This window comes from Amblyomma mixtum, chromosome 7 (genome assembly GCF_055824585.1).
Source record: "Amblyomma mixtum isolate Tamu chromosome 7, ASM5582458v1, whole genome shotgun sequence".
In the NCBI taxonomy this organism is placed as follows: Eukaryota; Metazoa; Arthropoda; class Arachnida; order Ixodida; family Ixodidae; genus Amblyomma; species Amblyomma mixtum.
In genome coordinates this window covers 118,525,453-118,813,810 of record NC_143018.1, presented here as the reverse complement: position 1 = coordinate 118,813,810, position 288,358 = coordinate 118,525,453, and the positions used below count along the sequence as shown (strand labels likewise).

At 46.6% G+C, this 288,358-nt stretch overlaps 1 protein-coding gene, 3 long non-coding RNA genes and 2 pseudogenes across 4 annotated transcripts; 3 read left to right on the top strand and 3 right to left on the bottom strand.

Annotated features, from left to right (window-relative positions):
- Positions 1 to 24,560: 24,560 nt before the first annotated feature.
- Positions 24,561 to 33,487, bottom strand: LOC149337324 (uncharacterized). The gene is made up of 3 exons (XR_016284656.1): positions 33,384 to 33,487; positions 25,275 to 25,301; positions 24,561 to 24,687 (listed from the first exon to the last, which is right to left on the bottom strand). It is a non-coding gene; the product is annotated as an uncharacterized LOC149337324 (long non-coding RNA).
- Positions 33,488 to 71,328: 37,841 nt separating this feature from the next.
- LOC149337322 (ATP-binding cassette sub-family C member 3-like) lies at positions 71,329 to 236,535 on the bottom strand. The gene is made up of 26 exons (XM_089553415.1): positions 236,380 to 236,535; positions 195,064 to 195,198; positions 192,504 to 192,644; positions 182,145 to 182,276; positions 180,041 to 180,102; positions 175,216 to 175,326; positions 172,335 to 172,466; positions 170,684 to 170,846; positions 169,552 to 169,809; positions 160,823 to 161,026; positions 158,046 to 158,192; positions 133,919 to 134,012; positions 128,544 to 128,746; positions 125,869 to 126,045; positions 122,200 to 122,367; positions 117,688 to 117,869; positions 117,155 to 117,230; positions 108,172 to 108,385; positions 104,290 to 104,600; positions 98,257 to 98,589; positions 94,572 to 94,673; positions 93,185 to 93,355; positions 92,192 to 92,350; positions 84,252 to 84,418; positions 77,435 to 77,629; positions 71,329 to 71,538 (listed from the first exon to the last, which is right to left on the bottom strand). The coding sequence occupies exons 1-26, from the start codon at positions 236,533 to 236,535 to the stop codon at positions 71,388 to 71,390; spliced, it is 4,344 nt and encodes a 1,447-aa protein (XP_089409541.1). The 3' UTR covers positions 71,329 to 71,387.
- Positions 223,065 to 232,633, top strand: LOC149337323 (uncharacterized). The gene is made up of 3 exons (XR_016284397.1): positions 223,065 to 223,415; positions 223,962 to 224,037; positions 232,328 to 232,633. It is a non-coding gene; the product is annotated as an uncharacterized LOC149337323 (long non-coding RNA).
- A 28,662-nt stretch (positions 236,536 to 265,197) lies between the features above and the next one.
- Positions 265,198 to 267,576, top strand: LOC149337321 (uncharacterized; annotated as a pseudogene).
- A 363-nt stretch (positions 267,577 to 267,939) lies between these two features.
- Positions 267,940 to 269,888, top strand: LOC149337320 (uncharacterized; annotated as a pseudogene).
- Positions 269,889 to 270,805: 917 nt separating this feature from the next.
- On the bottom strand, positions 270,806 to 273,056 carry LOC149337319 (uncharacterized). Its single transcript, XR_016284616.1, has 2 exons — positions 272,800 to 273,056; positions 270,806 to 270,920 (listed from the first exon to the last, which is right to left on the bottom strand). It is a non-coding gene; the product is annotated as an uncharacterized LOC149337319 (long non-coding RNA).
- Between the last annotated feature and the right edge of the window lie 15,302 nt (positions 273,057 to 288,358).

Here is a 288,358-nt window from a genome sequence, read left to right as displayed (position 1 = left end):
GCACCGCTTCCGGGTTATTCAAACGAATGGCGCCTCCATCAGCTGGAACTAAAGCCACAGGAATGCTGGTGACTCCAGCTGTCAAGCTGCTTCCTCTTCATCTCATCACGCGCTCTGGGACCGCACATAGGTCTGCCAATCGCCATCCCATCATGATGAACAGCACGAGACCTCCTAGCGGTCCGCATAATTTTAGGCACACAGGTGACAGGTTTTGAACGGAATGATTCGCAAACATGACGCCAAAAGCCATCACGAACATAAAGATATATATGCAGAGGCAACACAATTCAGCTATATGATTCAAAAATAAATAAAATCGGTGTGCACATCTTCAACCCTAAGCACGCAGATGTATCGCGCAATATTGTTGTTCTTGCCGCTGAAGCGATGGCACATGTCCACATTGGAGGATTGGCCAGTGTTTGGTGCAGATTCAAAACGGGAGAAAATTGCATCCAGGCCTATTTCAAGAGGCTGATAAAAAAAATTCAGTAATCTGGGAAAACGAATAACGAATTTTGATTTACTTTGAGGAGATTGAAATGAAAATCGAGGATGAAAAGAAGTTAGCTTTAAAATCAATTAGTTTAAAAGCAATAATCACAAAATAAATAACTTTTGAAAGAAAATTAAAAGCAAAGAAGAGTAAAGACAAAAATTTCCCGGCCTCCAGAGAAAAAATAACTTGAATGAAGGTTAGATCAGGTGCATAGATAAAACAAGCGACCCCTCCTCAGAAAAAGAAGAAAATTTGAAGCACTGGGCGAATACTACACATCTCCTCCTCTTCACTGTCAACCGTGAAGCAACTGGCATCAAAGACATAATAAACAAATTAAAACCCAAATTATCTTGTGGAGTCGACGAGATCAATGTTTAATTTTTGCAACATACCGTGGAATACTGTTCAATCATACTACAGTGCATTTTTTCTCAATCGTATAACTCTGGCAGTATACCTCATGATTGGAAAACTGGAAAAGTAATCCCCATCCACAAGTCAGGTCCAACACATAACCCGCTCAACTACAGGCCCATTTCCCTTACATCCGTACCGTGTAAAATTATGGAACACATTATATACACGCATCTATTTAACTTTCTTGAAGATAACACCTTTTTTTCCAGTGTGCAGCATGGATTCCGTAAAAATTTCTCCTGTGAAACTCAGCTAGTCTCTTTCACTAATGATTTGCATGTCTATCTAGACTGTGGTTTTTCAATTGATTGCATATTCCTCGATTTCTCCAAAGCTTTTGACAAAGTTAACCATACACTACTTCTTCATAAACTAAGCTTCCTAAACATAGACCCTGCAATAATTGACTGGATTAATGGTTTCCTCGCATCCCGCGTTCAGTTTGTAACCACTAATGAAGTGAACCCTCGGCCCCAGTTCAATCCGGCGTTCCGCAAGAGTCGGTTCTAGGTCCTCTCTTATTCCTGATTTACATAAATGACTTACCTTCTCACGTTTCTTCCAAAATTTGTCTTTTTGCAGACGACTGTGTGTTATACCGTAAAATAACTGATGCTTCAGACGCATTATTAATTCAGAATGACCTCAATAATATTGTGGAATGGTGTAATACATGGTGCACGAAGAACCCCAGGCGGTCGAAATTTCCGGAGCCCTCCACTACGGCGTCTCTCATAGCCTTAGTCGCTTTGGGACGTTAAACCCCATAAACTAAACCAAACCCGAATTAAATATTATCAAATGGAAATCAATGAGGGTATCTCGCACTAACCACATAAGTCCCACTTATATGCTTAATAACGTCTCATTAGAATCGGTGACATCATACCGGTATCTGGGAGTTCTCATTACCAATAATGCCGCCGCGGTGGCTCAGTGGCTATGGTGCTCGGCTGCTGACCCAAAAGACGCGGGTTCGAATCCGGCCGCGGCGGCTAGAATTTCTTTGGAGGAGAAATTCTAGAGGCCCGTGTACTGTGCGATGTCAGTGCACGTTAAAGAACCCCAGGTGGTCGAAATTTCCGGAGCCCTTCACTACGGCGTCTCTCATGGCCTTAGTCGCTTTGGGACGTTAAACCCCACAAAACCAAACCAATCATTACCAATAATCTATCTTGGAAATCGCATGTCAATTATGTCACTTCTAAAGCCAGTAGCACCCTTGGATATATACGCCGTAATTCCCGCCTTGCACCATCATCATTAAAGTCACTATTGTACACAACTTACATTCGTCCACAACTTGAATACGCGTCATCTTTCTGGGATCCCGGTCACGTAACACTCATACATTCTCTTGAGGCAATACAAAATCGCTCAGCCCGGTTTATCTTAAACAACTACCAAAGGACCGCTAGTGTTACTAATATGAAAACCTACTTACATCTACCACTTTTATCGACACGAAGAAAGCTATCTCGCCTGTCTCTCTTTCATAAAATATAACATCATAACACGACCTTGCGCTATCTTTGGGTTCAACCACCGTCATACATTTCAACTCGCCGTGACCACAGCAAAACGGTACCTGTTCCACACTCAAATACGCTTGCATATTCATACTCGTTTATTCGTCGGACAAGCAATGACTGGAATAACCTACCAGCATCACTAACAAGTATATCTGAATTTGAGAACTTTAAATCAGCATTACACAGTGTCTTTTCATAGCTAGTGCTCATGTCATCATCATGGCGTTCATAGATGGTGTTCATATTCCCAATACGACTGTTTGTTTATTAGGAACTGCATTCCTTGTTTATTATTTGTTTTCCTTGCCATATTTTTCTGTATTTATTAACACCGTTACCGATGTCGTAGTTTACTCTTTGTACCTTTGTTCTTTTTCATTCTTTTTGTATGCTTACTTTCGTTTTTGTACTGGTTTTACAGAGATTGTGTATATTTTTTACTAATAACTTTTTTGTGTAAAATGTGTATGCCTCTGCATCCGTCCCTCCCCTCTATAATGCACATTTGTACCCTGAGGGTAAAATAAATAAATAAATAAATAAATAAATAAATAAATAAATAAACCGTTTAACCCCATGATCGAATGCCGGTGCTCCGTGCTGTAGTTATACGCAATGCATTTCTGGCAAAGAATGAAACAAGCAGTGAGATTCGGGATTTAGGCTTGATGGTTATGCATACTACCTTTTCTCACAACTGTGTGCCTGTACAGGTGTTCTCACGGTAGACAGTCTCTCCACCATCGAAAAAAAAAAGTTAAGATTTGGCTCTGAATGCAGCCTACACCGGATAAACATAGGGGCGCGAAGGAACGACGGCGACAGAGAACTCTGTCTTTGGTGCAGCGGAGAGTGAGCCAAATGACGACATGTGTAAAAAACACCGCAGTTTGTTACTTAGTGTCCTTGAACTTATATTTTTGCCGTTATATTGTATTCATATTTGCTGGTACGAGCGGCTACACGTGCGCTACAAATGAGCTTAACGTTGACTGTTTTGTCCGGTCCAAAAGGTAGAAAACCATGCAAGCCAAATTTTTATAAATTGTCGAGTTCTAATGTCCTATAGTTCCCGAAATGCTGTGGTACTACAAATATTTATTAATCTTAGCTTACGCAACGTTAAAACGTTTTCAAATAGTTTTGCAGTCCTCGGGTTGCTAAGATAAAATTCCTTCAACAGCGGATTACGCGTGAGTTAAAACGCGACATTTTGGTGGCCTGGAGGCATTAAAGTAAAGATAAGGGTTTCTTTGTCTCCTCTGGGGCTCTACCTTTACATGCTCACTGTCTAGGACAGTCTGAAAGTAAAAAAAAATACAAATGCACTGAATGCCCATTGGCGCGCATAAGTTATGAGAACATCACTGAGAGATACCAGCAGCATCTACGCCATCAGTTGTTCTAGTGTTCGCAAATGTGCCTACCACAGAACAGAGAGTTAAATGAAGGAATATGAAAGGCATTCTCCGCGCCAACTCCGCACCTGGTGCAGACCAAATCACAAACTCCATGCTCCGTAATCTGGACGACCGATCAATCACCCAGATTACGAAATACTTCAACCAGTGCTGAAGGGAGGGTAGCCTCCCGCAGTCGTGGCGCCACGCGAAGGTAATATTCATACCCAAACACAACAAACCACTTACCATCCAAAACCTTCGCCCTATTTCGCTAACCTCATGCCTCGGGAAGCTCCTCGAGCATGTTGTGTTAGCGAGACTCACAAGTCACAAGGCGGACAACAATCTTTACCCGCATAGCATGGTGAGATTCCGCCCCCATCTATCCGCACAGGACGCAATGCTGCAACTCAAAGACGACCTTTTTGACCCGCTTCTTCCAGGTCACACCAAGGCAGTCTTAGCTTTGGATCTTTCCAAAGCTTTTGATCGCATTGAACATCAGGCGATCATGACTGCCCTATCCCCATTGAATGTGGGTGTGCGCACGTATGCCTACATTCAAGCATTCCTCACTGACCGCACAGCTGAGATACACTACGGCCCTTTGTTTTCCCCCTCCTACACGCTTTAGAGTATCGGCACCCCTCAAGGGTCCGTCCTTTCCCCCTTTCTCTTTAACATTACCCTCATCCCCCTCGCCCGAAAATTGGCAACTATTCCCCACCTGAAGCACACTCTTTATGCCGGCGATATCAGCCTGTGGACCACCCACGGCAGTGACGGCGGCATAGAGAACACCTTACAGGAAGCAGCCACACTCACCCAAAATTATGCACGGACCATCGGACTCTATTGCTCCCCAGAGAAGTCCGAACTGCTCGTCATCCGTCCTACGAACCACCGCTGTCCCCGCTCCCCCATTGTCATTGAACTGAATGGTGACCCGGTACCTGAGGTTGGCACCCTCCGTGTATTGGGACTGCACATCCAGAACGATGACAAAAACACCACCACCCTCAAGAAACTCAAGCAGGTTGTAGGCGCGATATCGCACCTCATCCGAAGGGTTTCGGGACATCACAGAGGCATGAAGGAGCGCGACCTATGTCGCCTCATTCATGCCTTTGTCCTCAGCCGTGTGCTGTACACTACCCCATACTTACAACTATCCAAACATGACATAAATGCTTTGGATGCTTTGATTCGCAAGGCATTCATGGTAGCACTTCATCTTCCCCTCAACACACCCACAGACAGATTACTAGGCCTGGGCCTCCACAACACGATCGGGGAACTGGTGGAGGCCCACCGACAGGGCCAATACACCAGGCTCACACAAATCTCCACAGGTCGGTATATCCTCGACTCCCTCGGAATCAGAATACCGGCCAACGACCCAACCCTCCTCGCCATCCCACGACCCCTTCACCAGGAGCTCCTCATCAGGCCGCTCCCGAGGAATATGCACCCGTCCCACCATGAGCAGCGCCGCAGAGCCCGTGCGAAGGCACTCCATCGAGCGTACGGCCCCGAGCCGGACGCCGTATGGGTGGACGCTGCCTGCACGGGTGACGAAGCGACAGCAGCGGTGATTGACTCCTCTTTATCCGCCCTTCTCACACTACCTCTCCCTCCAGACAGCTCCCCAGAAGCTGCAGAGGAAGCCGCCATTGCACTTGCTATCACCCGCACGGAAGCCCGGTACATTTTAAGTGATTCTAAAACTGCGATTCTAAATTTTGCTCGAGGTCGAGTCCATGTCCCTGCTTTTGGCATACTAGACTCGCCCGATGCACCCCCGCCCAGCCAAGTGGAGCGTGATGGGTGCGTGATGGGTGCCCGCGCACTCCGGGAATCCCGGAAACGAGGCCGCCAATCTTTTAGCCCGAGGTTCTTTAAACCGGGCTCAGGTGCCCTCGGATCGGGGATTCACGAAGGAGCGCATGCACTCATTCAGCGAGCTGACGCAGGCCTACAGAGCCTCACGCCAGCTCTACCCCCCGCCCCACCCCTCCCTAGATAACAAGCACGCAACGCTCTGGCGAAGACTACAGACACACTCTCTTCCCTCACCCCTTACCCTAGCCCACTATCATCCCTCCTTCCCCACTCCAGCATGCGCCCTATGCCCAGAACCCTTCTCCTCTTCCCTCCACATCCTTTCCCTCTGCCCGGCGGACCCTCCCCCGCGGGACCTAGAGAACCTCAAGACCTGGGAGGACTGGGAGACCCTGCTGCACTCGGAGGTTCCGGCCGTGCAGACCATCGCAACCGGCCGGGCTGCCAGTGTTATGGACCTTAGGAACATAAACACTTGAGTGCAGTGGGGTCGTGCGGGGACCCTGGGGCGTGCCCCGAATTCCTTGTACAATAAAGTTTTTTTCTCTCTCTCTCTCTTGCGACTACTTATGTGCTTTAATTGCGAAAGTGCTTTTTGCCCTTTTATTTTCTTGTTTTTAAGATTTTTGTTCTCTTCTTTTCTAAGGACACACCTATATGTTAGAGTATAGAGGTAAAAGATATATAGTAGGTTCACTTCTTTTCGCTCACAAGCAGCGTGGTATTGTGGCGAATGGGTTCTGTGCTTGCCTCACACTCTGAAAGTCCTGTGTTCAATGCTCCGCCACTTGGGAAGGGATTTAATTTTCCTTTGATAACGCCGTGACGGCACCTGGGATTTTTGTGACCACTGCTGCAGGTTAAAGTCGACCCGGTTTTCAAAAGCAATAAAATGCTTTTAGCATCACACTAAACTATACATTTTAAAGTGGTCTATACGCGCTGCAAAATTTCCTCTCTGTAACGTGAACAGCGGAATAAAAAAAATTCAAATGCAAACGTAGTTTGCGAATGAATTGGCTCTTCGCGGTTTAACATGAGTCCAGATAAAGAGACATGGTCATTCCGCACCCTTAAAAATGCACTAGAGAGCGTACTCGAAAAATTACTTTTCACTTCTATTCTGTTTTTTTTTTCATTTTTGTAGGAGGCAGGGGCGGAGGAGATTTCAGATAATAAATAGCTGTAGTCGCAGTCAACATTGCCGCAAATTAAGCCCTCCACAACAAAAACACTCGTAAATTGCTTGCTTTCCCGAGAATCAACCTCCACAATCCTCAATCGAAAATAAACACACTATAATCCGTCGAGACGCCCAAGGTATATGTACCGAGACAGCGTTAAGGCCCCTGTTTTTTAAGAAAAACGTCACTTTGTGGAGTCATCACGACGCGCTTCATCGGAATTTGAGCAAACTGACCACCGTGGCATGTGGCAGTTAAAGTAGTGATTAGTCCCGAGAGCTTGCTCGGGAAGAACAGTCCAGGTCGCACGAGCCCCACTTGGCAGCACCAGCCATCACAGGGCAGTAGCGCATTTCTTCACGCTGCACTACTGCGCCAGGAGTGGGATGAGGCTGTAGCGCCCGGCGGCGTTGGCGCTGAGATCGGCGTTCCCGCGCTAGAGGAAAATAAAGATGAACAGCGCGTGCTGGGCGCGCACGTCCGGCACGGGCAGTCCGGAACTAGAAGCCTGCCACGCTGGTCGTCTCTGTCTGGTGCTCCGCTACGACCCCGCAAATCCCTCAACAGTGGTGACCCGGCGAACCGTGCCTTCTTTCCCAGCGGCGTTCCAGCATGGCGTACTGGCAGCACCCAAGTTTCGACCCGCCGCTCCCGGCGTTCCGGCCTGCAGGCGTCGGCGGGTGGTTCGCCCAACTGGAGGCTGCGATGTACCTGAACGGCATCACCATCCAGCCGTTCAAACACGAAGTCCTTTGCGACATCCTCCCGCCCGACCTCCTGCGTCGGCTCACCTACTCTGCCTTCAGCGGCCGGCCATACGATGCGCTGCGTGCGGCCGTCTTGGCCGACTTCGGCGCCTACTACGTTCCGCCGCCGCTCTACGACGCAGCGGACCCGTTTTCGCCGCCGCCAGCCTCTGGCCCTGCACCGGCCTCGCTCGCGCCCACGCAGCCTTCATCAGAACCCGGCCCGCCTCAGCAGCCCCTCGCCGCATCATCGCCACTCCCGTCCAGCGTCTCCAGCCCGGCTGTCTCTCTCGACGCCACACCAGGTGGGATCCGCACGAGCTCCGCCTCGCGTCCTGCTCCCACTACTATCCGACCCGCGTCTCTGGCTCTGCCTCTTTGCGCTTCAGTGGCGTTGTCGCCAGAGCCTCCTGCAGCCAAAGACGACTCTGCGGCAGCAGCCGTGCCGAGGCTTCCGGCATCTCCATCTACCTCGTCACTACCGCCAACAGCTCTGCAGGCCTCTGCTGTGATGTTGAAGCCGCCACCGCAGCATATGCCACATACCAGCCCCACTACCCTGGCGACCACACCGCCTGCCCACGAGGCCCCACCCCCAGCCCTCAGTACGGTCAACCGCTTCTCGGATTCTGACCCTGGCAGCTCGACACCGCCGCAGCAAGCGTCTGCTTTGGTGCCTGACTTGAGCCACCTTCGGCACCGCATGGTTGAGCTACCCACACCGAGTAGTGCAGCCACTGTCGAACCACCACCTGTGTCTTTTGCTGCCAGCCAGCCATCTGATGTCGCAGTCTCAGCTGCACGGCCTGTCACTGCAACAACCTTTTTGCAGCCACCTACAGCCGACCATGCTCACACGCGCATCATCCCTGGCCAACCGCTCCGGACTGTCGATCCCGCTTCACCCAAGCACCTGACTATGAGCCCCGCAACTTCCTCCACCATCGTCACGGCTCTCACCGTTGTGTCAACAGTCACACCTGTGCCAAATACTGTTACAGCTGCTGCTGTCGCAGCACAGCTGCATTCAGTCCATGGAGCTGTTTCGCCCGCTCCTGTGCTTGTGACCGTGTACTCGGCGCGTCAGATTCCCATCGGCATCCGCTGCAACGTTCCGACACTGATGACACTTGTGCCAGCGGGCAGCACTACAGTCGGTGCCGGCCCAATCATGGCCTCCCCTGCCCCGATGTCCATTGTCAGCTGGACACCCTGCATCATTCGCCCATTGCGCAGCAGCCAGGCTCGTCCACCTGAGCCCGCGCACTCCACCCGACAGCTCTTCCCGGCCCCTGACATGAACTTACTGGACACTTCTACTCTCTTTTCTTTTACCGAGCGCACATTCCGACGTTCCGTCTAGGCGGGGGGCCCTGTAGCGCCCGGCGGCGTTGGCGCTGAGATCGGCGTTCCCGCGCTAGAGGAAAATAAAGATGAACAGCGCGTGCTGGGCGCGCACGCCCGGCACGGGCAGTCCGGAACTAGAAGCCTGCCACGCTGGTCGTCTCTGTCTGGTGCTCCGCTGCGACCCCGCTAATACCACAACAAGGCCTCTAGGGGATCTATGACTGTAAAGCGGAGAGTGACGAATTCCACCTATATGCGCTGTTGCGAGGTACGGGCTGTGGACTCGGTGAAGGCTGGGAAATGGGTCTTTATTAAAAGAATTTGACCCAAACGAAAAAGGGCCCCAGGCCCTTGGAAGGTGCAGACTGGCTCTCCGAGCAGCTGCTCTCTTCCGCTGCTGGAGGAAGACTCCCCTCGTTGACTCCCGTGCGTTCACTGCTGCTCCCTCGAACGCCGTGCCCACGTGACCCAGCTGGGCGTTCTCGAGAGGAAGCGTCCCTCTGCGCTGACGGTCGCGCTCTCGAACGCCGTGTCCACGCGTTCGCGTCCCTGGGCAATTACGTTCGCGTTTTCGAACGCCGAACATGAGCCCCGCTTCCGTGAAGAGGCCAGCAGCCTGCGATGCCGACTAAAGGGCCGAACGCTCGCGGCACAAACAGTTTCCGGATCTCTTGCCCACAGGCCAGCAGTGTCTTGCAACGTAACAGTGCATTAACCCATTGCGGTGAACCCGTCATGCCCTAAATACCGAGCTTAGGCGTCCCCTGTAAGTTTTTTATTGCGTTTCTTGGACACGACGTAAGTAATCGTCTGATGTAACGCTACATATTTGTGGTTCGGAGAATATATCAACGAAACATGTCGTAAGCAAGCGGACTATATTTTCGGCTTGTCTGCTCCCGCAGTGGGGCTGCACCCCATCGTCTGTTCTGGCTGAACATAGTCCGACCAGCAGCCAGTACGTTTCGAACATCACACCGCATTGCAGAGCGGCTGCTACGCGACTGACCGAAAGGCACCCTGCGCGTAATTTTCGCTAGGGCTACCTTGTTGATTGGTTCCACCTACCGTCCGCGGTGCGTTGAAGAAAAAAGAAAAAGAAGCGGGAGCGGGAGTGTTTAATTCGATTCAATAGAGAATAAATTATAAGAAATAACACCATAATTATTCTAAGCTTCTAAGAATGAACGCAGAGTGTCGATCAAATTCCAGCGATAAAATGGCAAACTCAAACTGGTGTTTAGTGCACCATGAAATGTAATGAGTGCAGCAGTTGTTCCTTATGCGGAATTTCTCATATGCAGATAAAACAAAATTTGCCCGCTCAGACTTTATAACCTAGAAGAGCGGCATTAAATGCACGAGGTACCGTCGCAGATACCGCCTGAAGTTTTGTGATGATTATTATTTATAAACGGGGACTCAAAGCTAGCAATTCTGCTAAAATGTTGATACATTGTCAGACCGAGTGCCTTTATTTGGACCGACTTCTGAGCCGGAGAATAGTTTACTTATAGTCGAAGGTTTCATTGCACAGCGATGATTGTTATCAGGCACGCGGAACACTGCGAGTTGTGCAGTGTAACACTGCGCTATTACGATATTCTGGATGCTCACATCACGGCATCTAACCCAGAAGCACACGCACTGACACACACACCCACATATATCACATTTATTATTGAAATGTGCGCTACATTCAACACATATTGGTATTAGTGTTACAGACGGAGGTCCCGAAGTAAACACTGCTCGAGGAACATCCTGCCTCAAGCTACAGCGTTAATTTAGCAAATCAAAATGCAGGAAGAAAAACAAAGGAAATATAATACATTGTGCAGGAATGAAAACGATGGTTGGTTGGTTGGTTTATGGGGTTTAACGTCCCAAAGCGACTAAGGCTATGAGAGACGCTGTAGTGGAGGGCTCCGGAAATTTCGACCACCTGGGGTTCTTTAACGTGCACTGACATCGCACAGTACACGGGCCTCGAATTTCTCCTCCAAAGAAATTCAACCGCCGCGGCCGGGATCGAACCCGCGTCTTTCGGGCCAGCAGCCGAGCACCATAGCCACTGAGCCACCGCGGCGAAAACGAATGAAACATAATGCAGTGCTAACGAGCAAAGAAAAAATCTGCACAATAAGTGAACGTACATAAAAAATGAAAGCATAAAATAAAAATATTACCGGTAAGATACATATGTAATATTCTTAACAATACATTCGCACCAGCAAAAGATAAACGGAGGAAAGAAAAACTGCCCTAGTGAGAAGATGAAAGCAGGGTGGAAAACAAGAAGGTCCTGAATCAGTGGTGAAATTACATAAATTATAGATTGATTTTATTTCTGATGGCACTGAATTTCGTGCAGCAATGGTCGAAAAGTGTGCGTCTTGTTTTGGATATTTTCTATACAGTTTTAGTAGTAGTAGGCTTTGCTGATAATAAAATCTTGTGTGGTCATTACAGAGTTTCGGCGACACAAAACTATTAACAACATTGCGGTTATCACATATATGAAAGTGATGCCAACCTGAGACGAAGCCGTGATGACAATGGCAGAATTCGTACACTGCAAGAAACGTGCAGGGCGGGTGGTGGGAATTTGCTGAAGGAAATCAGACGGGCAGCTCTATTTTTAAGCTGATGGATGGATAACAGATGAGTGTTATATGGGACGCCTCAATGTGATACGCAATACGAGAGGTCATCACCATCATCAGCTTGAGTACGCCCACTGCAGGGCGAAAGCCTCACCCTCGTCTCTCTAATCTGTCCTCTGCCAGCTGCGGCCATCATATCGCGGTAAATTTCTTAATCTCTTCCGCCCACCTAGCTCTCTGCCTGCCCCTGCTATGCCTGCCTTCTCTTGGAATCCACTCAGAGACCGCTAAGAACCACCTGTCATCTTGCCTTCTCATTACATGCTATGCCGAAGCCCATTTCTTCTTTTTATTTCGACAAGGATATTGTCGCGAATCTTGGTAGTGTTTCTTCATTCTCAAAGCGGCCGAGACGCCGCTTTATCGCTTTGTTTCTTATGCAAGACGCGCAGAGATCTATCTCGACTGATCGCATCCACGCGGAGTCGATTCTACGTTGTTCCCGAATGTTCTAGTAACTTTCTAAGCTGTATATCGAAAGTTCGCTATCTGCTTTGGAAAGATAACGGCCGAGAGCGACGGGCATTCTGTTCGCATGTTGCTACGCCGCCGGAGGACGATGAGGACGCATTCCTGGGACCCATCAGCTCCAGTACTTTTTCACAACAACAACGCTTGGACCCTGCCCTAAAACGCCTCATCGAGTTCTTAGGAGGAAATGTTTCTACGCTCTCCGCCTCGTTCAAGCGAGGATTGTCTTCACTCTGAGTACAGAATGATGTCCTCGTGAAGAGAACCTTGCAGAAAAAAGCACAGCCTACCTCCTTGTTGTACCTGCAAGCCGGCGCAAAGAAGTTGTTCAGGCCTCACACGACAAGCCGACAGCTGGACATCTCGGGTTTTCTCGCACCCTCCGCCGCATTCATGACAAGTATTACTGGCCCCGACTGTTTGCCGATGTCGCACATTATGTAAGAGCCTGACGAAATTGTCAACGACGAAAGACCCATCCTACTCGACCAGCAGGATTTCTGAACCCTATTGAAGCCTCCTCAAGGCCCTTTCAGCTGATCGGCATGGATTTGCTTGGCCCTTTCCCCAAGTGAACACCTGGATATAAGTGGATCATTATAGCGACCGACGATCTGACCCGCTACGCCGAGACAAATGCCCTACGGAACGGAAAAGCAGCAGAAGTTGCCAAATCCTTCGCGGAGTGTATCCTTCTGCGAAACGGCGCCCCCGATGTGGTCATCACGGGCAGAAGGGCAGCATTCACTGCGGAGTTGACGCAAGCCAAACTGCGTAACAGCTAAACCAGCCACCGGAGGACAACTGCATACCATCCGCAGGCCAACGGACTGACCGAGCGCTTTTACAAAGCCATCGCCGACATGCTCGTCATGTACTACGTCTATGCCGAAAACAAAACCTGGGACGTCAACCTGCCTTACAGCGTCTTCGCTTACAACACAGCAGTCAGGAGATAACCCTTATTGCGCCTTTTAGGCTCGTCCATGGCAAAGAGGCCACGACCAAGCTAGACGCCATGCTGCTCAACATTACCGAAGAAAACGTCGACGTCTCCGTCGGCCTTCAATGCGCAGAAGGCCGAAGACCTTCTGATTAAGCATCAAAGACCACCAGCGGACCGACGCCAGACGCTACAACCTACGAAGACGCAACGCGGAATAAAAGCCAGGAGACCGAGTCTGGATTTGGATGCCCAATCGCCGCCGCGAATTGAGTGAAAAGCTTTTGCGCCGCTATTTCGGCTAGTACAAGGTTCTTCGTGGGTCAATTGAATTGGTCTATGAACTAGCCCGTGACCGAATGATTGCATGCCAGCGACGCCGCGTACGACAAGTAACTGTCCATGTCGTCCGTCCAAAGCATATTATGCGCCGTAAAGGAGGCTGTGTTTCCACACTCACAGTATATTTTGCCAGAATGCGTTTTTTAACGGTTTGTAGTCGCCTTATAGAGAACCTGCACTGACCAGATGGCACTGCAGTTATTCCACGAGGCGCCTAAAAACAGCTCCCGTCAGTAGATGGGGCCGCTACCAACGCGACAGCACATTCTGAACGATTAGAAGCCGGCGTTTGATTGATAGCACTATTTCCCTCGCTTCTGTAGACATAGCCCTGATAGCTGACAGGCACCACGTGTGGCTTCGACAGAGCGCAGAAGCTCAGGCCACTAAGCTCAGGAAGGTAGCGTGGAATGGAACCAAGAGCGCCCCCAAAACTGCTTGCTCCTCTCGCTATGCTGTGTGTTACGGCGCTGCAGTCGACACGGCAAACTTCAGCTTGGGTTCCCTATATTCTTAAAAATCGGGTTGATGCTTCTTTGAAAGGAAGTAATGCCGCAAATTTTTGTAGTGTTTGTTCAATCTTTAAAGCTGCCGACATGCCGCTTTATAGTTTCGTTTGTGATGCAAGACGCACCTATAGATAAACCTCGATTGATCGCTTCCATGCTTAGCCGATTCTACGATGTTCCAGAATGTACTATAAACTTTCCAAGTTGTATCTCGAAAGTTCGCAATCAGCTTTGAAAACCGCACTGCCGAGGATGGTGGGCATTCTGTTCGACGACCGCCAATCTTACCTGTTGCTACGCCCCCGCCGAGTCATTCAGTTCTTTGCGGCCGTAAGATAGCCCGTCAGCCCCAGTTTCCAGACTGGCTCCGGTAACTGAGGTGGAACGTTGCGTCTCCGAAAGTGTGGACGTTTTGAACCGTCGAAGATCAGCTAGCAAGGAACTGCTTCTGGGGAAGACTGTGACCTATCTCGGAACCTCTCCTTTCCTAGGTATTTTATTGGCTGGCATCCTTTCGCCAGTATTTGATTGGTTCCTGTCCCCGACAAGGGTGGAGACAGAAGGCTTAAAGCGGGACGCTCCCAGTTGAGTGGGGCTGATTTCGTGTAAACGTTTCAGTCATATTGTAAATACTTTTCTCCTTGCTTGTTTTTCTCGTTTATTCATGTGTTAATAAATAGTTAACCTTCTTGTCCTGCCATCGAGTAGTGTGACTGCTTGCGAGTCCGAACCATCTATTCATCATCATCAAGTGTTTCCTCACATCTCCACCTGAAGTGGAAACTCAACTGGCTAAAAAAAAAAGACAAGTATTACTGGCCCCGATTGTTTGCCGATATCGCACATTATGTGAAAACCTGCCGAGATAGTCAGTGACGGAAGGCCCCTCCTACCCGACCAGCAGGATTTCTGAACCCCATTGAAGCCTCCTCAAGGCTCTTTCAGCTGATCAGCATAGTTTTTGCTCCCTGCGGACAAGGAAGGAGGCTTCGCGGTTATGCCAAAAAGACTGTACATGGAAAAAGCCCTTGAACCTATCGGTTAATCTTTCGATGAGTGCAGCAATGTGTCCTTAAACAAGTTAAAGAACAAAGCAAAGAAACTGTGTGAACGCTTGAACCTAGGAAAGCTATGTAGTTGAGTGGAAAAAAACAAATACTTGAGATTGGATATGTTTTTCTCGGTAAAAACTCATAAGGTGGATCGTCTATTTCGTGTCATTGCTTCAGAGATGGGGGCATGTCAGAAGTTTGTTCCAACACCTTTAAAAAGACAACTTAAGCTACTTACAGTTCGCGACCCATTTATGCTAAAAAAAATGCAGGACCCGTGGTTGACGTTCGAAAACATAACTTCAAAATCGCACTGACAGGATTTTCTATCGACATAAAGGACTTATATCATGGCATCCCTCATGAGGACTTGGTCACTTGCATCCAGGACTGTATAGACCAGCATGAAGCTGCAACATTTAAGAATGCCAGTTGCATCTCAATTGCAGGCTTCCTTGAGCTACTGTCTACCTATTTAAGATTGACCTTCGCGAAATGGAACGGTTCGCTTTTCATTCGAAAGAATGGCATTTGTATCGGTTCATCCGTTGCACCTATCCTCGGCGATCTTTACTTAGCCATGTAAGACAGGGCGCTACATAGGCCCCTTCAGGGCAGCAATGTGAAGCAAATCTTTAGCTTCGTGGATGATTCCCTGGTGATATAGCAACGCGAGCCGGACGTCCTCCTGTCCGAAGCTTCCAAAGTTCTTAGTAATTTTTCAAGCATTCTGAGCCTATTGATTGTTACTCAAGAACTACCAACTAACGGCTTCATGGGGTTTTTCGAATTTAGGAATATATTTTAACCACAATAACGCCTGCTGGGCCTTTCAGCTTCGGGCCAACAAACCTCACCTACCTTTTGATTCAGCGTACTCGAAGCTAGCTAAGCGCAGCATCATCAACTCATGCTTTAACAATGAATTACAAAAATCCTGCAACCACAAACTGGAACGTAGCTTTTAAGCTCAGACGCGCTGATTACTGCAGGCTAGTTACCCACTGACCCTCTTATGGTCAGTGGCTGAGGCCTTGTTGACAGCCAAAGAAGAAAAAAGAATAAGAGATAAGGATAAGATCGCAGCCATTTCCTACGCACACGGGATTTCACACAACTTATGAAAGATAGGCAAAAGAGTAGGAATGGGTGTTATATTTTCAGCTCCGGATCGCTTGTCAAGCCTCTACAAGCGCGTTTATTAAATGGGTCGTGAACACACACGGTTCACCGTAAATCATCGCGAACGGTTCGATTCCTGTGCTCAGGGCGTCATGTATTCTATCCCCTTGTCTTGCGTCCATGCGTGCGTTGGCCATACCTGCAGATGCCTGAATAAGAGGTTGTTCGAGCACAAATGCTATGTGACGCGACGAATCTCAGGCCATCTGGGCATTCACTGCCAAGATTGTAAATGCGCCCCTGAGCTGGGCAACACGAGCGTGCTGCGCAGGTGCGATGACAAAACCACGCGAGAAATCACTGAAGCCATAAAAATTGCGCATCTTAAAGAGATTTGTGCCACCGGTCCCTCAAAAGCCCTTATGGATAAAGAATTGTGGGTCATTTCGGTAGCTGGATGATCTGAGTTCTTTTGCGTGACTTGTGGTGGCGATGACTGTTTCTCAGACTCGGTTGCTCTCTTTATTTTCTTGATGCTGCTGTATATTTGCCGAAGTGTCTTGAAATAAACCTTCAGTTGTAAGTCAGCGCTGTGTGTGTCTCGTCTACTTTCTTGTCCCTGTGTAGTTTGCGCTGATCTGCCTCCAAATAAAGAGTTTTGTTTAGAAGCCGTTTTTGCTGTTTGCCTCTTCGTCCGACTGCAGTCACGACAACGTGAAAATATCCTTACCCACCTTCTCTCTTCCGTCCACTGTGCCCGCTTCCGGTCTTTTACCATTATGCCTATCATGTTTCTTTCCATAGCCCACTGCGTTGTCCTTAAGCAGAATCCTATTATCTGGCCTCCAAGTTTCTGCCGCATATGTGCGTACCGGTAAGATACAGATGTAAGCTTTTCTCTTTATGGACACTCATAGACTTCCATTAATGATCTGAGAGAACCTGCCATACGCGTTCTATACGAATCTTATCCTGGTAGTTATTCCCTCTCATGGTACGGATCAGCGGTCAATGCCTCCACTAAGTAGACGTACTCTCTTCCGAGACGCTCCTCGCTACCAATTGTGAACTCCGGTTCCTTTGCTGGACTGCTGAACATTATTTTGGTTTTCTGCATGTTAATTTTGAGACCCACGGTTCGGCTCTGCTTGTTCAACACATCGATCATGTTTTCCAGTTCATCTTCTCAATGCTACAGCAAGGCAATATCAAGTAATCGCAGAATACTTATATAATCTTCATCAACTCTTATTCCCAACTCTTCCCAAAACAAGGCCTCAGAATACCTCCTGCAAAAGGCGGTGAAGAGCAATGACGATATCTCGTCTCTTTGCCTGATACTCGTGGTTATTGACATTTTATTGCTGACTCATGTACGACCATGGTAGCTGTGCAGTTGCTCTATATATTTTCCAATTTTTTCACGTAGCTCTTCTATACCATGATTCCGCATTTCCTGCATGACTGCTGAGGTTTTCACTGAGTCGAATGCTTTCTCGTAATCAGCTAAGGCTATATATAGGGGGATTGGTTATATTCTGCGCATTTCTCTATCACCTCATTGATAGTGTGAATATGAGGGTCATTTCTTTAACCTACACGAGCCGCACCAGTGTAGCAAAGCTTCATTGGAGATACTTATACTTTACGAAAGGTTCCTGATCGTTTGGCTGATTGAAGTCTACGGTTGTCCTGACTCTATCAGCAATTACCTTAATAAATTCCTTGTAGGCCACTGACAGTAAGCTAATTCGTCTGTAATTCTCCAAGTCCTTGACATCTCTTTTCTTATGAATTAAGATAATTTTAGCGTTCTTTGAAAGTTCTGGAACGCTAGAGGACCTACGACATTGCGTGTACCGGATGACTAGTTCTCTCGCACCATCTGCCCTCCGTCCTTCAAAAAATCTGCTTTTACCTGATCCTCACCAGTTGCTTTTCACCTTTGCATTCCTCCTAATGCTTTCTTTACTTCCTGTTTTTAACTGGCGGGGTTTGCCATTGCTGTGCGCTGCTACCTCTCCCATAAAGGTTATGATAACATTGGCTACTTTTCAAATTTGTGCAAAACTCTTTCGCTATTTTAACAATATTTTTCACATTGCTAATAGAATTGCCCTCTCCCTGTGTTAATACATCTGATTTTTGCCCCTGCCTAGTTTCCTCTTCCCGGCTTTCAGGCAACCTCCATTCTTTAAAGCATGCTGGATTCTCTACGTGTTAAACTTCCTGATGTCGGCTACCTTGCGCTATTATCTTTGATAACTCAGCCAGTTGTATTCTTTCTGTAGCGTTAGATGCTTTTATGCATTTTCTTTTCTTAATTAGATCTGCCGTCTCCTAAGGCAGCTTGCCGGTATCCTGTCGAACAATCCTACCACCTGTTCCTGCTGCGCACTCCATGATAATAGCTGCGAGATTATTTCGCTGTTTGAACATTGAGGTCGTTTCTCTCAAAGCGGAATGTCTGTTCTGCTGCGATATCCCTAATTCGTCTACTTTCGCTCTCACCACTAACTCGGTGATGGGCTTCCGCTTCACTAGTTTCCTCCGTTCCCTCTTCAACCCTAAGCTAATTCAAGACCTTACCATTCTTCTGGTCACAACAACACACCTTTGTGGGGACTTCCAAGTCCTGCACGATGCCACGATGAGTGCATAGTATGAAGTCTATTTGCCGAAGATTCAAATCTTCATTACCACCATGTGCTGCTGATAGAGGGCTGCGGAAAAAAAGCTGCCATTTGGTGCTTGACCAATATCCGTAATTTATTTCTTGGTGCCATCTCTGCTAATAAATCCTTCACTACTACTAGATCATACGAGACAGTTTCCTACCGCTTGGTCTCCGGCTTGCATCTTGCCTATCTGCACACTCAGGCAACCCATAAGTAGAGTGTACTGCGATTTCATATGAGGTAGCTAAGTGCAACCCAGGAATCCAAGCACTGAATGAAATGGCGAGCTTTGATTACTATGCGGGTATTTAAAAGTGGTTTCAGACTTAATGAGCTACACAGACAGTGTGTAGAGAATCAGTAGATTATGTCTATACATAATCTAGTCGACTTTTATGTATAGACTCTAGATAGTATGAATAGGAAAAGGAAACAACCACACGAAGTCAGTATAGTCCGTAAAAAATCATTAGACCCTTTTTATAAGGGCTTGCTCGCCGGGAAGCATCAACAGAGGCGGAAAAAGCCATACAATCTACTCAATCTAAACATGAAGATTCCAGCCACTGCCTTCAGTGTCGCGTCTGCATTGTCATCTCGGCAACTGTCCACTTTAACACCTTGGTTGTGCGAGACGGTTCACTTGCATTCTTCGGCTTGCTAGGGCAGCAGAGATTGGGATGACTTGCCAGCAGAAAAACACGTAAAAAATCAAGCTAAAAATGGTCTGGAAAAACAGCTTCCAATAACACCCACCGTACCTACGCACTTCATGTGGTTTGTAGCATTGTTGCCCTTCAAAGTGGAGCATTTACGTATCGTTCGACTAAAACACTGCATGCACCACATGATCTGCCATTCAGAATAGCTCTTCCGAATGGGCGCACACACGCGCAGAAGCATACATTTTCCACCTTGCTACCAGTGAGAGGCACTTCTTAGACAGCCTTGCTAAAATCTGATTCAATTACCTTCCAATCATATCGTGACAGGGTCGTAGCCGCTCATCGTACAGCTGGTTACGATTTGATGGCGCATCGTGGTCCAAAGCAGAGTGCATACATCAAGAGAATTCAAAAACGGTCAGAGAAAATTATCGCACAAAGCAACCCGGAAAAAAATGAAGCTTCAATGAACAGAGCGCCGAATCTGGAGCATTATGCGTCATGGCTCCCGAATATTCGCTCTCTGAACGAAGGGTGTCATCGCTCCGGCAGACGTGCTTTCTGACGCGTTGAAAGCTCCAGTCGTTGTGGTTTCTGGAATAAACGAAAGGCATAAATGCATGAAACTACAGATGAAAGATGAGACGCTGTTTGGCAAGAGAATTAAGTTGTGTTAAGAGCTTCTCGTGCATAATAATTGCACTGAAGGCGCGAGCTGACGGCACGTGCGAAGGTGCGGATATGTCCGAGAGTTGGTTAGCAAGTTTTTTTTTATTCGAAAATTGCGCGGGAAAGCTTAGCTTTAGAAATGGGGACAGGGGATGTAGGAGAAAGTTAGCAGAATGATTGGAGACACACCTTAATCAGTAAGCTGCGAAGTCCGTAAAGCTGCCGTTTGTCAACCTACCATTTTTTGCAGTCACCTTCGTAGTTCCATTGCAAGCACACCTTAACAAGGAAGTGCTTGTTCATGAAGCTATCGCTGGGCACGTCCACACTAAGCGGTGTGCATCACACACGTCCGGTGAAGAGCTTTAGTGAGGACACTTGTCAGAGGTGGTAGCTGTCTGCCACGCCACCGGCAGGAGACATATAGATGGGGCCAGAACCGCTCAACTGGGCGCGCATGGCCTCCCCCTCTCACCATACTATGTAGGCGAGGGTGCGAACACAGAGGAATTAGTTCGTGTTTTCGCTTTTGCAGGAGTCGTGGTTTGGTATACATGGGACGAAACGTATCTGGGGGAGTGGGAAAGTTGCGATGTCTTCCCGAAGATGCGCCAAATGTGTTATATTATCCTTGTAAATATTATGGAGATCGCTAGCATGACCGCGATACCTGTGTGCGTGGGTAGGGGGCGCCAGTACTGCGTAAGGCGGATTAATGGACCGCGTAATTCTAAATCCGACTCCAAACTCTTAATGCATAATTAGAGGATCAATCAAGAAGAAAGCGTGTACTGCTTGGCGAATGGACGCGCAGCTGTTTTCTGGGGTGTCCATATTATCCTCTCCATACCTCAACGAGGCCACTCTCAAGAGAGATGTCCAATGCTTGCGTCTGCGCAGCTAAGATTGCGACTAGGAAAGAGCACGGGTGTCGGCACAGTAGCTCTGCAAAAAGCGACTGTCCCGTGAATCATTTCGACTGCAGCGACCTACATCTACCCGAATACTGCGCTGAGTTGATAAGCGGGAAAATTTGCGACGGAATATCAGACCCCTTCAGGTTTCGAGAAGGCTCTCCAGCTCCTTTCCAGCTCTGGGAAATTAGAAAAGCGTGCGCAAGATACGGAGGTTCATAAAGCCCTTTCCAACACGTCTCCATCTTTAGCTGTACTAAACGAGCTAAACTGAAACACGTTTAGAGAACAAGGAGGCCGAGTGCAGCGACGAAAGGAAGTCACAAGGAAAAAGAGGCGGCCTCATTCATCACGTTGGAACAGAGGAGTCAAGCTTGAGCCGTCTCGTTCTGTTGAACTAAAAAGGTTTGCATGAAGCTCGCAAGCGTTTTACATCACATCTAACGGTCGGAGCCTGCGCTGTGAGTTATACAAGTATGTTCGCAATAAAGGAAACGGGAAAGAGTAATGATGATGACGATGCATTGGCATAACTTGTCACGCCTTCATTATCATGCCCCTCAAAGCAAGTATTGTTTAGCGAAATAACCAGGTATGTCAACGAATTTCCATTTCGCTCTAGAGCGGTCGAACTCATGATGTCAGTGTGGCGCAAGAAATTTGCTGCGATTTTGCCGTGCTGTGGCGTGTGACGACACAACCGTACCCGAATGCCTTATCTTCTTTTAATTCATTTTATGATTGATGTGCTTTGAACATCGATTCTGGACCTCTATATTTTGCACCACGACTACCACCAAGTTGGAGACTATCTTGCAACAGAGGTTCATACCAGTGCCGTTTTCACTTTCGTATTTATTCCTTTCCTGACTCTTTACTCCTTTTATCAAGGCACGGCTAAGGTGTCTACCGAGATGTGAGACAGTTACTGACCAATTCCTCTGCTCAAAAACCAATTTTCGGATAAAAATGATTATGCAGCTGTTCGTCGTACAGCATATCCGGTGGTTTCACGCGCACGTGTGAGCGTGGGTGGTGCGTGGGTTGGTGTTCGGGCACCGAAGGAAAGCAGTGCTTTCGCGTTACCACATGTACCACTAGCACCCAGCATACTTTTAAAAATACAGTTTATTTTTTTATGATTTCAACATCAAAGATTGAATTTTTCTTTTCAAGTAGGAGATGCTTTTGCCACCCGGGGATCGACCGACGCCCCTAAACTAAGAATGCGCGTCTCCTCTCCTCAGTATGTCATCTTTCCATGGTGGAACTTCAGGATGTTTGTTTCCACCGAAGTGAAGAGATAGTCGCTGGCTTACAATTTTCTCTCGGCTGCGTTGATACATATTATACTAGTTTCAAGTGTAGAGCAACAAGGAAGACGAAAGTAAACAATGGATGTTTTGAATGTCCTGAATCTTAGGCTTTTATTGCGCTATAATGAATTATATCCTGCTGTACTTTCTGTAGTACGCTGGGTCTTCCCGTGTGCACAACTGTGCCCGTCTACTCCAGGTCATAGATGGTATGGTTGCTAGCAATTTTTCGCAAAAAACACTTTGTTGCTCAGCGAGGCCTCAGATACTGCTCCAATTCTCGCTAGCTATACTGAATGTCACGATGGTGTGATTTTAATTGGTTATAATGAAGTTTTAGTTATCAGAACTGGATGCTCGGCAGTGCCGACTGTTACTCTTATGCATTTCACGCCTACTGTGGAAAGTCCTTCCGTTCAGAAAAGAAACTTTTTAGAAGGGCGTGTTATGCGGCTGTTAACGCAGGTGATTTCAAAACTTAATCACCATTTCAACTTTTTTGGCAATTTTTTTTTTACCATTCAAGACATTCTTGCAGCGCTGTGCCGGAGGGAATTTCAGGCTACAGTAACCTTTCGCAAAAACAGGTTTAGGAAAAGTCCTCTCGGCCCAGAGAAAGCAAAGAAGCAGCCAGGGAAAATTTCTTCTTCCTTGAATGATGTTGGGTACGTTTTTTTTTTATTGAATTCTAAGGACAACTGTGTAGTCACTATGGCCTGCAACTATAACAGCATTGAGCCAACATGTTTTGGAAAGCGGTGGTTGCCAGAACATGAAAAGAAGACTTTTGTAAGTCAAAATTACTTTCCGTTTACAAGAGTGGCATGGCAGGTGTCGACCTTTCAGGTCAAGCCATCAACTGCTACTAAATCGACATCAGGCACAAAGATGAAGGGGGGGAGGGGGGAGCTGTTGACACAAAGCTTAACTTTGCAATTGTTAACGCCTGAACAATTTGCCAAATTGCTAGAGACGAGCCTTCAGAGTATTTTTGCTTTAGTAAGAATGTTACTCGTCCTTGCCTGGGCCTTGACATGCAGCAACCAACAGTTCACAGACGCTTTGGATCAATCGTGTCTGATGCGCTTCTTTGAAAACAAGAAAGCTTCCCGCGCACATTAGAATAGCTGCGGTGCCACTACAGCCAGAAAAGATTTATGAGGGCCTATAAGCAGTATTATAGCAAACTTCATAACAATCACGGATATATTGCACGCCACCATATAATGCACGCCACCAAGTAGGAGTGGAGCCAAGTAGCCACATGTGCTATGGGGCGGACCGAGCGCCCTATAAAAAGTACACTTGTCTAACTTCAAAACGAATGAAGGTTTCGTGTCGAAATTTCGCTAATTTTATAACGGACCATTATGTGGAAAAATTAAGAAAATCCGTCCGATAGATTTTTATAGGTCCCTAATGGGTCAAGTGTCTCTGCAGAATTTTTTAGAGGCATTTCGCCTGAATGAAGGTTTTCGCCAGTTGTGGCTTGACACGATACTCCGAATAACAGATATCGCAGCCCAAACTCTTGCCTAGAAGCGTCACATTACTAGATTGCCTGGGGATCACTGACGAAACGAACATTCTAATCTGCTTATACAGACGTGTACGAAATGTTTAGTGAGACAAAGTAGGGTGAGGTTAAAAAGACACTGAGCTCAAACAGAAGTTGGCCTGTATCGATAGCGACGCTGCGTTCTAATGAAAAGACCATTTTCAATGAAAAGAGAGCGTTTCTAAGGTGGAACACACCAAAAAGCGATATACAGGTGCCATCGGCCCATTTTCTAAGTCAAGTGTTTGCCCCGACATCGATTCCCGGGCTGGACTCCGGGCTTAAAGCTGCACTTACATTCACTTAGAAACAGTGCAACCCGTCCTTTTCGGTAACCATGTCGCGAGTTTTACTCGGCTGGAGGAGATTTCTTTTTATTTTAATGCAATTTTTCTGGCTCATAAATGTGTTTTTGTGCCGCACCAACCTCAACAAGCCAGAACGAACCACAATATAAAATTTACCTCAGAACAGTTTTTGGACGGAGTTCTGAGTGTGCGCCTCTAAGATATCCGAGTAGCGGATCGATTGCAGAAAAAAAAAGAAGCGAAAAACGCGACAAGAAATTTTATCGTTTCTATCCCTTCAAGGCTGCACCACCTTAATCATACTTAATAGCGATGTTTTCCTCGTCAATGCAGAAGCAACTTGTCCGTGTGTAATGCTTGGTGAACTCGGAGAATATTTATCGTGGAAATTTCGTCACGTAGTAAAAATAACCCACTGACCGGTCGAAAGAATCGAGGTGTTGTCCGGCATCCGCTGCGCCTCCTCGATGTCGTCAGGAATCCCAATCAGCAGCCTGACTGTGGAAATAGTACGCAGCGATGAGCATCTCCGATGAAGCAAATGACCCAAGCTTGTATACACCGCAGCGGTGCGTGGAGTGCTTCGAAAGCGTTTGGTTGCTAGCGAAACGACGATGAGTTCCAGAGGCGATAAAAGTTCGAAACACGCGGGTTATTCGCGGCGGAAATGCGCCCAGGGTTGCCTCAGGCAAAGCACAATTCCCGCTGGCTCTGCCGTGTAAAGGCAGCGGCCTCATCGTTCCAAAATGCCACCTCGCTACACAGCGCGTGACCATCAAATCATAATCAATATTATCACAACATTGACTCTCGCCGAATGCGAGGCAAGAGGAGTAATTAGAGGGTCGCGGAGTTTGGGAGCCTGCACATGCACGTGGCGACTACGAGCTTTCGCAAGGCTCCGCTGGGCGGCTCTAAGACGTTGTCTTTTCGTGTGCGGGACGTTATCTATTTCTGTGCCCACCTGTACATCCATCCCTAATGTTGCCATTTAAACAGAAATGAAAGGACACGCCAGTAATTTGCATGACCCGAAATAGTAGGCAAGATGTTTTTAAAATAGTAGATGGACAGAGGCAACCTACGTTTTCTGGTCAGGTCGTCCCAGAGATCTGTAAAATGATGAAATGAACACAGCAATGCAGTTTTTCAAATATAACCTCAGCATGTTTCATGCCGGCTGTTGCATACTAAGCTTCAAGTAACATTTATTTCTAAAACGTTTCTAGCCTTAACTAGCAGACACGATTCCAAGGAATTTAAGGGTATTCTTATATTTAGATTATATTAAGATTCTTACATTAAGAGACACCAACTAATCTTTTTGCAGCACATCACCATCATCCTCCAGTTGATTACGCCCACTCCAGGGCAGACGCCTTTCCCATGTCTCTCCAATTAACAATGCCTATCAACAGCACACAGTTCGTTTTTTAGCTATTTCGTTTCGCAAACATTTGTTTTCGGAAACTCCCCTTAATTCACAATTATTTCACAGTGAATTCACTTAAATCACCCTTAGTTCATGTTAACGTACCATTAATTCAAATTTAGATCCCTTTATTTTTTAATTCATATTTAAATCACCTATATTCACAATAATTGCGCCTTAATTCAATCTTGACATTTTTATAATCATTAATTTTTTATTGGATTTCTATTAACTACATATTTGCCCTCGTTTCATCTCAGTATTCACTCCCGGCTTTCAAATTTGGCGCCACGAGTTGGCTCCGCCCACACTTCAGGTCACGTGGCCCCACACTTCCGGCATATTCAAATTTGGCGCCACTCCTGCTCTGGCCACGTCCACTTTTATACGTTTTTTGCTCTAACTATATAACCATTCAGCCGATTTCGTATCTTTTTTTGCGCTGCTCCTCGCATCATCCTCTTTCGCTTGCAAGCACTCGTTTGACGCTACCTCCCCTGAGTTGCCCACAACTGCTGCCCACACATTTTGCGGACACGACCCGCCGACATAGCTTAGTTATTCTTTCGCATTAATAAAACCATAGCGGACTTAGGAGTCACGCTCATCATAAGACGACTGTCATTTCTGGCTCATGAGGAGTCCTGATGGTCGTTGCTCTATCGGTGCTCTGTGTGCGATTTGGACTCATCCGCAGCATTTTTTTGCTTCGGCGGCCAATTGCAGCACGAGCGGAATATGGCAATATTGGAACCATCATATAAAGGAAATATGTACAGGGTTAACGCAAAAGGCTCTGCCAACGTTTCTAGATAAAGACAGTTGGAAAACTCTCTCCGGGTATGCGGCCCCTTTCTGTCGCCGATTTCATCTCAAAGATATGCGAGCGCCTTCTCTTGGGTGGTGGGAGTACCGCGTTGTTTTCCATGGCCTCCGTGACCAGCTAAAGCATCGGTACTTTAACACTGCGCTTGATCTCAGAGGCCACGATTTCTCTTCACCGCCGCGGCGCCCATTTACTGCGCTTGGTCACTGTTTGCTGTGCGAATGATTAACGTTAGTTCGCGCCTCGCATCGTCTGCGCCGGGGGCGGCTGCTTCTAGCCGCGCTCATCTACGAATTGCGAAGTCCGCGTGCGCTGCACGTCTGGGGTACGTGAGGGCAAGATGCTCGAGGTTGAGCTTTTGGGCGGTAAATATCGGAAAAAACCGGAAGCCCTTCTTTCCGCGGTTTAGAGAAACATGACGTACCGCTTGCCTCTTCGTAGTTTATGTTGATAATATTCCTCGGGCGGGTAATATTCCTTAAATACGTTGTTTTTTTTTAACGGACGCGAGCCATCTCCTTCCGACGCTCCTCAAGATGGCAGTAGCAGACGACGCGCTCATCCTAAATCGATCGCAGCGCCACCGCCTAGACGGCGATCGCGTGGGGCCGCTCTGCTCTTTGGCTCGCCGGCGAAGTTCCCAACTGTCTTTATCTAGAAACGTTGGGCTCTGCCTCAAAAGAGTACTGTAAAAGCTACACCAAGCAACAGTCTTGTTTTCACTTCTTTCGGCGGTTCTTCTGACATGAGCAGGGCCTAAGATCCCCAATGGCCGCACAGCAGCTGCGTAGACAGCGTAACAGAACTGCGGCGTAGCGTATCTGGAGGTGCCGCCAATGGGAAACAACCTGGCACGCATTGACGCAGGAACACTTTCGAGTGATATAGTTTATAGTTTCCTGCTATTTATTTTTAAAAATTGTCAAAACGCACATCATTGGCTTTTATCTCAACCTACCTACTCGGTTCGAGAGCAGAAAAACTACAACCAAGATATTTTTACGAATCGGAAGATTAGGCAATTCCATTAAATACCGGGTGTTTCAGCGAACAATTTAAGAAACTTCAAAAATAGGCTTTTTGGGCAAAAAAAAAAAGACTTTTGCGGCATAGTATTACCAGTGTCGCTGGACACCAGACAACTGGTGAGTCGTCTTACCTAGTAAGCGGGTGAGCTAACTTTCAATAAACTCTAACTAGTATAGTTAGGCGCCTTTTCTTTTCTTTCTTTCTTTCTCTCTTTCTTTCTTTCTTTCTTTCATTCTTTCTTTCTTTTTTCTTTCTTTCTTTCTTTCTGTATTTAAGACATTCCGTTACAGAAATTCCTTGGGGGACGCGACAAAAGGCAATAGACATGCCTGACGGGGCCGCGCCCGCCTTGGCTGCGGCGGAAACAACATTTATTTATTTATTTATTTATTTATTTATTTATTTACCTTCAAGGCCTAGGAGGCGTTACAGAGGGGGTGGGTACAGGGGTTGAACAAAATTTCAACAAAGCAATTTGGAGAAAAAAAAATGAGAAAGCACACGCGTACAGGCACTCCTGCTTGGGCAGCACTGCTGCCCGCAGTATTTGGAAATAAATAAAAACTGAAACATATGTTGCAGGGCTTAAGAAAAGAAACAAAATGCTCCAGACACAGCAAACAAGTGACAAGAAAAAACATGAAATAAGCAGGTTAGACGGTCAAAAAAATTTTTAGCGTGTTTTTGAATGCCACAGGGTCTTGAATATAGGCAATGGAGGAGGGAAGGTGGTTCCAGTCCGTTATAGTTTTTGGCAAGCAAGAGTCAGAAAACAGATTTGTACGGCAGTGTGGGGCGCGAACTTTATATGTGTGATCGACACGCGTTGATAGGTAAGTAGGTTCAGAAAAGAGTTAGCATAAGCACAATAATTACAAAGCAAAATGAACATCAATACTGCATGATATTGATGCGGTTAGACGACGACGACAAAGAGCGATGGCACGAGTGCGCAGAGTAGAAGACGACAACGAAGTTCGGACTGTGTTCTCGGTGGTGCCGCTCGCAGCTGTTCTTGTCTATTTGTAAATATCTGTAAATATATTCTTTCCCGCAACATATTTGCTGGAGGTGCGGATTTCCCCTACGTCTACCGACGACGGAGCTCCGCAGCGGCCGCCAGTTGCCTTCACTCATCATGACCCAAGACGCCGCCCAGCAAACGTCAGCCCCGGCCATGACATCACTCGTTCTTTCTCCCCCTCGTGACCCTGGGACATTTTCTGGTACCGACAACACTGACGTCGACGACTGGATCAACATGTACGAGCGAGTGAGTACCTACAACCGCTGGGATCCGACCCTTATGCTCGCAAATGTAATATTCTATCTAAAAGACACCGCCCGGGTCTGGTATGAGACGCACGAAGACCATCTGACCAGCTGGGACGTGTGCAAAGAGAAACTCCGCGAATTGTTTGGACGGCCGCTCGGCCGAACGCTTGCCGCTAAGAAGGACCTCGCCTCCCGAGCTCAAACATCTACGGAGTCCTATGTGTCGTACATTCAAGATGTGCTGGCCCTCTGTCACAAAGTCGACGCCAACATGCCCGAGTCTGACAAAGTCGGCCACGTGTTGAAGGGAATCGCCGACGATGCCTTCAACTTGCTCGTATACAAGAACTGCACTACAGTCGACGGAATTATTAAGGAATGTTGACGCTTCGAGGAAGCCAAAAGCAGGCGTATTAGCCAGCCGTACACACGCCTCCCTAACACGGCTGCGACTTCTTCATGTGAAGACCTGCGACACCGGGAAACTCCAGCGCCCTCAGAAAATGTGACCCGCATCATCCGACGCGAGCTCGAAGCTATGTCCCCTGCCCCCCAGCATCTACATGATGGCGACACCCGCTTACCTACCATCTCTCTGGTACAAGCTGTCGTCCGCCAAGAGCTTGCCAACCTTGGTTTCCAGCCCGTCAGCCCTGTACGGTCTTCACCACCACCTGAAATCACTGCGATTGCTCCTGGACGACCTTCGTACTTCACTCCACGTCGCCGAAACCCTAACGACTGGCGGACAACCGACGACAGGCCCATTTGTTTCCATTGCCACCGCATTGGCCACATCTCCCGCCACTGTCGAAATTATTGGTCCCGTCGCAGCACATACCGTCCTCTCAGCTCCCACCGCGACGACGAACAGCCCAGCCACTACACGCCCCTTCCAGCCCAGCACAGTGCTACAGTCGACGGCCAGATTCCCCGCTCCAGCCGCTCCACGTCACCCCTGCGTCGCCAGTCTCGTTCGCCCCAACGCCGTCGCTCCTCTCCTGGCCCCTACGGACGCTCGCAAGCGGAAAACTAGACGCTGCAGTGTCTGGAGGTGATGCTGCAGTACAGCCCCAGTCCCAAAATCCTCGATTAGCCCTTCGCGCACACCATAATTTGCTCGCCATTCATGTTGATGGAGTGCCTGTGAGAGCCCTGATCGATACAGGCGCGCACGTATCCGTCATGAGTTCAGCCCTACGACGCCGCCTCCGAAAAGTACTGACCGCTGCACCCAAAGCCGTTCTCCGCGTTGCCGACGGCGGAACTGCTCATGTTGTTTACGTTTTTTGCTCTAACTATATAACTATTCAGCCGATTTCGTATCTTTTTTTGCGCTGCTCCTCGCATCATCCTCTTTCGATTACAAGCACTCGTTTGACGCTACCTCCCCTGAGTTGCCCACAACTGCTGCCCACACATTTTGCGGACACGACCCGCCGACATAGCTTAGTTATTCTTTCGCATTAATAACACCATAGCGGACTTAGGAGTCACGCTCATCATAAGACGACTGCCATTTCTGGCTGATGACGAGTCCTGATGGTCGTTGCTCTATCGGTGCTCTGTGTGCGATTTGGACTCATCCGCACCATTTTTTTGCTTCGGCGGCCAATTGCAGCACGAGCGGAATATGGCAATATTGGAACCATCATATAAAGGAAATATGTACAGGGTTAACGCAAAAGGCTCTGTCTCAAAAGAGTACCGTAATAGCTACACCAAGCAACAGTTTTGTTTTCACTTCTTTCGGCGGTTCTTCTGACATGAGCGGGGCCTAGAATCCCCAATGGCCGCACAGCAGATGCGTAGACAGCGTAACAGAACTGTGGCGTAGCGTATCTGGAGGTGCCGCCACTGGGAAACAACCTGGCACGCATTGACGCAGGAACACTTTCGAGTGATATAGTTTATAGTTTCCTGCTATTTATTTTTAAAAATTGTCAAAACGCACATCATTGGCTTTTATCTCAACCTACCTACTCGGTTCGAGAGCAGAAAAACTACAACCAAGATATTTTTACGAATCGGAAGATTAGGCAATTCCATTAAATACCGGGTGTTTCAGCGAACAATTTAAGAAACTGCAAAAATAGGCTTTTTGGGCAAAAAAAAAAAGACTTTTGCGGCATAGTATTACCAGTGTCGCTGGACACCAGACAACTGGTGAGTCGTCTTACCTAGTAAGCGGGTGAGCTAACTTTCAATAAACTTTAACTAGTATAGTTAGGCGCCTTTTCTTCTCTTTCTTTCCTTCTTCCTTTCTTTCTTTCTTTCTTTCTTTCTTTCTTTCTTTCTTTCTTTCCTTCTGTCTTTCTTTCTTTATTTCTTTCTTTCTTTCTTTCTTTCTTCCTTCCTTCCTTTCTTTCTTTCTTTCTTTCTTTCTTTCTGTCTTCCTTCCTTCCTACCTTCCTTCCTTCCTTCCTTCCTTCCTTCCTTTCTTTCTTTCTTCCTTTCTTCCTTTCTCTCTTTCTTTCTTTCTTTCTTTCTTTCTTCCTTTGTTTCTTTCTTTCCTTCTTTCTTTCTTTCTTTCTTTCTTTATTTATTTAAGACATTCCGTTACAGAAATTCCTTGGGGGACGCGACAAAAGGCAATAGACATGCCTGACGGGGCCGCGCCCCCCTTGGCTGCGGCGGAAACAACATAGCATAATCACAATAATTACAAAGCAAAAGGAACATCAATACTGCATGATATGAAAGGGCATGAAAAAACACAAAAAATACAGGTACATAAAAACAATAAGTTGGATCAGTGGTATGGTGTTATGAAAAACAGTGATGTATGTGCGCACGTCTTCAATCATCACAGTGAAGGTAAAGATCCGGACTGAAGGCGAACGAAGTTATCAACACAGCATGGTCTTTAGTTTTCATTTAAGAAAAAATCTCTAAGTGTTCTTCTCAGTCGTTGCACCTTGGTGGCAGTAAACAGTATATCAGCTAATTCAGGGTGCGGATTGAGGAAATCCGGAATCAAATAACTTAGTTTTTGATCACCGTATGTTGTACGCGAACGGGGCCTTGGTATTAAGTTTTGTCGTAGATAATGAGGACCAGGTTGCGCATGCTATTTAGTTTGAAATGTTATGTCTGTTTGGTGAAGACGCGAAATTTCCAGGGCTAGTTTGTGTTTATGGAGTTTGTGAATGGGCATTATTTTATTACCTTTAAAATGAGGTGCAGTGTCCTCCGAAAGATCTAAATTGCCTATTGCTCTCACTGCTCGCTTTTGCAAAGAGAAAAGACGATCCAAATTTGTCTTAGTCGTTGTAGGCCATACTAGGAAGCAGTAACAGAAGCGTGAATGTAAAAGCGCATAGTAGATTTGCTTTTTTACAGCAGACGGAACATGGTATCTTATCTTGTTTAAAATTCCCACGGCTCGCCCAAGGTCCCTACGCAGTGCGTCAACGTGAGGCGTCCATGAAAGGTTCTCTTGGAATATTACCCCCAAAAATCTAACTGTAGTCGATTGTTCGATAGTAATGGTATGAAATTTTAAGTACAAGTTCGTGGACGGATGGGTTCCCCTCGGTCTAAACAGTATGTATTTAGTTTTACTTGTGTTTAATTGGAGTCTGTTCGAATGAAGCCATAAGTTCAGTCCAGTTAACCATTCGTTGGCCTGATGAAACACGTCCACAACGTCAGCGCCCGAGAAAAACAAATTCGTGTCATCTGCATATAAAATTAACTTAGTGTTATTTATTATGCTTCAAATGTCGTTTATATATAGTAAAAATAATGTCGGACCAAGTAATGACCCTTGAGGTACGCCCTGTTTTAGAAGTCTGCTGTCGGATTTTGCGCCATTTATACATGTGAACTGGGCTCTAGATGTTAAGTAACTTTTTATTAAAGACCATCCGTTGCCACGAAAGCCACACAATGGTAACTTCCTTAAAAGCACGTCGTGTTGGACACAGTCGAAAGCCTTTCTGAAATCCAGAAATATTCTGAGGGTAAATATTTTCCTTTCAATGTTTTCGAGTATATGTTCTTTCACTTCAAGAAGGGCCATTCCGGATGACTTATTTTTTCTAAAGCCGAATTGTTCACTTGATATGTTATTTACACTCAGAAAGCTTACTAGTCTTTTATGTATAATATTTTCCTCTACCTTCGCAAGATAGTTGCAAATAGAGATTTGCAGCCGATTGTTTGTAATAGCCATGATCAGTTTCTAGAATTCCAAATACGCGGCTACCCTCGCCGCTGTGGCTCCACAAAAGTTGGCTGCAACGTGCGAAAATACATTCCCTTTCGAAGTATGCAGGCAAAGCGACCTCACCTGTGGACGTAACTAGTCGAAAAAGCCATATTTTGTCGAGCCACAGCCCCAAGGGTAATCGCGTTTTCTAAATTCTTAACTCTGATATGTTTATCACTAACGACCGGCTACGACTCTTTAGTTTCCATTAGGCTTCTAACTACAAGTTAAAACAGTTAAATGTGAAAAGCGAGTTAACCATGTTACTAATTAAGACTATTTACCGGTTTTTCTCCTGTTTGCCAAAACCGGTAATACTATGCCGCAATAGCCATATTTTTACCACAAAAAGCCTATTGTTGAAAACAGTTTGAAAGTGTTCGCTGATACACCCGGTGTGACGATGGCCACGAGCTCACCTGGGCGGTATACCAATAGGTACATGGTCGTCGCCATTGTGAAACCCGCGGCAGAGACGATCAGGAAAGGAGTGTAGTTGCACCGGAGATGTTCCTTCTGCATGGCCCTGCAAGAGGCATTGAAGAAAGTGACTGCTGGAAAAAAAAAAGCGTCCACACCTCTCGTATTTCGCCTATCTGAAGAATGGAGTGCGGCCGCAATCTCTCACAAGCACATATTTAATGGCAGAAACGGCTGCCCTCTCACTCGCATGGAATTATTTTTTTTATGCGGATAAAGTGGAAGTAGAAAGCATTGTGAACGTGAAATCACCCTGCTATGCACTACGCTTTATTATACACCCGTTTTTTTTTTGTTTCTAGGCTTTTGCAACCTCCTCTTCTTTCTTTAGATGCCTCTGGACCTTGGTAATGTAAAGATGCAGGTATTTGCACTGGGTAATTCGGTGGCCAATGCTCGTGTGTTGCTGTCACCTGATCAGTCGATTCGTTAAACACAATGAAACATGATTTCGTTACTTTAAAATTGAGATGGTTAAGTACATTTTCTGCCATACGAAAATCTCCCCAGAGCTTTTTGCGTCTATTTTCGCCACCTAACTAAATATCGCCGTCTACATATGTTGGATCCGTAAGATGATGATTTACTATGCATGCCGTTTATAAGAGGGGTTACACTACTTGACTCCTGCTTTCCTTGATTGTCTCTCAGATACATGGCGATTTTTTTTTGAAATATTTTGAGGGAGACGCTTAGAAATTTCTGTTTCAGAAACACGTCGGTGTGGTTTTGTTAGGTGGAATGTGCTGCAAGTAGTACATTCTGCACACGATAGAGGTCAATAACTATACAAGTTATTAACTAAAATGAAAAAATAATCTTTTTTGTTTATTTTAGTAGGAGAGAATGCGACATTTTTCGCTTCCGCATAGAACGTGAGCCCAGTTTTTAAATTTCTTTTTCGGCTACGTGGTCCGAAATAACGAAAGTTAAACATACGCATTTGAAAGCTCGCTGAATTGGCTTTTCAGCACTACATTATATAAATCGGTGTCGTTCTTATTTCTTATGCATCTATACAGACGCCATTCTTGTATTTGATGATATAGGAAAAGTTGATTTTGGTGAGGGACACGCGCAGCAACTCATTTCAATCGCTATGTATTGCGGGAAAGCCAACTGAATGAGCGCGAAAATTTTAGAAATTGCGTACCGAAAGAGAACAGCGCGTGTAACAAGGACAAAGAAAGGAAGATGCGCACTGGAGCGCGTCTCTTTCCTCCCGTGTCCTTGCTGCACGCGCGGTTTTCTTTCGGTACGCTGTTACAACTAGCCAGACCCTTGCTATTGTTAAAATGGCTTCACGTCCAGTGTTCATGGTCATCAATTCCGAAATGTCATCTCCTTAAAAATCGAAAATCATAAAGTGCACTACGTAATTTTATCTAATAAATCCGATAATTACAGAGCTCTATCTCGTTCATGATATATGCCTTGCTGTAAAATTAATTGCACAGTCCACACGAACGTTTGTTCCAAAAATTTTAGAATAAAAATCTGTAAACGTTCAAAAAAAATTAAGTGGTATATTGCCGATTAGAAAAGGCAGCAGATACCAACCAGCTGAAGAATCGGACGCTGTTGCTTCGTTCATGGGCGCGGCAAGGCGACGTTGGATGAACAGTCAAGGCAAGGTATATATAGTCGAGGGTTCGACGGCATACCGTCTGGTCAGGAATCATGGCTTGATGAGATTGACTGGTCACTGACCATGGTCAAACAAAAATGATGTTTCGGGAGCGCTACGGCTCCCTTGTTCACAATGAGCAACCGGCTCGACGTCCCGGGCTTTTTGTGGCGGTTAGTATCGTTTTTGGACATTTAGCGTAGATAGGCTGCAATGTACCATCATTCTTATTTATTGTGTTAGGCGTAGTATGGATTATTAGTGACTCGAGATTTCGGCGGGGTGATACATTATTTTCTGTTGTCACTATATCTGCTTCATCCCAGTTAATTTCATGGCCAGTCTCTTGCGCATGCTCCGCGATTGCGTTCGTTGTGGCTTTTCTTTTTCGTACGTCATACTGATTTTCTTTCAGGCGTCTCGTGAGATCTTTCGTTTCGCCTATGTAAACTGATGAACAGTCGGCGCAGGTGATTTTGTAAGCTACGCTGGGAAACTTTGCACGAGGGAGCTGATTTTTCACGTTTACCAGCTCATTCCTTATCTTGCTCGTTGGTACATGTGCAACATGGACGCCGTGCTTGCGGAACATCCGCGCCAGCGCCTCGCTGATCCCTGATATATACGGGATAGGGGCTCGCACCGACGCACCGAAACCGAAGCGAGCGAATTACTTCGTTTATTGCGAATGCCTTCCCACGGAAATTGTAACTAGCCAAACAGTGCGTGTTCTGGAGCTTCCGTTTAATCTTACTCCAGCTCGCTTATAGGTTCGGTATTTACCATGAACAGATTTCAGTACCCACGAAGAAGAATCAATGCGTTACCGTTATATTCGCTACATTTTTCCACATTGTCGATGCTGATGTCGCCAAAAAATATGATCTTCGGCTTGTCTTAGTACTTCTTGAAATTAACATGCAGAGGGCATCCGAAATTTTCGTTTTCTAGCATGCAGTTGCGTTCTCTTTAAGAAAAAGCGACGCGCGTTGTTGTTTAATTTTCATTATTTTTAAAAACAACCACACAGCTCGTTTGCGACATGCTGAAGGCCAAAATTCCTTTGACATCGTTTCACAGATGGGTGCAGTTTTATATCGTTTATGGCGATTTAAAATCCCAAAGCGACTCAGGCTATGAGGGGCGCTGTAGTGAAGGGCTCCGGAAATTTCCATATCCTGGGGTTCTTTAACGTGCACTCACATCGCACAGCACAGGGGCCTCTGGAATTTCTCCTCGATCGAAATACGACCGCCCCGGCCGGGATCGCACCCGCGTCTTTCGGGTCAGCAGCAGAGCGCCTTAACCACGTAGCCACCGTGGCGTCAGGTAGTTTTCTGTTGCCACACGTCTTTCATTGTGGCTTTTATTGTCAACTGCAGTAAGCTGGTTTAATGATGGTGCATACACATCACTCATTCAGCGATTAACGCGCTCTGGTGTGCTGTTTTCACTCTCGCGTCGTGCTATTCCTGAATTCACCACGTACAGCATAGATGAAAACTGGGCCCTTTCTGCCTCATCTACGCCCTCAAACGTGGTTATACACAGAATAAACAATCGATTACTTATGTGACCCTAAAAGGATTATTTTAAGCCGCCGTAGCTTGACGGGGACGCCTGTCGACCGCCAGGTTTGTTAGATATCAACCTACAGACAGAATCGGAGGTAATAGCCAGCGTTTAGCTGCAAACTGTGGAATGCAAGCATCCCCCGCTCTCCCCCCGAGCCATTGGCGAGCGCGCAGGGGTCACCGGACAGCGCACGCCAACGGAGGTTAGGGGAGAAGACACTCTTTGTTCTCACTCCGCTCTCTAGAAAACCACGTGACGTCACGACAGCTCCATAGCAACTTAGCGAAGAGAACACTCCTGAGCTTATGATTAACTGCTTGCGCCGAATTGGGGAATACCCGAGAGACTAAAACACGAGTTCTTGCCTGCTGGGACCTGCGAGCCAGGGCGAATCCCTGTTCCCGCAGATCTGTTCCCGCAGCCGCGGGTTCGACTCCAAATCGTGGATATTGATTCAGTTTCTTTTTCTCTTTCTCATGGTTTAACCTCTAACTCAGCTGAAGGTCAAAACTAGGCGCCCGGCGATCGAAACATGAGGTGCCGTAGTGGAGCTTTCGCTTCAATATCTCGCTGCGGTTTTCGATCACTCTCGGATCGATGTTCCCTCGAGAGAAGGGAGAGGGATTTCAAAATCAGCCATGCCGACAGCCCATGGCATTGGCGCATGAAATCTATTGAATCATAGCCAATATTGTCATAATATCACTCTCTTAGTTTTCTGCTGAAGAGCTGAAACAGCGCAGTGCCTTGCCTGATGTATCTGTTGCGATCAGCTGGTCCCACGTATGTCCCGTCAGGCATCTTCAGCTTCGATTTTGGGCGGCGTTCCTCGGGGCAGGGTTGCTCGGGGATTTCCTGGGGCTTGCTCGCGGGTTCTTCGGGCGACGCTTTAGCTTGAGACGCGGCACCTGCGCTCCGCCGGCTGGTGCCATCTTTTGCTCCAGGGCCCTGCACGGGAACACACGTGTAGTGTGCATGGACTCCTTTCTCCTCGTCAACGCCTGCAGTTTATGTTTTTATTTTTTATTTGATTTATTATTACCCTCAGGGTATAAACATTACAGAGGGGAGTGGGTTGTAATCAATAAACAAACAAAAAATATGCACAGCAATAAGAACATACAAGTAACACTGTAAGTGACAGTTGAGTTTGGTTACAAAATGATCTAAACAAAGTCCCATAACACTTAATTAATATAACACATTGAAATTCGCGATAACGTTTGAGTGTACACAGTGGTGAAATTAAACAATATATCAACACACAGGAACAGAGGTAGGTTTTATACAATGTTGAGAAAAACTGGCATGGTCTATATTGCGTACGGCAGACTGAAATAACCAAAATTTATCGATTGTTGCAACGGAAGAGGGAAGGCGGTTCCAGTCTTTAGATGTGTGGGGTAGAGAACTGCACGGGCCTCAATCTGAGGCCCAAGCCCGGCCCGGGCCCGAGACTTGAAGCCCGAGCCCGGCCCAGTCCCGCGGCTTCAAGCCCGGGCCCGGCCCAGGCCCGCTAAATTATCGCTCTAGCGAGCCCGGCCCGGCCCGTGAATCCCGAAGTGAAGCCCAGCCCGGGCCCGGCCCGGCCCGTTTCACAGTAACGTGTGAGGTATACTGCTCACACTGAGCAAGTAGTCTGCTAGTAATATAGGCCGATAAGAAACTGGCCGACAAAGGTTCTGAAACCACCGTTTGGGTTGCAGAAAGTTGGTACTTTTTAACCCAGAAGAGGTGATGAAGAGTAGTGCTCGCAGGCCCTCTTTTAGACAGTGATCTCGTGTACTATAGGTGCGCGAAGATACACTCCGAAGTTCTGAGAGCTAAATAAAAAGGGCTGCATACGCGCTTAATAGACTACTTTGCATTCCCCCATGATTTTAATCAGTTATATTTTGCCGTCCGCGAATTATAAACATTAATGCTGCCTAGCAAGCCGTAGGATGACATTTTTTTTAGTGAACGCGATCTCACAGGTTGAACTCATAGCCTAACTGGTCACCTTTCAGCAGAAACGAAAAGCAAAAAGGCTTGGGTATTTCACGGTGTGTGTTTTGAAGACTATAAGCGTCCTAATCTAATATTGTCACGACCAGAGGAGCCGTGAAGGTAGGCGTCGGGAAGAACCCAATACTGGGAGCCTTCTTTTAATTACAGAGCCAGGTTCCAGGACACCGAACAGAACAAGCGCGCCTCGAGAGCCCACCGCCGCTTCGTCGTCGTCTTCGGCTCAGCGCGGAGGCCGCGCGGCGCGTTAGGCGCGTGGCAATATGTTCTTCCAGAATGCATTTATAATAGTGTATAGGTATGTTTTGGGATGACGAACGATCAATGGCCAATTAGGACCGGTTAAATTTTACTCTTGCTGGTGGAGCAGAAGATAACGCGCGAATCACGTGATAACTTACAGGGAAAAGCACTTAATTGTCATGTCAACCAGGCTGAAGAAGCGAGGATGGATAGATTTGGTCATGAGATGAGATTTACAAACTCTCGCGAGCTTTTGTGGTAAGCTGATCAAAAAGAAAACCAAACGCGTTTTAGTTAGTGAATTTTCTCACATGAGAAAATACAGCTATAAAATAAAAGCTATGTTTTTGGGGGCCCAAGGGGAAACCGAAGCAGAAGGCTCCGGATCATTTCGACCACCTGGGTTTCTTCAACGAGCAATGATACTACAAAGTACATGGCTGTCATACTTGCCGCCGAAAGAGAAATGCGGCCGCCGAGGCTAGGAGCAAAGCCTGGTTCACCGGCTCAGTAATCAAGCGCCTTGACCACTAAGCCACCGCGCCTTGGAAATAAGGAAATAAATAAGTGAATGAATAAAGCTTAGTTTTTGTCTCAGCGCGTAGCAATTGTGCACTTCATTCTGCAATAGTGAATGAATAGTCGGACACTAGCCTTTTCTACACGGACCCAAGCCAGGCTCGGGTCCGCAGCTTTAAGCCCGAGCCCGGCCCGGGCCCGCAACTTCAGGCCCGGGCCCGGCCCAGGCCCGGCAAAACAGATCATGTCCCGGCCCGGCCCGTGGGCCGGGCCGGGCCCGTGCTTTTAGGCCGGTCCGAGCCCGTGCAGTGCACTAGTGTGGGGTATGAATGAATCGGAAATATTTAGTGTTGCATGAATTTATGCCAACCTTGTGAGCGTGGTCAATGCGTGATGATACATATGAAGGCGGAATGAGCAATTTACCGTGTAAGTCATCATGGTAAAATATGTTATGAACGAGGCATAACCGTGCATGCTTTCGACGAGATGTGAGGGGTAGCAGGTAGAGATTAGACTTCATTGAGGATACACTAGCGGTGCGGTGATAATTAGAGAAGATGAAACGAGCTGCATTATTTTGAATCATTTCCAGCTGGTTAATGAGATCAGTAGTGCCCGGGTCCCAAACTAACGATGCGTATTCAAGTTGCGAACGAACTAACTTTTTGTAAAAGAGAAGCTTGGTACTAGAAGGGGCCGAGCGAAAGTTCCGTTTTAAGTAGCCTAGCATACGGTTAGCTTAGTTGAAAATGAATTCGACATGGCTTTTCTAGCTAAGGTTAGAAGCGATATGAATGCCTAGGTACTTGTATGACGCTACTGATTCGAGAGCTACATTGTTAAGGTGATACGTAGGTGAGTTGCTAGATGACCTTGATACGCGCAGGAATTTACACTTGTGAACGTTTAGCGTCATTTGCCATGCTTTGCACCAAGAGGAGATGTTGTTAATGTGAGTTTGAATGGCGCGTACGTCATCGTCGGTTATTATTTCACGGAAAAGGACGCAGTTGTCTGCAAATAAGTGAATTGATGATGTTACAGAATCAGGCAGGCCATTAATGAATATTAAGAAGAGTAAGGGCCCAAGCACGGTACCTTGAGGAACGCCAGAAAGAACGGGATGTAAATGTGAGTAAGTCGCATTAGTTGCTACAAACTGCTGACGGTCTGTTAAAAAGCACTCTAGCCATTTTAGTACGTCAGTATTGAGCCCTATCATGCGCAGTTTTAGTAGCAAAAGCCGGTGACAAACTTTATCAAAAGCCTTGGCGAAATCTAAAAATATGCAATCTGCAGTGGAACGATGATCAAGAATTGCATGTAGTTTATGAGTAAAGAGAACAAGTTGCGTTTCACAAAAATATGACTTACGAAAACCGTGTTGTGCTTGATGAAAAAAACGAGTTTGGTTGGTTGGTTTATGGGGTTTAACGTCCCAAAGCGACTAAGGCTATGAGAGACGCCGTAGTGGAGGGCTCCGGAAATTTCGACCACATGGGGTTCTTTAACGTGCACTGACATCGCACAGTACACGGGCCTCTAGAATTTCTCCTCCAAAGAAATTCAACCGCCGCGGCCGGGATCGAACCCGCGTCTTTCGGGACAGCAGCCGAGCACCATAGCCACTGAGCCACCGCGGCGGCTCAAAAGAAAAAAAAAAAAACGAGTTTGACTCTAAGAAATTTGCTATATGTGAAAAAAGAACGTGTTCTATGACCTTACAGGGAATGCTGGTGATTGAAATAGGCCTGTAGTTGTAAGGTGAGTGCTTGTTGCCAGATTTATGTACTGGAATCACCTTCCCTATCTTCCATTCTGCCGGCATCGCGCTATTTTCTAGAGACTGCTGAAATAATTTAGGAAGAATAATGGAGGAATATATCTTAGTGCTTTTCAGAAATTTTGAGTTAATGCAGTCGATTCCGGCGGCTGAAAATGGTTTCAGGCCGTCAATGATTTTGGCGATTCCATCCGGGCATACATTGGCAGATAATTATGGGCGCAACAATAAGGTAAGTTGTTTGGCAGGGATTTCGTGAAGTAGCTGGAGAAGACATCATTTAATACAGTGGAGCATTCATTGTCAGGAACAGGTTCGTCTTAACCGCGCTTGTTAAAATAATTTTAGACCGGTCTGTAGGATTGATAACTTTCCAGAACTTTTTTGGATTATCTACCAATATATCGGGTAAAGTCTTTGCAAGAAACATTTTTTTAGCATTTTTAACTGCTGAAATATAAGCGTCGTTTGCAGTACGATATAAAGACCAACGAAACTGACTACATGAGGTGTTAGCAAGCCGGTATAAGCGCTTCTTCCGGTTAGATAAGCGCCTAATGTATGAGTTATACCAAGGTGCCTTTGGATTATACGAGATATTTCGGATGGGAATAAATTGATTGATAAGCTCGGTAACCTTATTCTTGAAGAGTGTCCAGTTCGTTTCAACAGAGCGTTCCACGAAGCCTTCTAGGAATTTTGTAAAGAGAGGCTTAACTCGCTGTTGATTTGGGTAAAATCTGCACGGTGATAATTACGCAGTATTTTAGTTGTCTTTACTCTCTTTTGTTTGGTTATGTTAATAGTAAAATTCAATGCAAGATGGTCACTCAGCCCTGGCAGGTACATTATTTCTGAACATAATTCAGGGCTCGAGCACAGGACTAAATCTAATATATTAGCAGTGGTGTACGTTATTCGGGTAGGTTGTGTAACTATTTGCGTGAGGTTAAAGCACGAACAAAAATCTGTAAATTCCTTGGAAGTAGAGGAAGTTGAATTAATAGAAGCAGTATTCACTGACCAATCAATTCCAGGAAGATTAAAATCGCCCAGTAAAAACATAGGTGTTGTCGGAAATCGTGTAGTTACGATGTTGATACTGTCATGAAGCTCAGAGACAAACGTCGACGATGCGTTTGGTGCGCGATAACAAGCCGCTATAATGAATTGACGGTGCGTTAGTTTCAGATGTACCCATATTATCTCTAATCCGGTCGCGACTTTAAGGGCGAAAGATTCGAAATTTTTGTTAGTCGCTATAAGGACGCCACCGCCTTGCCTTGCATTCCTATCACAACGATAAAATTGAAATTTGTTACGTGAGTCAAGGATTTCGCTGCCGCGAATGGGCCCATGAAGCCATGTTTCGGTTAGTACTAAGATATCAGCAGAGCATGAATCGACAGGAGATGAAAGTTAAGTGCTTTTCCTGATTGCGCTTCTTATGTTGGTATACAAGACGGACACGTGTGTTGGGGGAAGGTGGCAGCCACTGCCCCTCTGAAACCGCTGTTCAGATGATAACGCATTTTGTTCCTCTGAAGAGGCAGGCGGGGATGCAGGACTAGGAAGCGGGTTACGGGTGACAGAACGTTTTGGGCTAGTGTAGGGTAACTCAGATATAACATCTGTAATAGGATTGTACGTAAAGCACTTGTTATCGATGACTAGCTTATTGTACTTAAGCTTGAAAAATTGCAAGTTTGGTAAGGATTTAGCATATTCGATCAGCCTCTTTCTAGTTTCACGAGTCACTGGTGAAAAATCCTCAGTTATGCTGATTTCATTTTCTGTTAGTTTAGCTTTTAACTGCACAACCTTTTCCTTTGACTTGTGGCTGGCGAATTTCACTATAACGGGGCGGTTACGGGAGGGGTGGTGTTGTCCTATTCTATGCGCGCGCTCAATGTCAGTTGAAGTTATCTGGTTACCGAGCAAGTTTAGCACCTTCTCTTCGGTCTGTGCCCTTGTTTCGTTTTCATCAGGAATTCCGTGAAATAACAAGTTGTCTCGCCGGCTTCTGTCCTCGAGTTCGTTCATACGCGATTGCAAAAGCTCGTTTTGTTTCCTAAGATCCTTGATAGTGTGTTCCGTATTTTCTTTAAGACTGTCTGTGGCTTCCACCTTGCGCTCAACGTCCGCAAGCCTGCTGCCCATGTTCCCGAGAACTGATTCGATTTTTTCCTGACCTTGACGGACTTCTTCGATACTTTTTTCATTTCAAGATTACTGGCTGTTATTGAAGCAGACTTGTCCTGTAGCACTTGGAGGATGCGGAGGTTCCGCGGTGTCTGCAAGCCAGGAATTCAAATAGGAATGGTGCAAGGAGAGCAGTGAGGACGTGTAACAAACGGGCGAGTAACGCACACGGACCGAGATCATACGTGAATCGCAAAATACAATAAAACGCCCAGGAAGCAACGGTAGCGCATAAGGCTAACAGTAAAGATTTTTTTTCTAGTGTTGTTTTCCTACATTGTTCTGTGTTGTCATCTGCGGCTGTCTGACGCTCAAAATATGAGCTCACGTTTGGAGATGTGGCCAAAGTGTGTTCATTGTTTTATATATTGGAACCTCGCACACTAGCATAATAAAAGTGCCCACGAGGGCACAGTTTTGAGCAGTGGCTGGCAAGAAGAAATGAAGCATTTCGGGTCCGGGTCACCAGAGTAGCAAAGACGTCAGTACAGTGCCCTGCTCTGTATTCTCGTGTCTGGTTGTCCGCACGTGTGTCGAACTCATATCACGCTAGTATTACCAATTAATTTTGGCGTTAATGCATTGAAACCTCGTAACGTATTGAGACAAAATCCTTCATCACAAAACTTTGGGTTGTTGACTTGGTGCGCAAAAGCGGTTCGTAGACTTTTGAGGACCTAAGCAGATTGTTGAGAATGCTGCGTATTTGCGGCTTTTTCCGGAAGCTGATACAGCTGCCGGTAATAAGTTTGTTTCAGAAGTTTTTTTCCACTCTTCCTAATGTAGATAGATTCAGTTGTCATGTCCAGCCTCTAGAATGCACTACAAATTCCATCAGTGAGAGGCACACAGCAACCCATCGCCTCACCGAAGCCAAACCTGTACTACTACCTCAGACTACACCTCACTGAACGCGCCTTGGCGCTGGAAAGAAGAAACAGAGCAAACAAAAACAATTGAGCGCAGGGATGGCGTAGTCTTCGCGTAGCAATAACTTGAGCGCTAGGTTACCGCTGCTCTCACGTATCCCGAACCAGACGGCGACCAAAAACGAGTGTCGCCATATACCACATTTAGTAAGGCTGAGATCTGGGCGAGTTGGTATGCATTCATACTGGTGAACAGCGCAAAAAAGGCGGGACAACAACAAGACGTGGCACTTAGAAACATGGAATTGGCTTACATCACTTCACATGTGAAATAAGTTTTGATTTTCACGGCCCTTTTCACACTATCTTCTTACTTCTTTGTGTTATGTTTTTGTATATATACCCTTCCGTCCTCCAATAAACCCAGTTGATAGTCAGCGCTTGTCTTGTTGTTGTCCCGCCTTTTTTGCGCTGTTCACCAGTATGATACCCATATACCACCCTGTAGATACCTTGCTTCGTACGGTGTCTGAATTGGGCTGCTGCTTCCCAGAGCTGCCCTTGGTGTCAGAGCCGGGAGTCGTCTGCGCTGTCGTCGACGCTTTGGGCGGAGAAGCACGAAGGATGGCGCGGCTTGCTTTAGAAGCAGCATCGATGTGTTTTCGAGACACCCTGCGGTGGGGGACGCACAGTTAGCTCCTTCGATGCTGTTTCATCCGACTCTGATTAAAAGGCAGAGAGCTTCGACAACCCAGCATTCGAAATATTTAGTGATAATATACCGAGGTAAACTCTAGGACGACGAATGTTCTGCTGGCAACATGTAAGCAATACAGCTTTTCTTGAACCGGCCAAAAACCGGAGTAACGTAACCACGTAACGACAAGCCACTCTACAAAAGGCCCATATCCAGTGACACAGCAGTCAAGGAAGTGGGTCACAAAGCAAGGAGAAGAGCCTGAAACGCATCAGCGATTGATTGGTGACAGCTCTTATCTGAGACACAGAGCATGACATGGGGTGCTTATTATCCCGTATTGACGTGAGTCAGTGTAGAACATCGTGTTTTTTCGGTTTGTTTGCGACGTGGCATTGTTAGAGTGCGGACATCTGGCTGGGTAACCTGTTGAGATTTTTGAAATTCTCTCATTGCATCACATATATTTTGAGACTATTTTGTCTCCATGCAGCGAGGCGGCGTAAAGAAAACCAGTTTAGATGAAATTTCAAATTTCATTCGTTGTTAACTCGAGCTTTTGTTTCTGCGGCTTCGTTCGGTTCAATGTTGGTGATTGATCTTGAGGTCTCCTAGCGCAGCAAAAACAAATATTATAATACGAAGGCAAGCGGAATGAGTTCTTTAAGGCCTCGTTATGTGTCGCCAGTGCCTCTGGTGGGATGTTCTCGTTTCAATGGTGACTGCATTGTCGTCAGTGTGCTCATTGACAGTGGTCAGAGTGACAACTGCGGTGTTATTATGATAGGTTTGGTTTATGTGGTTTGACGTCCCAAAGCGACCCATGCTGTGATAGACAGCGTAGTGAAGGGCTCCGGAAATTTCGACCACCTGGGGTTAAAGACCACCTGAGGTTAAAGAACCGAGGTGGTCGAAATTTCCGGAGCTGTTCACTACCCATAACACCATAAACCAAACCAATCATAAGAATAACACCGCAGTTGTAACAGTGACCACTGTCAAAGAGCACACTGACGACGATGCAGTCGCCATTAAAATAACAGCAACCCCCCAGAAAATACTAGCCGCACATGAAAAACAATTATGAGAGCCAATCATAATCATTGTATGAATCACGTGACAGGCGAGTGGTCAGTTGACTTGGTCAAAACATCGACGCTCAACTGGCAAACGAGACATCAGCAGCTGCAATCTAAAACGTTAAACCAGGCCACATGGCTGCTCTCATATGACATGGCTCATAAACCCTTCTCAGAATCATGACATCACGACCTAAGAGTTAAGACGTCTCTCTGAACACTGATTTATTTTCAGAATTTGTGACGTCATCAAAAAGGCGACACTAGCCTCTGCGTCATTAGTTCAGTTCTGAAAGTTGCACGGAGTGCACGCAGGCGCGAGTCTGTCTGTAGTTGCAGTGAAATGCTCTGCCCGCGTACAAGCTCAGCGCCGCCGGCACCAAGAGGCAGCTTTGTACTCTGCCAGTGTAGCATCGCAGTGCCCACGTCAAGATGGCGCCGTACGAGTCGTGACGTGGAAGACAGCCGCCGGCACCGCGACTGTCCAGCCGCGCGAACAGGCAAAGCAGAACGAAATGCCCGCATAGCGGACAGCGAATGCGCCACGAGGAAGTTCGAATGCCATTTCCACAAAAGGCCCCAGGCGATGCATGAGTGAACGTAAAAATAACTGCGCTTCTTCATTCATTAGCACAAATAGCACAGAATGGCTGCGGTGTAGCAATGCAGTATCTTAATCGCCTGGTATTTTTTTTTTAATTCAAAAGAAGGAAAGCACTACAACCGGAAACAGAACTCATTAACCATAAGGGTACATTACAGTTTCAAATGCAGGAAAAAATAAAATTAGGTCTACACTAAAATTTCTGAAGTGTCTTCAAGAAAGTACCGAGATTTTCCAGTCCACGAATGAGTGCAAAACGCGCTCAGCTAAGAGCGCATCACCGAAAGCTTTAAATGCACCAGCATTTGCACAAGCTTCGGCTACTTTGACAAGGGCGATTGTTTAGAGACACGTGAAACTAATTCAATACCACCCAGGACATATGAAGACGCCGTCCTAAGTCTACTCGTCTTTAATCATAGGATCGCGTCATTAGACCCTGGATCAGAACGAATTTTTCTTTAACCGCTAAGTTTCTGAGAAAGCTGTAGAGCTTTCCTTAGTAGCCACAAGGCTGCGCTTGGGTGGACGTCAATTATTAATTGCTCCCTTATTATAGCCCTGCACCTTGTTTGTGAAGTGCTCCAGAAGACCAGACAAGCGGTGTTTTACCTCCTCCGTTTTGTAGCGTGACAAATGCTGACCGCAAGGATAATGAAGCGGTTGCAATAAAATCGTGCTGAACACAGCTTAGTGGGTGTTCCATTTTACACGGTCAAGCAACGGGACTTAAAGACCACAAGGAATGAAAGCTCCGAAATAAAGGGCACCAGTCTGTATCCATGTGTTCCATCCTGGATTTCTACCGTGCGTCGTTTGGAACTTCACTTTCAGCCAAATCTGAATTTGAAGACTTTCAATGTGAAAATGCTTTCTCAGCTTCCTATTCACATACACGGTGTTCCACGTAACTAGAACCAAGGATTTAAAAAAGTGGTAAACCGCAGCACGCTGAAACCAACGATACATTGTTCGTCATCATGTGGTGCTCAGAAAATTTTTATTGCGCCTAATTAGTGAATTAACTAAGAAGAGTTATCCACAATTTCAAATATTCATTTTAGTGCCAAGACCGTGACGTTAGGTTGTAGAGCAGATTTATAAACAAACGATCCACTTTATTGCAGCATCGTATATCCTACGGGTTCCTTTTTTCCGGCATTTAAAGAAAGCCCGCGAAATGAGAAAAAATACTCCGTGACTGCGCTCGTGCGCTACAAAATTGCAGCGCTCTCAACGGCGTCCCGAGCAAACGGAGCGTGCCCGCTGACCGTGGCGATGTGAACGGCCGCCGCGCCGCTGCGGGAAGTGCTGACGCACTGTCAAGCCGTTGCTAAGAGCGGCGGCCGTTCACTTCGCCACGGCCAGCAGGCACGCTCCGTTTGCTCGGGACGCCGTTGAGAGCGCTGCAATTTTGTAGCGCACGAGCGCAGTCACGGAGTATTTTTCCTATTTCGCGCGCTTTCCTTAAATGCCGGAAAACGGAACCCGTAGGAGATACGATGCTACAATAAACTGGATCGGTTCGTTATAAACCTGCTCTACAACATAACGTAACGGTCTTGGCACTAAAATGAATATGTGAAAATGTGCATCATTCTTCTTAGTTAATTAACTAATTAAGTGCAATAAAAATATTTTGAGGAGCACTATATGATAGCAAGCAATGTATTGTTGGTTTCAGCGGGCTCCGGTTTACCACTTTTTTAAAATCGTTGGTTCAAGTTACATGAAACACTCTGTATAATGCGCCCGACAGAAAAATTAAGCCCTGATTTACTTCGTTAATTTAAACTAAATGAGACGTAGGTAATCTAGCGCAAAGAATTGCAGGGGACACTGATGAGCTCGGCCTTGTGGTTGCAGTGCGATTAGTGGGTTAATTCTCATATATGCCGAAGCTAATTCTTTAATATACATTCCTAGATCGCCGCCGCGGTGGCTCAGTGGTTATGGTGCTCGGCTGCTGACCCGAAAGATGCGGGTTTGAACCCTCCCGCGGCGGTTGAATTTCTTTGGAGGAGAAATTCAAGAGGCCCGTGTACTGTGCGATGTCAGTGCACGTTAAAGAACCCAAGGTGGTCAAAATTTACGGAGCCTTCCACTACGGCGTCTCTCATAGCCTTAGTCGCTTTGGGACGTGAAACCCCACAAACCAACCAACCATTCATAGATCCTTGGGAGTCCTCCGACCCCTCCCGGCGCAGTGGTGCAGCACTTAAGCGAATGATGCGCCACTGCCCTCCAATGTCAAGTGCTCCCAGCGGTGGGCCTTGTGAGACCCAGGTTGCTCTTCCCGAGCAAGCATTCATTAATTTAACTGCCGCTTGACACAGTGGGCAGTTTGCTCACTATCCGGTGGCGATGCTCTGATGACGGTGCAAGGTCACGCGACCTACGTTTGCCACCTGCCAGAGTCATGCTCGTGATCGACGCCAACAACGCCAACACCGGATTTTCTGGACAACGGGGCCTTTAACGCAGTCGCGTTATTATGTGTGAACCTCTAGGATAGCTTCCTTATCAGGGTTTTAAAGACATTGTAAGCGGCAGATAGCACACAGCGTTTCCTGCCTTTGTGATTGGCTGCAGCTGCTGCGAAACCAGTTTTCCAGGGCACCGCCCAGTTTAACCAGGACAAAAAAAAAAACTCTTTTTTGCTCGTAACAGAGCTATTGTAGCGCACGAAAAAGAAGGAACGGTTTCCCTCTGCCCGATTCGTCACCCGCAGCTCGTCGCCTGTCACCCTGCCTTGTATTCGCTCTCTTCAGTTTGCGAACTGCCAACCATGGCAGCTGTCAGGTAGAGGCTTCACCAGGACAGATAACGGCTCTTTCGCCACTGGCCCACTTAGTGCTAGCGACTTCACCTGCCAACAGTGGCAGGAGGCAATTAGCAGGTGGCGGCCTCACCCGCCGGCATGACAGCTTTTTCGGTTGCGAGGCATCTATTGCTAGCACACTACAGAGAACCTCCTCATATATGAGCCAGAGGAGTCACTGTGACTGATAACGCTTGTTGCGGATGATAGCACAGTTGGTCAGCAGTCGAGAGATGGGATAGGTGCCGAATCAGTTTGAAGAGAACCGCCACAGTTTTCGCCCTCGTCTATTGAAGGAAGAGGACGCAGCAGTATTGCATGTGCCGACGCAGCTACTATCCCCAGGTGCATGAACCCACAGCTCCGCCTAAATCATGTGCCCACGTAAGTGGCACACTCTCAAGAGCGCATACAACCAGGTTCAGGTGCCCCTTGCAGTTTCCGACAACCTGCAATGTAGTATCACTGGGCAGTTTTAGGTCACGACACGCGACGACATTGCCAACGCCACGCGTTTACATGTCCGAATGCTGTATGTGTTAGAATTATTGCAGCAGAAAGGGGGTTCGCGTACTAGTGACCTCAGCTATACAGTTCGCCAAACAGCTGAGCGGACGGCAGCAAAATCACAGTCAGTCTACACAGCCAGAGAGCTGGAGCCGCGCGCGCCGGCACACTTCGTCGTCAACTTCTTCGTCTGCCATCGAGGCAACCTGAGGCGCATTCATAATAGTTCAGGCGCGTTACTTGTAATTCACTACAATGGCCCCGGGATGGAAGAGGAGCCATCCTGGCGACCTATGGTGCTGGCAAGAGGAGCGGGTCGTAATAAGTCTTGAGGCGACTGACATGGACAAGCTCACGGCCGCGACGACGCAAGTCCGAAGAGGGTGTAAGCGGCTCTAGAATATAATTAACAGGGGATGTTGATTCGACGACGCGGTAAGGGCCATGATGTTCTCTGCGAAATTTCGAAGACTGTCCTGGTGTAGTGGAGGGGACCCAAAGCCAAACTAATGAACCTGGAGAGAAAGCGTGCGCGGTTTGATGGGCATCGTGTTCATGCTTTCGGCGACCTTGGGAGTCCGAGGTGAAAGAACGGGCCAGTTGGCGACATTCCTCGGCGTGCTTGGCGAGTTCGGAAAGGGGCGTGCATTCGGAGGCGTCCGGAGTGTACGGCAAAACCGTGTCCATTGTGGAGGACGGCTCACGGCCATACAACAGGTAGAAAGGGGAAAATCCGGTGGTTGACTGGGTGGCGGTATTGTATGCGTACGTCACAAAAGGCAGCACAGAGTCCCAGTTAGACTGATCTGACGAGACGTACATGGTGAGCATATCGCCGAGAGTGCGATTAAAGCGCTCAGTCAGCCCGTTAGTTTGAGGGTGGTAGGCAGTGGTGGTCCGATGAATGATGCGACACTCTCTGAGGAGGGCTTCCACCACGTCCGAAAGAAAGACACGGCCTCGATCACTGAGCAACTCGCGCGGCGCACCATGGCGGAGAACAAAATTGTGCAGCAGGAAGTGGGCAACGTCACGAGCAGTGGCAGCGGGTAGTGCGGCGGTCTCTGCATATCGGGTTAGGTGGTCGACGCCAACAATTATCCAGCGGTTCCCAGATAACGTGTAGGGCAGCGGGCCGTAGAGGTCGACGCCAACACGATCGAATGGGCGAGCCGGGCACGGCAATGGCTGCAAGGGGCCGCTCGTACGTGGCGCGGGAGACTTGCGTCGCTGACAGGCAATGCAGGAGCGGACGTATTGGCGAATATACCCGTACATGCCCCGCCAATAATAACGCTGAGATATTCTTTGAAACGTCTTCAACACACCGGCGTGGGCACATTGTGGGTCAGCGTGAAACGAGGCACAGATCTCAGAACGTAAATGGCGAGGTATCGCGAGGAGCCACCGTCGACCATCTTGCGTGTAGTTACGGCGGTAGAGCAGGCCATCACGGAACGCAAAATGTGGTGCCTGGCGGCGTAGAGTGCGCGAAGGCACAGCAGTGTGAGCGTTGGTCACGACGTCGATGATCGACGCAAGCCACGGGTCTTTGCGCTGTTCCGCAAGCATATCAGAGGCGGTAAGAGGCGAGAGGACGGGTTCAGGCACGGATGAGCATGCAGCGGCGGTGGGCAGAGGAGATCGAGATAGAGCGTCGGCGTCCATGTGCCTACGGCCAGAGCGATGTACAACGCGGATGTCGAACTCCTGAAGGCGGAGAGCCCACCTGGCGAGGCGGCCGGCCGGGTCTTTAAGAGACGACAACCAGCAAAGCGCGTGATGGTCCGTGACGACATCAAACTGGCGGCCGTACAGATAGGGTCGAAATTTCATGAGTGCCCAGACGATCGCTAAACATTCCTTCTCCGTAACGGAATAGTTGCATTCAGCCTTGCTGAGCACCCGACTCGCATACGCCACGACGTATTCCTCATAACCATCTTTCCGCTGAGTCAGGACAGCTCCGAGGCCGACGCCACTTGCGTCAGTATGCACCTCGGTAGGGGCTCTCGGATCGTAGTGGCGAAGTATGGGCGGCGAGGTAAGAAGACGGCGCAGTGTGGTGAATGCGTCTTCGCATTCGGGGGACCAAGCGGACAGGTGGTTGTCTGTTCCAAGCAGTTTCGTGAGTGGTGCAATGATCGACGCAAAATTGCGGACGAAGCGCCGAAAATAGGAGCACAGACCGATAAAGCTCCGAAGCTGCTTCATTGTTGTCGGCTTGGGAAACTCCGCAACAGCGCGAAGTTTGGCCGGGTCGGGGAGAACGCCTTCCTTAGATACAATGTGACCCAAGATGGTTAGCTGCCGGGCGCCGAAGTGGCACTTCTTCAGATTAAGCTGTAGGCCGGCGTCGGTGAGGCAAGTCAGAACCTGCTGCAGGCGCGTGAGGTGAGTGGAAAAATCTACCGAAAAGACAACGATATCGTCCAAGTAACAGAGGCACGTATGCCACTTCAGCTTCCGTAAGACGTTATCCATCATTCTTTCGAATGTAGCTGGCGCGTTGCAGAGGCCGAATGGCATAACGGTGAACTCGTAAAGGCCGTCGGGGGTAACGAATGCGGTCTTCTCACGGTCAGCGGCAGCCATCGGGACCTGCCAGTAGCCCGAACGCAAGTCAAGAGAGGAGAAGTATTCGGCGCCTTGGAGACAGTCAAGAGCGTCATCGATGCGGGGAAGCGGATAATTGTCTTTGTGGGTAATTTTGTTCAGTCGCCGGTAATCGACACAAAATCTGATAGAACCGTCTTTCTTCTTGACCAGCAGCACCGGAGAAGACCAAGGGCTGTGAGAGGGACGGATGACGCCACGGTGCAGCATGTCTTCAACGTGCTCACTTATCACTTGACGCTCAGCCGCAGACACGCGATAGGGGCGCTGCCGAAAAGGCGGGTGGGAGCCGGTCTCAATGCGATGAGCCACGGTTGATGTACGGCCTAAAGGCTGATGGGCTGCATCGAAAGCGAAGCGGAAAGTGTGGAGAAGGGCTGAAAGCTGCTGACGGTAGGTGGACGGAAGAGTATTGTCGATGGCGGCGCGGAAAAGTCCGTCAGGCTCAGGTTCAGTAGCGAGCTCGGAATGCATGGCGTTTAGAGAGGGACCGCTGGCTGCCTCGTGGACATTAAGGGCAGAGAGAAGGCAGACAGGTTGAATGTAGCCAGGGGACTCACCAGGTAGCAGGGTAAGGGCACACGAGGATGGATTGTAGAGCAGCATCTTCGTGACACCCCGCCGAACATCGAGGACAGCAGAAGGTAGCGGCAGGTTCTTCCGGCGTACAAAGGAAGCAGACGGCGTAAATAAAACGGTGTCATCCGACGCGGCACGGCACGACAGGGAAACAAGGGCAGATGCTCCCGGCGCTACTTCAACATCTTCAGCGATAGTGACCTTGAGTGGCAAGGGGGCAGAGGTTTCAGTAGTAAGCTCGTCAAACAAAGGGGAAAATTCAACTTCAGCGCGGGCGCAATCGATGACGGCGTTGTTGTGTGACAGAAAGTCCCACCCGAGAATTATGTCATGTGAGCATGAGGACAGCACCAACAATTCGACTGAATACAATATATCTTCAATGATGACTCGCGCTGTGCACGAGGCGAGAGGGGCAATGCACTGTTCACTAGCGGTGCGGAGCGAGAGACCCGTAAATGGCGTCGTGACTTTGCGCAAGCGGCGGCAGAGTTTTTCGTGAATCACTGATACTGAGGCACCCGTGTCGATAAGCGCATGTACCGGCAGTCCGTCGACGATGACCTGAAGAACGTTGCGTGGGGAAAACGGAGGCCTTGAGCTTTTCGAACAGCGCGCAGTTCTTGCCTCCGGAACTGCGGATCTTAGTTTCCCTCTTCAGCGGAGGGAGGGCGACGGCGCATTGGTGACAGTGAGCGACGGCGCGGTGATGGAGAACGTCGGGTCTCGTAAGCACGACGGTCGGGGGCGTACGCGTCTAGCGGCGAGGATGGAGAAGCCGAATAACACATCTGGGATGGATGCACAGGGGTTGAGATGGTCGGCGATGCCACCATGCGACGGCGACAGTGGCGGGCGACATGTCCCGCGTACCCACAGGAGTAACAGATGGGTCGGTTATCCGATGTGCGCCAAGGGTTGTAAAGCCGCTGCGGAGACGGCGAAGAAACCGGGGCTGGTCGTAGAGACGGGGCGGGGCGCAGGACGGGCTGACGAGGTGGAACAGTCAGGGGCACGGAGCGCGCCGCTGCTTCTGCGTAGGTCATCCGGGCGGGTATAGGAGATGGTTGGGGATACTGAGCCTCGGCGTAGGTTAAGGGAGCAACCGAAGGGACTGGATGTGCAGTAGGAATAGCCTCGGCAACTTCATGGCGGATGACCTCCTGCAATGGCGCCACCAGAGGAGTCGCAGCGTCTTGACTGGAGGGCATCAACGAGAGCTGACGCGCGACTTCCTCCCGAACAAACTGCTTTATCTGCGGTGACAGTTGCGCCGGGTCGGTGTCAGATGTGAGGGAAGCAAGCGATTCCTGCTGCGACAGCGGAGAACGGGTGAGGATGCGTCGCTTCCGAAGTTCGTCAAAGTTCTGGCAATGAGTAATGACTTCGGCGACTGTGGTGGGATTGCGTGCCAGAAGCATCTGGAACGCATCGTCGTCGATTCCTTTCAAAATGTTCTCAATCTTGGCGCGCTCAGACATAGAGGCATCAACTCGTGTGCACAGGTTCACAACGTCCTCTATGTAGCTGGTGAAATTTTCACCAGGCAGCTGCGCCCGACTCCGCAGGCGTTGTTCCGCGCGCAGCTTGCGCACCGCAGGCCTGCCAAATACATCAGAAAAATTGGACTTGAAAGCTGACCACGTGGGGATGTCGGATTCGTGGTTTCTGAACCATAGGTTCGCAACGTCCGAAAGGTAGAAGATGACGTTGTTAAGTTTGAGTGCATCGTCCCACTTGTTATGGGTGCTCACCCGTTCGTACGATGCCAGCCAATCCTCGACGTCATCGTCGCCGGTGCCACTGAAGAAAGCGGGATCACGCTGCCGCAGCGCTCCAGCGCACAGAACGGTCGGGGTGGGTGGTGCAGGACTGGGCACGGAGTCGTTAGGCATTGTGAGCGGCGGGAGAAGACGGCTGCGAAGGTCCAGGGCGTCAGACGACCGCAACCTCCACCAAATGAAAGGGGGTTCGCGTACTAGTGACCTCAGCTATACAGTTCGCCAAACAGCTGAGCGGACGGCAGCAAAATCACAGTCAGTCTACACAGCCAGAGAGCTGGAGCCGCGCGCGCCGGCACACTTCGTCGTCAACTTCTTCGTCTGCCATCGAGGCAACCTGAGGCGCATTCATAATAGTTCAGGCGCGTTACTTGTAATTCACTACACAGCCATTATGGCAAACATCGTCCAGCGTCTGCATGTGAAGCACCGCTAAGAGAGAAATCTCCCTTTGCACTTTCAAGAGAAAGTATGAGAGAAGACGAAAAGTAGTAGAGTGGAGAGGAAGACAGGCTAGAGCCAGTTAACGGGTGGCGAGAGGGCAACCTCCGCTGGCCAGTCACACTCAGGGATTAGGGAGAGAGGAGAGGAAATACTGAGTCTTACACTGGGATTGCTGCATTAGATCGGGAGAGTAGAGAAGGATATGAACTGCCACACAGTGATTGACCGACTAGATCACGCCACTCGTTCTCACGGACTGAAATCGATACGGCAGTGGCTGCTTCGTTCTGGGAAAATACTGATGCTAACAGGACCTCTGCCGCATCAATAGCATTGATCGTTTTTTAAACTTTTCTCCCTCCCGCTGATATTTCATAAGAGCAAAACATTCTTAGGGAATGCACTACGCAGATTTCTTGTGCAATTTTTCTAAGGAATATCAAGGAACGTGTGACGTAGATAAAAAACACTTTGCCATAAATATGCCTACAGAAAGTAGAAATATTGGCGGGCGATGGTGCAAGCCGCTACGCTTGTGACAGCGGTAGCCGCAGTGCAGGAGTGTAGTTATGATTTTTGTATCTCGTGAAGATAATTTTCGAGCTATTTGGTTTGAAATTACCAAGCCACGGCGCTAGAAACGGCACACCAGAATAAAGCACTCTCTGTTAGAGATATGTGGTGCGTTCTGCCCCTTTGATTAAGTACTAGCATGCTGGTTAACTTGATACCTATATTCCATAAGCCTTTGCCTTTTTTCGCCACTTGTTTCACGTCGGTGTAAAAACATCGTCATACATTAAAAGAAACGTTATTCAAATAGTGAAAAATTAGCTGGCGGTAGCATTGATGCGCACGAAATATTGCGCGAAAGCACAGTTTTTAGCAGGTGACCATCACCTCGGCGTGACTGAAAGTGAGATTACGCTCACCACTGACTCAGGGAACCAGTGATGCACGTCTTCAACTTTTCCACAATCAATGACAAGTTGCCCAATGTAGGCCGGCGACCTATGCTCCGGTGCCGCGTTTCTGCAGCAATATTGACAACGCCAACGCTTATTGCTCTAGTGCCCAGTTTCTACCACAGCGTTGTCAACGCCAACACATGCAGCACACATCTCTCTGTCACTACAGCCACATAGCTCAACGCGCGAATATTTGTATGATAGTAGTATTAACTAATGAAGACGATAATGTGCAATGCACACCGCGAGAGTGTGTTGCAGTTTAACACAAGGCGTGTTCGGCTACGGCGATAGACTAGCGCTCTCGCGCAGCGGCCAGCAAAGCTGATATGCTCGCGCAACCGTAGGTTCGAATACCTGTCGCGGATATTCATTTGATTTATTTATTTCTTTCACTTGTTCAAACCTCGAAATATCCCTAGATCTTACTCGAGGTTTACCCATCGGAACAGTGCTTTCGCACTATATATTGACGCTATGCAGAATCATGTATATATTTGTTTTTATTAACGAACACATCATTCTTTTTTATAATGCGCTGCTAAAGATTGCTTCTATGGTGTTAAAAACTCACTTCTGGCGGTTGTTCGAAGGAGCAGAGGCGTGCTCCACAGCGACGGGTGCAGTCCCTTCGGGAAGGCTGGGTCGGCTACTACTTCGATGCGGACCTCCGTGACCCCCTCTAGGCACCGGCTCGTCTTCGGTGTCGTCCTTTGATGTTCCCGGAGCCGTCATTTTAAGACCTGTCGCCGTGTGTGACGCACGTTCAGAATGCCTATGGGGCCGGTCATCAACAGACAGTTCCTCTTTCAAAGTATTGAAAGAAGAAAAGATGTTAATACAGTTGCATGTGATACCGCCCCCTACACATACAAACGTTGACACGTATCTCTGAACTCTTAAGGCGCGTCAAACATGCCTGGTGCTCTTGAGTTCGGAGTTCACGCGTTGGAATAATGACCGTGGTGCTTCTCGCGCTAACATTAAATCGCCTCGCAGTTCTTAACAACCGCTGAACTGAGCTCAAATGAAGGATCGAGATGGCCTCCAGAAATAGAAATAGCAATCCTTCTAGAGGACGGCTCCTGTATGTGCCCGCGTACAAGACGCGTGTTATTAGTAGTTGTTGAACTCAAGTTTGAAGATGTCGAAGTTGAAAATCTGGTGACGCAGTGAGTTGTGGGCACGGAACTTTCCTCGAATGAGAGATTCGCATGAAGCTAATGAGGAGTGAGTCGTATTTGGCCAATTTATGCTGTTCTTTGGTCTAGTTCGTGAATGGTGAAAGATAGAACGAAGACGTCGCGGCCAATTTGGACAAAGAGGACTCACAAACGACAACCCCAGCTCCAGAACTGGCACTTATCCTGTTGTTTCTGTGTCTTCTTTGTCCCCGTTGGTCGTGCCTTCTTCACTGTATCATGTTTTACTTCAAACCGCTGATCGGTATAGATCTACGGATTTTGGCGCCTGAGATTGAGCTTTTCAAACCGGATATGAGGCAGGCATGCAGCACAATTTTCGAAAAAGCTGGAATTTCTTTGTTCACACGCGGAAAATCTGCGATAATGTTCCTAGGTGGCTGTCTGTGGTGGAACCCTTGTTTCCGCTAACAGAATTCCGAGGAAATACAGGACATTCTACTTCCTTCACAAGCAAATTACCCGGTGCACCTCTGCATCTATGCGTTCTATTGTTTCTGTGAAAGCCTGACCGCAGGACAAAGGAAAAGAGCGTTCAGACTCATAGCGTACACAAATCCTTTGACATTTATTTTTTGCGCTCGCCTCAATTCATGTAACCAGAAGTTCTGTTACTTCGCGGAAATCCTTTGGCCACAATTTGAGCTCTGCATTGTGATGCTGTACACAAAGGAGAGTCTTGGAACCTAGTCATACAACTTATTCTGTATTCATTCAGAGGCCCGCGTGCAGGTGACGACGGCAAGTGCAGCGGCACTTTTTCAGTGCGGCATGCTACGTTCTACGCAGAAAACTCCCACCGTTCTAAGAATTGGATATAGCGCCTCTTTCTTGGCTGGGATTTATACATATTTGTTTTACACTCTTCAGAAAAGCTTAGTTGCCTTCCGAAAATATGCACACATTTAGAGCAAACTACGCATGACGACAGCCAGTCGTGTCATTCCTGTATTCATGAAAAAAAAAACTAGCTCTAATTTTTTCCCCGGATAACCTGCTGTGTCACTCCAGATGTCATATTAACTGTGCGTCTTCATATTCGGGTGTCGCTGAAGCTGGGACATCATTCCGTAACTTTTTCTCCATAGTATCGGGAAGTCCCTTTCGATCCTGCCGCAGGTATGGTGTGTGTCACACATCTTTCTGTAACGTTTTGCCGTCACCATCTGTTAGTGCGATGTTTGGCACGGGTCTTAGCTATCTGTCTTCATCCCAAAACTTATAACTTGTGGGGGAAGAAGATGGAATTAAACATAGTTAAATGGACAATTGAAATTCCTTCAAAATACCATCACATGTATGCCCGATTTGGCAAAGTAAGGCGTAGTATGACATGTGGGGTTTAACGTCCTGAAAGTGAACATTCTCTATGTGACAAGCCCTAGCATAGGGTTCCGGATTAATTTATACCAACTGGCGTTCATTAACGTCCGCTTTTCGTTACATCAATGCATCACTGCGCGGATTATTTGGCAAAGCTTTTATGCAGTGCACTGGAGACCGCACAGCTTATACCTCATTAGTTCTCACAATTTATGACGATTAAACAGTGCGCACAGTTTTCCCATTGGAGTGTAATGCATAATTTCACGCATATTTGTAGTCCACTTGAGCGATATGCCCTGACTGGGGAAAGCTAGCGTCAAAGAGAAGTTTATAATTCTCACTAACAGGACGCACAAAACGTTCGCTTTTATTTTTTGTCCCATTTTTCCCGGCTGTTCAGAGGTGCATGACATCTGACAACCCTTCCTCATTATGAGCGTGACAAACATCTAAGCTCTGTGCCGGATGTTGATGAACTGCGAATTTAGACTTTCTAGCCCACTTGTCCGTGACGTTGCGTAATATTCAACGTATCCGGTCGCCTCTCTGCACGACCACTTTCATCGTGTTTGCAGAGTGCCGACGGTCTGATGAAGGCATCACGAGCAGTGATGCAGAAATTGAGGCCACGGCATTTGTCACTGTAGAGGGCCATGTAGCAATGAACAGAAAGGCGCGCGGAAGCTCAGCTACTGCTGAAAAATGTTTGCGCTGTAATATGCATCCACTGCCCAAAACGTCCACAGAAATCGAATTATGCCCAAAATGCTACTATTTGTTCGAGTATATTACGGTACAGATGGAAGCCACAACATAGGAAAGACTCGGTGGTCAAGCAGAAAGTTATTAAAGCTAGCGCAACGTTACTTTTACTTTTAGGTCATTCGAGTACCATTCCAAATAAGGGCGTCATTATATGTGAGTGGTTTCTACTGCAGGTGTTTTGGCATAGTGGGAGATTAAAATTCTGGTGGTTCAGGCCCACGTACCTCTTTCTGGTGGGAATCTTGATGATGTTGGTGGGCATAGTGCCATTAGAAATACAATGCTGTTTACTATTTCTTGTAGTTTTGATTCTGGGCACAGAATTTAAAGGTAGCCATCGATTCAATTTCAATAAATACTCTCTGTATCGATGGATTTTGAGAGCGTAATAATCTTACCCGGTAGTTTTAGCACGACGATGACTGGATCTAAATACGTCTCATATGTACTACGGAGAGTTTTGACGCAATATAGTTATTCTAACTGCATGAAAGCACAAAATACGCTGAATATGGGGCCGAAAAAATCACGCGCCTCTCCTAAGAAGTAAACAGCGTACGACCGTTTTTAACAGATATGTGATGTTTGTTTTTTCCAGTTTATGTCTATTTCAGCCATAACCCCAGGTAATTAAAGTATGAAACATATGACAGACGCGAACTAAATGCATTTCTAACTGGTCATAAACTTTCATGATCATAGTCTGTATTTTCACGGAATCAGCGAGGGTAAACTTGTTTTTTTCGGAGTTCAGGGTAAGCTCATTCCAATAAATTTAGTCTGATACTTTAGATAGTTCCTCCTAGATTTTAGTTGCAATTCATCCGTTCTGTCTCCAATGAAAATGAGAGCCGTATCTTGAGCATAAACTTGGAGCCTCAAATTAACAAGACTTCAGAGGAGCATGCACGGGTTCCTGCACAAGTTGTAGCAAAATATCCAAAGCTGTCTATGACACCGCTGGAATTACATTCACCGTAACAGCTGCGAGGTCAATCTCGCCGGCAACCTGGTATTATATTCGCAACTTTTCTCTAAGTCATATCATATGTGCGCTAGGTACTGCTATGTCGTTTCTGTTACATAACAGACACTACAAAGTATGAATTTAGGTGCGGCTGTAAAGCGCTTCGGATGCGGCAAAAACCCCCGCCAAACATCAAATTTGCATATACAGTGTGTTTCAACTGGTTTAATCGATACTGCGAAGGCGAAAATGCTGGTGTCGACACAAGTAAACGGAACGCCCTATGACGTTCTGACCTTATTCACTCGCTGCATAAACAGAATCGAGAGGTATGCCATCTGAATACTGTTAGAGAGCACAGGAACCGTTTCTCATGCACACAAAATGTTTCTCGATTTCTGGTAGGGCAGGAATGATTTCTCTTATGACATCACTGTAAGCTCGGTTGGTTACTTTCCGCCCCTGTTTCTCAAGATCCCTATACTTGATGACGAAGAGAGAGTGCAGATACCTGTGCTAGTTCGTTGCTTTGAACGAAACAAGACATGACACCAGCGTTATAGCATATAAGGTCTGAAGACAAGCACGACACGACGTACACGGCCTGCTCTTTAGCCCTTTTTTGTTAGCGTCAGCACTATGTCTAATTACGATAAAAAGATAAGGCCTCCTCTGAAGGGTACTTAAATGCCCAGTCACTTTACCTGCCCTTGCTTCCCTTCAATGGGTGGTAGTGGAAGCTACGGTGACTGCGTCCCGACTCACGAACATCGAGTCGAGTGGCGGCTGTCGGGCGACGGTGCGTTAGAAAAGCGGCTGACGACGTATCTGGCGGGTCAGTCGCTAAACACTGAGCACTGAAGGCTCGTAAGGCTGGCTGCAGACAATCCGCTCCAAAAAATCCGTCTACAATCGTAGATACGTTGTTGTTGGCGTTACAAAAGATGGCACATACCTCGGCGACTTCTTCTTCGTCCTTTACCACAGTCACAGCGCGTCGCAGGCTCTTCTGGCTTGCTTTCAACACGTGTCTAACGCAGGCACCGGTAAGTTAGTATCATCATCATTATCCATACTACAACCAGTGCTGTAAAATGGCCTGCACTGTCCTTCAATTAATCTCGTCCTGTGCAAGCTGCGGCCACTTGATCCCCACAAACTTCCCAACTCCTCTGGTCACCTGGCTTTCAGCCCCTGCCCTTGCTTTGCCTGCCTTCTATCCGTTATCCTTTACTCCGTTACCCTCAATGACCTTCGGCTGTCTGGCAATGGCATCACGTGCCTTGCCATATTCAATTCTTCTTTATTTTACCTAAGTTATGATTAACAGCTGTTTCTTCGCTGACCCATTCTGCTTTCTTGCACTCTTTCAGCGATCCAGCTATTCTTCTCTTTTCCACGGAATAGGCTGCCTAAAATTTCACAGGTAATAGAAAAAATCTCATATTAAAATTCAGTCAATTGTAAGAAAGAAAAGCACGGTCAAATTTATTGACTCTACGAGAAGCAGTTCGCACAAACTTTTTTGAGGGGGCAATTTCCTACACCATATGCGGCGACGGAGTAGTGTAATCTTCTTTAATGTGCGATTTTGACCTGATGCGCAAACATGCGAAGGGAAAAAATATCCTGAACATTTGGCATTGAGGTTATTCACACTAACGAAGAAGAGGGAAGGAAGAGAGGGAGGAAGAAGAAGACGATGATTAGTGGGCCGGCTGTCTCACACCGGTCCGCAATTTTCTGCTTTATTTTGTCACTTCAGCGGGTGTCCTCGACGTGCGACGACCTGGGGGTCCCTGGCCGCCGGCAAAAGCACGTCAAGCGACCTCCTCGGCGCTGTGCGCCGTATCCACGCCGACACGGAACATAACCTTCAGCTTAACTCTATGCTGCGCTGATGGCTGCAGCAGCAGCGGCGGGCCCAGCGGCCCCTGTAGTTGCGGCTACCGACCAGGGCCCGGCAAACAAGAGACTGCGCGACGACCAACCTAGCAACGAGCCTCTGATCGACCATCCAGAAGACATGGACCAAGCATCGTTTACAGTTGTCTCGTACAAGAAGAAGAGAGCTACCGGTGTTCCTGTAGTTTTCAGGCCCACCGAGGTAGGAGGAAGCCTATGGAAAGCCAACCCCAACATTGTGGCTTCGGCGGTTGTAGCATCGGCTCAAGAAAAGGTCCTCAGCCATCGCATTCACAATGATGGGAGCCTGATGGTTACAGTATCGACGCTGGCCGCCGCCAACCGTCTGCTCACGCTAACTAAGCTATCTGGAGTGGCTTTAGAGGCCCGAGTCCCATACTCTTACATGGCAAGCTATGGCAAAATGCAAGCTGTACCTGTCACCTACACAGACGAAGATCTGCAAAAATATCTACGCGACCAAGGTGTCCTTTTAGCAAGGAGGCTAACCGCCTACACTCCTGATAATGGTGGAACGATCAAAGAGGTACGCCGTCGCGCAGTTATAATGGAATTCGCAAAAGGTGCGCCGCTACCAAAACGAGTAACGCTTGGGTTCTGTGGTCACCCTGTAACTGAATACGTCGGAGCAGCAACTCAGTGCTATAAATGTCAGAGGCATGGCCGCATATCACGACATTGAACGGCCCCGTGCACTGCAAAGTATGTGCTGGCCCGCACTCGCACAATGAATGCACTTCGAGAGCGCAACCTAAATGCACTAACTGCGGTGGCCCACACCCTGCTTCCTACGGAGGGTGTTATAAAAAGAAAGCAGCCACAGATGCTCGCACGGCAGAGCAAACACAAGAAAAACCCCCTTAGCGCCATGAACCACCACCTAACCCCGACGTGGTTTTCACAACTACGGCAGCTCTTTCCGAGAATCAGTCAACACAGCGGGGCAAAGCAGCTGACAAGACCTACGCAGATGCGGTAAAAAAGAAGCGTGGGAAGTCCGTTGGTTCTTCTCCTTCATCAAATATGCTGCAACGCACTGCACAAGACCCGACAAACAGCGTCGCTCGCTCTGAGCCTAAGGCGCCACAACATGAAAGGAAGATCAGCGACAGACAGCAAACCGGAAGCTGTGAACAAGATATCACATGCCCACTGATTCCGACGCTGTTTGCAGCCATCAAGGCTCTTATCCGCGCAAACCCCTCGTCAGGAGGACTCCCAGAAGTAGAAGCTGTCCTTGCAATGGAGCCGTTGGTGTCGGTCTCCGACGCTCCGCAGGGGCGTAATACCACACTTCAGTAATCATGGCTTCAACAGGGAGAACTTCCCCACAGCTGACAATCCACAACATATTTCGTACATGCACCAATTTCCAGTGGAACGCTCGCGGGCTACGCTCTAAACACTCAGATTTCCGACAGCTCGTGTGAGCGTACCGCTTCCCCTTCATAGCCATCTGTGAATCACGCGTCGAGGAAACTTTCCAACTCCACGGATACTATTTCCATCATTCACAACGACCAGATAACGTCAGAAGATTGCTGATAGGCTTTCGCAAGGATATCCCGGCCTCATGGGTTGATATCCCGCTTCACAGCGACAATGAATATGTGTGCGCTGTCACAGTTATTGCCTGGCAACAGTACACTCTGATTGGAGTATATCTTGAGCCAGGCACACCATTTGATGCTTTGAGACTTGAAAACTTGATAGCAAGAACACCCTCACCGCATATTATTTGCGGAGACTTCAATGGTCATAATGAAATTTGGGGCAGCTCACACACATCTGCCCGAGGTGCCAAGCTTGCAAAACTTCTCTCCAAGCATTCAGTTCAGCCATTAAATGAAGGCAGCATCGCCTACCTCCGAGGCCCGACGACTACCAGCAGCATCGACGTGACATTTGTCACAAGTTCATTCGCCCACAACTTTGCCTGGTGCACTGATTTGGAGACACACGGAAGCGACCATTACCCAATCCTCATATCGGCTTTCCATGCGCAGAGGAACCCAAAGAAATTCCTTATAAAATCTACAAACTGGGATGCATACAAGGACGCTGTAAGCAGAGGAATTACTGCGGCAAGTCGCAATGAGCAATTAGCATCGATAATGGCGTACTGCCGGAGAGCGAGTGTACAAATTACAGCTAAAAATGATAGCCTACCTTCAAAAGATGACACATTTCAAAGGCATTGCGCAATACGCAGGCGAGCTGAAAGGAAAGCTCTGCACACAAAAAGCCTCGATGACCTACGTGCATGCCAATGGGCACAACGTCATATTCGACGCTACATGGATAAACTCAGTCGGCAAAAGTGGCATGACTTATGTTCTACGCTGGATGTGCGCCAACCAGTAACCAATATTTGGCGGATAGTTCGAGGTAGGCGCACGCCACTTCAACAACTCCACCCCTTCGCTGCACTCTTTCTTCACGAACAAAAATCTATAAAAGAAGTCTCAGAAAAACACTGCAGGCTACTGTCGGCAGGGCAGGGCAATCGACACTCTCCGCAGATGGTCAAACAGGCATCCCAAAGGCGGCAGTGCCAGCGTTAGACCTGCCTTTCACAATGGAATAACTATCCACAGCTATCGCGGAGACAGACACACGTCTCCGGGTCATGATGAGGTGACCTATGACGCCATTGCAAAGCTACCCAATACCTCCGGTCCTCGACTCCTGGAGTATTACAATTCTTCCTAGATGGCTGGTGAGGGCCCCACGGAATGGAAGCTGGCGAAAATTGTACCCGTTTTGAAACCCTGTATCCAGCCAACAAGCTACGCATCATTCCGGCCCATTGCCCTACTGATCTGCGTAGGTAAGCTCATGGAGTGCATGATCTGCAAACGCATAACTTGGTTCCTAGAAAGCCGAAATGAGTTCCCCCAAAAAATGAACGAGTTCCGTCAAAACAGGTCTGCGATTGACAGTATCATCGCCCTCGTCTCATCACTTGAGGAGTACCTTCATGCTGGGTACATTCCGACAGCCGTTTTCCTAGACATCAAGGCCGCCTTTGACTTTGTCTTTCACCATGCACTTCTCGCAGCCTTTGCCAGTCTTGGCCTTGGAGGAAGGCTTTAGAAGTGGATTGGGCATTATTTAGAAGAACGGCAAATTTTTATGACCACTCCAAACGGTCTAACACGCTTTCACGCAGTAGAGAGGGGCGTACCACAGGGAGCGGTGCTCAGCACTCTCCTGTTCAATATTGTCCTTATACGCATAAGAATAAACCTTCCGCGAGGAGTCCGCATAACAATTTATGCTGCTGATATCTGCATCTGGACCACATCATGTTTATTTCTTTATTTATTTATTATACCCTCAGGGTACAAATGTACATTATAGAGGGGAGGGGCGGATGCAGAGGCATACACATTGTAAACAAAAAGTTATTAGTAAAAAATATACACAATCTCTGTAAAACCAGTACAAAAACGAAAGTAAGCATACAAAAAGAATGAAAAAGAACAAAGGTACAAAGAGTAAATTACTAAATCGGTAACGGTGTTAATAAATACAGAAAAATATGAGAAGGAAAACAAATAATAAACAAGGAATGCAGTTCCTAATAAACAGTCGTAATGGGAATATGAACACCATCTATGAACGCCATGATGATGATATGAGCACTAGCTATGAAAAGAAACTGTGTAATGCCGATTTAAAGTTCTCAATTTCAGATATGCTTGTTAGTGATGCTAGTAGGTTATTCCAGTCATTGCTTGTCCGAGGAATAAACGAGTATGAATATGCAAGCGTATTTGAGTGTGGAATTTGTACCTTTTTGAGGTGGTCACGGCGAGTTGAAATGTATGACGGTGGTTGAACCCAAAAATAGCGCAAGGTTGTGTTATGGTGGTATATTTTATGAAAAATAGACAGACGAGATAGCTTTCTTCGGGTCGATAAAAGTGGCAGTTGTAAGTAGGTTTTCATATTAGTAACACTAGCGGTCCTTTGGTAGTTGTTTAAGATAAACCGGGCTGAGCGATTTTGTATTTCCTCAAGAGAATGTATGAGTGTTACGTGACCAGGATCCCAGAAAGATGACGCGTATTCAAGTTGTGGACGAATGTAAGTTGTGTACAATAGTAACTTTAATGATGATGGTGCAAGGCGGGAATTACGGCGTATATATCCAAGAATGCTACTGGCTTTAGAAGTGATATAATTGACATGCGATTTCCAAGATAGAATATTGGTAATGAGAACTCCCAGATACCGGTATGATGTCACCGATTCTAATGAGACGTTATTAAGCATATAAGTGGGACTTATGTGGTTAGAGCGAGATACCCTCATTGATTTGCATTTGTTAATATTTAATTGCATGCACCATGTATTACACCATTCCACAATATTATTGAGGTCATTCTGAATTAATAAAGCATCTGAAGCATCAGTTAGTTTACGGTAAAAAACACAGTCGTCTGCAAAAAGACAAATTTTGGAAGAAACGTGAGAAGGTGAGTCGTTTATGTAAATCAGGAATAAGAGAGGACCTAGAACCGACCCTTGCGGAACGCCGGATTGAACTGGGGCCGAGGGTGAGTTCACTTCATTAGTGGTTACAAACTGAACGCGGAATGTGAGGAAAACATTAATCCAGTCAATTATTGCAGGGTCTATGTTTAGGAAGCTTAGTTTATGAACAAGTAGTGTATGGTTAACTTTGTCAAAAGCTTTGGAGAAATCGAGGAATATGCAATCATTTGAAAAACCACAGTCTAGATAGGCATGCAAATCATTAGTGAAAGAGACTAGCTGAGTTTCACAAGAGAAATTTTTACGGAATCCATGCTGCACACTAGAAAAAAAGTTGTTATCTTCAAGAAAGTTAACTAGATCCGTGTATACAATGTGTTCCATAATTTTACAAGGTACGGATGTAAGGGAAATGGGCCTGTAGTTGAGCGGATTATGTGTTGGACCTGACTTGTGGATGGGGATTACTTTTCCAGTATTGCAATCATGAGGTATACTGCCAGAGTTATACGACTGAGAAAAAATGCACTGTAGTATGATTGAACAGTATTCCACGGTATGTTCCACAAATTTAACATTGATCTCGTCGACTCCACAAAATAATTTGGGTTTTAATTTGCTTATTATGGCTTTGATTCCAGTTGCTTCAAATATTATGGGTTCCATGAGGTGATAATTGGTAGCATTTATAGCTGGCATCTGATTGGTAATCACAGGGGATGAAAATGACTGAACGAATGTGTCGTTAAGTACTTTGGAACAAAGGTGAGGCGGTACCGATTCCCCGGAACTTGTGAGTAGTGATAAGCCGTCCTTAATAGTACCTCCTCGTATAACATTCCAAAAACGTTTTGGATTAGTATTTAATAATTGTGGAAGAGTAGTGTTCAAAAATGAAAATTTAGATGACCTTAAGGAAGTATTATAATACTTTGCCACTTTTTTGTACGCTAGCCATGCTGTCGGTTTTGAAGACTGTTCAGATGAACGGAATAAACGCTTTTTTTTATTGGATAACCGGTTTAATTATGTGTTATACCAAGGTGCTTTACTGCTGGTGTAGGCGGCTCTGTCGGCTGATTAATTCTGAAATTTTTCTTTGAACATGCGCCACTTAGTTTCTATGGGACAATCCTGACAGAGCGGCAAAAAGACATCTAAAAATGAGCAGAGTTCACTGTTGATGGTGGTGTAATCAGCTTTGTTATAATCACGAAATTTTCTTTTCTGTCGGCAAATTTTTGTTTGAGTCACAGTTAGCGTGAATTGTAATATATCATGATCGCTCAGCCCAAGCAGGTGTGAAACCGCGGATAAGTTATCCGCTGATGACGTAAGAATAAGGTCAAGTAGTGATGATGTGTTTTGCGTTACAAGTGTGGGAAGACTAACAATCTGTGATAGGCTGAAGTCTGAACAAATGGAAAGAAACAAGTTGGATTCAGCGGACGAAGGGGTAGAAAGAGGATTGTTATGTGACCAGACAATATTCGGAAAATTGAAGTCGCCTAAGAGCAAGATTTCAGCTGCAGGGAAACGGGTGATAATCTGATTTAAGGAATCGTGTAGGTTATCGCAAAATGATGTGTCCGTCGAGGGGGATCGGTAACATGCACCTAGGATTACTTTTTTAAAATTAAGATTTATGCAGCACCAGATTAGCTCTAAATTCGTAGAAATAGGTACTAGAAAGCAGTCAATACACTCATTAATAGCAATTGGGACACCGCCACCAACTCTGCCTGTTCGGTCACTCCGGAAAACAACATACCCCTTTTCACATGTAAACAATTCATTATTCGTTATTTTGCTATTTAGCCAAGTTTCTGTTAATACAATGATATCAGCGTTACAGTTATCGATCATAGCGCATAACTCATCCGCGCTATATTACCCAGCAACGTCTTCAGAGACCGCAATTGCACATTTCGATGTACCTGGCTTCCAGAGGTATTGGTTTGGTTTATGGTTTGGTTTATGGGGTTTAACGTCCCAAAGCGACTAAGGCTATGAGAGACGCCGTAGTGGAGGGCTCCGGAAATTTCTACCACCTGGGGTTCTTTAACGTGCACTGACATCGCACAGTACACGGGCCTCTAGAATTTCTCCTCCAAAGAAATTCTAGCCGCCGCGGCCGGGATCGAACCCGCGTCTTTTGGGTCAGCAGCCGAGCACCATAACCGCTGAGCCACCGCGGCGGCACTTCCAGAGGTATTCGTCTCTCGCCAGAAAAGAGTGTTGCAATGGCGTTTACAAGAAAAACGATGACCCTATATCCGCTGCTGCTCCTAGGCGGACGATCGCTACCATATGTACGATCTCGGCGATTCCTGGGTGTTGTAATCGACTATAATCTGTCATGGTCACCTCAGATAAAAAAACTCCGCGAGAGGAACACTGCAGCATCGCAAGTGTTCAGGCTCATAGCGGGAACAAGGTGGGGTAGCAACTGGCGATCAATGCTGCTGCTTGAAAAAGCCTACGTTGAAGGAACCTTGCGCTACTGTCTACCAGCGCTTCAAAGATTATCTACATAAAGCAATAAGACTCTCGTTGCAGCACGGAACAACTGCCTGCGAATATGCCTTGGCCTCCCAAAGAGTTCCTCTGCATGAGGAACAGTAGCGGAGGCAGGATGTCTCCCACTAGAGGTGATTGCCGCCCAGAAAACTATGCGTACCCATCTCTGCCATGTCCTGCAAAGGAAGAAGCACTTCCTACACCGTGTCCACCTAACTCACAGCAACTCTAGCTTTGGCCAGGCAGTGCAGCTCCTGCCCCTCCCTACAATTAATCAGCCACAGAAACTACTACCTCTGGCCTTTCCTCCATGGACACTCTCTCCTCTAAAGGTGAAGAAGTTTGTTCCAGGTGTGAATGCAAAGAGCTGCATGCCACAGGCAGCGCTTCTGCGAGCTACTGTCGCCTATTTAACAGATGAATATACGCAGCACACCCATATCTTCACCGATGGTTGAACTACTAAAAAAACCTCTTCTTGTGGCCTTTATATGCCCTCAACAGGCCATGCCCTTTCTTACCGGATGCATCGGAGGACATCCTCTACTACCGCTGAGCTTCACGGCATTAAGGAGCCTGTTTCTTACATCCTGCGCCGATCCGCCGGCCGTTGGGTTATCTTCAACAATTCAAAAATATCTCTGCAGATCCTGGCCAACCTGCTGAAGAAAACGAATCACCAGAAAGTTTCCCTCGACATCGGGTATCGACATCATTTAGCTATTGTCGCAGGCCATTGCATAACATTTCAGTGGGCATCTGCTCACTGTGGCATTCTGGCTAATGAAAAAGCAAATGAAGCGGCCCGTCAGGGCCATCAACATCCGAGATACATTCGAACTTTTTTCACGAAATCTGATGCGTCCAAAATGGGTAAAAGATTTGCTTCCGAAGAAACGTATCGGCTTTGTAGTTTTCCGACACATCAGTACCAATTTCTTCACTAAATCGACCCACATCTTAGATCAAGACTCTCACCCAGAATTCCTCGACATCTGGAAACACTTTATCACCGACTTCGTCTGAATGCTGCATATACCAATGGCTTGCGATACCGTTTTGGACAAATGAACAGTCCGCATTGTGACAACTGTGCCCCGATAGAAACTGTTGAACATATCCTGCTTGAGTGTCCTGCGTATGCTAACGAGCGTGCGTACTATGAATATTCCATGCAGAAGCTCTGCCTAGTGCCCCTAACAATGGACAAAGTTTTAGGTCCCTTAGCCTGCCTTAGGCAACAGAGACTTGCAATGAACTTTCTATTTACTTATTTAAAAGACATTGGACATCTCGATAAGCTTTAAATTCACTTGCACGTTCCCTTCATGCATTATTCATGCAGTGAACTTCGTCTGCCCATTTGTCGGACTATGCACTCCGTCATTCCATAGGTTACATCAGTACTCGCCATTGCATCCTTAGTACCCATTTCATGGCCGCATTTTATCTTCGTTTTTTTTTACCTCTTCCACATTGCTCTCCTTCTGTCTTTATCTCACAAATTCCCCTCCCTACGCAGAGTAGCATGCCAGCGGTTTTTAAACGCCGGCTAAATTCTCTGTATTTCATTAAAGTCTCTCTCTCTCACACACTAACAAAGACGCGATTCGGTTGAACGAAGTTGCTTTGTTCGTTTCTTCCACTATAAAAGGGGATCAGTGGTTCATCGTACCGTAATATCGCACGACCAAAAAGCTATACTGTTGCGTTCAAAGCGCGTTAAAGTGTGCAGTCCACCAGGGTACAAACAAAACGACACCTTTCGTTTTTATTTTGTGGCCTGCGAAGCGAGAGCGAAAGCAGGTCATCATAACGCAGTGGCTATGCGGTTTGAGTTTGACCGGGGAGTGGAGATGCCGGCCTCCACAGCCATGCCGTAGAATGCTGACGACGGGTTAGAAAGCAGGGCGGAGACGGAATCGAACTCTCGAACCTTGCCTTCTTCCAGGACGAGTATCCTGCAAAAAGAAAGCAACGCCGGTCACTGATTTTGATAGGCTGCACCAAAGCATATAACTACCCTGCATCCAGAGCCTCAAAAAATTTTGCAGTGCATCTTGTGGTCGAAAGTACGAGTCATTAGCTGTTCATTTATAAAGACAAAAACGTTAAAGATCATTGCGGCAACCCGCATTGGATAAATGGTACAACATTGACGCCTGTTCGACAGTTGTCACCTGTCTTTGCTTCACTTGGGACTGTTTACATTACTTATCGTTTGCTTTTGTTAATTTTACATCAGTTAACACTTTTTTAACCTTGTTTCTTCTTTTCAACCTCTTTTCTTTTTGGTTTCATACTATATATTGCGACATCCGAGGCTCTTTTAACGTCCTCCCACTTCCGTGGCTACTTTGACGGGTAACTGACTCTCCACATGTAATTGCTCCACATCAACCATAGATTTATGTCAGACTATTCAACGTTAATGAATCACCTTTTAATCTGCTTAACAATTTCATTCCTCTTGGTGGCGTACTTTCCCACAAATCTGAGGCCCAAGGATATTTGACGTCTACTGACTACATCCGCGTTTGTAGCTACTTCGACGGCTAATTGGCATTTTTGCCTACAATTAATGAACCGAATCCTCCAAATCAACCCAATTCCGCGCGCAGCAATATTTTGTCATCCTATACCTCATAAAATCATTCTTTTATGCCTAACTCTTTATTGCATGACCCAAAGCCTGCGGTCATGTTTCGCGTCCACTTTGCGTCCAAACCGCGAACCGCGTAATACTTTCGCATTAATAAAAGACAAAGAAAAGACGTTGCTATCTCCGGCATCTGCTATGAAAGCTTCAAGCACTTGGTCTGTGACTAGACGAAAAGAAGTGGACAGGGAGAGGAAGGGAAAAAGACAGGAAAAGCGGAACAACGGAGGAAATGACGCAGCTCATGCTAGTACGACCTGTATTGTGGCAGCCACTCTCTTTACACAAAGAATGTGCCCCTGTATTCGCCCGCTTCCGTTGTTCGGTGAAGGCACCGCACGCAGTTTCCCTGGCTACTCTCATGGTTTGAGGAGCCTTCGCAATGCGCCACTTTTGAGCGTATGAAAAATGACGAAGACGAGAATTTTCAGCAGGAGGCGTCAGAGGCGGCCGCATAAAAGACACAGGGCGAGAGGTCGCGGTTATGGGTGAGAGGTCTACAGCATCGGAAGACGAAGCTGCTCTGCTGGCGTCGGTTCCGGCTCCAAATCCCATCGTCGCTGATATATTCTTTCCGTTATTTTTTTTACAGTACAGTTCTAGTAGATGCTGCAATGTTTGAAGTTCCCTATTAAGTTTGGCTTCTCGTTCGGTCTTCGGCTCACCGCAGTTTATTGAATATGTTCGCCTGAATTAACTGACAATAGGAGGTAAAAGCATTTCATGTTAAAAAAAAAAACAGCTTACAGCCGGCGCTCTGAAGAATATTCAGTGAAGGCGGAAAATAATTGTTTTTAACATTTACGTTAGAGGCCGTTTACATGAGTAAACGACGAGAGTCGTGCATTAGGGATAATTCCTGCCTCTTTATGATGCGAAAAGGTTGTTTTTAAATTCTACGCTAAGGTCCTTTTATATGAGCAAACAAGGAATGCAATGCATTAAAGAGAACTCCCTGCATTTTACGATGCCAACGAACTGTTTTGAGACTGTATGTTAGCGGCATTTTATATGTGGAAACGCGGAGAGGCTTGCATGAGGAAGAATTCTTTCCTCTTTATGAAGCGGAAGGTTTCCATTAGAACTCTATGTTAGAAGCATTTTATATGAGTAAGCGACAAGAGGCGTGCTTTAGGACGAATTAATTCTTGTTTATGATGCGAAAGTACACTTTTGCATGACCTTTGAAGAACCAGCGCGAAAACACAATGGACAAGTAGAAGTAATACGACGTGAACGGAAGCGCAGGACTAAAAACTTTTATTTCAGAAGTAGCGGGGGCAACGTATCTATACAGCTTCTAGTCCAGACCTGTGACGTTGAAAGGTAGGTGAGAAAAATTGTGATATTCAAAACATGTTACCAAAGTAATGTTTAACAGTCTAGCAAGCGAACTGCAGTTCGCCATTGTTATCGAGGTGCTGGAAGTAGTAAGAGAATGTGTCTACTTAGGGCAGGTAGTGACCGCTCATCCGGATCATGAGAGGCAAATAACTAGAAGAATATGAATGGGGTGGAGCGCTTATGGCAGGTTTCCTCAAATCATGAATGGCAGTTTGCAAATATCCCTCAAGAGAAAAGTATACAACAACTGCATCTTACCGGTACTCACCTATGGGACAGAAACGTGGAGGCTAACAAAGAGGGTTGAGCTTAAGGACAACGGTGCGCGCCGTGGAAAAAAAAATGATAGGTGTAACGTAAAGAGACCGGAAGAGGGCGCAGTGGGTGAGGGAACAAACGCGGGTTAATGACATCCTAGTTGAAATCAAGAGGAAGAAGTGGGCTTGGGCAGGGCATGTAATGCGAAGGCAAGATAACCGCTGGTCCTTAAGGGTAACGGAGTGTATTCCAAGAGAAGACAAACGTAGCAGGAGGCGGCAGAAAGTTAGGTGGGAAGATGAGATTAAGAAGTTTGCGGGGATACGGTGGCGGCAACTAGCAAAGGACAGGGTTAATTGGAGAGACATGGGAGAGGCCTTTGCCCTGCAGTGGGAGTGGTCAGGCTGATGATGAGGAGATGCAAAACAAACTAGAAAGCAGCGTGAAACGAAGAAAAAAGTTTTTTTTTCTTGGTGGAGGGGCAAGAAGAGTAGAGGCACCAGCCAGCCAAATCAGCTAAGCTGCTCTTTTTTTCCTGATACCACATGGCGAAAACCATAGGCTGGCAAGATAAACGGCCAACAAGAAACATGCAAAAGAAATCCCGCAGTTATCAAAATGAAGGACATGATCTTAAAAGCTAAAAACGATAAAATCTGTAAGAGGTCAACAACCAACACGGCAAAACGCTAAAAATATAAAAGGGGCAATGAAGTAATAGCAGAGTGAACAACTAATGAAGGGCACAGAAACTGAATGAGGTACCATTATGAAATGCATGACAAAGCTGGGCTGCTTGAATAAAATCTAGAATGAAGTGACAGATAAAAAGTTATTTTTCTGATAGTAAAACTGAACGTTTGCATATGCACTGTTCTTTCAGCGGCGGTTTCAAGGCTGCCTCGATGATTTCATGCGACCACTGTTTCTGTACTTTGCTATGGCTTCCGTTTTTCTTTTCTTTCAATTTCAGGCGAGCATTCAAACAAAAACAAGGTTTTTACTGTCTGTCACGCTGTTTTCTGGCGTTTTGGTATCACCTGACACATTTATAAGATCAATATTTTTCTCACCTACCTTTCTACATAACGGGTATGGACTAGAAACTGTATAGATATGTTGTCGCCGTTTCTTCTGAAGTAAGAAGTTGTTAGTTCAATGCTTGCGTCCGCATCGTCCTTCTTGTTCTTGTTCGTTGTGTTTTCGCACCATTTCATCAAAGCTCATGGAAGACCAATTAGCCCTACAGCAAGTGCTACTCAGGTTCATTTTTTCAACTCCGCGTTGGCGCTTAACGCATAGGTTGCATACCTTTCTTTGATAAAGTATGCATTAGTAAAGGCAAGATAACCGCTGGTCCTTAAGGGTAAGGGAGTGGATTCCAAGAGAAGGCAAGAATAGCAGAGGGCGGCTGAAAGTTAGGTGGGCGGAGGAGATTGGGAAATTTGCGGGAATAAGTTGCCGCACCTGGCGAAGGACAGGGTTAATTGGAGAGACATGGGAGACGCATTTGCCTTACGGTGGGCATATTAAGGCTGATGATGATGATGATGGCATCAGTGAACAGGGATTGCTGACCAGTAGAGCAGAATAACGAACGATCTGGCCAACACTGTACCGGGGTATCAGCGAACATATTGCCACACTTATTTTAGACACTCTACCGGCGCCCCCATGCGGTCTGTCTTCATCCTTTCTCACGCGCCGGACTTCGTCCTCTTCTGCTCGGTTCTAGGGTAGGTCGGCTGCGCTCTGCCCTGTCTGCTTGCCAAGTACTGTTCGGCCAGACAGAACGTTCTACCGGCGTCCGGTGACAATATTAAAAAATTTCAAAAATAGCCTTTTTGGGTAAAAAATACGGATTTTGAGGCATAGTATTACTAGTGTTGGCGGACACCAGAAAGCCGGCGAATCGGCTTAAGTAGTAAGCTGGTTAATAAATTTTTAATAAGTAACTTATTAAGTAGTAGAGTTAGGCACCTAGTTGCAATTAGAGATTTGTAGCCGGCTGTTAGTAATAGTCATATCAGTTTTTAAACTTTCGAAAACGCGGTTACCCTTGGTGCTGTGGCTGGACAAAATGTGGCTGTATCAACTAGTTACTAGCACTGGAGGGATTGTTCTCCCTCCAAGAAAGCTGGGCTCCCGTTTTTCAGCGTAATTCACACGACGTTATCAAGCTTGTTATATGCGTCTTTGCTTCTTGGTATCTTTCTCCCAAATTCGAACTCATGAGATTGTCGTCCTTCCTCCGCATGCATTCTGCTAACGTGTGAGCGCAATTATCGCCTCAGAAACGGGAGCCGCTCTTTCTTTCAACTGCCGCCCGAACCCACTGGCGCTTATCTTGGAACCAAGCACAACGCGAAGCCCTGTATTGGCCAGCACGAAAGGTGCGAAGCGAGTGATGGTTTTTACAAAGCACGGGTGAGAGCGCTGTAATCCCGCCGCATCCGGGCGCACGAAGCGCGCTCTCACGTGGTATTTTTTAACCTCCGCGGGCTTTCGTTTTTCGTGAATAAAAACGGCCACGCTAAGTTTATCTTGTTGGAAGTGCCTGGGTTGGACAATATTTGTGGAGCTCCACAACTTTCCTATTGACGCCGAACGTTTCAAGCTATATTTAAAAAGATAATTTATTTATCTCGACTAATTATTCAAATAGGAGGAGCGAAACAAATGGTACCCTAACTTTACATAAATCCTAACAATATCTATGTAATTTTAGTCCTGAAAAAGGCTTAGTTTTTTTTTCAAATCTAGGTCTATGTTAACTGGGACGCCCTGTATATTACAGCTCTATAACAGGCGCCGTTATTGTCATGAGAAACGAACGCTTCATCTATGCTTCTTAGGTCGTATTAACGCTGAGTGTCGGTGCGCTCAAAAGGAGACTGTTCAGATTCTTGGTGGGGTATTACATTGAAAATTTGTTTTGATAAAAGTGTCCATGGCGCACTGTTCCCATTTCCCAAGTATTGATACAATAGAGATAGATGCCCTAAAAAAAACAGAAAGTTACGAAGCACCGTAAACAGTTACAGTGTTGTTGAAAATGGAACGAAGATTGTGCTATGTGGTGAGAAGTGGAGGCACTCTCAGGAGGATTTAACTTAGATATTGACGTTTTATAACAGTTAAGATTTTGTAGAAAATAACTTCTTGCAGTCAGCATTACGTTGAATTGACCGTCGACAAATAGTCGCAATATGCACATCAGGTTGAAGGACTGAAGACTTGCAATTAGCGAATTCCGTAATTATATCAAGAGCATGGGGGTGCTCTGGTGCCACAGGGGCACTAAAATCCAAACGGTGTTTCGTTTGCAGTTCGAAGCGTTTTAAGAGAGCGTACGGATCAACAGTAAAAAGTGCTGAATATTGCATACTATGTCTTAGGACCTAGTTGTTGTGCAAAGCAGTTAAGTAAAAAAGAAATGCGGTGCAATAACGCGGATAGGAATTAGCACGCAAGTTTTAAAAGCCACTTTTTCTTAGAGGAAGGAGTTGCGCCCTGGTTTTATCTTCCGTGCATGATGATCAAACAAAGAAAGATGCCCGTACGCATATTGCCTAAGTTCTACTTGGTCGTCTCACCTGTCGTAGTCGAGCACCGTGTGTATCCGGTGGGCGACCGTGAGGAGTGTGCTGGAGGCGAAAGCGTCCCGCAGCGTGGCCTGGATGAGTCGGTCCGTGTCTCCGTCCATCTGGGACGTGGCCTCGTCCAGCAGGAGGACCCTGGACCCCCGCAACAGGGCACGTGCCAGGCACACCAGCTGCCGCTGGCCCACGCTGCGTCAACGCAATGTGCGGCTACTGTTCGGAAATGTGCAACGCGCGTCTTATCCTTGACACTCAAAGCATTAGTGAGGGTAAAGAATAAAGGGTTTGTCGATGCCCTCGCCGAGGGAAGGTGTCCCGGTATGGGATGATGTGGAAAATGTGGGATAGTATTTGTTTAAAATCAAGAGGTTTGGAGCTGCATTGGTTTGTAATTCTCTCCCTGATAAGTTTTGAGAGGGCTGGAGAGTAGCGTTGGCGGGCTCTTCGGAGATAATCCAGGAATGCTCAGTACGCCTTTAATACAACTGTCATGGTAGCCTCGAAGACTTCCCAACTAACAGTGTATCGAATGAAAAGGTGATTGATTGAGCGCTCGTACACGGATAGCTACGATGACCACCGAGTCAACGGAGCAGCGAGGAACGCCAACGAGATTTTGATGGGCTTGGATTGTCGGACGTGGAACACTCGCAGCAACATGGTAAGGAATAAAAGAAAAGCAATATAACCTTATAAATAGAAGAAAATTTATAGAATACTATTTACTTTTCAAAAAGAAAAGACAGCCAGGTGACAAAATGCTGCAGCGAGCGTAATACCGTTCTTTCCAGCGATACAAAATACAACTGGCTTGGTTTGGTTTATGGGGTAGAACGTCCCAAAGCGACTCAAGCTATGATAGACGGCGTAGTGAAGGGCTCCGGGAATTTCGACTACCTGGGGTTCTTTAACGTGCACTGACATCACACAGTACACGGGCCTCTAGAATTTCTCCTACAATGAAATTCAACCACCGTGGCCGGGATCGAACCCGCGTCTTTCGGGTCAGCAGTCGAGCACCATAACCACTGAGCCACCCCGGCGGCACCAAATACAACTACCACCAGCTTCCTGAAATGCACATCAATGCTACCCCAGCTTGTCCATGACAAAAAAGTTAATTTCTAAACTGAATAATGCTACTGCAATGTATAATTTTTAATACGTATTTTTAATATATTCAGGTTAGCCTTACTGACTCATTGCTAGCTTGCCTGGAAAATAATTGGTGGTGACGGTGGAGCCACAGCCATAACGCCTTTGTGCGAAGTGACGGAATCCCTCGACGGCGATCGACACTGCCCTGTAGAAGCGGTACCACTCCTTCGAGTTCGAGCAGTCAGCGGCAATCCGCTTCTTTGTCTAAACCCTGCTTCTCGCTCTTGGCAGGCCGATCAGGTGTACCGCGATCTTCAAGGGGCGGCTGCGCCCGCACGGCGATCTCGGACGCTGCCACTAGGACTATCCCGTTGCGCATGCGTCCACCTGGTCGGTTATCATCCACGTGCAGTCGACAAGCCCAAAGTACCCGGATGCAAGAAGCCGGGTGGAGGATCACGTGGTGTCTGCCAACAGCTATATAAACCGTCAACACCCAGGCATCATCGCAGTCAGCGGCAATCCGCTTCTTTGTCTAAACCCTGCTTCTCGCTCTTGGCAGGTGAGTTTGATTTGCCAATTGCTGAAACTGGATATATTGTATATTTTTTTCGCCGCTGACTGCAAAAATTCCTGTTACATGCTCTGCTTGTTCCAAACCCGTGGACGGAAAGTGTTTGACTTGTTCTCGTTGCAAAAGTAGCTACCACTTTGGAAAGAGCTGTTCTGCTATCACGAAAAATGCTTTTTCAAAAATGTCGACTGCTAAGCGTGAAACCTGGACATGCCCATCATGCGAATCCAGTGCAAGCAATCACTCAGACTCGGATGATAGTGACGTTTCTTTTGGTCATGAATTCTCTGCAGTTAACAGCAAACTTGACCAACTGAGAGTTACGGTTGAAGCTCTCACAACTAAAGTGGAGGAACTGGTCCAATTTAAGGCAACAGGTGAAAAGATGGCTGAAACCGTCACTGAAATCCAAACGTCAATTGAGTTCCTTTCTAATAAATATGACTCTGTCATGTCTACCCTAGAAGCGAACCAAGCTGAGTTAACCCAGCTACATGCCCGAGTGGAATCACTTTCTGAGACTGTTGTCGCTCAAGCTGAGCTGCTGGATCAATCAAGGTGCGCAGTTAATAATCTTGAACAGTACAGCAGGCGATGCAACTTTGAAATACATGGCCTCCCAACCAACCCTAATGAGAATTTGGTTTCTTTCATGGGCGATCTAGCTCAGACACTAGAGTTTCCAGAATTTGAAGCGAATACAGTCGCTTCAATACACAGACTGCCGAAAAAGGACAGTTCGTCTCCCCCTATCCTTGTTCAGATGCGTGACGTGGCGTCTAAAGAAGTATGGCTTGCTCTACGGAAAAAGCTTCGCGATTTACCTACGGATGAGTCTCACCCTCGGCTGTATTTCAACGAAAATTTGACACGGACAAACAAGGAGCTTTTCCGATTGGCCAGGTCTAAGGGAAAAGAAAAGCAGTACAAATTTGTTTGGACACGTAACGGCAAAGTTCTGGCCAAGAAATCAGAAGAAATCAAGACTGTTATCCGCATTGAGAAGATGTCTGACCTGGATAAGATCTGCTGAGCATGGGTGATCTCGAATTCCTTGCATGTACAACATTTTCCGAAGTAACAAAATTTTTCACAAGTGACGCACAACCTGCTTTTTGCGCGACGCACGTTAATATCCGCACTATCCGAAAGCACTGGGATGAATTCATGGCACTAACTTCACCTTCTCGTTCAACATTTGACGTATTTGTACTGACGGAAATCAATATTTCAGCCGATATTTTCAATCAGTATGCAATACCAGGTTACCAAGCAATTTCCTGTACCCGACCTGCTAGAAAAGGGGGTGGCGTCGCAGTTTTTGTGAGAGACAGTTGGACTGTCACAGAGCTAAATTCTGACTTTCAGAAAGCAGAAGTAGTAGCATTGCGTTTGAGCACGCCAGCTCTCTCTCTGATACTCTTTTCAGTATACCGACCCCCTGCTTCAATGGCAGGCTCTTTTTGGCCGAACTTGACAACGCCCTCTCAGCCCACTCGCATGAAGATTATATCTGTGTTATAGGCGATGTTAACATAGATACCTTTCGCCCTTCTAGGGCTCTGGTCTCAGATTATCTTGATCTGTTATCAAAATGGGGACTGCAACCAACTATCCAGAAAGCTACGCGAGAAGAATTTCTGTCAGGGCAACTTGTCGTCTCTTGCATCGACCACATAAATATAAGAGCTCCGAATTGTGCCCTACAATCTGCTATCGTCGAAGCAAAGCTGTCAGACCACTACTTTGTCTGTTGTTCTTTAGCCCGGAAATCGAACCCTCCAACAGCAGATAGCGGTAAAAAAGAAATTTCCATCTGCGATCCCAAAATCTTTTACCGACTGGCATCGGAATACGATTGGGAAGTGTTCTTGGAAAACGTGCCCCCGAAAGACATTTAGATAAGGTTGTTGAGCTATTACAAGAGTTTAAGAAAGCGGCTACTCGCGTGGTTGAAATCAGGCAGCGCAATAAGGAAAACTCATGGATGACCTTAAATATACTATCAGCTATAAAAGAAAAAGATTTGCTCTGGGCCCAGTCGAAAAGGGCACCTGCATCTATCCTGCTACGGTCCAAGTTTAAGGCTGCAAGAAATAAAGTAAACGCAATGATTCGTCAGGCTAAAAGAGTACATTTTCGTAACAAGTTCAAGAATGCAGGCTCTGATACTAGAAAAACGTGGTCTTTGATTAACAATCTACGAGGTGTCAAAAGGCGTGGCAATGATGGCAAAGATTTTGTGTCGTATTTCGGCACTGATGAAGAAAAAATAGCTAATGAATACAACAGGTTCTTCTCGCAAGTTTCGGGCAGTGCGCAACAGAATCCCTTATTTTGTACTCTGAAGAACAGCACAGTTGAATCTGCACACCTACCTTTGCTAAGTGAGGATGACCTCTGTTCAATTATTTTTGGTCTTAAACGCAATAGATCTGTGGGAATAGATGGCATTTCAGTTGATGATTTGCGAACCTTGTTCGACATACTTAAAGGCGTGTTGCTGTCGCTGTTCAACAGCATTATCTCAAGCGGCATGATCCCGGTGAACATGAAAGCGGCTATAGTTACCTCAATTCACAAAGGTGGTGCACGTAATAGGTATGAGAATTATCGTCCTATTTCAGTCTTGCCCTGTTTGACTAAAATATTAGAAAAACATCTGCTGTTTACAATGACAAGTTTCTTAGACAAGCACAAAATCCTGTCACCGTGTCAATATGGTTTTGTACAAGGTAAAGGGACGGAAATGCTTTTGGAGGATTTTTCTGACATGTTAAATCGATCTTTTGAACGTAACCAAGTGGTGTGTGCACTGTTTCTGGATGTCAGCAAGGCTTTTGACAGCGTGTGTCACAGTGTGTTATTGTGTAAACTGTCCAGGTTAGGCTTCCGTGGAGCGTTTCTTTCGCTTTTGGAAAATTTTTTACTGCAGAGAACGCAATATATCTCCATTGGCCGGGCAAAGAGCGCTTCTTTGTTAATTAAAGCTGGCGTCCCGCAAGGTTCTATAATTAGTCCCCTGTTATTTAACGTCTACGTGAACGACCTTTCAAACTTTGTTCCTGTAGGCCTGTACCAGTACGCTGACGATACTGTACTTGTAACCCAGTCACCGAACTACTCTGACTCAATTTCTTCTCTTCAAGCTGCAGCAATAATTTCTATGGACTGGTTCTCAAACAACCTAATTAAAGTTAACAGCTCTAAGACTCAGCTTATATGCTTTCACAGCCCGATGAAGAAGGTAGATTTAAACCATCACCTTTTCTTGCACGGATCTGATTGTTCCCAATGTCAATGTGTACCCTTGAGCTATACAAATACAGTGAAATACCTAGGATTATACTTTGACAGTGCTCTTTCATGGAATGATCACTTGTCCCACGTTTGTAAAAAGCTCCGAACCGTCTCCTGTGTGCTTTACAACATAAGGTACTACATGCCGCTTTCAATGCGCAAAGTTATCGTAAACGCCCTTGGTTATAGCATACTGCGCTATGGCATAACGATTTATGGTCACTGTGCAGTTCGCTGGAAGTGCAGGATTAATTCTCTCCTACGATCTTTATTAAAAAATATCGGCTATGATTTAGGCCTTCCCTCCAATTCTGATCTCTTTAAGGTATTTTCTCTACCTGATTTTGATCGCCTTTTGATGGAAACGATCGTCCTGAAACATTTTTGGCTTAGTGACTATAAGATTCCGTATGTTCCCACAAGGTCTCTTCGACCGAAGGAACCTTTTTGTATTCCCCGACGGTCTACAAGATATGGAAGGCGTTTAAGAGATTATTACGTTCCCTTTCACTTTAACAGGTTACCTCCAAGTGTTCGCCGGGCAAAAACTAAATACAAAATAAAAAAGATGCTGCGATACATTAATTAGAGGGTTTACGACATCATGCATGTGCTTTACCACCTGTCAAGTAAATCTTGTGATTTCATTGGTTACTGCTGTATTTATTGCACTGATCTGAGGTATTGTCATACCACTTTGGTTTTTCTTCCTTGCGATTTAATCTGATGAGGATTTTTTTTTCCTTCATGTAACATGAGTCGTGTCTATTTTGTTCTCACCGTCATACTAATTTGATGTCCGTTATTTTGAATGTGTTTTTTTTTGCCTGTGTGTATGTCTGCGCGGTTACGCTGCCTGTCGGGCTCTGCCGCTCAAGCCCTATGAGGCTTTGGCAGGCCGGATTTCTGTACATTTTTTTAAATATTTGGCGCAATAAAGTATTATTATTAAAGTATTATTATTATAGCGATTGAGAACCTCGAAAACTCTTGAACCAATAGCCTTTGAAACTGCCCGTGTGGTAGGGTATAGGACTGAAATGAATTCACGTTCGTCATCATTGGTATTGGGCTGGTATTTCCGCGAGCTATGGAGTCGGGTACTTAGATTCCAGTCAGTCACCTGGGGGTCATCTGTTTGTAAGGTGGTCCTATTGAGGTTCCATTTGACTCAGTATAGTCACACTTTTAGCGTTGATGTATTGGTTTGTTTACAACAGGGGAAGACTAGGGAAGACTAGAGTAGTGGTGGCGTAAATACGATATGAAAACGTTTCAAGAAAAGTAAGAGAAATCAAAGTAGCATTCTTTCACAGCATTGGAAACAGCTTACAGAAACATGATGGGATTCTGGAAGAGGGAAAGAAGAAAAAACAAATACTACAGGCACTTTCATTTACTGAAAAAAGTGGTAGTCGTCACCACCCCAATTCAAAGCGCACGTCAGTAATGTCTGCACTGCATACTGTAAATTGATGTCGTTTTCTAATGAATTAAGCCTAATGTACACAATGGGGTACCTCCTCTCATGTGTCCCAGTCTGTACAAAAGTTTTGGAGTGCAGTTGAAAATAACAACGTTGTTGAATCTCCCTCCGGCAGTAGGGACAAAATGTTTTCCAAGGCTATTTTTCCACGTGGAAAGCACACCGAGCATTCTAATTAGGAGATTAAAGAAGGCAGATGGAGGATATGCAGCAGCATTAACTTTCGTAAGAATCAATCTCTCCGTGAGGCAAAGAACGACAGGGACGCCTGTACTGTTTGGGTGAAAATATAACAATTTGTTTCCAGTGACTGTCCACGAAAACCTCACTTTGACTGCATACTGAGCTCCTACCTTAGATTAGTGCCTCCGTCGGTGGTCTCTAGTAGCAACCCCCTCTCGTCGCTAGAGACGACCCTGGCAAGGTGTGACCTTTCCAAGGCCTGCCAGATCTCTGCGTCAGAGTGAGAGTCTGTGGGGTCCAGGTTCATCCGCAGCGTCCCTCTTACAAGGCTGGGGTCCTGTGAAATCACAAATCTCACTGAGAAAAACAAGCGGACATTTGCGGGAGGGAGTCATGACCATACCAATCATCCATGGTTACGTACACAACAGGACAAAGGCTACAGGTAAACCTGCAGGTCAACCGCGCCCATGCTATGAAAGGAAATTTTTTATCTGCCCTCTTAACTCTGTCACCCCCTGTTCTGCTAGCCTTCTCTAAGAATGAACTATTTTACTTAAGCGGCCAATGACTATACAGGGTGTCCAGCCTAACTTTAGCTAAGGGTTAGAAAGTAAGATAATATAGGTAGGCCAGGGAAACCACAAACATACAGCTAGCACTCTGCTTGCGCATCTAGGCAAATTTTTGTATTGCTGATAATTAAGGAGTAATTAAGATAATTTTTGTAAATTCTTAAATATTGACTAGACGGCAGATGTGAATGGCAAAGTTGGCGAGCACCTTCGGAAACTCCCATTCTATTTATTTGCGATAAAGAAAGCCTCACGTGCATCTTTTTTTCCGAGCTCCAAAGAAAGTCCGCGAACTACAAAAAAATCACTCGTCTTCGTCGTGCAAAGCATTCATCATTACCTGGGTTTAAATATTGCCACGTATCATTGTAGTGTCCATTCGTTCGCGCTCAAGGCTGCAGGAAAGGGATGTTATCAGTTTTGTTCGTGGCTCGAGAAGCGACCGGACTAATCTCGATTGATCAAAGCCATGAAGAGCTGCATCTACGTATTTGTACGAGGTCTTTTAGAAGAGTATCCGACCTTATGTTTTTTTTGTGAACGCCTGATGGATATGAAACAAGCGCGCTTGCACCAGCAGACCTTGAACCGTCGTGCGCATGCACGAATTTTTTCCCGCCTGCCGATAGCGTCAGTCGCTGGGAGGCAGCGTTTGAGTGAGGTAATGCGCAGTGCTCTCGTCGGTTTTTTAGTGCAAGCAAAATGGCGGTGCGACAGGAGCAGCGCTAATGCATCAAATTTTGCCAGAAACGGGGCGACAGCCAAGTGGAAACCATTCGGAATATTTAAACGGTTTTTGGTGATGATGCTTAGAGCAGCACACAAATTAAGCAATAGTACAACTGGCTTAAAGATGGCCGCACATCGGTGGAGAGCGAGCCACGCTCCGGTCGGCCATCAACATGCCGAACTGGCCAGCTCATGGCCGAAGTAAACGCTGTGGTGAAGCGGGACCGTCGTGTGACTACCCAAAAAATTGCGGAAGAGGTGGACATCAGTAGTGTTTCTGCACATTCCATTATCACCGAAGATTTGGCCATGAAGAGAGTTGCGGCGAAATTCGCGCCGAAGCTGCTCACGGTGGAGCAAAAGCAGCTTCGTGTTGAAGTCTCACAGGACACGCTGGATTCCGCAAAAGGTGACCCCGACTTCATCAACACCATAATCACTGGTGACGAGTCTTGGGGGTACGGGTACTACCCGGAAACCAAATCCCAGTCGTCACAGCAGAAGCATTCCACGTCCCCAAGACCAAAGAAGGCCTGCCAAATGCTCAGCAACTTCAAAGTGATGCTGACTGCTTTCTTGGACTCTCGCTGTGTGGCACACCACTAGTACGCACGCCCCAGGGTCAAGCAATGACCAAAGAGTACAACAGGGATGTCCTCCGTCGCCTACGTGATGCTGTGCGGCGCAAGAGACCGGAGTTGTGGTCAACAGGAAATTGGCGCATCCATCACGACAATGCTCCTGAACATTCTTCGCACTTGATTAAGACTTTTTTGGCGAAAAGCAGACCCCTGTAGTTCAACAGGCTTCTTACTCTCTTGATATGGCCCCCTGCGACTTCTGGCTGTTTCCCAAAGTTAAGAGGACATTAAAAGGAGCGCGATTTCAGACAAGAGAGGACATTATGGCTGCAACGACAGCTGAGCTAAACTCCATTCCGTAAAAGGCCTTTTCGGAATACTTCCAACAGTGGCAGCACATCTGGGAGAAGTGTGTTGAGTCCCAAGGAGACTACTTTGAAGGTAATTAGGTTTCCAACGCTCCAGTTGTGACCTTTGTTTTTCTTCGGCCAAAGGTCGGATACTTTTCTAACAGACCTCGTAGATTACTGTAGATGATCTTCACCTGTTATCTCGAAGTTTCCTTGCCGGCTTTAAATTTAGCGATGCCGCTGGTGGCGGGCATTTATATTTCGACGACTGGCGAGCACGTTTGTTGCTTACGCCAACGCCGAGTGATTCACTTCTTTTGCGGGCGCATGCCAGCCCAAATAAAGAGTTTCGTTTGCAAGTCTTGTTGCTGTCTTCCTGACCGCTGGACTGCCGTCACTACAACGTGACATCTGGTGGAGGTGCTGGACAGCGTTCCACGTACCGGACACCCCCTGTAAGTCGTGACGCCAGCCCACTGAGTCATTCACCGGAGGACCTGACTCCAGTACACCGTGCACGCCGACGTCTGCTATGGGACGAACCTGCCGGAGCCTGCCCGGAAGAGGAAGCAAACAGCAACGTCCACCATGACCTTACCCCAGACGTCGATTCCAAACATTCTGCAGCCGCCTCGGGTGCCACCAACCTTCGACGCTTCGCCTGACGCCGACCCTGAAGAATGGCTTGAACAGTTCGACCGTGTGGCTATCTTTATCCACTATCTATCTGTGTGGCTATCTTTAACCGCCTATCACGTTCCCCGCCGCCCTCGTCACCGCGCCTTGTATCTCCTAGCCGAGGCTACGCCGTGCGTGGGCGCTCCCCCAGCCCCCGAAGGTTAAACTGAATAACGTAGCCTCTGGAGGTGAGATTGCTTCTAGCGCAAGAGCAAACATCCTCCATAGACGAAAACACAAGACCATGCCTCAGCTACGACGACAACACCGACGACGACGCGGCCATACTTGAAGCTTTTACCGCCGCCCAGAGAAGTAACGTCGGAATAGGCACACCGAAGCCTCACTACTCGACGATGCCGAGATCGGACACCGAGGACAGCGTGAAATACGAGAACGCGAACAAGTGAACTTGAAGTTACGGTCGAGGGCCACGCGGTCACTGCCTTGGCCGACACGAGAACTGACTAGTCCGTCATGAGCGCGCCACTCGCTGTCCGACTAAGGAAAGTAAAAACAACTTGGGATGGCCCGCTGATCCGCACCGCAGGTGGCAACCTGATTACGCCGTCAGGACGCTGCACCGCGAAAGTTACAGTAAGTGGGCGAACCTATGCTACCACCTTCCTGGCCCTACAGCAATCCTCGCGAGACGTGAATTTTGGAATAGACTTCCTGAATACCCGCCGCGGTGGTTAAGTGGTAAGGCGCTCGTCTACCTAGCCGGAGTACCCGGGTTCGAACACGACTGCGGCGGCCGCGTTTCGATGGAGGGGACACGGCAGAGGCGCATGTGTGCTGTGCGATGTCAGTGCACGGTAAGGATCCCCAGGTGGTCAAAATTATTCCGGAGACCACCACTACGGTACCTCTTTCTCTCTTTCTTCTTTCACTCCTACCTCCCGCCCTTCCCTTATGGCGCGGTTCAGGTGTCCACCGAGATATGCGAGACAGATACTGCGCCATTTTCTTTCCTCAAAAACCAATTTACCAATTTTACTTCCTGAATGAACATCGGGCAGTCATCGACCTTCGATATAAGTCGATCAAGCTTTCCACGGACAAAGCCATACCTGCAGTGACGAGCACGACTCAACACGTTGCCTTAAATGTCCGCGACGAAGTATTGAGTGTGCCGCCCCGATCGAGTGCCATCGCCATCATAGGTACTGCACTCATCGAAAATGCCGATGGCGTTGTCGAGGGGAATACCCAGGACCAGGCGTCGCAAGGGTAGTCGCCCAAGTCCGGAATGGCCAAGCCCAGGTGCTGGTAACAAACTTCACCGAAGAATACCAGCATCTAAACAAAGGTACGACGATTGCTTTTCTCGACGAACAGGCAGACATCAGAGACATATTTGCCTTCCCCGACCAACCCGTAGAACTATCTTATCTGACCGAGGCCAACAACCCACGTTTGATATCAACTCAGCATTATCACGCAGCACACAAGGCCAAATACGCAGTCTTCCTCAAAGGTGCAGAGATTGCAGGTGCAGCAAAGGTGCACCTTCTTCAAAAGTGCAGCATCGAATGTGCGACGAACCCGGCTTGCCAAGCACCGTATTGTCACAGACGAACACGCCCGACCACTGCGGCAGAGCCCCTACCGCGTATCGCCGCTAGAACGCCAAGCTATCCGCAAGCAAGTTGAGGAAATGCATCGTGACGACGTCATCCAGCCATCAAGGAGCCACTAAGCAGCGCCAGTCGTCCTAGTGAAAAAGAAAGACGGCAGCCTTCGCTTTTGCGTCGATTAGCCGCCTGACAAAGCATTACGAAGAAGGACATCTACCCCCTCCCACGCATCGACGACACATTGGATCCGCTTTGCGGCGCTAAGTATTTCCGATCGATGGACCTGAAGACCGTCTACTGGCAGATTGAAGTCGACGAAAGAGATCGCGAGAAGACTGCGTTCATCCGACCAGACGGACTCTTCGAGTTCTAGGTGATGCCATTCGGCCTCTGCTCTGCTCCAGCGACGTAATGGATACGGTCCTCGCAGGCTGGAAGCGGCAAATTTGTCTAGTCTACTTAGATGACGCTGTTGCCTTCTCCTCAAGCTTTGAAGACCACATCAGAAGGATTCGGATAGTGCTGGAAACAATAAAGTCCTCAGACCTAACACTGAAACCAGCGAAGTGCCACATCGCCTAAGAGGAGCTGCTGCTTCTTGGTCACGTCGCAAGCAAGGATGGAGTTCGCCCAGATCCTCAGAAGACAGCTGCGATCGCAGAGTTTCCACAGCCTAATGAGAAGAAAGCTATAGACAGATTCCTTGGATTGTGCGCTTATTATCGGCGATTCGTCAATAACTTTCCGTGCATCGCTGAACCTTTTACACAACTTACCAAGGCTGACGTCCCCTTTAAATGGGAAACGGCGCAAATGGAAGCTTTCAAAGAGCTGAAACGCCACTTACAGTCCCCTCATGTGCTCGGGCACTTTGATGAAAACGCCGAAACCGAAATTCATACCGATTCGAGCAGTGTGCGCTTAGGAGCCGCCCTCGTTCAGAAAAATGGTACACAGGAGATAGTTATCGCGTACGCTAGGCGTTCACTGTCGAATGCTGAAGCCAACTATTCGACCACCGAGAAAGAATGTCTCGCAATTATTCGGGCCACGTCGAAATTTCGCCCCTATCTGTACGGACGACCAATCCGGGTTGTGAACGATCACCATGCTCTGTGCTGGCTAGCCACTTTGAAAGATCCCTCCGGCCGCCTTGCTCGTTGGAGCCTGCGCCTTCAAGAATTCTACATAACTGTAGTCTACAAATCTGGCCGCAAGCAATCCGACGAAGACTGCTTCTCGCGAGCCCTCGTCGACACAGCACAGGAGGAGGAAAACAGCGACGCTTTCTTAGGACCGTGAAGCGCCAGCACTTTCGTGCAGCAGCAGCGCTAGGATCCCAAGTTCCAAAGCCTAGTTTATTATTTGAAAGACAAGACCGCATCGCCTCCCCGGGGATTCAAGCGCCAACTGTCGTTCTTCGTCTTTCACAATAATGCCCTCCTGAAGAAAAAGTTCGCGCCAAACACGACAGTGCATCTTCTTGTCCTGCCCAAAAATCTCAGGCAAGTAATTATGCAGGCATGTCATGATGAGCCGACTGCAGGGCATCTCGGGATTGCTCGCACGTTGCACCGCATCTAGGAGAAGTACTACTGGCCGCGGCTAGCTGCCGACGTTTCCCATCACGTGAAAACGTGCCGTGAATGTCAGCGATGCAAAATGTCTCCGATTAAACCAGCCGGACTCCTGAACCCCGTACTACTTCCCACTAGGCCATTTCAGCAAATAGGGATGGACCTCCTCGGCCCCTTTCCGACTTCTTCATCAGGTAACAATTGGATCATCGTGGCCACCGACTACATGACCCGCTACGCCGAAGCAAAAGCACTGTCTAATAGTACCGCAACAGAAGTCGGAAAATTTTTTGTCGAACGAATTCTCCTGCTACACGGCGCCCCCGAAGTGCTCATCACAGACAGAGGAACGGTGTTTAAAGCGGAGCTGACGCAAGCCTTTTTAGACTACAGTAAGACAAGCCATCGCAGGAGAACTGCTTATCATCCGCAAACCAACGAACTCACAGAGCGTCTGAACAAAACCATCGCAGACATGCTCTCCATGTACTATCAGCAACGAATGAAACGCGAACAAGAAAACGTAGGTGGCAACACAAAAACACCTACGTATTAGCTCCTGTATTATAAATACAAGCGTGGTTGAATAACACTTCTAACGAATAATCTTCGCGCCTTCAAAATGGATATAGGAGGAGCTAGTATTCAGCTTCCCCTGGCTAAGAGCTGCTTATTTTGCAGTCCGTGGTTCAGTTGCCTTGTTCGCGTTTCATTTCTTGCTGATAGTACATCGACGCCGAACACAGGACGTGGGATTCCATTCTGCAATAAATGATCTTCGCCTATAACACTGCCATTCAGAAGGCAATCAGGTTTACCCCGTTCCAACTGGTGTACGGCAGGAAGCCCACGACAACATTCGACGCAGTGCTCCCGCACGTTTCAGACGAAGACAGCCTCGACATCGCCGCCTACCTTCATCGCGCCGAGGAATCCCGAAGACTTGCGCGGCTTCGCATTAAAGACCAGCAGCACACCGATGCCCGACGCTACAATCTGCGCCGACGAGATACGCTTTACAAGCCGGGTGATCGTGTTTGGATATGGACGCCAATTCGCCGCCGTGGATTGAGTGAAAAGTTGCTGCGACGCTAATTTGGCCGGTAAAGGGTTCTCCGTCTCTTCGGTGACCTCGACTATGAAGTCATCCCCGACTGCACGACAGCATCTCAGCGACGACCACACGCCTGGAAGTCGTACATGTCGTACCCCTTAAACCATATTATGAACGCTAAAGGACTCGAAGTTTGCATTCTCCGTGTTTATTTTCATTTCAGAAGCATCGATGTTAGGCTTCATTGGGAGCGGGGTAATGCCATGTATCATTGAAGTGTCCGTTCGTTCGCGCTCAAGGCTGCAGGAACGGGGCGTTATCATTTTTGTTCGTGACGTGAGAAGCGACCTGACTAATCTCTTTTCATCACAACCATGCATAACTGCATCTACGTTTTTCCAAATTACTGTAGTTGCTTCTGACATGTTATGTCGAAGTTTTCTAGCCGGCTTTAAATTGAGCGATGCAGCGAGCGGCGGGTATTCGTAGCTCGAGGACTGACGAACACGTTTGCTGCTTACGCCGCCACCGAGTGATTCAGTTCTTTGCGGGCGCAAGTCAGCCCAAATAAAGAGCTCCGTTTGCAAGTGTTGTTGGTGTCTTCCTGAGCGCTTGACTGTCGTCACTACAACGTGAAAATATGGCCTACACTCCGAGTAGGAGGCCCTTGTAAGAGGACGGAAGGTGTAATCTGAGAAGGGTGTTACAATGGGGAGCGTGAGCTTGTAAATCTTGTCCAGGCAGGGTGGCTGCTAAGGAGGATTGACTTCTTTATCACAGTTTTCCCACGGTTGTTGACATGGTTTTTCTCCCCGTTCAGTAAAAAGAAAGTGCATCACGGAGTGTAGAAAGCAACTGATCGAGTTACCCAGCTTGCTGATCTGGGTATGGAATGAAAATAAGAGTGTATTGTGAAGAAATTTACTTCTGAGGCCTACAGTGCATCCTGGTGCGCTACATCCAATGTTAATTTCACGCTTTGTCACCTGTGGTATGACGGTGATGCTCCTTCGTAGTTTTTGCAGCGGTACCTCTGCGATGTCCACGCCGTCGATGAGGATGCAGCCCTCGGTCGCCCTGAGCATGCGCAGGAGGGCCAGCACCAGTGATGACTTTCCCGCTCCCGTGCGGCCCACCACTCCAACCTGGACGGGCAGTGATACCTTGTATATTTACGACAAACAGCGCTGACATTATCTGGAAAAATATATCTATGTTGTGTGAGAGAGCCCATTTCAAACATGCGGAGTTGCCGGTTAACGCGCGTCCTTCAACAAATCGGCTGTTATCTGATCCTCACCAGCTACTTTCCCTTTTGTCTCTCGCCTCCATCCAAAATGAGTCAGCTCTGAAGTAAGCACTCGAGGTTTGTCCCCAGCCGCGTCGGCATCGTAGTTTGGGTTCTAAGCTGTGCTACTGGGCGTATCCTAGTGAAAGCATATTTAAACATATCCATATTAGCATATGTGGTTTGTTATATGTATGGATACAAAAAATAGCCGCAGTTGAAACTAGTGTTTAGCAGTCAGCGCTCATACAGCAGCAGGAGGATACATAGTACAGGAACGCTAACTGAACCTCAGCAATAACAACAGTGTTTAAAACAGCAATCGCCCGAATATGTAATGGGTATCACTGTTGTCAATCATGCGCATCACAAGGTGCCTAAAGACTGTGCTGTGATGTCAGGGTTAGCTCAGGTAAGGGCGGTAGGTTATATTGGCAGAAGAATAAAAAATAGGGCGTTGTCACATGCATGTAGGATCTTCATATGGATGTGCGGAGAGCTCGGATGGATATTTGTCGAGGGATTAAAAATACTCCAAGGACTTATAAGAGACGCTGGTCATGCATTTAAAAACTACAACTGTTCTACGACCTGAGACCCTAGTGCACGAAACAGTTCCACATGGTTAGTATAAATTACGATGCGGATAGTATTGACTAATCGTGAGAAGCAGTTTATCGGGTGCGGGTACCTTTTCCATGGGTCTTATCCGGAAAGTGACGTTGCTGAGAACATTGGGCAGCACACCGGGTCGGTAGGAGGTTGAGTAGTTCTGGAACTCCACCGCTCCTTCTCTTGGCCAGTTTGACAGACTCGAGACTTGTGAAGATTTCTTCTCACACTCAGTGATTGCCACGTCGTTCTGAAGCGCAAAAAAACAATATTGGGCCATGAACGACCAGATCGCCAGCGCCGCGACTGCTTTCGTTTTTTTTGTCTGTGACAGTAGGCTAAAATTCTCGTACTATCTAACTATTCATAACTGCATGAATCGAGTTGTTAAGCGAGAAGGTCCAGCGCTTCTGCGCATGTTGTCACGTGCAGAAAACTGCGCCGATGGACAGTGGTCGCGGTATGGCCTTCGGACCATGACAGGTTACTAAGTTTTTAAGAAATGAGGCAGCATTATTTGTAAACAAAAGAAGAAATGCCTAAGATAAGTAAGAACGGCTCATCTTAGCATTTTCTTGTTCTTTCTTCTGCAGGCTAAAACCTAATAACCCACAGTGCAGTGGCGCGGCAGCACACTTGCTGAAGAAGAGCGCCATCATCAACCAAAATTTCGTCGCTTCGGGTAGGTAGCTTGCAAAACGGTGGTTGAATTCCATGACGAAATATAATGCGTGGCCAGTAGCCACCACTGAAAGAACGTATAAAGGAGAGGAGGCAGCTGCTCGTTAAGCTGAGGCGGCCGTCCGTGTGGTGGTCGATGTGTTAGGAGTAGAAGCACCGAGCAGTTCACAAGACAAGTTGCCCTGTTCAGATATTTCCCACAAAAGGTGGGCTAGACGTTAATATCCTTATATTCATTACTTTCCCGTAAAGAAAAATTTTACTGACTTTTTCATTTCACCAATACTTGATCCTGACTTTCTATCCTTACGTCAATGGCCAGCTTTTGAGCCACGAATCTACTAATATCCTGTTATCTAACGTCTACCGCAGATTCATTCACATTACAGTGTTGCTACTCCTAGTACCACGTGCCGGATGGCATGTTCGCTACTTAACCCTCATTGAATTTCGCCATGTGGTAGAGGTGCATCTGGCTGATCCTAGAAAATTTCGATCGTAACTGAATCAGTGGATATCAAGATTGCTCGTGTGTAAGGGGCATTAGCTAGCTACGAATTAATCTCAAAACATTATAGACGTTGGGAGTGCCTTTCTAATAACTGCACTTCCCATAAAGCCGCTACAGCGTCAGAGAGAGGGTGCTGTCGCACATACGATCTTAATAACGCTTGTAGGCAATTGTGGCGCACGAAGTCGAGACAGCATGGCGTCTGTGCGCCAGGTTGCAGTTCTACGCGGTTTAGCTTCGCAGTGTTGTAACTGGAAGACAAGTAAGCACCCACCTCCGGAGGGAGCTCTGTGTACTCCACACAGCGCTCAAAGGAGACGATCATTTGGAGCACGTTGAACAGCATCACGCACAGCAGCATTAGTGAGAGCGGCACCTGTTTCAATCACAAATCACAAGTGCTGTTACAGAAGAGAGGTCGCAAGAATCTTTTTGTGCCCTTCTCTTTGTTGTCACGTGCTAGCAGCATAAGAATGAATGGGCAACTCCTTGATTGCTGACACAACTACAACTATAAGGAATGCATTTTCCATGAAATGTCTGAAAAAGCCCACAGCGCTTGTCTCATGTCCAAATCGTGCCATGTGCGCAGTGTTCGTATCTATGATGTAAAAAAGTTATATTGACTGAGCCAAAAGGTGCGTTAAGTCAACCACACACGTACCGCAAAACAGTCGGAAGGAGAACTTTAGACAAGGCGAGTTGGTCTACAACAAAGTTTGAAGTAAATAGCGAGGAAACAGAGGCCCCTAGTTCAGGAGGAAAACGGCGCAAAAAAACGTGGACAAAAGAGACAAACACGACACTACCAGCGCCAACTTGCAACTGAATTATATTTCGGACCAAACCCTTTGACACTTTGACATTACTTTGGTCTTAACGCTTTATTCTTAACCTTTTTTTTTTCCACGTTTCTTGTTGGTCATATATGTCCCGTCTCGTTTCTGTTCGTCCAGACTATAAGCGCTCTAATAAGCTTTCCGTGGTAAGTTGGCACTCCAGAACGAGCATAGAGCTTATCTGCTGAGGCTTGCAATGAAGGAGCGTTCTGTACAGAATGTGTGCTGCCTGCAGACGGTTCAAAACAAATCGATTCGTGCAAAATGTTTGCCCTTTTCTGTAGACAGCATTTTGCTAGGAGAAAAACCCATAAGGAAGGATTCCGTTGCTTGAACACATTGTGCAACTATGCATAGTACTATAAAAACAAGGGCAGAAAATGACAAGACTGAAAGCCGCCGAGACCAAGTAATGCAATAAATTAAAAGATAAATAAAGCATTTTTGGCTCTTTTGAGTGGTTTAGAACCAATACTAACAAACAATACAGCAATAATAGGCCTCACCGACAGCACTGTTCTATCTCAGGTGTAATCTGAATTGTAAAATAAGGTTTTGTTTACGGGAGGTTTAACGTCCCAAAACTACTCAGGCTATGATTGTAATCGTAACGAATGACTCTGGAAATTTTGCCATCTGGACTTCTTTAACGTGCAGTGACATCGCACAGTAGACAGTACACGGGCCTTCAGAATTTCGCCTACATCGAAATTCGACCGCCGCGGCCACGATCGAGCCCGCGTATTTCGGGTCAGCAGCCGAGCACCATAACCGCTGAGCCACCGCGGCGGCTCTAATTATAATATCAGTAATAAGACTCGCGTGTCACAGTGGTAATCATCCGTAACTTTTTTTATGCGCAGTAGAAGAAATGACAGAACCGAGTCAAAAATGAGACAAAATTGTTTGTAGTTTTGTCGTAATAACAAAATTTTTGTCGTTTTATTGCGATTGGTTGTAGTATTGTAGTTTTGTTTGTAGTACTCTTCTCCAGTTTGCAGTCCTGTAGTGCTTTCCCTAGCAACTAAACGAAACTCTGGTGTTACTACAAAAATTTCTGTTGTTGCTACAAGTTTTTGCTCAGATATATCTAATCAAATTTCTTGCGACAGCAGAAATTTTCCTGTTGCATATTCCGACTCGGTGTAGCCGTAACTACAAGAAAAAATAGGTGTCAAGTAAAAAAAAAACAGCAATCTCTCGATTAAGAAGGCTTCCGGGAGTTTGAAAGCCCACAGTAACATATTGTTATTCGCAACGCGCCGACACAGAAGCAGATGTTTTAGACAGTGTGTCTTAAAACCCTACGGATCTATGATAGGAAACGCCAAGAGCGATGAGAAAAACTAACTCTGGAAGAAAATAAATCAGATCGAAACTTTGTTTTGCATTCTGCACCTGAACGTCTACTTCCGAATCATCCTCTGTTATATGTCCAGGGACCACGCATTCTCGTGAACGCTCATTGTCCGAACCATACTGTCCACACGGCGGAGGCCAACGGCCAGATCTATTTTTTTAGTGGTTCATTTCGTATTCGCTCCATTTGAGCCACTACCACTGGTCGAAGCTTGGGGTAGGCGCGGAATGAAGTAACAGCAGTCGTAACGGAAATAGGTTTTGTTTATGGAGTTTAACATTCCAAAGCGACTCAGGCTATGAGAGACGCCGTAGTGAAGGGCTGCAGAAATTTGACAGCACACGGGCCTCTAGAATTTCGCCAAAAAAGCTACTACTGGGGCTAGTTGGAAATATATACTTGAAGGAATTGGTGAGCGCTAAAAACCACGTAAAAAGGACGAACTCACAGGACGAAGCGCTTCGTCCTGTGTGTACGTCCTTTTTACGTGGTTTTTAGCGCTCACCAATTCCTTCAAGTAGAATTTCGCCTCCATCGAAATTCGGCCGCCGCGGCCGGGATCGAACCCGTGTCTTTCGGGTCGGCAGCCGAGCACCAATGACGGAAATAGCGCTCTGATGCCACTAGTATAAGCGCGCCCCGAGTCCGTAGCCAAACTGTGGACCATCCAGTCTAAAAGAACGAGAGAAGAGTTTCTATCGTCCCAACAGATTTTCTGTAACGTTTTTGACCAAAAACTTGTAGCAACATTTATCTGTGGTTCCAAAGAAAAGCACTACAGGCCTACAGACTTCAGAAAAGTGCAACAAAAGAAAGCGACATAACTATAGAAAAATACTACATAAAAACACAAAAATCTGTCATTATGACCCTGCTACTTACAATTTTTTCTTCTTTGTGTGATATTCTGTCGTTTCTTTTTGACGCGGAACTGCCTAAGCCGACAAATGACAGAGCACGACGACGTCTTTCACACGCCTCACGAAGTTTATCGGTGTCTGATTCCCTCTGCGAAGGAAACGGCTGTGATAGAGCGAAGAACTAACGAAGCATTGCTGCTTTCACTCAGCCGTACAGTATGCGGTAGCAGAGGGTGGCCATAGCGGCTACGCTGCGCCCGGAGGAGCCATGCATGTGATTGGTCGTTTGCTTCCCTCTACTTCCTCTTGCTTGCGTCATGATTCATGTCACGACCACAATAAATGAAAGTGAAATGATATGTTACAAAGTATACCCATTGGATTTCATTCCTATTGTTCCTCATGGCTGAGAGCCTTGTATTATACTTATGGCTGAGGCCTACCATTGTCGCTTGCACTAGTTAGGACAACCTGACAGTTTCGGTTGCGATATTGCCACAATATGGACAAAGTTTACAACAGTGAACTGCCATGTAAAGCTGTCGTTGCAGAAATTCCCTATCACATCATGGTAGCCCATAGGCAAGAAGTGAAACAAGAGGCCATGAACAAATAACGCAAATGCACCACTCAGAAGCGAGATGCCATCTGAGACAAGAGCACGCACTGAAGAGCATTAGCAGAACGCGCAAGAGATAACGCCGTATCTATATCACCCACTCTTCGGCGATGCTGACTTTTTAGCTCTAGCTCATCTAGGAAAAGTTCTTAGCTGACAATGGGTAAAAAACTGAGCGTTCTTACTCAGGACATGCCATGGTACCCCCTCTATAGAGAAATGCACCCGCGCATGTGTCGCTGGAAAAGTAGCGTTAGAGACACTGACACGAAGTCGCGTACCGAGCAGGCCGCGCTGAGGGCCAAGGCAAGGCTGCTGGGGTCGGATCCTCCGGAGGGGGCAAATACGGTATTGGCCAGCAGCGTGGACATGACCACCACGAATCCAGCCACGGCTGTCAGCGTGCGCACGAAGCGGTACGTGCCGAGGTAGCCCGCATAGCCGCGCATCACGGCATCCGACAAGCGAAAGAAGTGTCTCTGGAACCGGTCAGCCACGCCGTACGTTCGCACGCTGCTCAGGGCGTCCACGGTTTCGGTCGCGTGCTGGAGAAGCCGTGACGTGCCCAAGCTCTCGGAGTAGCGGCAGGAATGCGAAGCCTTCACAGTGATGTCCTGCGAGTAAAGCAAAAAGAAAAAATTGATAGGGGTTTAACGTAGTTAAACCGAGTAGATGTGCGAAAGCAGGTGTCCAATTCTTCAGTTGGAGAGGACACTTATGCTTCGCCTTAAGGGTATGACGCGAATGCTGTAGTGGGTAGTTTCCATAAATGTAGAATTGCTCATTCTCTACTTAACATTCATAGATGCGGCGACTCCTCATACCACTACCATCCCAGTGGCGCGGCGGTTATATGATGTAACACTGCACTGGCCGGTGGCTGTTTCTATCACAGCCAACGGTAGAGAATGTACCACCCATGTTAGCCAATTCGTTTTTTAAAGCAGGGGAGGGGGGGGGGGTGACCATGGGCCACGGGCCACGCGACGAGCGGTTAGACCTGGAGTAGTATTGCTTTCGCAATAAAACCTACATACGACTTAACCCTGCTTGTAAGTGAGCTATACGAGCAATAGCAGCTTTCCGCCCCTGTGAAGCCAAATCAGGACAAAGAAGACCTCTGTTACTGTTGATATCAACGGCACAAGCAAGTCTTTTGAAACGAAGTCCGAAAGACAGGACACCCTGTGTTGTCGTCTGCTTCTGTCCCATCCAGCTTTGCGGTTTTGCTCCTCACGAAGTTTTCCTAACTAGTTTCCGCTTACTGTTTGTAAGCATGGAGTGGTCGTCCTTGATTTTACGCACCAAAGCCCTGAGGATGGTGTCTGTCTCGACCAGAACATTAGCAATTGGTCTTTGATCGCGTACTGACCACAACTGTGCAGGAGTCGGCGAACCTAAGTGAACGGGATTTGATAGAAGATCAGTCGTTCCGCAACCAGATTCATGGCAAAAGAAATTTATAGGTTTAGGGAGATGTACTATCGGAGACAAAAGTGGTATACTACGCGCGGCCGGAGCCGGAGCAACGGAAAACTGCGTTTCAACGCCATCTGCAGGCGGCATCTCGGACCCAGACAGCCAATGCGTGACCTTTATTATCAGCAGGCATGTCGCTTGGCTCGTTTCGATGTTTCGCGCTTTTTGTCGCCAAAATGCCCAGCGGCGCCACAGCAGTAGCTATCTGGCGGCAATCTTTTCATTTTGTGTCTTCTTTTTTCAACGCGTGTTCGAGGAGTGGCTTGAGAGCCGGCGCGCGCACCGTCATGATGCGATCAAATGTCCGCGCGCGCGTGGCTAACTTGTCGTCTAAGCAGCGCATTTTTGAAACATTGAAACGAGCCAAGCGACATGCCTGCTGATAATAAAGGTCACAGATTGGCTATCTGGGTCCGAGATGCCGCCTGCAGATTGCGTTGCAACGCAGTTTTGCGTTGCTCCGGCTCCCGCCGCGTGGAGTATACCACTTTTGTCCCCGATAGTACGTAACCACTACTCAAGGAGTATAAAGGCACCATTTGTTGTCTCAAGAACGCCTTACAGGTCGTGCAGAAAGAAAAAGCTCTTACATAACTCATTTCGGGAAAGATTGTCTCTAACAGCCCAACTTTCGCAGTCGCTGGGGTTAGGCCAGAGTCCGTCACACACAGAACACGCCTAGGACTGCCTAGGAAATTTCGCTTGATGATGTTGGTCGCGGCGACGTGCTGCTGCGTTTGTTCATCTGTCTTCGCCAAGTTATCAGCTTCCACTCGCAGGGCTCTTTGCTCTGCAGTTTCGAAGCTTGTTAATCGCGCATTTCGGCGGCGCGCTCAGCTACCGTCTCCGACACTCGCCCTTGTCGGTGAAAGCATCTTCGGTAGCTTCAACTTGTTTTATGACAAATTTTAATGTTGATGCCGCGTCACTACTGTTTGTCGCTTTGCTATGACTGCACGGTGTTTCGGCTCGTGCGTTTGTTACCCTCTTTTACGATTGTGTTCAGCCCGTTTTCCTCGGAACAAAGCACCTGGATCGACATTAGAAGCCCCGACGTGAAGCGAGCGCGAAGGATGTGCGAAGAAAGCGCGGGAGCAATCCGCTAAGGCGATCTGCGCGCACTCTGAAAGCCACAAGTGGCCTGCGTCAGGCTAGGCCGGAAAGGAAAGACGGACGTTTGTATCTTGAAGGCTTGGGTACCAAAGCGCAAATGTCATGACGTGGCAGAATGTAGTCCTGAAAACTACGGGAACGAGGCCGACAAGTTCGCACAAAAGAATCCACCTCTTTCTCGGGCTTAGCAACTGAAAGCCCAAGCGAGTCGTTCCTCGCAATTACACAATGAGGCAGCTGTAGAGGAAGATGTGTCCAAGAAGGGGTCTCAAACAGAACTCGGCGAACCGCCTTCTCTTCGGTTTTCCGAGGCGAGGGAATAAACCTGTGCTTACTGACCGGACTATCTGGCGCAGTAACTCGACTAGGTGACAAAGGAACGCCTCGTTTTTTTTTTCTTCCGCCCAGATCTGGCTGCAGTGATTGCTTTCATCGAAAACATTGTTGAGAATGTGCTCTCGTGTTCGTAGTGGCCCAAGTGGCTCATTAAGGCAGTTTTAAATTAGCCACTTAATTTAACAATTTTACCGCTGCCGGGATAGTTCAAGTTCTCGGTCACATCGAGCGAGTCACGTGACCCTCCTCTCACGTCTTTCTGCGCTCCGCCGACTGTCGTGCCAGCTGCGCTGCTGTCTTAGAGGTTTGACGCGATAGTAATAAAGAGTTGATGCCCATATAAGCGGTATCGGTCAGTGTCTACTTAGCAATCATAGGTCCCTTAAAGTCCTCAACCCAGTCCTGGCGCAAGAATGGAGCGTTTAAGCGCCGCGACACAGCCCTGCGATGGCAGGGGCTGCCATTGATGGCGCTCATGAGACCTCCAAGCCATCCGGCGCCGCTTTCGATGTGCATTTTTAGTTTTGTAGTGCCAAACTCACATTTCGTTCACGTTCACGGGCAGCGCAGCAGACAGTAGACTTGTGTCTTCCGAGAGCAATTCAAACCTGATGGAAGCTTCGGTCGCAAAGACCTCTCCCATCCTAGTCCTTTGGGTCATTGCTTCCATTGGTTTGACTGCGGCGCTGTAGTAAGCCCTGTTTCATCGCTACACGGTTCAACCTCCATACACATTCGACTGCTGACATATCTCAATGAATCGTGTAATGCGAAGTACTGATTTGTAAGCCAGTATCGGGGCTTTCTCAGTTGAGCTATTATTTAAGCTGAGAAAAGCGGCTGCTTTCTTATAAACTGTGCCAAAGACCAGTGATTGGGCTTCGCAGAGAATATCACATCGTGGTCGTAGGCTAATCAGCATTTGTGGAGGGGGGAGTTGAAACGGTTTAACGCAGCCGATGTAGAGAGCAATTCATGAATCTGTGCCGTCGGGCTCTGTCCGTTCAAGCTGGATACACCACACTGGACCGCACCAAACTTGACCAGAAGGATAATCTGCGATTTACTGAATTATCGTGCGAAGTCGCTCAGGAGATGAACTGGAAAGCATGATCAATGACCCAGACGGTCAGAGCAGAAAGGAGGTTCTAAAAAGCAATATTCAGAAAACCACAGAAATGTTCAGCAGATTCGGAACGCAACAGCACTTTACATTTGGTAGCGAGACGCTGAAAATCGTAATGGAGCAAGTCTACTTACGACAGGTAGTGACTGCAGATCCTGATCATGAGAGGGACTTAACTAGAATAATAAGAATGAGGCGGAGGGCATTTGGCAGGGTCTCTCCGATCATGGATGGTGTTTGCCAATATCCCTCAACAGAAAAGTATACAGGGTGTCCCAGCTAACTTGGACCATGGTTTATAAAAAAACTACGCGTTCTTCAGAACTAAAATTGCGTGGATGTGGTTAGATTATATCTAAAGTTACAGTATCATTTTTATCGCTCCTTTTATTTGAATAATTAGTCGAGATAAATAATTTACTTTTTAAATATAGCTTGAAACGTTAAGGCGCCAATAGGAAAGTTCTGGAGCTCCACAAATATTGTCCAACCCAGGCACTTCCAACGAGGTAGACTTAGCGTGGCCGTTTTTATTCGGGAAAAACGAAAGCCCGTGGAGTTTAAAAGATACCACGTGACAGAGCGCTCCGTGCGCCTGAATTCGCCGCGATTACAGCGCTCTCATCCGTGCTTTGTGAAGAGCATCATTCGCTCCGCGCCTTTCGGGCTGCCGAAGACAGGGCTTCGCGTTGAGCCTGGTTCTAAGATAAGCGCCAATGGGCACGGGCGGCAGTTGAAAGAAAGCGCGGCTCCCGTTTCTGCGGCGTTAATTGCGCTCTTACGTTAGCAGAATGCATGCGGAGGAACGATGACAATCTCATGAGTTCAAATTTGAGAGAGAGAGAGAGAGATAACTTTTATTTTTCAGCTCAAGTCCGAGCTTTCTCAAATTTGAGAGCAAGATCCCAACAAGCAAAGACGCATATAACAAGCTTGATAACGTCGTGTGAATCACGATGGAAAATGGAAGCCGAGCTTTCTTTCAACTGCCGCCCGAACCCACTGGCGCTTACCTTGGAACCTAGCACAACGCGAAGCCCTGTCGTGGGAAGCACGAAAGGCGCGAAGCGAGTGATGCTTTTTACAAAGCCCGGATGATAGCGCTGTAGCGCACACGCTAAGTCAGTCTAGTTGGAAGTTCCTGGTTTGGACAATATTTGTGGAGCTCCACAACTTTCCTATTGACGCCTGAACGTTTCAAGCTATATTTAAAAAGTTAATTTTGTTTATCTCGACTTACTATTCAAATAAGAGGAGCTAAAAAATGCTACTGTAACTTTTGATAAACCCTAACAACATCCACGCAATTTCAGTTCTGATGAACGCTTAGTTTTTTTTTATAAATTTTCCTCCCAGTTAGCTGGGACACCCTGTATAACAGCTGTGTCTTACCGGTGCTCTCCTATTGGGCAGAAACATGGAGACTAAAGAAAATGGTTGAACCTAAATTGAGCACCGCATTCCGAGCTATAGAATTTAAAATCATAGATGTAACGTTGAGAAACCTGAAGCGGGCAGAGTGGGTGAGGGAACCAACGCGGGTTAAGGACACTCTAGTGGAAATCAAGAGGCAGAAATGGGGTGAGCAGAGCATGGAATGTCAAGGCAAGATAACCGGCTGCTGTTAAGGGTAACGGACTGGATTCCAAGAGAAAGCAAGCGTAGCAGGGGATGGCAGAAAGTTAGGTGGACGGATGAGATTCAGAAGTTTTCGGGGATGGGATGGCCACAGCTGGCACAGGACAGGGTTAATTGGAGAGGCATGGCAGAGGCCTTTGCCCTGCAGTGGGCGTGGTAAAGCTGATGATGATGATGGTGAAATTACCCCAGAAGCATGGTATTCTAATGCAGTACCTAGCTGAAAAACGTTGTATGATGCAATAAGCTCATATAGGTTTTCATAGAAATATCATAGAATTATCATACAAATCATGAAAAATTATCATATAAATGTCATACATTTCTGTAAAGTCATAGTCATCATAGAGATGTCATAGAATATTGTACAAATTATATGATATTCTATGATGAAGCCTCTATGAGGTTATTGCTTCACAGAACTTTTTTTCAGCATGGTAGACTTAAGACTCGAAGAGAAACAAAACACGTGTTGGATATGATTGCACAAAGAGAACTTTGACTTAACTGCTTCCGCGCATTGCTCGGAGCCGGGCACAACACTTATACTTCATTAACTCTGTCTCTGTTCGAGACAGGAGTTCGAGATGTTAGAGAGCAAGTTAAGAGAACACATGCTTACCAGTCCGTAGCTCAGGAAAATCGCCACGATGAGCGTCACTCCGACGACAACGGGAGATTGGGTGCCGACCACGGCCACCTTGGCCAGCGTGATGAGTGTGTTCTGAACGCACTGTTTTCCGCTCAAGAATGTGCGAGCATCAGCGTAGTCCATGTCGGCCGAAAAGCGGTTCATTATGCGGCCCCTGGGCGTCTGGTCGAAGAAGGATACGGGACTCCAGAGCACGTGACTCAGCATGTCGTTGTGCAGGGAGCGCGACAGGCGTTTCGCGGACAGGGCCAGCAGCACGCTTCCGACAAGCCGCAGCACCACTGCGAATATTTGCGACGCAAAGGGAAAAATCGGGCTTGATTTTATTTCGGCGTAATCAAGCACAAAATATGCCAGCAAAATGGCTCGAATTTTCTGTGCAGCTGTTTGACATAGTGTGCACACAACAAAAATTTATAGTTACAATATATTGTGAAGACTATTTAACTTAAAATAAATATTTTGCAGTAGACATGCATACTTTAGTACCAGTTGGTCTACCAGCCCACAGGAATAAAACTGAAAATATGCATTGAAAAGAACGAAATCGCCGCTCGCTTGAATTAATATGCATGGACATGTGCACAATAGCTGACGCGTGCGGAAGATATACGTTTTGCACTAGACTGAATATTTGTTTGCTTGTTTGCTTGCTTGTTTGTCTGTTTTCCTGTTTGCTGGTTAGCTTGTTTGTTTGCTTGCTCGCTGGTTTGCTCGTTGGTTTCCTTGTTTGTCTGCTTGCTTGTTTGTTGAGGTTAACATCCCACAGCAACTCAGGCTATGACCGACGCCGTAGTGAAGGGGTCCGGAAATTTCGACAACCTGGGGTTTTTTGACGTGCACTGACATCGCGCAGTACGCGGATCACTAGAATTTCGCTTCCATCATCATTCGACCGCCGCGGCCGTGATCCAACCGGCGTCTTTCGGGACAGCATCCGAGCGCCACAACCACTTAGCCACCGCGGCGGCATAATTGAATTGAATGTTTATTTCAGTTAGACAAGCCACAAAAAGTACAAGTCTATCTAAGGCTGAAAAAAAGGCACAAACGCCTGCGAGTGTCAATCTCTCAGTACACACAACCCCTCAGAATATGATGAGGGAAAAAAAGGATGTGTTACATGCACTAAATAGCGGATAAAAACGGTAAACATAAATCAGGCACTCACACAGAGCGGGACTAGAAGGTTAAAGCAGAAAATATAATGCAGGCATTAAAAGCAGCATCACATGATTTAAGAAGTCGAGTTCCTCTTAAATTGCCAACAAGTGCGACTCAACTATTGCATCAATAGAACTTCTTTTTGGGCTAGTTGGTGCATTTTGCGTCAAAACACGCAACCACAGACGAAGAAAAGAGAAGACACAAGCGCTGTCTGTGGTTGCATGCTTTGGCGCTGCTCCTTTTCTTAGGTTCCACTATTACAAGTACGCAGACGCAGCGTCTATAAGCAGTAGTAGAATGTGCACGTACAAGACCACACGCAAAACCCTGAACTATGATTAAAGTCTCCTCTATCTCGTTTTTAAACGTAGTCGTCCACGAAGTGCCAAGGCTTTAAAGTTCTTGAAGGTTTATAATGCGACTTCCTAAATTGTAGCAGGAACAACAAATACTCCTCGCTCCTGCCGTCACTCGGATGTGGTCTCACTTTCGCCCCTTACATCACCGCCCAGGGTGTACTGTCTGCATCTCGCAAAATAGTGACGCTGATGTTCACCACTTGTAGTGGGTTTGCCCGGCGCTGAAGGCAGCGAGAACTCAGCACGTGTCTGTAGGGGGGCTCCCGCCGAACGACATGTCCACATATATTGCTTGGACGCTGGAGCCACATCCCCGCTTCCTCCTCGCCTTCATTAGATCTGACCACCTTTTCACATTGAACACCCCCTCTTTTTTTTCTTTCTGCCTTCCCAATTCCGTAACGCCCTGAGGCAATAAATAACGTTATCAAAAAATGCCACAACCTTGCCCAATAGCCACGAACGGACTCACTTTTTGTTATTATCTGAAGCATGTGTCTATAATAGCCGATAGCTGATTGAGACAGTACTGGAAAGCACCTCACATTCGTCCCCCGAAGTTTTTACGAAAGCGAGTGGAGGCAGGTTCAATCACGATCGAGTCGGCGCAGTTCGATGCGGCGAAATGAGCAAAAGCAACATTACTGAGGAAGTGTTGAGGTTGTGGTGGATCCATAGATTATTGCATAATGAGGGCACTGCTTCCACTAAGAACTGAGCTTCCATTTAGGCTGGAAAACAATAAAAAATGAATTACGCGCATCGCCATCTTAATCCATCTTGACACGCAATCTGTGGTGAGTCAAGATATATTTCCAGTGCGGATCCATGAGGTGACGATAAAGTGCCATTAATTCTTAACTCGGATCACGGAGTACGTTTCAGTATAGGCGTCGTGAGTTTGCACCCAATGATGTGAAATTTCTTCAATGCAATTTTCTAAAAACAGTGATTTTCCGGGCGGAAAAAGATCAACCCGAACAGAAAGAAGCGATGAATTGATTTTAAACAGGGCAAAATTTCCATGCAGTTCCCCTGAGTGCAACAGTACCTTTTGCAGAGCTAGGTGGTGTGACATGGTGTTCAAGAAAGTAAAAACAGCGCTAAATTTTACAGAAACCGCACGGAAAGACGGATTATGCTCACTTCCTCGTAGGGAGATAGAAGTGGTGCTGACGCACATGCCACCCCTTTCTTTGATAAAAAAAGACCTCTCCCAGTTTGCCAGGTAATATATCTTTTAATCCGATTTAAATTATAGAAATCGGCTGCATAGTAGAATACTTTGAAGTTTATAAGAATGCTCGGAACGCGCAGATCGAGTTCTCGCGGTAAAAAATGACTTCAGATTCCTTTTTAGTGCACCTTTAACAGTGAATAGACCAGCTTAGATCGCACCCTACTGCATGCTTCAATGAATTATTATTCAGAGAGACACTATCCTTCCCTGCAAGCAAATGAAAAAAAAAAGTTTCGCAAATGTCACCGGGCCCTTTCATAGGCAACGTTTCTAAAAAAATGTTTCTTTTTGTTTTTTGCAATAGTAATTATTAGGTTGATGTTTACGCGGCAGAGTCATATAAAAACAGCTTCGCAATAACAGCCGATAAAAAATTCGCTGTGGCTCAGCTTGGTTAAGCCCGGTAATTGCGAAAGCAATATCCGTACCTACACCATGGTTCAGCTGGTAGTGTAACTGGTGGTGGTGCTTGTGGTTAGACTTGTGGCGATTCATCTGTTATACAATCCAATCCTATCCAATGCAATGCAATCCAATCCAATCCAATCCAATGTAATCTAATGTAATGTAATCTAATCTAATCTATTATAATCCAATCCAATCCAGTCCAGTACAATCCAGTCCAGTCAGGCCGCCGTTCATGTGCACCGCCGTCGCACACGGACGGCGCGAGATCGCGAAGCAATGTTAAGCAGCTGGTGGTTGGCAAAGCTACTGCTTTCTAGCGACGTGAGTCGAGCCTACTCTCTTCAGCGTAACGCCACAATCGCGCTCCTAGCGGAGAGCGCCGGTGGTGGCACCGCCGCGTCTTGCAACAGCGCGAGTCGGTCGCCGTTCTCTTCGGCGTGACGTCACAGCACCTGTTACGCTCCTAGCGGAGAGCGAGGAGTTAGGCGCCGTTGGTGGCACCGCCGCGGCTTGCGACGGCGCGAGTCGGTCGCCCTTCTCTTCGGCGTGATGTCACACATGACCTGACACAGAGGTCAACTAAAGGTCAATGGTGGCACCGCCGCGCCACGGCAAAGGCTGAAAGTGCAAGTAGTAAAGCTTTCCCTTTAAAACTAGAAGTACCATGTAGGCGCCTACCGTCTGTTAAGCACAAAGCGACCAGGACGGACACCCAGTCCAAGTACTGTGCATGAGAGCCCGCACTGTCCCCAGCCGACGACGCGTCCGTCCACCACTTGATCCACAGCTGCTGAAGCGCGGACGCTGCTGCGGCCCCCAAGAACACAAGCACGCCCACAAACGCCGGCCACTGTGTCATGCGCAGCAGGCTGCACAGCAGCTGCCAACCTGTCTGGGAAATGGAACGGACGTGCGCTGACTGAAGTGCACTGAAATAAAAAAAATGCTAAAACAGCGACAATGTCTTGACTGTCATCACTAGAAACACAAACAAAGATCCCACCTATCCTCCTCCTCACACTCAATGCCATCGGTCGCATCTCTTCGCCTTGAGGAGAAATACACTTCTGAAATTCTAAAGTGTGCTTGCCGAAAGCCTTGTGGTCAACCCACTACCGCTTCCTCGAACCGCTTGGAGCGGAATCATGGGGCCGCTTCGGAGCCATGCGTCCCACTCACTCGACTGCAACGAGACATCTGGCAAAGGAGCAGCAGTGGAGCTGCCACCGCCGACGCGCCCGCGCGCCCGTTTAACCGCTACTGTGTAGCGTCACGGCTGCTACGCACAGCTGCGCCCCCCACCGGCGCGCCGGTTGCTCAAGAGTGGAGGAGGATGCGCCACTGCGCGAAGGAGAGGCCACAGTTCGCACGATTCCAGCGCACGAATGGACACCGTGAGCATGGACGGAAACCGTAAGCATGAGCCATTAGAGAGTTATAGCATATCGTTACCGTGTTTATGTTACCGTTTACCGTGTTACCGGACGCCGGAGTTTCCGGTTAGCGCTGCGCACGCTAGAAGACGTTTTAGCCTACCGTCTCTCCGGTCTCTCCCGTAACAAGTTACCAGGTAAGTAAGGCGAAAACGAATGATGATGATGGTAGATGCCCCAGCATTAATTACAAACAGAAATACGCATGCATTGAAAGCATTTCTTTGCAGTGAGGTGCTACATGCTCTTTAATCATCTTTTTCTCTGTATATAAAGACGTGCTCACTACTTTTCTGCTAACGGCCGGCTCAGTGGCTTCAAAAGTACCCTGACCAGTAGACAAGTTTACTACACAGAACGCACTAAGCTTGTGTACGCTGCGCTTACTGCGTTGCGAATGCTGTAAAAAACGCAGCTACAACACCTTCTGTTTGCCGCGCGGCGTCGCTTCTTTGGATGTTTGGATGCACGACTTGGATGTAAACATAGTGGCGCCATCTGGTGACAGTAAGTCAAGAAACTTTTTTTTTCTGAATATGGTGGCGAATATGACAAGCATTACCAGAATGCTCTTGTTTTTCCAGGAAGAAAACTATGAAAATAGAGAGAAAAATGTTAAACCTGGTTACAGTGTTGTTGCTTCCTTGGCTGCGCGCTTGGAGGAAGGAAAATTTGCGACGCGGATAGTTAGGCTTAAGTGCTCGAAAATCACAGAATTATCTCAACACCATGGGCTAGTTGTCACTTAAACCTCGACGTATGGGTGAGAGTATGCGAAATAAAAGTGAACCGCTACCATTTGATTGAGCTGTCGCATCAAAGAATCCAGCGGTGACATGCATTTATTCCGAAGCGGGCGAGCAGGGCGCCGCCATCTTTGTTTACAAGCGAACGCTAACTCTCTCCGCAACGCTAAAAAGTTTCCGTAAAGTGTTACCGGGCCGGTAACGGGCGCGCATGCGCAGATGTCGCCAGCCGAGCCCGGTAAACGGTAACCGAGCCCGGTAAACGGTAACGTATACACGGTAACGATATGCTATATCTCTCTATTAAGGGCTTTCACCTTAATATATGAATTTGTCTCTCTTGCGCTATCTCTGGCGGCCCTTATCGCAGCAAACCTGATAGCATCATGTCCTCGCCTTAGCTTGGCCATCTCCAGCTATAGGCTTTCGCTTCCTTAGAATCCAATCCATTGCACCTGAACACCATATGCTATTTCTTCGCTGCGGATCAGATCTGGCCCTTGTGCATTTTTTTTGCTCCCTATTTCGCAAATACTTCAACTTTGCCCTCCGCACGCGTTGCTCCCTGTCTCTCAGGGTTAGCCCTATGATAGGAATCGTAAAAACTACTGTTATCTGGTTTTGTATGGTGGACACGGCGTGGCTTTTTTGGAAGACACCCTGCTTCTTTGCACAACTTCTGGTTATCGTTAAGTACACAACTGCCACGAATAATAGGGTCACGCACCTAGCAAGCAGGCGGTGACTTAAAGCAGAAATGAGCCTCCAGACGACTAGGTGTCAAAATATTTGGCGAAATAATTGTAAAAACGCGTGGACATCGTGTCGCCATCAACTTATTACCCAAAATACACACGCTGTTTGTCGAGTCGCATAACCTGTAGCATCAACGAAACGAGACAAACGGCAGTGCACTTAATGGGTTTTCAGTGGCACAGCTATCGAGAGAAATTCTGAGTGAAAAAAAATGGGTGCACATTTTGCTTGGCCTCAGTAGAAAACAAAAATAAATAGAGGGCAGAAGCGTTACATCCTCAAAATGAATAAGTATATTGATCCCTTTAAGCTCCCCTAATGGCTACTTACCAATTGTAGCGCCTATGAAATGGACCTTGAGCTACCCAGCGAGGCTCTAGCACGCGCGCATCGGATGGGTAAATTTTCGTATGACAAATGCCGTCCTGTCATAGTCAAGTTTACGAATTTTAAGATCCTAGAAGCTGTGTTTACTGACCGAAGCAAAATGAAAAATGCTGGGGTAAAGGTTACGGAAGATTTCTGCTTGTCAACTCGCAACGCACGTAAAAAACTTTTAGACTTTATACAGGCAAGTGGAGAGAAGTATGCTATTCGTCAGAACAAATTGTTCATAAAGAATAAGTGTTACATCTACATTTCGGCATTAGATAGCATCTGTGAATATCATATCAATAACGAAGCATCCCCACGCAGCCCTGATAGTTGTGCCTTGCCAGCCGATCATTCTACCGCGTAGCTACCTGCTCGTGGTCATGAGCTTCCAAATGACATATGCGTTTGGTTCTCTAATATTCGTAGTGTTGTTAACAAGCGTGATGAACTGTGTACTCTCATCGACACGTACGATGCAGATATTTTGGTACTCACCGAAACCTGGCTGAATTCAAAGATTTCGAATGATGAGATTCTAAACTGCGAAAAGGATTTCATTACTTATCGATGTGACCGTGTAGACAGAATAGGAGGCGGTGTTCTGATAGCGGTCGCTGATCATCTGCATTCTTCACACGTGTCACTTCTTTCTTCACTAGAAATTGTATGCGCCTCTATACGCATTAATCATCGAGACGTAATCTTCTGCGCATGCTATCGCCCTTCAAATGCTCCATCATCTTTTTGTAGTAAACTTCATGATGTGCTCAATCGAATTTTAGTTAGGTTTCCTTCTTCGCCAATCTCTTTACTTGGGGATTTCAACATGCCAAAAATAAATTGGTCTGGCGCGTTCCCTTCGACTCTGGATTCGTCACCTGACACGATTGGCTTCAAAAATCTGTGCAATGACTTCAATTTCTCCCAGCTCATTCATTACCCAGCCAACCCGTACCACGACTACTAGCGCCAATATTCTTGATCTTGTTCTAACTACGCTTCCTGAACTAGTTCATTCATTGGAAATTCTACCAGGCCTCAGTGGCCACTCCTTCATTCAGTTTGAGCTTAAAGACACTAACACACGTGTGCGACCCAATCCCAAATATATCAGGGATTATTCAAAGGCAAAAAAGTGTAACTGCGATGAAAACTACTTTGAACCTTCCTAGCCTTTCCCTTCGTAGAGAACTCGCGCGAATGCTAACTTTTTACAAGATTTACTGCCACAATCATCAGCTAAAACGGGATCTTCTATCTGAACTATCATTCATATCACCTCGCACGGATCATCGCCACAAGGTACGCATTCCATACTGCCGATGCAATGCATACTTCAACTCGTTTATACCCAAGACGGCGAGCGATTGGAACAACCTGCCCACCTTAGTTGCCGATATTTCTGACACCTGTTTATTTAAAAATGCCGCGGAAAACTATGTGTTTGACTAGGCTGTTTTGTTACCTAATCTGATATATATTTTGTTCAATCTTACGTTTTTTCTTTCTTTGCTGTATTACATTACATTTTGCATTTACTTTTTGTTTTCATTTTGCTGTACTGTATTGTCTTTAGTTTTTCTCCACTCCCTTCTGTAATGCCCCACTGGGGCCCTGAAGGTATTGTAATAAAAAAATAAATATGTGCTACGTGCACTTACAACATGGATGGTAGATATGCCATTGAAGAGGTAAGAGGACGTTTAGATAATTTAGAGCGCATTTTCCTGGTCAGAATAAGAAAACTCTGCACTTTTGAGATAAGTAAAACATGGTTCAGGGCTAGTTAGTGCAATTCTTCAAACATTAAACTGCTGAGCGAAAAGATAGAAACATCTCTTGTCTTCTGTTTGCGTGTTCTCTTGTATCTCCATGTCTCTTAGATAAGGCTACAAGACATAGTTAGATTCGGGCAGTATGTTGCTTCATCTTTGCAAACGCACACATTTCTATAAAACACTGTTGATGCCTTGCTAGTGGCAGATAAATCACGCCACTCAATCTGAAACTGTCAGCGGAAGTACAAACCAGAAGGATGACATGCTCTTAAGTTGTCGCACACGGCCGCAGCATCTGCGAGTGCGTCATAAATGTGTCAAGAAAGGTGTGCTTTAACAGAGTGCATATACGGTTTCTCTGTCCATTACGCTCAAAAGCTGCACTGTTATTTGTCCACACACACCACACTTACCACAGATAACCGGTCCTAGTCACCAGGAATGGGCATATTACTAGAAATATATACTCGATACCGATGCCCGATACCCTGAAAAAATTAATTTCCGGTACCGATAAAGATACCGAAGTCAAATTGATTTCTGATATAGATACTTGATACTCTATCGTCGATACTTCTATACTGTGCTGAAATCGCCATTAATATCAAGGCTGGTGATGTGACCTGCTAGGCTAAGAAATTTCCCTGTAGTTTCAGGAATCTGTAGTGTCTTTGATATAACGCGCTGTATTTGAAAGGGCTTAAACTAATTCGCCGCATGGATTTCTCAAATTCTGCTGTCGGTGCAGCTGGTTTCTTAAAACTTTAGCATTGGAATTAAATATCGTGTCGTTGAAACGATCACTTTCATAAGCAGCCTAAAAAAATCTTTTTTTTTTGTAAAAACAATGTTAAGAACGCTAACGGGTTCTGAAAACTTGACTGCATGCGAATAAACTCTTTCCCATGCTCTTCGTTTGTTATGTCAGTATCTACAGATTGCCCCTGTCTTTGCGTAGTGCAGAAAGGTGCAAGCTCCATGCGCTTGGAAAAGAACAACAGTTATTTCTCGTGCTGTATGCTTAACTCAGGTTTGAAGTTGAGTGTTCTTCGTTAAAGGCTAGAGTGGAAACAAGAAACAATAAAATGGCTGAAATTTTTATTACGCAAAGTCTATTGCCAATCTCCCACGTTTAGGCGTGTTTTTTTTTTTTTTTTTTGCTTAATGGCAGTGATAGCGTTTCCTCAAGCCGTCGGTCCGAAACAGTCTCGCGATTCAGGCGTGCTTAAAGCGAATCAAATGAAAACAGCCTCTACACAGAGCAGCACACGAGGCATGTTGCCTTGCTGTATTTTATGAAGGTGGCTTTTTGATGCGACAGCGTTAATGATGACGTTGAGCGGAGAAACCACCGTAGCTGGCGTTGGCCTATCGAGCAAATCGGGACTCGTCGAGAAGGCCGGTCGTTCGTCAAAACCACGTGACCTTTCATGGGTAAATAAAACACCCTACAACGATCACACAGTACAGCGATGACGACGTCACCACAGAACTTTTACGAGGTATAAAGGGTCGTAACGTCATTCCACTACCATTACGTAGTGCATCTCAAGAATGAAAGTAATTGTGCTGAAAAGAAAAACAGTCGAGCCGGCTGGGACTCGAAATGATGACCCTTCAGTGGTGCCGGGCGCGCTGCCCGTCGACCACTCAAGAACGTTTTTTTTTAGAGCGCAGCTCTTTGGCGTCCGTTCCTGGGTTTCGCGTCGTCGTCGGCGTCGGTCTCGTAACCAGCTCCGCCCCCCTTTCATCCCCCCAGCGCTACCGGCGTCAGCGGCATCAGTCAGTCGCTGCTATCTCTTCCCTCCTCCCTTTACCGTGTTGTCCGCTTGCTGCGCGCGCTTCTGCCCCCATCGTTTGCCGCTGGGTGTACACGCCGCCCCCCTCCCCCCTCTTCCTGCGAGTCTCCGGTTGTCAAAGCGCCGGCTCGAACTTAATTCCTTTCTTCGCTCCTCCTCCAATGCAACCCCTGTGCGGTGGCAATCAGAGAGCCAGATCGGTGGCGGCGGATCTGTATATGTGCACCGCCCGAGCCGAAATTGCGAATACGTGTGAAAAATAAAAAAAAATTCTGTGATAGCGCATACATGTGTTGCTCGATTTCTTTTCCTCAATCTATCGAAAAGGTGAAACAGCTTATTTGCTGCGCTCAAATTTCGCATTAGGAAGTAACGTAATCGTCGGTAATTTTTTTTTCTTTATTGTCTTCAATGGCTTGGGAATATGGGTATAGGATGGGTGTAGGATGCATATGACATAAGAAACGCAACTTATGTCATATGTCTGCCAAACAGAGAACGTAGGAAGAAAGACTACTTACGGGGCCAATGGCATTGACAACGTCTCTGACTAATTCTTCTCTTCTTTTTGAGTGCGCTAAGGACTTTGCTCCCAGCAGCCTCAAAATCTGCGGGGCACTTCTTTGTTCGGGTATCGAGTATCGTTAAAATACACGATATGCTAACAATGTATTTTCGGCACCTATACTACAATACTTCATTTTCTGGCAAGCGATACCTAATATTAAGACACAAAATTTATCGAAAGATCGTTTCGAAGATGCACCTATTTTCGATACTACCCTTTCCTGCTATACAACAAGCATAAATACCTAGGAACAGGATAATAAAAGAACAGTGTCTATGAAGAAATGATAGTCTCGCTAGCTGGCTTTGGAAACTCGAACCGTACCACACGAGAGGTGGTACAAAGAAGGAGGTGAAAGAATAGAGAAAGAGCGAGTCGCCCGAATGCAGGTCGTGTAATTTGTGCCATATTTTAACGTGAAGTGAAGTCACGCAGCGCACGGATGTCTTTTCATCTAGGCCCCAGTCATTCGTTCCTGCGACTTTGTGTGAAGATGGGCTTCGTAGACGATGAACTATTTCAGTGGGTAAAAAAAAAATTGTCCGAAGTTTGATAGCATGAGCCCTAGCGCTAAAATAAAGACGCAGGGGAGGTTACGAACACTGGAAAGATCCAGTGAATGAACATAGTTTTCATCAAAAGTCCCTTGTAACGCAGTGGCGGACGCGGAGGAAAACGCCAGAAAAGGCTGAATAAAATAAAAAAGTAAGAAGGTTTAGACATAAAAAGCGTCTCAGCTACTGTCAAACTCTGAAATTGAATCCTTTAGATTTGTTGTTAACAGCATTTCATTGTTTTCACAAGCATATGTGGGCAGAGCAACATTCTTGGGAGCGCTGGGTAAATTACCGCGTGGCGGACATTAACCGAAGGAAGGTCAGAATATATTGTCTCTGGAATTGCCCATTGCGTCTACAAAAGGCAGGTTATCGCATTGTTCCATGAAGAAAATATTGAACCCTCCTTAATTTCTATCCTCTTGCTAGTCAGTTGAATATTACTGTGGTTTTCTGCACGTTAAAATTTAGCCCCATCATTCAGATCTGTCTGTCTAACTCATTGATCATGCTTTTCAGTTCATGTCCTGAGTGACTCAGCAAAGCAATGTCATCAGCGAAGCGCAGATTACATAGGTATTCTCCAAAAACTCTTATCCCCAACTGCTCCCATTTCAGACCCCGGGACACCTGTAAACAGGCGGTGAATAGCATAGGCGAGAATTTCATTGCGGACTTTATGGGCAACCATGGTAGCTGTGCAATCATTATAAGTATCACCCAATATTTTCACATAACATTCTTCTACACCCTGATTCCGCAATGCCTGCATGACTGCTGAGGTTTCTACTGAGTCGAATGCTTTCTCGTAATCAATTAACGCTATATACAGGGGCTGGTTATATTCTGCGTATTTCTCTATCACCTGATTGATAGTGTGAATGTGGTTTATTGTAGAGTACCCTTTACGAAAGCCTGCCTGATAATTTGGTTGACTAAAGTCCAAGGCTGTCTTGACTCTATTAGCGATTACCTTAGTAAATACCTTGTAGGCAACGGACAATAAGCTGATCGGTCTATAATTCTTCAAGTCCTTGACGTCTCTTTTCTTATGAATTAAGATAATGTTAGCGTTTTTTCAAGCTCTAGGTACTCTCGAGGTCACAAGACATCGCGTATACAGGGTGGCTAGTTTTTCTAGCACAATATCTCCTCCGTCTTTCAACAAATCTGCTGTTATCTTATCTTCACCAGTTGCTTTCCCCTTTGCATTGGCTCCTAAGGCTTTCTTTACTTCCTCCTTCGTTACTGGCGGGATGTTCCATTGCTGTGCTCTTCTGCCTCTCTCAGTAACGTACTGATTGCATTCGCTACTGTATACATTGGTGTAGAACTCTTGAGCTACTTTGACTGTCTTACCCATATTGCTAATGACATTGCCCTGTTTGTCTCTTATCGCCTACAACTGGTTTTTACCTATGCCTAATTTTATCTTCATTGGTTTTAGGCAAAAACTTTCAACCAGCAAATATTCTTGCCCGAGGCAGCACAGTGGCCCGGGGGTCGCGTCAGCTGTGGCGTGCGATTACCATGAAGCTCGACGCAGTGGCGGCTCCTTTACAGAGCTCTCGCCGTAAAAGCCAGCAACTTGCAGAGTAGACTTGGGAACAAAATTATTTTCACTGTTCTTTGGCTTCTATAATGCTCACCTTTTTGGATTCTCCTAGCTCATCCTGAGTTATTCGGCCAACTTCATCAATTTCTCCGATCCCCTCTGCATCCATGCTGCAAGAAGAGTGGGAACGCATAATTTTTCGCAGTCAACCTGTAACAACTCTGAGGATGCTAATTTTTTAAGAACCGAAGAAATGTTTCGTCACGTGCGAAATCCCGGCATTAATATCAATGCTTCAAAGTGTGCTCGAAATACATAAAAAAAAGCTCGTGGTGTTCTGGTCGAGAAAGCATCTTATGTAGAAATTGTTTCGTCCAGTCCTCGTCACTCTCGTGCAGAGCACTTCAGAGACGATCTACCCAGCTATCGAAAGCTTGGGAGATGTTGCAAGCAATGATTCGGTAGTGGCAGAATCACACAGATCTTTGAGTCACGTGAGAACGTACATTTTGTCTGAGAACCACTGGCTGCAGTCGAACAGCAGTTTGCATAACATGGTCGGCTGATATCGATTGCCTTACACTACGGTGACGCCGACTGCATATGGCGATGTGTGGAAGGACTTACTCTTGTGTGCCCCGTCGCTGAGTCGATTGTTGATGAGGTGCTTTACGGAAGTTTTGTGGTGAGTGCGGGTCGTTTATCAGGTCTTCCAATCTTTCATACACCCTGATACCCTTGTAATGCACCAAGACGAGCCTGTCCATGTGCCTCAAGTAATTTGCTTGATTGCAAACCATAATTCTTGTCTGGAAAAAAAAGGAAAGACAAGGGTAATGCAGTCTATTTGCATGGCTCTATGATAACGTATAGAAAAGAAAATCAGGATAGGCCATGCTCCGGAAGAACAAGGTTTGAATCTGCTAGCAAGCAGATGACCACACAAACGACTGCTTGCCTCTTTACTGCTATAGCACTGCTACCACTGCCACCGCCGTCTTGTTCATACCGCATCGTTCTTGTTTTGTTGATTTTATGCTTTTATTGTTTTATTGTTTTTATTTTCTCTCTTTCACTGCGGCTGCCCTGCCCCGTAGACTATGTTCACCTTTATCGATCAGGTAACACGGCGTATGTGCGTCTGCATCGTGAAATAGTATGTGTGTACGTAAAGTACTTGGCATTTCAGCGGATTTTCTTTGTATGTAATAAAGATAAAAGCGTCTCGTAGTGTCTGTGAGGTTAGGTAAATAAAAAAAAATCGCCGTGGCTGTGAGGTTCTGTACTCGCTTCCCTTGACGAAATTCCTGGGTTGGAGTCTGACCTTTGCAACTCTTTTCCCGGGAACTTTTTCTGTTTGTGTTACGCAGAAGGACCACACGTACGCCGCTGAAATCACTCACCGCGGCCAGCAATGCTAGCGCGATAAAATATTGGATATTTGGTTTGCGTTAGGGGGTTTAACTTCCCAAAGCGAATATGAGGAACTCCGTAGTGAAGGGGTCCGGAAATTTCGACCACCTGTGGTTCTTTAAGAGGCACTGACATCGCACAGTACACGGGCCTCTAGAATTTCGTCTCCATGGGAAGTCGACCGCCGCGGCCGGAATCCAACTCGCGTCTTTGCGGTCAGCAAACGAGCGCCATAACTACTTAGCCACCACGGCTGCAAAAATGTGGGATGGGGAATGTGAAAATACCCCTAACGGGCTGGAGTGCACATGGCTGCTACTTGGAAGTCATATAGCAAGGCTAGCAATAGTCCAAAAAAGAAATGTCTTGAACACACATCTAATGCACAGCAGAAACAGCCAGGAAGTACACAGAACACGCCCTGACGGAATGGCAAACAATCTGAACGGCTGATCGACGCACGCATCCCACTACACTACACGCATCCCACGCAAGTTAGGAAAAGCATCAGAAAAAGAGATTGCACTCTGTTTCGCAGCCGAGAGCAGAAGAAAGCAGAGAATTATTTGTAGAGCCAGCGAACAGCCTTCTAGGACGGCCCATAGGAGGTGCTGGGCAGAATTTTCAGTTGGTTTCTTACAATATAAGAAAACGATTCACACAGCGCAATAGAACAAGGTCAAGAAGGAACACGAAACACAGGACGGGCGCTGGCCTTCTTTTCGTGTTCCTTCTTGTCCCCGTTTCGTTGCGCAGTGGGAATCTGTTTCTTAAAGCATTAACCAGCTAGCCCGCAGCAGCATCCTCTTAGATTGGACAATTTGTTTGGCTGCTAGACTTGCCGCAGCCTTCGCGCGCTTATGCTCTTCGTGCTGGACAGCGTGCTCTGCTTGCCTGGGTGGTTCCGAGGCTTGACGAGGAGCCGACATCAGCCGCTTTTCTTGCCTCAGCTACACAGCGCGCTTGGCTCCCCACGTCGGCTTTGGTGCCTTACGCTCCGCTTTCAGCCGTTTCTCTTTTCATGTCATGCAGAACGCTCCGCGCTCGTCGTTAATTGACATGTTGCAGCGCTCTCATGGTGTTCTTCGGTCTTAGTCAGATGAGTTATTGAACGCGTCAGGATGGTTTGGCTACTTTGACTTAGTGTGCGGCCCCATAAGGTGCTGTTGCGTCACATCCGCGCCATGTCCTCTATCACGAACACTGTCCTCAAATTTTGAAGAACCTCCTTTCATTGTATAACTGCAGCACCCACGCCTGCCGACCGAATGAATGCCCAGAACAAACGGATACATTATGACGACGAAAAAGGGGATTATATACGCTCCCCCACTTTCTGTTACTGAGATGGGAACACCACTTGTGCTTTCGCGTGGCTTCCACCCATGGGTAAAATGCGGAGCTATCTGCTACATGTGCCTCGGTTTGGGCACTAGAGTTACTGTGTCAGTACCTAGAGTTGCGCGTTTGTTTTTCCTGGGCTGCTCGCGGCTCTATTGGCCAAATTCGATCACATGGCCCAAAAGCATACATGAATTGCAGAGAAGCCAACTTATTTGCATTGTTTAACAGCAGATTGTTGTTGACAGCAAATTCATTCATCTACTGTTTTCCTGCTTTGCGGAATGTCTTTTTTGAACCAGACCACATGTCCACTGAAAGCGATGTTCTCTTATCAATAAAAAACAATTTTATCGCAAGTGCTCACTAACTGTTAAAGAAAAAAAAACGTTTGTGATTTGCGGCCTTTCCAACAGATGGCGCCATCGATACACATGGCGAGTATTTTGTTCGTAACTCACTGAGGTAGGCTTTGGTGCAGCGTACGCATTACTGGTAAGCTGTGGCATTCAAATAAATAGTAATTCCTTAAAATAAAGTAAGTTCGGCAGCTAGAATCGAGCAGATTGAGCCTGCACTCGCTCTAAGCGTTGCACCAAGTCCGCCCGCCTCCTGCTTGCAATAGTTGCGGCTTTCTCTCATAGTTTCGATGCTTTTGAGTGCAATGTGGCGGACCTACGTGCCATAGTAGGGCTAATACAGTAACTCTATTCGGGCCAGCACCAGGCGCAATCGGTGTCATCGTGCACCAAGTACGGCATGCCGCGCGAGTCGTTGTGCCGATAGCCGATTAAATTCAGGTTTAGAAACGGGCGATGTTCAACTGACTGTATCAATAACGCATTTCATGCTTTAAAGAGCGTTCAAACGGCCCTACCCTCTAAACGTCACTTTATTAATCGGTTTTTGTGAAAATACCTCACCTGAGTGTATTGTAAACATTCTGAACTTTTTTATTCAACACCCTCGCTCCCCTTCGTTTGCTCTCCGGGTCCTTCAGTCACTCAAAAAAAGTATGATTTGTGAAGGTGTACTGGTGGATGCTCCCAAAGAGAATAGTTTCGCCACAACCACTGAAAGATACACCTGCGGAGGATAACACAAAGTTGCGCAGTGGTCGCTCACGTCTGGATATGCTGACTACATGGAAAGCTGTCGGTGTGTAGATTCAAATGAGTAGCTAGCGAAAAAGTGTGTCTGACAAGCTGCTGTGCTGTAATACTGTAGGCGATAGAAACGGCGTAGCATGTATAAAGAGAGAAGATACCACTGGAACGGCAGGATGGTAAAAGTATCTGAGCCAGATCCTTACTGCGCCACTTTCATATGAAAGTAAATCACTAAGAATGTAACGGCGCACACTGGCGACACGGTGTAGCAGGAAACGCTACAGAATACGTATCAGGTTTTATATCTTCCTGGATTATTTAACGCCTTGGTTTTGCATTGCTGGCGTCAGAAAAGATGTGAGGACGAATATTCCGGCCTTTGGTCTTGAAGTGGACAAGGTTTACGAACTTGCGAAGACACTGACAAACAACCCGCGAGCTTTCAACAGTCTGCTCGATATGATTAATATTAGATGGTTCATGCTTCGATAGGTCAGCTTAACAGTGGAAGCCCATAGAATAGAGAAAAGACTTCTAGGAAGAGCAACGAAATATGTGCTATCAGCCAATAGTTATTCATTTGCTCAATCACGCCATGTACACTGTGCGGGCTGAAGTTTGTGATCAATGGCTACAACGTGGCAGGAGAAGCGCAGCATATGCTAGAAGAATAAAGGTCCGCAACACTTGTATAGGACCAAATGGCAAAATCGGTGTTCAAGTCTGCAGTGAGTTTCTAAATATGTTGTAGTAAGTTCACCAATACAGTGAAGGTTACTTTCGAAGTACGCCGCGTAGCACTTTTGTAGGTACGAATTGCACACAAAAGACACACACAGGAAAAACACGAGGGAGATTGAAAGAGCGCAATTTGCGCTTTTTCAGTCTCCCTCGTGTTTTTCCTGTGTGTGTCTTTTTTGTGCAATTCGTACCTACAACAGTATGCACCAACTCGCCCGACAATACGTTCTTCTTAACTCGTAGCACTTCTTAGAACGATGGCTTTACAGAAGAAAAAAAAACACATGCCGTAGGCTGTTTTCCGTTTTACTGTCGGAGGTAGTGCAGTGACACGAGGAAAGGTTAAAATAGCATACTTGGTAGGAAGACAGCGCAAAAAACGACAACCACAGGGGAGGACAAGAAACAAAAGAACGCTCTTTTGTTTCTTGTCCTCCCCTGTGGTTGTCGTTTTTGCGCTGTCTTCCTACCAAGTATGGATTACCAATTAGCCCAGACCCACGTTTTGTTGAAGTTAAAATAGCAATGAGCTTGCCTTATCGCGGAGGATGCCCTTTTTTCCAATAACATTCCTGAACACAGAGCTGGCCACAACGGGGTCGAGGGCGCTGAGCGGGTCGTCCAGCAGATACACATCGCTCCGACTGTACACGGCTCGGGCGATGGAGATGCGCTGCTTCTGACCGCCGCTAAGGTTGATTCCCTGCGTACAGGGGGTAAAAGTCATGTTAAGCAGGTTATCGATGTCAAAGAAACTGCCCATAATTCAGGACTGATGAAGGTAGTCTTATTCTCTGAACAAGGTAATTTAGGTTACTCTTCCAGCTTTGCCGGTGTGTTATTTTTTTATTTTTTTTTTTTGCTGAGATCCGAACTGCCGAATGCAGAAAGCCCCACTGAGAAAGGAAATATATCTGCACTGAACTAATCATGAATCGATAGGTAGAAGTACTAGTTGTGAATAGGTAGAAAGCAGTTTACCTCAGCTCTCGCAATCAACTTGACATTTTTACAACTTCAGTGCAATTCCGCAGAAGATTACGCAGAAGTGGTTCTTGTCTGGAAAGCAAATCTTTGTTTTTTCATGTTGCACCTATCAGTACTTATTATAAGCAGCTTGCAGTTTACATTTCTGGCTTGGAGGTGTGCGGTTGAATGCAACAGCGAAGTAAAGTGTATTCTAGGCGAACCTCTGTATCCGTCATACGAGAGTTCCGGATTTATTTCTGGTTACCGCCGGCTTTACATATCTAAGGCGACGCTCCTGGATCTTCTTATCGCCGCAGAACGAGCAGTTGTTCAAGTGCGCACTTTCTATAAAGGCCTTCATCGAGCTGCCGAAACCCAGTGCTGGCCAAGCGTGCTTTATAAAGAGGTGCACGGTTTGTTTAAAAACACCTCGGGGAAAAAGTTCAGCTTTTCGTTCGGTTGAGTTGTCTGCCAGGCCATAGTTCTCCCTCACAAGGACTTAGTGAAACCTGGAAAAGGTCTCAGAACCTCTTTATATATTGCGTTCAGTAAATTAAAAAGAAGACTAAGAAAGCAGCGCTGTATATCCCTTGACCAGGACTGCTTGCACAGTGCATTGCTGCACATTAACCCTTTAACGCCCAATGTTTCCTTTTCACAATACACTGGAAGGCAGGTGTTTAAGCAGTACTAAATGGAGCTTGCCTACAAAGTTTGATCTCAGTATGTTCCCAGTATCCGGCACTCACTGACCAAGATATGTCGCTAACTATGACGATTACGCGTGAAAGCCAACGGTGCACGAATGTCTGCAATAACGTCCAAGAACCCCTAGTCTCCTTTTTTATGAGAAATGCTGATGGTAATAACCTGAAGAAATTAACTTGATGAATAAAAAAAAATGTTTCATACTTCCTGGTGCCAAATTACTTTCTGGCAGCCACTGCAACGCTTGTCTTCGATGTTAACTGACGCCGTTACCATTACTACAATTTATAATAGGTATTCTGTTCGCTGAATTCTACGAGGTCTGTTAGAAAAGTATCCGACTTTATTTTTTTTGCGAACAGCTGATGGATATGAAACAAGCGCGCTTACAGCAGCCGACCTTGAACCCTCGTGCGCATGCACGAATTTTTTCCCACCTGCCCATAGCGTCAGTCGCTGGGAAGCAACGTTTGAGTGAGGCAGTGCGCAGTGCTCTCGTCGGTTTTTTGTTGCAAGGAAAATGGCGGCGCGAGAGGAGCAGCGCTACTACCTCTAATTTGGCCAGAAACTTAACAATAGCCAAGTGGAAACCATTCGAAATGTTCAGGCGGCTTTCGGTGATGATGCTATGAGCAGCACACAGATTAAGCAGTGGTGCAACTGGTTTAAAGACGGCCGCACATCCGTGGAGAGAGAGCCACGCTCCGGTCGGCCATCAACATGCCGAAATGACCAGGTAATTGCCGAAGTGAACGCTGTGGTGATGCGGGACTGTTCTGTCACTATCCGAGAAATTGCGGAAGAGGTGGACATCAGCAATTTTTCTGCACATTCCATTATCACCGATGATTTAGCCATGGAGAGAGTTGCGGCGAAGTTCGTGCCGAAGCTGCTGACGGTGGAGAAAAAGCAGCTTCGTGTTGAAGTCTCACAGGAGATGCTGGATTCCACAAACAGTTACCTTGACTTTACCGACGCCGTAATCACTAGTGACAAGTCTTGGGTGTACGAGTACGACCCGGAAACCAAATACCAGTCGTCACAGAGGACGCATTCCACGTCACCAAGACCAAAGAAGGCCAGCCAAGTGCGCAGCAATGTCGAAGTGATGCTGACTGCTTTTTTGACTCCCTCTGTGTGGCACACCACGAGTACGCACCCCACAGGGTCAAAGAATGACTAAAGAGTACTACAGGAATGTCCTCCATCGCCTACGTGGTGCTGTGCGGCGCAAGAGAACGGAATTGAGGTCAACAAAAAATTGGCGCATCCCTCGCGGCATTGCTCCTGCACATTCCTCGCATTTGAGTCAGACTTTTATGACGAAAAACCTGACTCCTGTAGTTCAGCAGGCTCCTTACTCTCCTGATATGTCCCCCTACGACTTCTGGCTGTTTGCTAAAATCAAGATGCCATTGAAAGGAGCGCGATTTCAGAAAATAATGGACATTATGGCAGCAACGACAGCAGAGCTAAATTCCATTCCGAAAAGGGCCTTTTCGGAATACTTCCAACAATGGCAGCACCGCTGGGAGATGTATATGGAGCCCCAAGGAGACTACTTTGAAGGTTATTAGGTTTTTAACGCTCCAGTTATGCCAGTTTTTTTCTTCGGACAAAGGTCGGATACTTTTCTAAAAGACCTCGTACATCCAGCCCTTTTACGCTTTTTGATTTAAGCTGGGTTATCATCAATCCGCGTTTGTTCGCCTACCCGCTCTACTCTCTTCTTCTGTCTTTACGTTATCCCTAATAGTTTGCTTCCTGAATCCGGTGCCTTGCACAAAATTTAGCTTAAAGACGCTTTTGTCATCCCCCATGTTTCTGCTCCGTAGCTCAATACTGACATGACATAAGCAACAATTTCTATTTCTAAGCACCTGACTAATGCACCCCGCCCCTTATTCATTCGGTTAGTTCAGTCCCATGATCTACGTGTGCAGTCAATGCCTGGCCTCGTTAGACGTTAAACGTGCCCACTTCCAGCACCTGATTGCCTAATATGAAAAAATGTAAAATTCCCACAACCTTGACCATTTCCTTTTCTTGATACGTCTTTCTAGCCACACAGTTCTGCTTAGCGGGTCGACGTGCCAAAACTAATTCGCTGTGATTTATTCTATTGAATAGCTTGCAAGACACTGCACAGGAATGCGATAGGCAAATCTGCAACTGCCAACTAGTTCAAGACTGGCTCTTATCACCACCTCTTCTTAATCCGAACTTCTGAATATCTATGAAATTACATAGTTGGCCAGCGTTAAAGAAGTTTGTAACCACTGGTATACCACTGCGCAACGTGAACAAAAAAATCTATTTCGGGATTGCTAGAAGCCGGCTGTAACAAAGCAGCATCTGCCCACATCCAATGCAATACAAGAAACGGCAACTGCAATACAAGGGTACAATACAAGGGTCTAAGAAATGCAATACAAGAAACGGGAGTTTACATCGCCCACCGCCTGTCTCGAGAAAAGCACACGCTTAAGAAGGACGCCCTCACTCTTTCAATGGGGTCTAACTGTACCTTCTCACCGACTTCAGTCATGTCTCCCGAGATCAGCCGGTTGATGTCGTTCGTGAGTTGACAACTTTGAATGACACGGTTGTAAAAGTCCGGCTGCATGGGCCTGCCGTAGAGGATGTTGTCTCTGATCGTCATGTTGTGCACGGCTGGCAGTTGTGGAACGAAAGCTATGCTGCCCTGAAAAGGAGAACATCATTTTTATGCTTCAGCGATGTGCTCACTACGGTGTCCTCATTTTTGTAGCTTCTATATAGAGAAAAAAGTAGCACGCACGTACACTAAGAATTAGCACACCTATAGCACTCGCGCATTTCCACTTTTTCTGAGGCACTTATGGTATAAGTATTCTGTCCCTCTCGTAAAAGCAGAGAAGTAGGAGCCAGGCTCGAGCTCTGCGTGGACAGTGATTCATATTTCCCGCAGTGACCAGTGGACTACTTTTGGAGGGTCGGTCCCAGCTAGTGGCGTGTGCTGTGTTGCTGTGTGAAGTATTCTTCCATACCCAGCGCAAACCTTTCTGCAGCGCCACCTTCGCGCTGCCACGCGTGATCTCTCGATTGCCGAGGCAGTCGCGTCACACTCGACTTCGTTCTTGGTGGTTGCTGTAAAATGATAGGCACGAGATAGCTTGTCCGCGCCAGTCACGCCATACACAACCTTGTCTTTCTAATATTCTTGCCGAAATAAATTGCACAAGTAGAATACGTAAAGCGAATTAGAATGCGCGTAGGCCTGCACCACCTTCAGCTTGTACCTCTTATTAAGTCTAATTACGATAACTGCCACCCTCTCGTTAATACTATAGATAGAACTCCTCTCTGTGGCCAGCTCTATGCTCATTGATGAGGAATCTCACACCTAGTTCTCGTACTGTATGCGCCTCATCGCTCCTCATAACCTCACTAATCCCTATGACATCCCATTTATAACTCGCTAGTACCTCGAGCAGCACTGCTAGGCTAGCTTAACTGGATAAACTTCAAGCGCTAAACGTTGCCAGGTACGCTTTCCAATGGCGGTATGTCCGGAGCCAGAGGTTCTTACTACTGGATTCTTACTCCGACACGTTACAACCTTTCTCTACTTCCCTGCCTCTCGCTTCATAAACACAGTTGCCATTCGCACCAAGCCATCTTTTGAGAAGAGACACGAGATTCGCTCGGACTAGCCCTTGGTACTGAACACGAATGCTGTTATTGGCAGTTAGGTTCGAACTTATGTTTCTGATAGCGAACAATTAGTTTAAATAGACGGCGAATGCGCATCCAAGTTGCTTGTCTCGCCCGGGGTTCCCTAGGTTTCTATTCTGGGACCTGTATTATTCAGGCTCTACATCAATGATATTGCAGAAGTTATATAGAGCCAAGCGGACGTCCGACTGTTCGTAGATGACTGCCTTTGTTCTCTCTTGTAAGAAATGTTGATGATCAAGTGCAGTTAAATCGCTGCTTCAAAAATGTATCTGGTGTATGAAAGACATAAAAATTAACCTAAGTAAATTTGTCGCCATGAGTGCAACTAATAGAAAATTCCCGATACTTTTCCCGTATAGTACTGACAGAATTCTGATCCAAAACTGTTGAAAGTTAAATTATTCAGGCGCCGCAATTACTGAAAGTTTATACTGGTGTGATTACATCGTAATACATGCGGTTTAGCTGAACGAAAATTCGGCTTTGTAAAACAAAATTTAAAGCATGCAACACCAGATGCGAAGCTTCAAGCATAAAAGAGCGTAGTGAGAGCACAGTTATAGTATACAAGCGTAATATTTGACCCACATTACTAATTCCAGATCAATAAATGTGTGAAAGGGCAAAGTTTAGTTTTCACACTTTTATTCTCCGCTTTCCGGCGAACACACTCAGTGACAGCTCTACGAACTGAAGCTCAACTTCCTAAACTGGTAACACGCAGAAAAACAACCCGTCTCAAGTTTCTTTATGTTTTGTAGGCGTTCCCATCCTGTCGTGCCGCGAGGGGACCACCAGCCATGAAAGCTGGGAGAGAGCGAGGCAGCCACGGCGCTCCAGAAGAGAACACAAACTGCTTTATTCAGAGCGCCCCACGGCTTGGCGTAAGCTAAGGAGGCGCCACTGGTAAGCCGATAGGTGGCGACCCCAGCACTTTACAGGCGTCATAAAAATAACTTAAATTTAGACTCTATTCTGTATATCCGGCCATCAGGCAGATTATCTTGCCTTACTAACCATCCATTCTTTATGCCGTAACCACCTACAGTTGACCGCTTCAAGTACTCGTTCCTCCCGAAAACCAGCGTTTAATATATTAACGTGGATCCGCATGTTTTTCACAACACCAATAAAGCTTAGAATTTTGAGAAAAAACCTGAATTGTGCTTCTGACTCTGCTGTGCATTTCTTCTGTATCATGGGCCTTCCTTCTATATAAGATACTTTTCTTCTGCATTTTTCCCCACACTGTAACAGCCCGCAGAGGGCTTATAATATTAAAAAAAAAAAGATGACAGCCAGAAAGGACGTTATTTGTATTCCCGCCACCTGCTGCGCACAGTACAAACTACGGGCTGTGAGCCGCCTATAAATCCTGATAAACCTTGTGCTTTGCTGCAACTTTACAACACGTTGAGAGCGCCTACAAGCGGAGTTGTCGCAGTTTGTGGTCTGGTCACTTTTCCTTCTCCAGGTACCCACCGTGCATGCGACGTGTCCTTCGTCGAGGTGCATGTCCCCCAGAATGGCAGCGAGCAGCGAGGACTTGCCGCTTCCAACGAAGCCTACGACGCCGATGAGGGAGCCCGGCTCGACATCTAAGCTGATGTTGACCAGTTGCGCTTCCGCCTTACCATCGACTGCCAGAGGCCAAGTAAAAGTGCATTTCCTCATTGTCACGGTACCTGCGAGTTAATAAAATAAACATCAGGGTATTGTGAAATTCAAGTACATAATTTCGATGTCTTTCTTAGAACGAGTAGAATGAAATGCGATCAAAGTTCTGCAGTTATGTGCTCTGTATGCGGAGCTACTCATGAATCTTCGGTCCTGTCAGATGTTTTGGTTGCCTAATGAAAAAGGAACAGTTCTTGTTTCCCCTGCGTTTCCGGCTGAGCTTTCCGGTGTACAATCAAATGAAGTGGGTACAGGATATAAAGTGCGTGCGTGCGTGCGTGCGTGCGTGTGCGTGTGCGTGCCCGTGCTCGTGCCCGTGCCCGTGCGCGCGCGCGCGCGTGTGTGTGTGTGCGTGTGTGTGTGCGTGCGTGTGTGTGCGTGCGTGTGTGCGCGTGCGCGTGCGCGTGCGCGTGCGTGTGCGCGTGCGTGTGCGCGCGTGTGTGCGCGCGTGTGTGTGCGTGTGTGCGTGTGTGCGTGTGTGTGTGTGTTATGGCGCCTAAGGAGGTGAGGCTATCACGCGCCGGACACGGGGTTGGTAAGATCTCACTGCTGTGCTGGCGCACTAGTTCTTAAAAAAATAGGATTTTCTGATGACACTTCTCTCTTTTAAGAATATAACTACTCACGATGAGTCTATAATTGCACTCTGTTCTAAAGTCAAGCCAGGATGGAAAGGGATGTGATTGTAAAATACTAGGAAATACTTTTTTTTAGTGTTTCTAGTTTTCTGCATAAAAACAAAAGGTGATTTACGGTGACGACTTAGGCACTTTTGCCCCGCCGCGGTGGCTTAGTGGTTGCGGCGCTCGGCTGCTAGCCCGAAACACGTGGGTTCGATCCCGGCCGCGGCGGCCGAATTTCGATGGAGGCGAAATTCTAGAGGCCCATGCACTCTGCAATGTCCGTGTACGTTAGAGAACCCTAGGTGGTCGAAACTTTCGGAGCCCTTCACTACGGCGTCCCTCATAGCAAGTGTCGCTTTGGGATGTTAAACCCCAATAGACCAAACTTAGCCACTTTTATGAAGAGGATAGCTTGTTTCATGAGTGTGAAGTTGTGTGTGAGATGCGCATGTCCGAAGCGAAGGCTACGTAAGAGCACATCAATAACGCGTTCTTCGTGTTTACACCATTTCTATTCGCCAAGGATCGGCTTTACCAGGTGCAGTTTGTTCTTGATTTCATCATCCGAAGTTGACTGCCATTTCTTTGTTAGTTTCCTGGTAAGAAAAGTTTACGCATTTCGTCTCACGCACTGCTTACTTTTACAGAATTTACTGCTGACTGCAATTCTCATGGGGAAAAGGACATCGATTGTGAAGAGGGAAACAGTAGTATTGGCTGAACGACAACAAAGAGAGCAGGAGCCTTCTACGGTTCCTTCACGAAAATACCTTACATGATTTCCTCTAATATACAGTGGACCCAAATTATGCCTTTATGGTAAGTGTGCGAAAAAAAAATCTTGTAGATGGGATAGCGTTCACTCCGGGTCGGAGGCAAGCAGGATTGCCTCAAACTTGAAAACTTTTTCTTCTGCGAGCTTTACTCTTGAAAGGAAAAAAGCACGGCGGCAGCGATCACGACACGAGCAATCATCGTCTTTATCAGGAGTCACCTTCGCTGGGTCGGAATGCAGTGGACAACGCAGCCAACCACCGCATATGTGGCCAACCATTATAGCGATCGTCTTTATGGATCAGGTTTTTCTTCAGAAATCAGTGAAACAAGAAAGGAACCGGTTTGGATTCAAGTATAGGTTCTCGAAAGCTTCCTGCATGCAGCGCGCCTTTCCTTTCCTCTATATCTCAAGCCCTCTGTCGAGGCTTCGAACCGGGTCTATGGGGTGCGACTGATATTTCCTCACCTGGCGAAGTTTCAATAACTGAATGTGACCAAACGGAATAAAAAGATGCAGCTAGGAACGGACAGGACAAGCGCTGCCAATCAACTGCAGTGAACTAGATGCTTCGAAGAGTTACCCCGGAACCAGTCTGCCGGCTTGTTGTGTGAACCGTGTGGTTCTTCGCATGCTGACAGCAGCCTACATATATATTAGATTTGTTCATAGAAGCAAAGGTACCCGTGGAGTATTGCAGGCCTGTCGTATTGTAAGGACCGGTTATAAATGACTTAGATAATAGATCTTTACTTGTGCCCGCCGCGGTGGCTCAGTGGTTACGGCGCTCGGCTGCTGGCCCGAAAGACCCGGCCGTGGCAGCTGAATTTTGATGGAGGTAAAATTCTAGAGGCCCATGTACTGTGCGATGTCAGTGCACGTTAAAGAACCCCAGGTGGTCAAAATTTCCGGAGCCCTTCACTACGACGTCCCTCATAGTCTTAGCCGCTTCGGGCCGTTAAACCCTAATAAACCAACTCCGGTCTTTACTTGTGCACAAAGGGGAATTGTCGTTGCACTTAAGGATCTTGCTATAGTGAGCGTACAATGACGTGGTTTTGAGTTCGTAGGGTTTCGCATACGTCAAATAGAACACCATTACAAAGATGACCCTTGACCCACCTCTTCTTTCGTGTTTTCCTTTTATCGTAATATTGTCGCAAGAAGTGCAACATGTGTTACGAATTGGGAAAACAGCGCAATCAAAGACGAGGGACAAGAGAAGGGCAAAACACCAGCGCTGACTAACAACCAAATGGTTTATTGCTGCAGGTGAGGCAGCATATAAATGAAATGGCACGAGTAAAAACAAAAAATAAGCATGAGAGAAAGATACCGCACATCCACACAACTTGATTAAAAAAAGGCACGTCACTGATTAAGATACGCAAGTTCCTTCGATAGTAGATTTATCGACGGGCTGCTGATACAGGTGTTACCGAGCTTTCAGATATGGCAAGCCTCCGAAATGAGCCTTGTGGTCTCATCTTTATAACGGGCGATGATAGTGGTCCCATTGAGGTGCGCTTCGCAATCTTCACACTCAGCACAGTGCACAGCAAGATGGTTTCTGCGAGACTTGTTCTCTATATCTTTTGCATTTGTTCTGTATATCTTTTATTCGTAAAACATGTACCAACCAGCCCGTATTTGCCCTCTTCTGCAATATGTGGCACATTGCGAAAATACGGCGTCTTTCGCATATCCTGGCGTTGTTAGCAGGGATACCAGTCACCAGTATAGCGGGACGTGTCCCATAAACAGCTCGCGTCGCAAGAAAAGGAAAGGTCTGCATGTCCACGCGGTATGTTTTCTTCCTTTTTACTCCGAAGTGTTCACAGGAAAACTCCTTGGCATATTCTCGTTAACTACCGTTGTAGGGGGTTCAGCGTGCCCTGAGAACCTCGGATCGTCACTGTGGAGATGCAAAGAAGGCTCGGTGGTGGAATTTCCGGTAAAGAGAATCACAAGGGAAATTATTTCTGCAGTATAGTCCACTCGAATGTTTAGGGGAATCCCCCAAGGTGGAGTAAATTTGTAATAAGGGAGTAATTACTCATTGACATCCACCCAAGCGCAGCCATACGGCTACAAAGGAAAGCTATACAGCTTTCTCAGAAACTTCGTAGTTAAAGAAAAATTCGTCTTGGTCCGGGAATCGAACCCGGGACCACCGCTTCACCGGAGCAGTCGCTCTACCAACTGAGCTAACCGGGACGGCAAGCTTATGGTAGGGTAGGGCTTATGGTAGCAGTCCGATATAACAAAAAAAACTTTGTTCTTAGTGAACTGGATATTGTATTTTCTTTCCCAGCGCTCCCAATACGTACGCTTCAGCTCCACCGACTCATCTTCAATTATTTCATCTGGGGTTTCCCATGGTTCTGTACTATCTCCTCTTCTGTTCCTCCTGTACATTGATGATCTGCCACTTTACGCTTCAGTAAATATGCGCAATTATGACGATGAATGTGTTTTATATCAAACAGGCAAATCACTAGCTGATCATGTTACCCTTAAGAATTCATTCACTAATTTCTGACGTTGGTCCAAAACGGGTCAAATGAGTATTAACTTTTCTAAGACCGTCTGTATGTCATTTTCGCGACGTCTGCGCCCTTCCTTCTTCACATATTTATATAATGCAGTCAATTTACACAGAGTGTATGAATATAGATATCGCAGTATTCGGCTAACACACGACATGGCGCAGTCTAACCAGTGTTGTCATCTGTAATAAGGCCCTTAAAACACTAGGGTACTTACATTACACCTTTGGTGCTGCTCCTCAAGAAACCCACCTCTTAATGCATATAACACTCATTCGCCCTATCATTGAATATTCTTGTGTTATTTGGAATCCGTAGAAGCAGTGCCAGATGAAACAAACTATAATCTGTGCAAAAGAAGGCCTTAAGCTTTCTTTACAGAAGATTTGACATGAAGTTTTCTCCGTCCACTTCCGCAACTAGGCCTCACTACTCTGGACGCATGTCGTCGTCATGTACGCTTCAAATTCGTGTGCAGTTTATTCAGTTCACCTAATTTTTTTTCGCTAGATAATTATTTGATATCTTCAAAACTATCCTCGCCAAGGAGCCTCCACGTCCATCATTTCACCATTTTATGCCTGCACTAACTTCAAGTACAGTGGTGAGCAGCCTTGTCTAGAGCGCTTGAGCAGTGCGCACTTGGTAACAAAAACCGAAATTAGAGAGCAGCCCCTCATTACAGGGCAAAGTTTTCGTGCCTGCTTTGTTTACGAGGCTATCTGGCGCTACTTCCGTGCAAGCGTTGCAGCTGGACCCTAGAGGCTGCCACAAAATCTGGATTTGTTTGCAAGGAAGTGCACCGCCCGAGCGCTCTAGACAACGCTGCTCACCACTGTACAGCTTTTACCTCGTATCTTTGAACTTTGGAATTCCTTAGTAGGCAGCATTCGTTCATTATCATTAGAAGAATTCTTGCGAGCCTTCTCCTAAAGCCGTATGATTGCTTTCTTTATTTCTTTGCATTGCTCTTTGCATTGTTGTTTCTTTGTATTTTACTCCACTCCTGCAATAGCCTCGCCGAGGCTGCAGTATGTGTGAATAAATAAAAGTGAATAAATAATTATTTTTCTGTCCCGATATGTCTAATATGTGCTACATGCACGCCTCAAACAAAAACGAAGGCTTTAGATGCTGCTTACGTGGTGCGCTCTATGGAAGACTGCAATGTTATAATTCAATAAAAAAAGGAGACAGCTTTAGGTGAGCTGCGAGTAAACTGCTGCTGGTTACCGTTTTTCCTAGGAATAAGCGTGTCGGAAATGTCCCTTCTCGGATGTTCTTCAGCCGTGCAGAAATCAGCGATTCTTTTCAGAGCCAATGAGCCCTGAAAAAGAACAAAGCAGGGTTACAGTGAAGTGAATTTAATTGTGCGCTCTTACGAACAGATGCCGAATGTACTTTTCTTTCTTTATTGTTTTGTTTCTACAGAAGGAGGCGTCCGAGACAAAAGGCTGAAAAGCCTGATGAGGCCTCGGCACCCTAACAGTTCGACAGAGAAGACGGGTGCAATAATAGAAGCAAAGCATACATTACGGCACAATTAGTACATACATGAGTAGAAATGTACACACGCAAGAGCTGCCAGAACACACCTCTCTCAGCTCTCTCTCTCAGCTCTCTCACCTCTCTCTCTCAGGACACAGCTGACTCTTGCCTCCCAAATTCTAAGACGCGCTCCCGCCGATCCAACTCGCACAAAAGTGATCTGGGCTCCTGGCCACCAGGGTCTACGAGGCAATGAGGCCGCTGATGCGGCCGCCCGAGCGCTCACACACCGGGCTCCTCATCCTAGCTCTCCTGGCTCAGAAGCTCATAAACCGCTTCTGCGGTTCCGCGAAATCCTAATTCATTATTGTCACAGCCACCGTCTCTACCCAGTAGCTGCCAAGGGGCTGAGTAAGGCGGAGGAGCGAACTCTGCGGCGCCTGCAGACAGGAACTCTTCTCTGTCCTGCCATAGCAAAACACTTCGATCCGAACCCAGATGGGCGCTGCCCGTACTGTGGAGAGATCTGCGATATCTTTCACATGGTGTGGGCATGTACTCGGAATGCTCACCTTCCCCCTTCCCCCACCCCCACCCGAGAGGCATGGGAGACTGCCCTCCTCAACTGCTCCACGCTGGAGTCTCAAAGGGCTCTAGTAAAGCGGGCGCGAGACGGGGCCTCGTCGTGCGTTGTCCCGGACTAAGGATACCGACCATGTAGCAGGGTTTCTTGACCCTCAAACTCTCTTTGCAAATTAAAGTTTTTCTCCACCACCACCACCAGAACACAAACTATACAGCGAGAGTCAAATGACCAACATAACCACAATTAAATATACAAGCAAGACCAATTGCATGCATGCAATAATAAACTCCAGACGTGGGTGGATCGGGGCCCTACTGTCATCCACGAACAAAGTTATCCGAAGCAAGTTTTAGAGGGAACAAAATTCAACACTGTTGGCAATTAGGTATTGTTTAATGTTTCTTTTCAATGTAGCATTGCTGACAGAACAGTCAATGTCCTGTTTGAACCCATTGAGAAGAAAGAGAACTTGTTAAATTAGTGTTTGTTTGCCATAGTTTGTTCCAACTTTAGGAATAAACTTTCTGTGGATTCGAAGGTCGTATCCTACTGAGTTGTTATCAGGAATGTCTACATGTAATTTCTGCTGATGGATATACTGTAACAAACGAAGTGATAAATCTGATTGGCTATATGCATACTGTGCGTCTGGAAAAGCGGTGCAGTATGGAGATATTATGGGTTTCCGTAGTATCCTTCAATTGCTCTTAGTGTCCTCTTTTGAACGACAATGAGCCGGTTTAGGTTTTTATGCGTTGTTATACCCCAAATAAGAATGCAGTATGAGAGTCGCGAATGAAACAGTGCATAGTATAATAGACGGCTGACAGAGACAGGAGCTAAACCGGTGATCTTATACAGGCACTCTGCTACTTTACTTACATCTTTAACTAGACTGGCAATATGAGTGTTCCAAGAAAGAGTTTCATTAAACCAAACACCAAAAAATTTTTGGTCAGGCACTTGTTGTAGTTGTTTATTTTCGTGTCTGACATTTAAAACATACCTTTCAAGAGTATTAATTGCTCGCAATATAATGTAGTTCGATTTAGAAAGATTTAAAGTGAGTTTATTAATCTGTAGCCAAATAGGCAACTTCCTTAGATAAGAATTTAGCAATTGTTCTAAAGAGTGCAGCGAACGGTCTGTGAAGAATACATTGGTGTCATCTGCATACATTACAAGGTCAGGGGATTCTGGTATCAGAGAGATATCATTAACGTGTATAATAAACAAGAGAGGTCCTAATATCGATCCCTGAGGAACACCCTGGATGAGAACTAGTTTGTCAGAAAAGATACTATTCAGCACGACATGCTGTCATTTATTACTTAAATAACTCATCAGCAGATTAGAATCTATTCCTCTCACACCATAGACAGATAGCTTTCGCAGAAGGATGTCGTGTTGAACACAGTCAAATGCTTTGCGAAAGTCTAAAAATAGTCCCAATGTATATCAACGGTGTTCATTATTTCCAATGATTCTGTATTTGGCGGTTAAAAATGCTTGTTCTGTAGATTATATATCCTTTCATGAATCCATACTGAGAGGGAGTTATGACATTATACTTTGAAAAAAAAAAATGCTTTTAGCCTACAGTTTATGACACTTTCAAATACTTTAGATAGTACCGGCAAAACAGAGATTGGGCGGTAATTGGAAATTTCATTTCTATCTCCTCCATTATAAACAGGGCGTACACGCGCTGTCTTCAGATCATTTGGCAATACACCACTTTCTAACATCAAATTGATGATTATTTTATTAGCTGAAGAGGCGGCAGCAGAAAAATGTCAAAAAATGTATTAGATTTTGTTGACATTCAACAGCCGCTATAACATTCGCAACATCAGAAACGATCTCAGCGCTTTTTTCCCGCTCTGCTTGCTATTTGTTTCTACTGTACACGATTTAAGAACGTTCAACAGCACTTTTTGTCTCACTGAGTATCATTTCCACCTTGGAGGTTATTTGTAGTTCACATCTAAGAAAAGTACATTTTACTGGTTGCAAACTGCACTTAAAAAAGTTTAAGATAACGCAAAGAAAACGCTGCAGTTGAACCATATTACCTTGCACAGAATAAGAGCTAATAGTAAGCAATGTACGAAGACAGCCTTCAGGTCGTTCCTCACCTCAGGACTGATATAGTGCAGAAGAGCGCCAACTACCAACTGAGTTTATTGCTGAAACACCCTCTTTTATAAGGCAAGCCATATCAACCACAAACCGGAAGCAGAAAAAACACATATTCATGGTTTGAATTCACATTTGAAACACCATCGGCAGAAAAAAGCCACAAGAACATAAAAAGCAGAATCTAGAACTACACGTGGCCGTCTAAGAAACCCAGCTCCTGGCGGCAGAGTTTAATCGATGAAGTGCTAATGCAATTGGACCCAGCTTTCTGTATATGATATGCTTCTATAATTCTCTTTCAAACCTTTCCCTGCCTCTGCCGATAAACGTTGCCTGTTCGAGCATCGGTCCGCAATCTCTGCATTCCCTACAGTGATCCGGCAGGTTGCCCCCTGTCATTGTTTTTAATTGTTCTTCTGTGCTCGCTAGCTCTCTCGTTGAAACACCGGCCAGTCTGGCCAATGTAGGCGGATCCACATCTGAGCGGTACGCGATATACGACTTCGGATTTGCATTCAGTGAACCGTATCTGATGTTTGATAGCGCATCTTCGGGGTCGTCTGTTCATCATGGAGCAAATTTTTGCAAGCTTGCATGGTGCTGAAAACAACACATTTACACCATATCGACCCCCTATCTAGTGGTTTAGGCTCTTCTTAGCAGTCTGTCTCTTAATGGGGCTTCACAGGAATGAAAAGTGAGCTTTTCGTTTATATAAGGTCGCGCTGCAACCTTTGTTATCTTAAGAAAGAAAGGTTGCAATTTCGGCCTAGCTGCTGCTAACTATGCCGGCAACGCGCCAAATAGCAATGACAAAGCGCCTAATTGGAATAACGGTCGCATCAACACTACACACCTGAAGGTTTTTCTCGCCTTTATTTAAGGCGATATAAATTTTACTTCTCGTTCAGAAGATCGCTCAAAACAGCAGCGAATACGCTGGTTACGGGTAACAAGTTAGGGCTACGCCAGGAAATGTTTCTGGTTAAGTTGTTTGCGCCATGGTTACGCCACCTGCGCTGCCAACGACTAGGCTGCAGTGACTGCACAGATGCTGTGGTGACAGGCTTCAACCAAGGTGCGGAAGAAGTCGCACAATTTCTCTTGCCCTCAGTTATGGACACTGCACTGATGCACCCTATTTGCGGCGTCGCGATTGCTACGAAGGCGCATATTGATGTTACCATCTGTGAATAAGTAGCTCAACACGAAAGCTTGATTGAGAAAATTGGCCTTTTAGGAGTCATAATTTTTCTGTGCACAGTATACCGCCCTCCGGACGCTGATGATTTTTTTATGGATGGCTTATGCGACCGCCTCCAAGGATTAGCCGGAAAATATGTTCTGATGACAGGGGATTTTAATTTGCCATCGATTCAGTGCACCTCCTTGAATTATGGCTTTTACATATAAACAGATGTGGTACTAGGTACAATGTTTTATCTGAATTTGGAGCAGAGTCTGCGTGAAGTTTTGCATTCAGTTTACGACTGCAGTGGAACCCAGATTATACATACCCAGTTTGGGTGACGATCAGCATTATAGGAAGAATTAGCGTGAGCCTTTTTTAGTGCACAATTTCTAGAGGCAACGCACCACAAGTATATAGGATACGAAAAGTGGCCTAAGCCGCCTGGAGTACAAGAGAGTGGTAACTTTCTTCGCTGGTACATGAGCACTTTCAAGTTTTTCACGGTAATAGTTAACGTGGGGATGTGCCAGCATAGCCCTGTAATTTTTCCCCCGTTGTAATGACGTTTCCTGTGACGGTGTGAAACAGCGCTTCGCGCGTTCGAGAAATGCGACCGTCAAAGCTGTGGTGCTGTGGACTCGCTTCGTGTCGCTTCACAGTGCGTAAAGCACTGCGGAAATCAGTCGTACCTTCATACAAATGCGATAGTGTTGAAGGCCCCCCCCCCCCCCCAAAAAAAAAAAAAGAACGGCGTTCGAGTTGTGGGCATAGTGAGCGATTAACAGGATGGCGTTGAGTGGCCCAGGCAGCCAACCGAGGATAAGCAACCTAGATGGGCAACATAGGACACGTAACCCTGCGGCGTCATCACAAACTGCCCACCGTGGCAGGTGGGAATTAAATAATGATTGGCCGCTCAGGAAGAAAAACTTGGACCACACAAGGCCCACCGCTGGCAACCCCTGTCATCGCAGGGCAGCAGCGCATTGCTTAACCACTGCACCACAGCACCACAGCACCAGGAGAGATATGGAGACTCCCAGGGATTAATGTAGAGTAGGGAATGATCTCCTACATATATGGGAATATCCCGACTACGCTTTCGCGTCATACCCTTAAGGCAGAGCTTAAGTGTCGCCATCAATTTTTTATTCTGAGCTTAGGTTAATATTTTCACTGTGGTATTTTTACCCCGTGGTTGTTTTGGTTGTTGCGACTGAAAGAAGAATGAAAAGGAAATTGCACGGGCCAGTCGACTGGCTCGAGCTGAGTCACATCCGCTTCCTCGTGCAGATAGGAGAGAGTTGAAAGATATGAGTAGAAAGTGTGAAAGAACAAACGCCCGTCGCAACAACCGCGTCCGCCGAAACGAATACGCTGACAGTAACAGATACGCCCCAGCTCTGGAACGCACAACGCTAGGAAAATAACACATGTGATGTGGGGGGTGCTACCAGCGCGCGTAGCGAGCGGACGCATGGAACATCGGCTCCGGCAGTTTTCGACCGTCGCGGCGGACGAACGCCTTGGATCCCAGCAATTTTGGACGTGACAGGATTAGCAAGTCATCTGGCACGCAGGGAAACCACTCCCAACCCGGTGGGCCGATTTGTCGACTTTTCGGAGCACTTTTCCTCCCATCCATCATAGCGCAACGGTGCAGCCTCACGGCTGAACGCCGGCTTTCGGCGAGGAGGAGGCCGCTCCCGGCCAACATGGCAAGCGCAAACCAGCAACGCGGCTACGACCCGGAAGGCATGGCATGGACAACGGTGCCGCAGACCAGCCGGGACCAAGCCTGCAACAAAAATGTGATCCGGGCTTTTGAAAGGAGAGCCCAGAGGCTCCAAACCTGCGCGCAAGGGAAGGCCACGTCAGCTCACGGAGGGCAACATGCGCAACCCGGCAAGGCATCCGACGAGCGCGCAGCCGGAGGCCCAATGCAAGTGAAAGCTGCATGGAAACCCAAGTTTCTGTGCAGATTCGGACCAGACAATCGGGTGTTAATCATCAAACCACTGACGGCGACAAGCTTGAAGAGCTTCCAACACGGCGAGCTAGGCCTAGCCCTACGACAGCGAGTCGGGGAGGCTGAAGCGGACAACTTTTACTTCACAATATCCCCAGACCAAAACCTGATCATTGTGGGCACGTCGAGCATCCACGCGGCAGACAAACTGGTCGGGGACTTTGCGATCCGAGCCAAGGAGGAGCAGACCTCCATCTGTACGGGCACTTAAAACAGAGCGAAGACAACGTCGTACACTGAGTCATCACAGTGGCCAATCCGGAAACCGCCGAGTCCGTGCGAGGGAAGGTTTAAAACTTTCGCGGAGAGAGCACCAACCTGGAGATCTGAAAGTTCGGAACTTGGAACAAAGCCAGAACCACCCTCAAAGGCAAGTACAAGCCCAGAGCTGCACTGTACAACACGCAAGTCATACCGGTAGTAACGTACCGCCGCACCATACCAGCCTGTAACCTGTGCGGCATGGTGGGGCATACGCCATATACCTGCCCGACACAGAGGCAAGAAAACTGCGGACTCTGCGGAACGCAACCCCTGTTTGTGGAGGCGGGCGCACCCCTCACCAGTGCAAACCAAAATGTGCACAATTTGGCGGCGAACACGCAACGAACTCAAAAGGTTGCACGGCGAAATTCCGCAGGAATGCGCAGCAACAACCCATCAATCAGGAGAAAAAAAGGAGGCAGAAGAAAAAAACAACACGACAAAGAAGGGAGGCAGCGGGAGCTTCTGCCCCCCCCTAACAGGGAGTTGACTTCTGATCGCCACAAGCAGAAGATGAATTGGGCAGCATAGACCAGAAAGCAGCAGGCGAGTGGGACTGCCTCTCCCCCCCTTTCTCCTCCTCCTCCCAAACCTTCCTCTCCACCCGCACCTAACCCAGTAGAAATAGAGGTACGAAACCAGATAGCAGCTCTAAAAGCGCAGATCGAGGTGCTAAGAAGCAAACTAGAAAGTGCGCTAGCTAAACCCCAGCCACATCAGCAAGAGGAGGCGATGGAAAGCGACGCGGAACCTAGTCTGGAAAAAAAACTAGAAGCTATGATCAGAAAGGTCCACGAATCCGTACCCAACATAGTCTCACAACTGATAGCGAAAGCGATGACGGTTCGCAAATACGCTAACACGAGGATACTCCAGAATCCCCGAGCCTACAGGATGCGTAGGGTGATCAGCGAGGACGAGGAGGACGAGCAGCAGCAGCAATTTCCCCTCCAGAAAAAAAACAATATCCAAATACAACATGGGAGACAAACTAAAGAGAATCCCTTAACATTAACATAGTGGAAGAGTCAAGACTTGAAATCGAGAACTATGAGAGCGGACCTGAGGATGCACCTGTCTACGTACTAGCATACTCCGGCAGTAGTGGCAGTACAAGAACCTGGCGGGAACGTGAGCATCACAAACTACAAAACGTTGAAACTCGACCACCTAACCTGCATCTTCGTGCACAAAAATTTCACTGCAAATTTGGTAGATCTGGAATCACAAACCAGATTTTCGAACGTGATGGTGGCTCTCCTGCCAACCAAGAAGGAGGATTTGCCGTTCCACATCCTGAGCGTGTGGTGCCCACCTCAAGCAAAAAACGTAACTTTATCCACACTCCTGAGCAGAGCTATCAGGGAAGCGGGACTGGACCTGCTACTAGTAATGGTAGATTTCAACGCGCAGAGCCCCTCATGGGGCTATCATCCAGAGGACATACGAGGACGGAAGCTAGCGGAGGCGGTGTCCGCGCAAGACCTAACCCTACACACCGACCCGTCGTGCCCCACGCGGATAGGGAACTCGGTGCAGAGGGACACGTGCCCCGACTTAACCTTCACGAAAAACGCGAGCCGAGAGGAGTGGACGAATACGGAGGAAACCCTCGGTAGTGACCACTGCCTCATCAACATAACGATCCGTACAAAACCCCTTACTAGACCGACGGGGCACACTATGCTGCCGGAATGGACGAAATTCAGAAAGGAATACGGAAACGGAAAGGAATACGGAAATTCAAGGAAACGCGCGTTCTCTGGAAGCACAAAGATAAGACTTCCCGGGAGATTATGGAGGCCTTCTGCATAAAAAAGTCGGCAGATGTATGCGTGAGTTTGCCATCCTTGCTACTGCTTGACGCCGAGGTTGATTATCTTCAAAGAACACTAAACCATGATAACAGATAGATTCGTTGGGATTTAACGCGTGTTCTTGCTTGTAACCCTTGTAACCATGTTATGACTGTGCATTTAACCATAGGTTTCGTCTATATATTTTTTGTGCTTTTAATAAACTTTGACAGTTGTTAGTGAGCACTTGTGTTGTTGTCACTCTGTCTCTGTCCCTGTCCCTGTGGTGCCACACCAGTAGGAATACGAGGTAAGCTCCATTCAGGAGCAGGGATATAAAGCCTGGAGAAACAGCTACTGACCAACCTGCGTTCGACGCAGACGCAGGTAAAGTTCTCAGAGACGGTGGCGGACGCGGACACCCACCTCCTCTACCTCTGGGCAGCCAGACGAAGCATGGTCAAAAGATGACACAGGAGAATAACCGAAAGCTAAGAGCTTGTATCGCGGCGAGGCGGCGGAATACGCGGCGCAACTCAGGGACGCGAACTGGGTAGATAGGTGCAACGCGGCCGCTAGGCAGATGTCTAGGATAGGATTGGATAGGATAACTTTATTTGGCTCTAGCACAAGTGCTTTTTTTCAAATCAAATCAAATCAAATCAAATCAATTTATTTAGCATTTCTTTCAATACAGAAATAAATGCAAGGATAAGAACAAAAAGCTGCTTCTCGAGCAGCTTGACAACGGTTCTTACCCCTTGTTTTCTCTTGGCAACGGATAACAGCAGAAATAATACAAAGCTGCGATTAAAATTGTACGAAGATAAGAGCATGCAGTATACATAGAAACTGTAAACACAAAATATATAGTAAACACAAAATACATAATATACATAGTAATTCCAAACAAAAATGCTGCATATTAGTAAAAAGTAATAATACCGGTTCAATGTAACTGATAGACATGGATTCAATAAGACGAATACTAATACTTAATCACCAATATTTTGCACACTGAAGAACATCTAACGGCGAAATTGATATATGGCTATACAGGACTAAAAACATTACCTGCTACATTTGCAGGCATAGAAGCACAGACCACAGTTTTACCACAGACAGTGTAATGCAGCCACCATTAAAAATACGTGCACAAAAGGCTGCAATAATAAAACAAGATTTCAAAACATTGACGTTACCTCCCTAAATTGTGAGTGAACAAACACTTAAGGTGTTGTTTCGATAGTGTGTGGATGTCCGTGTTTGAATTATGATAGTTATTAAGTAAAGTAGGCATAATGTATTGTAGTCTGTTGTGACCATGATTCGTGCGGGAAAACGGCACCAACCATACTTCTCTTGTTCTTATATTGTACGGCACCTCGGGTGGTTTTGTTAAATTGCATAATCGTAGAAAAGGCATCCGATTAAATTTCAGGGAATATTTGTATTTTAATAGGGCATTCAGCTCGTACATATGTGTCACAGGAACAACACCAACTAAGGGGAACAGGTCACTTGTGTGAGCGTCGTATGGAACATCTGCTATGTGACGGAGAGCTCTTTTTTGTAAAAGAAGGAGTTTGTTGATGTTCGTTAGTGATGTAGTTCCCCATACAAGATTACAATAGTTTAGGTGAGGATTGAAAATAGCATTATAAAGTAGCAGCTTTATTTTGAGTGGAAGAACTTGTCTAAATCGGCAAAGTATCCCGCAAGCCCTGGCCAGACATTTAATCACACAGCCTACATGGATATCCCAGATCAAGTTCTCGTGAAAGGTGACACCGAGCGTTTTCACTTCCTTTGTTATTTCTATCTTCTCAGATCCTAAATAGAGATTAAGATTACGGTCAACAAATTTTTGTGATGGCGAGAAAATGACAGCCTTTGTTTTTTTATTGTTTATTGCTAAAGAATTAATTTTGCTCCATTCTGACAATTTATTCAGGGTAATATTTCCTATTTTCTCGAGTTCCGTCGTATCGTCACATTGAATGAAAAAGCTCGTGTCATCTGCATAAATTACCGAAGAGGCTTCTGGGGATACCCGTGTTATATCATTAATGTATATATTGAAGAGTACCGGTCCGAGGACACTGCCCTGTGGTACTCCGCATGTTATGCTTCGTAATGTGGACTGCTCTTCTCCGATAGAAACGCATTGTTTTCTGTTTTCTAAATAAGATCTTAGGAGAGCAAGGACAATGCCACGAAAACAGTAGTGCTCTAATTTAGCGAAAAGAGTTTGATGATTAATTCTGTCGAAAGCCTTTGAAAAGTCAACGTAAACACCTAATGTTATTTTTCTTTCTTCGAATCCTTTGATAATGAAATCTTTTTGGGTTAGAAGAACCAGTTCCGTAGACATATTTTGGCGGAAACCAAACTGGCGCTCCGACAAAACATTATGCTTATTACAAAATGACATAATCCTTTTACAGATGACTTTTTCAAATCCCTTTGAGATAACTGGCAGCACCGAAACTGGGCGGTAGTTCGAAAGCTCATTTTTGTTTCCAGATTTGTACAGGACAGTCACTTTAGCCCTCTGCATGTTCAATGGAAAGACACCAGTGGCTAGACACACATTGAAAATATGGGCAATAACGTCTACCAGGAGGTCGACAACCAACTTATTAGGCCTGATTTCCAGCCCGTCTATATCTCGTGCTTTGCTGTTTTTGCAGGACATAAAAACTGAGTGAATTTCCTGTGGTGTAATAGGTTCAAAAAAAGCAGAGTTTGCATTAGGTGCACCTAAAAAGAGTTTTGCATTTTCATTATAGTTGCTATTTGCAAGAGTTGTGAAGTATTCGTTAAAATGAGATGCTAATTGCGTACCAGTTAATTGCTGATCGTTGATTGTGATTTTCAGACTCATTCTGTTTTGTACCTGGTTTCAATAAATAATTTATTTCACGCCATATGAGGTCACTGCGGCCAGATGCCTCATTAAAAACATGTTCGTAGTAATCTTTCTTAGATTTCCGCGAGAACTTCGTCACTTTATTTCTGTATTTTTTCAAAGCAGAAAAGTCTGCAGGATTTCGACTTTTCACGAAATGAAAGTACATTTCATCTTTTTCGCGTATCATTTCGAGGCACTCATCTGTGAGCCATGGCTTGCGAATTTTTTTTGAACTCTTTACTCTTTTCACATGAAAACAACTATCGTAAACATTCTTAAGGACAGTCATAAACGTGTCATATGCTAGATTTCCATCTGTGCATTCATATACAGAGGTCCAGTTTGTGCATTCCACCCGACTTCGAAAAAGATTGAGAGTTTTCAGGTTAATATTTCGTGTAAGAAAAGACATTGGGGGATTGGCACAGTTTTTCAAAACACCATTTTGTTTGCAGATCAGATAAATCCGACGTGGTCAGATGAGTCCATCCGCAACTGTCGGTTGCCCCTATTCCAGGGCTCCGCTGGATGCTGCCGTCAGCTGAGCTCGCCGTATCAAACCGATCTGGTCATCGCGGCAGTCGCTGGAGAGCAGACTCTCCCATTGCTCCACACTTGGGTTTTGTATAACTGGGACGATGTCGACTTTTTGACAAGCCCATGTGATGTGATACAGTGTAGGTTTTTCATGGCACCACGGACAATTGTGTGCGTAAAGTGTGGGGTGAATTTTACTTAGTGTGTTTAGATTTGGATATGACCCCGTTTGAAGTTGTCTCCATGTGACAGCCTCTTCTTTGTTTAAAGATTTGTGCGGTGGTGAGTACCGCATCCTGCTGCCTTTGTAGTTGTTGAGTATGGCCGAGTATTCCTGAGGTACTGGCAGGGATTCCTCAAGGTCGTTGACGTTGGATGCTCGGTAGTTAGTATATCCTCGAGCTATCCTGTCTGCCTCTTGGTTTCCTGCCACCCCCGTGTGCCCCGGTACCCAGATGATCTTATGTTTGATCGGCTTGTGTGGTTTTGCATGTGTTTGTTGCGTCTTGCAGTCTGCAGAGCGGAGTATGCGGAGCGCTCTGTGACCGACTCTGCCGCAAAGATAGTTGCGGCAGGCTGCTTGTGAATCAGTAAGAATTGTCAGTGACCGCCCAGTCCGATAGCCCTCCGCTGCCGCTAGAGCGACGGCCGCTTCTTCAGCCTCAGCTATCGTGCAGTCTTGCAGGGAGGCGCTGGTAATCTCGTGTAATTCTGAGTTGACTACAGTTGCCACTGCGTTGTTGGTGCCTTGTTCCCTAGTCATGGCATATGTGCAGCGTCGACATACACTGTTGTATCCTGGGATGCGTGTGTTTTCTGTAAGCGGTCGGCCCTTGCCTCTCTTCGGTCTTTGTGGAGGTTCGGGTCCATGTTTCTTGGTATTGGTGCCACCCTGAGCGTGCTGCGGTACTCATCGGGGATCGTTTTAGTTCTCAATATTTCTCGAATTTGTTCGGTGTAGCCCAGTTTCTTTAAAAGAACTCTGCCTGTGGGGGTCTGCTGTAGTCTGCGCATTTGGGCAACATGCTGCGCTTCCCGTAATTCCTCGAACGTGTTGTGCAGTCCCAAGGCTAAGAGCTTTTCAGTTGAGGTGTTATGGGGTAGTCGAAGCGCGGTTTTATACGCTTTGCGTAAAATCGCGTCCGCCTGTTGTATTTCACTTTTGATATGATTGTAGTACGGGAGACTGTATGTCGCCCGGCTGACCACTAGGCTCCTGACCAGCTTGAGTGTGTTTTCTTCTCGCATGCCATGACGTCTGTGTGAGATGCGCGTAATCATGCGGGCCACTTGGAGTGTAGATGCCTTTAATAGCGCAAGGGTGTGAGTACAGCGTTGATTTGACTGTATCCACATCTCTAGTACCCGTATGAGTGTCTTCTCTGGTATTGGTTCTCCTTCGAGGTAAACTTGTAGTCGAAGTTCTTTACTGGTAGGGACTGTTCGGTTCCGTTTTCCTCTCCAAACCCGTAAGAGCTCAGATTTTTCGGTCGAGCATGCTAGCCCTCTTGCTTTGACATAGTTTTAAACGCAGGTGGCAGGTGGCATGCTAGCCCCGCACCGAGCTCATCACAGTTGGCATCCAGCTTCCCCCTGGCACCCTCAACCCCAAGATACCGCTCTACGACGTCCTCGCTGCAGTCGTCTCCGCTGCACAACTGTCCTCCGAGAGCAGTGCGGAGATTACCCTTCAGGCCAAGCCAGCCCAAAGCCTCGTCTTTTTAAAAACTCATTCCCCTCTCACCGCCCACCTCCTGCTTTCTATCACGCATCTTCAGCTTCACGGTAAGCCCATCACCATTAAAACATATGCCCCTAATCCTCCCATCTCATGCCTCGGCGTCATCCATAACGTCGGTGGCCACTTCACCCCTGATGACCTCATGCATGATATCGAATCATTCACAACCGATATTCTTGCTGCTCGTATGATGGGCACCACTCAGTCGGTGCTCATAACTTCCGCTGGAACCGTAATCCCCCACTTTGTGTATTTCAAACGCGTTGCCTTCCGGTGCCGTCCCCATAAGCCTAAGCCTCCCACCTGCACTCGTTGTCTCGCTCTCGGACGCCGCGCCCACCAGTGTCCACAGCACAGCGTTCCGGCAAAGTGCCGTCGCTGTGCTGCTCCTCTACCCGCCGACCCTTCCGCTCATGTATGTGCCCAGCCCTGGTGCGTTCATTGCCAAGTAAACACCCACCCCTCCCTCGACCCCACTTGCCCCTTTCTCCTCGGTAAACAACGCGAGTGTGCCAAAGCTGCGTACCTACGACGCCTAGCTTTGCGCCGGGCCACGCAACCCACCACCTCCTCCTCCTCTAATCATGAACCTCCGTCAGCTCCGGTCACGTCGCCACCAGGGTCCTACGCCGCCAAAGTTAAAGGCTCCTCGGTTCCAGCGTCCCTTTCCAGCGTCTCTTCCACTGCACCACCCTCTCCATCCCTGACTGACGAGAGCCGCTCCTTCGACCTCCGGCTCGCTATGCTGGAACGCCAGCAGCGAGAGCAACAGCGCATTTCCCACGACCTACAACAACAGATCCACGCCTTGACCCAAACCCTCCAGACAACCACCTCCTCTCTTACCTCCCAGCTTACCAAGCTAAATGAGCACCTTGCCACACTCACCACTCCCTCCTCCACCGCCCAGGTCGCCCCTTTGGCTGATCTTCTCGAAACCACCACACAGGCACACCACACTCGCTTGGTTCAGCTAGAGACATCGATTCTGCAGATACTTACCACCCTCCAAGCACAATCCAAACAATTAGAATCCTTCACTTCGACGCTCCAATCCCTGCATGAGTCACTGCCCCCGGCCAAAAAGAAGGAACGCGTACCCTCACGAAGTTCTACCACTACACTATCATAATGGCTTTTGGCGAGGACCTCGAGATTGTGCAGTGGAACTGCCGAAATCTGTGCCATAATAAGACCCCCCTCCACCAGTATCTACTCGCCCGCCCCTCCCTGCCCCATTTTCTCCTTCTCCAGGAGACCCGGACGGCCCGCACTTTCCCAGGCTACCGCGCCTACCATGCCACTATGGCCACACCACTTGCGTCTATTTATGTACGTAGCGACGTGCTCGTGGAGCCACTTGATATCCCCTCCGTCCTTCTTAAATACTTAGTTGGTGTGGTCTATTACCACCCTTCTTCCCGCGTCTCAGTCGCCCTTTTGTCTTTCTACAACCCCCCTGTTACCTCCTCTTTATTTTCCGCCCTGGGCAAGTTCCTTTACTCCCTTCTAACTCCCATCTCCTCTTTGGTGGCGACTTTAATGCCCCTCACACACTCTGGGGCTACCCTCAAACCCTCAAACCCGGCCGCCTCCTCCACTGTCTGGCCCAGGAACGCCACCTCACCCTTCTCAATACTCCTGGCTCCCCTACTCGAGCGGGCACTGCCTCACAGCGCCCCACGACACCCGATCTCACTTTCTCTCGGGGTTCACTTTCATTTCACTGGCAAGTGACAGCCGAAACTCTTCTCAGTGACCACTTTCTCATCCATATCACCACCTCTCTCTCCCACATCCCTCGCTGTCATCGGATTATTCACACTGACTGGCATGCTTTTCGCACTAATCTCGCCTCCGACTCCTTTCAATCCTACGACGGCTGGACGTCGCGCATCACTGCAGCGCTCACGTCCAGTAGCCGCGTGTTCGCTCTTGTCACCCAGTCCCAGACCCAGATCCTCACTTACTCCGTTTATGGCGTCGCCGTAAACGTCTTCAACGCTCCTTCCACTGCCAACCCCACAATGCCCAACTTTCTTTCCGGATCACTGCTCTGCGGGCCGAGATCGTCGCCCACTGCGCCTCACTTGAGCACTCTCGTTGGAGTGCTCTTTGTGACCGTCTTGACTATGCATTGCACTCGCGATCCACATGGTCTCTCTTCAAATCCCTCCTTGGCACTGAGCCTGCCCTTGCTCCCACTCTAGCTAAAGCCCTCACTCAAGTGCTAGTAATATTGCTTTCGCAATAAAAGGCGCGTCTAGTGAATACGGTGCTGTCTTTGAAGGGTGCTTTAGAGACATGTACTGTGGAGTTCATTCCTTTCGGGTGTCCACCAAGGTATGAGAGAGGCAGGCATCGTTTACTTTCCTTAAAACCAATTTTCTTTTCATTTTCCTTCCCTTACGGCGCGATTCGGGTGTCCACCGAGATATGATAGATCATCGTTACCTTAAGCCCAATTTTCAATTCATTTTCCTTCCCTTACGGCGGGAAAAAAAAATTCAGGGGGCACTTCGACTGTCTAAAGTGGGTAGAGGCGGAAGCGTTTTCCGCACCACCTTCGCTGTTTCTGTGGCACTGGTGGCGTCACATATAATCGAGTACTAATTACTAAGTGATGGCAAATCACTAATTAATTGTTAATTACTGATTAATGCCTGAATACTAATTAACTGCTAATTAATGACGCTTAAGCTTCGCCTTTAGGAGTGGAACGCGACAGCGCGTTGTAGCGCTGCCAGGGAGTCCACGGAACGCCACCACCCGTTCGGCGCGATGCCTCGCCCTTTGAACGCAACGCTTTTTGAGGAAAGGAAATGGCGCAGTAATTCTCTGTCATCTCGGTGGACATCTGAACCGCACCGTACAGGAAGGGAGGTGGGAGTGAAAGAAGATAGATAAAGAGGAGCCGTAATGAAGAAAATGAAAATTGTATTTGAGGAAAGGAAATTACGCAGTAACTGTCTCACATATCTCGGTGGACACCCGTCAAAATTCAGGGGGGGCACTTTTTTGACCTAAAGTGTGGTCTCTGATGTGTAGTTAAGATGTTAAGCTTCGCCCCTAAGAGTGGAATGCGACAGCGTCTTGCAACGCTGCCAAGGAGTCCATAGAACGCCATCGCCCATTCGGTTCTACGCCCCGCTCGTCGGTAAATTGGTTTTTGAGGAAAGGAAATGTATCTGTCTCTCATTTGTCGGTGGACGCCTAAACCTCTCCGGAAGGGAATGGAGGAGGATGAGAGTGAGTGAAGACACCGTATTCAGTAGACGCGCCTTTGTTCATTCCAAACCATTGAGCTGGCATGGCGGAGTGGATAGCATGCTCGTCTCTCACGCCGAAGACCGGGGTTCGATTCCTGAGCTCGACCAATTTTTTAATCGGTTTTATTTATTTATATAGCCTGACTAGTTAAGCTAATTAGGTTAATTGGGTAATTAAGCAATTAACTAAGCTCAGTCCCACTTACTTGGAGCATCACTATACGATCGCTTGAATTGGTTGCATGGTTACTAGCCAAAGTGCAATTGGCCCCGTTTGAAATTTGCGCACTGTGACGTCACGACCGTTTCCACCAATTGAAAAGCGTGACATTTTCTGTCGACAACTGCTGCTTACAACGATGAGACATTAAAGGCTTCCGCCTTAAAATTTATTCTTGTCTAATAAATAGTGCCCTTGGGGTTAGAGGTTTGGCGGCCTCCTGGTTGTCTTCGTGCCCATATCAGGTCCGTCGATGAACCCGTGCATGATTGCGACTGCACTCGCCTCTGCAGGCTGCCTGGACAATCAGAGTCATCTGGTGACGGGCAGAATTTACGCCCATGTTCCAGCTGCTTCGAATGGTGAATCAATATAAAAGGTTTTCGCAGTACAACGAACACGCTGTCAGTGATAACGTAAGACGACTTTCTTTGAACACTTTTGCAAATGTACAAGACGGAGACTCAGTAAAGCCGAGCCGAGGAACTCTGTTGGAATTTGGAGAATTTGGTAGCATGCCATTATAAACTGGTCCTACCCCGTGAGGGGGTACGCGGTTTACTGGAGACTAGTCGGTTCACACTACACGAAAAATAAGAATACTTCCATGTCAACCTGATTTCAATTTTCCGAATAATGAGGAGCCATTGATTGTCTAAACATTGCTCTTAACATTCACTTCTTCATACATCCCTTCTCTTACGGCGTGGTTCGGGTGTCCACCGATATACGTGAGGCAGTTACTGCTTCATTTGCTTCCCTCCAAATCAATTTTCATTTAACATGAAACAACACATTGTCCGCAGCCAGGCGTATGAATGAAATGCACTGCAGGAATGGCGTAGCTCATTACAGGACATCTCGTATTATAGCTGCCGCCCTCAGGTTTAGGCCAAACCATCTTGCTGCTGGACGGGTCGCCGCCTTGGCCCGCTTCAATACGGATATATGGCCAGCGCGCACGGCGTCTAGGTTGCGGCGGTGTCATTTTGATGGAGCAGAAATGCAGTGTGTCCGGGCACTTAGTGATGTCATTGAACGTTAAATCATAGAAGGCCTAAAATTTCGCAGGTACGCGGATGACATCATCGTATAGATGGCGGTACATTACAAGAGCGCCGTGTTACCCGCAAAAAAACCAAACTCTTCATACACAATCGGAAAGCGGCGCTGTGCAAATGCGACTGCGATTTCGAAATAATGGCTGAGGGCAAAACCGCGCAGAAAGTTAATCACATCAGGAACCTCGGACTCTTTAACCAGAAGGATGGGCATAACGAAGGAATATCAAGAAGCTCAGCAATTATGCTGCGCAAGTAACAGGGATCTTCAGCAGAGTCGTGCTCAAAAGCAGAGGCCTCAAACAACGTAGCTTCTTGAAATTGAAGCAGGCGTATACCATTAGCAGAATATGCCACGCCACGCCGTTGCTCGATATTAGGGAGAACGAAGAAGATAGCATCGACGCAGTTATTAGGCGTTGGGCCAAGAGGGCGCTGGGTCTACCCGTCTCCACCCCTATAGATGGCCTGTTGGAAATGGGCGTGCATCACAGTTAGACTGAACTCGCGGAAGCGGTGCGAAATGCCCAGACTTTTGTAAGGCCAACTAAATCGCCAGAAATTCAGCACCAAATATAGGTATGTAATCAGGGGCCCGAACGAAATAACTCCTATCAAGAGCTCTGGGCTAAAAAATTGGCTGTGGTTCGACCAATGGCCATCCCGAGTAGAGTTGCGGATGCAATTGCGCGGCAATCCCGGCGGCGGCGGCATCTCAGGGGGCACTTTCACTGTCTAGAGTGCCTAGAGGCGAAAGCGTTTTCCGCACGGTGGCTCAGTGGCTATGGTGCTCGGCTGCTGGCCCAAAAGACGCGGGTTCGATCCCGGCCGCGGCGGCTAGAATTTCTTTGGAGGAGAAATTCTAGAGGCCCGTGTACTGTGCGATGGCAGTGCACGTTAAAGAACCCCAGGTGGTCGAAATTTCTGGAGCCCTTCACTACGGCGTCTCTCATAGCCTTAGTCGCTTTGGGACGTTAAACCCCACCAAACCAAACCACTTTGACTGCCTCTTTGGCACTGGTGGCGTCACCACTGGTTGACGCCACACATAATTAAGTACTAACTACTAAGCAATGACAATTTACTAATTAGTGGGTAATTACTGATAAATGACTAAATACTAATTAACTGCTAATTAATGACGCTTAAGCTTCGCCTTTAGAAGTGGAACGCGACAGTGTGTTGAACCTCTGCCAGGGAGTCCACGGAACGCCACCACCCGTTCGCCGCGATGCCTTGCCTATTGAACGAAACGCTTTTTGAAGCGCAAAGCTTCGCTAGGTTCGTCAACACCGGATCTGGTGGGCGCTTTGACCAATTTTAGCCACAGCTGCGCATGAGCGAAACCGAGTGACGTCACGCGGAGCGCAGGTGGCCGCTGCTGCCGCAGCCGTCGTCGCCGCCGCATGCTGGCTCCGTCGTCTGAGCGTCGCCCCTTTTCCTCCTCGCCACCATTTTACTTTTCGGCTCTGACGCGCGGTCGCCGCCGCCGTCCAAAGAGGAGAAGGTTCTTTCCCAAGGCGTTGCGAGAACGCGTCAGCGGAGGCGGCGGCCATAGAAGAGGCGGCCATCTTCGCCACCGTTCGACCTTTCGTCACAGTCGTGCGCAGTACACATTTGAAAGGAGGGGTATATAAGGCGAGCTTGCCCATAGAACCGGCGCAGACACTCGCCATAGAAGGAGAAGAAGAAGCAACAGTCGGACGGCGCAGAAACGCCGATTCACAAGTGGTAGCTTGGGAGTTCACTGAAAAGCAGCGATAGCTTTTCGCTTATCCAGGCTTAACCTTAGCTAAGCCACAGCCAATTTTTGAGGAAAGGAAATGGCGCAGTAATTATCTGTCATCTCAGTGAACACCCGAACCGCACGATACAGGAAGGCAGGAAGGAAGTCGGAGTGAAAGAAGAAAGAGGGGCCGTAATGAAGAAAATGAAAATTGTATTTGGAAAAAGCAAACTATGCAGTAACTGTTTGACATATCTTGGTGAACACCCGTCATCCGTTTGTAGAGGAAGGGAGGAAGTGGGAGTGAAAGAAGGAAGAGAAACAGGGGCCGTAATGAAGAAAATGAAAAATGTGTTTGAGGAAAGGAAAATACGTAGTAACTGTCTCACGCTCGCTCCCCGCGCATGCGCAGTTGGGGCTCTGCGGTGCTCCACGCAATCGCTCACACCTATCCTAGTGTTGCTTCCGCAACAAAAGGAATAACTGCATTTTCCTTGTGCTGAGAAGCATCAGTGAAAACAGCACTACATGTTGCAAATTTGTCCAGATACTCTTCTATAAGCCCATTTTAAAAAGGAAAATTCTTTGCTTTTCTTTGGAGGGTGTGGTCAAAGGGAATAGCAGCATCGGTCCGCGGGTTTTGAACCTTCACTAAATATGTGTTTGGGACACAGATTTTTGACAGCAGGGAATTTGTGAACATAATCTGAAGAGGCTTACACCTAGGCCAAATAATGCCGGATAACAGACTCGGAAATGTCGTAAATATGCGGCTAGCCAAACCTGGAGTAGGCTCTAATGCTCTAAGGAAAGCTCGCTAGTTAGAATCTGGAACCATGAGTTTAAATCTAGTATTCGCGCATCCAAAGGCAGCACAGGATTTGCCGCCCTTTTTCGTTGTCCAAGGCACAGACGCAGAGCACGTCTCTAGAAACGAATCAAAGGTTGAAGCTTGTACCTCGGATAACCAGAAAAAATAGCGCAACCAAAACGTGACAGTGGCGGCTGAATTTCAATGGTGGCGATTTTTAGAGGCCGGTGTACTGTGCGATGTCAGTACACGTTAAAGAACCCCAGGTGGTCGAAATTTGCGGAGCCCTCCACTACGGCGTGACTCATAGCCTGAGTCGCTTTGGGAAGTTAGACCTTAATAAACCGGACCTAAACCAAATTGAAGTAGCGACCCTACATACCATTTATACAGAAAGGACAAAGTGTCCCGGCGCATGTCCAATTTATTCTAGCTGATTCTCACCGAGCCTTCAAGGATGCGCTCATCCTTACTTCCTTCGCAGCAGAGAAAACTACAGTATCGTCTGCGTACTCGTAGTCCTTGACTGCCGGGTCGACAGGAATATCTCACATGAGTATTTTAAACAGTAACGGCGAGAGCAGCGATCCTTGAGGCGCACCCCTCGACTGAGCGTATGTGTTGGAATTATAATGGCCATCAGTGCACAAGAAATGTCTATTGTTTAAGAATGCTCTTATCCATGCAAGGAGGTAGAAGAAGATTTGAGGTCAACTAGTTTATGAAGGCAAACACTGTGCTCAAAACGGTAGTAACCCTTTGGAATATCAAATGCAACTAGAACTGAGACCTCCGTTGGCCTCATTGCAACCTTAATTCGGCTTTCCAAGTGTATGTGCGGGGACCAAATCCGACACCCTCGGCGAAAACCGATTTCAGCCTCACTGAGGCCATGTAAAATCGATAAATGATTCGTGAGGCGGCTGTTCACCACCAGTTCCACAAGATGGACCAAATTTGAAGTGGGAGAAACGGGCCGAATATCGTCGAGATCGCATACTTTTCCCGGGTTCTTTAGTAACAATATTATTGTGCCTGTTTTCCAGTTTAGTGTAATCCAGGCTTTTTAGAAAGACGAAGTCACAATGTGTTGGATATCCTAGCTAAAGTCTTGCGGTACACCTTCAACACGCCAACTGTATCTCCTTCAACGCCAGTGGCGGCAGACTGCAGACCAATACCTATAGACATTAACTCAGAGTGGAACAACTTCAGTGAAGACTGCACGCAAACGCAGTAAGATCGATGAAACTGCTCTCCGTGCATGAAAACGCAGCATGCACGCACACACACAAGCGTGCGCAGGCGTTGTTTATCGCGCCATGCAGCACGTTGAACATCCTTCGCTGCTTGACGCGCAGTAGCGTTCACGCACTTTTCTTCAGCGTTAGCTACACGTTAGACAGCCTTTCAAATTAGTGTATGCCTACTTGAAGCTGCTGTTAGTGCCGTTGGCGAGCATTTCTATACCTGGACTTGTTGTTCTGCATTCCACGGACACGGCGGTTATTTAAAAAACGGAGAGTTACCGAATCACAAGATACAAAGACGGCATTTTGAGGCACGTAGCTCTTGAGGCTGCCAACTAGAGCACGGGGCCGCGAAAAGCTGCGGCAGTGGCTGAGTGGTCTAAGATGTTGCAAAACGATGCTACTCCCCTGGCGCTGATTAGAATCACTCTCCGGGGGCTGTGGCAAAATGTTCTATCCGGATACAATTCTGAGGTAAAATTTCGCAATTCCTCAAACGCGTTCAGCCTCACGTTTGGTCGCACTTTCGGATTCTTACCAGGCGCCATGTTTAGATTCAGGTTCGTGGACATGCTAGACAGAATGTTCTCCATGATTTAAAGGCCATGTTGGCCTGAACTTCCAAAGAATGGGAGCTGGAAGCATTTTATGCTTAAAAGCATGTTGCAACCACGCAGAGTGCACAGAATAACAATGAGTGCATTTGCAGTTGTCTGCTGTGCAGTCAACATGGCTACACAATGAATTTACCTGGAAGAACGGCTGGTTCATGCATGCAGAAGAAAGTGCTGATTGTACGGGTTGCTGTGCAGCTAGCTATTGACAATTACTTTGAGGAAGTGCGAATATTGGCGCATATTGAGAAAAATCAGAACAACTGAGAAAACTAGCAGAGTAGCCACCAACAAATTAGACTCTTCTTTTCAGTTGCACTATGTGGGCTTTCTAATATTTTTCACCCAACAGTGGATTTTACTCTCGAAGAAAGGAGAAGGTCGTATTGATTAGAAACGTTCATCTCCTTTGAGTGCTGCTTTTAAGCAAAAAGGCGAAGCAAAAATATCCCTCCTGAAACATCGAAAGCAATAGTTCCGTCGGAAACCGCCCTTTGGCTTTGAATTCAAATTTTCGAAACCTGTCCAACTTTTTCCCTGCGTGCGACACAGAAAGCAGACGACGCTCGTGTGCAGTACGATGTCAGAGCACGTTAAAGATTCCCATGTGGTCGAAATTATTCCGGAGACCAAAGAGGAGAGTCCTCCCACGTTATAACAGACTCCCAACAAGCCTGCCGAGACTTTTTTAATGGCAGGCTTCCTTCAAGAGCAACACAGCTACTTGGCAATCTCAGCCAAACACACAGACTAACATGGACACCTGGTCCCGAAGGACTAGCTGGAAATGAGGTAGCCAACGATTTAGCCCGAGATTTAATCAACCGGGCGGATCCTCATCCCTACCCCACGCCCATGCCTAGCACCTATGGTGACAGATTAGAGCATATTCGGCTGGAACGCAGAAAATACCCACCCCCTCACATAAAAATAGACTCCTCCGCAGCCAGACTGGAGGAAAATTCAGACCAACACTTTCCCTAACTTGTTCATCCTACGCAAGATTAGCCCCACTCGATATCAGAATACATGCCCTTGGTGTGGAGCTTGCCCTACGCTCTACCACATATTGTGGGAATGCACAACGAAACCAAAACACTTAACTGTATCCAACCCGACATATGAGCAGTGGGAGGTGGCCCTGACCAGCGAGACCCTGGATCAGCAACTTAAGTTGGTTCAGCAAGTCCGTCAGTCAGATAAAGCCTGTGGCGCCTTGGACTAGGGGTGCCACCCAAGTTGCTCGAGCAACCTTCCTCAATTCAAATAAAAGTTTTCTCTCTCTCTACTCTACAGGACCTCTTTCTCTCTTTCACTCCCGCCTTCCTCCCTTCCCTTACGGAGCGTTTTTGTTGTCCACCGAAAAGTGAGCGACCCATCGCGTCTTTAGTTCGCTGATAACCAATCTGTGCGCAGCAGATGTTCGCATTGGGCATGTTTTTACTTTAAGAGGCAAAGGTTTGGTTTGGTTTATGGGGTTTAACGTCCCAAAGCGACTAAGGCTATGAGAGACGCCGTAGTGGAGGGCTCCGGAAATTTCGACCACCTGGGGTTCTTTAACGTGCACTGACATCGCACAGAACACGGGCCTCTAGAATTTCTCCTCCAAAGAAATTCTAGCCGCCGCGGCCGGGATCGAACCCGCGTCTTTCGGGTCAGCAGACGAGCACCATAACCGCTGAGCCACCGCGGCGGCGTTAAGAGGCAAAGAATCAGTTACCTGGCTCATATTCCTGAGCGCCTGCCCGCAGCCACTCATGGTGAGGTCTGTAATGCACAGCAGCGACACGCAGGAGAAGGACAGCGCAGGGGTGAGGGCGATGCCAGGCTCCAAGAGTGGCAGCGTGAAGAACAAGATGATCGTGAGCTGTAACACAGAGGAAAGCCGGCGGAATTATTGGAGTCAAGTAGGCTACACTGTTACGTAGGCCGCCTCCTATCCACCGCCATCCTTACCCCACCTTCACTCTCCCATTCCTCCCGCCGGAAACACTACCCCTCAACATTCGGCCGACCCTTTCCTCCAGGCCACCCAACTGTCCACCTAAGTCCATCCACTAGAACCTCATGCACCACTAAATTTCATCGTCACCAAAGTGACGGTGAAATCAAAATGAAAGATGCAGAGCAAAAGTTACTGTTACTCTCTTATCTCTTTCATTTTTTTATCCCCTCACCCCCTTCGCCCCGTGTAGGGTAGCAAACCGATTATTCTTCCGGTTAACTTCCCTACCTTTCCTCTTATTTCTCCTCCTCCTCCTCATGGACTGCCATGGGCTAGATGCGGCCACCAAATTTAGTATTTACGAAACCCATCCTTCAGGAATTAGCACTGACACCTTCAACGTAGCGCAGTAAGAAAAAGTGGCTTCGAATCCAGCAATTTCAGTGTACAGTCCTGCTTCTTTCGTGGAATTGAGGGTGGTGTACCCTGCTGCGTGAATATCAAAGGAAAGCAAAAGAGCTTTGCTAATAAAGCGTTATCTTTTTTGTCCAATTTTTATCAGCATGTTTGTTTTGAACATCTTAATAAAAAAAAATCTTACAGCATTCCACATGAAACAAAAAAGAACGCAAATTTAGCTGACATGTGCAGCACTGCATTGATGACTAAAACTAAATCTTTGGTTTCTAAAAGTTTGGTTGATGTGTTGTTTGCTTAAAACGTCGCGTATTGACCCTGGACGCGTGTGCACGCTCGCCGATTTACGCGTATATATGCGCGGCGAATAACTTATTATTGCATTCTTTATAGTGCGTGATTTCGCTTTCTGCTTCTGAAAGCCGGATTGTGCTATGACGTCACACCCAGGAAAGAGGAGCAAACCCTGGTCACGTGAGCTCTAAACACACTTCTGCGAGAGCGAATTGATGAATAACTCGAAGAAGGAACAGAGTTGGTCAGATGTTTAGGGGAGTCCCATAGGGTGGAGTATGATTGTAATACGGAAGTAATTACTCATTGAAAACTCTGTTCCTGCTTCTAGTTATTGATCAATTCGCTCTCGACCTACCATAAGCTTACCGTCACGGTTAGCTCAGTTGGTAGAGCGACTGCTCCGGTTAAGCTGTGGTCCCCTGTTCGATCCCCGGACCAGGACGAATTTTTCTTTAACTGCGAAGTTTCTGAGAATGCCGTGTAGCTTTCCTTTGTAGCTGTATGGCTGCGCTTGGGTGGACGGCAATGAGTAATTCCTCCCTTATTTCAATTCTAGTCCACCCTAGAGGATTCGCCTAAACATTTGGCCAAGGTGCAAGCAAACGTTGATTTCAGGTCAATGCTGTCAAAACTGTGCTGTGGATGACCATTTATATTTTCTAAATCTCGTCTACACGCTCTCCGAAATCGGCCATATTGCGCTTACGGATCCGCTGACTCGCTAGACCTACTCCTAGCGCTGATGAGTGTCGAAGGGTGAACATATCAAATCTAGTAATAATACTACGGACAAAGTATAGACAAGATCCATTAGTAAGGTTGTCGTCTTACCGACGCGATTTCCCTCTGCCAGCGACGCTGGTGCCGGCTTGTGTGTCAGCGACGGCATATATAGCCATGTATAAAGCCCACCGACCACTGAGTCGCCGACGCAGCGCTTGCCGATGTTCTGCGTCACCGCTCAGACTAGGCCACGTTACAGTGCTGTGATGTCACCAATATTCACTTATATCGTTCCCACGGCTTTACGTCATTGAGTAAAGCGCTGGCGGTGGGTCTCGATCGTGAGACAGACTGCTTAGGGACTCTTTGGAGCTGAATTAAAATACATTTTAAGCGTTTTTTTTGCATCTAGTACATCGCTGTTGGTCACTTTACATACCGAAGGAAACCCATGAGAAGCTTTTTAATGCCTCAAAAAAAATTTTCTCAACCCCTTAAAGAAAGAAATCTAGCTGGGTCTCTTAGCGGGAAGAACTACCGATTACATCAGGCAAGAGATTGGAGCAATTGCGTACTTCCGACTCGACATCCAGTGAAGAGAACCGCTGAGTTCGTACACGCCCCACGGTTCAGTTGCTATGGGGCCCTGCTACTGATCCAAGGTCGCCAGATCGAATCCGGGCTGCGATGGCCGCAATCTGATCGAGGCGAAATGCCAAAATACTCGTGTGCGGTGCGATGTCAGCGCACGTTACAGAAACCCGCTTAGTTGAAATCATTCCGGAGCTCTCCACTACGGCTTTCGTCCACACCCATGTGTCGCTGAAGGACGTGAAATCTTACAAGCTACTAAAACTCCTCATTTGAACACGTGCTATAATGTTCTCCTTTCTGTGGAGTAAACCATGGCTCTTCACTGTTTGAGCAAACAATATGACGAGTCGGTAAGTTCACATTGACGGCTTTTCTTTCTCTTATCGTGCTACATTGGTGGGAAATCGAAACCCCGAACTTTCGAACTTGGTTGGTACAACTAAAAGGCAGGTAAGCGGCATCGTCAACTTTTAGCAGTCGCACTTGAGCTGCTGCTTAGAGTATTTACCAAGCACACTTACCACTGAGCTGGTGGAGGAGCATACGCTGTCCAAAATGGCGTCCAGCAGGTTCACTCTGAAGAGCCATTTGAGCTCGGCGTCCCTGTAGCGAAGCACCCGATCTCGCAGGGCGTCTTCCCAGGCGTACATCTTCACGACGCGTATCGCTGAGAGGAGGTCGGCTGTGGCCTTGAGGCGCTCGTCGCGAGCCCTAGTCGCTTTTGCCTGCGAGGAAAGAACTAATGTTTAAAGGGTATAGAGGACATTTTAAAGATTGCCCGGATAGGTAGATTAGCTGGCTTTAATAAAAAAAGAGATTAAGCTCACTCAAATCAAAGTAAAGCTTTCATTAGTAAGAAAACACTAAACGATTATATACAGGTAACACTGCTAGCGGTCGTTTTTGCCCCCAACGTTGTGTCCAACATTGTCGGAAACAAATTCTGAAAATTCGAAAAATAGTAGGGTACTGTTATAACAAATATTGAACCAAATGGCCTGTTCTTCTGGTGTGTAGCAAAATCATTCTTTTAAACTTCTTTGATCACTCGCATCTCGAAGTTGACACTGCTATAGACAAATCATGTGAAACGCCTTTGACGATTGCAAAGCATTAATACCAAAAAAATGCAAACTAGTTGAAGGTAGACCAGTGGATGTAATCTTTTTTTATAGTAAAGTCGTACAATATATGAAAAAAATGCTTTCACAAACTTTTCTCGTACAAAACCCTATTGTCCACAATTTATTGGTATGCATTGCGGTTAGACTGCACATGCAACGTGCATCTCTGAGGATAGGCTACACTGCCCATCACTTGCACTACGTGATCACTGAGGTGTTCTCGTCGTATGCGTCACGAATCCCAGCGGGCTAGCGAGGAGAACGTTGTTACATTCTCTGGTCGAATTTTCTGGGTAGTAAATGCGTCTTGTGGTGTGTGTTTTCAGTTTTTCCTCTTGAGTCTGATGTCTTCTGCGTCTGTGGTAAATGCGTGTTTTGTTTTTGATGAAAAATTTCAAAGTAGCAGGGCGCAGTGAAAAGGTTAAACTGTGTGACCGGGCTAGTCTGGAGGGGATGGCCAGACGGCTCTTTGTCTGAGCAGCCCTCCCGCGAAAGATTTTATCTTTGTTTTTAAATAAAGTTTATCCTTTTCCTCCCCCTCTCTCTTAAAGTTTTCTTATTCTCACGAGTCCACTTTGAACTGCATAGACAGCTGCATTCAGGACGGTCTGCACTGTAACCATCGCGGTGTGTAAAGAAACGCTTTTTTAACATGACTACATTCTAACCATCCCAAGAAGGTATATTTTCTTCCAGCCAACAAAGTCTTTACCTGTCACGTTAGAACATCCGGTTCTTTCTTGGATCCTTTACCATACGAGCTTGAATTCAAAAGCCAGCAGTGCTTGTGTGGGCGGTAGCATTGTCACGTGGAGGTGACAACGCCGCCAACGACGCACGAGCAGTATGGCGTAAAATTCAAATTATTTATTGGGCGCTCTGCAGCCCACAAATACTCAACACCTCGGCGGTCGTCAAACAGAATACCGCCGCGTGCTGGTGGCTTTCAACATGAAAAAACAAGGAGAACAAAGCTTTGCGGCCTTACTCATGTCTCAAAGAAGCATCAACCATATGCTTGAACGAAAAAGAAGAAGGTAGCTTATGGAGAGAAGTTGAAACTATAGGACATACTCTCCTCTCTTGCCGGCGGTTCGCATTTCAGAGGAGGCTATATTTGAAGGTCCCTCTTTCGAGGTTAGGACCGATGATTGTGTCTCCACCAGTTCTTCTGTCGTTCGATACGAGCTCCAAGGGATTCTCGTTAAGCAGTGTGTTGTTGGGACTGGGCATCCTACCCTGTCACACTGTGTGGACTGGAGAGTCTCAGCCTGCTGAAACTGTTGCGCAGAGCTCAGCGAAGAAACGGTCCAGGCGACGGCGAGTCAACGGACGTTTATGTACAGCATGCACAAAAGCTTGACATAATAGGCACAAGGGCCGAGAGCACCACGGGCCAGCACAAGTGAGTACGGCGGTGCCCCGGGAGAGCGTCTCTCTGGCGTGCTCTCTCATCTGCTACCCACCTGCTGCTCCGCCTCTGTGCGGCTCTGTTTTTATAGCCTTCAGTGACTTTTGCAGCAGCCAGCCGTTCGAATCTCCAATCAGGTTACGGCACTGGCCACCGTTCGAATTGGACGAATGGCCGAGAGGAGCTCGGCCGTTGAAGGTTTGCAGCCTGGAAAGGGCTGCCGGCGAAGCGTCGTGCGAGTCTCGAGCCGAGGCTAGCGAGGAGAGGAGGAAGGGTCTGCGCCGCCTTGCCAGGATGACTCATGCTGCAAGCCGCGACATGTTAGAGAGTCCGGGCTTGCTTTGCGCAATGGCGGACGCACGGCGTTGGTTTCCACAGAGGCCTGCGGAATGCGGGCTCGAGCGCAACAGTGTGCGGTGCGAATACATTATTGCAACTGGTAGGTTACCTGTTTAACTATACATAAAATTCTGTCAAATGTTCAAAAATTGTATTTCATTTTATTCTTGTTAATTCACATCTTTTTAATTTACTTGATTTTTTCAACAATATTATATATAGATATATATATATTTGGTAATAATATATTTTATTCATATATATATATATATATATATATATATATATATATATATATATATATATATATATATATATATATATATATATATACAGGGTGTTTCACCGAAGACTTTCTGCATTTTTAAAAATAAGCTATTTGAATTAGAGGCGCGCTTTTTATGGCATAGCATTGTCAGTGGTGTAGTACATCATAATTCAACTAAGACGTGCTAACTAGCAGGATTGTTAACCAATATTTAATAGTTAACTTTTAAACTATTACCGTTGGGCTCCTTAATTATTGAGAGGCATGCAGCCCACCGTAAGTAATGTCCATATCCGTTTTTAGAATTTCGAGAACGCGATTATCCTCGGCGCTGTGGCCCAACAAATTTCGCCTACATCGCGCCAAAATACATGCGGTTTGATTAGCTTACAGGAAAAGCAGCCTCTCCAGTGAACCTAACTCGTCGAAATAGCCAAAATTTGTTGGGCCACAGCGCCGCGGATAATCGCGTTCTCGAAATTCTAAAAACGGATATGGACATTACTTACGGTGGGCTACATGCCTCTCAATAATTAAGGAGCCCAACGGTAATAGTTTAAAAGTTAACTATTAAATATTGGTTAACAAGCCTGCTAGTTAGCACGTCTTAGCTGCATTATGATGTACTACACCACTGACAATGCTATGAAAGAAAAAGCGCGCATCTAATTCAAATAGCTTATTTTTAAAAATTGCAGAAAGTCTTAGGTGAAACACCCTGTATATATATATATATATATATATTCTAGCTTTAGTCATTACACTATTCTACGTCACTGCCTCACGCCTTTTTTTCTCGCACAAATACTGCCTTAGCATTCACCACCGTACCTTGGCCTTTGCCCCATTGATATTTTGTTATTACTGTTGTTAGCCTTTGTGGCACGTAACCCCCCCTCCCCCCCCTTTGTGGGTATATGCCATGTTTACTGAGGGAGAAAAAGAAGAAGAAACACGGAGAATGCAAATAAACACAGACTTTCATTGGCGCGCTTGATATTATTTCAGAATCGCGGCGTGTACAAATTCATGATGTGGGCGGCGCCGCGAGGATGCTTCGTTGTCATGTTCCGCGATTCGTCGAAGGATCGTGTACAGGCCAGAGCAGCGAAGCAAAAGCTTTTGACCCAGTCCGCGAAGACGAATGAGCGTCTACACCTTACCAAATCAGCCGGCTTGTAATTCTTAGTGGCAGCTGCGTGACCGTAGCGTAGGGAGTCGGTGCACTAGTGTTTCGCAATTCTTAGCCAATCAAGTCTTCGGTAGGGGTGTGCGAATATTCGAAATTTTCGAATATAATTCGAATATTACATTTTTAGTATTCGAATTCGATTCGAAATTCAAGTATTCGTGTTGTCTCGAATATTCGACCCGACGCGAATATTCGTATCAAGCCGAATATTCATTGTGAGCACCGGCGTTCATTTCGGTCCGCAAGCCCTATTGACAGAGACATAACAACAAGGCGGCGCCCAGAGCAATGCGCATTCCTTCCTCCAAGGGCTATGCCGTAGCTGACTGCGCTGGTGAGCTTCTTTGTGGCTATACCTGCGAAGCTGGTATAGTCAGAGCTGTGCACAAAATACCTCGCAATACGAGCCAGTTCAGTGCCAATTGAGAGGGCATTTTCTATGGCTGGAGAAGTCGTTTCAGCTGGAAGGGAACTACTTAATTCTGCCTGACCATGTGGAGCAGCCTGTTTTCTTTTACGACAACCCTTTATGTTCATCCCAGCAACACGTTTTTGTGTTTATGGCAAGCTAGCCTTGATCAATGCCGTGTACCAGCCATCTTCTATGATATTCCCACTCTTCTAAAAACAATGTTCGAAACTTTGATACTTTTTGTGCAGCCACACACACCTTTTGTGCTCATTTCATCACTGATAGTTGAACTGTGATGTTCTTGGGTGCTCAAAAAAAAAGGTTTTGTAGTGGTTAAATGTGTCTATCCTTGATTATTCAATATTCGATTCGATATTCGGAACCAAGTATTCGTATTCGATTCGTATTCGAAGAATTTGATATTCGCACACCCCTAGTCTTCGGGCTTCTGAGCTATGAAGGTAGAGGGCGACGTCGAGGTCGTCGTCGTCACTGACATTTGGCAGGATAGATTCGGGGGTTGTGGTAGCCTTCCTCCTATGGACGAGCCAAAAAAGCTCTATCTACATGGTCTCCTGTCTGCAATGTTGTAGGCAAAGACAATATAGGGGAGGACAACAACCCCAGGTCTTGCTTTCCGTGTCGACATATATGACAAGAATGTATACGTAATCGCTGAAGGTGAGGTCATCACAAAATGCGTTCGCAGGGTCTGATGGACTTGGGAGTCCGAGGTAAAAATACACTATTTTCTCGGCACTCATCTTTATACTCCTAGTTTAGTATTTGGCGCAGGGCTCCTGAAACTTTCGTGCTCGTTTCGTCTCCTCGCCGACGGCTGCGAGCGCCTCATCGACATTTTCATCTATCACGTTATTATCACTGCAGTCTGCGTATTCTGCACTCTCAGGCGGCGAGGCTTCATCAGTTGTCCTCTTCTGTAATCTTTAGCACTGTCAGTAGCATGACTGGTACAGTCGGTTTCCGGGAATATGGCCCAGCGAAGGACAGAGATCTGCATGTGCTGTTGCAATCACCCTACATCTGCGACTCTTCTTCGCGTGTTTCAAAAATGGGTCACAACACTACTCCTACGCCAGGAGCATTGAATTCTTCGTCATGTACACTCAGTAACGTTGAGCACACCACTGCAATGTCCTCCATTTTCTTATACCTCAACATGAACAGACGACGGTCTGGTTCGGTTAGCTCTTTGCAATCAGTGATCTGCTTGCACTTTGTCTGGCTGGCCTTGTAACAATCTCGTTTGCCAAGTGAGCAGGGAGGAAGTTCAATTTCGGAAACAATGCGCAGGTAACAGGGAACAATGTGCATGTACACCGCCTAGCAAAATGATGCTTACGGTTCAACGAAGTTTATCTGCATTCACAACATCTATTCACTATTGAGTACTAGAATATGGACTGCCTCTAGTAAACTTGTCAGAACTTAAGCCGAAGACAACCCTTGCGCACGAGTAGATCGAAAGGCCTGACTAGCGTGATGACGTCCAAAGTATAGAAACTGAGCTTTCTTGATGATCTGAATTAGGCCGCTATATAAGTGAGGCAGATGTACTCACCTTCATGCGAGGAGACAAAAGTTGTAAAGGTACGTGGATGTGTTGTCGCCATCACAATTGCCGAAGTAAAGAAGGAGCTTGTTTCTTGCCTTCTACACGCCGCGTGTCACAGCCACCTTGCTTCCACTATCTGAGAGCTGCTTCTGAGTAGAAATAGTGGAAGCCGCTGCCGCACAGCTTCAGAGAGGAAGATCGGATGATACCTTAACACGACAAGGCTGCTGTTTATGGATCTCTTGTGTTGTACCGAATAAAACGTTACACAACTCGGGGGCACTAAGACCTGCGTGGGCTCGGGCACAAGGGCTGGCGGAAAGAAGATAGAGAGAAATAAAGTGGTAGAAAGAAGCAAGGAATATCAACCAGAAGTGTGTTCCGGTTGGTTACTCGTTTATTGAACGTTATCTTTTGTTGAATTTTTTACTGAAATCTTCTGCAGAAAGTTAGCGCTCGTATAGTCCACTGCTCAGTACAAGTTCTTGTACTTTTGCGCTTGTAGAGCGCTAGCTCTACTGGTCGCGTTTCGGACCTCTGAATATGCTGATTGCATGGATATAACCCAAGATGGCGGCTGGCAACCGAGCCGAATACATAGTAGAATAAAATATTAAAAAGCGGCAGCATTATGCTGAAGCACCGCAACAAGGAACGAAATTTTGTCGTTCCGGTATATATGCATCCCTTCTCGCCGGTGTCAAAGTCAGGCCATTTAGTCTCAATATTACTGTAAACTTTGTGGGTGAACCTTTTGCCGCAGAATGTTCCGGATAGTGTCATACGATTCAGCGTTTCGAGCAGCATAAACTTACTAGTAAGTTATAGCCTAGCTGGCGGCGCGGATTTGAATCGGCGACCTATGTACTCCCAATTTCACGCCTTTACGAATCTTCATGTGACGATTGCGGCTGAGCCGTTTTTTGCAGTGTGTTCAGGGTGGTCGCATGCGATTTCTCGTTTCGTTCAGCATACACTTCCAAGTTAGAGTCTAGCAAGCGGCAGGGATTCGAGCCGGGGACCTATGTCAGGTGTGTTAATGCTCGATATTCGATCACTCCCTATGCGTCCGCTCATTTTTTTACTTCCTCATCATGAATTACACACAAGCCCATATTACCACTCTTGTGGGCATTTGGGAAACGCACTGGAGACCGCTGTCGGAAGCAGGATAATAATTTTTGTGCGCCTTTTGCAGTCGCCGTCTGCGAAGACCGTACCAGTGATTTATCGCTTCGCTGCCACCTGTTTCCTATCGAGCCTGGGACTTTCCGGGCAATGTTTTTCAACCAGGCCCGACATTGTGAATCGCACTGGAACTCATGGCAACGGATCGTCGAATCTCTCGATGCGTTGCTGCTTTACAGCGGCACACAGCAGCTGCGCGGCACGGCGTCGCATGAGCTGAGGGTACTGCGGACACCTGCAGAGAAATTACCGTGAAAGCATCTGCCGACACGTACGACGTACTTGTCCCGCGGGGTGTGGCCGTCCGGACGGAGATTATCCCGGTAAGACGCCCCTTAGGCGTCCCGGATCCGTGGCGCCCTCACGGAGGATGACGGCGGATACTGTGAACTCTCTTACCATACCCTCGCCCAGCTACTGTGGCGCGTCGCGACAGGCCGCAGCAAGTGCGTTTCCATTGAATGGCCGTCAAACGGTTCGATTGGTATCGGTGGTGGTCAGAGGCTGCATTTCGACATTCACTTTCATAGAGCTCCTCTTCAGTGGGTGGTGTTTGATTGCGAGGGCCCGTCTCGTGCTATTATTTTTTTGACTGCGAAGTGAAGTTCTGGGTCTACTTCTGGTTCTTCTTCGCCGTGGACACGCCAGCCCTCCGACTGGCCGCCCTCTCGGCGTGCGCGCTCATCAGAGGCAGTTATACCTAGAAATCTTCACAAGGTAGCTAAAGATGGCCTTGCAATAAAAGAGGCTATGCCTGTCACTATGACATACTTTTGGTTATCGTATCTTTCCAAGCTTTAAAAATAATGAATCGAAAGGATTACCGCAGGATACGAGTATTATTCTTTCTTCACATATAAACATGTAGCTCCTATGACATTTCGTTGCGCAACGCCATCATGACCTCTTCTGAATCTGTTGTGTTTCCTGGTTCTGTGAAGACGGTACCAGCGGTGCATTGTGTTACAAGATAGTCTAAATAATCTGTAAAGTTTCCTCCGTTTCAAGTCAAACTGCCCTAATTACATAACAGAAGGACAATAGTATCAGCATATATAGTTATGTGGACCTGAAAACACCATCCTGGGCTGCGGAAAAACACGGAAGGCTCGTGAAATCTTTGAGGCCTTCCAGATTGCCAAACATGGTGATGCTTGCGTCAGCTCACCATCGATAGCATTAACGGCAAAAGAATTTGATTATTTGAGTGATCATGTTTGAGTGTTGCCTCGGCGCATGAGTGGTGATTACTTGGCGGTCTGTACTCAATGAAAAATTCAGTTGTTAGTCCAGCCGTTGTCCTGTGTCGTTCTCTTCTTGTGTTTCCGTCTTTTTTGGCTGGTTTTCTCCCTTGACATGCCTTACCAACAGGCCCACCATTCTTCCCTGCTCCTGAAAACTTCTACCAACTCTCTTCATTTCATCAAGGAAATGGTAACCTTAGCAGCAGTGTTTAGAAACTCGGGATAAAGATGTAGCGTTTATGATGCTGCGTTTATGCCGCTTCACTTGCATTAACGTCAAGTCTGTAGACAATTTCCTTCGCTGACAGCCTTTGTGTAGCCTGGCGGAGTGAGCAGCAATGAAGGGAAGAGTACGGACAAAGACCACGTGGTTTTGCCGAACGTGCCATACACAGTTCTCACAGTAAAACGCAAGCCTTACATTACCCGAAAAAATTAAACTTGCCTGTAATGATCGAACAGATGGAGGATATGTTAAGCTGTCTGCATGACTCACCCAAATCCAGTTCTGGAGGAGCGGGCACAGCAGGGGCAGACAGAGCATCAGGACGGTCCATGCGGCGCAGCATAGCGACGGTCCGACGCCAGCGCGAGCAGCGAGCATCCAGAAGAGAACGGGCAGCAGCAGCGCTCCGTACAGCGGCAGTGGGACGGGGAATGAGCAGACGCACACCCGCCAACAGTCGACGCCCAAGAGCGAGGTTATGTGGCCCACGGGATAGCGAGCCCTGGTGAGAGCCGACATCGCTGTCACCTGTAAGGCCAGCGTACGTACGTCAACGGCGACTTGTCGCTTGAGAATGTAGTTGCTTTGCAACCCTTCGGACGTTTTATTTTCCATTTTTATCAGAATCTATCATCTACTGGAGCAATTTTGTCGGCGCGGAAGCATCGACACTAAAACCCTGCGTCGCCAAAAAAAGTGGCGGCGCTACAACGCACGCGATTACTCGAAACGATTTAATCCCATAAAAGGAGGAAAAATACGAATAACCAGTATTAGTCACTACGAGTACTTACAATTGCACCAGCTACAAAGGAATAGAATGAAATTGTAATTACAATAGAATTGAAATATAACTATAATAGAAATTCAGTAGGACTGTAATGTTTTGGCATTGCTCGGATGTAAGTTCCTCAAGTTCCCTCTGTAATTTTATTGATAGTTTCTGCATTGTATTCAGACGCCTTTCTATGTGTAATATTATTGTGGTATGATAAGATGTTTTGCAATTTTTCTTTACGTGCCCCCCGTAATTTTATTGATATTTTCTGCATTGTATTCAGACGCCTTTCTGTGTGCAATATTATTGTGCTATGATAAGATGTTTCTGCCATTTTTTTCTGCTATTGTGTAACCGCCTTGCGTGTTGCTAAATGCTTCTCGCAAAATTCAGCTCCCCATAAATACGCGATTTATTTATGCGCCAACTGACAACGTCAGTGTAAACAATGAGACTACTTTCTGTAGCATTTTCACCACGTAGTATGCCGTTTGATTGCAAACGATAAACTCGAACTGAGACTGAAAGAAGAACTGAAACTAACTTAGGCACAATGTAGGCAAAACACTTCTTCAAATCGCGGGGACCACGGGAAACGCCGTAGCAATGGCTGCCGGTGAGTACCTTTTGGAATACGAGACCCTGAAGCATGGAGCGCACTCTGCTGGCAAAAAGGCTCAGGAGGTCCAATTGGTAGGTTGTTATCAGCAATTCAAAAACGGTTGTTGCAGAAAAGAGAAGGATAGCTGCCTGCATGCCAACGCCGCTGCAGCTGTTTATGAGTAACCTTGAAAAAGAGGACACAATAATAATTAATGTACAAAATACAACTTTTTTATTTTGGTTGTCAGAGTATGTCAACCAACTGTAAAATTGTAGGGTTCAGCGCTGAATGGAAAGAGGTAATAAGGATTCGTGACTAATATAGTCTGAAGCATACTAAAAGTGTCCGGGAAATATGGGTATTAACATAGCAAAGGGGACAGACAGGAACGAAGGAAGGAACTCGGTATGGTCAGGTCTTTTTCAAGAACACAAATTGGAAGTAGAGTTGGTGTTTTGAGATTATATAAGACTATATTTTTGCGATACGTTTAGCTTGCACTTAGATCAACTGTCGCACAATGGGCTAAGTGTAGACAGTATCCGCTGCACATCATTTGTTGGCAAGCGTTGCTTTTGACATTTCTTTGCTTGATTGAAATGTACTCAACACTACAAAATAGCCCTTAAATAATACTATTTCTTTGCACAAATCTGTCCATTTTGCTTTCGTTTTCCAGACTACTTCCAGTAACCGTTAGCTTCATTAGAAGATAAATTTTTGCTGTTAGTTCTGGTCCCAAAGTAAAACACATTTAACCCAAAGCGTAATTTTTATTACTGGGTTTATAATGGCGGGTCGGTTGATGTTGACTGTAAATATTCGCACAGTTAGACTACTTTTTCTATATCTCTGAAGGCACATTAAATAATCCAGAGTCACACGAAACGGTCTGAATGTGTCGCACAATAAGCTCGAAACTGTCTAGATCCCTAGAAAAAATCAAGCTGAAAAGAACCATATTATTAAAATCTAGATTTGAGGAGAAGCAAAGGCCAGTCGCTATAAAGGCCATGAGTGTAACGGGTGCATTGGCGCTAGGAGCGTCGTCCCCTTCGAAACAGTCCGGTGACAAGTGCAGGAGGGTCGGTATTTTGTTCATAATTTTTTCATAATCGTTCAACTTCAAACCGTATAACCTTATCAGGTAGACTTTCAAAATTCTGATTTCACTGATTGTTACGCTCACTGACTTTGAATTCTGAGTCTTAAAGCCACTATTTTTGTAATAGTTCTCACTAACGTCTACCGTGGATGCATTCACATTACCCTTTCTTTCCATAAACCTTATGGTCGGGAAATACTATAGTTGTGTCTGACATCTGATAGGATACTGCAAGATTCTACATCAAGTGTAGGCAACACTGCGGATTCAAACTGTGTGGTCTAAACTCCCGAAGCGACACATGCACTATGAAGGACGCCGACAGCGGACGTCAGTGGACACCCCGGAGTTCCCAAACTTGTGCTGGCGATCTACAGAACACGCCCGTTTTTGCATTTGGTCTCTATCACAATTCGACTGCCTCAGCCGGGATTAAACTATGCGACCTTGGGATCAGCAGCCGAATGCAAATCCTTCGAGTGTCACACCCTGTCTACTGGGTGTACGAGAATTGATGAATGCAAAGAGAATATGCAACTCGCACTGCGGCTGGGGTAATCACTCACTCCAAGGCTGGGATCCTAGCGAAAATGCAGGCATAGTATCCAACGGTGGACAAAGATATCCTTAAGAAGTCCACCCACAGAACTCCTAAGAACGCAGTCATGAACGCTCGCCGGCGTCCAGGCCGAATGTGACTGGAAAGAACACAGGAAATAAATGAGCGCTCGAACTCCTGAACACAATAACAGTACAACTATGGTTTGTTCATATTCTCGAATGCATATCCTGTGCTCGTGAGCCGACGTGGTTCTCATTTCCCTTTACGGCCTTTACAGTGCACTGAAATTAATATATCGATGTAAAAGAGGTCGTATACATGGGGAGCTATGCAATTAGCAGCCGCTATAGGCGAGGAGCGGTAATCGCATTGATCGGTTGTTACTGCAAATTGTGGCATCAGTCAAGTTATTAAAACAGAAAGCGTTACTTCATTAACAAATGATTTACGCGCTCTTCATTGGCGCCAGTGAGGCGCGTTTTATCAGTACTGCCAACAAGGTGATCGTTAACTGTGGGCCAAACGTTATGACAACCACAAAAAGTAGAGATGTTTTCATGTTTCATCAAAAAGAGTATTTATGTGTCGGAAAGACTGCTTTTCGTGTGGTGCCATGTGTGAATGGCACTTTAGAAAAATATTATGTGGTGTTTAGGTCTGCAGCCTTAGATACACGGCTTTAGTTATACAGAGTGTGCTGAAAATGCGGATATGGTATGCACAGATGAAAATTTATTGAGGCAGATTGGGCTAGTTCATCTTCAGAGCAACGGAACTGTGCAACACCTTAAAAATATAGACACACAGGACAGATTACTCATCAGCGGACCTGTTTTCCTAAATATTATTTTGTTTTACGTTTCGTGCAAGCTTAACTAATCGGTAACTGGTACGAATGTACCACTCTTTGTGTGGAATACATAAATTCGCAAAGCAGTTATTTCGTTTGTTCATATGGTAATACTAAACTGGAGCCTCAGACTAGTTGCGAAATTCAGCTGACAAAAATGTAGATGTACTACTTCGTTGTAAAAATACCTGCCTGTTCATACTTGTGCCTAAGGTTTGCTCCAACAGAAGGAGCATCAGTGGCAATATTTCCGTTTCGAAAGGAATTTATGTACCCCGATGCCCCCATTCTTCTCTGCTATGTGGATGTGATCTCAGCAGTATGTGTGCAAACATCGCAGCCATATTTTATGGGTACGCTAAAATACGCTTTATTTTCCCACGGTGCTGTGCAAGATATCGTCAAATAAATTGAAAAAATGCGTAATAATAAAAAATTTGAACTTCATTTCATGTAATAGCCTGGCGCATGGATTTAAACAAGACAAGAAACGTATTCCAGGGCTGATGAAGCAGCAGATTCTAGAATCGAGAATGTGCAACCGACACTTAACATGGGTCTTTGAACAGACGCGATATTAAGGATTGGAACAAGATTTAGGCTCAAACTTTCTTCTGTATTTTAATGCATTTAATTTATAGCATTACAAAGCAATTTAAAGATTGAAAAGTGGTAGGTAACGCGATATAGGAGGAGTATAGTGGGGTTTTTTCAGTAAAACATGGTTTTTAGAATACATTTAGCGCAACATTACACTAAATGTTTTCTTTCAATAAAGTGAAACATCTTTATTTTGTAAGCTGGTTCTTTCACCGCAGAAATAAACAGAATCCGTCAATATGAAGCATGCATATTAGCGTCCTCTGTAAGAAAGGGCTCTTTGAGGCGAATACAAGTGGAGTTTTTAAAATGCGCTGTCGTGTGTATAAGTTTTTTTTTTACTTCATGGCTCGAAATCCGTTATCTTCGGTTACCGATGTGTTTAATAGGTTCTGACGCAATAGTCTTTTTGATCAACTGTGGTGCACTTCCGTTGAAATCCTGCATGCTAATGGGCTTCACGAACGCCCTCTATGATGCCAATTTCACCACGGCGATCACCACAGGTGGAGTGCACCTGCGAGGCGACCAGTACATGAGGTCTTCGTAGCAACAGAAGTGTCGAACAGACAGAGAGACTGCAAAGTCGAGCATTGGGACCACATTCAAAGATAAATATTTTTTCCGTGTGAATCTCAAGAACAGAATGTAATAGCATTTATTCTGAGAGTAACTACAGGTGAGAATAAAAATAAAACTGTTCTTTACAAGCAATTCATTTACAGTGTAAAAGATATACTTTTCTTCTTACATAGCTTCTAATTGCATGTGCACCGGTAACTTGCTCCTAACGCAGTGAATACATGAACCCACACTTTAAACACGAATATGCTGATATGGGAACAAAAAGGCGACAGAGGCAGCAAGCTGTCCTCTGTCGCCATCACTTTTAGGCGAGAGGTATTCCGCCCAATCTCTGCGCTAAATTCCTATCACTCTACGTTACTTGCGGTAGGCAGCGGAAACCAATGCGCTCTTAATAACATGCGAAGTTTGATCCGTGATGAAGACCTTGCGTTTAAAAGCCTGCTCCCATTGCTAGATGCATCGTTATAATACTCTGCGCTGAGAATATACCTCCGCTGCCAGGAGTAAGCATTCCGCAAATTTAACGATCGAAATCGGTCGCGAGTCTTGGGCAACGTACCCTGCCTCGAAAAGGAAGGGCGCTAGAAGGCAGCTTACTTCGTTTTTATTTCCCTATGCGCTTATTCGCGTTTAGAGTGCATTTACAATTAGGCTAGCTTCAAGCTGCACGCAAATGAAATTTTGTTAGTAAGATAGTGATGTCTGCTGTGACGTACTGAACACATCGATTGCGAACGCCTTAATTTGGATACACATTGGCAGAGCTCGCCTCGTGCGCTTTAAGCCAAGTTAAGAGGGCTGTTGCGGGAAACAGAATTATAAGAAGGCCGTGGCAGAATGAGCTTACCGCTCACGTAGTCGGGATGATAGAGTCCTCACCAGAGGCCTGCACTTGACGCCTCTCCTCAGCACGGGCAGATGCACTGCTGGTCGTTTTCGAATTACGTCCGCGAACAACCTAAGGCGAAGTAAGCATATGCGATCAGGCAAGGCGTTCTTAAAAGCAATGAGAACGGGATGTGTACATCGTGAGTTTAAGGAACAACCGGGAAAAGCACACAGGCGTTAGAATGCTATCGCTCGAGATTTCCTGGCAGAAAATGAAAATCGTCAAAAGTTAGACAAATTTGGATAGATATGTACCGTTTGTCCACTGGCTAGGTATAAGACCGAACATTTCGAACAGCCGATAAACTAAGCGTAGAAGGCGAGACAACCGGATGCCTCAGCATACAGCTAAGAGTGCAGGAATTATTCCTTCAAATGTTTTCTAAGGACTCGCGAGGACATCAAATGCAGCCTATGCGGTACTGAAAAAAAAAAAGAATAGAGCAAAGGTCAATTCTTTGTTTTGTCTTATATTAGTGCAAAAATGTAAAACTGAAACTGTCAGTGGTTCAAGATCGTTGAGTTCTTACCGCAGTGGCTTGAGGCTCGTTTGAAGGAATTTCATGCACTAAGGAACTGAGGGAAAAACGAATCACTCTCATTTAGCACTGCCAACAAACTTGTTGCTATAGATGTTTGAGTTACTTGACCACAAAGGAGATATTTAGCAATGTATGGCAAAATATTGCAAAATAGATTGTTTTCCTAGTATGCTTTAACATCCAATTCTGTTTGAAAGAAAAGCAAAAACATACACCTGTTTTTTCTCAATGTATTACTGGAGCTGTAGTTTTTTCTTCATTTTTGCTGCAAATTCGGACCATTCAAATGCGCAAAAAGAATCAAAACGTTTGTATTTTTTTTTTCAGTTTCTTTTTTCATAAAATATTTATCGCCCTTGATTCTCTTGCGATATGCTTTCAAGTACGTGAAGGATATAAAACACAACTGCTATGCGATGATTACAAACAAGTACAAAGTGCTGGGTAAATAGAATGTACTGCAGAAGAGCATCTGTGCAATTTTTGCATTGTCGAGCAACCTGTTTATGGAACCATACAACTTAAAAGGCGTTTGCGAGCAACGACAAGCGACGATCTGCGGTCTGCTTTTCTGTTCTGTTCGGCAGCAAAACTCCGTGGAATTGTCGGTTGGTTAGTGCATCTGCTCTGAGCTGGCTGTTTCACCTAAGACTTTGAACAATTTTTTATAATAGGCTTTTTGAGTTAGAAGAGCGCCTTCTTCCGCATAGCCTTGTCAGCGGCGTAGTACATCAGAATACTTCTAAGACGTGCTAACATTAGCAGGCTGGTTAACTAAGATTGCGCAGTTAACTTTTTAACGATTACCGTTAGGTTTCTTAATTTCCGAGAGGCGTGTAGCCCACCGCAAGTAATATCTATATCAGTTTTTGTAATTTCGAAAATGCTGTTACCCTCGGCTGTTTGGCCCAACACATTCTGTCTACATCACGCCAAAATACATGCGTTTTCAAGAAGCCTGCAGAGAAAGCAACTTTTCCACTGCAGGAATCGCCGAAGTAGCCGAAGCTTGTTCCGTCACACCGCCGAGTGTGAGCGGGTGTTCGAAAATTTAAAAACTGATATGGATATGACTTACGGTGGGGTAGACGCCTCCCAGCGATTACCAAGCCTAACGGTAAGAGTTAAAAAGTTAACGATTCAATAATTATTGACCAGTCTGCTAGTTAGCACGTCTTACCTGCATTCTGATGTACTACACCACTGACAATATTATGCCGAAGAATCCCCCTTCTACCTCAAAAAGCCTATTGTTATAAATTATGTGAAGTCTTAGGTGACACATCAATCAATAAAACGTTTTTATTTTCATCACAAATTGATGAGGGTTGGTTCAGGCAAAAAAGTGGAAACAACTTCCACTTGAAACACATCCTGTATATTCATATGAATGACGCAATGGCAGGTGTTTATCACTGACTTTAATGGACCACAAACACGATTTGCTGTTAGACAAAATCAGGAAGTCCGATATCAATCAGTACAAATCCTTGAGTAAAAGTGTTATCGGCTACAAACCATAACTTTGAAGCTCAATTGTCTCTTTAGTCTCATAACATAAAAATATTGGTTGCACTTATGTCTATAGCAGGATACAACTTGAAAATAAAAACAGCAGTTGCTAACACTCGGCTGCGGTTTGCGGCGTCCTGTATTACCCCGCTGACCAATCGCAGCAGTGAACCAAATCAGCTTGTCAATGTTTGACTATATCAAATAATCCACGTATCAAAATTATAAAGTTCATAATTTTTTTCATGTGATAAGCTGCTTCTTTGCCTCACAACAAACGTTTAAGCACCGGTCTACTTTTCGTCGTGTCGAAATTCTGTCCGCCGAGGTTGGATGTGGCCAGAGCTTCACTGCAGACTTAAGTTGTATCCGACATTAATACGTTCAAATTGCCTTTTTTGTTTTGTGCGTTTAGACCAAGCCTGTATGAAGTAAAACAGAACACATTGTACATCCAAGGCACTCAAATTTGACAAAATGACTAATAAAAATTAAAATGATGTAATCAGTCTATTTTCTGGAGTTGGCACAATACAGTAGGCTCTAGTAGCGAACAATACTGATAGGAATGACCCACTAAAAGCAGTATTTCGTACTATCGTAACTCGCTTGTTCCACGCTGTCATAACTTGTCCCTGTTAGAGTACCTTAATCAGTCACGGACGATACTGCTCTACTATTTCGATATGCAAAACCACAAAAACAGCTCATGTTTAGGTTGTTTTGGTATTGTCATGCCCCACTGATCAAGAAATTTTGCAGCCTTCAATGTAACCGTTAGCGCAGAAATCAGAATATTTCCAATAAATTAAATACAACAACCTGACCTAAAGCGGGCAAAGAAGTTTTTTTGTCCAAATTTTGGACTCCCAGATTGGTAAACAAATTGACCAAATCATTAGCCATGCGGCAATGTAAACTTAATCGATGGAGGGACACTACGGAATGTCTATGGAAGTCATAGTGCTTGGTAACTCAAGGCCTGATTGTAATGTCCGTGGCGCGTACATCGCTGCAGTGGCATTAACGCCACTGCTAACGTTTAGCGGAATCCTCGCGGCTCCACCAATGACGTCATTATGCTCAGATGAGACACCAACCGGAATGCTCATCAATCTTCGTAGCGCGTTTTTATTGATTACATCACTCGTTTGTGACCAATCAGCGGGCGGGTGGTCATGACGTCATGCGTGTCGTCGCTCCATTCTGACAAATCAGCGCAAGTGATTCGTCCTTTTGGGTTCAGCCGACAGCACCGAGGCTTTAAAACCGGTCAGAGCAAAAACGCGAAAATCATGAAATATCTTCTACGGTTGGCGCTCCTATTTTAGTAACCAATGGCGCCTGTCCCCTTTGTCGTTTGGGCATGAGAAGGCTTTATGCGTGTTGCCACACGAGGAGATAAATTTCTGTAGCAAGTAAAAGTAATCTAGCAACTGCTTTCTTGCGATACCCAAGTGAGTTCAATTTCATAATATATAATGCTGCTAGTGATGTGGCAAAGAATATTTTAATATTAAGGAAGTCCATATCTTTTGGGTAGTGGTTTATCTAACTCATATACATTTCTTCAGCCATATTGAAAATTTCAAGAAATTGGGGAGTGTTTTTAGCAAGCGGTGAGCCGATGCGCAGTTTCTTGAAGAATACATCTGCTGTGATTACTCTCTTTCGCAATTTTTTTTTAGCCTGAACGAGGAATAATACCCCACGGCAGATGTCAGCACGCCGATCTATATATTGTCGACCTAGTACCGATGTTGCATAGATTTTCTCGTAGACCACGGTGTCATTGTTAACACTTGTACATGCACTGACCCGGTGTTCATATAAATTCAGAAACATCTCAGTAGGGCGTGTTCGGTCATGCTGCCGGCCTCCGTAAGTCAAGCTCTGCTGTAGCCTTTCCCTTTCTCTTTTTTCTGTCCTGGTACGCCAAAGACGGCCCCACGAAAAGGCTGAGAACCGGCTCAGGGCAACTAAACGCACCATAGGCTCTCGTGTGATGTCGACTTTTTCTTTTTAATTTTTTTGCGACTAAGCTTCGAGCTGTCATGTCGAAGACTTAATGCTTAAGGTTTTTTTTCGCATCGTATGCATAAGCCAGCCGAGCAGCTTTCCTTGCAGAATTGACGCCGCCTTTAAATTCCTGATACCACCGGTTCACTTCTGTTAGCGGCAAATAAAAATGACCATACTGCGCTATTCTTCTTCGATCATTTTCTGCTTATTTCATTCGTAGGAAATGAGAAAGAAACGAATAAGGGGCCTGCATTCTTCTGTGGTCCATTGTCCTAGTCAAGCCTGAATTACTCTCCAGCTATCGGGTAGTAGTGTAGCGCTCCAACATAAAGCTTCCTCATGCCAAATAATTCTGCTACGAAGAGGATCATAGTCGCCAAGTGCGAAAGAACTTACTCGAAGTTTTCCATTTTATCACTCTTTAGAATTTCCTGTTTGAACCGGTAGATCGCGGAGATAAAAAAAGCAATAATTAAAGGGCGTGAATGGCGACCAAGCGGTACAGCTGTGTGAGGAGGAGAGTAGCAGCCAGTTTTAAGGGCTTCCACTATTCATGGAAAGGATTTTTGGTTTTCGCCTGGGTGAGCGCACGCTGCACACAAATGCACGATGGGGTGTCTGTATATCTCTGTGGCTGATTAAAAGCACCGCTTTGAAGGTTCCTATATTATTGAAAGCCAGGAATTGAAGACATAAGGCCGTACTCACGGAAAGAAAGGTGTGACGATTTGGCGACCAAGCAGGGACGATGTGTCCTCGTCTATCATTTCCTGCAATGTCAGGAAAAAGACTTTGGGTTTTGGCTGCACTTAGTCTTGTTTGATACGTAGTCACTTTCAATGCCTTGTGCTGCAATGTTGCATACTACCTCAAATACGGTGCGATTATTTCTGCGTAGAAGCATACACACCAAAATAAGAAAACTTATTGCAGATAATCACTAGATAGAGAAATACATTAAAAAATAAAATTGCACGGTTAGCAGGAATTTCATTATATATTTAGTCATCGGTGGCGTCTGAAGAGATATTTATATTTATTTTATTTTATTTGATATTTATTTCGAACTAAATTCATTCCATGGTGTTACAAGGATGGCAAGAAATTTCTCAGCTTTAAGCTGAGTTTTCAAAAGACTTTAGCTGTACTTTTTCTACTTTCTTTGTCATGCAAGTGCTTGACACCTCGGTTTGAATTAAATCTTGTCTTCCCATTAGTGTCAATGACTCAGTGCTCTGTGGACTCGTAACGATCAGCTGTACGAGTACAGTTATTGTTTGTAGCGCGACTATGTCTAGGAGTAGTCGATAAAAGTTGGACAAGGAAAAAACAAAGAAGTGATAATTTATCTGGGTCCTTAAGGACCGCGCCTCATAACCAAAGCCTTTGTTAAAAAAAAACTTAAATGCGAATTGAGCGCGCATTTGCAGGCCCCCATATAGATACATCTGCGACGACTTGTGTCTTTCTGTAGCGATAATAATGATTTCCTTTTGTAGCCTAGTAAAGACGAGCCCGGATATATCAAAAAGAATATTCCTAAATATTGGTACTGTCAAGCACACAGATTATCGCCTTGAAAATTCGGTGTGCAGAAAGTTTCCCACTATATCTAACTCCAATTTCGCCGGTCGTGCCAACGGCGCTAGCCGCGCCGCTTCGCGTGGCGCTTTTGGCGGCGGCCATTGGTCACTTTTCTCACGTGTTCATTGTTCGGTTGCTTAGCCTTCGATACCTGCTTGCAGCAGTAGAACTTTGAAACCACGCGACAAAGCCAATATTATCTGCGCAGGAGGGTGGTCGTCGGACTTTTGTGAGCATTTTAAAGCCATTTTAAAGCTTGGTTTCACCACTGCCATGTGGTGAAGCCAAGCACACAAACTAAAGCCTAGCGGCAGCCATCGCGTAGCGTGCTTTGTTCGCTTCGCTGCGGATGGCGTTGTGGATGCAAAATGTACCAAAATCAAGTTTAATGAGGGAGTAATCCGTGCATTGCTTAGTCAACTCATTACGGGGATAGTCTGTTTTTCGATAGGCAGCTGCTTGCTCCGAAGTTCCCTCCATTAAGGCTCTGATGCGAAGCAGATAAGGTATAAAAACTCCTAGCGAGCGGTGCGCTGTCAGTACGCCAGCCGGTTGTACGCCACAGCATTCGCTATTTTGCTAGGCCTAACCAGTTCCGAATCGAAGCTGTCCGCTGCACGTCTCCTCAACAAGCGCGTCACTTGCGTGGGTGCAATATATTCTTGCTTCTAGGTTATAGACAGTAATCGATTCCAATTTTTATTCATGAAATTATCCATATATAAACTATTTCGCGAACTACTTCGAGTTCAGTGTATCCAGACTTTCCCCATCATGTCTCCGTATCTCGCACCGTCGAAATTACATGACGCATTACACCACGCTTCCCGCACGAAGTATAGTGCTTAAATCCTATGCGAGAAATAGAATATTTTTTTACGTTCGCTCAACCTGACGTTATTGTGTTTTGACGTTAAAAAATCATATCATACCAAACGATGCAGCGGCGTGGATGAGATATACATGAGTAAAATTAATGAAGGAATATCAGAGGCCCGATTCCTCGCTCAGTTTACGTTCCAATTAGTGCTGACCCTCACGTTGGTGCAGTAACAGAGGAAACCTTTAAAACCTTTGAAACTAACTATAGCAGGAATTGTCGCAGTCGGTTTTGAGCAAAAGGCCCATCCATTGGATCTCCGGCGATGGGCTTTCCATTGTGGAAGTCTTCGGAAGTTATGGTCCCTTCTAACAACAGCCGCCATGGTTGACGTAAAGTGTGACTTACCTGAGGTTGAGGCCTCTTGATGACCAGATCTTCAAGTTGGGAGAGTAAAAAGCTGCCGATCACTGAAGCCGCTACGAGGACACTCATTAAAACAGACGTTGCACGAAGCTCTCTCTCTGAAGTCGTTATGAACTGAAAAGAAACAAAATGGGGTGATTGCTAACGCTGAATTTAGTTTTCGCTTACTCTATTTGTTTTTGTAACAAAATAACTGGATGACGAGGAAAAATAGTTGACCAAACATTCATGCCCCTGTAGCGCAAAATAGCCACCACACACAAGAGAGAAGAGTGATGAAAAGTTTTCAAAGGGACACAGGAGAAATGCATGAAACTTGACTCTTTGTGCAAGCCGGGTGTTTGGCTCTTTGCGGCTATATTAACGATTGTTTTGCCGCAAAACACTCATTTATTGTTTTGGGCATTAGATAAAAACCTGGAACATTTCATTTTTTCTACTCAATTCAAACTGATAATGATGAAACCGAAAAGATTCCGTTTAAATTCCAGTTCACGTCATCGCAGTTTGTCTGTAAAGACTGTCGAGGTGGCGATGCTTCTATCTCATTTTTCATGCCTTTTCAAAGTCAGAAAACCTCTTGCTTTCAGCGAAAATGGGCCTCTGCCATTAACCATGGTATTTTATGCCTACATGTCATCTTCAGTTCGTTTTCAATTTCCCTTTACGTGAAGGATTCATTCTGCAGCTCACAGGGTGGTTCTCGCGGATCTGCAAAAGTCACTTTCAAAATCTTAGTGCCGCCCATTTTACGCAGTTCAAGTCGATTGCCGGCCACTCAGAGGATTAATTTTCAGTACCATCAGGACCAAAGGCATCGCAGAAGAAGGTGGGCTACATAGAAGCAAAAACAATGAACAGAATACAGGGAATCTTGTTACAGGGGGCATTTAACTTCTTTGAGAATTACCAAAGTGAGCTAAAACATCGCAAACACGTTTATCCTTAACGGTCGCTGCATGGAGAGGAAGGCGGCCCGACTCGATAGAAGTCCGAGGGAGCTAAGGCTCAGAAAAACGCTTCGATATGGGATTCTGAGATGCGCTTGCGATGATTACTAATGCGAGAGGAAATATACTTATCCTGGTGGTGAATTCAAATCGCTGTGGCACGTTACAGGGGAATATACATGGTCGAATATATTTAGTTTCCGGCGAGATAGTTCATATAGTAGGCCAAAATTTAGTTTTCATAGCTGTGACGCTTGCGGCCGTGTTCTAGCTTGAAATGATGAAGCGAACGCCATAATTTTGTTCAAGCTCAAGAAAAGTTTTGGTTACAGATCATGCCGACCTCGAGATTCTAGGGCGCGTGATAAAAGTTGTCTCAACTTCACTACGAGGGGGTACCCAAAAGAAACCGGACGAAATTTTTTGGTCGGCAAAGCTTCTGTGGTACCGCGTTTTGCCACTAGGAGCGCATAGAACGAACATTCCAGAGTCAGTAAGCCGAGTGCCGTCGTTGAAGGAGGTCAGACTAGTTTAGGCAGAGTTTTAGAGTGACGACTGTTTTGTGTGAATGTCGTTTTTGCAATGGCTGATTTTCGTGAACAGCGTGCGCCGGTGAAATTCTGAATTTTGCTCGGGAAAAGTTGAATGGAAACTCTTGAAATATTAAGAAAGACGTACAAGGACGATGCTATGGGGACAACTCAAGTGTTCCTGAATCGAATCCTCAATCAAAGCAACAATCATGCCAATGGAAAACTTCAAATTCACCTCGCCTCAAGAAAGCTCGTCAGGTGAAACCGAACCTCAAAACAATGCTGATTTGTTTTTATGACGTGAGAGGAGTCGTCCATTGAGAATTTGTTCCGCAGGGTCAGACAGTTAGCCAGGCTTTCTACTTGGATGTTTTTAAAAGATTGGGCAACAGTGTGCGGTGGAAGCGGCCAGATTTGTGGCGGTCGGGTGACTGGTTTTTCCATCATGGCAATGCCCCTGCTCACACAGCCCTGTCTCTACGACAATTTTGGACCAAAAATGGCATGACCCCTATTCCTCAACCCTCATACTCTCCCGACCTTGTCCCGTGCTACTTTCTTTGTTTCCTAGAATGAAAAAATAGATGAATGGAAAGCGTTTCGCTGATGTTGCTGAGGTGAAGAAAAAAACGACGGAGGCACTGTCAAGCATCACAAAAGATGAATTTAAACAATGTTTTGAAAAATGGAATGAAAGATTCTACAAGCGTATCATTGCAAGTGAGGAATACTGTGAAGGAGATTGAAGCTCTGGGCCTAAAATGTGATCAAATAGGTTCAAACAAAAATAAGTCCGGTTTCTTTTGGGTACCCCCTCGTATTCTCGCCTAATTGCACAGGAAATGATGCTATGAGGCGATGGAATAGGGCACAGCACAGCTGACACCCCTTTCTCAAGGCCGAAATGGAGATAAGTGTTATAATGCGGAAGTTGACAGTGTTAGAACCCACTAGAGCGGCTTAGTGGCTGTGGCTATCGCCTGGTTAGCCCACGGATGCAAGATCGGATCCCGCACTCAGCGGTTGCATTACGTTAGAGGCCAAACGTAAAAATGCTTGTCTATTGTGCGTTGTCTGTGCGAGGTAATGTATCCCAGGTCGTCTAACTCAATACGCAGCCTTTAACTACCGCGTCATTCACTGGTCTTATAATACCATACCATACCATACCATACCATACCATACCATACCATACCATACCATACCATACCATACCATACCATACCACACCATACCACACCATACCATGCCATCCCGTACCATGTTATACCACACCGTTATCTACCATACAATTGCACAGAATAGCACACAATGCCGTATGATACCTTACTATACAAAGAACTTAAGGACCTAGATATATTAATTACAGCTGTCCATTTGGAGAAGTTATGAACCGGCATATTCCAGTGGGAGATGAGAAGTAGCAGTAAGGTCATTGAATAAATAAAAAAATGTGCGTGTAATACTGAGACTGGAGCGGCAGCTGCTTAATAAAATGTTGTTGCGCAGAGGCTTTGCCAGCCTAATATATGTTTAAAAAGTATTTTGTCACCCGCTTCTTCATCGGAGAAAAGCCGACGGAGCTGACAGCATAAACGGAGAAAAAACCAGTCACACAAGACGACGGACAAGAAGAGTGTACACACCACAACGACTGGACTAACAACTGAAGTTTATTGGAAAATACATGGTCCGAGCAAGGCCAGCAGAGCATGCGCAACAGCATCATCACAAATCACTGCGCAAAAGAGACAAAGACAAGAAATCTAAACTATCGTGGACGACCTAAAAAAGCCAATTCTTTTTCAAGTAGGCGCACCGAAGTTGTGCTATACAATCAGAGCCTAACAAACCGATATGATATGCCTCCAGTATTTCCCGCTCCTGTTTTCCCTTGCCTCTACCAAGAATGGTGGCATTGCTGAACAAAGGATAACAGCCACATTCATTGCAATGGCGAGGCAAGTTTGCACCGCCACCGGACCCCAGGGAGGAGTGATGCTCACGAAGCCGGTCATTAATACACCGGCCAGTTTGGCCGATGTAAACTCTCTCGCATGTGAGGGGGAACTTGTACACCACCTGTGCGACACATGTCGTGAAGCGATTCTCATGCTGCGTTGTGCAAACGTGGTTCCTTTCCCTGCCTCGAGAAATGCGCGAACACAGTCCCGACAGCTTGCAAGGAGCAGAGAACACCATGCTCACTCCCTGCTTGGCCGCCACTTTTTTCAAGTTGTGGCTCACTTTGTGCACGTACGGCATGACCTCGAACTTCTTTCGTTCAGTTGGCCCAACGTCAGTCCTCTTCGTGCGTCCTTTCTTGAGGTTCTGAAGCAGCGATTCAGCCACTGCCTTCAAAAGGGGTTTAGGGAACCCCGCGGCTTCCAAACCTTTGCATTGATTGTCAAGGCTGGTTTTGATGGTATGGTGACAGCTTTTTCCCAGTGCATTGCGGAAACAGTTCATCGCAATCCCTCTCTTTACAATCTTAGAGTGCGCAGAACCGAAAGGTAACAAAGCTTTCTTGCTTCTAGGCGAAAACATCCAGCATAAATGGCCATCGTCAAGGAATGGCCGTCGTCTTGTGTGACTGGTTTTTTCTCCGTTTACAATGTACCAACTGGCCCGCATTTCAACCCTTCTGACAGCATAAGATGACGCGAAAACTGTATTTAAGGAGGGTGGTGCATTTTGCCTTCGGATGCTTTGCTTCACTTTCATGTTCACGTTCACTCCACCATGATAATTCTCCGGCAGAAATTTTTCCAATGCATTTCATGGGAGCTGGCTCACCGGGAATCAACATTCACTCTTCACGATCTTTCCATGTTTTCTTCCCGTCTTGTGATTTGAAGTACGCTCAAAGCCTAGCGCTTTCTTACTGGCGCCATCCACAGAAACGTTGTTGTAGATGTAATTAGGTCAGCATTTTGTTTTTAAGTTTGCAATCAATACGAGTCTTGGAATAAATGTAAAAAAGTCTGCATCCGTCTTTCTGCAGCCACTAGGAGAGGACTTAAGTTCCACCCACCAGCCGATTCCCAGCCAATTCGATAGCTAAAGGGCTGACCATCACCATCATCATCATCATCGTCAACCTGATTACACCCACTGCAAGGCAAAGACCTCCGCCATGTATCTCCAATTAACCCTCCCCTTTGCCAGCTGCGGCCCCCGTATCCCCGCAAACTTTTTAAAGGTGCACTGAAGAGGAATCTGAACTCGTCTTTTTGCCATGGGAACTTGATCTACACGTTCCGAGAATTCATAGAAAGACATGCTTTACGCAAAAAGCGTACTGGCGCTAACAGACGGCGACAACACACACAAGACAGGACTGGCGCCAACTTCCAAGTATATCTATGAAAAAAACCGCTTAACCACCACACGAGCAGGCAAAAAGATACAAGCAAAAGAGATACAGGGGGATTTAACAAAGGCAAAGGTGCCAAAAAGACAAAAGCAATTATTATATCACTGACAAAAACCCACTACGAAAAGTAATCCTTCATCTCACAGCGACACAGATGGCTTGCTTTTGCAGATATGGCCCTTCTGCTTGATCTAAAATGCTTCTATTATTTCACGTTCTAATCTGTCTTTAGACTTTGAAATGAATTTAGTGTTTGCAAAACCGGGACGACATTTGCAGCTTTTGCAGTGAGTGGCCATGTGGCTGCCATAGCCATTTTTTACAGCAGTTTTGTGCTGCATCACCCTTTCTTTAAAGCACTGACCTGTCTGGCCGATATATTCCTGACCGCAGCTTAGAGGCACAACGTACACAACATCAGCCGTGCATTTAGTGGCGCGGATTTGGTGATTATTTTTGCACTTCCTATCCATTTTTACTTTGTTCAAGGTGCAAACGCGCGACAGCTTGCAAGGAGAAGAAAGCACCACATTAATCTGATACCTGCTTGCCACTTACTTCAGGCTGTGCGGAAGCCAATGAATATAAAGAATCACCACCGTGGGTTGGTCTTCTTTATGCTTGTTTTTTTTTACTGTGTTCAACTTCTGACGTTCACTTGCGATTCTTGACCAGGTCCTCACTAATACTAGTGATAAGGTGTTTTGGGTACCCGGCTTGATGAATGCGTTCAGTTTGCGCATCAAGGCTCTGTGCCATCTCATGCTTACAAGATTTTCCCAATGCTGCATTCACGCATGTCGCAACGATTCCCCGCTTGATTAGCTTGAAATGTGCACTACTAAAAGGCAATGGCTCTTTGTACGTATCTGGGGTTGTAGGACGAAGAATATTGCTGTCTTGCGTAAGCACAAGTCTGAAGTCAAGAAACTGCAGGCTATTGTTGTGGGGAACTTCGTGCATGAAAAGAAGACACTTAGATTCACTGTTGAAAATGTTGACAATGTCTTCAAATATGGCTCTTGGTTTTAAACTTAAGTGATCGGTTAGCACAATTAGGTAGTCATCCACATATCTGAATACCCTAATAACGTTAGAGGCCAATAAGAGCCGGTCACTAACATGTTTGTCAACGCACGAAAAATAATTGTCACTCAACATAGGTGCAAGGGACGACCAAATACAAACGCCATGGCGCTGAATATAAAAGCGATAGTTGATAAAAACTGCAGTCGATGAAAGGTAAAATTTTAAAAGTGTCAAGAAATCATCACAGCTAATACCTGTCTCGTCCTGAAATGACAGTTCGCCTATGCATGCGAGCTTCTCTTTGATAGAAATTAACATTTTGGTATTCGGTATGGAATAATACAGGTCCTTAACATCAATCGAAAAAGCTGACTGTGCTCCAGGCCTAATTCTTGAACTACCTCATTAGAGCTGCGGATATGAAAAGGGTCGTCTAGATGTAGGGACTTTAAATGTCACTCAAGAAAACGGCCTACGCAGAGCTGCCAGGACCCTTTCTTTGAAACAATCGTGCGTAGGTGGCACTCAGGCTTGTGAGACTTGCCCGTAAAGGAAACACCCAGGAACTGTCTGCCAGCATCATTCACCAGTTTTTTGAGCGGATCCAAATTCATTTCAGTTAACAACTTTACTGCGGTGTTCTTAACCTTGGAGGGATTGAACTTCACTGTGAAGAAATGCGTCTGCAGAGCTTCAGCTGCTTTCTCTTTCAATAGCTTCTCGGGAAGGACAACAAAGCCACCTTCCTTGTCTTGGCATGGTTTGCGCAAAAAGCGCCAGGATGCTTTTTGCGCAAACCATGCTATGCTACCGCCAACTAGTTCAAATCAAAGTCTTCCTGGAACGTATTCTTAGAAACTTCAAATTTTTGGCCTGTGCGACTGATTTCTCTAATTTAAATAGGATTAACGTCCGGCTCCCGCGTTTTTTTACAATTTACTCGCCTAACCATATTTCAGAAACTGTACCACCATTCCACCCTCCACGGTGACTTCCTCGAAAGCATTCTGGATATTTCTAAGTATTATTGCTACAGAAATCCTTTCAAGATATGTACTTAGCTTGCAGAACGTTTTGTTAGCTTTGGTTGCTGAACAGAATCGACTTCCGCCCAAAATATACCTTCACCACTGCACATTTTGTGACGTTGTACTTCGTCATCTGTATCGCGGTTTCACCGTTTATGAGCTGTCGAAGAAGGGTAGGCCACGTGATTTGTCTCGTACAGGGTTTTGATTGTTATTATAAATTGCAAGCCCCAGTGTGAACAGATTTTATGAGATGGCTTAGATAATTAGAAGAACGAGTTGTTGGGCTACTTAGTACTCGATGATGAGTAGAGAGCGTAAGCCCTAGCGAGAAAATGACATAAACGTGTGTATGCGAAGCATGAGTGTGTGGGTGCGCATGTGCGTGCTCGCGCGTGCGCGCGTATGTGTGTGTGTGTGTGTGTGTGTGTGTGTGTGTGTGTGTGTGTGTGTGTGTGTGTGTGTGTGTGTGTGTGTGTGTGTGTGTGTGTGTGTGTGTGTGTGTGTGTGTGTGTGTGTGTGTGTGTGTGTGTGTGTGTGCGTGCGTGCGCGTGCGTGCGTGAAACATGTGTGTTAGTGGTTCTGCTCTTTTCTCGTTGTGCCTTGGTCTCTGCGCAGAGGACTCTTAATTAGGCTGAGGGCTATGGAACAAAAGTTTCGCTGTTGTCCCACTCCACCTGTTGTTGAAATGACCGGAAGGTCACAACTACAAAATAGAGAAATAAGCCGCCGTAGCCACCACCCTCATGAAGCTGTCCTTATAGTTTTTTAAAAGAAAGCTCATGCAACAACGTCTGTGACCTTAGTCCTCTATTCGACACGACCCCATGAGCAAGATACAGCTGGAGGCACGCACAGTGCCGCCAGCTGTGGCATATTTATGAGGGGGAATGTACGAACACCCTGGCAGGTGCGGAAAGGTAATCGGATCGTGTTTAGGCCTGCAACTCTGGCTTTGGAAGGCGACTCATGAGCAGATGTACGGCGTACGGGGGGAGTAAAGAATGAATAGCAGATTTAATGCATCCCCCAAGAGATGGAATAACAACGCTTTGCACAAGATCACACCGATAACAAGAGTGCTAGGCCATTCCCACTCTGCAGTCAGAGGGGAGTAGAGCAGACAGTCATGGCCTGCCTAGATTTCTGTTTTGTAAAGGGGGGTTTATTAAGAGGTACTGGGGCGACGGCAACGGCGACGACAGCAGTCCGGGATCAGGTCGCCGAAGCACACACAAGCGTAGCGCTGGCCAAAACTCACGAGAGCACTGCCACTTCGTCTTTGTCTTTTCAGTCATCGGACGCATCTTCTTCTGACAGAACTAATAAAATTCACATCGCTGTTAACGACGACTGTTCGGAAAGAAAGGCCATATGCTGAGTCACGCACAGTCGGCCAACGCCCAATTCCGCATAGTGGCACTCCGCCGATTAGGAAGCGGCACGCTGACAAAAGTTGCTTCGTGAAGACCTTCCTGCGAGGGTGGCAATGTCCGCGCTGTAGAACCGCAGCGCCGCGCTGTGCGATCTCGCGCTTCTGATTGCCTGCCGCTCTTAATAGTCTTGCTAAAGTGGTAGCTTTTCTCATTTTCTCAGCTCGCTGTTCTGCTTCGCGACGTTGCCGGTGACCTTGGCAGCGCGGCAGTAACTTCCCGAGGTGGTTATCTTTGGTCGGGAGCTCTAGTCAGTGTACACTTAGAAAGCCGGAGATCACTCCAGTGAAGGAGATGATCGTGGTAGTTTACACGAGAACGCCACAAGTTGTGACTCGCAAGGCTCACACGGGATACGCGACGCTTACTGGAGACGCAGTACGTAATATCGATGTGCTCACTTGTTCCGCAAGAAATCTGAAGTGTTTTTGAGCTCATGACTGTGTACGGTTGTACTTTTATCTTTTTTTTCTTTCTTAATTTTTTACACGCATTTATGCATGTTTTAAAATTGTCCTTTGAATTTGCCTTTGGTCTTTCGTTTTGGTTTAACAAGTTTCCCTCCTGCCCTCCTGCTGCCATTGTCAACGGAACTTGGTGCTAGTCAAGCTGCCTTCTTTCCAGCTTTTTCTGAAGTTTTCAACACACAGCGCTATACGTTCTTCTTTGTGCAAATAAATCGAATCAAATAACTCAAACGTGATCACCAAATTGTAGTCCCCCAAGAAAGCCACGCGCTTTGCTTCTCGCACGCTACGACCAGAACCTGGAGACATGCGCCGACAACCGAGCGGCAACAGTCACAGTTACAAAGTGTAAGAGGAGTGCTAGCCCAACGGTAGCCAGGCTAAACAAGAACTCTGGAAAGAGCATATAAACACTCATGTCCCCAAATACCATGATTAGACTACACCAAATAACGAAACTTGTGTCCGACCTAGGCTAGCAGCCCACCTGGAATTACAACAGTTGTATCTTACCGGCACTCACCTATGGGGCAGAAACGTGGAGGCTAACAAAAACGGTTCAGCTTAAGTAAAGGACAACGCAGCGAGCTATGGAAAGAAAAATGATAGGTGCAACTTTAAGAGATCGGAAGCGGGCGGAGTGGGTGAGGGAACAAACGCGGGTTAATGACATCCTAGTCGAAATCAAGAGGAAGAAATGGGCTTGGGCAGGGCATGTAATGCGAAGGCAAGATGCTGTTCCTTAAGGGTAACGGAGTGGGTTACAAGAGAAGTCATGCGTAGCAGGGGATGGCCGAAAGTTAGGTGGGCGGATGATATTAAGAAATTTGTGGGAATACGGTGGCCGCAACTGGCGAAGGGCAGGGTTAATTGGAGAGACATTGGAGAGGCCTTTGCCCTGAGTGGGCGCAGTCAGGATGATTATGATCTTTATGATGGTGATGATGCAGCCAATCACCATCAAACGCAATCTCCCTGCCAGCCCCTTCCGTTCTCTAACTGGTAAGGCTTAATGCCAGCACCATTTTAGTAAAGAATTACTCACTTACTTAAAACATCCCTAACAGACAAATGTATTATTTGCTCTCATACCACAGCTAACTCTTGCACATCCATGTTACTGAGTATTAACCGTCCTGTTAATCTTTTTCCACTCGCCAGTGTAGGACGTGTGCGAGGAACTGTTCTGCTTCAATCAAACTGAGTGGTGGGCTGTTTGGTTCATCACATTTCTCTAAAATGGTGACAGTAGCGTTGGCGACAGTTTGTGGGACAGTATCCATGTTGTAAGCCTTGGCAGGTTTCATCCCTCTGCGATCGTGTTTGTGCTACTTTGCTTTAACTTACTGTTAGCCTGCCGACGTGGCAGAGGCGCGAACAAATGCCTCCGTACGTTACGATTCAAGCAGGCCACAGAAAGGAACAAGCTCACGCAGTACTTCAGTGCGTCCGGTTACGTCGTAAAGCTAGTGAGAATCGGAATGTGTATCAAGATTAATAAAAGCAGCAAAGATGTTGCACGTACTTCCTGTTGGGTTAGAGCTGTGGACTGAAGAAAGGCGTCCAGCACACATCCTGTGGACAGCAGCCCAAGAAGAGCCGCTGCGAAAGCCGACGGCGGAAGGCATCGCCGCCAGCGCCGCCACACAATGGCGGGCAACAGCACCTGCGATGGGAACGGAGGAAAAGTGCGCACATGAGTGTCTTCAATGACTGAATCGCATGCTTGGTAGCCAACGACAGTGCAGTTTATTAAGGCGCAGGCCTTTATTGCCTCATCGCTGTAAGCAAGAGTTGTCGACAGAAATGTCACGCTTTTCAGTTGGTCGAAGTGATCGTAACGTCACAGTGCGCGAATTGCAAACGGGGCCAATTGTACTTTGGCTAGCAACCATGCAACCAATTAAAGGGGTGGCATAGTGATGCTCCAAGTAAGTGGGACTGAGTTTACTTAATTAACCAATTAGCCTAGTTAAACTTTCTATTCAGACCACATAAATAAATAAAACCGAGCAGGAAGTTGGTCGAGTTTGGGAATAGAACCTGGGTCCCCGGAGTGCGAGACAAGCACGCTAACCACTCCGCGATACCAGCTCGACGGCTTGGAATGAACAAAGGCGCGTCTAGTGAATACGGTGTCTTCGTTCACACCCGTCTTTCTCCTTTCCTTTACGGCGAGGTTCAGGTGTCCACTGAGATATGCGAGACCGATACATTTCCTTTCCTCATAACCAGTTTACCGACGAGGAAGGTGTAGAGCCGAACGGGGGATGGAGTATAGTGGACTCCCTGGCAGCGTTGCAAGACGCAGTCGCGTTCCACTCTTAGAGGAGACGCTTAAGATCTTAACCACATATCAGTGACACAAGCAGCAACACCGCGCTTTTAAGGCTTAAGCCTCACCGCACCTTAGGTCAACAATGTGCCCCCCCCCCCCTGATTTTTTTTTTATGGCAGCAGAATTATTGCATGGTGGATGACGAGCGGGATTGCTGGCATGCGCGCCGTTTCTAAATACTAATTACGCAGATGAGAGAAAGGTGTTTGAAGACCGGCTCCGTGGGCGCTTAAGAAATCTTCACCCGTGACACATGGAGAAAGCTAGTGCATAGCTATTTGTTTGCTTTTTATGTGTATTTTCGTAGTTTGACCGACGGTACTGTTGTGTGCCGATTTGCCGGACTCTGGTATTTTATTGCTCGTTTGTTGATCACATAACTCATCTGAGGTCAACTCAAGACTGCGCTACGCCACTATCCTCAGCCCCTTCTTAGGCAAGCATCTAAGGAGCAAATAAAAAACAAAGAAGAAATCGTGTAAATTAGTATTGTGGAATCAACGAACGTACTGCAAAACCGCGCTTTTCGTCTGTGCTAAAAAGCGTTATCGCTAGGCACTCTGAGCAGCTGATGTTGCGCTTTATAGACAAGGGCTATCGTTTTTGTTCATCCCTTATGCGTGTCTGATTTCTAACATAGAATGCCAGCGGTGTTCCGAGTAGCATCTGACAGTGCGCCCTTGTCTAGTTCGGCGTGGTTCCTATAAAAGCTGTCTAGTTCCGGCTGTTTTTCCAGGATGTAGATCAGGTGCGCGTGAAACATTTGGACGTTGGAACGGGAGATCTGAAAGAAAGAATGGGAGAGTAATCTACGAGCCGTAGAGTTTACTTTTCCGGTAATAAAGGAATACTTAATAGCATCCATCCATGCTCAGCCTTACGGCTGCTGCTGCAAAAAAAAGCTGTGCAGCTTTCACAGAAACTTCGTAAGCAAAAGAAAACTTCTTGCTGATCCCGGCTTCAGAACCGGAACAACCGCATGCCCGCGACAGTCGCTTTACGAACTGAGCCGCATGGCTTCACCTGAGTGGGTTCTAGGGAGTAATTATTCCATCATTATAAATGTACTCTTCCTTGGGGATTCGCTTAAACATTAGATTCTCTTGCTTCGTTTTACCCCTGGTATGTTTCTATAACAGCATTGCTAATTCTAAAACTTTACAACTTTAATGGTTTGCGAAACAATCTAGGCAAGTGATCAGATGCGAATATTTTTGACATACAGCTATTTCACACTTCGAACGTTAGGTGCTCCATGCGACAGCAATGATTCAAATTGCACACAAAAGCTGAATGCGATGGCAATTTTTAAAAATTTAATTGTAAGTGCAGACAAATGGAACAGTAAGTCCTAAAGATAAATGTATCAACCCACAGAGTCATAGCACTTCCACATTAACACTGATATCAAGAAAAACTAATTAACGCCTTTAACTTACTGAGAAGAGAGTGGTGGGATATTGTGCCACCAAGAATTCTCACACAGATGTGAACTGGACCTTCGGAAGGATTACTCATAGAATAAGTAAAGGTAGGTTGAGTTACAAAGAGGTTTTTCATTACCGGTACAAGATGGCTGTAGTGTACAGATGTATACAAAATCCAGGCTGCAATTTTTAATCTGGGCCACAAGGTAACTACTTTCTACCCTAAAATAATATCATTCTATACCACTGGAGGGGAATTTCGTGCTCATTATAGGCGGCTTTTGCATTATAATCTCTAGCACTGAACGTATGGGACGTACAAGACAGACTGCCATGGCGAAGTCCGACCCCACTTTTCGCAGCGTGGATGTACTCAAGAATTCGCAGTTCTCGACGCATTCGAGGGCCAAACCGCACTTCACCAAGACCAAGACACCAGAGACCATGAGCAGCACCTGCGTAGTAGAGGCAGTGTGTTTAAATGTTGCTATCTGATAAACAGTGCTGTCGAATAATTTTTAAAGCTCTAAAACCAAATTAGAAACGTTAATAATTTGTTTTATGTGAAACAGGCACCTTGTGTGAACCTACCGGCGGTAGTGTGCTGTGATTACTCCCCGAAGGCCTGCTTTCTCACGCGAGAGTGTACAAGCATTTTGAAATGTCTCTTCGGCTACCCCTTCGTTATGAGAGAAAAGTAACAAGAACAACTTAAATCACTTACGCGGTGGCAGTAGATACATGTCAAGCCTCCCAACTCTCAATAACATTAAAGCGACTATGCAATAAATTAATTGAGGTTGGCATTCCATCAATCGTCGCCCAGCGCAATAATTTTTGAGCTAGCATCAATAACAACGAAGATATAGACGATTAAGAACTACTCTCCTCTTCTCCCCTCTCAACTCGTACACGCGGGCACCAGAAAAAAATAAAGAAAACATCTTTGGGGCTGGGCCCCGCCCATGAGTACGTCATTCGCTGACGTTCGGTTTGTTATTTCCAGTTGTCGCACCCAGCACCGCAGCAGCAGCGTCTCTGGCGTCTGGCTCCGGAACTCCCGACAGAAAGGGGGTCGCGTTGCCCCCGTTGGAAGGGGGGTTGCCCGAGGGTCGCGTTGGAAGGGGGTTGCCCGAAGGGGTCGCGCGGCAGCACGAGCACACGATTTTCACGGCTACGGGAAGTGTGCCTGTGACGTCGTGGCTACGGTGGCTCCAGCGAATGACAGCGTGTGATGGCCTGCCGATCTCACGGGAGTAGGGACGTCTAGTTTCAAGATTTTAGTTTCAAAATTGGTCACTACGAGAACACCAATCGGCCTGCGAATTTATAAAAAAAACTGTTTTTAAAAATTCGTAATCAATTGCCGGCCGCGTTCCGAGGACACATAATGAATGCTTCTTAGCCTCATTTCTAAGCATTTAAAACATTTGCAAGTGGCTTTTAATTCGTTGCATAGTCGCTTTATATTGGCGATAAACCGCAACATGATGACTGAGTAGTTAGGAAAACTCATTTTATATGCCTGTGTGGTATGCCCAGTGAAAAAAAAAAAGCTTTCAGGCTAGAAAATAGAGTGAACGTCACGAACATGCGAGGATTTGCTGCCGTCTACCTCTACCTGTTTGAGCGTCTGCCTGCTTGACTAACCTGCTGCATACCGCATTGCAGCTGTATGCAATCTACAACGTTATATACAGGTGAGGCCCCTGACGGCCCCTCTTGTACTGTCAACTATCAGAGCCGCTTCGTGAAGGGCGAGAGGGGAGCTTTGTAAAAAATTCCTAAAAGGTCAGAAAGGCGCCAAAATAAAACATATGCTGTGTATTATATGCTATGCATTGTTTTGTTGCCAAGCGGGCACAGAGAGCGTTGTCATCAAGCACTGCGTTCCTCCCTAGATTCGCTGTAGCTGCTTTTCGTGCCTTTACTCGCGTCCCAGCCATTCTACGGTAATCCACAGGGAGGGAAGGGTCAACTTTTCACACTTCACACTTCTTGCGCGCCCAACCAAAGTGCCTCACGATACACCTCACTTCGTCAGTTAACTTCTGCCTCAGCCTTCTGCCTCAGCTTTATTTATATATATATACATGGTCTGTTCTGAATGTAGTAGGACTCATTTTTTTAAACAAAATTTATTCAAGAGAATAGTACAAACGATTACAATTTTTCACGGTAGCACCCTTCCGCACCTACACGCTGCTGCCAATGAGTTTTACAGTTTTCGTACGCCTCCAGGAACGCCTGGACCGGAATGCTGTTTAGCTCCCTCGTCACGGCCTGTTGAACCGCCTCTACCGATCCGTGATGTTTCCCCTCGAGCGTCGGTTTTGTTCTCGGGAATAGAAAAAAGTCTGGCGGGGCCAAGTCGAGGCTGTAGGGGTGCTGAGGCAGTGTTGCCGCCTTGTGCTGGGCAAAAAATTGGGGTCCTCATCCACATGATGAAGAAGATCCTACCGGATGGCCTTTTCCTCCTCTGACAACACTCCCGGCACCAACTTCGCGCACGTTTTCCTCATGGATGAGTTTTCTGTCGCGATCCCAAAAACTTGGGTTTGAGGAATGCTCAAGTCATCAGCAATCATTGTGATACTCATTCTACGATCATTGTTGAGTAAATGTTTCACTCCCTACACATTTTCGTTGGTCTTGCTGGTCGAAGGGCGTCTGGAGCGGTCGTCTTCCTCCACTCTTTCCTTGCCTTCTCGGAAAAGCTTGTGCCACTCTAAAAACACCTCATCTACCCATGCAAGCGTCACCGTAGGCCTCCTTAATCATGTTGTGAGTCTCTTTGCCTGTTTTACCAAGATTTACTCAATTTGATCGCGTATTGCTGATCCAGTAAATGCTCGACGATTCTGCGTGACGAGACGTTTCGACAGCGGTTCACAGTACAAGCGACCTCCTCTCTTCAACGGCCGAGAGCCGACTGCCGATTTTCCCCATTATTCCCAATATATCCCCTTCAGCGATCCTGCACGCGCAGACAGCCTCTCGTCTGCCCGTTCGCCCAGGAAAAAACCAGTCCTACTACTTTCAGAACAGACCCTGTATATGTGTGTGTGTGTATGTGTGTGTGTGTGTTGTGTGCGTGTGCGTGCGCGTGCGTGTGAGTGTGTGTGTGTGTGCGCGCGTGAGCGTGCGCGTGCGCGTGCGTGTGCGTGTGCGTGTGTGTGTGAAATTAGGAGTGCCTCACGATACACCTCACGTCGTCAGTTAACTTCTGCCTCAGCCTTCTGCTTCAGCTTTAAATATATATATTGTGACGGACTAGAAGACGACGAAGCGGGCAGTGGCATGGGCAGGAGCGCTCGTGCTAGGCTCGCAGACATTAAATCATTTCATCGCCATCGGTCATGCAGTCCTTTTTTCATCGCTTGCCGCCACGTAACATTTGGTGTAAGGTGCTGGGTACCTTCTTCATCCCAGTCCCGGAGCTTAGGAGCCTGCTGTACACCGAGGTCTTCTGTGGAGAGCTCACAGCTTCGCACCTCCCGGCGCTTCCCCAGCCTGCCAGGTATGCCCCGACGCCGCCGCTCTTCACCGCCCTCCCCAAGCCCCGACCAGAAGACACGACGACACAACGACCGCCGCAACTGCCCTGTGACCCCACTCACCGCCCACATGAGAACTCACATGAGAACCTAGAAGACCCAACGACCTACGACCCCACTGAACCGAGACCGCCGCCACTGACCAGAGAACCCATTGACCACCGACACTCACACGAGAAACAAGTACCCCAGCCCCTGTCGTTGGGTGTGTCCACGGGCCTCGACGTTGACTTCCAGAAACCGGTGGCTCCTCAGTCTTCGTGGACCTGGCTTCACCCGCTCATCATCTCTTTCATCGTGACGGCAAGCCCTTCATCTTTTCTTCTCTGTTCATATGTTCTGCCACGCCCATCGTCACGTACTGCTTGTCATCGTCTGTGGCATTCTTCTAGTTCGTGCGATCGGGACGATCGCTTCGTGGCCCCGAGTCATGTGACGGACTAGAAGACGACGAAGCGGGCAGTGGCATGGGCAGGAGCGCTCGTGCTAGGCTCGCAGACATTAAATCATTTCATCGCCATCGGTCATGCAGTCCTTTTTTCATCGCTTGCCGCCACGTAACAATATATATATATAGGAAGTGGAATGAGGGCTCATCATAAATATGAGAGAAGCCAACAGCCACAGAAACCAAGGAGCATAGGGGATTTTTTTTTTCAATCTATTTATTTGCAGCGTTCACACTACGCCGACGATCGGCCGATTTCAGTCTGGCGATGGTCGGCGGCAGCGATTTTCGTGCCGTCGGCGCGTCTGTCACACTGCGCAGCGCAGACGCCGACCGAGCACCGGTCGTCGCCTGACGAGCGCATCGCCGTCGCGTCGCCGAGATAGCAGCCGTCGGCCGACCCGTGTGTCACACTCTGCCGACAACAGCGCCGACCTCACGCCGACGTTGTCCCATCCCGACAGCTCGAAGCTGCTTCTTCGTGCGCGCTGCTCGTCTGCTAGCTCCGTTGATGAAGGCGTCGTGGAAATCGAACTTATCTTCTATTATGGGACGAGTTCGCACTAAAGCGATGTGAATAGTAGGCCTTTTATTATAGCACAGTCGACTTCCAAAGCGCCGTCAACTGCGGAAGCGAGACCACCTAGGCCAAGCGACGACTAGGGCAGCCTGGGACCAGCGCGCAGTTCAGGCGCGTTCACACTAGGCCGACGGGACCCCGAGGTCGACGCGACAGCGACGCCGACGGTCGCGTCGGACAACCTGGTCGTTCCCCGACTAGCCAGTCACACTGCACCGACGACGACGACGACGCCCCAATGACCAAGCGTCGTCCTAGTTGACAACGCCGCCGACCAAAACGAGACCCGTTGGCCGACGTGCCTTGGGCATATCGGTGGCCGAGCGAAAACATTCGCCGACCAAAAACAAGTAGCGAGCTCAGAGCGCGAAGTGCAATCATTATTTAGACAAATAATGCACGCGCAGCAACATTCATCAAGCCATATGGCCACTTGGCCGACGCGCCGCACTGATCGTCGCTTGCGAACTGCCGCCCCACTGCAAGCAGGGACACGGAGCGGTGAGCATCGCTGCGCCGCTCTACCCAAGCTCCGCCCGCAACCGGTGTCGCACTTCGCCGCCGTACAGCAGTCCCTCAGAAAGACTGCTCGAGCAGCGACAAAGCATGCCTGCTTATGTTTCGAGTTTTCGGCAACGGCATCGCTCACGGGCGCTCCGGGCGACGAGCTCTTCTGCTGCCTGGTTGCCGTGGTCGTCGCTAGGCCTATAGCCTCTTCCGCATCGAAGTCGCAGCGGCCGGCGCTTCGGAAGTCGCCTGCGCTATAATAAAAGGCCTACTCTACACATCGCTTTACTGTCAACAGCATCATCTCACAATAAAATAATAGTATGGTAAATCTCCACGACGTCTTCAGCAGCGAAGCGAGCGGGCACCAGGCGAGCCGGACCGCAACGTCGGGCCAGCGGCAGCTGCGAGGCGGTTGTGACAAAATGTTTGCTCGTATCACAGTCGTTACCTTTGCCAGCAGCTCAGTATTCGTCAGCGATCCTCAAAAATGACACATTTTTCACATTTCTTATCCCAGGGTTTATTATTTACGTCAAGAACACACTTTAGCTCCTTTTTATGACGCCGGCAGACGGGATCCAGGCTGGCCGGCCGGCCGGCATGCTCGGCGTACTTCACGTTCGCACAAGAAAATACATTACATCCATGATACTAGAGAATGCTTCCTATATTAGAGCACGGGCAATATGCCTCTGCAAAAGTGGATCTTTCGGCAACGACATCGCCTGCGGCAACGCCGGGCGTAAAGCACCATCGCACTCGCGAGCGTGCAGAAAAAACTCGTGAGCACTCGTAACCAAGGTTGCTAGGCCGCAAAACCGCAAAACTTGGTCCCGTACGTCAGAAAACTGTGCAGTGACGTAGGAAATACTTGCTTGTGTTTTCTTCTCTGTTCCTACGTCACATTGATGCACTAGCGATGGCTCAGACTTCAAGAGTGAGCATTTTCACAAACTTTAAAATGAAATTAAAATATGTTCTAGACCTCCCTTAAATTTAATACTTCGCTCTTATGGTCCTCACATACAAAGGAAACGTATGGCAGTCTTTTGTACAACCTTGGAATTTGATGTCTCTACCCCTTTAACAATTCATCATGAGTTACCTAAAATGTTTCATAAATAAAAACTGAGGAATCTGGGAAAGCGAATAACTGTCAGAGAAAGGTGAACGGCCCGTGCGCTCACCTATTCTTTCTTTTTTATTCCTCAGCGGAGTCATGCTGTCACTAGCCGTACGGGCATCTAAAAGCTGCGGGTTGAAATCTCACTCAAAGCTATACTTTTTCATCTGGGGTGGATGGACGGATAGGCATGTAGCCGTCAAACGAATTCCTGGATTGAAACCACGAAAGCTCGGCGAAGAGCAATAAACCCGAATTGGAAGCGTAGTAATGTAAGTTGCTATGAATGCACCTGCCCTCTGCAGTGACATGGTACTGCACTGTAAATACTGTAAGGTGTGTTCTGCAATTTCGGAACAGAGCGCAATCGTCAAACAACTCAATTTGCGGACGGGGAAACTCATCGAGGCCTATGCTATCGAGCGTAAGGGGGCATCGTGCGTCAGCCTAATTTCTGCTTGTTGGTGTCGCCTCGGGATGGCTTATCTTAATTTGGTGTTTTTTGCTTTGTTGCTGCTTTAGTTGTACCTTCTGCGCCTGCCTTTCCGCACGTATTTAATGCGCTCGCGCAATAAAATGCATCCTGTAGCTAGTGCACACGCTTGTGTGTGTTTTCGTTTCTACGTCTCGTTCTTCCTTTGCTTTCCGGTCTCAACGAGTTTTAAAAACGGCGAAATACGGCTTCGGACAAGTTGTCAGTGGCAGCCTCTCGATGGGTGCGAAATGCCAGCTGTTCTCGGTTTCAGCTATTTCAGCGCACCTGGCGACTGGAGGAGCTTTGATGTTTAAAAGTAAATCATTTCTGCACATACACGTATTTTGAGATTGTGTAGGTGGGCAAATCGTTTCAGTTACCGGGAAACGAATCCGCTGTGTTTTCGCCAGCAGTTCCTTGAATCCCACTCCGTGGCAAAGTTCAATTATATACTGAATATTGTTGCCATGACAACGATGAGATAATGCGGTAGCCTTTAATCCGGACGCTACGGAAGTAACGGGTATTGACGTCGGGAATGGCTGGACAGCCGTATATATAGGAAGTTTAATACCCCTGGCCGCTCTCCGATTGTGATTCGCTTGCTTTGAATGAGCGGGACAAAATTCACAATATCTCTGAGATAGGCGCGCTTCTAGCATCCCTCGCCAAGCAGCTTTCCAATATTGGCCACTAATATTGTTAGGTGACGGCCAGCCGAAGAAAGAGGCGTGATGAACCATGAACAAGAGATGGTTTCATTGCCGCTGGCCTAGCGCGACAGCTCCGTCCCGCGCCATTGCCAGCGTCGTCTACTTCGTTACATTACCCGGGGCCACCGAGCGATCGTCCCGATCGTAAATAGAAGAAGACATCGACGAAGGGGCGCGTGATACGGTGATGGGCTTCTAGGGCAGAACAGAAATGGCACGGTGTGAAGTGCTGGCCACCACGATAAGTGATATGAGGAAATGAGTCCCTGTCCACGAAGCATTCGGACCGCAGGTTGCCAGGAGCCGACGGCAGAGGCCCTTGGACGCACAGATCAGCATGGGCAGGAGGACAGTGTATTTACTTGTCAGCGGCGTCTCTGGTCGGTTGGGTCATAGGTTTAACTGAATTACAGCACCTGCAGCGGCATCATTCGTTCTCTTGCAATTTTCTATACATTCGATGATCTGACAGCATGCCGTTGCGTCGAGAAATTCAGTGGATAATTCTACATGCCGCGTGCCAGTTTTATAACAAAAATTGGAAGCTTGGCTGCGCTACGGCTTCCTTGTTTATAATGAATAATCTTCTCGGATGGCACTAGTTGTGTAACAATTAGTAGCGTATTGATTGATGCCTTAGCAATGATATGTAAGCTGTCATCGGTACTGCCCAGCAGACATGGGTAAGGAATAGAGGACACAGTTAACTCGTACATATGACAGAAAGCAACAGTGATTGAGACCACGGAAAGCACACGTGGATGTTTTAATTTTATTCCAGGTGTAGATCAAATGGAAAATTAGTAGTACATTCTCTTGTCCCCTAAAAGATTATTGATTACAAAGTAGAAGCAAACACAACCACGTGCCGCCGTTAGAATCTCAGCCACCGATAGGATTTGAACCACAATCTTCTTCCGAGCGCGTTCCACGTGGACTCAGTTTGTGGTATGACAGGGCGCTCCACATCCCTAGTGTTGTGAATGGCAGTGATGAACTGAACTCTCTTTTCTTAAGAAGAAAGAAGCAAAAGTGTGTCCCCGCTAAGGTGGCTGGACGTCGCCCTTTGAGAAAGCTTCGCCATCCACGTAAATACGTGCCCTATTTCAAGAGAAGTGGATTCTCCCCTTCTGAGGAACCTCCAGACGTCTTCTCACCGTCGGGAAGCGAGGCCTGTTAGGAATGGCATTCGTGCATGATTGCAGCTGAGCTGGGCACGGAGGCTATGTCTAGTGCCTCCGCTGCCACGCTGGCAGAGGTCTTTTTGCCGGCGTCTCTCGCGGCAACACCTACCCCGGAGTCGAGACCGGATCCGCGATCTCAGTCCAGCTCCCAGCTTTCTAGTCCCGGTCCATCGGCAGATGTGCCCATCCTGCCTTCCCGAAATGCCGAACAGCTGGTAAGAGATCTGCCCCCGTGGCCAATGGCCATCCATTCTAGACTTCAGGATGGGCCTGAAGTGGCGCGGCATGCTGAATCGAGTACACCAATTGACTTATCAGCACCTCTATCCGTGAAAAAGTGCCCTGGTGCAACTCACAAGCGTCCTTCGAACGACAGTCCATCGATTTCATCTTTAGCAAGTGATGCCTCTCTAGGCAAGCGCTTTTGTCTTACGACTGAGAACCCGGTTGCGCCTACACCAGGATCGTCATCTTACAAAGTTACCATTAAATCTGGCGCCAACAAACGTCACACGGATTTAACTAAAAGGATTCGACAGTCTAACATGGATGCGTGCCTCGGAGCCGAAGGTTTTCGGGGGATCACGGCCAGGACAAAGTCCAAAACTATAGCTTTGTGGCTGCCGACTCTGACTGCCGTAGAACGTCTGCAAACGATAAGAAGTATTTCACTCGCAAGCGAAATCTCAGTGACAGTCCAAGTGTACTCAGCTTCGAGTTGCGGCGCTGCGTCGGCTACAACTTTGACACCACTGAGGATCAAACTGCACTTCAGCGTGAACTATACTGTCTCGTGCACCGTGTCATCCAAATCCTACACATTGGAAAGGGGCGCTGTTGCATGGTCACCTTGCAAGGCCCTCTGACACTATCAGCCTGCTTGTACTACTATGGCGGTTTTTTATGGCCGAGGCCATAAAATACTACCATAGTATTACAGGCAGGCTGGTTGTGTCAGTGGGCGCTGCAAGGTGACCATGCAACAGCACCACTACTACTTTGGTTGTATTTTATGGCCTCGACCATATAAACCGAGTGCAGTATATTGCTATAAATGCTTCCCTACTGGTAATATGCGCAAATCCTGCCCCGCCGCTGTGCCGTTGAAGGTACATCGGAAGGAAATATGGCGTATCGATGCGGCCTTTGTAAATCCAACGACCACGAGAGAACATCTCCAAACTGTCCGACAAAACAAATGGCAGCACAAGAGGCTCGTCATCGGATAACAAAGCATTGGCCAGTACATGGCAGTACAACTCCTTTGGAGAGATCCAATCGGTTCGCAGCTCTCCAGTGGGAGGACGACGATTGGCCGAGCCTTCCGGTGTACACCTCTCATGAGCCTTCAGCTCAGCAGCCTTGTAATGACAAGGAGCACAAGGTACACCGCTGTCAACAGCCAACAAAGCAGCGGAGTATGTCTGAACTACCGGAGGGCGATACGGCGGCGTCGACGAAAAGATCGTACGTGTTTCAGCAGTGGTCACCAGGATACAGCAAGACCTCGAACTACTCGCTCGATGTCGACGGGCAGTGGAATCATCCACCACGTCTATCAATGGCGAAGCAACATCGACTTCCCCCCGCCCACCTGTGTCATTTCCTGCCTCTTCCCAGTTTACCGCAATGAAGGACAACTGCAGCCTCTTTGCTCCGTTTTATGGCCAACCAGTCGTTCAACCTGACATTCGCGATACTCCAGATCTTCGACTAGTAACTAGAAATGGCAAGTTCCAGTCGTCCTGGTGTGCTGAAGTGCTCAAGTGGACGTGCAGAGGCTTTTCGACGAAGCTGGGTGAGCTATAGGCCTGGCTACTAATCCACAAGCTCCAGGTATGAAAAATGCAGCTACAGGAAACAAACGCTTTGCGATCTCTTCGTAGCTGCAGTGGCTACACATCTCCTCCCATGATAGGCTGTCGTGTACACGCTGCTGCTGTCCGATAAAGGTGGCGGTGTATGTGGACTCACGTTTTCACCATGTGCGATTTGCTATCGAAAACTCGCGCACGTCATATCAAGAGGTTGTGGCAGTGGCTGCGAAATTTAAGAACGCAACCATTGTGGTCGTCTCATTTTAAGTTAGATGAGCAGCTGGCGCTTTCTATTAACCTGGTTGCTAAGCGTCCGCTGGCAGTACCCCGGGTGTACGATTTCTGTCGGAGGCGACTTTAACGCCCCTCACCTGGAATGGGCGTGCCCTGCTTCCTGTTTTGGGGGTTCTCGTGGCAGGCGTGTGCGGGACACGCCTTCACGGATACCCAGTTTGTTCTGCTCAACCACCGTGGGACAGCACCATGGCCAGTGCGTCAAACACGCAGTGCTTCCTATGCTCCAGCCTTTATGTGATGGTCTGATCCGGATACTTCCTCGTGGCACATGGGGCCAGACTGCTGGGGAAGTGATCGTCACCCTATTATCATCGGTCTTCATACTCCACATCTGTGGCCTTTACGCCACAAATGTTCTGTAGTCAACTGGGACAATTACCGTTCCTGTCTCGACAACCTCTCTTGAGATTCTTCACCGCACCTTATTGAGCGCATACAAACTGCGTTCAACAGCGCTACAAATAACACCTGGACTCATGTTGGTCGACCGGCAGCAGATCTCGGGCTCCTGAACTTGTGGGCTGGCCGCCATCAAGCCGAGCCGGTTGGTGCGAGACCCTACTTCGGCGTAGGCACGTACGCGAATGTATATATTACTGCAAAGGCTCGCATTTGTGCGCGCGATCTCTGACGACGGCAGTGGCATACGTGGTGGGAACAACTTCCTAAGAAATCCTCGAATGTTTCTTCCTGGAGAACATTCCTTACAGTGGAACACGGTCGCCGGTTGAGTGACGCAGCAGCAATCGCATTCTTCGCACATAACTTGTCGCCAGATTGTTTCACCGAACAAGCAGAGCGAAAGTTTTTTTTTCCAAAATACGATGCAGTGCCTCCATCAGCTGCTGGTTTTAATATCGAAGGTATCCATAGCAGCTGCCATTTTATGTCGACGCAGGTAGAATCGCTTGCCCGTTCTTCACGCCTGAGTTGCTGGCTGCAATAGATGACGCAACACGGAAAACAGCGCCGGGTCTTTACGATATTCAGTATGAGGTTTACAAGAATCTGAGCAGCGCTGGGCTCCCTCAACTACTAGACACCATAAACAAAGTATGGCTGGATGGCGTCGTGCGCGAGAGCTGAAAATCCGGTGTCGTGATCCCTCTACCGAAACCAGGAAAGCCTTCGACGGACCATGCAAACTTAAGGCGTATCTCCTTAACTCCAACGGTGTGAAAGCTGGCACAGAAAATGTTGGCCACACAATTGTCGTGGTGGTTTTATCAGCACAGTCTTTATCACCCCGCTCAAATTGTCTTTCTTCCATATATTGCAAAGAGGACAAGTAAGCTGTTTTGGTGTCTGCAGTTCTGTCATCTACCCGCAGTCGCAATGGGCATGCCGTGATAGCAGTGGAAGTTGAAAAGGCGCCTGACAACATCAGACATGCTTCCACCCTGAACTCCACTGACATGCTTGACTACGACCCTGCGGTGAAGCAGTCGGACCATTTGTTCTGCTCTGCGGTGTGCTCCAGGGATCAGTATTTTCACCGACGATATTTAATGCTGCTTTCATCCCACCGGCATGGCGCTTACATGCCATCCGTGACATAAAATTTCTGCAATGCGCTAATTACATCACTGAGTGGAGTACTCACTAAGATCTCCTTACTCTGCTTACTCAGGAGGCTGCCCTTCAATCAGCCTTGGATGTTACCTCTAATTACACATCATCCATCGGCCTTCAACTTTCCGTGCATAAAACTGTATGCACGTCGGTCGCCAGCCGCTGGGGACGCCGTAAACTTGCTTCAAGTCCGATCCGTCTTTGTCTACCAGGCACCGCACTACAAGAAAGTCGGATTGTAAAAATCGTGGGTTTAACGATTCACCAATCCGTATCAGCGGCTTCTTGGCTTCCTTAGGCAAAAAGGGAAGCTATTGAGACTTTGGGTTTGATCAGAAGAATTGCTCCTAAAGCGGGTGGCGCTTACTCGTTCGTTGCACGGCTGTTGGTGAGGGCAGTTATGCTGCCACATATTGTTATTAAGCCCAGTTTCAACATTCTACAAGAGCCCAATTGGATAGCTTTGAAGCAGTGAACCTAGAGGAAATGAGGACCATTACATGCCTTTCCGCATCACACCGGTAATAGCTTTACAAGAGAATGCGCTGCTCAACACCATTGATGACCTATTGCAGCAGCGCCATGAAGCTCACAGCCTTAAGGCCAGTCTGTCGCACTCCACACACTCACCGAGGGCTTATGCAACGTCACACTCCATTGTTCAGCCACCAACGCCAATTCTTCCCCTATGGAAGTTTGTATAACTCAGAAACAATGATCCAACATATAATTGCCGGCCATCATCCTCTAATTCGGCGTCGTTGCTTCGCAAAAAAATTGAAGAACAAAATGCCTGCCTGCCTGATGAATTCATTGTTGACACTGCAGACGCAAGCATTCAAACCTGTGAAGCAACAACAGCAATCTACTTCCCATGCAGGCCTGCCCTAATCAAACCTCTAGTCTCAATTTACGGAACCCCGTACGTCGTTTTGTGCTGAGCTCGTTGCAGTTCAAGAGGCATTCTGCGCCGTGGCCGCCAGAGCTTCTCTCTCTGTGGCCGACGTCGACATCCGCACTGACAACCTTCAAGCAGTGTGGTTGCTACGACGTGTTAGCCGCTGCTCGGTAATATGTCAGGACATCCATCGACTCGCGCCAGTACGTATTGAGTGGGCCCTACGGAATCTGTTGATCTCTTAAAGCCAGGCAAATTTAGCGACTCACCTCTTGACTCCAAGCTAATCAATGCCTCAGTCCCTTCATTTCGAGAACTTTATCCTCCTTTTATCAAGACAAGAACACCTCCGGCGCCGCGCACATGCTCCCATCCCTCCGTGTCCACTAACCCTCCCGCCGTGGTCTTACCCATGCAGACAAGGTTGCAGCTCGGAAGATCCAGGTTGGGGTTGCCCTCACACCTCCTATCCCTCGGAAGTGGTCGCACCTTTTTTAAAGTGGTCTTTACACTTTCTATAGACTTTTTGTAGTCCCAACAGGCACCCTTTAGACTTTTCCTTTCGCCTATAGACAGTCTATAGACCATCCAGAGACTAAAGTCTATAACTGTCTTAATTTCTTCTTGTCTATAAAGGGTCTATAGACTGCCTATAGATTAAAGTATAAAACAGCCCTAATTCCTTTTGTCTATAGACGGTTTAGGGGTTTGTCCCAGTGCGACTCAGGCTATGAGGGACGCCGTAGTGATGGGCTCCGGAAATTCCGACCACCTGGGTTTTTTTAACGGGCACTGATATTGCACAGTACACTGGCCTCTAGAATTTCGGCTCCATCGAAATTCAACCACCGTGGCCGGGATCATTTCTCCATAGACGGTCTGCAGACTATCTATGGACTAAAGTCCATAGTTAAAGTCCATACTGTCTAGATTCTAGTTTATAGTCTAGACAGTCTATAGAATATCTATAAACTGAAGTTTATAACCGCCATGATTTGCTTTTGTCTATGAACTATATATAGACTAAAGTGTATAAGCGTCTTAATTTCCTTTCAGCTGTAGACGGTCTACAGTCTATTACAGTGTAAGTATACAACCGCCTTCATTTCCTTTTGGCTATGGGTGGTCTATAGACTAATGTCTATAGACTATGGTGTGCTAATTGGTTAATGGAACTTAACCCTCATAAATGTAAAATCTTGTCCTTCATGCGTCGCCGCAACCCGCTTTATTTCCCATACGTAATAGCTAACGTCCCTGTACACCCGGTTTTATCGTACAAGTATTTAGGCATTACCTTGTGTAGCGACTTGTCCTGGAGCACACACGTTACGAACATAATTTCATCTGCTAATAAAACACTTGGATTTTTAAGACGTCATCTCCGCCTAGCCCCTAAACATGTAAAGTTATTAGCATACAAATCTCTTGTTAGACCAAAATTAGAATATGCTTCACCCATTTGGGACCCGCACCAAGCTTACCTTATAAATACACTAGAATCAGTCCAAAACAGAGCAGCCAGATTCATCCATTCATCGTATTCTTATGACATCAGTGTATCAGCGTTGAAAGCTGAATTCGACTTATTGCCCTTATCACCTCGTCGCCGCATTGCCAGCCTTTGCTTGTTCCATAAATTTCTCCATATTTCACTAGGCCACGCACCCTACATCGTCCCTCCAGCCCGCATATCTCATCGCACTCGTCATCCTTTTCAAGTTTCCAGACCTCGTGCCCGTACTACCACCTTTGCCGCATCATTTTTTTCCCGTACTGCAGCAGTCTGGAACGACCTACACAACGAAATCGCAGCCATCATGTGCTCATCCAACTTTGCTAATAATGTTACCAGTCATGTTTCTTTGTGTTAACACTTGCTCACCAAAATATATGTACCCACCCCTTATGTAATACCCCTCGTGGGTCTTTAAGGTAATAAAATGAAATGAAATGAAATCTACAGTGTAAGTTAACAACAGCCTTAATTTCCTTTTGGCGACAGATCTATAGCCTAAGTTTGTAACAGCCTTAATTTCTATTCGCCTATAGACGGTCCGTATGTATGGACTATCTTAGACTATAGATAGTCTATAGTGTATAGACCAGTCTATAACAATCACGATTTTTTTTTATCTGACAATCTATACACTGTTTTTCGACTGAGTCTAGAACAATGTCGATTTCTTTTTGCACTGCATTCTGAGGGGAACTGCCCCGGGCGACTGCCACTATGACTAGAGTCTGCCACCTGCTTCGCTATTTCTGGAATTAAAAAAATACTGTGTTACGGCAATACATATGCTTTTCAGAAGCCTTGAAAAGGTTCTTTTGCTTATACCGTGGCTAATATAGTGTATACAATACATTAATATTTAATGCCAACATGCAAAGCAAGGAAAGCCAGCCATTCCTGATGTAAAGGTGGCCGCAAACTGTACTATATCAAACTAAGCGCTCTCCCTTAAAGCGAATTTTCGAGACAATTCCATTCAATCTTTCGATCGTTACTTTCCAAGGCACTTAATTCAGAGACATTTGACTAGCGATTTTGAACGCCTCTTTAAAACAACCCGAAAATAAAGCGGGAAAGACGCGTGTGTGAGTTCAAGGATGCTGCCATCTGTTATCAACAGCGTTCGAAGAGCCTCAAAGAGCATAGTGCTCTGCGCAATTAACATCTGCCATTTGTACTATTGCAGTTTTGGATTCACGTCAAAAGGTGCTGTGACACAACAGTCACAAAGGCAGCATTTTTTCGTCCGTCCCCATACACCTGTTGCTTCGGAGCCAATGACACGCTTTTGTCGCCAATACCAGTCTTCTAAACACGAACACACGCAAAAAAGACTTTATGATATGAAACGCTATAATTATTATTCAAAAAGTGTGACACATACTATTTGGTGGGAGATGCGGAGCGTATAGATAAGGAGTAAAGTTTATTTTTTTTGTTTTTGAGAAAACAATAAGGTGTTTAAAGCGCATGTGGAGAATTTAAGCTTATAAACAAATTTCCCTCAGTGGTCTTTGTTAAGGCCAAGTCCACAAATGCGGCCGCGAAATTGGTTTCTGTTTCACGTTCTACTCATTTTACCGCGTGACGGCGGAAAATCATTCCGGCTGCAAACAATTGTGTTGCGTAGGTATTGGTAACGTCAACGTGTTCTCTCGTGGATTATTACGTTTCCTTCGAAATCCAACTGAATCATTCACTTACGGTAAGTCTACACAATTAATTTTTATTAATTTAGTCTCCTAACTCTAAGCACAGCTGTTTACGCAGAATATATTATATGGTCGACGGCAAACTTCCCATCCTCGTTTGTATGCTGCGTTACAAGCAGCGGTAGCTATCAGGCTCTCGACTAATACCGCTTATGCCTGTGCCAGTGTGCATTTCTTACCGCAGATGCGCAGCCAGAAATATCGCTTAGCCCGCGAATAATGGTCGAAATGTAACTATGCATTAGCGCCGTGTGAGCTCTAATTACTTGGCACCTCGGAGAACGTAGACTCACGTTCTGAGGTAGATTACAAGTGTTTTTTAATCTTTATGTTATCGCCTGTCTGAACCATGGAGTGCTGTTTTTTTGAGAGGTGTGCTTTGCTTGTTACGTGTGGACTCTCGCTCGGTACGCGTCTTGGACGGCGACGTTTCAGCAAAGATGTTTTGTAACGCTAGAGACTGGAGCACGGGACGTTCGTCAAAGTTGTAGACTCGCGGCGCTGGAGGAATGCTTGTAGTCTGATAGTTGAATAAAACTCGTTGCCGGCGCGAATGGCCAGCGTGCACAAACATCGCGAAGAAGCTAGGAGCTGCATTTCGTCTCTTCTTTTGTTGTCCACGTATGGATTCGTACATCCCTGCTGTCTGAGCCGTTGGCCGCCGCCGCTAGCCTGCGGGCGCTCCATTTCGGAAGCTGAGTAAATGCCGGTAACCTCGACAAGAGATGGCTTAAATTTTGTTCCCAGATGCTCGTTCATGAACCCCGCTCACGCCTGCACAAATATTTCCAATAGCATTTGCGCGACAGGCACAGTATGCGTTTCTGATCTGAAACTGCTACACTACGAAAACGCCAATTTAACTCGGCGCTTATTTGCGCCACAAATGCAATACAGCTCACTTTGTGTTATTGTAGTTTCTCCTGTTGATGAAGACATTAACTGTTTCATTGAAATAGTTCCTACTTTGAGGACGTTCGTTACTTTTGTTGATTTTTCTAGCAGCGTTAGGTTAGGTTACCTGTATGCAAGAACCACCTCTTTACTGCGTTGTTCGGGCGGCATATGAAGAAAACCTAAGTGAATCTGAGACGGTATTTTATCGTGACATTAATGCGTATATTGTCTAAAGCTAGCGACTTCATTTGAAACGGCGCAACTGCAGCCATTATGTGCTGTTTGAGTTTTTTCTGAATAATGAGCGTGGCATGGAAGCGCTGCAACAGGCTTGTTTCTAAGAGCGCGTGCTGATGTATGAAGATGCTGTTCCTCCTGTGCTTCAAGTTATGGGCGCAAATCTGTGGTGAACTGGTTGCCTCTGTCTGCTGGATTTGTATAGCTTGTGCCCGTTTGAATATTGGCGTACGTACCAAGCTTCGCACAGGGTGTTCTGCAGCGCATATCCAATAGTGGGTATAAGAATAATGCTGCATTATTATCCCTTTTAGCATCCCTGGGTAAGGAGGACTGAATGTGCATTTTATGGGGATGGCATTCTCAACAGCTCATAGCAAGTCAATGCGAATATGTGGCACAATTCTTCGAAATCTGTTACAGTTATTGTAAAAGGAATGCCACACAGAGATCAGCACTGGCAGTAGGTATTCAGTGCAGGGACAGAGTGCTCCAGGAATTATGGGTGTTACTTTCAAGGTTTTAAGAAAACCACTTATAATTTGTCATGCGTATTTACTGGTCGAAATAATCAAGCCGGGGCGCGATCCCTCAGTGGTTATCGTGTTCGCCTAGTGATCTGAAAGGTGCAAGTTCGATCCCGGGCTCAGCGGTCGCATTTTGATAGACACGAAATGCTATAGGTCTTTCTACTATGCGATTTGACTGCACGGTAAAAAACCCCAGGTGGGCCAAATTATCTGCAGCCTTTTGCTTCAGCATCTCTCATAGCCTGAGTCACCTCGGGTCTTTTAACCCCATAAAATCAAACGATGAATTATTACCTTCCCAGAATGGAATAGCCAGGATGTGACTTACATTGTAAAGCCCGTGTACGAGATGAAGTGGAATTTTTTTTTCAGTTCCACTTATATTATTTTTATCTTTTGCACTGTACAGGACAACATGCCGGGGCGATCTTTTTCAGTTCCCTTTATATTATTTTTTATTTTGCGCTGTAGAGGTCAACACGCCCAGAGGATTTTTTTCTTTTCCCCTTATATTATTTTTTTTCTTTTGCGCTGTAGAGGTCAAGATGCCCGGATGATTAAGAGGTCGCAATAATGCTCCTGAGAGAACTAGTCAGACCATTACTTTCAAGATCTATTTATATAATGTGGTGCATTCTTATAGTACATGTATTGCATATTCCCAGCCTGGATAGGTTCGAAATAAACTAAATTTTTAAGTATATTGATCGTCATGTCATTTGTGAAGACCATGTGGTGACCTTTTTTAACGGTTGCAGCAATCAGTCTATAGACAATGGTCTACTGAAGGTTTAATAAACAGTGGCCTATTGACTGTCTGTAGACACAGGTCTGTAGACAAAGGACATTGTCAGGCCATATACCTGTGGATTATCTTTAGAGTCTATAGACCGATGTCTGCTGGACAAGGAGACTTTTGTCTGTACACAGAAATTTACGCCGCCGCGGTGGCTCAGTGGTTATGGTGCTCGGCTGCTGACCCGAAAGACGCGGGTTCGATCCCGGCCGCGGCGGTTGAATTTCTTTGGAGGAGAAATTCGAGGTCCGTGTACTGTGCGATGTCAGTGCACGTTAAAGAACCCCAGGTGGTCGAAATTTCCGGAGCCCTCCACTACGGCGTCTTTCATAGCCTTAGTCGCTTTGGGACGTTAAACCCCATAAACCAACCAACCAACGAACCAACCAACCAACCAACCAGCCAGCCAACCAACAGAAATTTACAAGAACTGTATGGCAATAAGTCTATAGATCATCTTTGGACTTCCTGTAGACCTGTGTCTTAGACTTTCAGTAGACGTTTTTCTACAGACTGTATATAGACCAAAATCGATAGGAAGTGTATGGACATAAGGCTATAGCTACTGTATTGATCTATAGACCTGTGCCTATTGTTGGGGTCGCCACCTATGAACTTAATAGTGGCGCCCTCTAAGCTGAAGCGCAGCTAGGGGGTTTGGGAATAAATCACTTTTGTGTTTGGGCCTGGAGCGGAGTGGTCGTCTGGCTCTCTTCTTTCTCACGGCCTCCCGGCACGACAGCACGGGAACGCCCACGCAACACCTATTAGGTTTCAGTACACATTTGTTAATAGGAAGTCTATAGACTTCATAGAGTAAAGTCTATTAACGATCTATGGGCTTTGTAACGAAATTCCTGTAAGGGCAGTATCGAGATTTTTTTCCTCGGCTTGGGTGTCCGATATGTAATCGCGAGGACATCGGAGCCGACATTCACCACTTACTCTGGGACTACCCTGCTCTCAAGCCTACAAGGATCCGGCACCTGACGGTAGCGGGCCTTTCACCGCTCAACCATGCTTCATATACTGCTTGGCCTCAGGGGCCATACCATCGCTCTCTACTGGACTTCATGAAATGAACTAACCTTTTCTCCTTACTTTAATAATTACTGCATCGTTCATGACACTTTCGCTCATTGATAGCCTGAGGTAATAAATATCGTTTAAAAAAAATCTGGTTAGGCTGCATGCAACATGTGTACTGTCGAAAGTAGAAGTTCGGACGACCGCCATAGTAGCTGAGTTGGTAGAGCATCGTTCGCGAAATGCCAACGTCGTGAGTTCGAATGCAAATGATGGTATGTGATTTTTTTGTCCTTATTTATTATCAATTATAATTCAAACAAAACTTATTAAACTGCTTATTTTCCATCGATCCATATTATTACATATTACATTATTACATATTACTACATATTACTCTCACACCTCTGTGACATCCGGTGTACCACAAGGGTCGGTATTGGGACCTCTTCTCTTCCTAATTTACATTAACGATACTCCTGAATGCATCTCTCATTCTTCTATCAGGCTTTTCGCAGACGACTGCGTCATCTATCACAAAATATCTAACAAAACAGATTCTATTTATTTTCAGGATGATCTCACAAGCGTATCTAACTGGTGTGATAAGTGGTGCATGCGACTAAACGTTAATAAATGTAAAATGATGCATGTGTAACGTCGCACTAACATCACTGATAACAAGCGTACTTATGTTTTTCACGACATTCCACTTGAATCAGTTAACTCCTACAAATACCTAGGTGTTCATATCTCACGTAACTTATCATGGCATAGACACGTCGAACATGTCGCAAATAACGCCAACAGCACTCTTGGATACTTGCGCCGAAATTTCTCTACCGCGCCTCTGCCGATAAAACTAACCCTTTATAAAACATTAGTACGACCAAAGTTAGAATATGCATCTGCAGTTTGGGATCCTAATATAATCACACTGATAAACACACTAGAATCCATTCAAAATCGTGCAGCACGTTTCATCTTATCTAACTATTCCCGTTACGCCAGCATTACTTCTATGAAAAACACACTTGTCTTACCAGACCTTTCTTCGCGCCGAAAGTGTTTTCGACTATGTCTTTTCCACAGACTGTATCACCATAACCCTCTGTTAAAGGATCATCTTTTTTCGAGCCCTTCATACATCTCATCCCGTTCCGATCATATATTTAAAGTCGGTGTTCCATTTTCGAGAACAAAATTGTGTCATGATTCTTTTATTCCTAAAAGCAGCTTTGACCGGAAAAGACTTTCCTCCCTCGATCGCTGCCATTACCGATGTTGAGAACTTCAAGAAAACTGTGTTTTCTGCCATCATATAACTTGTTTTCTATAACTATGCACTGTATTTTTTTGTTGTACCACTCCTTTCTGTAATGCCTTCGGGCCCTGAAAGTATGTGAAAAAAATAAATAAATAAATATTAGAAAAATGTTTTCAAATGCTTTCCTTGGATTTAATTACTGTCGGCTTCTTTCCCTGATCTTGTTTTGTTTGCGCGGCATTTTGTGAGTATTGCCGGTTTGATATTGGCATCTTTACTGACACGACCGTCCCGGACAACGTCGTTGACAAAATAAGCGCAGAATGTTAATGCGCTCAGACTAATTTACTCGGCGGCTTTTTCCCTCACGAGTTCAAGATCAAGGTGGTGGCGATAGAAGTGACACTCGACGGAGTCGAAGCGAAGAATGCCGGTCACTGTCAGTCATACGTTATGGAAATATCAGGATGGAATTTGAAGAGAAGACGCATGCAGCACCAAGGAAAACCCGAACATCCAAGGAACAGTCCTGTGTCGCTGCAATCATTCCAGCAGCATCCAGCGTCCTCTCGCGTGACAACGTGGCAAGGTATTCTACAATTGGCTTCGAGCAAAGAACAAGAACAAATGTAAATTACAAAACTTTGCGGCTTCATCCACCCATAAACACGATTCAAATAATGTAAACGCCAGCTTTCTTAAGTGCGCGTATTCGGGTTTCAGGCGCGCTACAAGTACTGCCTTCGGGCAGGGTGGTAGAAGTACATCTAGAACCGCGCTCTGGGCAGTACACTGCGCCGGTAGGAAGCCATTGCTGCATCGGAAACAGCAACTTAAATTATCACACATGTTCCGAAAAGATGTCGGTAAAGTTTTCGCTAGGTATTCGACTGCGGATTAGTGCGCAGACCTACCCTGTTACCAGGCTTATTTTCTGCGTTGCACTGTCGTAGGTTGCAGCTTCGGGCATCGGTGCGCTGCTGGTCTGAAGCCGGACAAGACGTGGGGCTTCTTCTGCGTGCTTTATGTATAAGGTGCCATCGAAGATGCCTCCACCGAGCATGGTGTGGAGCGTTGTCGTGTGTTCCTTTCTTGGAAGATACTAAATGGGGCCTTGTCAATGGTCTCCTGTGCAGTAGAGTCGCAGGCGAAGATGTGACTGCGGCTGATTAGAAATTCGGGGTTGCCGGTACGCAAGGGGATGTGTTTCATAAAAGGCTTCAGTGCCTGTGCTACAGTGCCGTTTCGTAATGCTTTGTGTAAAGCCGAAAGGTGGGCTTTTACATCTGCGTATCAGCTGAAGTAATCAAGCATCACTGCATTCATTTCTGCATGTTGAATTCAAAAATGACCTCGACAGTACATTATGACCTGCTGGAATGGCTTATTTAATGGTTCAATTTATTTGGGAAGTGCTTCCGGCTTTTTCGGAGGTGCGTACCGTCGCTGACCGTCTCTACAGGTTTTCACACACCCGTTTTCACTCCGGAGCCATTACATTTTGTGTTTAATACGGCGTAGGGTATGAGGAAGTCGGATTTGCCCGGCTGTCGCTTCATCATGTAAAACTTGCATAATCTCTTTTGGAAAGCAGGTAGGGGCAACAAGAATGTGGTCACCCTCCTTAGGAGCCAAGTTCTCTACGATGGTGCCACACAGAAGGAGGAATGCTTGTCTGAACACGGGTCCTGCCATCGAGGTCCTAGATAAAGCTCCATAGCTGGCGCATTGACCGCTGTTGCTGATAAAATGGAGTGGCGATTACTGGCCCAAGGAAGCCGTCGTTATTGGCGGCGGATCTACAGGGCCGGGGTCTGAATGAAAGCCGATGTCGGAGGGATTAATCGCGTCGAGACTTGTGCAAAACGTTGAGGCCGAGCTCTTGAGGCTGCCGGCTCCAGCGAGCAATGTGGCCAGATGTGCCTGTCAAGTTGGCAAGCCAGCACAATTTGTAGTGGCCGCTGACTACTTTGTGCAGTCGAATGCACAGGAAGGGGCGCAGTTTTGGCGCTGCCACGATTAACTCAAGTCGTTGTTTTAATGTGATATCGTTAAAGGCTCTGCTCCGCAGAAAATCCGGTGTATGCGTTGTCGGCATTGCGAGCGAAAAATCACGAGTATGGGTTTGGCTTGAAAGAATGTCGTACGCCAAAAAAGGACGAAACAGGAAGGGAAAACACAGAACAGGAAAGAGGCGCAACTTCCAACTTTAATAACAGGAAAGCAAACCAGGCGCTCTTTTATAGCCGCTGAGCTGCATGAGGGTGCGTGAACTAAAAAACAAATGCGGTGGTGGACGAGTGATAACAACACTGCAACACAGCACAAGTCATAGGGAGGTCGCTATTACAAAAGGCATGTTGAAAACTCATGCGAGCGTGAATGATAGCACAGGTTGAACGATTATGAAAAAGGATAAGAACTACCTCTAAGATATTAACAATCATGAAACCGATTGAAGGAAGAACGATTATGAAAAAGGATAAGAACTACCTCTAAGATGGGTTTGGCAGGTGATCCCCAGAAGGCTCCACAGGAGGTGCTCCCCAGGAGGCAGGTGGGCACCTAGTGCGGCGTCATCACAATCTACTCACAGGATACCGAACAAACTTTCCTCTGTTTTAGGTGTCAGTTCATCATTGGTCGTTCGACAAGAGCAACCTGGGTCACACAAGGCCCCCCGCTGGGAGGGTCTGTCATTGCAGGGCAGTGGCGCACCGCTAAACCGCTGCACCGCTTCGGTCGGAGGGTTTATGAGGACTCCCAGGGATCTATGAATATAAAGTCGACAATGAACTTCTGCATATATGGGATTTAACCCATTACGCTATCGCGTAAGTGTCCCCTCCAATTTCTTCTTTTGCTAGAGAGTTTGCCTACCCGCTTGACGTGAGGTATCTCGCGTAAGCGATGGCACGTTCAGGTTAGTACTTTCTTTGGGCAAGCACGATAATCAGGGCACAGCTACTAGCTTTAGTCTGTACTTCACTTCCGGAATCGCCATCGATGTGGGCGAGAACTGGTCACATGGAAGTTCCTTGAAGGCTTTTGTTAGTGCGAAAGCGCTATTCCGATGAGTAAACCCCAAGTAAGACCTTGCGATGTTTTTCAGTTTGTGCCAAATATCTTCCAATGTTTGTGGGATTGTTGCAAATGAAATAAATAAATACATAAAATTAATCAAACGAAAATTGCCGAGACAGGTATTCGAACCTGGAGCGGCGCTAACACATCAGCTTCGCTGGCCAGTGCTTGAAAGCACTAGGCTATATGCGTCCTTTTTTTTCTTTCTTTCATGGTATTTAAATACTTGGCTTTGTACAAAAAGGATATATATACATATGTGTGTGTGTGTGTATACACACACAAAGAAAACTATCTACATAGAACCTAGGTAGGCGCTACATGGCACAAGCATGATAGTAAACATGTCAGAACTAAAAGGCCGGTAGGATATACCGCGCATCAGGAGAGGGAACCGGTGCGGTAAAAAGTCCAATTCTTTGTAAATGTCCGTTACCTGCAGCAACATTCGGATAAAATGAATTCTGGGCGAAACGACAGGTTCAACGTTGCAGTCTTGCATGCGCGTTTTCCAAAGGCTTTGAAGTCCAATGAGAGGAATCATATCATAGGATTTCGAGTCATGTTGGGAAGCAACAAGATAGACAAAACGTAGACAGAACGATATAGTGGGGGCGGGAAGAGCATCGATATCAAATCCCTGTACAGATTTTGGCACGAAACAGAATATAAGTTCTCATTTGAAAACCGAGCTGTCAAAAAACGCACGGAGGCATAAACTTCCTGCATAAAGCCTACTAAACGGGGGCGTTTATTAAAATTGGAAGAAACTACTAAGTTCCGAAGTAGAGTCATGAAGTTAACCTGCAAGAATGTTCTAACAATCGGATGGGAACAATTACGAAAAAAGAAGAAACGGGAAACCAACTGTCTCACATACAGGTGCTCTAGGCCTAGTCCTTCTGCACAAAAAGACCTCAAACGATGGAAACGCTGTATGCAATGTCTGACGCAGTGAAGGGCCTGAAATACATAATAAATCCTTGTTGCCAGAAAGGTGTTGCAAGCCTGGGCTTGACCAAAAATTGAAAGCCGATGCGGTACAAACGTCTGAGCATAACGCTCATGGGCCGGAACTCGCACTTTCCAGTAATGCACACCTGATTTGTAGGTATGAAGTGGAACACCAAGATATTGAGGTGGCACACATGACCATTCTATTCCAGCATACAGGGGCGGAGTTGTGCCCCATCAACCAAATCATAGGCCAGGACTTTTGGAGCGATTCATTTGAGCACCAGAAACGAGAAAAAAATCGATCTACACTCTAAGAACTGCTACTCCTCCATTGAGTAAAAGAGCCTCGCTACTCCTGCAGGTCTCAATCTACTCTCTCTATAAACGAGAAAGAGTGAAAGGTCCTGTTCACTCCTCTTGACAAAAGAGTAAAATGGCATTTCCACTCCTGCGTACTTCAAGGGAGTTCAGTGCTTGTTTTACTCCTCCGCCCTTACGGCCATACATTCGTAAGGGCGCGCTAGCTTCTCGGGGCCGGCCTGCCAGCCTGGATGCCGGCGTCAGAAAAATGCACTGGTATTGTTTGTTCACGACCAAAGCTCTGGGATAGAGTATCATTAGCCAATGTCGAGTTGTTGGTAGAAGCGATAACAGCCATACAAATTTCCTCCCATAGCCGCTTTGCTGCTGCTCTGGAGTTCGCCTGGCCTCTGCTATAGCTCCGCTCCTGAAGGGGTCGCGGAAACCGAGCATATATTTATTTCCCTATGACGCGGGGTTCAGAGTAAAACGGTGCCGAGGGTAGCACCTAAGTGCTGGCCAGTTTCGAAGCGCATTCAGCTACAGCATCTATGTGAAATCGGCTAGGTTTAGCGACGACAAGGGCAGCCAGCGAGCAGCGCACAGTTCGTCGCCCGGCGCGACCGCGGGCGGCGTCGTTGCCGAAAGCTCGGCTCGCTCAATGATTCGCTCCGTAGCTTGCGAATCGCGCACGCAAGGCTGCAAAATCGAGCAGCGACTGGCCTGCGATTGAGCGAGCCTTTATGCCCACGTTTGCAGCACAGGTGAACAAATTTAGCACACATGTATGCATGGAATATCGGCTGCGTTGCGGCGATTCTTAAGCTCGTCCTCGACGCCATCATCACCGTTCGGGTCGACCCGAGCATATCTTTATTTCACTACGAGACATAGTTCACAATAAAACGTACTTACAATGCAAAGAGTAGCACCTCAGCGCTAGCCAGTTTCGAAGCGCTCTCAGCTCTGGCATCGAAGTGAAACCTCCTAGGCTTAGCTACGAATACGGCAGCCAGGGAGCAGGCCGAAGCTCGTCGCGCGGCGCGCTCGCGAGCAGCGTCATTGCTGAAAGCTCGGCTCGCTCACAGATTGGCTCAGAAACTTGCGAATTGTACTCGCAAGGCTGGTAAATCGAGCAGCTAGCGGCTGGCCTGCGACTGAGCGCACGTTCGCAGTACAGGTGAACAACAATTAGCGCACGAATGCTTGGGATACCGGCTGCGTTGCGGCCACGTTAAGGCGATTCTTAAGCTCGTCCTTGACGCTATCGTCACCGTACGTGACACACAGTCTGCGAACTTGAATTCGAGTACGTGCTAAAGTAAGCTGCTCGTATTTCTCGGAACAATCTTAACTCGAAAAGACAGTTGCTTCTGTCGGCTTCCATGCATGTGGGCTCTTGCTAGTAAAAGTACACTCGAACAGGATGCGGCGAGTGCGGGCCGCTGTTGCATATAAGCTAAAGTGTGAAGCAAGTATCGTCGTAGTTCCGTAACGCAGTTGATATCACAGTAATCCGCTTGTACGGGTCACATTTAAGCCCTGTTTCATGTCTCCGTCGAGCATGCCAGTGTCGCGTTGAGTAATGCATCGCAGCAGCTCTTTGTCCTACCGCTCGCGTCGAACATATCCTTGATATGGACCAGTTTGCGATACGGTGCGTTTCTTTGCGTTTTTTGTCGCATTTAAGGGATTTTCGCTGCCGTCAATCGAAATTGCATTCCGTCAACAGCGTCGTCTGCGCCGTCGTCTGCTAGGACAACCGGGGATGGGATCACAGGATCGCAGCTTCTACAAACGACATGTCAGCAAAAGTATCTAAAAGCGCTTTGGTATTCGCATTTAATAAAGAAATAAAATGAAAAAATATAATTTGTTTTTGTTGCGAACACAATTCAAATATTAGTAATAAAAAAAGCGCATTTGTAGGTTTTTTCAACGAAGCAAAACTGCAGCCGTCGTCACGTTTTGTGTTATTTGGGTTTTCGTAGCATTGTTTGAGTGCTCGTGCGGTGGACGTGTATGAAGAACACAAGTGTGTTTTGGAAACCAACGACGAGAATTACGCCCTGTCAACACTGGTGATTTTGAACGGGTAGAGCCGTGAAGAAAGGTAGCGCTACGACTTCTTGTCATCTGGAGAGGCAACGAAGAAGAATGTGCGGTTTTGCTAAGCCTTGATGAGCCGTCTGAACGGTGAGTCCCGTGTACGTTTCTTTACTTCTGATCTCTATTCGCACGCGTTATTAGTGTGCGCCTATATAGGGATGGCAGTGTAGGCAGTCTGCGTGCGGTTGCCTCAGCTATAATGCGTTAAGCCCGATTCACACGACGGTCCGTTCGCCCGCGGCCCGCGCACTACGTATTCAGGCGCGCTGTCGGCCGCGGCCACCAGTTATCACAACAGAGTTATGCGGTCGCTTGCTAGCGCTGCGAAAAACAACAGACAATGTTTACTACATTCCAATAGCATAGATTTGTGCTACGTAGGAGAGGATGATGAGCGTGCAGTGCCACGTTAGAGAGCGCTCTTGCTAGGCCAGCTGCGGACAGACAAGGGAACTGACAACGGTCGAGTTGCCTCGCGGCTGGTGACCGTCGGATTGATTTGTGCTACTTAGAAGATGACGATGAGCGGCAGTGCCGCGCGACAGAGCACTCGCGCTAGGCCAGCTGCCAACAGACAGTGCTCAGTGTGTGTACTCGTCGGATTAGTGCTTACGCCTTAATATTTGTCATACAATTTTTTCGGGGACAATGATCGCGTGTAAAAGGCTGGGGCATATCCCTTGCCTAGTCATTTGTAAATTTTTATCTGTGCTTCCCCTTGGAACAGAATTTGACACAGTATTATGTCAAAGTTAGATCGTTCTTGCGTCTGCCCTGAGGTGTAGGTGTCGATGCTTCCTCGCCTTCAGATTTTGAGAACTGTTTGGGATGCAACTGCGCACTTATTTAGGATTTCAAGCTTTTTGCTATATCCCTCGTTTGTGCGGCCCGCTTTCAAGTCGTTCGCTATATCGGTGATGGTTTGTTATTGATTTTCACTTTCTCTTATTTATTCTTGGTTGACTGCCACCAGCTGTGCTGCCGGCGATTCTCCGCGCTCGGAACTATTCCCGGGCACGAGACCCTACCCACAGACCTCCCTGCACCACACTCACCAGTTTTCTTCGGTATTTTTTTCCCTTGCTCTTACTTGCATTGCCACTAGGCAGTTTTTATTTCTGTGCAGATTTGTTAAATCCAATACCAATTTTCGTTTCATGCTGTGATGTGAGATATCGTGCTTCTTGCTAATGAATGCATGCCTTTTCCATCCTCTCGTCATTTGTGCAAAGCAGACGGGTCTACTGGTCGCTACGTTCAATTTAAAAATACCTTCGGTGCTGCTCCAAAGCACCCTAGTAGTAATAATTAAATCCTGTGCATGCTATATTCGAATAGTTACGCTCTTTTCATCATGCATAAAAATAGTGGTATTCCAGCCTGCTCATCTTTCTATGCGGTTGTGACAGTCATGTAAATCTACTGAAAAAATGTATATCGGTGCATCACATGCAATCTGTTCATTTCTTTTGTCATGGGCCATCTCATTGCTTTTTGTGTTCCTATGTGAATACCTTATTCTAATTTATGAAGCAGTAGACAATTTCTTCTCTTGTCATTCATGACATTGTTACGGCCACTGACAACAGTTGCTTTGACATATTTATTTGCAGTTGCCAGCTGCCAGTATCTACTGGGCCATTCGTGCTTCCAGCTTTTGGCTGTGCTATCTCTCCTCAGCTGTTTGTGGTAGGTATTGTTTTCCAGTGATGCATACCTTACCTGCCTATTTAGAAAAATTTCGTAGACATAGACTCACAGCCGGGTTTAGAAATGCATGCAGAGCTCTACGTGCACTTAGCAGCAGTACCTCCCTGTATAATCACGTGAATCTGATCCTGAATTACATGAATGTAATTACATGATCTGTATGAAATAGTCGCTCATGAAGCTTTTGACTGCTGCTGTTAACATAATGGAATTTACACTGCTTCAGGTGGAGTGACTATTTCACACATGTTGCCTCTTATGCATATGTGCCCTCTGAAAGGGCGAACATATTCCTTTATCCCTTTAAAAAACATTGTGTTCTATCATGATGCTTTACCGGTATTTCTGGTGTATAGACCAAAATGTCACTCAGTATTGTAACATGAAGCGGGAACTCAGTTTGTCCAATGTTTTAGAGGTAACATGAAGCGGGAACTGAGTTTGTCCAGTGTTTTAGGGGTCCTAAAACATTGGACCAACACAGTTCCCACTCGAGTTATTGATCACTTCGCTCTCGCCCTACCATAAGCTTGCCGTCCAGGTTGAACAAATTGATAGAGCGACTGCTCCAGTGAAGTGGTGGTTCTGAGTTCGAACACCGGACCAGGACGAATCTTTCTTTAACTACGAAGTTTCTGTGAAAGCTGTATAGCTTTCCTTTGTAGCCGTTTGGCTGTGCTCGAGTGGATGTCAATGAGTAATTACTCCTTATTACAGATCTTTTGTCAACGCCAAACTTATTCAGTAGCAACAAATAGTAGAAGGGTAAAAGCATGCTGCTCCCAAAAATTCGTTAAGCATGTTATAAAATGTATGCTGTATTGTTTTAACTGCTGCAAAGAAATAACGGTGATGTTAGATGCCCAGCCCCTATTAGGTAAACATAGCTCGCAACTAACACAGTGGATAGAAAAGAAATATGGACTTCAACCCTCACGACGACCCTCACCCCAGTAAAACAAAAAGTGCCAGTGTTGCCATACTTGAGAGCTTTGCTCTTCAAAATTGCAGTAGACTGCTACTCAAAGTTGACAAAAAAAATGCGTCTCGTTTTCTGCATGTGCATTCCATAGTGCTGGTGCCATTTTCACTGGCCATTGACATTCAGTCGCATGATGTGCACCCCGCTCCTCGAGTTGATTTTGTTTGTCTTGTGAACCTGCCGTCAAAATCAGTGCAGGATAATGCTTCCCCAGTTGATCTGCAGTTAACCTTGTCCTTTGCCAGCTGCTGTCACCCTTTCTCCACAGAGAAGGGCGTTGGGAGTCCAAGCCAGGTGGAGTTGAAATATTTGACTAGTAGTGGACAGGGATCCTGCGGTTTGTTGAGGACACAGGCAAATTGGAGACTTATGGAAGAATTTTTTTACCAGCCAAAGAAGACGCATACACAAGAGAGAACCGCACAGGACAAGGGCTGGTAAAAGCCGTAGTCCTCTGTGGTCCTCTCTTGTGTATGCGTGTTCCTTGGCGGGTAAAAAAATTCCTCCGTAAGTCTCCAATTTGCCGGTGTCCTCCACAGATTGGAGGATCCCTGTCTGTTACTAGTCAAATTTCACTACTCCACCTGGATTGGACTCGCACTGCCCTTCTCAAACTTTTGAAATCCTGTTGCCCTAGCAGATCATCAGCTGTCGGTTGTATTACTTTCGCTTCAGTGAAATTTGACGTGTAGCGGACAGGGATCCTAGAATTTGTGGAGTACACAGGGAAACTGGAGACTTATAGAAGAATTTTTTTACCAGCCAAGGAAGACACATACACAAGATTCGTTGTCTCTGTTTCACAACTGAAAGTTCTAAATACGTGCAAAAGTGTATCGTGCATTCACACGTATTTTGAAAACTCAATTTTTGCAGCGTTAGGTTTTCGGAATTGGAGCTGTAGCATTGCCGCCAAAGAATCCCGCTCGTTAACAAAGCGCACACTTATTTGCTAGGTATATATTCCGTATACCGCAACCAGTACACGTCACTGTTTGGAAGGTTCTGTCGCGAAATTTCTGATTGTGCAAGGTAGCTTTTCTTTTAAATTCAAGCGCTCTCTATTTGCTTTTTCCTGTGCATATTCATCGGTCGTTTCAATTCGGAAGCATTGGTGCTGCAAGACGTGCATACGGAAGCTACATTTGTGCACAAAGCTCCTGAATTTTTGAAAGCGCAGCTCTGACAGTTCTCGTTGTCATAAATAAGTACAAAGCAGCCTAATCTTTTTGGACACACCATTTCATGCTCTTAGCTGTTTCTGAGAAACAGGCTGCTTTTTTTCTGTTTTTAGTGTGAAACATTCCTAACAACTTCTTTCTTTCTCCATGCAGAGATAGTCTATGCATACACGGGCAGCTTGATTGCAATATTTAGGGCAATATTTATAACAGGTGCAGTGAGCCTTGGAGCATGTGGACAGAAATTAAGCTAGGGTGGGGTGGGGTATTTTCGCACAGGGTAATGTTATGCGGAGGGTCTGGCGTATTGAAACCGAGTCTTTCTGAGCTCTTATTAGACGTCCCAGCACCAGGACAGTAGTTGAGGCTTTTCTTCTTTGTTGTCTAGTCAATGGTTTCCATCACATAAAATAGCCTTAATTCTAGCTATCCCGTGGCCGTCTACAGAACGATGCAGATATACTGAAGTGATCAGTGTTGTATAAAAGTAGTGAGAACATTGCAAATGCAAGACAACTTCATTGGTTTGCAGTGCACTAACGTGGCAGTCAGAGAATTACACATTACATTTGCAAATCTAAATTGTGCATAATAGTATGGACTGGCACGTAATGTGCGAAGTAATCACAGTTATCTCGTTCATGCCAAATGCTAGTGTCAAACATTGTCAGTATTGCATATTTATAAAGAGCAGACATGCTGCGCCTAACTTGTCGTTGGATAGATTTTATTACTATGAAAGCAAAAAGTTTACACATGGCTGTCGTGTTCTTGCGTGGGAAGTAGTATTACCTTAAAGGAGTATAAACACCAAATTTTTGGTTATGTGTGTTCTTTGTAGCGACGTGCTGGGCATTCGTATACATAGAATTGTTGCATAGTATTCGTCTCCAATCGCTAAATAATTACAACCAGATTTCTTTTCTTCCCTGTTTCAATAGCATAGCAACTGCTATGACATCAATGTTCAGTATAGGTTATGGAAGGCACAAAAAAGCTACGATATCGCTACTTCATCGTTTTAATTAGTTACAATGCTAAAGCCAGCCTGCCTTAAGAGTCTGAATCACAATGAATGACGAAGCCGCAATTATATTGCAGTTTTCCTCATGCCTCCCCTGGCTTATACTGACCTTTGATGCCATTGCCATTGCTCAGTTTTTAAAAGTGAAGCAGGAGAGAGAAGATATTTAATTACAAATTATTTAGCAGTCATAGGCGAATACTGTGTGGTTATCCGTGCATAGTAATGCCTTATGCATCATTAAAAACAAAAAAAAATGTGCAACTGAATTTTGCTCGGCTGCTGACCCAAAAGACGCGGGTTTGATCCCGGCCGCGGCGGCTGGAATTTCTTTGGAGGAGAAATTCTAGAGGCCCGTGTACTGTGCGATGTCAGTGCACGTTAAAGAACCCCAGGTGGTCGAAATTTCCGGAGCCCTTCACTACGGCGTCTCTCATAGCCTGGGTCGCTTTGGGATGTTAAACCCCATAAACCAACCCAAACCAAACTGAAATTTGTTGTCTGCCTCTTTGAGATGAAAAATTTTGAATTTTTCCTTCACTATTTTAGAGCATGAAATTCAGTTAATGGTATCTGAGAAACAGGAATTGCAACAGCCATTTCTCTTCAGCAAGAAAACTGTCATTGGTTTAAGTGTTTTCCCGATTCAAGGTTACCCTGAATAACACCATCTGTCGGGCTAGTTGGTTGCGATCCATATGTATCAGCAGCGCGAACACAACACAGGAAGAAGGAGAAGAAGGTAAAGAGCGCTGAACTTCCAACTTTTATTTGAGCAAAAATTGAACCCGCACTTTTATACACATACCAGGTAAAATCCCACCAGGGGGGTAATCAAGGCGTGCTATCGAATTGGGACCAACACGATGTCCAGGGCATCAAAATGATAACTACTATCACACTATACAAAGACTTCCATGAAAAGCACGAATGACATGCGGAAAAAAAAAACAAGACAATGTAAAAAACAGGGTTGAGTGTGCGCAAATGGAAAAAATGGAAAAACAGGGTTGAGGGCGCGAATTTTGCTAAAAGAAGAAAAAAAAAAACACATGAGAAGGCGAGACACGGTAACAACGTAAGCGATGCGAAGGGATGAGCGCCAACAATTAACACGGCTAGAACTAAAATGCAGTGTGCCCCTAAAAGCCAGGTAAAATCAGGTAAAACCAGAGGGAAAGGTGATTTCTTTTTCAGATAATGAGATGGAAGGGGTGCTTACGCAACCTTCTTTGAGCCCTGAGATGTAGGTAGCTTCAATGATTTCGCATGTTAGTTGGTTTTTATGTTTCTTTAAGACGGTTGCTTTCTTAAAATGAGGAATGCACTTCTTTTGGCTGTCACATACGCTGCAATGGGCGGGCAGGTTCCTCAACGGCGCCCCAGTTAGATCGTTCCTATGTTCCATTAACCTTTCGTTTAAGCATCTTCCTGTTTGGCCTATGTACGCCTTACCGCAAGCTAAAGGTATAGAGTATACAACACCCTCCGCACAAGGCACAAAAGGATCTCGGTGCCTGGTTGTACAGCTACTATTCTTTTTCTTTTTATTAACTTTGTTGCACAGGCTTGACAGGCGCAGAGGGGCTGAAAAGACTACGTCTACGCCTGCTTTTCTGCCAATTTTCTTCAGATTATGCGAGATTTGGTGCAGGTATGGCAGAACGGCGACCTTTTTGTTCCGCTGTCACGTATCATCCGGGGCTTCACATTCATGCTTCATACTTATCAGGACTTTTTTTGCAACAGACGAAAGGAGAGATTGCGGGTATCCTGATTGCGTCAGCCTCAGCACTTGGCTCGAAAAACTGTCCTGCAACCTGTGTTCACAAGATTTTGTGAGTGCGTTCTTAAAAGTTGACTTCACGATGTTCCTTTTTACAAGTTTTGAATGGGCTGAATCGTAGGGTAGGATGGGCTTATTGGCTCTTGGTTCAAATAACCAGCACACATGGTCCTCTCCGAAAAACAACTTTAACTCTAAAAACCGCATGGCGTTTTGTTCTGGGAATTCATGAGTAACTTCAAGAGGTGATATAGTATTAGAAAAAGTGTGGAGGACTTGAGTTGCTTCTGTTTTAAAGGCTTCAGTGTCGCAATCTAAGAGGACCAGGAAGTCGTCGACGTACCGGAAAATTTTTAGAACGCTTGAAGACTCAAGCTTGTCCTTCAAGGATCTGTCATGCATAGCGAGGAAAAGGTCGCTCAAAATGGGGGCGATGCATGACCCTATACATATGCCTTGCTTTTGTATGAATCTCGAACCGTTCCACTCTGCCACTGTTGATTTTAGGTAAGCGCATAGCAATTCAATGAAGCCATCCGCAGAAACGCCACACTCATTTTGGAAGGCCGCAGTGTGGCGTTTCTGCGGATGGCTTCACTGAATTGCTATGCGCTTACCTAAAATCAACAGTGGCAGAGTGGAACGGTTCGAGATTTATACAAAAGTAAGGCATATGTATAGGGTCATGCATCGCCCCCATTTTGAGCGACTTTTTCCTCGCTATGCATGACAGATCCTTGAAGGACAAGCTTGGGTCTTCAGGCGTTCTAAAAATTTTCCGGTACGTCGATGACTTCCTGGTCCTCTTAGATTGCGACACTGAAGCCTTTAAAACACAAGCAACTCAAGTCCTCCACACTTTTTCTAATACTATATCACCTCTTGAAGTTACTCATGAATTCCCAGAACAAAACGCCATGCGGTTTTTAGAGTTAAAGTTGTTTTTCGCAGAGGACCATGTGTGCTGGTTATTTGAACCAAGAGCCAATAAGCCCATCCTACCCTACGATTCAGCCCATTCAAAACTTGTAAAAAGGAACACCGTGAAGTCAACTTTTAAGAACGCACTCACAAAATCTTGTGAACACAGGTTGCAGGACAGTTTTTCGAGCCAAGTGCTGAGGCTGACGCAATCAAGATACCCGCAATCTCTCCTTTCGTCTGTTGCAAAAAAAGTCCTGATAAGTATGAAGCATGAATGTGAAGCCCCGGATGATACGCGACAGCGGAACAAAAAGGTCGCCGTTCTGCCATACCTGCACCAAATCTCGCATAATCTGAAGAAAATTGGCAGAAAAGCAGGCGTAGACGTAGTCTTTTCAGCCCCTCTGCGCCTGTCAAGCCTGTGCAACAAAGTTAATAAAAAGAAAAAGAATAGTAGCTGTACAACCGGGCACCGAGATCCTTTTGTGCCTTGTGCGGAGGGTGTTGTATACTCTATACCTTTAGCTTGCGGTAAGGCGTACATAGGCCAAACAGGAAGATGCTTAAACGAAAGGTTAATGGAACATAGGAACGATCTAACTGGGGCGCCGTTGAGGAACCTGCCCGCCCATTGCAGCGTATGTGACAGCCAAAAGAAGTGCATTCCTCATTTTAAGAAAGCGACCGTCTTAAAGAAACATAAAAACCAACTAACACGCGAAATCATTGAAGCTACCTACATCTCAGGGCTCAAAGAAGGTTGCGTAAGCACCCCTTCCATCTCATTATCTGAAAAAGAAATCACCTTTCCCTCTGGTTTTACCTGATTTTACCTGGCTTTTAGGGGCACACTGCATTTTAGTTCTAGCCGTGTTAATTGTTGGCGCTCATCCCTTCGCATCGCTTACGTTGTTACCGTGTCTCGCCTTCTTATGTTTTTTTTTCTTCTTTTAGCAAAATTCGCGCCCTCAACCCTGTTTTTCCATTTTTTCCATTTGCGCACACTCAACCCTGTTTTTACTTTTTTACCGTGTTCTTGCCTTCTCATGGTTTTAGCAAAATTCGCGCCCTCAACCCTGTTTTTCCATTTTTCCATTTGCGCACACTCAACCCTGTTCTTTACATTGTCTTGTTTTTTTTTCCGCATGTCATTCGTGCTTTTCATGGAAGTCCTTGTATAGTGCGATAGTAGTTATCTTTTTGATGCCCTGGACATCGTGTTGGTCTGAATTCGATAGCACGCTTTGGTTACCCCCCTGGTGGGATTTTACCTGGTATGTGTATAAAAGTGCGGGTTCAATTTTTGCTCAAGTAAAAGTTGGAAGTTCAGCGCTCTTTACCTTCTTCTCCTTCTTCCTGTGTGGTGTTCGCGCTGCTGATACATAAGGTTACCCTATATTTTAAACTGCACAATGTATTACGTGACAAGAAACCGTCAAGCACAATAGGTGTGGTTTTAGAAATGACTGGAAGTGATAAGGGAATACATTTACTTAGAGCAGGCAGTGACCGCTGATCCGGATCATGAAGGGTAATAACTAGAGGAATATGGATGGGGCGGAGTGCATATAGGCAGGTTCTCTCAGATCATGAATGGCAGTTTTCAATACCCCTCAAGAGAAAAGTATACAACAGCTGTATCCTACCGGTATTCACCTATGGGGCAGAAACGTGGAGGCTAACGAAGAGGGTTCAGCTTAAGTTAAGGACAACGCAACGAGCTATGGAAATAAAAATGATAGGTGTAACGTTAAGAGATCGGAAGCGGGCGGAGTGGGTGAGGGAACAAACGCGGGTTGAAGACATCCTAGTCGAAATCAGGAGAAAAAAGGGTGCTTGGGCAGGGCATGTAAGACGAAGGCAAGATAATCGCTGGTCCTTAAGGGTAACGGAGTGGATTCCAAGAGAAGGCAAACGTAGCAGGAAGCAGCAAAAAGTTCCATGGGCGGAGGTTTGCAGGAACACGGTGGACATAGCTGGCGAAGGACAGGGTTAATTGGAGAACATGGGAGAGGCCTTTGCCCTGCAGTAGGCGTAGTCAGGCTGATCATGATACTTGCAGAAGAGGTTGCTCATGTTAAAATTTTCATTTGGTAAATATGTGCTTGTTTTACATGCACACAGCTTTTGAAAGGACTACCATAGTGATAATTGTATTGGGCTTCATAAAATTGTAGCTCTGAATGAAGGTTTGCAATGAAAGGTGTCTGCACTTGGTCACAATATAGGTACACACTAGTGGCGACATGACACACACGATCAGTACATTCTAGTTGTATTCTTTCTTTTTTTTCATGGGGTTATATGCAGGATAGTATGAAAAGGGCATTGGAATTGACTCTTACTTGCATTATTTTCATTCATGTTTGCAGGCACCCGGAGAAATGCACGCATAGCCAAAGCTCCTTCACTCAGCCGAGCAAGCTACGGCATCATCCAGCATCTTAGTTTCTTTTGAGCGCTTACAGCTCACTGCGGTGGATTTGGTAGATGGGTTTACTTTGCTTTTGGCAGTGTTCTTGGCATTTAATGTCAAGTACACCCCAAAAACAAAGCGGGCTTGTCTGCTGCTTGAGACACTAATGGGGCTTGATCCTAGCGAGTGCCTCCCGAGCGTGTTTTGGGCAGCCACAGCAATCACAGCAATGACTTGAGAAATAAAAGTTATCAGTGTTGTACATTTGTGTCATTATTTCTTGAACCATTGTTATTCCCAACGCAGACAGAGCACCATACTAATGTGCAAACTGTAGTGTAGCCATAAAGTAGTTGTATGAGCAAAAATTATAATCCCTTTTGCTCATTACTCTTTTGTAGATGTAGCGCAGGTGGATCCTGCAAAACATATGACCAACTTGCTCTGAAGAATATGTGAAATAAGAAAATTAGTAGGATACATTGAAAACACGTTAAACTCCTTTTGAAGAAGTAAAATAAGATCTGGGCTGATACTCCTTGAAGGAGTATAGTCACTCTAACAAACGGAGTCCTGGAACTCTACCTGAAAGAGTAGTAGGATGCTGTTTCAATGTGGTAGCTTTACTCCCTCGGAGGAGTGCCTGTACTCTATTGCAGGAGTAGTACAGTACTCCTTGAGTAGGTGTTGGATCACTCTTTGTCCAGAGGGAGTAATTTTATTCTGGAAAAAGGAGTGGAATATGGGACAAGCGAATACTCATTCAAAGTGTGTTCTGGGCACTCCTCTGCACTCCTTTAGTTCTAAGAGTGTATCGTGAACAATACATCATCAATGCTCGCTCAGCACATCAACTCTCGCGCTGTGCATTGCGCATCGTCTTTTTCGTCGAATTCTATCAGCGGCGCGAAGACTTTGACAGAGAACTCAGTCTTCATCCTCATCGTTAGCGTTCATACAATTCTGCTTTCCAACGTTTATAGATTGCACCAAGAATTCCCTGCAAGTTTTTGCTCCATTTCTCATCGTAACAGATCGTGGGCTCCAAGGCTTTGGCAGTGCGCGCGAAATACTTTACCGATCACCGGTAATCGGCGCACAAGCTCAGAACTCAACTTTCCTGTCGGCATGTTGTGTGAATAGCGCGATGGCGACCGTTTCTTCGCTTCAAAGCACACTCCGTCTATACACAATAAATACAGCGCAGGATGCCGAACGAAGACCGCAGATGCGACGCCCTCATAGTTGTTTGGATGTTGGATCGTTCTTTCATTTGCGCAGTATTTCTTCTGCAATTTATCCATAGCGACTAGACAGGCTCGGCATCCTTGCACATACTGCATCCTTGCTGACAGCGTCGCTTAGGAACAGCGGCTAATTGGAAATTTGCTCTTTTCTTGTTTCAGATTTACGCGAGAAGACGACAGTGTCGGGGACTCCGTGTGGCCCCTTTTGCGTTTCAAGGAAGTTTGTAGCGGACACTGTAGCATTCCTCGCGCAAACGACCAGCATCTGCCGTTAGAGGCCAGCAAGCCCCGTGTCCATAACTCATTGGAAAAGTTCATGCGGCAATGTAAACCTCAAATGGCGTTTCATTAAAGTCGAATTTCAGCCTCTCTAGCCAGTATATATGTAGCCGACGTAATTCTGCCAAATTCCGCTCTCGAGGTCCATCGAAGAACAGTGTTTTGAATCACGAAGCCGGTTGACGGTGAATATCTTTTTTCACTTAGAGATGAGTTTAAGACGTTTGCGGTTATGAGATTACCGAAGTTGGAGGAGAGGGGATGTGGTAGAGGCCTTTGTTCTTGAGTGCGCCATGTTAGGTTTATATGATGATTAAAAGATGGAAAATTCCTGGGCCTATTCTTGAAGACAACAAGCGGTGCTGTGGAAGTACTCTTTGAAGGCTAGATGACGTCCTGTTCGACCAGGTGGGCTCGGCATTCCTCTATTAACACTTCTTAGAGGCTTTGGCGGAAGGGACGGCGCTTTTTGTAATTTGCTAGTAAATGATGATTTTCAATAGGTGCTTGTGGGTGCTTGGTAGACGGGCGAAAAGCAGTCCTTGCAACAACAAATGATCCTTCGTAGGAGTTCTCGTCTGTCCGCGGCTAGAGCAAGATTAAATTCATAGGTTGACTGTGGGGCTTTGGTCACTGAAGCCTTCGCGACGTGTCAAAGGGCGAACGTACTGCTCAGGCCAGCAATTTCTCCCTGGAGACGATAGACGTGATAGTGAGGATGTTTCTGTGTTCATGTGTAAAGTTGAATAATAAAACTGTACATTGTCGGTGAAAGCTTAGACCATGTCTACGGTGAATCACCAAGCATGTCACTATGAGGTACAAATCTTAGATCAGTGCATTCGGTTACGCAGGCGTACGGCGCTCGGGAAGCCATTTTTTTTACGGACGAGCTTGTTTAATGCCGGTGGCTTGTGAATGTCATCTTCCTGCGATCTCACTGGCGCATCTTTCTCATTGCGCAGCTGCGCACTACAGTTCTCTCGCGATAGGTTGTGTGCGCACTACCAAAATTATGTGGGTACTTGTGTAGCCTTTTCCGTGCGCACAGTTTTGTCAGGCGTAAACAGAATACGGTGAACTGGATTCAGCTGTTGCGCGGAAAAATATAAGCAGGACAAGTGGCGAGGGGGGTGATTGTATGCCACAAGTGCGTCCGACATCTGTGCCAGCAAGTCACGGGTCGAAAGGCCAGCATGAAACCTTGCCAGCTGTTGTTGGCAGCCTGGCTTGAACAAAGCGAACTAGCGAGGCGCGCAAAAAGGGAGATGAGTCTTGTAAACTAAAAAAAAGTTTGCGTCAGTACAACGTTCAGAGAGTCGAGTATTGAAAAAAAGGGATCAAAGAATAACTGAAAACGTCAGCCGGTTAATAGCAAACAAAAATAGTGTGCTTTGATGTCCCAAATGGGCACATGGGATACGAGGAACGGCGCAGTGGAGGGTTGCGGAAAAATTCCTTCCGACTGCAGATTTTTAGTGTTCGCTGACATGGAACAGAACATGGGCGCCTTTCGTGCTTCGCGTCTATTGAAAAGAGTGTGCCGCGGCATGGATTGAACCCTCCGGCTCAGTAGTTTCTTTCAACTGAACTGACAAGAACATGTTGTAGGGTTGTGTTCTACGCCTTTTACACTTTAATTCACTGAGTGACCATCCTGTGAATATGCGAGTTTTCTGTTCGTTCAACCTGCTCAGCGTTGTAGCGCTCTTTTGAAACCGGCACCGAGGAGTTGTATACGCCATCAATAAGGCTACTGTGCTCTAGCGCACTCCTTGATAGGGGTACGGTAAGCGGCCTAATTACTAAAATACGCATTAGTGTGCTTGACAATGGAAGCAGATTCCCATCTCAAAACATATGAAGGTGGTGAAGTTACCAGGATGTTCAGCGAAGATTCATTAACTTGTCCTTGGTACGTTGGTACGCGCAAGACCGCCGTTGTCGCATTGAAAGTCTACTATTGTCAACTTCACCAATTCAGTATGTTTCTAGGTGGGAAAGTGCTTCCATTGCGGACAGTAGGCACTGTATATTTAGTGTGATGGAACTATGACCTTGGGGTTGGGCAGCATCCTTTGTGCATATGGCCATCGTCCCTGAAGTTGCAGCACGTGATAGAAGATTCTCCTCTATTGTGGGAAGGAGGGTTCAGCAACGGCCTTGCATGGTTGCCGAAGCCAGCACCCATAAGAGAATAGTTATTAGCCAACACATTAATGGTCTTCAGAAAGGCATTATGTAGGGATGGTGCAATCACGATATATATGTAAGCGGGCTTAGAAAAACAGCACCAAATTTGGAAGCAGAAAAAGTGGCAGGTTCTGATAGTAGACTATAAAATATCACCATTAACGCAAAAGCCATGCAGAAGAACAATGCGTCATGGAACACAATAAGTGCTAAATGCCTGCCGACTAGACTCCGGACGTACACGTGTAACCACACCTATATTTTCCACCACAAGCGCGCGTGGGCTCACCATGTGGGCGATGTCGAGTAGCGTCCAGCACGGACCGCCGGCAACCACGGTGTAGTTGTTGCGAGCGGTCTGGGCTGCACCGAAGAGCGCTAATATGGCGAGGGGTGTGCACTTGAGGAGAACAGCTGCAATCTCGGCAGGGCGAAGCACGTCCATCGTCTGCGTAACATAGAAGGCAAACAAAAAATATATGAGGGTCGTAAAGGTGCTGTTTGTGACTCCCTGTCCGGGTGCACAGAAAGGGTTTTGAGAAAAGGAAATGGCGCAGTAACTATGCCGCATCTCGATGGCGACATTAACCACACAATAAGGGAACAGATTAATGAGGGAGTGAAATAAAAAAAAGAGAAAAAGCTTCCGTTGCGGAAGACTGCGGAGTAATTTCGACCACGCGTGGTCATTACAACATCGACATCGCACCGACAGGAGCGGTATGAAGGATGGAGTGAAAGAAAGCAGAGGAATAGAGGAAGAATGAGAAATAGAGGCGCCATGGTGGTGGTCTCCAAGCTAATAAGACCACCCGGTGATGTTTAACGTACGCTGACATCGCGCAGTACATGGGCGTGTTTTGAAGTTATCTTCATAGAGAAGAGGCTGCCATGGCTGGGATTTTATCCCGCTCCTCGCTTTCAGGAAGTGAGCAACAAATCTGCGCTTAAAATTAATGAGCGTTTTTTTTTTTGGCGATGTGGGGAACGACATCCATTCCTCACTCTTATCCGCATGCTCATCTATCACTCTTGTCCGAGAGTCCCACCGTTTGTGCCGTACCGGCTTCTCTCTCATCTATTGCTTGCATATGGCACGCACTGATGATAGGGGGTACGCATCTGTGCCAAGAACTTCACTTCCAGTGCGAGTGGAGAAGGGGGCGGCGGTGTGCTTGGGACAGGTCGGAAGGAGAGCCCCAACGCGAGAGGATGTGCACGCTCTTACCGAAGAGAGTGGTGTTGTGTTTGTTTTTTATTTTGTTTGCTTAGCGAGACCCTGGGGTTGAGGCTGAGCCTTACCCACGGGGTAGGTCTATGTTCGATTGGAGAATTGATGTTTGGGGCGGGCCACTGAAAATGACCGCCCCTATTTGTTTGTTTGTTACGGTTATAAAAACCGAAGTGAACGAATGGAGTCCAGCCTGAGCTGGGGCTCCATGCTTAGCATGTAAAATTCTGCTACTTAGGCTGTAACCTGCTAGGTCGACGAGTAAAGTAGCGCAAAGTTCGGCGTGTTTTTCTTGTAAATTCATGCCTGCTGTTTTCCAGTTTCACTCCTTGTACATGTATGTTGTAAATATATGCTCTTCTATCTGTCATAATCTACAAGAACGCCTCCTGGTCTTCCTGCACGCCGAATTCACTAGTGGAAAGATTTGGAAACCTTCATTTGAGAAAACGGGCAAAGAAGATTTGAAACTTTACTCTGGGGATGTTCACCACGACAGTGTTCTGGTTGGCCACACTTCTGGGTGTGAAAGAAAAAGAGGTTGAAAAAGAGGGAACAAGTGCACACACGAGCAAGGAACGTTTCGCGCTAATAGCGTGCCTTTTAAGGCGGAAGCCTTTAATGCCCCATCGTTGTATCCAGGAGTTGTCGACAGAAATGTCGCGCTTTTCAATTGGTCGAAATGATCGTGACGTCACAGTGCGCGTGAATTTCAAACGCGGCCAATTCTAGTTTGGCTACTAACCATGCAACCAATTAAAGGGATCGTATAGTGATGCTCCAAGTAAGTGGGACTGAGTTTAGCTAATTGCTTAATTAACTAATTAGCCTAATTAACCTTTCTAGTGCGACCAGATAAATAGAGAAAACCGAGCCGGAAATTGGTAGAGTTGGGGAATCGAACCCCGGTCTCCTGAGTGCGAAACGAGCCACTCCGCCATGCCAGCTCGATGGTTCGGAATGAACAAAGGCGCGTCTGGTGAATACGGTGTCTTCGTTCACTCCCATCTTCCTCCCTTCCCGCTACGGTGAGGTTCAGGTGTCCACCGAGATATGCGAGATAAATACATTTCCTTTCCTCAAAAACCAATTTACCGATGAGCAAGGCGTAGAACCGAACGGGCGATCCATGGCCTTCTATGGACTCCCTGGCAGCGTTGCAAGACGCTGTCGCCTTTCACTCTTAAAGGCGAAGCTTAATCTTAACAACACATCAGTCACACAAGCAGCAACACCGCACTTAAGGCTTTCGCCCCACCGCACTTAAGGTCAACAAATTGCCCCCTGAATTTTTTTCTTCCTTTTTTGTCAAAGTGTTACGCAATGTTTTGTCCTCTTTTACTGAAAAGCGGCAGTCTCTCGCAAGTAGGCTAACGCCAGTTCTGTCCCGATTAACCAGTGCTGACCACAACTGCACTACTTCTGCTGAGTTTGCTAGTACAGATTGAAACCTAAAAGTCCGTGCATGAATCGCGCGCCCTATGCTGCCTGCCTTTCAGCTCTCCACATATTCGCTATCCACGTTTTTCACTGATGAAAGCAAAATATCAGCACATCCCAAGCGACAGTGTAATGTATTTTTCTATTCAAAATGAGACCTGAAGAGTAGACGCGACAGAGCTTGTCCTTGTTTTCTGATTTCATTTCTTTTCTTTCTCATTTTTTACCGATCACGCATCCAAATCACATTACCGATTGACAATCACACGTATTATCTAGGCTACACTGTAGGACATACTCGACCACTAAGTACTCATAGACATAGACACTATTTGTTTCGCTACAATGAAGCACCATAGCAGACCGTTTTCATTCCGCGCAATTTCTGACACATAATTAGGGTGCGTATATTAGTTATGTATAATTAGAATAACATAAGCACAAATCCCAAACACAGGTACGATATCACACAAATCTCAAAGTGTTCACTTGGTACCATCTAGCTAGCACGCTTAGATTTTTATTTTCGCCGCTGTTTTCATGCAATAAAGCAAAAAAAAAAAAAACCCTCGCGGCCTATGAGTTGTGTGCCCATTTGGAAATCAGGGTGCCTCGGTTTGAAGACCAATGGCGACTATTTACTTTCAATGATATACTTAAATACTCTGATTTTCCAAATTCTTGATTTTTTCCGAATGACCTACGACGACGAGCAATGCGGGGTTTTCAGCAGAATGAGCTCTTTACGCTTCCGTGTAAAATGCATTTGCGCCATTAATACCTGAAAAGTCGCAGCAACATTTCGAGTTTTTTTAAAACATCAAGTTTTAGTCTAGCTAATATTGTAGTAGATCGGTACTTAACCTAAGTGCGCGGGGAAAAGAGCGAAGGTAAAACTTTTTTTTGCTCATTACTTTAGACCGAATGCCCAGCGAGGCTAAGGACCACTTCAGTGGTGGTTAAAGGCAGCTAGCTATTCATGCCAACATTCATTATGTTTACGAAATACCGCAATTTACTAAACATTTTTACCTACTGTAGGCACAAAACAAAGCCAAGTGCCATGCAAAAATTTATGGAATATAATTTTTGTACGTGCCTCCTAAATATCTTGTGATTCCCTCCACGGAGTCATCTCAGGTGCACATAACTGGAGGAAGCTGGTTAATTGAGCGTCATGAACAGAATTTTATTCCGCATCGGCTTTAAATTATTTTCGAGCCCAGGCCCGGAGCGGGCTTGCGGCGACAAATGTGCGATATGTATTGAAGATGAACCCCTGCTTTATAAATTTAATTAAATATTTTCATCGAACTTGTCGGGCGCTTGTACGGACATGCATTTCAGGGCCGATAACCATCTCATGCCCTTTTCTGCAGGAGGACTCGGAAAGTGCACCTGTGTGTGAGACTTACAGTTACTTGTTTATTTTGTGTAATTGTTTCTACCCGCTTCTGAGATTATTCCTTCCGGTTGAGTTCAGGACCCTGCATTCCAATTCAGTGCACTCTTGAAATTTTATCCACCACCTGTCTTTACAAAAATTTATGAAAGAAGTTTATGCTTCAGTGCGGTTTGCACACTGTAGTTTTCAAATTAGTATTTGTATTCCTTTGCGCGCAAGAATCTATGCTGATTGAAGGTATTGATACTCTTTCAGCCTTATTTTAATCTACTTTGTCATCAAGTAGAATAATGTTAATACTAGTGCGTAAAATGTCCATTTCTCTGTGCACCATAGCATTACCCTGCACGCTGCGCATGAAATCTGTGCACAGTGGCTTAAAATAAAATACACTTTTGTCTCTTCTCTACCTCTAGTCATTGTGATATACCAGAAATTATCAAACAGTGCTTTATTAATCCTTATGCACAATTTAGCTTCACGACGTGCTACTAAAGAAACTAAATGATTGTTTTAGCTTCCCAGAGAATGTGGCAGCGTGTGGCTTATTAAGACGAATAAGAACGTCAAGACCTGATTTCCCAAGTGGACTTCAGAATCGGCGAAGAACGTTCTTGTTAGACCGTAACACTTAACCTGCCGGTATCCAAGAAAGAATTTTGGGCTTTTAGGCGAATGATGTTCTACCTCAAGGACATTTATCAAAAAGTTACTTTCGAGCAGACTGGCTTCCATTGAACCTATGTCGTCCTTCCTTTTCGCCCTTTTAGTAGTGTTTACTGTTCACCTAGAGCAACACAGCTATTTGTTCAATCCTTTGTAAATAGCCTGTGCATAGAGCCACTTTCGGCTTTAAACTCTAGTAATAAATAGCACATGACAAAAAAAAACTGATGGTCCAGCCCTCTAGAGCCTCCGGAGAAGAAATTAGCTTTATTCGCGTCTCCGGTGATTAGAATCCTGCTCTGAAGTTTTCTGTCGTGGAGACCATTCAGACGGAAAAGGTCGGATGATTTCATCAACTTTCGGCTATATGTCCGGCTTCATAATTTGCCCTTCAGGTTCGCTGAAGTTTCCGAACAATGTTGGTCGAGATTGGAAGCTAAAAACATTTTATGCCTAAAACTCGAATGAAGCAACCCTTCCTAGTGGTTTGGTTTGGATTATTGGGGTTTAACGTCTCAAAGCGACTCAGGCTATGAAGGACGCCGTAGTGAAGGGCTCCGGAAATTTCGGCCACCTTCCTAATGATGTTAACAGTTAGCGCATACACGTACTGCTTGGCGGCGGCAGAGATATGCTACTGCGGCAATTTGTCTCAACACGCACCTTTTAATCCGGTCACGGGTGGCGCGCAGCATGCGGGCGAAAAGCGAAAATTGTGGCATATTTGAATTTTCTGGCGCGTCGTCGTTTGTGGTTGTAATTCATCTTACAGCTGTGAATACACCAAATTTTTGGCGTCTCCTTGGTTGTGAATGGTGCGCAAGACATTACTAACTATTAATTACAACATATCACCATGTAATGTGATTATTGTTACGAGACTCTTCTCCTACCCCAGAAGCCGTCACGCTGGGACTTCTTAGTGTAAAACTAATTGTTTATCAAACGTTGCAGTATGATATGTGCTGAAGAAATATGAAACTTAAGACGTGAAATTCTCGAGCGCTTGGTAAGTGTAATGGATCGGTAGTGCGGGCGGGGCCATTAGTACCGCTAATTCTTTCTCAGCATTCAGCCGCTGCCGTCTTCAATGGACCCCCCCGGCGGGAGGGGGCGGCGGGGTGCGCTCGAAGCGAACAGTCACATTTCTGGGAACGATGCGCTGCCGCGAAGGCGCCGGTCCGTTCGGGTGTCCATCGTCCTTTGAGGCCGATTCGCGCCTGCTATCCGGGGAGCGCTGAGAGCCGCCGCAACGCCGATCGCCCCTCTCGTCTTAACGGACATGAAATGCGACACAAACTCGCGACAAACGCCTGGTTCTAAAGGTCTGCAGACCTTCTGAAGATTAAGCACTGCCGGACGGAACGGTGTCAGGCCGCTGTTGACGAGGGGACAATAAAAATGACGAGTAGGGGACAGCGCGGCTAGGCGAGGAAGCGAAGGCCTCAGTTGAGTGTCGCGACTGACCAATGTCGGTATGCGCCGACTTAACAGCCCTGGGAAAGCTAAGCCGCCTAGGAACGCGGGTCCGAGGTCGCAGTGGCAGTTACAGCGGTAACTGCCCGTTTGAGCCGGATAATACCTAATTGCGGGACAACGCCAAGGTCGAGGGTCATCGGGGAAACCGACCGCACTTGTTGGCACGACTGTGCATTTTCTTTTTCTTTTATTTTTGCGAGGGAGAGAATGTTTTACCCTGCACGTTCTGACACGGCTGTGTATTTGTTTTTGATTTTATTTTGAGGTGGAGAGAATGTTTTACCTTACAGGATCTGGAGGGCTGGCCATGCTCTTGATAAACCAATCATGTGAAGAGTGTAACATAATTGGTTGCTACCAAATGTGGGCCGGGCATTTACGTCTTTAAAACCGGGCCCCGGAGCCGGAAAAGGGGTTCTGGGCTAAGGTCAGATGTAATGCAGCTTCGGCTATGCCGAGTAAGGGCCTCCCCTAGTGTTAGCCAGTTCCACCCTTTTGTCTTTTTGCCGCCTAATTTGTCTCTAGTGCCGAAACTTCTACGTCGTAATGAAAATTTCTGTACATAAACTTCAAGTATTCCCTTTATCCCTGCATCGCAACTCATCGCAAGACCGTCTCTGACGGGGCACCTCTGGTGCGACGATAACTGTTCAGTCTTCCAGTTGAACAAACCGTCTCTGGCGGGGAGCCTTTGTGCGAGGAAGGAAGATAAAGAGAACAGTGAACTTTATTGTAAGGATTTTATAATCAGATTTTTTTCCCACTTGGTTAGGTTCATCATTCGAACGGTGGTTATATCCTCACAAGTATAGCATGATATCATCTGACGCGTATAAGAACTGCGCTTGGATTAATAGTTTCTCACTCGATGCCATTCTGTGTTCTTGAAGGGGCTAGCATAAAAGCTGGAGCGAATTAAAAGGACAAAGCAGAGATTGTTTTTGTTGTGTCCCCTTATTGCTTTTGTGTGTGTGCGCCCCCGCATTCTTCTCCTAACGACCACTCGCATCCTCCTCCTAACGACCACTCGCATCCTCCTCCTAACGACCACTTGCCCCTCGTCGCACGCTGTCGCCAGATGCCCCCCCATGGTGCGCCCCCGCATCCTCCTCCTGTTTTGGGAAGCCACTCCCTCCCGTGGACGCTTCTCCGCTCCCTCCTTTCTTCGGGCGGCCAGTTCGGCTCCTGCCTCGGTCGACGCTGGTCGCAAACTCATCGGCTTTAAATAAACGAAGTCTTAAAGTACCGTGTGCGTCTTTCGCTGCATTCAACACAGCGACCGGACACGACAGTGGCGACGAGAAAGTGGATTCGACCCGCGCTACGCAACGCTATTGACAAGCCATGGCTACGCGAGGGTTTCCCAATCAGATACCAGAGTTCAACGGCTCATCGTGGTCATCGTGGGTTGGACGCCTTCAGTTCTACTTTGAAGCTAACAACATCACAGACCCAGCCTTGAAGAGGGCCAACCTGCTGACGCTGTGCGGGGAGCAGACCTACGATACTGTCTGCGCCCTTATTCAGCCAAGCACACCAGCGGCAGTGTCTTACGACGACATCGTAAAAGCGCTGCAAAAGCACTACGACCCAAGGCCATCCGAGGTCTACAGCCGGGCTCGCTTCCAACGACGAGATCAACTGGGAGGAGAAACTGTGAGCGCCTACGTAGCCGCGCTCAAGAAGCTCGCTGCCGACTGCAATTTTGGAACGCTGTCGACAACAGCTACCGGGCAGGAGGGAGACGCAGCTTCTTCTGCTAACACCACCATGCTTCCCTTGGACGTGATGTTACGCGACAGATTTGTGTGCGGACTGAGTGACGAGTCACTGCAGCAGCGCCTGTTCGCTGAGAAGGACCTCACATTCAGCAAAGCTTACGACATCGCCGTTCGAGCGGAGAGCGCCGGTCACCAGCAGAGAGGGATTCGCCGGAACACCGAGCCGGTACACCAGACAAGCAACCAGGTGCGCAAGCCTTCTGTTGTTGTAAAATCGGTCAAAAAGGCACAACGCTGCTGGCGGTGTGACGACCAACACAACCCCCAGGGATGTCGATTCCAGTCAGCCACGTGTAATTTTTGCCACAAGCGAGGGCATATCGAAAGAGCATGCATTACGAAACGGAGACTTCCCAGCCTAATCACAGCGTCAACGCCTCAGAGAATACGCCGCTATCTGATCTCCATGGAACAACATCAGCAACACCATCTGTGTTGTACGACCTGAACACCATGAATCTCGGCACGCGACCGAAGATTTTTACAGAAGTAAGCGTACATCACCAGCTGATTAAGTTCGAGGTGGACTCCGGCGCAGCCTGTACTTTGATCAGTGAGGACACGTTCCGAACTTCATGGCCATCTGACGCACCCGCCCTGCAACAAGACGACACGCACCTGCGAACGTGGTCAGGACAGAATCTGCCACTATTGGGCTCTGCCAACGTGCAGGTTAACTACAACGGCCAGACCCATACGCTACCTCTGCTTGTTGTGAAGGGCACAGGATCAAGCCTTCTAGGGAGAAACTGGTTTTCTCCACTAGGCGTGATGATATGCGGCATACACCAGACGCCGAGCCAGAACATATTTGAGCAACTGCAAGAGAAATACGAAAGAGTATTCTCGGAAGAGATTCCAGGAAACGAAGGGCCCCCGGTCACACTGGAGTTGTTGGACAACGCGCAACCCAAATTTCTGAAGGCCAGGCCGGTGCCGTTTGCTCTCCGAGATTCAGTTGAAAAAGAGTTGGACAAACTGGAGCAGCAAGGTGTCATCGAGCCGACGCAGCATTCAGAATGGGCCACACCACTTGTCGTAGTTCGCAAGAAGAACGGAACCATACGCCTCTGCGGAGACTACCGGAGCACCGTCAATCTTGCGACTAAAGCGTCCTCTTACCCGCTACCGACACCTGAAGAAGTATTCAGTGTACTACGTGGCTCAAGAGTCTTCAGCACATTGGACCTCACCCAGGCGTATCAGCAGCTGAAGGTGAGCGAGTCAACTGCTGAATTATTGGCAATTAACACACTGAAAGGCTTGTACAAAGTCAAGCGACTGCCTTTTGGCGTAGCTGCAGCCCCGGCCATATTTCAAAAATTCATGGAGACAGTGCTTCAGGGCATCCCAGGAGTTTGTGTCTTCCTTGACGATGTCATCATCAGTGGCACTTCCACTGAAGAGCATGCAGTGCGCCTAGAGCTCGTTCTCGAAAGGCTAGCAAACGCTAATTTGTGCATAAGCAAATCGAAGTGCTGTTTTGCGGTGCCAGAGGTGCAATTTCTGGGACACCGAATTGATGCGGAAGGCATTCACCCTACCGAGGACAAAGTGCGAGCGATCACAGAAGCACGAGCTCCAACAAACAAGCAGGAGCTACAGGCTTTTCTCGGACTCTTGACGTTCTACGACCGGTTCTTGGAACAAAGAGCTACCGTGGCCAACGACTTATACCAACTCCTTCGGAAAGATGTGACATGGACATGGTCGCCACGCCATCAGCAGTCATTCGATGCCCTGAAAGACCTGATTCGAAGATGTACAGTCCTCCGCCACTACGACGAAAGGAAGCCTCTGCTTTTGGCTTGCGACGCATCACCGTACGGAGTCGGCGCGGTTCTATCGCAAACTGACGAGCAAGGAAGGGAAGCTCCCATCGCCTTCGCCTCACGTACGTTGTCGCAAGCAGAACGCAACTACGCGCAACTTGACAAAGAAGGGCTAGCCATCGTCTACGCGGCGACACATTTTCACCAGTACATTGCCGGCCGGAAGGTGACCTTTATAACCGATCACCGACCGCTATTGGGCATTCTGGGACCACAAAGGCCTATGCCACCAACTTTGTCTCCGCGAATGACACGTTGGTGCATCAAACTCTCAGCGTACGACTACGCTCTGGTCTACCGCAATGGGAGTAAACATCAAAACGCCGATGCGCTAAGCCGTCTGCCACTAGACGCAACTGTTGACGAACCATTTCCACCAGGAGACGTTCTGATGTTCGAAGCACTGCCAGAACCTCCGCTTACAGCAGGCACAGTTGCAGCATCTACGCAGAAGTGCGCAGCTCTCCGGCTAGTTTACACAGCTGTTCAACAAGGCAACGTGCATAAACTCAAAGGGGACAACTTCGACGCTTACCGCAGGCGAGCTACAGAGTTGAGCACCCATCGCGGCTGCATCATATTTGGGTCCCGAGTTGTGATGCCGAGAGAACTACGCGCACAAGCTATGTCTCTCATCCACGCCGGACATCGGGGCATCGTTGCAATGAAAAAGTGTGCCAGAAGCTACATGTGGTGGCCTGGCATTGACAACGACATCGAAACAGTGGTGCGAGAATGCAAGCCTTGCCAGAGCAGCCGGAGCGCCCCGCCGAAAGCTCCTGTCCCAGAATGGGAAAAGCCAGACACACCATGGCACACACTGCACATTGATTTTGCAGGACCAATTGAGGGCTGCACTTTCCTTGTGGTCGTAGATGCCTACACAAAGTGGCTTGAGATAAGGCAAATGGGACAGACGACTTCGGCAGCAGTCATTGACAACCTCCGATCACTATTTGCAACGTTCGGCCTGCCGCGCAAGGTAGTGTCGGACAACGGAACACCGTTTGTGTCTGCGGAGATCCTCAAGTTTTATCGCGACAACGGGATCTCATCAGTTACATCGGCCCCCTACCACCCAGCGACAAACGGACAAGCCGAGCGCTACGTAGCCGAGCTAAAACGCGCCCTTGAAAGAGATCAGACAGGCTCGCTGCAGCGCCGCCTTGCGCGCTTTCTCTTCAAGCAGCACACGACGGTTCAGAGCACAACAGGCGAGACCCCCTCGAAAATGATGTTCGAGCGTGAAATGCGAACCCAGCTCACAGCCATCCTCCCCGAGCCAAAGGCAGAGACGTTCCGGGAAGAAAAAGCAATTCCGCGCTGCGGCACGCTTAATGAGGGGCAGCGCGTCCTCGCCCGACAGTTTCTGAAAAAGCCACGCTGGGAGGAAGCTACAATTGTCAGACGCATAGGCCTGCGCTCTTGGCTCGTCAACATACATGGCACAGTAGCACGCCGACATCTCAACCAGCTGCGTAGATTTACGACGCCGTCTGAGAGCTGTCCGCCAGCGGAGAGAACACGTGCACCATCTTCCCACATAGCCTGGCACCTCTTCCCGGAAGAAGAGACTTCGCCCAGGACAGACCTAGGAGACACAGCGAACAACAGCCAGCCTACAAGTGTTTCTCCCCCGAGCGCACAAAGCCAGCGCGCCTCCACGCGTGAGCGCCGACCCCCTGCACGATACCAGGCAACTTTCTAAGGGGGAAGGAAGTGTTGTGTCCCCTTATTGCTTTTGTGTGTGTGCGCCCCCGCATTCTTCTCCTAACGACCACTCGCATCCTCCTCCTAACGACCACTCGCATCCTCCTCCTAACGACCACTTGCCCCTCGTCGCACGCTGTCGCCAGATGCCCCCCATGGTGCGCCCCCGCATCCTCCTCCTGTTTTGGGAAGCCACTCCCTCCCGTGGACGCTTCTCCGCTCCCTCCTTTCTTCGGGCGGCCAGTTCGGCTCCTGCCTCGGTCGACGCTGGTCGCACCCTCATCGGCTTTAAATAAACGAAGTCTTCAAGTACCGTGTGCGTCTTTCGCTGCATTCAACACAGCGACCGGACACGACAGTTTTCTCGTATACTTATCTCGTACTCGTGACATCCCACCGAGTGTTTCACTACTGAACCCAAAACCGAAATCATACTAGGAAAGGTGATCAGTTTTGCAGGATGTACTGAGTGCACGCGAATTTCGCGCGGTCATGTCTGTACGCTAATGCCTTACGTGTCATTAGAAAGCGAAACATGCAGAAAAGATTGTTTATCGACCCCTCTTTCCTTGCTCTACTTATGCCTTATGCCTCAGCTGCAGCGGCAGAGCGGATGTACAGCGCGATACGAGAGCGCTATCTGTTCGAACTCGGACGTGTGTTTTCCTGCTCTGTCCTGCCTTCCCAACCGAAATTCTCCTGCCAGGAAACTATCCAGGTTTTTACAGGTTTTTCTTGTGTTCCTAGCGAAGTGTTTCTTTTTTTTTAAATACTCAATTTTCGTGGCGGTATTTGCCTGCAATAATGTAAGGCCGTCAGTTGGCGACTGCAACGCAAGTGATTGTACATCGCAATCTCTTGCCAGTACCGTCGTAATTTTCTCTGCACGTTCATAGTGAGTGCAACACTAACATTTTACTCCTCCCGTGCACTAAAATTGTGAGTACCATGGCGAGCAGAATTTGGACGGTTCGGTGTTGTTGAGGTTACCAACTCAAAAAGGTAAAAAAAAAGAAACTCTGCCACGAAACTGGTAGACCACATACCAAAAGTGCCGTCGCGCAAGCGTTGAAAAGCATTAAAATAATTCCGTGAAATATTATCTTTACTCACGTAGAGTTGAACTGCGACCGTTTTCACAGTTTATGTCCGCGAAATTAAAGCGCAGGTTTTCACCCATGAAAGAAGGCTCGGATAAAATCACGTCAGTTCGCGTTGAGCACCTTGCTTTTCGACATTACGACGACGGTATACCTACGACTTGCCTGCCGTTTAATTTCTAGTAGATTATGCCCTTTTAACTCTACATCGGTCCCAGTGGTGATCTTCTTGTGTCTTCCTTTGTCCCAGTTTCAAATCGCTTTGTTCTACTCAATCTTTGACTTTCTTTTCATACAGTGCTTGCTATACTTCTTGCATTTATACGATATAGGCTCTTAGGTATCTATTATTGTTACCCCAATGCAGCGTAGACAAAACTAACCCGTTTTAACGCCACTGATGCTTCAAAATTACGACTTTATAGAATGGCTAAACCTTCATTTAAGAAGCTGTGAGCTTCGGAATCAATACTGACAGCACAGAGTGACAATACCCTTCTTTCGTTGAACATACGCAACAGGACAAGCTTCCTACCATTTCATAATTCTCAATAGTTAAGCACGAAATAAACAATAGTATAGAACGAAGTTGCACACAAATTGCAATGCAAACCTAGTGGTTTATTATCCCCTGAAATGAGCTGGTAGGAAAAAGAACTCTATAGAAGAAACATGCTGCCTCTGAACCGTGTACTTAAATTGTAACGACCTCCGTCGTGGCGTATTCGCATCGTTGAGAAAGCCACCCAGATATCTGTGGCCACAAATGCTGGACAAAAGTCTCGCATTGCAGAAACGAGTGGCGCATGTCGAACAATGAATAATGTGGCTAAACACTACGACCTGGGATCTGGGATAACCACTGAACAATGCGCATTGCACAGCAGACAGCTTGCAGATGAGAAGCTCTTACCCTCTCCCTCTTCATGTGTTCGAAGTTTGGTCGCCTATAGGCGCATAGAACTTCAGAGTAAGAAGCTCACCTGTGACACGTTGGATTCAGAGGCGGGAAGGAAGACTACTGCGTGTGCGAGGCCATCAGCGTTTAGGGAGTTGAAGGCAGTGAAGTTGGCGAAGAATAAATGCAAGTTGGCTGATGAAGACACAGTTCTTACAAGCTGTCGATTCGTGATCTGAACTGTTACGGTCGACTACTCGCATAAACAGCGGTCGTGATCCTTGCTGAAGCAAATCTGGCACAATAGAAAAATGATCGGGCGCAAAAAAAGAAACAAGCAGCTACGCTCCAATCAAGCTATGAAGGGCGCACCTGCGCCTCACTACGCACGTCACAAAGCAGCATCGCACAAAAAGCAACGTATTCCCGTACTGAAAACGATGGCGACCTTTGTAAACTGTACCGCTTTGCTCAGAGCTAGTCGCATCCAGAGAGCGGTCTGCGCGGTAGAGGGGAGAAAGAGAGAGAGGGAGGTTCCAGTATAGAAATGCAGAGACGGCAGACGGTACAGTCAATTAAAAATGTAGGCAATCATTCCAGGGCATTTAACCGGAGCGACATGCCGGTCTTCGTACAGGATGCAGACTGGCGCCACCAAGAGATAAGTAAGCTGAGCAATAAAACAGAAAGAAAAGCAAGATATGCAATAAAAGTAAATAAAACGCGCCAACGAAAAAAACTGTACAAAAAGCTCAAGAGCGGCCATGAAAGAGGTTACAATCGGTTTCATGGAGAGGTTAAAGCACCGTTAGCTTTAAAAATAGAGCGACAAAAATTAGAATTCATGGTATTGCTACGAAGGGCGTCAAAACGGACTCCAAGCGGAATATACAGACCGTAATACTGAATCGCGCAAGGGCGTGGCTATTTTGTGTGTAATGGTGTGCAGCTTGTGCACAGACCTTTGGGCTAGTTGGTGCATTGCAGTCAGGTACATGAGATAAAACATGGACAAAGAAGGACTTGGACAACAAGGGCGCCCGTCCTGTCCAAGCCCTTTTTAGTCCATGTTTTTTGCGTTTGTACGTGACTGCAACTTGCAGGCGTCTTTCGTTGGGAAATGCAGAGCACTGCAGGCTCGCAGCTCGGCTTTCAAAACAGCCGTGATTCACGCCACCGTACGCTGTCAAACATCACCGAGTTTATTCAATTTTTTCTTAGTGTGCTTCTATTGTACTCAATTGGATTTTGCGTAACAATAGACACAAAAACATGGAACGTAGTTTTCCATTCATGTCAAGAGTCGCGACGCTCAGTATGCACACGCTAGCTCTATTGTCCCCACCTGTGGGGCCTGCGACAGCGAAAAGTTTTAGTGAAGTGGAAACAAAAACCGTCTGGATCGCGTGGACTTAGCTACAATGTGCGTCTGACCATTCCTGCCGCCGAAAAGAGCCCATGCTATAGTGAGGAAGTTTTGTCGCCTCTGCAGCGTTGCGCTGACCACATAATAGTAATATGCTTGTGAGGTCAACTCAAACTCAAATAAAAGAGCGCGAAAAGCGCGGACAAACAGACAAGAGGAGAAACACGGCGCTGCCTCGCAAGTAAAAAGTATATCACACGACAGTAGTACATTCAGAACCTGGGGGGGGGGGGGCATAAACCAAAAAGTCACACCTGGACGGGGCCATGGTAAAGAGAGGGTAGGTAGATGGTTTCCTGACGCACACTAAGGAAACAAGGGAGGGTAAAGTCACAGGGTGCTAGCCGACGTTTCGACAAAAGGACTTGTCTTCGTCTGGGCAAAGCGTTCATCATTGCCGGGGTTCATATACAGCCTTCAATCCGAGGAGGAAGGCCCAGTGAAAGGGAAGGCGTAAAGTGGGAAGGGTATTAGCATGGGAAGGGTGCATCTTGTCCAGGCATCATGGCTACTAAAGAGGATTACTTTGAACAGGACCAGCGTCTTGTTCAAACATAGCGATCAGGTATGCAGGAGATGGTGGAGGCTTACCTAATCAAGAAGGACTCGGATTCCTGTGTGGCGTCACCATCTGTGGCCTTGCTTGACAGGGAGATAACCTTTTTGGCCAGATTTCTTAAGGCGACCAGGCGATATGGGTCTTTGGCGTGACATCAGCGTGACCGTTAAGGTTGTCGTGATTTTGTTTGTGCGCAATTTTATGGAAGTGTAATTGACGGGTGCATCACGGTGCATGCGAAGGGACAGTGGGCTATTGTGTTTTGGGTTGATTATCGCGGTTGTTGTGTTTTTGTGCTGTCTCACTGTGGGTAGAAGATACATATATAGGCTTCTTCATTGAATAAAAATTCAGTTCATAGTCTGCGCCCGTGTCGTGCCTTCTCGTTCGGTGTCTTCGTTTTCTGCGCAGTTTTCAGTATGTATTGGGCTGCATGGCGGAACAAAGTGCAGGGCGAAAAAGAAGAAAACTGAAGCAAACAGAAGAGAAAATGGGCTCTGGTTCAGAAGAAAGAGTGAAAGGAAGGGGTCAGTGTTACGAGGCAGCGTTCCTCGGCTTGAGCGAGTGATGAACGGTTTGTTTTCGAAGTCCGTCGGAAACACGAGACGACGATAGGACGGCTCGGGCGGACCGGCGCTGTATGTGTGTGTGCACTGAAGCCTATCCTTGTGTGTGTTTTAAAATGGGTTCATCTCTTGTCGTTGTAGTATGTTCTAGTTAGCCACCGCGGCTTACAGCAAGATGCGTGTTTGATATTGTGTACTTTTCCTCTGTGTTTTGACATCTTACGTTTGAACGATGGCAGGAAAGTCATCTATTGGCTAAAGACTAAGTTTTGCCGCGAGGGTTGTCTATTGGCTGAGGACGGAGCTTTGGCAGAAATGCAACAAGGTTGGTGCGTTCGAAGGAGGGCGCAGGAGGCTGGGTGTGTGGCAACCGGACAGATCGGTCGTGCGCGGCCTGTGGAAGACCCGTAGCCGAGCGTGGATTTGGAGGCGCGAGTTGTTTGAGCGGCGGCCGGACGGGTTGGCCGTGTGGTGGCCGGCGGTGGTCCGTAGTCGTGGCATTTTAATGTTTTAATTCAGTTCGAGCGGAAAGGCCAAAATGTTTCGGCATATGTAAACCAGTCCTGTACATATTGTAATAATTACCTTCTTCAGGAAAGCCTTCCAACTGCCTTACCGTCTGAATAACTGCACACCTCTCTGAATTCACCAGTAGCGAAGTATGTCCCTAGGGTCACTCACGAGGCCCGCCCGGTACCAGTCACGTCAACGTCAGGATAACAACATCGACGAGGCAAGGGAAAAAAATTGTGACTGGCGGGATGGAATTAGTGCGGAAGCCAAGCACCCCTGAGAAATGATAGCAAGAGGTGCAAGGCATAAGGTAAACTTATAACGCTAAATTAAACTAATAAAAGAACAACAAACAAAATAGAAGGAGGAAAAAGGAAATTGGTGGAAGTAAGGACGGGTGGAGAGGAGTGGAGCGGAGTGTCAGGGTGAAAGAAATGATAAAGCTGTGACATGAAGTACTGGGGAAACCTTTGGTGATGTGTAAGACCTCTTTAAAGTATTACGTCACTACCGGAATGTACCTGAAAGGTTCTAAGCTTCCTATGGGTATATTGATCCCTGCTAGTTGACAGGCTTCTAATTTGTGTATTAGGAATGCCTCTGCGTAATTCTATCCCTTGCACATTAAAAGCCTATTTGATGAATGAATCTCTTAACTGTGTGGGGTTTAAAATTGGGGAGATAAGTACGTTCTCCCGGTTTAAGCGCGGCTGACACAGTTCAAACAGCCGGACCCCACCGAGTGGTAGAGAGCGCTACCGAGCGCACGCCGACCACGTCGGGCCTTGCTCTGCGGGAACAAAGAAACGGCACAATGGCTGACACAAACAAGGCATTTATTGCTATAACAATAATAACGCCAGTTAGCAACAAAATACACTCAGAGATCCAGGACGTCCGGCTCACCAGCACGGTTACGAGCGAATATTCGCCCACGCTAGGGCAAGGGAAAACTCCGAGGGCGGACGGGACAGGCTGGCGGCAGCATGTTCTGATCAGAAGGCGCCCACCGGCGAAAAGCGGAGCCGCGAGCGACACGTCCGCGTGCCTTCCCGATGCCGAGCAGAAGAGACCCGTCTCCGCGCGCGAGCAGCGAACGCGTCATCCGTGGCGCTGGTGTCGCTGCGACGCCAGCGCCCTCCCCTGTTTGTTAAGTAACACAACTAAGGGGAGTACGTTGCGGGGGAGCTAACCACAAAGAACCAGTTGAGGGGGAAAGCGAACCACAGGGGACTCGGGCGTCCCCACATCCCCCCAACGTTAAATAGACCTACACGCCTGCAAGTACATGCTATGGAGGAGTCTCCTGCTCTTCATGCACTTGAGTCAGGTCATACAGCGGAGGTCACGCAGACTTCCGCAGTATTCCGAAGGCGGCGTGAAGGTCTCCGCTAGAACGTCTCGCGTGGCCCGCGTACTACGTGTCCGCAGGCCCGCGAAGAGAAGGCCGGTTGACCACCGCAGGCCAGGATTCTGCAGCAGTCGCCAGGGCAACGGCAGCTGGAGGTGGCTGCTGTCTGGTCTCGCCACGGCTTCCCCGGATGGATGAGGCGAACAGGATACAGGATGCTCCGTCGCATCAGGCGGTAGCGAGACGATGTGCACAGGACAGCAAGCCGGAGTGGCTCCACTGGATCTGCAAGATTTCCGAAACACACTCCGCATGCCTTTAACGTAGGTCACGGGAGGGGAAACGGCGTCCACAAGGGCCTCGTGGCTCAATGCTCAACTCGCTAGCAAAACGTGTAGGGCGGCTGTGCAACGCAAAGTTCGAGTGAACAACGCCCTTTCTTGAGTTGAACGAGACTGCTTCGTTCATGCGAGGTTACAAAACGGGTGGGCAGCAAAGTGCGCCCCCTCTCAACACCACGGTCCGGTGGTCGTCTCTCTTGCGACATGGTGCAGGCAGCTCTGAAAAGCCTTTGGCCACGCTATCTTTGTGACAACTACCCTCAACAAAAGACCCGAAACGGGATTCGTGCGCGCCGTCGCGAGGAGACACCAGCTCTGGAGGGGTGGTCCTACCCCGCTCACTGCACGTAGCAGCTTCGGAGCGGTCGGCGCCCACCGTATCGGACGGAGTCGGAGCACCCGGTGCAGAGCTGCAATACCAGCGAGCTCGAAGCGGCACCCGTGGCCCCAGGCCATACGGATCCCAGAGCCGCGGCTCCCAGAGTCGAAACAGAGACAGCGAGAAAATATGTACAGAAAACTCGGACCACCGACGCGGCTTCCGTACTCTCTCGCTTCGGGTTCTGCAACTCCGCGTGCGCTAGGCCTCGCGCTCCCTCGCAACACAGTTATCGGCCTCACCTTCAGAATCCGCTGTGCCACACACGCAGAAGAGGTAGCGATTGCTCTCGCGGCCTCACATTCCAATTCACAATACATAACCACCGACTCGCGCGGGGCCTGTCGGAGCGTCGAACAAGGCTGCGCTCTCTTCCTAGCCTATCGAATCTTTCGAAATTGCATACGGGATACGGACTCCGCACACCATTACCTTATATGGGACACTGCTCATCAGGGGTTGTCAGGAAACGAGGCAGCAGACGCAGCCGCCCGCGCGCTCTCTCACCGGGCAGTTTTCTCCTCCCCAGCCGATCAGGAACCCGATTTTAATCCGGTCTAACCCTTCAAATACCTTACAACCTACTATCAAGATAGTCATCGCCTTTTCCCTCGCCCATGTAAAGGTTTCAAGAAGGCGTATGAGCGGCTCCTTGTCCGCCTTCTCACAAATGCATTGCTGTGTTCGGGAACGCTGAAACATTTTGACCCGTCCTTTAACGGCAGCTCCCCGGACTGTAGAGCGGTGTCTTCGGACACCTAATACATGGTGTGGGGCGCCCCCTCCAATCCGGTTATTCCCTCCATCCCCAACCCAAACTGGGAGGACTAGGCCCAACAAGCCTTAGTCGGGCGCCCTCGGCTGGCGGCCACCGCTGCTGGGGTCCCAAACTTGGGAGCCCCACCTAGAGCTTGTAAGGATCGATCCCTTACGGGCTGATCCAAACATACCTCCTGTCCCTTCCTAATAAATGTTTTCACCACCACCACCACCACCCCAGAGAGGCCAAATATGCGCCTTTCATTTGCTCTCGAAGCTGCCGCTCTTCAACGGTTTCGTAGCTTAATTAGGAGAGAGAGAAAACTTTATTTACACAGGAATTCGGGCCACGCCCCAGGGTCCCCGCACGACCCCACTGCACTCAAGTGTTTATGTTCCGAAGGTGCATAACACTGGCAGCACGGCCGGTGGCGATGGTCTGCACGGCCGGGTCCTAGCTTAAATCGCGTCTAAGGTGTCTACTGTCCCAGGGGCCAGTTATGCGCCTTTCCTTTGCTTTATCCGAAGGTCTAATGAGGAGAAAAGTTCTGACACTGTGACCTCCGTTTTACCTATCGTAGTTTCACTTCAAAAAACTTGTGCAGGTACGGGAAACAAAGCAAAGTCTAAGATTGCGAGGCGAGAGCGCGTAGAGCAGGCTATTAAGGCTTGTTGATTGAAACTAAATTTAAAGTGGACGTAGTGAATGTGGCCCAGTGAGTGGGCCTAGGCTTTGGCTTTGTGAAGTGTCAGTGTACTGATGCTTACATGAGAAAATTATGAGTATGCAAATTTTCAAACGGGACCCGATAAAAATTGCGTTCTGTTCTATAAAGCATTTCAATTTACGGCCAAGATGGATGTATGGGATGAAGATAGGATCGTGCCTTTTGAAAAGGGGTGATAGCAGCTGCCACCATGCTCCACTTTTAAGCATTAAATGCTTTTAGCTCCCGTTGTCGGCAGTGTGGTGACGTCACGCCAAGACCGAGAGCCAACATCCAGACACTGAAACCCACTAATCCGGGCACCGAATTCCACTCATCCGGGCACTGAAACGAGAACATCCGGGCACCGTACGAGATTTAACGATAATCAACGAGATTCTCTAAGTCCTCCTACGGGACCGGCATACAAGCGCCGGTTGCTCTCCAAACGAGTCACAAAAAATAACTGCTGCAAGTGTCTTCTCAATGTTCATGAAGATATCATTCGAGCTGTGCATTTGATAATGCACGGAATTATAATTTCCGATTTCTAATAACGCGTGCAAAAAGCTCATATATGCCACGATACACTTCGTTGTCATACATGATCTGTTAGGGTCTTTGAGAGAAGGCCGCTTAGAGAAAGAGGGGAGCTCCAGGGCGAGAAGGGCTTTCGGCAGAAAACTGGTTTCGCGCCCTCTCCAAGGATGCCGCTACGGTCCTACACTCACGCATGTAGAAGACCGGCCGCTGGGCCTTCAGGTCATGCCGTTTCCCCCTCTGGCAGGCAGATGTATACACGCTCGCGGAGTATTCGAACGCGCTGCATATGCATTCTTGTCAGGCCTGCGTCTCGTCGTGTACGCGTACGCTTCTGCATCGTCCTGCATTTCAATGCCGCCACCGTCACAGCTGCTTAAGCCGAGCAATGGAGCCTGATAAAACGAGAGGTAGTAAGCGTCTTGCGGAAAGCGATCGCTTTGCGAGTGACACGCCACAGAAGAAGACTGCTCGCCCCTGCCCTGCCGACAAAGAACACTAGACCCATTTCAAGATTTTGGCTAGTACCATCAACAAGCAATGTGTTATGTCCGTAAAGATTTCATGTTTACTCCACTCTCGGTTACGGGAGAGGCAGAGATTTTTTCTTTGTTTTTGTTTTACAGTGTTGTAAATTATTATTTAATTCGTATTTCAGTAAGGTTTCCTACACTTCTAACCTTATGTCACCTCTGTTCTTTTCAGCCACCGATCTCTCAATCGCTTTGTGCTAACTTCCACCGCAGCTTTATTTACATGAGCATTGTTACCTCTAAAACTTAGGGCCTCAGCAAGAGTGACTGTGATTGCATCCACTTCAGGGTGGATACCATCACACCTGAGTATGAGCTGTTCACTTGCTTCTACAGATCTAGCACACACAGCACAATAGTCATCTTCTTCCTTAAAGTTCTTTTTGTAGCTGCGCGTCCTGAGACATCTTGACCTAACTTCAAAGAGTAAGTCACTGCCTCTTGTGTTATCATAGAACAATTCTTTCCTGATCTGCCTTTCTTAGTATCGATATAGTTCTGCACTATGCTTCTTTTCCATTCAATGAATACAATTTTTACCTTCCGCTTTTTTAACCAGTCGTGTTATGGTCCCTTTCTCCGTCCTCGTGTCCGGCATATTTACTGGTTAGTTTTCATTGTGAGTCAACGCTCTTCCTGTATAAATATTTAAATACCTGAGCTGCCCACGTCTTAACGTCCAATTTCCTCAGGTGTTCTTCATACAGTATTTTAATCTGAGCTTCCCGTGCTTCGAATGATGCCCTGTCCGTATCCCCCTGTAGCGCCTTATTTCTGTTTTTGCCGTGGGCACCTAGTATTAATCCTCCAGCAGGTCTCTGATGGATCTCAACTGAACTTCTGCTCTTAAGCACAGAACCGCATTCCCGAAAGTAAGCCCTGGCACCATCATTCCTTTCCAAATACCTCTCAGTAATACATCTTCATTGTACCCCCCTTAATGCCCTGTGTTTCAATATCCCGGCGCATCGTCGCCCTTTTTCCATAAGAGACTGTTCGTGTTTGTATCAGGGTGTCGAACCGGAACTGAACCCGAACCCGAAACCGGAACCGAACCCGGATTTTTGCCCGGAACCGGAACCGAACCGAACCCATAATTTTTTCGCCATCTTGGAACTGAACCCGAACCGGAACGATTCAAAGGAACCGTTCCGAACCGGTTCGGGACCCGGTTCAGCCCCACTTTTTTTGCATCCCGGCATACGTCTTGTTTTCCGACAAAATGATACGATCTATCGCATATACGTACTTGCCCACCCGTAGCTGTCTGCGCTGGGAAGTGCGAAAATGGTACCCAGTATATGCGACAGCAATCTTTCAAGAGGTCTGGTGCGTGGGAAGAAGCCTAATTGACGCTTCTGTAATGTACTGCCGCCAATTCTAAACACTTGTACGTCAGGTTTATGTGAAATCTTGAGTTATTACTCCTCCCTTTCACATATTTGTGTAAATCTTTAATCGAAGTGTTAGGACTGCTCTAACTCAGTAAAGTACTAAAGACACGAAACTTTTCCTTGCGTGCTTTCTTCTTTCAAACGATGCGTTAGACGTTGGTGTACATGGAGCACCGCGTGGTGTCCACCAACACATAATAAATAATTTATGTTTGAATTTCTTCTTGATCGTGTTTCGGCTTCACCAACATAACAATGGCTGTGACGTGTAGTGGAAATGAGGTCGCGTGAGGTGCTATAAACGGCAATATAACTGTTGATACGTCGTTCGTTGTAATTATAGGTCTTGAAGTCGGCTGATATAAGTGCTACAGTGCGTGAAAACAACGTATCAGCGTTTGTATTAGTTTTCCCGTGCCTCACGTGACCTAATGTTGAACTCACGTCAAAGCCATCATTCGGTTGATGAAACCGACACAGCATGGGAGAAAAAATTATTTTCTAAATTATTTAGTGGCAGTAGGCGAATACCACACGGTGATCCATGTATTCTAATATATATGGCGTCATTTGAAAGGAGACTTCCAGGTAAAGTATGCGAAGTCCTTTTGGCCTAGCATTTGAAACGGTTACGTAATCACCAATTAAAATTGCGACGGCCTTCAAACTTCTCCGCAGCGCACAACGCTAAGTGGGGGACGCATGATGACGTCATCGAACGTATCCGTACATTTTCAACGCATAAACGCCTGCTTTGAAGGGGAAAAAAACAACGGAACCGAAGTCAAAGCCCGCCGAACGTTGTTTGGAAGCGTCCAACGAGGCACGGCAGGGCGTGGTTGACGGCAGCAATAATTTAAAATCATTTCTTTCGTCACATCACACTGAACTTCCCCGCACTCCTTTGTTGCTTTGAGAAGTGCAAAATTTAATCGTCGATTACGTCACTATTTTATATGGTAGTGCACAAAACTTAGTATCCTTTACCTACAGCCTGTATAGATTTGAATCCTTGAGTATCGCAAAATTCTGAAAAGGTGGCGCAGTTGCCCTTTAACTTGCACTGACATCGCGCAGCATACGGTGCCTTTTGCGTTTCGCCTTCATCGAAACGTGGCCGCCGGGGACGAGTTCGAACCAGGGTACATCGAATAAGTAACCGAGCGCCCTAACCACTGAGAAACCGCAGTGCGTAGTGCAACATTTACTTTTGTAGACGCCCGTTGTCTTAGACAGCAAGTTCTAAATAAAACCCCTCACGATGAGCCTGCAGGGCAGTAAAGTAAAAAAAAAATGGCTCAATGGCTGTGCAGCTCTTCTGCTGATTCCAAAAATACAAAAACCAGCGTGCTCTGTCGCGCGTCGAAAATCCCCAGCTGGTCTCCGTTAATCTGGAGCCCTCCACTACACCGTCTGTCATATAGCCCCAATGTCTACTCGACACGTTAAACCTGAGATATTACTACTAGTATTACCAAAAGAAGGATGTATAAATTGGTGCAGCTTCTTTTTTTTTTAGAATCCGCATAATCTTGTTTGCGCGCGACGGAAATAAGCAACGAAAGGCGGGTTATTGGCAACGGTGGAGATGTACTAAAAAGGAAAAAATTAAATACCGATTACACAAAAGGGCAATGCGGAAATACATGTGCTCGCTGGCATGCGATAGTGATTACGCCCAAAAATATGGTACTGCGATGCAATGTAACTACGATGAAGTGATTTCGTTATGCCGATTCGCTGAAATTGTTCTGCTTCTAAGAAAAAATTTCTGCCAGTCGCCAGCGCGCGGCTCCATCCGCTGTTCTCGCACTGCTCGATCTTGAATTCTCTGTCTGGCGACTTATATCTACTTTTCGCAGTCATATTTCTCGTTCTTAGTGTCTGACACGACAGGCTTATGCTTGTTAGTGTTTTTTTTTCTTAGAACGCTTGGGCGATTGAATACGTTGAGCCTTCACAACAATCTGCCTCAGTGCCTCAGTGTGCATCAAGGATGGAGGCTACACGCACGCAGTGCGGTTATTTTGGAGAAAGCAGGCTATACTGCTAACGCAGTAAAAAGAACAACTAAAAGAGTATGCATAGTCTTACCTCTGACTCCGAGTGGGATTCGTACTAATGGCGGCGCAACAGAAAACTCTGTTTACAGATGCTTTAGGCTATTCGGCTATCTTGTAGGCTTCTTTTTATGGTTGTTGCATGAAAAATTTGGAACCTCTCTGACCCTCCTCATGCCTTACTTGACCGCGTCGAATTCAGCGATCGCGTCATAAGGCCTTACGTCACCATAACTACCTGCGTCCGCCCGCACGTGAAAATTCCAGACGGTGCACACGCCATGAAAAAAGGGGAACCAGTCAGGAGGTTGAACTTGCGCAGCATATTCCTCCTGCGTTAAAGTGCACTGTGTCTGAACAGTGACCTGGTGGAAGGCGGCGGTTCTGCGCCCTATGAACACGAAAATTTCGCACGGAATTCAAGAGCTTTTCATCGCAGACGTAAGTGTTATAATGAAATGTATTATGTCAATGAGTTTTTTAAGAGACTGCTTAAGTATGTTCTAAAAGAATACAGCATCATGACAAAAATATTATATTATTGCTGAAATTGTTTCTCGTTGCTCGCAGAGGTTGAAATGCACTGACTACGGCACAAACGCCCCTTTGGCGCGAAAGTAGTACGTCCAAACATGTAAGGTCCATGTCTGAAGGGTGAAAAAGGTTTTTGTGGCCGAGTAAAACTAAGTCGAGCCCACTTATAGCGAACCTGACGGTCCCGCAGGTTCCATTCGTTATATCTGATGTCCGTAGCAAGTGAATTCTTCTTACAACAGCCAAAATTACTAAGGCCGCTAAACGCGGCAATTATTTCTTACAAAGCTGCGTTATGCGTGCCTACTTTTGCAAAGCAGAGCCTGCCGCGGCTCTTTCCAGGCTAACTAGGGCGGTCATTTAATCCTCGTCGAGACCTTGCTGCCAACTATCAAATTTAGGGACGGCTATAACTAATCATGGATGAAGTGTGCATGGAAACTGGTGGCAGGTCGGCCACTTAAATGAGATTCCTGGCAGTAGGAAGAGCTCGCACTTGGTGTTCAACGTCTCCGTCAGAGCAGGCGCTTCTGCGATTTTGTGGTCCGCAGGAACGTAGTTATCCGAGGAAACATCCGGTCGGCTATGGATCAACGAAGCGTTGCAAGAAATCTGCAATCATCAGGTCACGCGTGTTTTCGAGCTTCTTCTGTCGTTACTGGGCTGATGCAGCGACGAAGTAGTGCAGCGCTTGTGGCGCAGAATGCATCCGTTGCACTGTCAGCTATATGACAATGCCTGCACATTGCAGCGGCGCCAAAGATTGAGACGACTGGGCAAGCTATGCATACCACGTGACTGGGATAACGAGCAAGGATTTTAAAAATTATCTAATCGCTGTTTTTAGTTGATCCGCGAGATTGGTCAGTAGCACCGCGCTTCTTCTACTCAGGATGCTTTGCCTACCCGGCGAACACGTAGGCAATGATTGCCCTCGTTGGCCATCGACGCGGGTTTGGCCGCCGGTTACTTACTATTTCAATAGAGAATTATAGCATATCGTTGCCGTGTTTACATTAGCATTTACAGTGTTACCGGACGCCGGACTTCCCGGTTAGCGCTGCGCACAGCAGTGCCACCTTTTAATTCCATTTCCGGGTTGACATGTTCTTTCCGGGGCGGTGCAATGAAGGTTGAGAGCCGCTATTTCATCTGCGTGCTTAGCGGAAGGACGACCTCTACAACCTCGGGGTAGTTCACCACGCCACCTCGTTCACTATAACCGAGTGGTGTGGCCAGAGTTGTTCGCTGTATCTGCGACGAATTTCCGTTGCCCTTATGCATATTTTCACGGTAGCACCACACCCGCTCGAAATAAGCGAGCGTTCGTTATATCTGTGGCCATTAAAGTGGGCTCCGCTGTACATCCGCTGACTTCGCTTTAATACACTAGTATCAAGAAAGTTTAGGTAAGGCTGTAGATGTATGGGTAGAGGAAGTAATGACCGATCGCAACATTTGTCATGTGCCTTGTGGAGAGGCCATACAGGTAAGTAAAAGCCAAGAGTGAGAAAAAAGAATGAATCAGCACTCGCGAGCATGTCCAGAAAAGACAGGCAAGCACTTACCTAATAAGCATAGCTGCCAGAAAGGGGTTGTTTGTAGCTTTGGAAATAAATGCCTGAAACAAGTTGGTGGACAAATGGTGCACGCCAGATTAACCCCTCTGTATCACTCTATCAAGGGCGCAAAATATTCTGTGGACGCAAAGGTTGCCTTTGATAGCGCCCCAGGAAGAGTCCCAAACACTCTATCACGAACAAATTTCTTAATTTACTGTAGTGAGAAGCCACGATTAGCTGAGTTTTTGAAGATACTGAGCTATAGGGGCTCAGGATATATAACATGAGTCACAAAGGCGATGTCGAATAGGTGATTTAAATAAAATATGTTTGGTAAGTTCTTTATGTTAGGGAGAGCCAGTGCTCCCACGAGGCTCTCGTTGGGTGGGGGATGGGCGGTGGAGGGATTCTCAAACATTTTCTTACCATGTAGTAAAGGAGGGGGGACTGGCAAGTCGGTTTCGGTGTGACGGAAAGGTATCTGTCTGTATGTATACGTGCCGGTACATGACAGTTTCATTTCTCAGTAGTGCGCGGGAACGTAGCGGGCGCGTGCGGCGTCAATTCTGGGGCCCCGTAAGTACACTGCGTACTTACGGGGCCGTAAGTACACTGCGTACGAGACCTATTACTCGCGCTACGGGGTCTCCCAAACTGCTCAAACAGGAGGGTCTTGTAGATGCAAAATGTATCGGCTTTTCGTCCTACACCTCATAAGGTAGATTATAGCGTATATACACAGCCGATTTTCATTTATTTCGAGTACATTTTATTTTGCGGCTCTTTTAAATTCGTCTTTTTTCTGCTGCGGACAATAAATAAAATGGGTAAAGTGAGAACATCTCACATTAAACAATTTTTTCCTGCTCAAGTAAAGCAGTAAACACGACAAAAGGAAGAAAGGAGATGACACGAGCGCTGACTAACAACTGGTTATTTTATTCTGGAAAAAAAGTATATAAAGGCGCAGGGCACTGGAAACAACCCCCCCCCCCCCCCCAAAAAAAAAAAAAAAAAGCAACTAAGGTTAAAACTTAAAAACCATACTGCGCATGCACATCACCGTCGAGTCGTGACGTCTTTTTCAACGAAATTCGAAAAGTATCTTCGATAGTAGACGGCACTCCCCTATCTCCTGAACCTCACACAATGCCAAGAAAGCCTGACTCCATAACTACCAAACTGATAGATGGTGTAGCAACACGCTCATCTGCTTCCCCACTTAGAAAGACAAGTCTCCTGTTTAATCACTCTGATCTAATTTTTAGGGAGATGGTGTAGGCCTTTATGATCAGGAAGGATGCAGATGATTCACTTGCCACATAGCGCTAAAAAGACACGGACACACAAGAAGACACACAGGACGGGCTCTAGCGCCCGTCCTGTGTTTCTCTTGTGTCCGTGTCTTTTTAGCGCTATGTGGCAAGTGAACCATCACGAACTCGCCCAAGCTTCTATTCGGACTATACTGATGCAGATGAGCGTGTTGCTTCAGCATACATCAAATTCGTAGGTAAGGAGCCAGGCTTTCGTGGCAACTGTATAAGGTCAAGGAGATAGGGGAGTGCCATCTACTATGAAATATAGTCTTCGAATTTCATTGAAAAAGATGTCATGACTCGACTACGATGTGCACGCGCAGTATGTTTTTTAGTTTTAATTTTTGCTTTTCTGTTTTCTGGATGGTTCACTGTGTCCTGCGCCTTCATATAGTTTTCCGAGAATGTAATAACCAGTTGTTAGTCCGCATCTGTGTCGTCTCCAGACTTCCGTTTGTCCTGTTTCCTGCGCTGCTTAAGCAACCGTTACCATAGCCCACTTTTATGTTCTCGTAAACAAAACTTTGCATTTTTTATTTGTATAGCGATGTGCAAGAAAAAAAGAAACGCATATCACTGAAACCCATCTGCGTTCTATTTTTCTTTGTCCTGAACCCGTTTGAACCCGTTTGAACTGGTTCGAGACATCCCGAACCGGTTCGAACCGGAACGGAATGGCCCTCTGGAGCCGAACCCGGAACTGAACCCGAAAGGCGTGAACCCGAACCCGAACGGAACCCGAAAAAATACCGGTTCGACACCCTGGTTTGTATCAACGCAGAGCTGTAGCAACGCGGTGCCATCTATGTTCTAGAGATGGAAGTAAATGCGAGTAGCTTGTGCTCAGATGTGATAGATGGCAGTATTACAGCGAGTAGCTTGTGCTGACATGCGATAGATGGTAGTATTACAGTGTAAGTTTTGAAGCCCCTTAGGTTGTCAGCGATGCGATTCCCTCATCACGGCCAGCGGCATTGATTGGTTGATTGGAAACATATTTATTTGCTGGATATTCGTAGAACATGTGGGTGGGACGCTTAGTGCGGTAGTCACTGGTTATTGCTGCTTTGCTGGCCCTCCCCACCAGCCGGTGCTGACGGTCAGGATCATCGCTGAGCAGAATAGCCTCCCACAGCTCCTCTGAGGGGTTTGGAATGTTTTGAATGGGGTCAAGTAAGGGATTAAATTGGCATGCCCACACCATGTGGTAGAGGTTAGTTACCTCTCCGCGGCAAAACTAGGTGTGGGGCGATGAACGAGGTTTTAGGTAATTTACGATGCTAGCGCCTCTTCGTGGCGAGCCCCTCATTCATCGCCGCAAGCGTACTTTTGACGATCGTCGAGAAGCGGCGCTCGCAGCCTTTGCGGCCTAAAACCCCTTGATATTGGAAGTATCGCAAATCTGTGAATTTTGCCGCCGCGCCACCGACCCTCAGACATCCTCCTCTCCCTCCTCTCTACTTGAGCTTTGCTGACCGATGATTGGACTCTCCGGCTGCCGCTAGCCGTCGCCCGCGAAACGCGCATGAAAGCGTCAAATTGCTTGCGTTTTTGTTTTTCACCGGCGCCATGTGCAGGCCGTTTACCTATGCTCCGGGTCGAGCTCCAACGAGTTCAAGCGCCGCGTTATCCCTGGCTGCTGCGCATTTCAGCGCACAAGTCGGCATGAAAATGGCTTCATGCTCTTCGTGATTCCTCGAGGGAAGAACGCCATCATTCGTGCAGAAAAGTGGATTCATAACATCGGCCCTAAGGGCTTCACTCCAACGAATTACACCGTCCTCTGCGAGGTACTGTGCGTTTCTTGGTACCTAAAGTAATGTGTGCACTTGAAACTTCTTTCGAGCTCATCAGGAAGCGGACAATCTTGCTTAATTCGCTGACATTGTTTGTCGTTACGCACATTATCCTTTCCATTTGATGGCATTGCTCTCTGGGTTATATTCGCGATTGCTGGCTTTCAGATTGCCCCTATTATAGCCGCTTTAGTTTCTAGATCGCGGTGGGGAATTCCGCAAAAAGTGTTTCCACCGCGGACGTTCCTTTTTTTTTTCTAGGAAATACGCGTGCTTCTGACGTGGCGTACAATAGAAAGCATGTAGATATTCGTAGCGTTTAAGGCAGTCTATATCCCGCGCGCCCCAGAGCTCTAGTCTGGTTGGAGAAAAGAGTGCCGTGTGACGCTGTTACACCACCATCGTCTGTCTGGGGGTGGTTTAGAAGTTTCTCAGCGCGCGTACACGTGACCTCAAATATTAATCCAGACTTGTGAGTTTGACTTATATAATCACTAAACGCGCTGAAACCGTTCTTTATAACGCGTCTTTTCGAAGGGGCTTGAATAAATTAAGCAGCCGAGTATTAGCGACGGCTTTCAAAACTGACTGTAGCGAAAGACTCCGCGAGCTGAATAGCAATTCATTTTATAGCGCTTTGGAAGATTTTTCTGTTATAATTTGCTCTCACAAGTTTTCTTTATAATAATGCATAACATTGAAGCTCCATTTCGCTACTGATCAGTTTGAGCCGCTTATACTGCAGAATTAAGGGAAGGATGAAATTAAGGCCTAATGCAATTGTGACCATTTTTTCTCACCGGAGTGCGCCAAAGCAAAGGAAGCCTCTTGCGATAAGGCTGCCACTCCCAAACAAAAGTGGTGAGTGGTATTTATTGTATTTTCAGTATCATGAAAGAAAAATACCTAGTAAAACATTAACTTTCCGCATAGATGCCCAGTAAAAAGCTACCAATGTGCCGAACACCGGAGAACATTTTACGGAATTAAATTTGCTGTCGATTTATATGAAATATTTGTTTTGCTCCCGCATGCCTACCTGCGAACAGCGTCACAGCAGCATTGCCTGACAAGTCATCCCATGAGTATGCTCTTTTGAAAAATTGCGCTTCCATGCAAACTTAAACCGGTGCTCAAGGCTTTCAGGAGGCTTTGGCTTTTCCATTCTAGTGCCAGCCGAAGAAGATGCCTCGATTTACAACGACTGTTTTGAGCAGTGAATTCCTGACGGTGAGTACGATCTTGGTCGCACCACCTGCATTTGCAGTGCCTGACATTTTCCTTTCCTGCAGATTTCTCGACAGCCAAAGAACTGCATGAAGGCAGCGTCATGCCTTCAAGTCCTGCTTCGTCTTCCCTTCAATATGGTCGTAAGTGGCATTGATTGTTTTGTCAAAAATATTATTTTCATGGTCGTAAGATTCTTGCCGTTTTGCGCATTGCTCGCTGCTACTGAAAAGCGCTTGCAATGGTATAAATACGGCACATCAGGGGTTCGGTATCCGAGAAGTGCTTGGCTTCCTCATTTCAGTCCAAGGCGAAGAAGATCCCGATGTTCATGAGTCCACAAAGCTGCCGTTTCCAGAGAGTGAGTATTGGGTTTGACTAGACATATTTGTTACCTTTGTCTGAGGCCTTTGTTTTTATTTTATTAGCAGATCAGGAAACAGCTACACATTCCTCTGCGGACAACATAGCGACACCAGAGCCTCCTGCATCTTACATTTAGCATGGTTGTAAGTTTTTGTAAACTGTGCCTTTTATTATATTAAGAAAGTTTTCCCCGGTGCCTAATGGAATACTTATATTTTCTTTAGCAACACACTATTAAACGGTATATCAGAACTGGAGAGCCTTCATAAAGAATCGAAGAGGAAACTAGGAGCTGCTAAAAGAAGATACCTTAAAAGTGGAGAAGAAAGAGAACGACTGAAGTCGAAGGCTCAACGCCTTTTCAGTGACAACCAGATGAGGCCACAAGAGTGGCTTTTAGCCCAAGGGATGCGCTGGGAGGCCAACAAGCTTGGCAAGTCGCTCAAGCTGCGTCTGTCCTGTGGGTGCCAAGGGTACAGTGAACTGAGAAATTATGGTTTTCCGTTTCCGTCCGAGCGCACAATCCAAAGCCATGCGGAGAATTTCAAGTTTCAGCCTGGGCTTCTTCAAGACATGATGGAGGCTCTCAGAATGGAGGTACTCTGACTAACTTTATTTAAAGCCTCATACATAGAAGCGATGCGTTTCTGAATCTGCCTGTCAGACGTGAGAGGTAATTGAGTCCTATGAATTGGTAATGGCATTAAGAGACCTGTTAACAGTGTTAGGATTCACTACGAGTACACTGTGTAGCTGTTTTGTGTTTACTTATTTTGCTTCTCTTATTACTATATATATTGCTGCACTATTTCCGTGCACGGTATAGTCTACAGTGTAGATTAGATATGGTTATGGTGAATATTGCGTTTACCCTGTGGCGTGTATCTCGTTTTTTCCTCCTAGATTAACCTCATCAAGAACGAATTACGCCACGCCACCTTAATGATCGACGAAATGCAAGTTACACCAGGGCTCGTTTAGAATCATTCATGTCGCTGTGTTCCCTGCGCTCCTACATTGCCTTTATCTGACAGTTTTTTCCTCTTCTACATCCTCCTCCTCCTCCTTCTTCCTCCGGAAGATACGCTAGCTACTCACGGCTTAGTGTTCATGTTTGGAGGGTTGTCCACTCGGCGGAAACAAACGATTCCCTATCATTTAACGGGAAATTCATTCAATGCTGTGATTTTGAAGGAAGAGATAATTAAAGTAATTACGGCATGCGAGACACTGGGGTTGAAAATTCATGCAGTGACTTCCAACATGGGGGGCGGAAACCTGGTCCTATGGAGGCTTTTTGTCATTCATGCAGGGAGACACAGCAGGCCGCACACGAGCTGTGTTCACTCATGCGACACTGCACGAAGGCTGTGGTTTTTTGCTTATTTCATTTCATTTTCATTTATTGAACCCTCAAGGCCAAAGGCATTAAAGAGGGGAGTGGTTACAAAACATGAAGATACATAAACAGATGCAATGCATGATACAAAACAAAGTATTATATTCCTGTTATACAATGTTAGCTAGTGCAGAACGAAATTGCTGGTTATAACTTATATCGGCGATATCTGCGGGAAGGCGGTTCCATTCGCGTGAAGTACGAGGCAAGAAAGACTGAAATGCAGTTACAGTGTTACACGTTTCAATGCCAACTTTGTGACGATGATCAATGCGGTTTGACACGTATCTGGGGGAGGAAATGAGGTCATCATGTAGCATGGGATGATGGTATAGTTTATGAAAGAGGCTCAAACGAATTGTCTGCCGGCGGGATGCTAAAAGAGACAAAGAAAGATTAGCTTTCATGCTTGTTACACTTGCGGTACGGTTAAAGTTGGACAGGATAAAACGAGCAGCGTTATTTTGAACTAGCTCAAGCGAAGTTATCAGTTTATCATGATGGGGATCCCATATGGCGGCGGCGTATTCAGATGTGCCCCACTTGCTCAAAAATTTGAGGAACCACTTGACTAAAGATCAATTAATATACCTCCCGGATGATGTAGTAAAAAAAATGGCCTACCAACAAACGTTGTAAACCTAGTCACAATGACAAAATGAAAGTCAGCTTGGCTTACAGTTTATTTCACAACGATACATCAGATGGTTTGCACATTTGGGTAGAGAAAGGCTTACTAACCGAAAATGCGCTTTCCACGGCATGGTTTGCCTCAACGGTCTTTCGCTGGTTTCGCTCGTTGACATCAAGAACTACCAAGCTCGCGTTTTGGCAGTGCAGGTGAAGGAGCCCAGGAGGACGACGTATCTTTTTTTAATGAGACAGTGGAGTTGTTTTATAAAATTTCTATTGGTGCGCAGACTAAAGCGGTTTGGAAGCCTGTTCAAACAGGCATCATTTTGTCAGCACTGTCTGCACTCGAAGTGCAGGACATACTACTAAAGAAGTGCGATTTAAACTGTTTTTTTAAGTAGGTTCAGTGAAAATGGACTTGAGAACCTGTTCTCAACTCTGCGGGCAAAAAACCCAATTCCACGCATCTACGAGTTGAAGTGCAGCATAAGCGAGCGCGACGTTACACTCTAAGAAAAAAAAGGTGTGATCTTAGTCTTTTTGGGGGGTAAAACACTTGTCGCTGAGCTGACACCTTTTTGGGGGTAAGGTTACGCTGTTTCTTGGAGACTAAGTATTTATGCTCACGCACATAGAGTAATGTTACGCTCTAATAGCCTAAACTTGCACTGACATAAGAAGAGTAACTTTAAACCAGTTAGGTATAACATTACGCCTTTCTAAAAGGGGTAAATGTTAGCCTGAGGAAAGCATAAACATATCCTAGTATGCAAGGTGCAAGTTTGCACCTTTAACAGGTAAATTTATGCTATGTATAGAAGTGCAAAGTTACTTTGTCAAAGACTATACTTATACCGTCATAAACAGAGTAAAGTTTACACCCCTGTGGTGCAAGCTTATACGCTTACATGATGGATAAAGTTACCCTTCTAGTGGTACAAAGTAATTCCCTACTGCAAAGGGTATCTATGCACTACTCGGTGGTGTATTTATACTGTCCACACGAGAGCATTATTACCCTTCTGTAGCGTAAACCTGCCCACTGAATGCAGAACTAAAGTTGACCCATATGGTAGAAGCCCGAGCGTTTCTGGAAGTGCAGGCAGTGTAAAAATGTTGCGACGAATCTTTCATGTGAGATGGTCTGTGTCATTGTGTGTTCAGGTGCAGGTACTACTGCAGAATGTACACAAAGAATTCATAAACAAATCGGAGAAAGAAACATACCGTCATATTTATTTTGTCACATGCTACACCATATTACAGCAATGACCCTGGCAGTCTTCTTCATACAGGTGGAGGCAGTATGTACCATGTATTTGACCTGCACAGAGAAGAAAACATATAATGAATTTTGCAACCACAAAGCTCAGACGACGTGACCATGGGCTTAGTTAATTCAGGTCTAAAAGTGTAAACCACACAAAAGGCAGGGATAAAGGGAGATGCATGAAAACAATGCCACAAGTGCAGGCTTCTGTTTATTATTCAGAACCAAAATCAGAAAAGATATGCAGGAAAAACAAAACATGTCCTAAATGGCAGCTACTTAATCATTCACATATGCTGACATTATCACAAGCACACTGGCTTCTCAGGAAAAATCCAGAATATTGTGCCCAGCTGCACGGTCAGGCTGTAGGCATCCCAGATGCCAGACTAAGAAGAGGGTCATATCAAAAAACAGAAAAACATGTGCATGAAATGGAAGCTACTAAAAGGTGATAAAATGAAATGCCGTTTAACAAACTCTTCCCTCCATTCTCGTGTTTTTATTTCTCCATATCTAGAGTGGTTAAGGTTTCATGCAGCTCTTGCTAACAATATGTTTCTGTTCTCTGATGCCATTATATGTTTTGTTGCCCATACAGTGAATTTTCTTCCTAAAATGGAAGTGTAGGTGATTATCTGAGCATCAATGAGTGATACTTCCAACTGTAATTTTCCCTGCATATATTACCTGTGAATTCATTTCCAATTAGCAAACAGCAGGAAGCTTGTGCCTGTGATGGCATTTTTGGGTGCATTCCATTGTCACAGCCTTTCGATACAGTTTAAATACCTGGTGAAAGGCCTATGCACAAAGGCTGTACACTATAAATCTTAGTGTACCACTCCTGGAAAACAAGGAAAAGCTTTCAGCTAAACGTGAAATAATAGCTAGGGCAACTTACACATCTAAAGAGTTGTCTCCATGCATGAGGTAACGTCATACCAAAAAAATTATTTGGACCACATTATAATAAAGATACTTTTTATTCATGTTCATAGCCTGTTTCATACTACACCTCTACATTATGCCTGTGCAAAAAGCTTTGGGTTATGGACTGGCCTTCACTGACAGACTACATTAACTACACAAGCAGCATAGAACAGTCTCCTTCTAAAGTACTATTTTTACTTGAGGAAATTACAAATATCGTCTTTTTACTTAGACAGTGCTGCTTCATCCAATGCTTGCAGCATATGCAGCAGCAGTAATTCTCATGAATTACATTTTGCTGGCACAATAGAATGTTACCTTTACACATCTTTTCAGATGCTAAGCATAATGAAATTGTAAACACTGACTGACAGCATGCAAGAATGGCTATTAAAACAGTTGCCTTCCATATCTGCTGTCACATGCAGGGCACGTGAGCTTAATTAAATTTTAAGTTCACTCCGATGTGAAATAAAACTAATATGGATTCATGTGAGTTATTGGAAATTATTCACATCAGTGAACAGCACCTTCCTACTCAAAAAGAAAGTGTGAACAGTGCAAAGAAGATTAACAGCCTCACGTAGCTGCATATCACATTAAGCTTCGCATGCATAAACGGTGCTAGTCATGTTAGCTTGGGAGCAGCCACCCTGCCAAGCATTACCATAACTGTGTGTCATTTTTTTCTGACGCCAGCAACATGGATTGTAGGCAGCGCCTCTCAAACTAATTCAATATGAAATCTTTGCTGAAGTCCAGCCTACTTTTGCAGAAAAACAAACTGCATTTATACTTCATGCCATAAAAAATGGTCACAATTATTCAAACCATTATTCAGAAATTCTTTCAGAACTAAGTCCTCGAAAACATTGAAAAGCTCTAAAATCTCTGTAATAGAATGGCTGCAGCTGAGCAACATAGCATACTATGTTCACGGATGGACATCAAGTGATGATGAGCTTGCGACAATGTCCCAATTACATAAAAACATACATACCATACACATCTAGTCCCGGCCACTTGTACGGTTTTGAAGAATCCAGGCTGAACTTCGGTGCTAGGAGTGACAATGGTTGTGCACCTTTGCATCCCTCCTCCCAGGTGCACTGCAATAGAGGCGTCATTTATAGCGTTAGTGTAATGGCTAGTGATAACTTATATGTTCATTAAACCACGTAATGGCAGCACACATGCTCAAAAAACGACAGGAATAGTTTGAAAACGAGAAACATTCCAAATTTTATCCATTACAGCACTTGCCACATATTTATAACAGGCATAATTGACGCAGTGCACTGGCACAATAAGCCTAGACAAACTTCTACAGCACAATGGCCTATTACCAGTGAATTGTCACTAAGTTCCTAACATAATTAACATATTATCTAACAGCCACTGCAGAAAAAAGAAACAACTATACTGTTACTGCTTACGAGATTGACAGTATTCATTACAGAATTTTTTTTTCGTTGACAGATTACCGCAGTGCAACCAAAATCCTTATTGTTCTAAACAGAAAAGCCTAGATACTAGCGTATTCCTCTATTCAACCTCTTAGAGCGACATCAAACCTAAAGTCTCACTCTTTCACAAGAGAATACAAGAGCACAAAAAGAGGTGACATAGACTGTACGCTTTTGTGAGCTAATGTTTGGCCACCAACTAGCCCCGACCTTTTCACTAGTAAAAAGAACTAAACAAGTTCACTTTTCTCTATTAGTTCTCAGCCTGAGTGAAGAGCCAGTTACATATCAACTTAACACCATTAGCAAGCGCATATTGCCATTCGAATGCAGTAAAACTGCTGGCATGATAAGTCACATTCTGGGTTAGCAAAAAATATTGCAAGGTGTAAGCGAAAACAGCCGCATGCCAGGAAGCGCAGAGCACAAATGAGCTGCTAATTTCTTGCCTATGAATAAATAAATTTCACGTTTACTGTTTTATTGTTTGCTTGCTACTCCGTGGTAAAGAAAAAAAAATTGACGCCGTCCATTCGCAAAAAAAAAAGCGGCCTGGCAGAAGGAGTTGCCTTGCAGCGCTAAATTATAAAGGGATTATTGTTCAATAAGAATCACATACAGTGCTGAAGTAGACATGAGCACTGCGCGCAGTACGTGCCACAGAAGCGCGCACACTAATTTTCTCGCCCCTTTCTGAACGGAGACTGCGGTTTGGACTTAGCTTACTGAATGGTCGTGAGCACGGACAAATACTTGGCGTTGAAGAGACGACCGGCAATGTTCTTTCGCACGGCAGACGAAGGATCAGAGCCTGCGGCGAAAGAAAGCATGAGAAATACGCCTGCAGATTGCGCCGCTGCGATCGTGTGTTGTACACGATAGGCTCCCTCCGGCCGCACGCGACCGGCTCAAAACAAGAAATAGCAAGCAGCGGCTCGCGCACACAATCCATGATAAAAAAATCTGTAATTAACACACCATAACTTGATGGCAGGAAACAACCCGTATGACCAAACGAAAATGTCACTTACTTGTACGGTTGAAATTGGGCGCAAAGAATCCGTACGATGAGGGCACCGCGACGATCTGGCGTGCGCTGTTTCTTTCAGACGTTGACTCTTTCGCGAAGATGTCGCCCACTGCAGCGTCACACATCGATGAAGCTTGCACGATGAAGTAATCGCTGAACAGAACCTAAACGCACACAGGCCCGTACTACAAGATGAAAAGAGGAATGCGCGTCGCGACTTGCACGCATTGCACCCATGCGCGGTAAACAGCGGCTTCGTCTTCGACTCTAGGCGAGCGGCCAATCCAAATAGACAGGCACGTGACCTCAAGAGAGAGAAGGGGGAAACCAAGAGAAACTACAACCCATCGCCAGCCATCGCTTCCACAGCTTGCTTCGCGCCATAGAGGAATTACAGAGGAGGTTTTCCTTCCTCCATGCTTCGTGCCTTTCTTTCGTTCCGCCGGACCCCGCGCTTCCCCTCTTTTCCTTTTCTCCGCTGACTGACAGAACGTCTGCGTTCCCAGTAGTGTCCCAAGGTCAAGCCGCCCGCGTGCGGGGCGACAACCTTTGGTCCTTGCAATGTGCTGGTAGCTTATTATTTTTGCATGCGCCTCTCTGCCCTTGTGGCACGTATTTTTCCGCGCTTTCGGCGTGCGCACAACTCTTCCGTTATCGGAGACAACGAGCGCGGCGAGACTCGTCTTGTCAGTCCTTGCAGTATCCCTTTGAAGCTTTTAATGCAGCCAGCTATTACGCACTATGAATTACGCAGATGCTGCCGTAAATGTGTGGCGTATGCAACAGAATAGTTTTCAGAGCAGCTGCAGCTTAAAGTTACGAGCATCATTCGGAAGTTCTCGTCAGCTCTCATTTACTACCGCGTACAGGAGGCACTGCGAAATATATATCAATAAACTGCCCTTCCCGTACTTCTAAATCATTCATAGAACCGGCTAAAAAAGCGATGTAAATGCTGCAGCATTATTGATTCAATGTCAGGTACAGTAACAGTTTTAAATACTGATATTGCCGCGTGATATTGCTGCGAGAAATTTCAACTTTCTTTTGTGCTTATGGGGCCGCACGTGTGAGGAGAATCCGAAGAAAGCAAAAAAAAACCGCTCTGTTCAAAAATAGTTTAATTTATTTTACAGCTGTAGAAATATGGATTTAATAAAGCCGCATCGAGTGATCAGAAGCGTCACGCAAACAAAGGGGATTCACAACATTTGAACATTTGAGGAAGATGGCGCAGAAGAGGGCTTCAAACGACAGTCGACCAATGCTGATGCAGCAGTTCTCACCTCTCATCGTTCCAGTGTTCGCGAAGTTCTCAAAATATTTTCAAGATTGCTCAACAGAGCAGAAATGGAGCACTGCCAGCGCTATGCCAGCAAGCATCCGTTAAGGCGCTTGAACCGACTGGTTATTAGGGCGATTCCGTCTATTATACGCGCTTTCATTTTATTCAATATAGGCAGTTGCCAGCGCTGAATTTATTATTTTGTTAAAGATTGGTTCATCAGTGCGATACAATGTGTTCTTTAGCTCAGTTTTATAAAAGTCTCAGTCATCCGAAGCAACTTACGATGATGAAGGAAAACCTGCCGGTTTATACGCCGTAGTTTCATTTATTTTCGAGCTTGGGTCTTCGGGTTGCGTCTGTCCAGTGCAATGTACTGTTTAGTGCTTATCATTAGCCTTTAAAAGAAAGAGTTATTTCCTGACGCATGAACCATTCCATAAGAATTCACAATGCACTGCCGCAATATAAGCGCCTTGATTACTGTTTCCCCTGGCACCCGGTTTGTTGCGGAATTCCATGCTTCCTTCCATAGCGCTACAGTTCGAAAAAAAAAACATTTGGAGGCAGTCAACTTCATTTCTGACTATCAGTACTACTTGACTGCATTAAAGCTGCGCGGAACAACCTAAAAGCTAAAAGTTACGTACACGTACACTGAGTTTAAGCTAATTTCTGCTCTTGTAGGCGTGCAGCACAATTTCATATGCAAGAGAAGTTCGAATAGACTTAAATCGCGTTGGTCGCCTCGCTCCCTGTTTATCAATTTAAAATAAGCTGAAATTGAATTGCTTCTATGTGAAACACTTGTACGCGCCAAAACATGATCAGGAAATGCAGCTATCTCGAAAACTGATTACTATGGGCTTCGCTCTTGTGCCGAGAGAAAGGATGCGTACACTTGTTGGAAAGGAAACGTAGAAATGTCTTTTACGCTGTGTTGAGGAGTTTCCGAGCAGATGTACAAATGCTGGTGATCTCATACTAGACCAGCAAAAGTGCGACTCTAAGGCCTGGCTCGTGTGTTGGTAAAAGTGCTCTAAACAAAAATGTACCTATATATATGGAATGGTCAGGCCACGTTCACAACTCAGTTCAGATGCAGAATTATTCCTTCCCTAGTTTCTTGCATTTTTGTTTTTCAGCGTTGTCAGTATTAGTGGTGAAGATCACGCGTTTATCAGCGAGTAGGGCTCTTTTTTATTGTTGAAATGGAGCAGAAATACGAGAGTGCAATCTATTCGGGATTTGCGTTACATTACATCTTCAGCTAACATAAAATTACTGCGTCAACAATCTCGCTCGTTCGTCTGATTTTGATTTATTAACTTGTATGCATGTTAACCTGAACCCTTTCTTTTATTCGTCTGTTATTTGCTCAGGAACATGTGCCACAACGAGGGGTTATTCGAAAAGCAGTGCACGTTATTCGAAATTGTACGGAGGGAATTAACCGCCCTGGTATTTATCGTACGCTATTAGAAAATGAAGAACAGCGCTGACTAATAGAGCTTACGCTGGCTGTGAAGCAAAACTGTTCCTTTTAAAGCTTTTATTACCGCTTTAATAAAAGCTTAACCACAAGCCGAAATTATAAGCGCAATAAATTTCATGCCTCTGGTGTGCTGAAGCGCTAAACTGTTGATTTCGTTCAGAGCTGCGATTGGTCAGAGAAGTAACACAGCACCGATCATGCCGTCTGTCTTTGCTGACTTACTTCTTTTTAAAATGATATCCAATCATGAGTATGAAAGCACATGCACCGAATATTAGTGATTATTTTGGTCGTTAGCAACCAAGAGCATGTTTGCATGCGTGATGGTTGTCGTGGCCAATCGCGGCCAATGCACCTTTTTTCAGTAACGTTCTGTGCATCCGCCAAGCCGCCTCCAGGCGGAGATGGGCAAAAGATCACTGTACGTGTTCTTCCAAGAAATAGCTTCTGGTCCCTTGAAGAAGCGAGGAGGCGCGGTCAGTATCGCCAGCGCGGATGAAAGGATCAATCAATGCAGTGGGGGAGCGTGAGCCAGCGTAGCTTTTAACTATTGTCCTCAAAATAACCCCGCCACCCCGCTTTCGGGAGAGGGCCATCTTCGAGAGGGAGGGGAGGCGGTGAGGGCTGCATACTTTGCTGTACAGCGTCTTCGCGCAGAGGGAACACAGGTGGTGTGAAGAGTAAAAAAGGGGGTAAGTTTTCTGAAAGAGACTAACGGCCTCCACCACCTACACACGGGTGTAACGATGCACTCTGCAAAGTGCATCGTTAGTCCATGCGCCTTCAGATAGCATAAGTCGCGAAGATGCACCCTTCTTACACCCTTTTTTCTTAGAGTGTAGCGCAATAGACGATATGCGAAATTGCTTGGCGTTCTGGCAACACCGCGCCCACAACTTCCGGTTTCCATCTTGGCTCGGTCGAGCTCGTCGAGCTGGTGCATCGTTTGCTATGCGTACTTTCTTCTTGCGAGTGGAATTTCAACAGACAAGCTTCAGCTGCTGCGTTGTTTTCACAACTGATCTTCGACCAAATGTAGGTGCTTTCAATAAGCGCCAGCTTACTCCTACCGCATCCTCAGCTTCGCTTGAAGTCTGGCGCTGATGATCGCAATAATCCGCACTCGAAAGTGGGTTGGAAAGTCGAACCGTGACCGTGTGCTGTTGTCGTTTTAATGCTCGCATTAAAGCACCAGTTCAAGCATCACGCATTATCGTGGCTATTTTATTCCCAGGTGGACGCGAATTCATCTGGTAGAGTAGCGAGCGGTTATTTTGCGGTGAGTGCGCACGTGTGTTGACAAACTTCTGTGACAGTGCGAACTTTCGTTCGCGCCGACGCCAGGAGCTTCGTGCATTGCAGTATAATCACACAAGACCCTCGACCAGCTGCGTAATTCGATTCCTTTACTGTAATGTGCAATGCGCATCCGCGGTTTTCAACGTCACCGTTTCAGAGCCCGGCGTCGGTTGATTTTCGCCACAATTCGTTGAAACCGCGTCCTGCTTAGGACGCAGTCAGTCGACATTAACAAGAGAAAAGTAGGCATGCACATATAATTCAAAATATTGTAAGCAGAGACGCAGCTTTTTTTTTCAGATAAGCACTGAGCCACCGCGGCGGCTTGATTATAGAAAGATGTTACAGCTGTAGGTGCATGCACGGACTCGATACGCTGGTCAAGCTGTGTGTGCAGGGGCGAAATTAGCATGTTCGGTTGCTTCCGAAACTTAATTAGCTTACTCCCAAACTTGGACCATGGCCGGGCTAGAGGGGTGACGCGCGCTCTTCCTTACGGCCTGCGCGCCCGGCGAGGGTACAATTGGGTGGATTCTTGACGGCTCGTTGCTCCGCTCGCCGCGTGGGGCGCTGCGACCCAACCCTACCTCTTCTCGGTAGACGCCTTGCCTCCGGCCGGAAAGAACGGACGGACAGGGTTCATCGCACGTGTTTTGCATATACCGCAAACGTTCACCGGACACCAGTGCACGTATTCGCTGCTGCCACGTTCTACCAAGTAAGTATAGTGGTTTTGGGACTTATTTTGTTTGATTTTCTCGACCCATTGCTGATTGTATCGTTAAATTTTTCAGGGTGTTTCGTGTTAAATTGGTGCACGTGGGCTGATCGGCATCCACATGGTGTACTGCTGCGTGCCATTCTGCCGTTCGCGCTCTGGGAAATGCCCAGGCGTGTCATTTCATCAGTTTCCAAGTGACGGAGAGTTGTGCGCCAAATGGCAAAGAAACATTGCAAGGAAGGATTTTACGATCAACGATAAGTCGCCGTCTACGGTCGTGTGTAGCCAGCATTTTCTATCGACCGACTACGCTCCAGAGTGCCGCATCAAAAAACTTTTGCCTGGTGCTGTCCCCACCATTTTCGAAGGCTATCCGACCTACCTGGCGCCTCCCGCGAAAAAGCCCCGCAAAGAACCTACTGCTCGGGATGTTCCTGCACCCAAACAAACCAAACGGAAAGCTGAGCAGCTTGAATCGCTGCCTGTGGAATGCAATCTGCCGGACTGCCTCACCGAACGCACTCAAAGCGTCAGTACGCAAACCACAACCAACGATGGCCAGCGAGCAAGCCGGTACCTTTCTATGATTTCAAAGCTTCGCTCTCAAATTTCATATCACCGTTCCAAGAGCCAGAAGTTAGTGGAAAAACTCGCGATGGAAGAACAACGCACTGCATTCTATCGCGAAAGCAAACATCATGCTTCGGTAAGAAGAATCGTGGCGGACTCCCAGAATGGAGACAAAAAGGCGGTATACCTGCTGCACCAAATAGAGCGATACGGAAAGCAACATCAGACGTATCCTGAAGAAGTTATTCGAGAATGCATCATATGGCGATTTCTCTCACCGAAGGGCTACGACCGCCGCCGCGGTGGCTCAGCGGTTATGGTGTTCGGCTGCTGACCCGAAATACGCGGGTTCGATCCCGGCCGCGGCGGCTGGAATTTCTTTGGAGGAGAAATTCTAGAGCCCCGTGTACTGTGCGATGTCAGTGCACGTTAAAGAACCCCAGGTGGTCGAAATTTCCGGAGCCCTTCACTACGGCGTCTCTCATAGCCTCAGTCGCTTTGGGACGTTAAACCCCATAAACTAAACTAAACTAAGGGCTACGACCATGCTCGAAAGTCAAGGCTGCTGAATTTGCCAGAAAAATGCACCCTCAAGAAATACATGGGCCCAAGTCCGACCACATCCGGAATGAGTGCTGCTATGCGAGCAAGACATGTTCATGAGGCGTCACTTCTGAGCAGCAGGCAGCATATGGCATCATTAATCATTGATGAAGCCAGCATAAAGCCAAAGTGCATCTATGATCGCAAAGGAGATGCCGTGTTCGTCTTAAGGACAGACCCGACTGTAGCACGTCGAGCACGCAGGGAATTTTAGCGAACAGGGTACTGTGCTTTGTTCTGTGTGGCACTAACAGCCAATATAAAATACCCTGCTCTTATTATTTTACGAAGCAGCTGAGTGTAAAAGACCTTTACCAATGGACGAAGGAAGTGATTGCCGCGGTCGAGTCGTGTGGATTTGTCATAGTTCGCATTGTGACCGATAACTACTCGGCGAACACCACAATGTTTAAGCACATGGGTAATGGCTGTTTGCGTACGGTTGTGACACATCCGCATGACCCCGAGCGGGTCATCTTCCTTAGCTTTGACCCGTGTCACGTCATAAAAAATATCCGCAGTCAGTTCCTCCAAAGGCAGCACATGGATGGCTGTGATGTTATTACTGGTACATACGTTCAGAAGCTTTACGAGTATCAGAAGCTGATGACTGTGAAACTCGCTCGGAACCTAACACGGAAACATGTGTATCCTTCGAACCTGGAGAAGCAAAACGTGCTGCGTGCTATTCAAGTGTTCTCACCGCAAGTTTGTGCGGCGCTACAGCATCTGCAGGAGAATAGCCGTGGAGATAGGGTCCTGAGTGATTTTAAAGAAGCAAGTGCCACCATTCGTTTTATGAAAACGATAAAGGAATGGTTTGATATACATGATACTTCCTATGCAGGAAGTGGCTACAAGGCGCCGATCTGTAATACGTACGATCATCGTCTGCTGTGGCTAGAAAACGAGTTCAGTGTATACATAAGGAATGTGCAGACATGTTCAATCGCTTCAGGCAACGGCGCACTCACAGAAGAGACATTTCAAGCCTTGCTCTTCACAACGCAGTCCACTGTGGAAACGGCACGCCTCTTGCTGCAAAAAGGCGTCAGTTATGTGCTGACGAAGAAATTAAATAGTGATCCAATTGAGGCACTTTTTGGAAGAATCCGACAAATGTGCGGCAGCAACGATCAACTGGATGCCAGGGCCGTTACGGCTGCCCTTGATCGGATTGTGAAGGCCAAGTCATTATGCCCGAACGAAACCGAGACGCCCGGTACTGATGCTGAACAAGTGGCTGCCACACTCTCTGAAAAGTTTCACGATGAGTTGGAAGACCTAAGCAAATGTCAAGCCTCTACACCAAGGTCGGTGACTTACTCGGGCTTGTCATACGTTGGCGGCTACATTGCTAAGTTAATAACAGATTTTGGTTGCGGATCCTGTGAAATGTTAGTTACAACGTGCAAAAAAGATGATCCTCTGTATGCACTGTTGCAAGGCCAAGACAGGAGCGGGCTATACTACCCAAAGCCAGAGTTTCTTGCACTCTTAAACAATGTAGTGAATTTTTTTGAGCGCGCGGCAAACGACTTGCCAAGAACGAATACGCTTGATGTTCTTCAACTACTCGTCGAGCCTCAGCTCGAACGCGCGTTAGTACTAAGCTGCCCAGAGTGTGTTGAGGACAGCCACGCAAAGCGATCAGCGACTTTAATTGCCGAAAAATTCATGCGAATACTGCTCATCAACAACGCAAACAAAATCACCGACGCACAAGACAAACCCTCCAAATATGTGCACAAGCCGTCCAGGAAGCTCATCAGACTATGACCTTGACACATATGAACTCAGGATCTCTGGAAAAAAAATATCCCACTACGAACTGCTTGTTTACGCAGTAATGCCTCTTCTGAGTGATTATATTTAATCGAAGTTTGTACCAGACTTTGCTGAAATCAATGTTTGAAATACAGCAGACATTGCTCAATAAAGAGTACACCGAAGAGTAATTCGCATCATTTGCGTTGAAGTGTTTCTTCCAAATTTTCATAATTTAATGCTTTTCGGCCGTATAAATTCCGGGACAAAGGGCGAGGAATCACCCATTATCAGGAGGCCCATGATAAAGGGAATGTAAGCTAGCACAAATAGATATCACCTGTTTTGTGGTCTCCACAAACGCGGGGGCTGTCTGGTTCAGTCAGCCGAACTGCGCGCGCGCGCGCATCGAGGCACCCTAGGCAGGGAGGGTTGGCTAACAGCGCCACGAACTGGCGGCGGTGAAAGGTGAGAACTAGCCCCGAAGCGCAGGCCGTAAGAAAGAGCGCGCGCGTCACCCCTCTAGCCCGGCCATGCTTGGACAAATGGCTTTGTTGCGAAGCAAGCTGTTGGAGCTTGCCACAACGATAATAAAATCTGATGGCCTGAAGCGTTTTCAGAACACTGTTTCACGTACTTTCTAGCTTAGACATGCGTCCCTCCTTCATAATAAAGTAGCTATATTATTCGCTTCTTTCTTTTTTAGATTTTCGTCGCCGCAGATATCGAAGGTATAGGAATCCTCAAGAAATAAACCATTCGCACCTCAGTTTTTATACGTAGGGTGTATTGCTTCACAAAGACTCCTTAACGCGCATAACATATGCGTATATGGTCCAGAGAGTTTGCTCGCCCTTCTAAAACTAATTGAACACGGCAAAAAAACTTCACTGAACACGTAGCAAACTAAGCAGTAATCGGCATATGGTTCTTCGAGTGAACTTATTTCGCCACGGCACGAGCGATTGGCCCGCTCAAAAAATTACCTTCTCTATTACGTTGTTCAAGTATGCGTCTATATATATTCACGCCCGACCGGAGAGTTGTTAAATGCACGAAATCGGCTTCTAATTTTGATCAGAGACAACAAAGGCTGTGGTCCTTATCTTAATTTAAACGCAAATCACCTCGAGAGATTTGTCAAAAATCAGCGCAGAAAGCGAAAGCTGCGCACTGATCCGCGTGCTGACACATGATACCTCGCATGGCGTTTTGTGTTACTAAAACGTTCGGACGGAGTAAAAAAATAGAAAAGTGAAAAGCTTGAACGCACCTAGTTCTGGCGCGCATCGCAGTGTCTTTTCACAGTGGAGAGGGTAGCGCAACACTGCATCGGCATTTTACTTTTCAAACGAAGCGCAGCCGTTTTAACCCTAGCGCTGGCAGCGGTTTCGTTTTCTGTACCGTGCCAACATGGAGGACTTAGTTCTCGGAATGCCGAGAGATGGCGCTGCGCATTTCGCATATCGTCTATTCGTGAGGCCGAGTAGGTACGGTAGCTACTCAGAGGATGAAGGATTTTTGCTCATAGGTTTGAATGCAGCAAAGAAACAAAGTGAAAAGGGAGCGTGATTGGTCCCTTTCACCTTCTAGACTTAGGCACTGAAGGAGAGGAGTCGCTAGTCTACCTAGCAGGTTACGTTATTTACAAAATAACGAGGAAACTTTACTGCGAAGACTGCAGTGCTTCTATAACTTCTAATGATGCAAGCTACAGCTGAAGAACTACGCCTGATCGCACCTGTCGCTCACCAGCCCCTCTGCAGGGGTGGTCGAAGATATCAAAGTGGCAGAAAACTTTTTCCATGCAAACAGCGAGACACTGCTATAAAAACCGTGTCAGCCCATCCGAAGCTGAGGGACCAATACTTCAGAGTACTTCTGTGCAAACGTTTATCCCTTCATGTCATAGCATAGTGCCTGAAATCGTCCGTATGTTCTTGAGAGTTTGAATGCAAATCTTTTTCGAACTGAGGTTTCTTACAGGGAATCTATCATTGCCAGTATAGCAAGTGTGGAAGCAAAAGTGTCGGTATGCACGCTGCGGTATCCGGAATGCGGTAAAATATTCGAACCTTTGCCAATGGTGTGTATCCTCAGCCAGATTTCTACATGTTTTGTTGAAATAAAGGCAGCACCTATAAGGATTTACCCGTATTGGCTGTCTTTAAGCCAATCCGTTGCACTTCTAGCAAGTGAGATGAATCGTAATACACTGAAGGTGCCTAATGTTATATTCACATGAGGCTTTCATTTGTTCACCGACTTGAATGCTTTGTTTTTGTTGGCTAAATATATTTTACTAATATAAGGAAGACATCAGCCGTATTTGTGTACCGATATTTAAATAGTCCTCGTGAAAATCTTAATTCATTTGCTGTACATGAGTGTTATCGCTTGTTGGTTGGTTGGTGTATGGGGTTTAACGTCCCAAAGCGACTAAGGCTATGAGAGACGCCGTAGTGGAGGGCTCCGGAAATTTCGACCACCTGGGGTTCTTTAACGTGCACTGACATCGCACAGTACACGGGCCTCTAGAATTTCTCCTGCAAAGAAATTCCAGCCGCCGCGGCCGGGATCGAACCCGCGTCTTTCGGGTCAGCAGCCAAGCACCATAACCGCTGAGCCACCGCGGCGGCTGTTATCGCTTGTGTTTTTGTTGTACCACCTGCTGTAAACTTTATGAGCATATAATTCAGCTGTTTCATTTGCTTCAGTTATGTTATGATGTAAATTGTTCATGTTGCATTAATGTGATGCAGCACCCTGAATAATATATTTGTTCCTTCTTCATGCTTTTCGCCTGGAGGCTAACACCATACAATGTTTCGTGGTAGAACGGCTACTTGGGCTAGTTGCTATAGATTCATTGCTACGAGGCAGCACGCAGAGATGACGGACAAGAAAAGACACACAGCAAGGCGCTAACTATCAACTGAATTTTATTCGGGAAAAACATCTCTTAAATATCGGTGTTCTGCCCGTCAGTTGGTTGCACATCACATGGAAATGGTCATTCTGCAAACGTGTCAGTGAACGCGAATTCCTTATCATGCAGAGTCAAGGTGGTACTGCTAACATATGAGTCTCCTCTTTTCCTTATATGATACGCTTCCGCGAGCTCACGGGTCCCTTTATCTCGGTGCCTGAACAGCACCGCCGCCCTGTCAAGGAGGGGCGAACATGCTTGGCAAGAACTGCAATGCTCGGCTAAGTTCCTGAAAGGCCGACTTGAAAGGGCACGAAAATGCTCCCGTAATCGCTTATTAAGTCACCTGCCCGTTTGGCCTATGTATGTTTTTCCCCACGTCAGCGAAATGCTGTATACTACGCCAACGGCGCATGAGACATATCGAAACTGGTGCCGGACGCTACGCCTTTTTGGCTCGTGACTCTGCCCTTCTATGGGCCCAAGCGCAGGTCTGGCCAAGCTTCTTTGGAACGGAAGACACTACTTGCGATCCGTATCGTGGCCGTACTTTTTTCAGGCGATGTGTCATTTCATGGACGTAGCGCACCACTGCGTACTTTCGTTTTTAAGGCGAAAGCATTTAATGCCTCATACTGTCGTTAGCAGACGCGTCGGCAGCCGTGTCGGCAGATTTGTCCGCCTTTCGGCGTCACTGCTTACAAAGAAACTGCGCCGAGGGTGGAAATCGAACCAGGGCCTTTGGCATTTGAAGAGGAGACGCTACCACTCCGCCACAAAGGCTCAAGGTACGAGCATGAATAAAGGCGCATCTAGTGAATGCATGGGTTTAATAAATGAAATAAACGGAATAAAGTCAAGAAAATAAAAAATAAAAAATGAAAATAAGGAAATAAAAAAATAAAAACGAAATAAAAGTAAAATATGAAAATGAAAATAAAAAACAATAAAAATAAGAAAAGGAGCAAAAGCAAAAAAAACATGAAACATAAAAACTAAATAAAAACAAACAGTGCGGCAGGAAACGCTTTCGCTTTGCAGCACTTTAGAGAGCCAAAGTGCCCCCTGAATTTTTTCTTTTGGTTCTTGTTCAGGGGTATCTCCCTGACCTCTTTTGGAACCTTTCAGCAAACTCTCGCTCACCCACACCAAGACGGAGAGCGGTAACCCGGAGCTCTTCACTCTCGCCGCCTGGTTTTGAAAGCTACTCTCAACGCTGTGGTAGCATGACTTAGAAATCGCTGACTCTAAACATGTAGTATACAGCATTACGCTGACGTGCGGAAAAACATACATAGGCCAAACGGGCAGGTGACTCAAGAAGCGATTACGGGAGCATTTTCGTTCCCTTTCAAGTCGGCCTTTCAGGAACTTAGCCGAGCATTGCAGTTCAAGCCGCCGCGGTGGCTCAGTGGCTATGGTGCTCGTCTGCTGACCCAAAAGACGCGGGTTCGATCCCGGGCGCGGCGGTTGAAATTCTTTGGAGGAGAAATTCTAGAGGCCCGTGTACTGTGCGATGTCAGTGCACGTTAAAGAACTCCAGGTGGTCGAAATTTCCGGAGCCCTCCACTACGGCGTCTCCATAGCCTTTGTCGCTTTGGGATGTTAAACCCCATAAACCAAACCAAACCATTGCAGTTCATGCCAAGCATGTTCGCCCCTACTTGACAGGGCGGCGGTGCTGTTCAGGCACCGAGATAAAGTGGCCCAAGAGCTCGCAGAAGCGTATCATATAAGGAAAAGATGGTTTATGGTTTATGGGGTTTAACGTCCCAAAGCGACTAAGGCTATGAGAGACGCCGTAGTGGAGGGCTCCGGAAATTTCGACCACCTGGGGTTCTTTAACGTGCACTGACATCGCACAGTACACGGGCCTCTAGAATTTCTCCTCCAAAGAAATTCCAGCCGCCGCGGCCGGGATCGAACCCGCGTCTTTTGGGTCAGCAGCCGAGCACCATAGCCACTGAGCCACCGCGGCGGCATAAGGAAAAGAGGAGACTCATGCGTTAGCAGTACCACCTTGACTCTGCATGATAAGGAATTCGCGTTCACTGACACGTTTGCAGAAGGACCATTTCCATCATGTGATGTGCAACCAACTGAAGGGCAGAACAGCGGTATTTAAGAGATGTTTTTTCCGTATAAAATTCAGTTGATAGTTAGCGCCTTGCTGTGTGTCTTTTCTTGTCCGTCGTCTCTGCGCGCTGCCTCGTAGCAGTAAATGTTTCGTGTTACTGGATTCGAGATTATGGTACTTCTAAACGGCAGTTTACGCAAATATTTTCATTTTCCGAAGTTAGCGCAATCCTGGATCTTTTCTGTGTGTTTGCCTTGAAAGTTTCAGGAGCCACCTGGATTAAAAATTGCATATGGACAGTGGTGTGTGGCTGTGTAGTCTATGCTCAACCACCTGTACTCTGAATCTGAAATTTTGTTTAGGGCGGAAGGTGTTTTCAGAAACTTGCTGAAAAAACTGCTAAAACCCTGCTGCTCTCCCTGGTATATGGTTATGGCTGGGGATATCAGCTTTTCTAGCTGTTACGAAACATTAATGCAACAATTTGTAAGAATAATGCTCAATGTAGGACCAAAACTTCGCGAAAACAAGCTTTAAGAGCCTTCTTACCTTACTGTGTTAATCTTTAGAGCGATCAAGGCCTTCGTTCGACCGCCGCGACTGCGAAACTCTACCGCGATTCTGAAGTCGAACTAGTGCACTGCACGGGCTCGGGCCAGCCCGAAAGCCCGGGCCCGGCCCGGCCCGCGGGCCGGGCCGGGCAGGGACATGATCTGTTTAGCCGGGCCTGGGCCGGGCCCGGGCCTGAAGTTACGGGCCCAGGCCGGGCTCGGGCTTAAACTGCGGACCCAAGCCGGACTTCGGTCCGTACAAAGACTATTCATTCACTATTGCAGAGTGAAGTACACAACTGCGACATTGGAGCAGCGACACAGATGAGCTATGGGTTATAGTATACGCGCTGAGAAAAAAGCTAAGCTTTATTCACTGACTTATTTATTTTCTTATTTCCACGCCGCGGTGGCTTAGCAGTCAAGGCGCTTGATTACTGAGCCAGGGAACCAAAGTTTGCTCCTAGCCTCGGCGGCCGCATTTCTATTTAGGAGGCAAGCATGACAGCCATGTACTTAGTAGTATCATGGCTCGTTGAAGAAACCCAGGTGGTCGAAATGATCCGCAGCCCTCTTTTTCGGTGTATCTCACAGCCTGACTCCCCTTGGGCCCTTAAGCACCCAAAACATAGCTTTTATTTTATAGCTAAATTTTTCTCATGTGAGAAAATTCACAAACTAAAGCGCGTTTGGTTTTCTTTTTTTTATCAGCTGACCGGAATGTCTCGTAAATGAAATAGCAACAAAAGCTCGCGAGAGTTTGTAA

Coding starts and splice junctions, on each gene's coding strand:
- LOC149337322 (XM_089553415.1), bottom strand. CDS start 236,535: ATGGACGTGCTTCGCCCTGCCGAGATTGCAGCTGTTCTCCTCAAGTGC. Junction 175,327..180,040: donor ATCGTCACACCTTTCTTTCC/GTGAGTACGGCC, acceptor ACTTCGCCTTAG/GTTGTTCGCGGACGTAATTC. Junction 117,231..117,687: donor CAGCGACGGGGCACACAAGA/GTAAGTCCTTCC, acceptor CTCTTCTTGCAG/CATGGATGCAGAGGGGATCG.